The sequence below is a fragment of the Podarcis liolepis genome, assembly GCF_965112155.1.
Source record: "Podarcis liolepis genome assembly, chromosome: 5".
Taxonomy (NCBI): domain Eukaryota; kingdom Metazoa; phylum Chordata; class Lepidosauria; order Squamata; family Lacertidae; genus Podarcis; species Podarcis liolepis.
In genome coordinates this window covers 83695788-83965039 of record NC_139556.1, presented here as the reverse complement: position 1 = coordinate 83965039, position 269252 = coordinate 83695788, and the positions used below count along the sequence as shown (strand labels likewise).

Here is a 269252-nt window from a genome sequence, read left to right as displayed (position 1 = left end):
TCATGCTAAAGAAAAGGAAGGAGAAGGAAGAGAAATAACATATAATCTAAAGGCAAGTACTTCGCAATCCCTTTTTTAATTATTTCTATGTGCAATTTTGCACACGCTTTACTTACCAAGCAAAACTAAATTATACTCATTTAACCCAAATATCTCTTGAATCCCCAGGGCACGTTGCAACTTTTGAGCACCCCTAATTTTGGGGATTTGAAAGTACGCCCTAGTGTGGGAGTAGACGAGGGAGTAGAGGATAATGAGGGGCAATGAGTTCACTGGGGCAGTTGAGAGGCAATACTTCTGGTGGAAGGTGCAGGCCTTGGAACATAGGGAGTGTATAGGGAAGTTTTTAATGTTTGATGTTTTACCGCGTTTGATGTTTTAATTTGTTGAAAGCAGCCCAGAGTGACTGGGGGCAACCCAGTCAGATGGGCGGCATATAAATAAGGAAGTATAATTATTATTATTATTAAAAAGGTGAATTGACTGGAAATCAGGAATGTGGGAAGCTTGTTTCCTCCAGGTGCTGTTGGAAGTTCAGCTGGGTACATGAAAACTACTTTATACAGTTAAGACGCTTGGGCCCATCTAAGCTCAGTCCTGTCTCATATCTTCCAGCACATTGAAGACAAAAACTGGGACACCATCTTTCTCCCCCCAAAAAACACCTTTTCTGAACACAGCACCAAAAAATATGTGTTTTGAGGTGCCGTGCGAGATCACAGCCCTCCAAAGGCACTTTTCCAGGGAGGAAATTGCGCAAGATCACACCCAAAATGGTTGCCGTCTTCTCGCAAGAAAAAAACCCAGGATGTCCCGGTTTTTCCAGGACACTTGTGGGACATGATGTCTAAACTGACTGGCAGTGGTTCTCCCCAGGATTTCCTGCTCAAGTCCCCCCCCCCCAAGCCCTCCCTGAACACACTGGGTGTTGAACCTGGGACCTTTTCTGCATCTAAAGCAGTGGTTCTGCGACTGATCTGCAACCCTTCCCCAAACAACTGCCTGTTTTGTGGGGAAAGCATTACAACACTGAATGTCAGAGCACAGGTTTTCAATTCAGGTCCCAACCTTACTGATGGCTGAGCCAACCTGAGTCTGGTCAGTACATGGGTAGATGACTGCCTGGGACCCACATGTACACTGTCTCAGATCCCATGGAGGAAGAAAGGTTGGGTAGACAGCTTCTTCTGTGTTAGAGGAGCCAGAGGAGAAGCCTAGCTGTACCTTACAGCAAACAGGAGCTGCTAGCATCTCACGTTCCTCCTCAAAAGCATGAGGTGATGTTCAGCATTCTCCGTGCTTCTTTTTATTCAGGTCTGAGACAGTTTTGTCCAGCTTTCTATAGATTTTATTTATTCAAACGTGTGTTAAAACAGAGCCACTATGATCAAGAGATGCTATTATATGGACATAAGCACAACAAACCCAAACCAGCAGTTGCATTCGCCGCAAAAAGTGTGGAACTATCTTCAGTGCCAAAGAAATGCAACTAGACATACAGTAAGACTAAAACAGATAAAACAGTGGTAAGTGAGATGTTCCTTCAGAGTAAACAGTTTGTGAATCAACTTCTCAGTCAGCCCTTATGCTTTTCCCAGCCTAAACAAAGAAGGAAAACTAAACTAATGGGAATAAAAGGAGAACAGCTTGGCCGGAACATTTCCTGCATATCTTTGCAAATGTTAAGTTTATGCCACGGTTTCTCTGCCAAGTGAAGAGAGGCTTTCTTGGAGCAACTGCAAGGAGCTTTCTTTTGTGAACTGGTCTTTGTTGAGTGTCTGCAGCAATTGCCCTACTTGAAGAGGAATCTCGGGCAGCAACAGAAACTTAAAACCATTTGGCACCTTCTTTTGCCTCACTCTGCTTCCACTGGCAAAGTGGCAGTACAGGAGGAGACCTGTACTTGCTTCTTTCTCATTTTTATACCTTAAAGGCAAACAACATGATAGGTGGTTCCAAACATACCACTAATGTAGCATATAAACATCAGTTAGACACTCCTGCCACATCTTTGGGGGAAAAGATCACTTAAGGGTAAGAAAGCTGGGTTTGCAGATGCTCTTCCCTGGCTCTTCCCAATTTTCTGCATAAAGATTCTTCCTTATCTACCTTTCACGTCTTCCTTATATACTGTGCATACTTACCAAGCACAGTTATCCTGCCATGCCAAACCAAAACTGCTATGGATGACACTGGCAGATCCCAAAATGACCAATCCAAAGCATGTCTTGAGCACATTAAGAGCATAGGGAGAGCTAAACCTTTTCTGTTCAGTCATTTGTTGGTGGCATTGATAATAATCATCATTTATTTTATTTTATTTTTCAATTAATAATCATGTGGCTGTTAGGACATGCAAAATTACTTCCCTACGTTACCATTTCACTGAGCCTTCCATATCATTTAACGAAAAGAACACTGGGTCTAGTGAGATCTCATAATCTTTGCCTCTTATTATTTAATTTTTATTCCACACACCCCATCGCTTTTTCACAAAATGATCCTCGCACCATACTAATAGCCTCCCCTGCTCTCATTTTTACATTTCCAATGTTTGCTTTTTAAGCTCACGTGGTGGGGATTCTATTTTATATTTGCAAGGCGAGCTAGAAACTGGAATCTACCTTATAAGCCCATCTCGCTCAGTATTGTCAACACTGACTGTCAGCTGCTGTCCTGGGTTTCAGACAGGGAAACTTCCCTAGTCCTACCTGGAGATGCCAGGGGTTGAACCTTGAACCAGCTGCCTGCAGTGCAGCAGGTACCACTAAGCTATGACACTTCTTTGCCACTTGCTTATATGGCGTTCATCTTCTAACTTATTTCGCATCATTTTGCTCAAAATGCATACAAATCGGGTCTCCAAATATTATTTAACACATAAGTGCTTGACCATTTATTTCTTCCGTGTCATTGGAACTATAAGGACACGCTTGCAGTCCTGTTTTCTTTTTATACTTTCTTTTCTAGCATCTCAGCAGTACCATCAATACATCCCTTTTTAAAAGAAAGGGGGGGGGAGGATACATTATCCCAAGAGAGGAAAGCAAGATCTTTTCTAAATGTGACCCTAAGATGTACATTCAAGTTTGTATCACAGTTTTTGTATCAACTGATAACTGCTGTTAAAGTTTTTACATTCACACAGGCTGCGGTCCTGTAGGTTTTTGAATTATTGGAGGAGACTCTTGAGAGTCCCATGGACTGCAAGAAGATCAAACCTCTCCATTCTTAAGGAAATCAGCCCTGAGTGCTCACTGGAAGGACAGATCCTGAAGCTGAGGCTCCAGTACTTTGGCCACCTCATGAGAAGAGAAGACTCCCTGGAAAAGACCCTGATGTTGGGAAAGATTGAGGGCAGAAGGAGAAGAGGAGGACAGAGGATGAGATGGTTGGACAGTGTTCTCGAGTTTGACCAGACTGCAGGAGGCAGTGGAAGACAGGAGTGCCATGGGGTCACAAAGAGTCGGACACGACTAAACGACTAAACAACAACAACCTGTAGGTTAATTTGGTCCCATCCACAGTATACATTTAAAGCTCATGGCTCGCCCCCCCCCCCCACAATATAATCCTAGAAACTGTTGTTTGTTAAAGGAGTTCAGAATTGTAGCTCTGTGTGTAAACAGCAGTTCCCATTATCTGGGGGTGGGGGCAAGGATGGGGACAATGTACCGTATTTTTCGCTCTATAGGACACACTTTCCCCCTCCAAAATTTAAGGGGAAATGTGTGTGCATCCTATAGAGCGAATGCAGGCTGTGCGGCTAAGCCCAAAGCCAGAACAGGGAGACGGAGCGCTGCGCAGCGCTCCGTCTGGCTGTTCTTGCTTGGGGTTAGCTGCGCAAAGCCTTCTTTGTGCCTTCATCTCGCTGCCCTGCGGAGGCTACAAAGTCAGTCCCCGCAGCCAGAACAGCGAGACGGAGCGCTGCGGAGCGCTCCGTCTAGCTGTTCTATTTATTTATTTATTTATTTATTTATTTATTTATTTGCGGCTATTAGCCCATAAAATATGTACAAACATAAAAGCACAGAGGCATAAAGACCGATATATTCGACACCAGAAGGTGAACACCACGATGCAAGGGTGGGTCATTGAGCAGAGCCAAATAACAGCTTGGGGCCCGGAGAGCTCCAAGGGACGGATCGCAGAAAAAGGAAAACTGAAGACGAGATCCAACATGCACTCTCATCATAACTGTCCGATTAGTTTTTGATGATGTTGTTGTTTTTTGGTGGTTTTTGTGTGTGAGATAACCGCATTCAGGAATCTCGCCACCTGCAGAGTTACAGAAGGATCTGTATCCTGCATAAGTAGTGCGGCGTGTGACTCAACAGGCCTGCCAACCAAGCGCAATAAAGCAGGACCCAGGAATTTAGTCCTGGCTATGCTATGTAGGGGACAGTTGAACATTATATGTGGAAGAGATTCAACAGTTTTCCCATCACACACGCATAGCGGAGACACCAAACCCTTGGAAAATCTGTGGCTCAGCAGGTTCGATGGAAGGACATTGAACCTTGCACGAATAAATGCAAGTCAGTGTGGTACAGATGAAAGAGATGACATGTATGATGGAAGGCCAAGTGGTGGGGTTATTCCGTGATACCTGGGGGAGCAGACACCCCCACCCCAGGCGAGGTTGTATTGATTTTCAATGTCTGCTAATCTTTGCTCTATAAGGCTTTTGGCTGAGCGTAAGTTCATCTTCAAGGAGTCCGCTGGGGAAATTCCAATGCTCAGAAGTTTGGCATGGATTTTTCCTACCCACGGATTGACAAAGTCGTCCCGCCAGAGGCACTGGAAAAGGTAATGGTCGGGAAGCCTATGCCAGCTGGACAGCCAATAGCCAAAGACTCGCTTCCAGATGACAGTCTCCAATGATGCAATCCTTAACTCCAGACATATGGCTGCGTTGCTCACACACATGGGGAGTTTCAGGAGGCGACGGAGAAACTGATTCTGCGATGTCTCAAGCGATGTTAAATTGGACCCTGGGGCCCAGAGCGGGGCAGCATAACAGAGGGTGGAAACCACTTTTGCGTGGTATACCTTCAATGCAGAAGGGATGTGGGAGGCTCCGTCGGGCGCAAAAAATTGGAGTAGAGTATAAAGTATTGTTTTCCCTTTGTTTAGTAAATACTGTATCTGTGGCTTCCAGCTTAGGTTGTAGTGAAAAAAGACTCCCAGGTATTTATATTTGAAAACCTGTTCTAATTGGACTCCATCTAACTTCCAGCTGTAAGTTTTCCAAGACCTGGTAAAGACCAGGACTTTAGATTTCCCATGATTAATTGTCAGATGGTTGAGTTTGCAATAAGCCGCAAAAATCTTTAGAGCTCTGCATAAACCGACTCTAGAGTAGGAAAGGATCACTGCATCATCGGCATATAGGAGCAGAGGGCTTCTAGCTTGCGGACGGCTGCGCAAAGCCTCCGCAGGGCAGCAGGGTGCCTTCACCCCACTGCCCTGCGGAGGCTACGAAGGCTGTACGAAGGTGGGGGAAAGGCTGCAATGCTTCCCTCCACTGCCAGCCCCACAAGCTCGGGGGGCAGCGGGAAGGCAGCCTGGTCTTTGGGACCTGGTCTTTGGGACTGGCAGTAGGGGAAAGCAGCGTTTCCCCCTGCCAGCCCCAAAGAGCAGGTTGAAAGGAACCCAAAGCCTCCGGAGCCCAGTGGGAACTCCTGCTGGGCTCCGGAGGCTTTGGGTGAATGCACCTTCAACGCACAGAACACACCTTGTTTTAGAGGGGGAGAACACGAAAAAAAAAATTCCTGTTCTCCCCCTCCTGTGGTCTGGTGCGTCCTATGGTCCGGTGCATCCTATAGAGCGAAAAATACAGTATTTCAAATGCCCTGAATGTGAACTTAATTGGCCATAACCCCACTTAACTGAATAGTAACTTCTGAGCAGACATGCATAAGCTTGCCCTGCTTATTTTCGTTTTTTCTTCAAAAAATGCATTCTATAACATCACCTTTGGTACTATTCATTCATTGCACCTTACAATAAAAACGTTTTTAAAACACACATTAATTTGGCATTGAAAAGAAAAACATAAAAAGTCCAGACTGCATTGGAAAAGGCTGCATATGCTCCATCCAGTATCAAAAAGCCCTCGCTTCTCTTTCTGCACGTCTGCCTAGGTAAGCAGTTATTATTGTTCCTACCTTGGTGCTGATCAGCTGGTTTAGCTTCTTACTTGCACTGAGAGCTTTTAGCCCTCATCCTGCACGTTTAATATAGTTTGCTTTGCAGAGGCTCCACCTCTTTGGTGTTTCACCATTCACAATGTGATAGCCAATGAATTATGTTGCAAAGGCAATAAAGAGCTCACTTTTAAACACCTACCCAAACAGCAAGGTTCGAGCTCATACCCGACTAGCGGAGCATATGCTCTGCATACAATTGGTGGTCTCAAACTAAGTCATACTCAGAGCAGTTCCACAGAAATCAATGGACTTAAGTTAGTCGTGCCCATTGATTTCAATGGGTCTGCCTGAATATGACCTAGCTGGATGTAATCCAGAAAATTCAGTCCCTCCACCCTTAATTAAAAGGATCAGGTTGTTGGCATTTGTCTATCTTAAGAGACAATGGAGTGTGCCTCCCCAGGGGTGAAGTCAAACCGCAGTGTTGGCGCCACCAAAGTGACCTGTCCGGGGCACTAGCCTGGGCAGTGCGTATGGAGGTTTTGAACTGCCCAGGTGAAAAGACACTTCCTCCTTCTTGGCCTTGCAGATGTGCAAGGCAGCAGAGGTTTAGGAATCAGAGTTTTCCTTCTCCTAAATAATAATAATAATAATAATTATTATTATTATTATTATTATTATTTATACCCCAGCCACTCTGGGCGACTTCTAACAAAATATTAAAATACTGTCAAACATTAAAAGCTTCCCTAAACAGAGCTGTCTTCAGATGTCTTCTAGAAGTCTGGTAGTTGTTGTTCTCTTTGACATCTGGTGGGAGGGCGTTCCATAGGGCGGGTGCCACTACCGAGAAGGCCTTCTGCTTGGTTCCCTGTAACTTCACTTCTCACAGCGAGGGAACCGCCAGAAGGCCCTCGGCACTGGACCTCAGTGTCTGGGCAGAACGATTGGAGTGGAGACGCTCCTTCAGGTATACTGGACCGAGGCTGTTTCGGGCCTTAAAGGTCAGCACAACACTTTGAATTGTGCCCGGAAATGTACTGGGAGGCAATGTAGGTCTTTCAAGACCGGTGTTATATGGTCTCGGCAGCCGCTCCCAGTCATCAGTCTAGCTGCCACATTCTGGATTAGTTGTAGTTTCCGGGTCACCTTCAAAGGTAGCCCCACATAGAGCTCATTGCTGTAGTTCAAGCGAGAGATAACCAGAGCGTGCACCACTCTGGTGAGACAGTCTTCCTAGGTTGCTGAGCCCCATCTGCCCCTGGAAGGATCAGGTAGAATGTAATGAGAGAGGTCTCCATTTGAGACCCTAAAACAGGGATGGGGAGCCTGTAGCCTTCCAGATGTTGTTAGACTCCTACACCCTTCGATCCTTGCCAGTGTGGCTAATGGTCAAGGCTAGCAGTTCGAGCTCTCTTGACCTAGAGAGCTGCTACAATCAAAATAGAAAACTTTGGGTCTGATAGACAACAACATCCTTTTTAGATCACCCTGTATCTGGTGGGAGCCCAGGGAGCCCATATTTACACAATATAGCAATAAAATACATCCATTTAACACAAATAGTAAAACGCTAAAAATAATAATGCTAATAATGATAGAATAATTAATTTGTAGAGTTGGAAGGAACCCAAGGGGTCATCTAATCCAACCACCTGCAATGCATTACAATGTCATTTTTAGATCATTGTGTATCTGGTAGGATCCTGGAATGGTTGACACAATACTTTGATAAAAACACAGCATTCAGTAACACAAATAATAAAATGATCAAAGTGCTTTAGAAAAAATGAAGGCTAATCCATTAGAGGGAATGGGGCATTGCCCCACCATGCTCAGTCTGCCCTCAGCCTGCCTGCCTCCTTATAGAAGCATAGAATTGTAGAGTTGGAAGGGACCCCAAGGGTCATCTAGCCCAACCTCCTGCAATGCAGGAATCTCAACGTAAAGCATCCATGACAGATGGCCAACCAACCACTGCTTAAAAACCTCCAGTGAAGGAGAGTCCACCACCTCCTGAGGGAGACCATGCCACTGTTGAACAGCTCTTAGAACAGCTCTTACCACCAGAAAGTTCTTCCTGATGATTAGTTGGAATCTCCTTTCTTGTAACTTGAAGACATTGGTTCTAGTCCTACCCTCCAGATCAGGAGAAAACAAGCATGCTCCCTCTTCCCTTAAGATATTTGAAGATGGCTATCCTATCTCCTCTCAGTTTCCTCTTTTCCATGCTAAACATACCCAGCTTCTTCAAGTGCTCCTCAAAAGCCTTGGTTTCCAGGCCCTTGGTCATCTTGGTTGCCCTCCTCTGCACAAATTCCAGCTTGTCAACATACTTCTTAAATTGTGGAGCCCAGAACTGGACATACTATTCCAAGTGTGGTCTGACTAAAGCAGAATACAATGATACTATTAATTCCCTTGATCTGGACACTATACTTCTGTTGATGTAGCCTAGAATACCATTAGCTTTTTTGCTGATGCACCACACTATTGGCTCATGTTAAACTTGTGGTCTACTAAGACCCCTAGATCCTTTCCACATGTACTATCGGTAAGCCTTACATTTGTCCCCATTTGAATTCATTTTGTTAGTTTGGGCCAGGTTCGCCACTCTATTACGGTCATCTTGAATCCCGATTCTGCCTTCTTTATTTACAGCCATTCCAAGGAGTGACACTGATTGTAAGCTGCTTCTTCCTTGGCGTTACCTGTGTATTATTCAGTAGTACTGGAACACATTGCAATTAGAGCTGGCTCCACTATTCTTGGCTTTAGCTCCATCTAGTTTCAAACTCTCTTATTGCTGCCCAACCCAAGCCATTGGGCAACAGCCACTACTGACTATAAGCGATCATTCCCTACAATAATTAATGAAGCAGCAGCATATAAAATACATCTCTTGAGCCCTAAGACAGCTTCTTAATATAAGACGACACAGCTCTTTTGGGATGGGATTCAATCACATACAAGCAAATTCAGGTTGCACAATATAAATTGATTTGGTGCTCTTGCACAACAAACCCATTTCCCTCCAAACACTGAATTCTTGCTATAAGGAAAATGATAGGGGAACTTGCATTGGAAAGTGCGGAATTAACGCTTGATGCAACGTCATATATAAGCTTCCCACAAACTAATAATAATGGCTGCCTGACAAATAGCCGTCATCCTCCAACCTCCTTGCAGACTTGGTACAAATAAACCAGAATGAACGCTCAGTAAACAGGTAATTCAAAAGAGACTTGGCTTATGACAACGCAGCAATGGTCAGTCTTCTAGTGTTCCACTTTTCTTTGTGGGAGGGAGTTTGGTTTTTGGTTTTCTCGTTAGTGGGTAAAAACCAATCCATTTCACTGCTCCCTGGTGAATTACCCATTGTGAAATGTTGCTATTTCTAATTGTAATTTAACCGAGTGACAGCTGATTTCTCTTTTTGCAAAATTTGCAGTATGAAGCTAAAACTACCTGCAATTTCAGAATGCTGCCCCCATTGGCACCCCTGTGACATTTCCGCACAACTGCATCCTGCTTAAAATAGTGAGAAGCCTTCAATGTTTTCTGTAATTCTCAAGCTCATGGTGCAACAAACAACACAACGGAGTGCAACAACTTGGCCAAACATCACTTAAGATGCACAGCTTAAAAGTTGTACAGTGGTACCTCGGGTTAAGTACTTAATTCGTTCCGGAGGTCCGTTCTTAACCTGAAACTGTTCTTAACCTGAAGCACCACTTTAGCTAATGGGGCCTCTGCTGCGTCGCCAGAGCCCGATTTCTGTTCTTATCCTGAAGCAAAGTTCTTAACCTGAAGCACTATTTCTGGGTTAGCGGAGTGTGTAACCTGAAGCATATGTAACCTGAAGCATAGGTAATCTGAGGTACCACTGTAGTTCCTTTTTGGCCAGCGTTGACTGCTGTCCATCAATTAAATGGATAGCTTCGTTTTGAAACTTAAGATGTCGTTTAAAAAGAACAGCTAGTTATTTTCCTTTAGGCACTGGAGGCAGTAAGAAGACACTACAAGTATTTGGCCCGTGTGAGTGTTCCCATAAGAGCTCACTCAGCCTACAGTTTTTATAGCTGTGGCTCACCTGCATTAAAGTTGTGCCAAGCAGAATGCAGCTATCAAAATGAGGACTGAATCTGCTAGCAGGTATTGTGTACACGGGCGTACCTAGGGTTGGCAAAGTTGGCTCCCACCAAGGGTACAGGCCCAGGGGGTTACAAAAACCATGCCTCTCCACTCTGACTCAGCTCCTCTGGCAAGGGGGCAAGGGACAGGAGAGAGCTCCTTGCCAACAGGAGCATAGGTACGCCTCTGGCTGTGTAACACTGATCCTGAAAGAACTAAATTGCTTGCTGATTTGCTTCCTGGAAGAATTTTAGTTGCTGGTGTTTACCTAAGTTACTTGGGGCCCCGATATATGAAAGAACACATCTCCTGTATCTGAACACTTGTATCAGTGGGCCCAAGTTTTTTAGTGTGTCAGAAACAGGCGACAAGTTCCACCCAAATTTGGGAGGCCCAGCGTACATGTGTGACATCACATGGCAGGAGGAAGCTCAGCAGGGCCCGTCGTAGCCATGGGAAGGCCTGACGGGGCCCACTGTGGCTGCGGGTAGGCCCAATGGGGCCCGTTGAAACCATGGTGAAATATACTCAGAGTCGCAAAGTGATTTCATGCTCTTTATTCAGCTCATAGTGGTGAGGAGGAATGAATGAATGAATGTCCCCTCACAGTATCTGCTTTATATACATTATTTACACAATGGGCTGCACATGATTGGCTAATTCCGGAATTCTACTGTAAGCCAATCAGGTTGTGGATTCACTTCTATCTGGAGCAGGATTGGGTGGTTCCTGCCAACCAATCATACTGCTGCATTGTTCTAGGACCAATCGGACTGCTGCATTCTCAATCCTATTGTTCTAGGACTAATCAGACTGCTGCAATTTGGATCCTATTGTTCTAAGACCAATCAGACTGCTTCAGTTTGGATCCTATTCAACTCAGTACATAACACCCCTCCCCTCTAAGTTCCAGTCCTGCCCGGGAGGTCGCATTCATAGTCCTCAAGGTATGCCGGCGGCCTGCGTGTGCGTTGCGGCCTGGGGTGTTCCCTGGTCCGGGCTCTAGGTTCTGGCTCGTGTTCCAAGGATACCGGCTGTGATGGGGCTGTTTGGTCTGGTGCAACCGGCTCGCTCAGTCGTGGTTCTGGTTCCGGTGTCCTTCCGGCCTCACGGGTCCTCTCTGTATTTACTGATTCTGCCTCTCCTGCTGGCCCCTCCTGCTCTATGGGCCTCACTGCCCCGCTGTTCCCTTGGGACTCCTCTGACCTGTCCTCCTCCTGGGTTTCTCCCAGGAATCGTCGCCGTATCTGGTCGCAGTGGCGGCGCCAGCATTGCCCCCCATCCGTTAGCACCTCGTACGACACTGGGCCAGTGACCCTGGTGACTGTGGCGGGTACCCATGCTGGGCCTGCCCCAAAATTCTTTGCGTACACTGGGTCCTGGGCCTTGAAGGTCCGTGGGTTCCTGCCTTCCCCCACCACTACCTCATCCTGAGCTCTATCGGGGTGAAGGCGGTCCAATCTGATTGCAAGGCGCCGACCCATTAGTAGTTCAGCGGGGCTCCGGCCAGTCGTTGAGCTGGGGGTGCTGTGCTGTGCTAGAAGGAATGTGGCAAGGCGGTACTCCCAGTCCCCTTGTGTCATGCGGCGGAGGGTGTCCTTGGTGGTCCGCACCATGCGTTCTGCTTGGCCATTGGTGGCAGGGTGGAACGGCGCCGAACGGATGTGGCGGATGGCGTTCTGTGCTGTGAAGGTTTGGAATTCTCCTGACGTAAATGCAGTCCCGTTGTCTGAGACGAGAGTGTCAGGGAGCCCGTGGGTTGCAAACAGCCTGCGTAGTACCCGGATGGCTGCGGACGTGGAAGTGGACGGTACCAGTGCGACTTCCAGCCATTTGGTGTAGGAGTCCACCACTATGAAGAATGTTTTCCCCTGAAAGGGGCCAGCGAAATCCACATGCAGGCGTGACCATGGTGCTCGGGCGGACTCCCAGGACTGGACTGGGGCCCTTGGGGCGGGATTCTTGGCAGGCCTGGCAGTGTTTGACCCAGGCCTCTATCTCTCCATCGATCCCCGGCCACCACACATAACTCCTGGCCAGGGCCTTCATTCTTACTACCCCTGGATGTGTCTCGTGTAGGGCTGTGAGGACCCTTTTGCGGAGGGGCTGGGGAACAACGACCCTGCTTCCCCATAACAGGCACCCCTTGTGGGCCGACAGTTCATGTTTGCGGGTTGTGTAGCCGGCGAATTCTGGCCCGGGGCTGCTGCTGGGCCATCCCCTCCACACCCAGTCCAGGACCCGGGAGATGACCCTATCTTTCTTGGAATGGTGTGCAACTTCTTGTGCCTGAATGGGGCGGTCGGGAAGCAGCTCCAGGGTCATAACCTCTTGTGCAGGTGCTGGGTCGGGGCCTGTTTCCGGTAGTGGTAGCCTGCTGAGGGCGTCCGCATGGCCCATCGCCTTCCCAGGTCGGTGAATCAGTGCATACTGGTAGCTGGCAAGGAAAATTGACCACCTGAGGACGCGAGGAGACAGCACTTGGGGGGTCTGCTTTTCGGGAGCAAACAAGCCAAGCAACGGCTTGTGGTCAGTCACCACGGTGAAGGGCCGCCCGTACAAGAAATCATGGAATTTTTTTACTCCCTTCACGATTGCCAGACCCTCCTTGTCGATTTGCGAATAGTTCCGCTCGGTTGCGTTGAGTGTCTGTGAAAAGTACGCCACCGGTACCTCTCTTCCATCCGGGAGTTGGTGCCCCAGGACAGCGCCAATGCCATAGGGTGAGGCGTCGCATGCTAGCACCACCGGCAGCCTCTCGTCGAAGTGTGCCAAGACAGAGTTTGAGACAAGCAAGTCCTTGACTGCCTGGAATGCGGCCTCCTGGCGCTGGCCCCACACCCAAGGGGCTCGCTTGTCCAGGAGTCTGTGTAGGGGCTCCGCTACCGCCGCCTTGTGGGGAAGGAAGGAATGGTAAAAGTTCAATAGTCCCAAGAAGGCCTGAAGTTCAGTCTTGCTCTTGGGTGCTGGGGCATCACAAATGGCCCGTACCTTGTCCCCAGTCGGGTGGACCCCTTCTGCGTCCACCATAAATCCCAGAAAGTCCACCTGAGGCACTCCTAGTAGACATTTTTCCCGCTTCACCTTGAGACCCGCCGTCTGGAAACGGTGCAGAACTGTGCGGAGGCGGTCCTCAAACTCCTCTGGTGTGGGCCCGGCAATCAACACATCATCGAAGAAGGGGGTGACGCCAGGAATCCCTTTAAGGAGAGAGTCCATTAGATTCTGGAATATGCCTGGTGCCACGCTGACCCCAAATTGCAGCCGCTTTACCCTGAACGCTCCTCTGTGCGTCACAATCGTCTGTGCCTCTGCTGTGGCCTCATCTACTGGCAGCTGTTGATATGCTTGGGCCAAGTCCAGCTTGCCAAAAATTTTCGACCCAGCCAGGGTGGCAAGGACATGGCTGACCACTGGCACTGGGTATGCGTGGGCCGTGAGGGCCTTGTTTATGGTACATTTGTAGTCTGCGCAGATACGGACCGAACCATTAGGCTTGACGGGTGTGACGATTGGGGTTTCCCAGGGGGCATTAGGCACCGGCTCCAGCACTCCTTGCTCCACGAGTCGGTCCAATTCCTCGTCTATACGGGGTTTCAAGGCGAACGGGACCCGGCGGGCCTTGAGCCTGACCGGTCTTACTGCGGGGTCAAGCTGTAGCACAATGGGGGGGCCCGTATACTGTCCCAATTTCCCGTCGAAAACCCCTGGAAATTCCTTGCATATGGCATCCACGTCCACTTGTAAGCTAGTGTGGTTCACCCCAGTGACAGCTAGCCCCAATGGTCCAAACCATGCCAATCCCAGTAAGCTAATGTAGGGGCCCTTGACCACAAGCAAGTCCAGTTGCCGCGTCCGCCCTCGGTATTGCACCCTGAAGGTCCCCACCCCCATTGTGGGGACCTTACGTTTCTGGAAGTCCCATAGGGTGAATGGGGCCGGCCTGAGTTTGGGACCCCCAGTAGGACACAGTTTCCTTAAGGTCCTTGCCGAGATTATGGATAGAGTTGAACCCGTGTCAAGCTCCATGCGGCATGGGGCCCCCTCTATCTGTACCTCTACATAAATTTTCTCTACGTTGGGGTGGGGCAACTGGTATACCTGGCAGTCCGTGAGCTCCGTTGAGTTGCCTTGGTGCGTTGGGCCCCGGGACCTGGGGCTCTTGGGTTGGTCATCTGATGCCTGGTGTCGGGTGGGCCGAGCCCGACACACCCGGGTGATGTGTCCCAATTTTCTGCACTGCCTGCACTCTGCGTTGCGGAAACGGCAGGTCCTCCTCTCGTGACTCTCCCCGCAGCTTGCGCAGTTTCCTCCTTCTCGTCGAGGCAGCTGTGGTCTGTGCGCTGCTTGAGTGCGCTGCTGTACTCGGTGCACCTCCTCCCTGTCGGATCCTGAGTCGTCGGTGAGGTCTTCGTGGTGGACCCTCGGTTGGGATGGCAGGCTCGGCCGTGCCTCTTGCGTCGACCTCTCGGCAGCTTCCGTTGCCAGGGCCTCCTCCAGAGCGACCTGGAACGTTAGGTCCTTCTTGGCGTAGAGGCGTCGTTGCAGCTTCTCATCCTTCAGGCCACCGACGAGGCGGTCACGAAGCATGTTCTCCAGCTCTGAGAAGTTGCAGAACCGGGCGGCTTGGTGGAGAGAGGTCACAAACCCAGTTATGGTTTCCCCAGGGGCTTGTCGCTTTGCGTAGAAGGCATTTCGACGAGCCACCACTGAGGGCTGCGGCGAAAAGTGCCCCTTCAGCTGTTCCATTATTGTTTTGTATGGAACAGTAGCGACGTCTTCAGGCACAAGGAGAGCCCGGGCGATTTCAAACGTCTCCTCTCCGCAGACGCTGAAGAATATCGCCCTCTTCTTGGCGTCTTCTTCGTCGGTGACCCCTTTGGCTTCTAGGAGGAAGGTGAAACGGGAGGCATACGCTTCCCAGTCTCCAGATGCTGGGTTGAATGGCGAGAAGCTGCTGTTGGCTGCCATTCTGAGTTCCTTGTGTCCCGGAGCTGAAGCCTGGATCCACGGTGCGAGGCAGCGTTGCGGCAGGTGGCGGTGCTGCGGTGCTGTGTGTGGCAGTCAGCTCAGCGGGATCCCATCCTCGTCGCCAGTGAAATATACTCAGAGTCGCAAAGTGATTTCATGCTCTTTATTCAGCTCATAGTGGTGAGGAGGAATGAATGAATGTCCCCTCACAGTATCTGCTTTATATACATTATTTACACAATCGGCTACACATGATTGGCTAATTCCGGAATTCTACTGTAAGCCAATCAGGTTGTGGATTCACTTCTATCTGGAGCAGGATTGGGTGGTTCCTGCCAACCAATCATACTGCTGCATTGTTCTAGGACCAATCGGACTGCTGCATTCTCAATCCTATTGTTCTAGGACTAATCAGACTGCTGCAATTTGGATCCTATTGTTCTAGGACCAATCAGACTGCTTCAGTTTGGATCCTATTCAACTCAGTACATAACACATGGGAAGACCTGCCAGAGCCCATCATAGCTGCAGGAGGACCTGTGGACTGCAGATACACCCAGTGGGGCCATCATGGCTGCGGTGAGGCCCTTCAAGGTCCACCATGGCCACAGGTAGGTCCAATGGGACATCCTTATATCACTTTAACCGTCATGGCTTCTCCACCACCACCAAAGCATCCTGGGAATTGTAGTTAACTTGAGGATGCTGGGAATTGTTGCTCTGCGAAGGGTCTCCTCAGCAATACTCAGCACCCACAACGAGCTGCAATTACCAAGATTCTCTAGGGGAAACCATGACTATTTAAAATGGTATAAGGGTGATTTTAATAGATGTGGCCACTGAAGCGTAAGAAAGGTGTGGGACTTCTTCACTCATTCAGGATGTTGTTTTTGGATTAGGGGAGCTTCACCCATTTTGGTGACTTTGATGTTCTGCGTTAAGTGAATTTGTGTAAGGGAGGCTCTCTCTTTCTTTTCCCCACTTCTTTAATCTGGAAAAGTGCTTCAAGGCATCTGCTGCTGGCAGATGGGAACAAGACAGCAAAATTACTGAAAAATATTAGAATGCATAGATTCATAATTTAAATGTTGCAGCCTAAGCAGCAACGACCTACTCATTTGTTTCTACTTAGCAGGCACGCTCGGTGGTTTATAATTATCCCGTGAAGTAACATCCAATAAACAGAAATAAAACAGAATCAGCAGAGTGACAGACATTTTGTTAATACAGTGGTACCTCGGTTTTCGAACAGCTTAGTTCATGAACGCGAATGCTGCAAAACCGGAAGTAAGTGTTCCGGTTTTCAAACTTTTTTTCCAGAAGCCGAACGTGCTCCGTTTTTAGTCCCCCTGTGTTTCCTGTTGCGCTGCTAATTTGCACCCCCCATTGTAATTCAAGCCTTCTGTTTCTGATTGCAGTGTTCTGAGGTGACATTTGGAGCTTACATTTGGTGCTTTTGTTTTTGCTATTTATTTTGCGTTTTTTGTTTTGAGGCTTTTTCCTGTTAATTTGTTTTTGTGACTGTGTGGATCCCAGTTCAGCTATTGATTGATTGATTGATTAATTGATTGTGTGACTGCAGAAATGGATACCCCCCCCCCATCCAAATAATGACTATCATCAATGCAGGTAAGAAAAAAATAATAATTTTAATTTTTATCATCTACAATACTGTTTTATTTATTTTATAGTACAGCACTTTGATTATTGCTTTCAATTTATGGATCAATGATCTCGTTAGATAGCAAAACTCATGTTAAATTGCTGTTTTAGGGGTTGTTTTTAAAAGTCTGGAATGGATTAATCCATTTTGCGTTACTTTCTATGGGAAAGCGCGCCTTGGTTTTGGAACGCTTTGGTTTTGGAACAGAATTCCGAAAAAGATTAAGTTTGAAAACCAAGGTACTGCTGTATCCAGGTTCATGTCAGGCTCATTGGATTAGATCAGATGAGACAGCGTCCAGGAGAGCCGGACTCTCTTGGGGGCTTTCCACCCAGTGCCCCCAGCCCCTCCTTCCTTACGAAAGTGGGGCTGGTTTTTGGGCATCCGCGGATGAGACTGTGTCTTCCCGTATCCTGGGAAGATTTTGGGAGGCTGATTACTCCCATCTCAGCCTCTAATTACCCCGTGGGAGCCAGAGCGATGGAATTTTCAGCCATCTTCCGTGGCGCCTCAAGCGGAAGTCCTACATGTCATCATCTAAAGACTTTCTTACAGGCAAGGGTTCAGATCCCCTCAGCCAGCTCACAAACCCCGTTTCATGAGCCCAACACACACCTCTATGGATGCCCTCAAATGCCTCAATTAAACTGGAACTAATTAGCCAAGCCCTCCAGGCATCAGATTATTTATTTACTGCATGATATCTCTGTATCATAAGGAAATCCTCATGAAATCTGATATATTTATTCAGGGCTCAACACTGCGTTTCATCTTGAAACAGCAGCAATAAGCAACCCAATGAAATGTCATTATGTTGGGAGGGACAGAAGACACAAGAAAAGATCATCACAACATGGTGATTATCCACTTCCCTCTTTGATATGTGCACCTGCTCACCTCACCTCACCCCCCCAAATTGCAAAGGAAAAAAAAATGCAAACTACATTGTAATAGGTGCCTGTGAGATTGAAATATCAAAATGCGAATGGTTGTGCACATTCAAGATACATTTGTAAGCTGTAGCTTCAAAAACAGCTGACATGGATTTCCAAAGAGCCAAGGGTCAGGGAAGCCTCTTAAACACTGTGCTTTTCTAGGTGCTGTGGGATTCGGATAATTGTTTGAAACCTTTGCAAGTGGCAACACTTTTTTCTGATATGCTTGCCCATCAGTGCCATTGGTCCTCAGACCATTGTACAAAGTGCAAAATATAGGTGTACGAGTTGACACACAACAAGCACATGTGTGATTGGGTAACATGACTTGTGAAAATATACTGGGAGATTGCAAAAGTTACAAGAATATTCCAGCAAGTTACTAAATTTATGTTTGAAACCAGCTTGCCTAGCAGTTGTTTTGCCTTATTGGCAGTCTGTAGTTACTTGTGTTGGAACATTTTTATCAGAATACACATACTTAAATAGTCCTGTGGGGATGTGTGAGGCGGTTGTTGTTAGGATGGAACAGCCAGTCTGACAGGAATTGTTCTGCGTTAAAACCCTTGCTAGTGAAAATTCTCATTACTTGGTGAATAAGCAGCTTCATTTATTCAGAGTTTGAACCAGCATCAACTGTTATGAAATCCCCATAATTTGTATCTAATGGTAGCAGAAACCCTGATTATCCCCATGCACAAAACCCAATCTTATGGTACATGCTCTGTTTGAAGTGCATTCATTGCTATTCAATGAACGTTGATTTATTTCCACCCCCTAATGCCTTGTGCTGCCCTTCCATTCCTTTTTAATTTGTAAATCTGTAAATAAACACAACCCCATAAAAACATTTTTTTGAAACTGCAAAGCGTTCTCCTCTGGAATAAACTGACTAGGGTGGGGGGCTGCTGCCAATCTTGAATGGAAGGGTACTAGTATGTGCGTTCCATTTCCAAATAGTTTTGAGAATCAGCATGTTTTTCTGATTCAGTTCAAGTATTAGGGGGCAATCCTATGGCAAGAACCACTGGGGTGACCAGCCTGGGATGCAGTGGATCTCCAGCTCAGCATTAATTCCCCATCTCTGGCTCAGCCAAAATTACACTGGTGTAACCTTGCACTAGGGACGCGGGTGGCGCTGTGGGTTAAACCACAGAGCCTAGGACTTGCCAATCAGAAGGTTGGTGGTTCAAATCTCCACGACGGGGTGAGCTCCCATTGTTTGGTCCCTGCTCCTGCCAACCTAGCAGTTTGAAAGCACCTCAAAGTGCAAGTAGATAAATAGGTACCACTCCGGCGGGAAGGTAAACGGCATTTCTGTGCGCTGCTTTGGTTCGCCAGAAGTGGCTTAGTCATGCTGGCCACATGACCTGTACGCCGGCTCCCTCGGCCAATAAAGCGAGATGAGCGCCGCAACCCCAGAGTCGGCCACGACTGGACCTAATGGTCCAGTCTTTACTTTTACCTTGCACTGCCCAATTCAGCCAGGGCTCAGCCAGATGAGCCAAAGCTAGCTAGCCGAGAGGCTAGTTTAAGTCCCCCAAAAGGGGTGTTTCTTCTGAGGACATGGTTGGAGCAGGAACAAAGAGGGGGGACTAGGCTGGATCCTAAGCCCATTCATCTCAGCTGGTATTAATTAGCAGCTCCCACCCCCCATTTCTACAATAGCCCAACCCTCATATCCAGCTGCATCTTTTACATTGTCCTAGTTTCTCTGAGGCTTTAGAATGGAAATACAAGCACTGTGTTATATATAGAGAGAGATGTATATATAGATATAGATCGCATTTTAATTTGAAAACAGAATGAACCAAACTTTTAAAACTTGACAAGTAAAAGCCTCAGACAACTGATTATTAATTAAAGTTTGCAGTCAAGATGCAAAAGTTGCAAAGCTTCAAACCCAAGCTGCTTTCTGTGTTTTTAGGCTATTGTTTGAACTTACATCTGATAATAATTTTACCTTCAGGCCTCTTTGCCAAGGCAAGATGTGGCAAGGTGGGGAGGTTAAATAGTAAGAGAAGCATTTTAAATGACAAGTGCGTTTCATATTTTTATTTATTGCATAACTTTGATGAAGGCTGAGGACCAAACTATATGTCATGTTCCAAAATGCATATTTTGTTTTTAGCCCGGTGTTGCAAAAGAGCATGCTAACTTTCAAGCTCCCTTCCATCAGGCATTGATTGCAAACACACACACCACGTTTTGAATACGTTAGGTGTAATGCTGTGGATCTCTTCCTAGATGTTTCTTTAAAAAGCAAAGTTTTAAAATGCTAGGCATTCAAAGGTGACTCCATGGCTGCAAGGAGAAAGTCAAAGGTCCCAGGTTCAAGCCCCAGCTACCAGTTTGAAATCTGTTCTCTGGCTGGGAACCAGAAACACAGTGTGCAGTCAGTTGCTGCTTCACATCCATAGGAAGAGTATGGAGGGGCCCTAGTTCCTCAGGTATGTTGCTTTATCAATACAAGAACTGCAGCACAGCAATGCAACAATAGCGAGGATGCTGCATGTTCTATTTCTGCCCAAAAGGGCAGGTGAACTTATCTGTGCCTTTGTAGTAACATAGTGTTGCAATGTTGTTGTTTTTTTGGGGGGTAGGCTGAGTCCCTTCTAGTTTCTGGATCCAGCAAGGGTTAAAATCAATGGAGGATGCCTGAGTCCCTTCTATATTCCCTAGCTCAGTGCATGGGAATGTAGAATAGCCTCAAACCTCCCTCCCAGTTTCTCAGCATGGAGACAAAGCAGAGAAGGATAAGCGGTAGTTTAATCCCCAGTGGAGTCATTGTACAAGCAAGGAAGAAGTGGAGCAGTTTATTGCAGACATTAATGTGGGCAGAAACAGCTCTCCTTTAAAGAGAGAGGTGTGAACACAACCCCATTCACCTTCAAAAAGCGTCGCACGAAGGGAGACTTCCTAGAGCAACATTTTACTTGATTAACAACGTGTAGCTCTGTAAGGAGATTCCGCTCATCTTTGAAAGAAGGTCTAGTATGTCAATCACATTGGAAGGCATGTCAGGGACAAATGTTTGATCTAAAAATTTATGAAACATGAAATGAGCTGTAATGCTGAGCCTGCTGCACACCTGAATCAATCGGTCTCTTTGGAGTGTCTGCGTCCAGAACACTTTTATGATCATTTGGTAGGCTGACAAATGATGGAGCAATGAATGGAGGAAAAGAATTCCAAAGTTAATTGAACAGTGGCTCGTAAATTCATGAGGCTTGAGGTTGTGCTGCGAGTATTCGCTGAGAAATGCTCCCGCTTCACCAAATTGTAAAGGTTAACTCTAAATAAAATCCAAGCAGCTCTTCCCATGAAACAGTATTAAATCCACAGTGGAGTGCCATTTTAGAGGAGCATCTTTTTGTGCCCCCAGTCTCTATTTCTGTGCCTTTTTTATTTTTGAGAGAGAGAGGGAAAAGGGTTCTACTCCAGAGTTTGGGTGAAGTGGACATTTTGATATTTCACCTGGTGCCCTCCAGGTTTTGTCGACTGAAACTCTCATCCTCTCTGACCATTGGCCATCCTGGGAGTTGAAATCTACAACAACAAGAAGGAACCACCTCTGGCCTAAAGCCTGGCAACCTTTGCTAGACATGAGTAGAGGGAAAAAAATATGGCATGTGTGACTGGAATATACCTACTGTCCTGGCTCCCTCCCAGACCATGAAGACAGAGGGTTCATCCAGATTTCTGCTTGCCCCTGGGTAAACCTGATCTTTACCACTGGATCGGAGCAAATATCAACTGGGTTTTTCATGCATTGATGTTTGTTCTGATTCAGTGCTAAGGAGTGAGTTTTCCCAGGGAAAGTGGTGGGGCAAATGGAAAACTGCTCTGCCCCGTGCTTTTTAGGCACAGGACAAGCAGAAGTGTGTACGAGCTCAGAGACTCTTAACCTGCAGCGGTAAGGAAGAGATATTTATTGAAGCAAAGAAGACTTACAGGTTGAGTTATGAGTCACATCAGCTGCTACACTCAGGCGACATAGGAATAATAATAATAATAATAATAATAATAATAATAATAATAATAATAATAATAATAATAATTTATTTTTACCCCGCCCATCTGGCTGGGTTTCCCCAGCCACTCTGGGCGGCTTCCAAAAAAATATTAAAATACTGTAATACATCAAACATTAAAAGCTTCCCTAAACAGGGCTGCCTTCAGATGTCTTCTAAAAGTCTGGTAGTTGTTGTTCTCTTTGACATCTGGTGGGAGGACATTCCACAGGGAGGGTGCCACTACCGAGAAGGCCCTCTGCCTGGTTCCCTGTAACTTGGCTTCTCGTAGCGAGGGAACCACCAGAAGGCCCTCGGCAGTGGACCTCAGTATCCGGGTAGAACGATGGGGGTGGAGACGCTCCTTCAGATATACTGGACCGAGGCCTTTTGGAAAGGAAAGGAAAGGCCAGCTGGCCCAAGTTTAAGGAGTGCAAGATCAGGACATGGAGTTGGGAATTCCATAGAATAGGCATAGGCAAACTCGGTCCTCCAGATGTTTTGGGACTACAGTTGGGACTACATCATCCCTGACCACTGGTCCTGTTAGCTAGGGATGATGGGAGTTGTAGTCCCAAAACATCTGGAGGGCCGAGTTTGCCTATGCCTGTCATAGAAGCAACTGAGTTGTTTCAAAGAACTGGGACAGCCCCCTTCCAAGCTTTTAAAGTCAGGACAAGGTGAGCTTACAAAACTCTTGGGCCTGACGATTCAAGGCTAAAAGAGCAGGTTTTCCCGGGGGATGAGCCCTCAGTTTCTCTCCCTGTCTGCTGTCCTAACCCTCTTACTTAGTGCTGAGAATGGTTAGAAGACCCTTCACAGAGCTACAGTTCCCAGCACCCTTAACAAACAGGATTCTTTAGGGGAAGTCATGGCTATTTAAAGTGGTATAAGAGTGCTTTAGATGTATGGTGCGGGTGTGAAATGTGAATGAACATGATCCAATTTGTTTGCAGGGAGATTATACAATAGCAGTTCAAGCAATTGTTCATGCACACTTTCTTGACACATTGCAGGGGATTGGGCTAGATGACTCTCGGGATCTCTACAGTTCTATGATTCTGGTGCTTTCCCCCATCATTTTCCTTTCCTGCATAAAGTCCAGGTGGTTTTTGGAAGTGGGTGGGTTGCCAAGTCTGCTTTGAATGTGTAACCTGAATTTGCTGTTGTGTAATTGAACCACACCTGCAAAAAACAATGGTATGAAAGCACCCCAGGCTGTTTGTGAATGGCTGCTTCTAGCCAGCTAGCTATCTAGCTAGCAATTTGACCGCTGCTCTCTGTGCCAGCAGATCCTTCCAAATGATTTCTAAATGCCGATAGTTGCCTCGTATCATCCAGATTGCCAAAACAACGCACAGCATTGTCTAAAACCCGGAACGTGCTTATTACTGTACAGGTGGCTCAAGTAGTGGGGTCGTTCCACATAATAAATCTGGGCTGTCACATTCAGATCCACCTGGAATACTGCAAGGAAACAAAAATATCCTCTTGTTTCAATATCATGCAAAGCAGATTAGAGGCCGAAGAACGAGAGCAGCTTGAACCAGAATGTAGGCGGTGGGACCATGCATGTCTAATCACCCCACCAGAGCAGGAAGGGGCATAGCTCAGTGATCAAGCACCTGCTTCCATGCACAGAAGCTGCCAGGTTATCTAGGTAGGGCTCGGGAAGTCCAGAACCCCAGAAAGCCACTGCCAGTCAGTGCAGGCAATATTGAGTTAGGTGGACCTGGACCGGTGGTTTTGATGCTCTACAAGTCAGCTGCTAGGGAGATGAATTCAATGTTGTACTTTTCCAAACGTTCCACCAGTGCAATTATTTCATCCTGTCCAATATAATGATCACCCTCTCTCCCCACCACCTGCCATTCGCTGATATGGAGTTTCTCCTGACACACAAACACACACGCAAGCCTGGAAAAGAGGAGACTGAGAGGAGATATGAAAGCAAGCCATCTTCAGCTATCTCAAAGGCTGTCACATGGAAGATGGAGCAAGCTTGTTTTCTCCTGCTCTGGAAGGTAGAACTCAAACCAATGGTTTCAAGTTACAAGAAAGGAGATTCAGACTGGACATCAGGAAGAAATTTCTGACAGCAAGAGCTATTCAACTGTGGAACAGACTCCTACAAGAGGTGGTGGACGCTCCTTCCTTGGGGAGTTTTTAAGCGGAGGTTGGATGGCCATCTGTCATGGATGTTTTAGTTGAGATTCCAGCATTGCAGGGGGTTGGACTTGATGACCCTTGGGGGTACCTTCCAACTCTATGATTCTAAGCCAATTTGGGGGTACAGGGAATGCATGGAGGGGAAGGAGCCCCATGATGTCCTTGCACGGGCTTCTGCTAGTGGCATCAGTTAGTTGAATTGTCCCTATGTTTCTATTTATTTGCGTGCGAACAGAGTCATAGCCTCCATCCAGCAAAGAGACTCATTTCCTGTACGTGTGTCATTTAGAGTTTTTCTAAGGCGATAAATAAATATGACCACATTAACAGGATTTGTGTCTCTGTCGAGCAGTTCTGCTCAGTGCTGGGAAAGAGGAAAAAGTTGCAGGGCAAGTGGAAGTTTCAAGACTATCCAGTTTGGAAAGACATAGTGTGGATTGGTGGAAGGAGATAATATCAGATTTGACAGCAGCCTGTGAAGTATTGGCTCTCTCTGGTACATAGGTGACCTCTGTGTATCGGTGTGGTTTTTCTTGCTTGCTTTTTGTCGTGTTTCATTAGTTTCCACAGTGGGAAGAGCTGTGCGTTGACAGAACACACATATGGTTCAAAGGACAGGACACAATCCCCTCTGGATGAATGAGAGTGTCTTCTTCCAGATGATTGATCATACTGGGTTTTCAGCAATAAATGCAGTTGCCACTCCTTTTTTGTGACAGGATGAAAAATGAATGCCAATGAATCCAATGAAAGAAATTCTAATGTATTCCGAGTTAAACACAGCAAGAGAAGCACTTTCGGAGCACTCAAACTGCAAGAGCTGGCAGTGGGGAAATTGCAGCGCTATAAAAGAGGATTGGGCAAAGTCAGGGAAGAGAAAAGTTGTCAGCGACTACTAGCCATGATGACTGTGCTCTGCCTCCAAAGTTTTGTATGCTGCCACATTGTAAGCTGTGCCTCTTCTGTTGCTATGAGTAGGTCGGTCTCTGGTTATATCCTTAAACTGACTCCATTTATGTTCTGCATTGACTTAAACTTTCCAGGCATTACTTTAAAAGCTCTCCGTTTCTCCTCCCGGTTATATCATGCCCTCCCTTTGAGCTTTTCTGCTCCTCCGTTAGGAAGGGAATGGAAAACAAAGCTGCCAATATCATATAGTGGTACCTCGGGTTAAGAACTTAATTCGTTCCGGAGGTCCGTTCTTAACCTGAAACTCTTCTTAACCTGAGGTACCACTTTAGCTAATGGGGCCTGCTGCTGCTGCTGCCGCCACGCGATTTCTGTTCTCATTCTGAAGCAAAGTTCTTAACCCGAGGTACTATTTCTGGGTTAGCAGAGTCTGTAATCTGAAGCGACTATAACCTGAAGCGACTGTAACCTGGGGTACCACTGTAATGACTTTCTACAAATCTGCAGTGTGACCCATGCTTGGAATACTGAGCAAGGAACCAAATTTCTTCCCTCTCTCTTCTTGGCAGTGGTACATGGGGTGACTACAAAATGACCCTTTTCCAGAGCTTATGGCAGCTAAGGATCCACTGGTCAGCTGGGTCATGGCTAAGGGCTTATCCACACTTTCCTTTTGCACCTCTCTCCCCAGGTCCATACTTTCAACACTCTGTGTCAGAGCAGTATCCTTCCTTCCCCTGAACTTTTCCGCACAAAAACCCACTTTCTAATGCTGAATTGGAACAAACATCAAAGCAGGTTTTCAACGGATTGACGTTTGCGTCAGTTAAGCTTTAAGGAATGGGGTTTCAATGGGAGAGCTCTGGAGCAAAAAGAGGGGTGGGTGGGCTGCTTGGCCATGGAACTTTAACTTGCAGACTGGAAAGACTGGAGGAAAAGTAAGTGTGACTAACAGTGCTGTCTTAAGCATATGCGGTGCCAGGGTGCAAAGATCCACCCAGCACCACCCCCCAGGTTGCCTTGAGTTGTTGATCTTTTTTTAGGGGGGGAACCCCAAAGTTGCTGACCTTTTTTTAGGACAGCAACTGAGCGGCCTGCCCATCCCAGGCATACAGGAGGAAGGAGCCAGCCAGCTGCCTCAGCACCTCTCTCACCTGCAGCAGAAAAGCTGCAGCGCTCCGATGGGCTTTGCTCCGCTTGCCAGTGGCTGTCGGCTCTTCCCAATCTCCAGACTCCAAATCTCGGCCCTGGACTCTCGGCCTGGCACCCCTGAGAGCCCACGCCTGGGTGCCTCGCACCCCTAGCGCCTATGGGTAAGACGGCCCTGGTGGCTAAGCCCTAAGTCAGGATACAGGTGATAAGCTGGTGCATCTCCAGCTGAGGAATTAAGATCGCCTGGCTGCTAACTCACTCAGATATTGATAGGATTGCTCCTGTATTGTCGGTTTCAAGCTTCTCACCCTTCTCCCCTTGGCCTGTACAATATTTGTGGAGCGTAAGCCCTCTGAAGTACACATTTGGGCAAGAGTCTGTAAGCAGACTTAATTGGCCCAGTGGAACTTTGGAATTCCCGCCCCCCTTTGAACAACTGACCCATGCACCATTTTTATTTTATCCATTTTTTATACTGCTGGATTGTAGTAAAACCACTAGAAGCTTTGCAAGACCCATCTACCTTGCACTAGCCACCCAAATGGAGGAGACCCAGGCATAGATTTCTTGCTGCACATAGATTTCCTCGTGCACTTGCATCCTGTGTTAGATGGATCAAGATCGTGGATCTGACCCAGTAACATTGTTCTCGTATTGATACCTGATCTAAAATTTACTTCACTATGGATGTGGCAATCACGTTCACAAACATTGCTTGATGACCACACATGCATTTCTGATATATGAGTGTGCCTTCTTTAGTGTGTCAATTCAACAGCAACTCGATGTACTTCATGTAATCCATGAAAGGAGATAAAGGATCAAAGTTGCACACCTGGTGTGGTGCTAATTTAAAAGTCTCACAACCCAATGCGCACACATGTGCACACACAATTGTGTGCGTATAAAACTTAATGAACAAGAAAATTAAGATTCCTTGTTTTCAGATACTTTTGTGCTTAATGAGAGAGTTGTCTGTTTTGTGGCCAACCCAAAGTGCTTGTAAATCAATTTCCTTCCTTTCTTTTGCATTACGCTTTGATTACTTTCCTCCTGTTATTGGGCCATATTTCATATGTTAATCCACCCCATACTGTTTTTATCTCTTCCCAAATATTTGTACCCAGTGTCCTGGGGCATAAGTATTTAATGAGGTAGTGCACTGAAATAATAAATTGTCGGAGAAGAGTGTACCAGACTAGAATATATTTAATTCAATAATGAAGTAAAACAGCTACTTGAAGTGGCTTCCTCTGTCTGTTGAATGCAGGGTGGGGGGGGGACCTAGAATCATAGAGTTGGAATAGACCACAAGGGCCATCGAGTCCAACCCCCTGCCAAGCAGGAAACACCATCAGAGCACTCCTGACATACGGTTGTCAAGCCTCTGCTTAAAGACCGCCAAAGAAGGAGACTCCACCACACTCCTTGGCAGCAAATTCCACTGTCGAACAGCTCTTACTGTCAGGAAGCTCTTCCTAATGTTTAGGTGGAATCTTCTTTCTTGTAGTTTGCATCCATTGCTCCGTGTCCGCTTCTCTGGAGCAGCAGAAAACAACCTTTCTTCCTCCTCTATATGACATCCTTTTATATATTTGAACATGGCTATCATATCACCCCTTAACCTCCTCTTCTCCAGGCTAAACATGCCCAGCTCCCTTAGCCACTCCTCATAAGGCATCGTTTCCAGGCCTTTGACCATTTTGGTTGCCCTCCTCTGGGCAACCTGTGATTCTTCCGATGTTGTTTGACTCTAGCTCCCAACATTCCTGGCCATTGGCCATGCTGTTTGGGGCTACTGGGGGTTGGAAGTCCAACCCCAACTGAGGACAACAGGCTCCCCACCACCTAATGATAGGGCTGGCCCTACCAATGCAGGCTTCTTTCTTGGTGGTGGGGGAGGACAGCTACCTTTTGCAAACATGAGTGGCAAGTGGGACTTCTTCCACTGGCTATTGGGTACTTGAGGACCCTGCACAAGGGATTTTGACAGGGAGGTGGGACAGCCCACCTCCCAAAGTTAGCCTATGGCCCCTGGATCCAAGCAGGTTCACCACCTTGATACATATGGACCAGATTCTCAGCATGCCTGTAGCCTCCTTTAGATGTGCACGAAGTGACTTCATATGATTTACGGGTTACGGGACCCCTGACCATTAGGTCCCGTCGTGACTGACTCTGGGGTTGCGGCACTCATCTCGCTTTATTGGCCAAGGGAGCCGGCGTACAGCTTCCGGGTCATGTGGCCAGCATGACTAAGCCACTTCTGGCAAACCAGAGCAGGGCATGGAAATGCCGTTTACCTTCCCGCCGGAGCAGTACCTATTTATCTCCTTGCACTTTGAGGTGCTTTTGAACTGCTAGGTTGGCAGGAGCAGGGACCGAGCAACGGGAGCTCACCCCGTCGCGGGGATTCGAACCACCGACCTTCTGATCAGCAAGTCCTAGGCTCTGTGGTTTAACCCACAGCGCCACCCGCGTCCCTTCATATGTTAAACATCCTCAATTAACGCATTAAGGGGGCTTGTGTCTCACCTGCAAACAGGCTGTCCAGCCAGCTTCAGGAGCTGAAGGTGGGAGCCTTTAGTTCTGCATGTAGCAACTCCACACCTTCTGTTGATCTTCAGCTCCAGTCCCATTCCTCTGCTGGTTGGGAAAACCTTGAAACTTGGGTCAGCCTGATATAATCATTTAACATCAACTGCCTGAACTACGAATCTGCCCAGAATCTCCTTGTATTTAAGTATACCAGAACCCATTAACACAATTCCATTACTGACCCAGTAGTTTTTCTTAATGATAGTTCAGTCTTGGTTGTACTCCCAGTGAATAAGTAGCTAGAAATAAATTTCAGGTAGTCTTGCAGCACTGAAATATTAATGACTGTGTGGAGAGCTTGATCTTGCAAGCCAACTGGAAAATCAATAGCATCATGTAGGTGGAGGGAGTGTACTCTGGGATGGTAGGGAAACAGATTGCACTGCATAAGCGCTATGCTTCTCTTGTTGGCTGAATCACTGGATGCCATTTCAAAACTTGATTAATTGAAGTGTCCCAAGCTCTCATAAAAAGGTCCATTTGTACACCATATGCATCAAAGTATTGCCACATTGAGAAAAGGTGGATAGATCTGTCCTTTCTGCAGATTTTCCCATGGGAAAGGGCATCCTCATAAAGCCATTCTCAAATGATTGCACACATGTAATTTGAAATAACTATATGAGCATTGAAAACAAAAAGCCCGCCCACATTATATGTGTTTTTCTCAAAATCAAATTATTGTCGAATCAGGGGCAACACATACACAGTTAAGCTAAGGTTACCAGATTTTTTTTTCAAAGAATCCGGGAACACTTTAAAAAAACAAACAAACAAAAAAAGTGTTTTTTTTTAAAGTTCTTTTTAAGAAGAAAAAGAAGTAGTAGTAGTAGAAGAAGAAGAAGCAATATCTTCTCTTCTGTGGTCTCCTTTGTCGCATGGCCTTCCTCTGGGTCCCGGCCTGCTCTCTTGGAGTGCTAGCCACCATGGATTAGGCTCGGGCCAGGCCTGGGCTTGGCCATGTGTCCTTGCCCTCCTGGTGCTCTCTTACCTCTTCTCCTCAGCGGTGGCAGCAGCAGCAGCGTGACAAGGTCGGGGCTCCCCTCTTTTTTGTCTTCCCTGTTTCTCTCTCTTCCTTCTCCTTCTCCTCTCCCCTTTCTCCCTCTGTCGGCTCCAGGGTTTTCCTGGCCCTGGAGCGCCACTGGGCAGTTGGCTGGGTGGCTGGGCGCTCTCACTCCTGGCTCGATTTGGGTCACCGGGGGGGGGTGTCAGCGGTTCCCCCAGTTGACGCGCTGGGCATCCCCGGTTCCCCCTCAGTAGTGGCAGCGGCAGCGGCTGTCTCAGCAGCCCCGAGCCAGGCTGGTAGCACAGTTGGCACTGGCTGGCCTCAGGAGCTGCTCGCTGCCGTTGCGCCCGCCGTTTTGCCTCACCTATATGATGTGTCTTGTGCCATTGAACCAATCACGCAACATTCATTCCCTAGTAATAAATCTACAACACTTAAAATATAAATCTGGGGACATTAAAAGAAATCCGGGGACGGATGTTGTCCAGGGACAGATTTGTGAATCCGGGGACTGTCCCTGGGAAACGGGGATGTCTGGTAACCATAAGTTCTGGGGGCTGATGGGAGTCCAACAGGTCCACTGGTTCCCTGCTCCTGCTGTAGAGTAGCCTTCCCCAACCCGGTTCTCGCCAGATCTGCTACAACTTTTAGATGCCAGAGCAAGCAAGGCCAAGGTATGGTGTGGGTTGTAGTATGAAACATCTGGAGGGCATCAAGTTAGAAAAGGCTGCTGGGAATGCCCAGGTCAGCCTTTGTATGGAAGGCCCACTTCAGACACGAGATGGAGCATGGCAAGCCAACAGGATTACCGCTGCTTCTTCATGCTGTTGTATAGTAAGAGCTGCTGTTATACATCCTTTGTGTGGCCTCCTCTTCTTAATACTTTTCAGGGGAAGCACGGTTGTACTTGACCCCTCTTGTGGTCTTCCCCGGAGCATCTGGTTGGCTGCTGTGGGAACAGGATGATGAGTTAGATGGAGGAGTTTGGAGGAGTTTGGATTTGATATCCCGCTTTATCACTACCCTAAGGAGTCTCAAAGCTGCTAACATTCTCCTTTCCCTTCCTCCCCCACAACAAACACTCTGTGAGGTGAGTGGGGCTGAGAGACATCAGAGAAGTGTGACTAGCCCAAGGTCACCCAGCAGCTGCATGTGAAGGAGTGGGGAAGCGAACCTGGTTCACCAGATTACAAGACTACCACTCTTAACCACTACACCACACTGGCTCTCTGGGCCACTTGCCTGTTCCAGCTGGCATTTCTTTTGATAATACCTTGTGATGTTCTTTTGTTGAAGAAAGATGGATGCCTAGAGGAAATGTGGTTACCTGCCGCCATAAATCCTGCTTCCATCTCCTCATGCCATGATGTTTTCAGGATTTATTCCCAGCTGCATATTATCTATATTTCACACAATATTGGGCTTGGCTTTATTTATTTATTTTCGCAGCAGGGGAACTGAGCCTGACAGGGGCAACACGCTAATTTCTTTTGGAAAAGAGATGCCCGTAACAATCAATTAGTAATATTGAATACAATCCCACTTTCCAGCACAACTCAATTCCTTGGTGCTTTTGATATATGCCTGTAGGCCTCAAAAGAATGGTAAACGCAGCAAAGGATCAATAATGCAGACGTTATTTTCTGCCATGATCACAGAACGATCCTCCTCGAGAGATCTTTGTTTTTCATTACAGGTTGGACTCGGTTGTGATATTAAAAAATGACAAACTATATAAGCTATAAAATGACATTTTTAAACAATGCGTCTATAAACAGCTCAATGTTCTGTGCTGTATTTTATACATGCAGCCTGAATAATTTTTTTTTAAAGCCATGCTATTTTATCTTTTTACATGCTCTGGAGCTAATTCTCTCTACAAGGACAGATATACCATATTTTTCCATGTATAAGAGGCCCCCATGTATAGGACGACCCCTATTTTTAAAAACCCAAAATTAATAAATCAATATTTCTTGAGTTGTTCGCTATCCATGTACTGTATAAGATGACCCCCAATTTTGGCCAAATTTTTTTATAGCAAAAACCATGATCTTATACACGGTAAGGACAGTGTTTTAAGGTTAAGATCCTCAGGACTTGCTTTAAACTACTACAGCATTAAACTAATTCCTTCCCTGATAACAGAACCCTAGTGCCAGGGACGACTGGTCTATTAGGGCAAATTGAGCCCTGCCCCACTTGCTGCCTTCCTTACTGTTATGTACTGAGTTGAATAGGATCCAAACTGTAGCAGTCTGATTGGTCCTAGAACAATAGGATCCAAATTGCAGCAGTCTGATTGGTCCTAGAACAATAGGATTCAGAATGCAGCAGTCTGATTGGTCCTAGAACAATGCAGCAGTATGATTGATTGGCAGGAACCACCCAATCATGCTCCAGATATAAGTGAATCCACAACCTGATTGGCTTACAGTAGAATTCCAGAATTAGCCAATCATGTGCAGCCCATTGTGTAAATAATGTATATAAAGCAGATACTTTGAGGGGGCTTCCATTCATTCCTCCTCACCACTATGAGCTGAATAAAGAGCATGAAATCACTTTGCGACTCTGAGTATATTTCACTTACATTCACTTGTGGGGTGCCTCAGGGCTCTGTCCTCTTCCCCCATGATTTTCAACGTCTATATGAAGCCTCTGGGAGAGATCATCAGAGGGTTTGGGCTGAGTGTTAACCAGTACACGGACGATACCCAGCTCTACTTCTCCTTTAAATCAGATAAGGCAGTGAATGTCCTGTGTGAGTGTCTGGTATAAAATTAGTATTATGTGGAAAGTGTTCTGTTTGGTTGTTTACTTTCTGATGTTTTGTTTATCATTTATGACTACTTTTGCTATCTTTGTAGTTATATGCTGTACGCTGCCTTCAGCATGGAAAGGTGGCATACGAATAAAATGATTGATAAAAGAATAGAAATGATTGATTGTATAAAAGAATGGAAATGGTTTATTGGATATTTACGGATAAATTGTAAACAGATAATAACATTGGCAGGATTATTGTAATAACCTGCAGTTTTATAAGAGTATATATTTTAAGTAGATGAATAAATGAGCAAATTAAGTTAATTTGGATATGCAGCAAATATTTAAAAATAAATTTAAGGAATCGCAGAAAGAGGGGGAAGGAAGTCAAGTTTTGAAATGTTAAAATGATTATAAAATTAGTGAAATGTATAAACCCGAAAAGCATAATATATACTTTTTTAATTATTGATTGAAAAGGAGTGGACAAACAGAAGAGAAGAAAGAAAAGGGATGAAAGTTCAGTTTATGAATGCAAAAGCAACTTTCCTGTGGCCAAGCCTTACCCTGTCAGAGTTTCAGCCCTGTGCAGGCCTTGAATCTGGGGGTTCTTCTGACGAATAACAAGTTATGGGGACGACAACCATCCAGCAGATACCCATACAAGCAGTGACCCTGGAGTTTTGTAGGATCCAGACATCGCTGGCTGGAGGTTTCCTACTGGAGGTCCCCACACCAGCTCCCTGGGTTCCTGGTCATTTCTTGGACTGCCACAACCACCCATCTCCCACAAAAGAAGAAGAGTTTGGATTTGATATCCCGCTTTATCACTACCCAAAGGAGTCTCAAAGCGACTAACATTCTCCTTTCCCTTCCTCCCCCACAACAAACACTCTGTGAGGTGAGTGGGGTTGAGAGACTTCAAAGAAGTGTGACAGGCCCAAGGTCACCCAGCAGCTGCATGCGGAGGAGCGGAGACGCGAACCCCGTTCACCAGATTACGAGTCCACCGCTCTTAACCACTACACCACACTGGAAACAGCATGTCATGCAGGAACCTCAGAACTGCTTCTTGAGCACATGGAAATAACTCTGTGGATCAGAGCCTGACTGAGAGCCAGATAGATGTGGCCTCCGGATCCTACATAAGTTTCCAGTCTGAACTGCTTCCTTGCTGAAACAAGAGTTTTCATCATACTCTCCGACATGAGGAAATGGGCATGCTTGCTATTTCTTCCTGGCCAGGAACAAGTAGGCTAGAATAATATGTCAAGGCTGCATATACCGTATTTTTTGTTCTATAAGACTCACTTTTTCCCTCCTAAAAAGTAAGGGGAAATGTGTGTGTGTCTTATGGAGCGAATGCAGGCTGCGCAGCTATCCCAGAAGCCAGAACAGCAAGAGGGATTGCTGCTTTCACTACGCAGCGATCCCTCTTGCTGTTCTGGCTTCTGAGATTCAGAATATTTTTTTTCTTGTTTTCCTCCTCCAAAAGCTAGGTGCGTCTTGTGGTCTGGTGCGTCTTATAGAGCGAAAAATACAGTACATAACTAAATTTAAGGTAGCAGTACATCACATTTTGAACATCCCTTCTGGTTCATTTGCCAAACATGTTGGCAACTGTAATGTTTCAGAGTTTTTGCTAAAACAAATTAATCAATTTGAGTTGTATGTCTCAAATTGGGTCTACTAGATCCTTTTAAAAAGAAAAGAAAAAAAAAGCAATGTGGGCTAAAGTCACTTCTGGGGCCCCTCTGGGATTAGCGGCCCTGAAGCTTAAGCTAGTAAAAAACACATGCAACACCAGATGGCGATGCAGAGCAAAAATAATATTTGTGATTCCCCCCCCCTGTTTTTTTTCCTTTGTTTTTCCCCCGTGTGTAGATCTACCCTAAGAGACAGTTGAGGGAGGGGCTCCAATCTATTTGGCCTCTGACACAAAGCTGTTTTCTTTGTTACCATAACCGCCCATACATAGCGGGCCATAACAAAGCAACTTGCCTGGCTATTCCAGCAATGGAATAATTGTTGGATCCAGGAATTAGCAGGGACTCAGGCATACAGGAGGGGTGCGGGTGGCGCTGCGGGTTAAACCACAGAGCCTAGGGCTTGCCGATCAGAAGGTCGGCAGTTCGAATCCCCGGGACGGGGTGAGCTCCCGTTTCTCGGTCCCAGCTCCTGCCAACCTATCAGTTTGAAAGCACATCAAAGTGCAAGTAGATAAATAGGTACCCCTCCGGCGGGAAGGTAAACGGCGTTTCTGTGTGCTGCTCTGGTTCGCCAGAAGCGGCTTAGTCATGCTGGCCACATGACCTGGAAGCTGTATGCCGGCTCCCTCGGCCAAAAAAGCGAGATGAGCGCCGCAACCCCAGAGTCGGCCACGACTGGACCTAATGGTCAGGGGTCCCTTTACCTTTACCTTTACAGGCATACAACCTATTCAACTCTCCGAATTCACTGCACAGTATATACTGTGCAGTGTTATTCCAGTTTCCCCCCTCTTCTCCCCAATGGAAAGTAGGTATGAAGTGGGTATATCATACTGACCTCTTTAGCCAGAAGGCTAACTTTTCATTTTGAAGCTGTGAAAGGATTTAATTTTGTACAAAAGACCCTTTGGCATGAGGTACCTGGGGTTGGCTATAAGATTAAAAACTGATATCTATTGAAGAGGATAAGTATAAAAGCTTCAATGATTTTTTAATCAGAGGCCATAAGAGAAGATAGAATATACTGATAATCACCCCCAGGGCTTGGGTTCCCTGTTGGGAAAGACAATTTTATATTTTGGTGTGTTTCAGTCCCCCACCCCCACCCCAAATCCATTTCATCACGGCCAGAGAACGGCCTGAGTGCTCTCAGATGTTTTCTAATATTACATTCCTGTGATAAGACCCTTTTATTTTTTATCTGTGTGAGAGAAAACAAATTGCAACCATGTGGGAGCAAAGCCAGCTTCTAGTAATTAACTTGTTACAACAACATTTGGGACCAGATTTAATCTTTCAGTACTTTGACAGCTAGAACCACCTCTCAGACTGAAAGAGCAATGTAAGGGCAGCATTAGCTCAGGCTGAGATGAGAATCAGAAGAACGTTAAGGAAGGGCTTGTCCACACTTCGTTTGTCCCAGTGCTAGAAAGCATGGGTCTGAGTGGTTTTCTGCTTGCCTCTTGCTTTCTGGGCATGGGTCCAAGCAGTTTTCTCCCTTGCTTTCCCAGGGAAAACACGCTCTTTACTGTTGAATCGCAGCAAACACCAATCCACAGAAAACCTGATTGATGTTTGCTCCGATTCAGCGGTAAAGAGTGTGTTTTCCCAGGGGAAAGTGGCAGGACAAGCAGAAATTCAGATGAGCTTTTAGGCAACCTGGCTATTGAGTGCTCTTCCTGATTTGTTTCTGGAGAGTTTGGACCATGTTGGATATTTAATGAGCATTCATTCGGGGGAGGTTAGACAAAGTTGCATCACATCATGTGTTACCTTACAGAGGATTTCCCCATTGCAGACCATATTGCTAAAAAACCTGAGAAGTGGGTTTGTCATGCAAGATGTCTCCCGACCGAGTATAATTACACAATCTGAATTTGCTAGTATGTGATGGACTCCCATGTGAAAATTGCAACCCTCTGGAAGTGCCCTAACTTAAGTCCATTCATTTCACCGTATCTACTCTGAGTAGGACTTAGCTGGCTACTACCCAATGTCTTCTGTTCCAGCTTGAGATTGCTCGCAAGAGCCTTTACATGCCCTCATCTTTCCTGTCCATAACGACTCTCTAATTCCCTTAAAAGGAAAATGATAAAAGGCAGCTTAGTGTACTAATGTTATTTGTGGAGAGTTCTCTCCTCCACTGAAGTGAGTGGGGAAGTCTGCAAACACAGAAACTTCCTATGCCAAAAACAGCACACAGGGAGCTCTGCTGTTTCTTCCTCCCTGCACTGTTCCTCCTGTTTTCCATGCTGGTCAGCAGTAGCAGAAGATTCTGAGGCCAGCTGTGGAGGAGGAATGTGGCTTCTCTGGCTAGGCTCTGACTAACTCCTGTGAGCAGGGGACCTGAGACTGGCAGGCAAAGCTGGGGGTGGTGTTGGTGCCATAAGTTGTTATAGCTGTCCCACTGTGGCTTGCCTGCACTGCCTTTTGTCACACTGAAGTTCATAGCGGCACCTGTCAGTTGCCAAGTGAACTGCAGCATGATGACAGTCACATTTTTATTCTACAGTAAGATATACCATGTTCTGATTCATCGAGATGCGCTGGAGATTATGGGGACATGGAATTTACAGCATAAGCAAAACTAAAGCAAGTCTCCTTGAGCAGGCTTAGGCAACTTAGGACAAGTTGAAAGTTGATGAATATGAGGTTTTTGGAAAGGTTAGGATGACAAGTGTCAAAATGAGCAATCCAAGAGCAGGATATGTACAAATGGTTCGCTGTGTACAGTACATGGTGTACAGTAGGACGTGGGTGGTGCTGTGGTCTAAACCACTACGCCTCTTGGGCTTGCTGATCAGATGGTCAGCGGTCCAAATCTGTGTAGCGGGGTGAGCTCCCGTTGCTCTGTCCCAGCTCCTGCCAACCTACCAGTTTGAAAGCATGCCAGTGCAAGTAGATAAATAGGTACCACTGCTGCAGGAAGGTAAACGGTGTTTCTGTGTGCTCTGTTTCTGTCATGGTGTTCCGTTGTACCAGAAGCAGTTTTGTCATGCTGGCCACATGATCTGGAAAGCTGTCTGTGGACAAACGCCGGCTCCCTCTGCCTGAAAGCGAGATGAGCGCCACAACCCCATAGTCGCCTTTGACTGGACTTAACCGCCCAGGGGTCCTTTACCTTTACCTTTTACATGGTCTATAGATTTCTTGATTGGGCTGGATCTGGGTGAGAGGCTCTCACCAATTGAGCAGACAGTAGCTCTGTCTGAAGAAGCAATCAGAAAGAGACGCCCCAAGCTGGATGGAGATAGGGAAAGGAGATAAGATTATGGTTGGAGTAGTAGACAGATGAGTGAGATCTGAAATGAAAGAACTGAGTAAGAGCAGGAGAGAAGCAATGAGGATCTAGTCTTAAGACAAGTGATAACCTTTGCATGTGTTATTTGGTCTTTTGTCTGCTATTTCGCAGAATCATAGAATTGTAGAGTTGGAAGGCACCCCAACGGACATCTAGTCCCAACTCCCTGAAATGCAGGAATCTCAGCTAAAACATCCAACCTCTGCTTAAAAACCTGCAAAGAAGGGATAAATCCTTAAAACATTCGAACATGGCTGATCTGGCATTGCTTGGTTGAGAAGCAGGGTGGGAGGATCCCTATTGGAGAGTGTTGGGGCCACATTATGAAATAAGCATAAAATAAAAGCCATACACAAGTATATGTACGTAATGCTGTTAATGTGTAGATGAGAACATCTGGCAGCAGTAGAGTGGTTTTCCCTTCCATCGCAACCAGTGGCAGCCTCACTATCCTTTGCTTTTATCTTGTTGGCCAAAAGAAATATTTCCTGAGTTAAACCACAATTCCCATTTCAACCCTGTCCATCTGCATCAGGGGTTTGTCTTTGTAATTAACTGTGCTGGCATGACTGCAATTTCTGTTTCAGCAATGGCCTCGTAAGTATGGGGGGAGAGTTTGACCCCAGGAAAACAATCAGATTCAAGCAAGTAGAGTAAAGTAGGGCAAGGTCTAGGTTCAGGCTAGGCTTGGCTTTCCGGGGCACCCTAGCCAGCTCTTAATTACTATTAATAATTACTATTAATTATTGTTAATTACCCACCCTTCATCATAAGGTCTCAGGGTGGGTTGCAACAAGTTAAAATACAGTTTAAAACAGTACAAAAAAAGAGAACCCATTGCAATTCCAAAAATGGATGGGGGCTCAGCACCAGACTGAGACTTAAATGAGAGCTGTAGCTTTTTGTTTGAGGAGCAAGTTCCGCCTTTAGTGGGAGAAGCCTCTCATTTAAAAGGACCCGGCATGCGTGTCCACACTTCCGCTTGTTCCGTGCCTGGAAAGCAAGGGGCCAAATGGTTTTCTGCTGGACCCGTGTTTGCTAGGCAGTTTCCCTCTTGTCCCCCTCCCTTCCCAGGGAAAACCTGCTCTTTAGCTCTAAACCGGAACAAAGAGAAGTCTGTGGAAAACCTAATTGCTATTTGCTCCAATTGAGCTCTAAAGAGTTGTTTCCCCTGGTGGAAAGCAGAGGCACAAGGGGAAGGATGAATAAGCCTGAGTCAGAGGTGGGCAACATAACCTTTTTGGGCTGGAGAGGTACTGGCACACCTGGGATACCAGTGTTTTGAATTAGTTGGTCCACCTGGGGTTGGCTCCAAGGACAATTCCCTATCTCACTATTAATCCCTGGTTTCACCCTTTGAAGAGATGGTGTCATGACAATTGCATATAAGCCAAAATTTCCCTCGGGCTCTTGCCAAATTATTTTCATCACTCTTGAATGCTGTACTGTAATTTACAAAGATTATAGATTCCGCTTTTACAAGCTTTCCCCAGGGTGAAGTAATGATATCCTCAACGAATACCCAGAGTAAATGAAATGAAATTGCATTTTTATTATGTTGATTATTTAAATTAGCTTCACATGCATTTTAATTTGTATTCAGGAAACTGAAATCCATGTCTCAGCATAACATATAGGAAAGGAGAACATAGCTGGTTGTGTGTTTAATAATAATGTAAATCCCCCCCCCAAATAGTTTTTTAGGGCAGTCATTAGATTCCAATGATCATCAAAGTCAACAGTGAATGATAATTATCTGGAATCAAAATGTGTTAAAAATAAAAGGTGAAATCTTCCAAAGAGGTTTTATCTCAATTCCCCCCCCCCATTGTGAAATAAATATTGTACTTGTTGATTTCGTCCTAATGAGTCACTGCAATACCTGAATGTCTAATTTATAATGATGCCCAGTTTGCTGTTAAAAATTAATACCTACAATTAATTGAAACCACAACTTCAGTGCTTTCTGTGCATATAATGAGTAGGAGGGGCTTTTGCGTGAGAAATATTTGCCTAATGTTTCACAACATTATAGAACAGACAGCACAGACCTGGGGGGGGGGGGAATCGCAGAGCTATTAGCTAATTTTAGATGATAATCACCTGCTATTCCTTTGACACTCTCTTTTCTCCAGTCGATCTTCACCGGGTTGAAGAAACAGTATTGCAATAAAGTACCTGCCTGAATGGCGAGTCTTGCTGATCTTTTGGTTGAAATCAAGCGGAGGCATAGCATTCTTCCTCATAATATGCAGCCTAACTTTTTTTTCTAACCCATTTTTCCTTCTTTTTATCAGAACAGGAAATTGAATGAGAATTTATCTCTGGCTTGCAATCATTTTGCTATGAACATTTCAGAATTTAATCCCACTTAAACTTACAGCGGTGAGCACTATGCATTGCATAGTTGCACTTTAGTGCAGAGGTGGGGAAACCTTTTCCATCCAAGGGCCGACATTCTCTTCTGGGCAACCTTCTGAGGGCCACATGCCAGTGGTGGGAGGAGCCAGAGGCAAAAGTGGGCGGAACAACAAGGGCAGTGTATAAGTTGAATAATTAAGAAGAAGAAGAATAGTTTCTTTTGTACAGTGGGCAGTACAAAGATGTGCGCACACATCTGTATCCTTCATCCTGGCAAACGAGTCATGGTCAGAGTTCAAGAACACCAGGCAAAACTATTTGGAGGATCAATGATAGGAATGGCCTGGTGAGAGTTCTGAGGGTCAGGTAAAAAGGTCTGCAGCGTCGCATTTCACCCCTAGGCCTTCTCTAGTGGCATGGGACTAAATAGAAGGAGTGAAGTAAATACCAATATGGCACCTGTATATTTTGTCCTGTGGATCAAATGGCAGTGGGGAAGGCTTGGTTTTCATTGAGACAGCAGCACTGGAGGAAAGGTTTGTTTTTTGTTTTTACCTCCACAATTGGTGCCATGGCCCCAATCCAAATAAGTTCACCTATTATTAATTTAAAATAGGTAGAAGCATCCTGTTCCTGAATCTCTCACATCACCTTTAGGGCATTTCCAGACTTTCGCTATTTTCAGTTGGGATCCAAATTGTTGTTGTTGTTTAGTCGTGTCCGATTCTTTGTGACCCCATGGACAAGAGCACGCCAGGCACTCCTGTCTTCCACTGCCTCCTGCAGTTTGGTCAAACTCATGTTAGTAGCTTCAAGAACACTGTCCAACCATCTCATCCTCTGTTGTCCCCTTCTCCTTGTGCCCTCAATCTTTCCCAACATCAAGGTCTTTTCCAGGGAGTCTTCTCTTCTCATGAGGTGGCCAAAGTATTGGAGCTTCAGCTTCAGGATCTGTCCTTCCAGTGAGCACTCAGGGCTGATTTCCTTAAGAATGGATAGGTTGGATCTTCTTGCAGTCCATGGGACTCTCAAGAGTCTCCTCCAGCACCATAATTCAAAAGCATCCATTCTTCGGCAATCAGCCTTCTTGATGGTCCAGCTCTCACTTCTATACATCACTACTGGGAAAACTATAGCTTTAACTATATGGACCTTTGTTGGCAAGGTGATGTCTCTGCTTTTTAAGATGCTGTCTATGTTTGTCATTGCTTTTCTCCCAAGAGGCAGGCGTCTTTTAATTTCATGACTGCTGTCACCATCTGCAGTGATCATGGAGCCCAAGAAAGTAAAATCTCTCACTGCCTCCATTTCTTCCCCTACTATTTGCCAGGAGGTGATGGTATCCATATACTTGCTGGCAAATTCAGGATGTGCAACTGAAGTCGAGTGGAGAGCTCTTATACCACAAACCTGCCACAAAACCAGACTTCTTGCGGTATGGAAAGTGGTGTGAAAACATGGGCATAGCCAGGATTTATTTTAGGGGGGGAAGGCTTTATGTTGGAGTGGGGCAGAACTGAGATATGTGCAATGCAATTGGTCAGTTAAGTATTTCTATTTATTTACTTGATTTTTTTTGGGGGGGTAAACTGCCCCCCATACCCTCCTGGCTACACCCATGCGCGACAATGCACTGGGAAGTATGGAAGGACAGTTGCAATGTCATGTATTCCCCCCACATACAAATTTGAATGAATGTTGAAACAAACTGCTGTGGTCTAGTCTGCCTGCAAGCAAAACAGGATGAATGCATGATAAACTGGTAATCTGGAAGTGACTTTACTTTGGCTCTCAGAATCACTGACTTCATGTCCTCAGTGCCACCCAACCCAATGGGCGTAGCTGGCGATGCAGAGGAGGGCAGCTCAAGTAAATAAATAAAAATACTTAACTAACTGATCAACATAAAGCCTGCCCCCCCCCCCCAAATCCTGGCTACGCCCATGCGGCACACTTCCCATGTTTGGGGCAGAAAGGTTTGAAGTGAGGATGCTGCTGTCTCTGTGTTTTGCAGGCTGATGTGCCGCATGAATTAGAATCGAGAAAAATATGAACGAAACTTTCCTACAAGCGGGAGACATCCTCAGGGTACCATATGCATTTATATTTCATTGCAAGGCAGATAATGCGAGCAATGAATTCCTTGGCCATCGTGAACATTACGCTCCACATTTTGGAAGGTATTTTATTAAAGCTTTCATTAAACATAGAATTTAACTCAATTATATATTGCCAGGAGAAGCCGCAAATGCAGCAGTTATTTAAAAAGCCCCAAACACAATCATTCTGGAGCAAATCTTGCCAGAGCAGATGCAGGCATCTTTGCGTGAGTCTTAACTCATAATGAGTAAATAGGGCAATAATGCAATAAACAATTAAAATAAGATTTACTCTACAGAACATCCGCCACAAAACAAAGGAGAGACAATGAGCTGTTTTGTTCCCAGGATTGAACTTTTCTCCTTTCTTTTAATACAATACAATCCCAGTTTTTAATCAGATGTTCCCGGGAAAGATGATTATTTCTTATTGTTCATTATGATCTATTCCATGTTCATCCTTTAATTTACATTTTATTGTGGTTCATTTATATATTTATTACATGTTTCTCCAAGGAACTTGGTATACAAGGTTCACCGCCACCATTTAATTCTCACAACAACCCTGTGAGGTAGGTCAGGAGAAGGAGTAAGGTCACCCAATGAGCTTAACATCTCGGGAGGATATGAATTTGAATCTTGCTGGTGCTAGTCCAACACTCTACACCAAGGGTGAGGAAGATCCAGCCTACCTCTTAGTTTTTAACAGGATACTGCCAGTGTGCTGTAATGGTTAAGAGCGGTAGTCTCGTAATCTGGTGAACCGGGTTCGCGTCTCCGCTCCTCCACATGCAGCTGCTGGGTGACCTTGGGCCAGTCACACTTCTCTGAAGTCTCTCAGCCCCACTCACCTCACAGAGTGTTTGTTGTGGGGGAGGAAGGGAAAGGAGAATGTTAGCCGCTTGGAGACTCCTTCGGGTAGTGATAAAGTGGGATATCAAATCCAAACTCTTCTTCTCCTTCTTCTTCTTTGAGGGAAATTATGTGTTTTAAAGGTATAATGTGTAAGCAGCCGAAGTAGAATGGTAAGACTGGCCCTGCTCATATATAAATGAATTTTTTAAAAAGGATATTAGAAAAAGTACCATGGCATAATTATTTCTTTGACACGATCAAAGAGCACGCTCTGTTTTAAAAATAAAACAGTAAATTCCCTTTCTGAGGCTGCCCTGTTCATAAACAAAACGTCTGTGCAGTTAACAGAGTCGGTTTCTCTACATAATGGTGTTGCTCCGACTGACCTGCTCAAATAAAAGAGATACATTACGATGGGAGAAGTACTGAGCAGAAGATAATTATCTGAACCAGTGAACTTCCAAGTATCCTTAAAATAGTGTTGTTATTTTTATATATCTGTTGTTTGCTCGAATCTGTCATCATCCGTGACATTTCCCTCTAAAGAGCTGGATGTGTTTGTTTGTTTTTTAAAAGCAGTGTTCAGGAAACCGTGAGAAGTTACCACACTCTCCTGTCGGGTATACATGAATTTGAACTTCCTTCATATTACTTGCCGTATACACAGGGCATGATCCGGTCAAAGTTAAATAGGATCAAGACCATTAAATTGGCTGAACAGGCGAGACTGAGGGAAGCCTATATTTAGACCATGTGGGTTGCCAGTGAGAGAGGGTGGGCAGCAGCCTGGCTGATTGCCTCGGATGCATCAGCAAACTCCATTATTATTATTTTTGCATTTATTTATACTGTGGCTTCTTCCCTTATGGGACACATGGCAGCTTATAGATAAAAACAAGAACTGCTAAAAACAAAGAAAAAACAATAATTTAAACACAATTGAACATTACTAGAATTAAAATTATATACACATATAACGGGACAAGGGTGGTGCTGTGGTCTAAACCACTGAGCCTCTTGGGCTTGTTGGTTGTATGATTGGCAGTTCAAATCTGCACGACTGGGTGAGCTCCCGTTGCTTTGTCCAAGCTCCTGCCAACCTAGCAGTTCGAAAGCATACCAGCATGAGTAGATAAATAGGTACTGTTGCGGCAGGAAGGAAAACGGCATTTCCATGTGCTCTGGCTTCCGTCACGGTGTCCCGTTGTGTTTTGGTTGGAAACGTTTTAGTCATGCTGGCCACATGACCCAGAAAAGCTGTCTGCGGACAAACGGCAGCTCCCTTAGCCTGAAAGTGAGATGAGTGCTGCACCCCATAGTCAAATTCGACTGGACTTAACCATCCAGGGGTCCTTTACCTTACTTTTACATATATAACATCTGGTTAAAACATATCCATAATTCCAGTTAAAAACAATATGACAGTCATTATAAGGAGTCAATTCCCCAAAGCCTGTTGAAACAAGAAAATCTTCATCTGCCGGCAGAAAGACAACAAGGAGGGAGACAGTGTAACTTCTCCAGGGAGGGACTTCCAAAGTCCAACGCTCTGACCACAACAGTGGCTCTCTTTATAGTATTGTTACAAAAATCGGGTGCCTGCCCATCTCCTTGCCTGGTTCCTTTGGAGAACGGAAGACATGGTGGAGACTGTTGTGGCTTTAAGAAATATGGTCTATTCGCCTACTTACACCTTCAGTCTGTGTGGAGGGAGCCCAGTTCTTACTGCATGGCCCACAGCAGTGCAGTAAGCAGTGCAGGCAACCTTCTGCCTCCCTGCCCAAGACGGATCTCCCTCCTTCCTCCTGCTTCTTCTTCTCAGAAACCCTTTTCCCGTGCCCTCAAACATACACCCCGCCACCTTGGTAACCTCTAACTCCCCAATGGCCCATCAACACCTGTAGTCATGTTCATGGGTTTGCTCTTCCCCCAGCCAGCCAGGGTTGCATAAGCCAACCCAGGAATTCCCTGTTTGGCACAGTTCTGAACTTTAATCCATATCCCAATTGATCAAAACCCTCACATTAATTTCTAGGGTTTGGGGAAACCCCCCCCCCAATCTATAACTGTATAAAGCAGTGGGTAACCAACACGGCGCTGCTAGCCTTTCTCAACCTGTGGGTCCCCAGATGATGTTGGACTACAACTCCCATCACCCCTAGCTAGAGCTCAGGGATTATGGGAGTTGTAGTCCAACAACATCTGGGGATCCACAGGTTGAGAACCACGGTGGTGGAACTACAGTTCCCATCAGTCCTAGCTAGGAAGACTAATATAGGTATTAAAGTAGGGTTGGATTTCCCCCCCTCCGTTTTATTATTTTATCTTCCTGTAAACCACTACTGGTAGTAGTACTAGTTGTTGTTGCTGCTGCTGCTTTTTTTTGTAGGCAAGAGGTGTATAAATAAATAATAATGATGACTTCATTGGTAGAGGGCGCAAGAGAGCCCGCCCTCCCTCGAGGACTACAAACCCCAGAATCCCGCGGCGCGGCCTCCCGCCAATCGTACGAGAGCGCTCCTGCGCAAAGGCTCCTGGGATCCGTAGGCAGCGGCGGCCACTAGCCCAGCCCAGTGGGAGGGACCGGCGGCGGAGGCGGCGAGGCTGAGCCAGGTGTCTCGCGGGCGGCCCTGCAGGTGACGGCGGCCGGGGAAGGGGCGGCGGGGCAGCGAGGCGAGGGGCGAGTGGTATACGGGAGCGCAGCGGAGGCCCGAGGGAGGCGAGGGGCGAGCCGGCCGCTTGGCTGCCGGCTTGGTTGGTTGGCTGGCCGGCCCGGGGGTTGGAGCCGGCAGCTCGCTCCCCTCTTCTTGCAGCAAAGCGGGCGGAGAGGCGCGAGGCGGGCTGCTGCTGCTGCCGCCGCCTTTCTCCCTCGGCGAGGTCGGCCGCCTGAGCATGCAAATCTCTGCAGCAGCTCCGGGATGGTACAGTCGGTGGGTGTAAGGGCTGGGGGAAAGGAAGCGCGTCCCTCCCTCTCTCCCTCCTCCTCCTTGGGAGTCCGCGCTTCCCCAGGCATGCACCCCTTCGCCCTCGTGGCCTGCAAACTGGAGCCCGTGCCAGAAGCAGAAATCACCCCTCCACAAAAACAAGACACCACCCCCAGAAGTTCACCATCATCAGACGGGCTGCAAAGAGAGCGCATGATGCGGGTGGTCGATGCCTTTTGGGGCTTGCAAAGGAAAAGGCTGCATGGCAGCTGTGTGAGGGAGCCTTGGTGCAAGCGCCCGTGCCGGGGATTTCCTGGGGAGCTGCATTATCTTACCAGGAGTGACCAAGCGGGCCTTGTTTTAAAGCCCTGCTCCTTATTTTTAGGACCCTGCAGTTCTGGGGGCTCGCCTTAAGGGCCCTCCTGATTGTGACATTCTGACTTGTTTTGTTTATTTTACAAGAAACACAACAATACACCACCCCTGCTACTTTTTAATAGGACCCAGCTCTACCCACTGAAGGTGCTAATAATAATATAAATAATATAATAATTCATTCCCTTTTGATTTCTACTACTGCTCCTCTATACTGCTGCCCTGTAATCCTGTCTTGCTTTCCAATGCAGTCCTCACCTCCTAAAGCCCACGTGGCCCTTTGTTATTTTTTTCTTTTCATTGTTCCTGGTTTTTCCATGCGCATTCTCCTTGTGGCATTTTGTGGTTGTTGCTGTTTTCCTTCGGTACCTTCCAATCTCTCTCTTTCTCTCTCTATGCTCCCCTGGAGCCTCTGCTAGCAACTGTTCCGGGCTGCTGCTGGATAAAAGTGTGCTCTGCCTGGAGTTTGCAGACGGCAAAAGCATGAATTGATTTACTGTCCTACTTCGGAGGCATCTCTGGGCAGCTGGGAGCGAGCGCCCGGGAAACAGCAGCAAGAGGAGGAGCAGGCGGGAGAAGGCAGAAGGGGTCCTTTTGTGTCCTCCCTCGAACATAGGCTGTTTCCTCCTCTCCTCCATCCTGGCTGGAAGAGTTCTTTGCAATAGCACACAGAGGCTGACAGATCTCTCTTTCTTGCTGCTGTTTTTGTTTTTTTTTTAAGTGCTCGTTTCTCCATCCCCCTTCCCCCTTTTTGCTCATGTGCGGATGCTTGTTTTCTTGCAGTTCACCTTCTCCAGAGCCCCGTGCTGGTTGGAAACAGCAGGAGCCAGAAGAGGAGGCAGATCAGCCTGCCCTTGGTTGCACAGAAGTGGTGTGCTGATTTTGTACTACTTGACACCAGAGCTACTCCCAGCCATCTGTGACTCGAGCTGCCTGAAGCAGTGGTACAGGGAGAGGAGGAGGAGGCAGCTTTAGTAGCCGATGATAACCCTGCCCTCAGTGGGTTTGTATTACCGGAGCATGCACTGATTTGCTGCCTTGTCTTTAGACCCATCCCAATCGCCAGGGTTTGTGCGGGTGTGCGGTGCATGCTCAGGAGGGAGGGGGAAATCCACTGTCTCCGTAATAAATGATAGAGGATACAATGACTTTGCTCTCTCTGCTGGGTCGGATCATGCGTTACTTCTTGCTGAGACCAGAGACCCTCTTTCTGCTATGCATCAGCCTGGCACTGTGGAGCTACTTCTTCCATACGGATGAAGTGAAAACCATCGTCAAGTCCAGCAGGGACGCCGTGAAGATGGTGAAGGGCAAAGTGGCGGAGATCATGCAGAATGACCGGCTCGGCGGATTGGATGTGCTGGATGCCGAGTTCTCCAAGACCTGGGAGTTTAAGAACCACAACGTGGCCGTTTACTCCATCCAAGGCCGGAGAGACCACATGGAGGACAGGTTCGAAGTAATCACTGACCTGGTGAACAAGACCCATCCTTCCATATTTGGGATATTTGATGGGCACGGAGGCGAGGCAAGTCTCGGGCTGTTCATTTTGGGGGTTCGGGATTTGCTGCCATTTCCTATTTATTGCCCTTGTTTGACTTAAACAAGTAGCAAAGTTGTTGTTTTATGGTCATTCGCACCTCTGGTTTGGGTAGAAGCCATTTAAAGGTACAGCAGGACAAAAGCCTAGTCTTCCATTCTTTCCTTTTTAAAAATACCTTGCAGTTTGAGCATCTTGGCAGTAATGACTGTGATCACAAACTTGCTCTGTTAAAGCTCTTCTAACCAAGCTATGAGGCTTCACATGCTGCTGCCAGCTGAGTAAAGTCAGCAGATGCTGTAATGGTTGGTTTAAAGGGAAAGTTTATTGAAAGAGGGGGTGTTTTTTATTGTAGGAAAGAAAGGAGCTAGCAGGAGATCCCTAATGTCCCCAGTTGGGGAACAGAACTGAAAAACTTACTTTCTTCTAGCCGACCCAAGGAATTAACCTCGTGCCACTGCCTTTATTATTATTATTATTTCTGTCCATAGAAGTTTGTTCTTTGTTTACGGCGCGTTCTGTAGCCTTTCTACTTGCCGAGACAGGCTGTTTGTCTTGGACAGCAGTGCAAATACCATGTGTCGCTCCCTTCCTCTTTGCAAGGGATGCCTGGAAAGGTTGCTGTAGCTTTTTTACATTGCAGGGTGCGCGGGTGGGCTTGGGGAGTGGCAGAATCGGCTAGTGACACCCTAGCTGCAGACCTATTATCTGTGTCGGGTTAATCAGCGATGAAATACAAGGAGGTTTTCCTCCCTTTTCTTTTGCTTGTATGCTAAGAGTGGCTGGGGGAAGTGACAGGGTGCTGGGGGAGGAATCTTGCTGGTGTGTTAAATGAAATACTTGGTGCACCACCTGAAGTGCTTTGCTTGTGTTTGTTTTTATTCTGCCTCTGTTGTGCTATGATCTGAGGGTCTTCGGGTTTCCTACAGCTGTTCTGGCAAGTCAGACTTGCCGGGAAAGCTGTGACAGCGATCTGGCACAAATCGAGGTCCCCAAGGGTAGCAGCTGTTCTCATAACTCCTGATAGGCTGCACCTCTTGTGCTCCTTCTGTGCACTCACCACACTGGGGGAGGGGGGGCTCTAACAGCCCCAGCCTAAGCTTATGTTCTTCCTCGGAAGTAAGGCTCATTTGCACCCAGTAAGTGGGCATAGATCTGCAGCCCAAATCTCCAGGGATAGCAGGATGCAGACTATCCCTATGACTGGGACTTTGTTTTAGGAACAACCACTGTGGGTTTAAGAATCAACTAAATTTCAGATTAGTTATTTGTTGAAGTCTTTTATTACTGATACCTTGTAACGGATGTTGATGTTTGGTTAAGATAAACATTTTTATTTTGTTTTTCAAAGAAGGGAAGCAAATGCTTGTGTGTTTGTGTGATTGTATGCTTCCTGGAGTCCCAAATTCTTTCCTGCAGGCCACCTTACAAAAATCAGGAGCTGTGCAAGAACACGGTAGCATTTTTCTGTGGCTCCCCACTCATTTTGATGGGTTCTTTTCTCAGGAGAAATGCCTGGTGGATTGTGTCACTCTTTAAAAAGTAGAAGCATTTCAAGCTAAGTATAAACTTTTATAGCCCAGAGCCCTTTGAAAACCATCTCTTCTCTATCCCAACTCATCCCCCCAGAAACCCCTTGTGTTGAAATTTGGTAGCTTTATGTACGTTAGTTAAATCCAGATTTGTGGCAGAAATATAGCTTAGCAAAACCTTTCTTCCTAACCAGTTTAGAATATTATTTCTCTCCACCACCACCCCGGCAAAAAAAATTCTAGCTAAGTGCTGTCTGGTTCACTGAGTTCTGTTTACAGTAGGCTTTCCATCATGCTTTTAAAACAGAATGCTAGCATCGAACTTTTTGCTCAGTGTGTAATAATGAGTCTTCTTTTGTTGTATCAGATGGTATTTCACTTATAGGAGTAAATTGCATTAGTATATTTGACCTCAGATGCCATTATTTTAAAATTTAGGTGTTTGTGACTGCATGAAGAGCAGGGATGTTAAAATATATGGGTCGTGCATAGTCCTTGTTTGTTATTGCAGGAAGCTGATTATACGGAACAAAACCCTTTTTTGCCCTTATAGGTCACACAGTGTGGAGGACCAGGGACTGCTACCTCTGATGGCTGTACCACCTCCAGGAGCTGAGGCAGCTTGTCTCTGAAGACCAGTTGCTGGAGAACCACAGCAGGAGAGGGCTATCTCTTGCATTGGGGGTGGGAGTTACCTATAGGTATCTGTTTAGCCATTGTGGGACACAGGGTACTGCATTAGATAGACTCTTTGTTGTGATCCAGCCAGACTCTCCTTAACGTTCTTTTGCTGCTTCTTAACTCCTCCATTCTACTCGGAATCAAGAGCAAAAAAAGCATATGGAAGTTTCCATCCTTTTAACACGTACTTTTGGACAAAAGTGTATTGTCTCCTAATCTGGAGTGCTTGAGCTTAGTTGTTAGTCAAAGGATGCAATCACGGAACTGGAATTTCTTGAAATGGGTTACCTGTAAGCTCCTTGTGGGTGGAGGCTCAAGACTGGGAAAATGTTGGGGAGTATTTCAGCTGACTGTCTGTGATGTAGTGGGAAGGTAACAGAGCTGGAAAACAGGCAGTCCGAATTTATTCTGGCTAAATGGAGAGATTGGCTCATGCAATCAGGTATTGGGTTCCTGTCTTCTAGATGTCAGTGCACATTACACGAATCTGCCCCTCTAAAGATGAAATGGCCAAAAATGTTGGTACCTATGAACAATTCCCCCGGATATAAGGCAGAATGTTTTGCAAATGAAATATCCAGAATTGGAGGAGCACTGGGTCTTTAGGTAATACAGTAGTACCTCGGGTTACATACGTTTCAGGTTACATATGCTTCAGGTTACAGACTCCTCTAACCCAGAAATAGTGCTTCAGGTTAAGAACTTTCCTTCAGGGTGAGAACAGAAATCGTGCTCCCGCGGTGCGGCAGCAGCAGGAGGCCCCATTAGCTAAAGTGGTGCTTCAGGTTAAGAACAGTTTCAGGTTATGTACGGACCTCCGGAACAAATTAAGTACTTAACCCGAGGTACCACTGCAGTAATAACAGTTAATCTGCAGAGGAACTATTTGGTGGAATTCTGTGATGGCATCATAGCTGTGGAACTCCCTAATGAAGTTCCATTTTGCTTCCTCCATGGTTTTTCAGCAGGAAACCAAAGCAGTCCTCTTCAGGGGGGGGCTTTTGGGGGGGGGTTGCCTTGATTAGCTCCTGTTCTTGATTCTGCTGCTCTGTTCCATACTTCTGCATTTCTAGTATGTTTTTGTATTAATTTATATTGTGTCTAATATGCCTTGTTAGCTGCATTGGAAACTTGGTTGAAAGATAGGTTACAGTTGCCTTTTAATCAGCGAAGTGTTAGGAGTGGATGATGTTACTCTGTAGCAGCTGGTTATCTGCTCAGAATGCATTTAAGCTCTCTGCGGTCTTTTAGCACCCCCAGTCCTTTGTTTGTCCTCGCCTTCTTCCTCTGTATAGTATTGCACACTTGTTGTTAACAGGCCTCATTGAAAATGACAGTGTTAAATGTGTGTTTTTATGGGTGGACCCGGGGAAATAAATAGTTGATAGGATAGCTGAGCTAGGGGGCAGCTGTGGGGTTTTGTTTTTTAAAAAAAGTGTGGTAACCATTTGCTCTTGATTTCATCACAGACAAGTGGCCAGGTGGTGATATTCCACTTCCTAACTCGCTGTTTACAGCCAGTGTGTGTATCACTACCGTGCAAAATTTTGGCCGCCTCACTGTGAGGGTCATAACATTTGAAGCAGCCATTTAAAAAAGCAGCTCCCAGTATGTTTCCGAGCACAATTCAAAGTGTTGGTGCTGACCTTTAAAGCCCTAAACGGCCTTGGTCCTGTATACCTGAAGGAGCGTCTCCACCCCCATTATTCTGCCCGGACACTGAGGTCCAGCGCCGAGGGCCTTCTGGCGGTTCCCTTGCTGCGAGAAGCCAAGTTACAGGGAACCAGGCAGAGGGCCTTCTCGGTAGTGGCGCCTGCCCTGTGGAACGCCCTCCCACCAGATGTCAAAGAGAAAAACAACTACCTGACTTTTAGAAGACATCTGAAGGTAGCCCTGTTTAGGGAAACTTTTAATGTTTGACACACTATTGTATTTTAATATTTTGTTGGAAGCCGCCCAGAGTGGCTGGGGAACCCAGCCAGATGGGCGGGGTATAAATAATTTGTTGTTGTTATTGTTATTATTATTATTATTAAAAAAGGGTTAGAAAAGGTGTTCTGGTCTTTGCATTTTTTCTGCTATGTGTACACAGGCTTGTTGCTGTGTTAAAAACTTTTGCTGCATGCCGATTTGAACGAAGCACAGAATTGTAGCAGGGGCTTTTTAGGTGTACCACATTGTGCCTGATGCAGGAAATTGAGATAAAGCCAGTGTGGTATAGTGTTTAGAGTGTTGGACTATAACCCCGGGAGGCCAGGGTTCAAATCCCATTCAGCCATGAAGCTCACAGCTCACCTCGGCCCCCTTGCCATTTTTCAGCCTAGCTCACCTCAAAGCATTGTTGTGAGGATAAAATTGGAGGAAGGTAAACTTTGTACACCACCTTGAGCTCCTTGGAGGAAAAGGTGGGATCTAAATGCTATAATAAATAAATAAATAACAAAGTGTACACCCAGCAGATGGTTGTCAAACCTCTTTGGGACCCTTTCAGTTTTGCCTTTAACAGTATAGTAGCAGTAAATGCCATTTGGCTCTGTCCTGTGCTCTTTGTTGTTTAGTCGTTTAGTTGTGTCCGACTCTTCATGACCCCATGGACCAGAGCACACCAGGCACTCCTGTCTTCCCCTGCCTCCCACAGTTTGGTCAAACTCATGCTGGTAGCTTCGAGAACACCGTTTGCCTTGTAGCTTTATGAACATATGATGTATATATATGCGAGACCTCAAAATTCCTATAACAAGGGGATGAACTATATATTTATATTGTATCCTCTTTCTGTTGTTGTTTTTTTAATCTGCTACCTTCTAAAACCATTTTATTACAGAGTAAAGTAGGATTTTGATAACAAAAGTTTTTTATTTTCGGAGCCGTCTGTGAAGCCCCTCTCGGTCTCTTTTAAAGTAATTTTGCTAAATACGTAACTAGAGTCCCTCTTTTCAAATATAAAAAAAAGTTAAATAGCTCATCATTCTTATACGAGCAAAGTGTCTGCTCTTCTTTGTAAGTGAGGTAGACGTAAGTGGTTTTCCTGTCTTGGGTTTCCACCCACAAAGGAAACAAATTTTGCATAAAAGCAAATAAGTGGTGTTATTGGAGCAGGATGTACCTGCTACATGCGACTGACATTTTTAATCGTTCAATTTGTGTGAGAGTTACTTTTATCAACACAAGCTTTCTTTATTCGAATGGTCTGGGAAAGAAACAGCATAATGGATTCTTTTACAAAAGAGGGAATATTTTTAGTTGTCTTTTCCCTCATTTTTTTTTCAATGGCATTTTTGTGTACCTTCTGAATGCCTGAATAGAAAAATGCAGGAAATGGGACTTAATAACTATTCAAGTAGCATAGCTTAATATACACTCAGAACTGTATTTTCTTAGGTCCTTTTAAGTGGCTACTCTTGCTAGTTTTTCCTTGACTTCAAAGGACAAGTAATGACAGTGTGGGTCTCTGATTTACTTCTGTAAAGATTTGTTTGGAAAGACAAATTTGCTCTTGTGGGGGGGGGGGAGTTCTTTGATGCTGGAAGTGCCTTGATCACGTCTGCCTTGCTGATTAGCCCAGCTTGTTCAGTTTTAGACCCCCAGGACAGAAAGTTACCAACCAATTAAGAGTACTTGCTGGTACTCAATGTTAAATATAGTATTGGTGGGGAGATGGAACATAGGAACCGGTCTTACACATAGTTAGAACTTTGGTCCATCTAGATCAGCAATTTCTGCATTGAGTTGTCGGTCCTGAATGGGGTAACTGTTCCCCTAAAGGTCTAGGTTCTCAGCCTGGGGCCAGGTTAATTCTGTGTCCAGAGCAGCTGTCTGCCAGCTCCATCTGATATGCCGTCTGAGACCCTACCTGTCTGTGCAGTGCCTCGCCAGAGTGGCTCATGCTCTGGTTATCTCCCACTTGGACTACTGCAATGTGCTCTACATGGGGCTACATTTAAGGTGACCCGGAAACTACAACTAATCCAGAATGTGGCTGGTAGAACGGTGACTGGGAGCGGCTGCCGGAACCATATAACACCAGTCCTAAAAGATTAACATTGGCTCCCAGTATGTTTCCAAGCACAATTCAGAGTGTTTCAAAGCCCTAAATGACCTGAGCCCTGTATACATAAAGGAACGTCTTTACCCCCATCGCTCAGCCTGGACTCTGAGATGCAGCTCCAATAATTATATAATAATAATTTAGGGACCCGGGTGGCACTGTGGTCTAAACCACTGAGCCTCTTGGGCTTGCAGATCAGAAGGTCGGTGGTTTGAATCCCCGCAATGGGGTGAGCTCCCCTTGCTTGGTCCCAGTTCCGGCCAACCTAGCAGTTTGAAAGCACATCAAAATGCAAGTAGAGAAATAGGTACCACTCTGTCGGGAAGGTAAACAGCGTTTCCATGTGCTGCTGTGGTTTCGATGTTCTGTTGCACCAGAAGCGGCTTAGTCATGCTGGCCACATGACCCGGAAAAAACTGTCTGCGGACAAACGCTGGCTCCCTCGGCCTGTAAAGCAAGATGAGCACCACAACCCCAGAGTCGTATGCAACTGGACTTAACTGTCAGGGGTCCTTTACCTTTATACCTTTTTAATAATAATTTATTATTTATACCCTGCCCCTTGGGCGGCTTCCAGCAAATTATTAAAATACAGTAGTCCTTCAGATATTAAAAGCTTCCCTAAACAGGGCTGCTTTCAGATGTCTTCTAAAAGTCTGGTAGTTGTTTTTCCCTTTGACATCTGGTGGGAGGGCATTCCACAGGGCAGGCGCCACTACCAAGAAGGCCCTCTGCCTGGTTCCCTGTAACTTCGCTTCTCGCAGTGAGGGAACCGCCAGATGGCCCTTGGCGCAGTATGAAGCTCCAGGGGCCTCCTGGCAGTTCCCTCATTGTGAGAAGTAAAGTTACAGGGAACCAGGTGGAGGGCCTTCCCAGCAGTTGTTTCTCTCCCCCCCCCCCCGGTGGAATGCCCTCCTGTCAGATGACAATCATATAAACAACTACACAACTTTCCAAAGACCTCTGAAGGCATCCCTGTATTGAGAAGGTTTTTAATGTTGGATGTTTGCTTTGTTTTTGTTATGTAGGAAGCCTCCAACATAACCTGGGGCAACCCAGTCAGATGGGTGGCATGCAAATAATAAAATTATTGTTATCTTCTCCAGTGCTTTGGTGTTAACATGTTCCAATGACTGCTGCACCCATCAACCCCCCCCCCCATTCTACCTTTCTCATCCCTTCTACATACCTGTTGAAAAGGTATATTCTACTGTGTGTGGTTGCCATAAATCAGGGATGAGTAAGTGTGGCCCTTGGTCTAACTTCATGTGAGTGTGCTTCAAATGTGCTTTGAAGGTATATTGTGTACACAGCCTAGGTTGAATTGGGAATTTCTCCTGCCTAGCAGTCAGAACAGACAATACTGAGCTAGACGGACTGACAGTAGGTTTCAGGCAGAATAAGTTGTGGCTGGAGGAAGGAGTTTGCTATGTACTGCATTGAAATAGTGAAAGGCTTTGTTTTTCCCTGATAACCTTTAAAATAAACAGCCAAACCTCAAATTCAAACAAGATTTCATGGACGTTAGTGATGTTTCCCATTTATAGAACTTTCCTCCAGCCTTGATGGGAAATGCTTGCATTTGCATTAGGACTGGAGTAAATATTTATGCTGTTAATATCATGCTTTTATAAAAAAAAAAAATCTCTGTCTCAGTTGCTGACATCTACGCTAGGGGCTGAAAAGCAAACATGGGTCATTTTAATCGATGAACCAAATGTTTAAAGGTTGAATTACAAATGAGAATTTGAGTGTACATTCTCTATCCCCTGCACAGTGTAAATCAGACCAGGTATAATTTAGGGACTTTAAAAAAAAGACTAGTCCTGCACATAGATAGGAACATAAGAAGAGACTATTGGATCAGTCCTGTGGCTTATCTAGTCCAGCATCCTGTTCTCACTGTGGCTAACCAGATGCCAGTGGGAAGCCTGAGTACAGCAGTGATCTCTCTCCTCCTGTGGTTTCCAGCAGCTGGTCTTCAGAAATAATGCTGCCTCCAACCATAAAGGCAGAGTATAGCTTGCTAGTAAGGCAGAGCTGCAGCTTCCTATATGAGACTCAGTCCAATAGTTAACTCCTGCTAAAGCAACATCTGAGCTCTGTTCTCATGCAGTACAGCAGGGGTCGGCAACCTGCAGCCCAAGCGGCCCACGGGGGTCGTTTAAACGGCCCCCGAACCGAGCTGCCTGCTTGGCAACGCCCTGCACGCTGTGCTAAGCTGGGACATGCTTCCGTGATGCCGGAAATTGTGTCTGCACATGTGCAGACGCCGGAAATTGCGTCTGCACAGACGCCAAAGCCAGAAATAGGGTCTGCGCAGACGTGATCCAGCCCATGAAGCAATCTCCGCGGGAGTGAACCGCCCCAGGCGAGGTAAACCTTGCCAACCCCTGCAGTACAGTATTCAACCTGATGCCTGATTGGAGCTGTCCAAGGTACCTTCATCTTGCCTCACTTCTGCTGAGATTAGCGCTTCCATCAAAATAGTCTTGTAAAATTAAATCCTGGGACCATCTAATGAAACTGATTGTCAGGAAATGCAGGACAAGCAACAGGAAGATATATATATATATATTATATATATATATATATATATATATATATACACACACACACACACACACACAGAGAGAGAGAGAGAGAGCACGCGCACATAATTGATAGAATCTGCTGTCATAGGATGTAGTTGTGCACTACATTAGGGGAAATTGCTTTGCAAAACTGCAAATTAGGTAAATTACTGGAGGAAAATATCAGCGATGATTAGCCATTATGGTTATATGCAATCTCCGGTTTCAGATTACTGATTTTTCATGCCCTATTTGTGGGCTTCCTAGAGGTTTCTAGTTGGCTGGCGTGGGAAATGGGATTCCGGACTAGATCGATGCTTGGTCTGATCATTCGGGGGATCTTCTGAATGGACTAGACTTGGTATAAAGCAGTTCTGTGGGAGGACTAAAGTAATTCTTGCATATTTTAGAACAAGATGCTTCTCATGATTCTAATAAGCATCTTGGTCACCTGGCAAAAAAAAAATGCATAGTCACTGGATGAGTTCCTTCCCTTTTCTTTTCGTGCACAGGCCAGCCCAGCAGATTTGAGTAATGGGTGCTTAGGGCCTGGAGTGTTATACAAGCCATAAAATACTCTAATTGTAAATGCATTGTTTCACTGAAAATTCATTCCAAGAAAGACAGCTCAAGGATATGGAGAGTGGCGAGGTGGGACAAAGCTGTCAACTTTTGAGTGGTGGGACTCAAGGCTGATTGGATGATGAGATAAGATGGGGCGGGGAAGAGAGGAGCAGGGTGCATCCCTCTTCTTGGTGGGAACTTTTAATGAACTTTGGGAAGAGAAGTGGGTGGCAGCATAGAGCACCCATCAGGCCGCTGATGCTACAAATTGATTATGATGCTGAAACGTTGCTGGCTCTCATCATCTCCGACCTTGTCTGATTCACAGCTGTGTGAGCAGCTGACGATCTTCAACCAGACAATCAAACTACGTGTTTTAACTGCTAAGCCACAGCACAATTATCCTCTGCACATCATACAGGAAACCTCAAGGCTCCCTGGGAGAAATGCACATTTATTTTCATTTATTCCAGCCTTGCAGGGTTCTTCCCCCCGCCCCTCATCCTTTGCACATTTTCGAGTCATCACAAATATTGGCAAATCCTTTCTTCCCAACCCCACTCTCCCCACCCTTTTTCGGCAATCGCCTTTGGGGGTAAACATTAATTATATTATGCTTCCATTTTTAATAGCGGGGACTGGCGTGGAGACTGGGTTCTTTCAGCCAATAAAATATCCTCTAGTAAATCTTTACTTTTCCCATTCCCTGGTAGTTATAAAAGTGCTCCAGGGCACCTAGCATTTCTTCTGATAAGGGGAAGTGCAAACCTTACAACGTATTTCTCAGGACTGCTGCAGCTCTTGCGTTAAGGGGGAGAAGATAAACCTTTAAAATGAGTATTTTGCCATGTGCAGGTCGTCCAGCTAGATAATTTGAATCTGAAATATGTTTCCTGTCCCCACCACCACCAATACTTTCCAGAGGTAGTACCTTGGTCTTAAAACATTAACAAAGGCTTCTGTGTATTGGTGGCAAAAACCTGATCCTAAAAGAAGTGTCTTCAGCCACAGATAAACTGAGCATGGGTTAGAGGCAAATGAGTCTCTTTCACATGCCACAAACCTAAACATCTTAAGGTTGGATGCAGCAGACTTGTGTTTCCAAATGCGTTTCATAAAGCTTCACTTGTTGGGGATATGCAGTTGGGTAAAGCTCCCTGCTGAATGTACACAATGTGGCAGAGCCAAAATTTACCTTTGTGTGACGAGTGAAAGGATGTTCTGTGTCAGGCCCCAAATATGGGAATTGGCTCCTGCATTTGCTTATTTAAGGTATTTTTACCTCACCCGTCAAGTCATGTTCCCAGAATGGCTGAAAAAGGCACTACACCAGAGGCAGTTAGTTAGTGTAAGGGCTGCATTGCCTTCTGGGAAAACCTGTGAGGGCCACATCCCAGATGTGGGCATGGCCACAAGCAAAAGTGAGCAGAGCAACGAATTAAAACTTCACCTTTGCACAGTCGGCAAATTGCTACATGCACTCATCCCTCTCTGTCATCCACCCCCCATCGAAAACAAGCAAGAGGCATTGTCAGAGTTCAAGGACACCTTCCAGCCAGGCAAAAACACTTGGGGTGTGATCCATACCGATGAGGGCTGTGGCCTAGGGATAGATAGGCCTGGTAGGCCACATTCCCTGCCCCCACCCCTACCTTTGGTTCCCCACCCCGTTTGTACAGAGAGACACCTCTGAATGGGCCAAAGTTCTTGAAGAAAGTGGCTGAACTCATGGATTGGCTTGTCTGTCTAATCTTGATGGCTACAGGCACTTCTGTGGAGATTTTCTGGGTAGGATGATGTACATAGTCCTTGTTTTTGCCATAACAAACTGAACTGCATCCTGGAACTCCCTTAGGCCAAAAGTTGCATTCCTGAATGTGCATAGTAAGGTTCACAGGGCGCTGAGGGGCAATCTCTGCCCTGAGACAAGCTTGAAAAATGACCTCTACAAATCTTACCATTTTCTTCTTCGTTTCTAGGCTTACGTTGAAATTTGCGCTTAAAAGGGGCTATTTGAGGGCTAAGGAACCTTTAAGTTCCTTAAAACTGTCGGGAATACAGCTTAGCTCATTCTGCCCTTTTTATTTTTTATTTTAATGTAAAATATATTCTGTAGAACTTATTAGTGCCTTGCTCCTCCTTGTTAAATAACCTTTCATTGCTTATAAGAGAGGGGCAAGTTTTCTCCCTCACCAGGCCTGCCTCTCCACTTGCAGCTGTGCTGGGCCAGTATTTCTGCTGCCAATCTCTCTGTGCAGCTTCTGCCTTGAAGGGAACTTTGGAGTACCTTCTCCAGCTTCCCCCCAAGAGCTGCCTAATTTGAAGGATTTCACAGTTGCTCCGTGCAGCTGACGGACGGGGCTGCCGGCATGGGCCTGTGCACATCTCGACTAGGAGTTTGGCTCTATCGTTTCGTGTTTGTTGGTTGTCCATCTGCCTCTTCCGCTGGGCCAGTGCTCTGGGCAAGCAATCGCTTTGTCTTTTGTAAGCTAACACAGGCCTGCTTTTAAGCTTATGAGGGTTTGTCTGGGACCAGGCCGTTAGTCTACCCTAGCTCAGGGTTTTCTCCTCTTGACTGGCACTGTGTTGAGGTTGAGGTACAGACGGCTGTCAGAGGTGAGCCAGGGAGTCAGAGCCAAGAGACCAAGCCAGGAACCGGAGGCAAGGAACACTCAGAAACACACACGAGAGCCAGGAAGATCTTGTTCCTCAGGCAAAGCTACAGCCTGCCCAAACAGAGGAGGCCTCTTACAGCTTGTCCCGTCCAGGAGGACCCTGTGGCAATCCTGGCAGGTGAAAGATTTTCCATGCCTCCATTTCCAGGCCACAGCTACACACAGAATCAAATGTTTCTGCCTCTAGGCCCTCCAGCTCCTGATAAGGTGCATTGCCATGGGGGAGAGAGATATTTTTCCACCCTGGTTACCTAAGATCCTTTAATTAGAGAGGCCCATGGATTAAATATGGGGTGTAAGAACAGAAGCTTTGCAAGTAGGAGAGGCACTTGCGGAATTTTCTGCCTCATGTGCCAAAATGAGTTGACCGGCCTTGGATAAGAACATAAGAATAGCCCTGCAGAGTCAGACCGAAGGCACCATCCAGTTTGGCGTCATGTTTTCACAGAGGCCAGCCAGATGCCTCTGGAAAGCCAGCAAGCAGGGCCATCTATATATGCTGTGTTGCTAAGATATGATCCGTCCTGTAGTGTTTGGGGACTCTGTCTCCCCCTCCCTCCTCCCTGCTTTGCTGTCTTCTGGTTCCATAGCTCCTGCAAAGAGCCCTCCCTACCTGGAGACACCAGGAGTTGAACCCAGGGCTTTCTGCATTCAAAGCAGGTGCTCCCCTGTTGAGCTGCAGTACTTTCCCTGGACACCTTGGGCGTTTCCCATTCGCTTTGTTTTAGGATCTTGGCAAACTAAAAAAAACAGCCCTCAGCCTTACTTAAAACCAAGAGAGGCTTTGAGAGCCCTTACCAGTAGTAGCAGAGGACTGTGGTCACCAGAATGCTGTTCCAGAGGCTTGTCGTTTTTTTTAATGTTTGTTTAAGTACTGAGATGTGTGTAACAATTGGCAAGAAAGAAAGCAACAAGGATATTCACAATTATCTTTTGAATTCCCAAGTCATGTTAGAACTTTTTAGCACCCCTCGTTTTTGGAATATGAAAGCTGAAAAATTCAGCACGACCTACAGCCACTTGCTACCAGAAGTATTCTATCACTTGGAAAATAAGTGTGTGTGTGTGTGTGTGTGTGTGTGTGTGTGTGTGAGAGAGAGAGAGAGAGAGAGAGAGAGAGAGAGAGAGAGAGAGAGAAACAGGACACTTTTAGTTCCTTTGTGATTAAAGCATTGGGAGGTTGATTCTAATTCTCTTTTATAAACTGAATGATAGGTCTAGCAGAAATATGGTTTCTCTTTCTGATGAGCCTAAATCTGAAATGTCATCTGAGCTGTGTGCTCTTCCCCTTGCTAAGTGAGTGGCCAAGAGGAGCTAATGATCCTTAGACAATCTAATTGGTATAGTTGTCCTCGGTTTCAGTGGCTCAGGTTGCAGGCTTATGTGACATCCCTGTTCAGGGACGTAGGAGAGCTTGCTGTGATCATCCCAGCAGAGGACAGGGAAATTTTCCCAAAGAAAGGGGAAATAGAGAAGTACCATATTGGCCTGAATATAAGACGCACCTGCAAATAAGCCACACCTTTAAAATTATTTGTGTGTGTGTGGCCTGCCTCCTGGCACCACCACCCTGAAAGGGGGGCGGAGGCAGCTGGTGCTCGGTTCCGAGCGCACTGCGCACCCTCCTCCTGACAATACCGCCTCCTGGCACTCCTAGCACTGCCTCCCCAAGCTGGTGCCGGGGGAGGCTTGGGAGTGGTGGGCAGGCTGCACGCCACTGCCCCGTGCTCCGGGCTGCTTCCTGGGGGGGGGGGGAGCGACACCACTTTGCCGGTGGCATAAGGTCACGAATACAAACCACACTTTAACTTTTCACTGTCAGAATTTGGGGCTTATATTCGGGCCAATACGGTAAGTATCACAAAACCAAAGCAAGCTGAGATCTCCGGTGTCAAAACAGAAGTGAAGGCTCCAGTGTAATGCCTTAAATCAGCCTTTCCCCAACCTGGGGCCAAACAAATGATGTTGGATCTATGACTCCCATTAGCCCCATGCAGCATGACCAATGATCAGGGAGGATGAAAATTGTACTCCAAAACACCTGGAGGGCACCAGGTTGGGGAAGGCAACTTGTGTGCAAAGAAATACTAGTAGTTAGATGGTTGCTTGAGCAATTTCGTTGTCCCCGAGAGGGGGCAATGACAATAAAGATATTATTATTATTATTATTATTATTATTATTATTATTATTATTATTATTATTATTATTATCTGTTTCGGAGAGTTGAACTAGCTTGGACCACTTGCACGCAAGGTCTTAAAAGCTCTTTTCGAACTGGGTTTTCCCAGTGTGGGAAGATCTTTTTCGCTTTCAGACTTGCTCACTGGCCTCTGGGATGCTCTCACAGGAACTCCACGAGATCTCATGAGAACCTCCTAGAGCTCAGTAAGCAGGTCTGGGAGCTTAAAAGCGCTCCGCCTTGCTTGGAAGCTAAGGATGGTCACGCAAGGATGGTTCAGGTGTAAGCATATCCACAATTTATCAGTAGAAGTAGTCATTGCTAAAAATGTCTGGAATGTGGTGCCTTAGATCAACGAATGCATAGGCTTCGCAAGGTTTTCAGATTCCTTCGGTCAATTGCCTATGAACCGCTGCTGAATGTCAAGCTAGTTATGTAATTGTCAGTATTTTGCAGCCTGTTAGTGAGAAGTCAGTAAGATCACAGGCTAACTCTCTTGCCACCAGCATGTGTTTTGGGCTCTTGCAAATGTCTCATGGTGCATCATTCTCCGTTATGTAATCAGATACAGTTTTAGAGCCATCAGGTAAGTAGCAAAAATCAAGACTAGAGCCGGACAGTGTTAATTAGTGTTGTCATGAAGTGTATCCCAGTTTCAATAATATAAAACTTTTATCGGCACCGAATCAGTTGCATGCTAATTGCAATTCACCTTGACATTGATAGTGCATTTAATGTTGGTAGAGAGCCCAACCGCTTTCTACTGTATGAATACTTAATCATGAGATGACTGCTTTGTATAGAACCTTGAAGCTTAAATGGCTATTGGCTACCATTTACTTAAGTAGGTCTTACAAGAACAAATCTTTGCACAATAGGGTCAGGTTTCGAAGGCTTGGGAAGTTAGCTGCTTTTTTCCATTACATCCTTGTAATGGCATAAGAGTTAAGTTATAAAGAAAGATCTATGTAGCCAACATTCCACAGCTAGCTGAGGATTTGTGCATGTATTACATAATATTACCCTTGGGTAGCGAAGCAAACGTGTAAGTCAGGGGTAGTCAACATGGTGCCCTCCAGATGTTGGACTCCATCTCCCATCAGCCTCAGCTGTCATGGCTAATGGTCAGAGACGATGGGAGCTGTAGTTCATCAACATGTGGAGGGCATGGTTTTGCTTACTTCTGCTCTAAGGTAAAAATGAATGTAGTGTGGGATCTTGGACCCTCTTAACTGTAATCCTATAGAGGTGTCAAAACAACCCAGGAAACACAGTTGCAGATGGGACCAGGGGTCTGTGTGCTGTCCCTACCCCTTCCCACTTCTAACTTTGATGTGCTGAGGTGGTCTTATCTGCCTCACCTCTGACCTTGCCAAATTGAGCTGGTCGGACCAAAGGGATATTCCAATCTTCCCTGCTACAGGGAATCCCATGGGATCAGGAATTCTAAGGGCCCTCGGCTTAATGCATATAGAATCCTCAGTACAGACAGGGTAGTGCACATGGGATCAGTTAGGCTGGGGGTGGTACACACTGCCCCTAGGCAGTTTTCAACCTTGTGTATTCTTTTGAACGCCAGAACAGGGTTTAGCAGCACGCCAGTTCTTCTGTCGACACATTTTTCGTAGTTGCTAGCAACAGCATGCAACCTTTCAATTTAACGATGATAGCTCGCCACCCACAAACTAGCAGATACCTTTGCACTAGTGGAAATGAAAGATATGTTGGGTTCAAGCGTCTGCTGTGATCATCTGAAGCCCCATCGCTGTTGAGAGAAGGATAAGCAAAGTCTGCGATTGCTACGTCTGCAGGAGATGGCTGCCAGTGATTCCAAATGGATTTGTAATGTCACTATCATACAACAATGAGAGAAATCAAAGGAGGCATGTGCTTTGAAAAGCAAAGAAATGTTCAGGTTTTGATGTAATGCTACCTCTTGTGGCTTGCTAACCGTTTTGTTTGTGGTCCTGATCACATTTCCATAGGTTTGCTGTTATAAATTCACACATTGTGGATCTGTTGCTCTCTTGCTTCCTCTAATGCATGCAAGGGGTCTCTTTTTAAAGACCATCAATATATACTCCCCCCAAACCTGTATCACTGGACCCCCTGAGCAATTTCTGCCCTCCCCGACTTTCACTTTTCCGATCCTTTTTGTTATAATTTATACCTGCCACAAGTGTGCCTCTTCAGAGAGAATGGTAATCAAGTAATGCACCTATTACTTTTATTTATTGAAAAAAAAGCTTGCAACCTTTTGCCTGAGCCTCTGGGCACATTTACATAATGAAATGGTTATCGTGGGGCGACCGGGATGCTTGCTGAATGCATAAGCATGTTCCACTTAAGGAAATGACAAAAGACGTCCTCAAAACAGTCGCGGGAGGGTGCTTTAGGGTACGGCTTGAAACAAAAGGCAGAAGGTGTCTGTGAGCTTTAGAGCATTGCACTGGACCAAGCAGTGCAACATGGGTGGAGAACCTCATGCCTAGGGGTCAAGTGTAGCCCTCCTATTCAGCCCTTGAGATTTGCCCCAGGTCACAGCCCTTGCTGACCCTACAACACACCCTTAATGGACACATTTGCCTGATTATGACTCTTGCTTGTCTGGATGGAGGATAGAAAATCCTCTGTGTCTCTCTGTGTGTAGAAACTAGCCTACTGAACAAAGACAAAATTTAACCCACCCACTTTTGCTTCTGGCTCCTCCCACCACTGGCATGTGGTATTCAGGAGGTTACCCAGAAGGGAACGTGGTCCCCTGTCTGAAAAAGATTCCCTTCCTCTACAATTCTCAGTGTGGGATGCAGATGACATCTAGTTGCACCTGATTATGTTCTCCATGGCCAATAATGTTCAGTCCTTTCCTGGAAGAAACCAGTAGTGAAGACTGCAAATGTTAGTTGCATTTTCATTTATTTATGCATTCAGTGTTTATACTGCCCTTTTATCAGAAGATGCGAGGGCAGAGTACAACATTAAAAACACATCGCAGAGCATCAGTGAGTTAAAAAATAAATAAATGACAGAATGGCCTTCATAGTAAAATAATCATCTTAATAACAGCATACCTCCCTGCACTTTCATAGCAATAGGCCTAGGTAAAGAGGAATGCTTTTGCCTGGTGTCTAAAGACATGTGACGGTGCCAAGTGAGTCTCTCTGGAGAGAGCATTCCACAATCTGGGAGCCACCACAGAAAAGGCCCGTTCTTGTGTTGCCACCCTCCGAACCTCTCCTGGATGGGGGGGCATAGAGAAGGCTCTCCGATGACAAGTGCAGGGTCCGGGTTGATTTATACAGGGAGAGGTGATCCTTAAGGCCTTGAGGTCCTAAGCAATATTAGATTAGAGTCTTCCTCAACTAGCTGCCCTTTAGATGTTATGGCCTGTATCTCCTCTCAGCCCCAGCCAGCATGGCTGGTGGTCAGTGGTGATGGGGTTGTATTGCAAAATATCTGGAGGTATCTGGTTGAGGAAGCCTGCTCTACATGCACACGTTGCCAGGGCTGGCGCTTTGGAGGCAAGCAAGTGTGTGGCTTGGTAGATGTTCAGTCTGGCGGTCGTCAGTTCCTAGCCATCTGGCTTAGGTGGAGAAGCCAGGCCAACACCAGAAGGGCATTGGATCCTGCTTGGCTGAATGCTACAGGATGCCCCTTGGCCATCTGCACTCGGGAAGTCTACAGCTCATTCTCCCATAGTCATTCATTTGCTCCTGCTGCAAAGACATGAAAGAAATACGCCATCCTCTGAAGAACTTGCCTGTTGTGCATGAGTCACTTTTCTGGTCTTCAGTCTTTTCAGTCAGGCAGCCTGCATCCAGATTAGCAGCATGCAGAAAGGAAGGGTGGACTCATCCTGAGGCTAGCTGGTTCTTATTCTCGCGTGCTGTAAAAGTTCAACCTTGTGAGTGAAGAAGGGTCACGGCTCTCCAGCGATTGATGGAACGGATGTCACTCGGTGGTAGGGTACATGCTTTGCATGCGAGAGATTCCAGGATTCAATCCCTGAGTTTTCCTGGGAAACGCTCTCATGTCTAATTCTCGGCATCTCTCCAAGGTTTCAGTGTAGAGCTAGACGGGCTTACAGTCTGACTTTGATTGAGGAAGATTTCTCCATTACTGAAGCTTCAGCTCTCTGAGGCTCGGTGGTGAGGAATGTGTGTGTCACACTGCCCTCACAAGCTTGGTACAGGGTGCTCTAGACTCCAGGGAGACATGATTGTGCCTTGGCTTGCTAGATAATATGGCCTCCTGTGACCCTGTTTAACAGCAGTGGCCGGCCAAATACAACCTGAGCTTCAACAAGTCATTCTATTTATTTCTTGATCAGATGAAATCTTGGCTGGTTGCCTGTGCAACAGGCTGGATCTGGGCTGTCTGCAGCTCTGTTAACCTTGCTTAATCTCTCATCTTGCTTCTGTTGCTTAGCCTCATGTGGACGATGGCTTGGATCTTGCATCTTCCCAAGCCTGGCCATTATTCCAGATCCTCTGCAGATTCATCATCCCTTACTCTCGTTTCTTGCAGATTAGCTGACAGGGCAGGCATGCTTTTGGCTACAGGTGTTAGATACTATAGGGTGCCATTTTTGCCAGTCATTTTGGGATGTAGTCGGCATGAGAGGGGAAAGTTCCCTTTGAACAGTGTTCGCAACTTTTCTGTGGAGGAAGAGATGCCTTGGCAACAGCAGCTTTTAAAAGGGCCTTTTCTGTAGTGGCTCCCCATTTGTGGAATCCTCTCCCCAGAGAGGCTTGCCAGGTGCCATCATTACATGTCTTTAGGCACAAGGCGAAAACATTCCTCTTTATCCAGGCATCTGGCCATTAAACAATCTTTGACCTTCTAAATGGGGGAGGGACTGTCATTATTTTTCTGTGATTGTTTCAGTGTCTTTTATTAGAATACTGTGTAAAATATGTTTTTAATGTTGTACATCTCCCTGGGGACTTTGAATAAAGGGCAGTATATAAATTGAATAAATAATAAAAAAGAAAAGAATTCTGTATCTTGAGCAGGAGTGGGGAATCTCAGGCCTGGGTGTCAAATGTGGCCCTCAAGTCCTTTTGGAGTGGCCCTCAAGACTCTCCCCATGCTGTACCTTTCACTGACCCTGCTTTGCAAGCCATGAACATTCACTGACTTGAATGTGTCTTTGAACTTTGAATGTGAACTTTGAAGTCTTAACAATGCCCCTTGTTTGCATGGATGGAGGATACAGAGAGGGGTGCAAATAGCAACCAGCCCACTGTACAAATATATACTTTGAAGCCATTGCCCCACCACTTTTTTCTCTGGCTCCGCCCCACCACTGCCATATGGCCCTCGTAAGGATGCCCAGAAGAGAATGTGGCCCTTGGGCTGGAAATTCATTCATTCATTCATTTCATTCATGTCATATATATACCACCCTTTTCTTCCAAGGAGCTCAAGCTCCTCCTCCTTCCCCATTTCACCCTCACAACAACCCTGTGAAGTAGATTAGACTAAGAGATTATGACTGGCCCCAGATCACCCAGTGAGCTTCATGGTTGAGAGGGGATTCGAACCCTGGTCTCCCAGGTCATAGCCCAACACTCTAACCATTGTGCCATGCGGGCTCTGCCCTGATCTAGAGAGTAGCAAAAACTGCTAGCACTCCCTGCCCCCCTCTCTCTATTCCAATTAACTTTTTAGGAGATCACATTCTTCTTATTTGTGGAAGTCTGCATTGTTGAAAAGCTGAGTGGAGTTTTTCAGGGCTTATTGCTAACCTTTACTCATCTATTTATCTTTCTCCCTGTAGTGCTCTCAAATTAACCCCCCCCCTTTGTTTATTTGTTTGTTGGACAGTTTGTTACTTCAGTTTGCCCAGGATCTTGATTTTAATGCATTTCCCAACCACCCCGTAGACCGCTCACTTATTTTGCCCCCAGAGACCTTCAAACCCAATGTTTGTTTAGGCCTTTCTTGGTCCAATGAAAGCTTGGTGCTGCAATCAAATTGGTCCCCGAGGTGCCACGGCATCATTCTGTGTGTTCTGCTGATTAATACAACTGCAACCCTGGAATCTTCCCTGCCTCTTCAATAGGTCATTTCTAGGAACAGTTTGTGCCTTAGCCTGAAATAATTTTATCTGGAATCAACCCCACTTATTTCAACAAAGGTGTTTAGGACTTCATCCTTATGACTTATCCCAACATTTAGTGATCTAGTTCTGGAGCACCTAGAATTGGAGTGCACAAAGCTTTGTCCTCTGTACCACATGAGAAACCATCACCTACCTATTTATCTACTGGCATTTTGATGTGCTTTCTAACTGCTAGGCTGGCAGGAGCTGGGATAGAGCAATGGGAGCTCACCCCGTCACGGGGATTCGAACTGCCGACCTTCTGATCGGCAAACCCAAGGAAGCTCAGTGGTTTAGACCACAGCACCACCCGCATTCCTATTGTTCTGTTAGTAGTTTACCCTTTGCTTTAATGAGGTACAGTGGTACCTCGGGTTACATACGCTTCAGGTTACAGACTCTGCTAATCCAGAAATAGTACCTCGGGTTAAGAACTTTGCTTCAAGATGAGAACAGAAATCATGCTCTGGCGGCGCAGCGGCAGCGGGAGGCCCCATTAGCTAAAGTGGTGCTTCATGCTAAGAACAGTTTCAGGTTAAGAACGGAACGAATTAAGTTCTTAACCAGGGGTACCACTGTATTAGGGACAGAGTAGAGGGAGAGCCACTGGTGTCCCCTCACATCAGCAACCGTCAAACTTCGTTGCGGAGCGTCACTGGCTGTGATGTGGGCCAGAACTTTTCTGGGGAAATTTCCCCCCAATGGAAGATTTTTCTGCATTTTATTTTTCCAGGGATAGGTGTCGTGTTTCGTATGTGCATTGAGTAACAATGCCAGTTGCAAATAAAATATTAGGCAAGTTTGGCAGGTCAGTGTTTTGACCTTTGTTTGCTAAATACAAGTAAGATAAGCCTGCTAGCGAGATTAGATTGCTCTCTAGGACAGGATGCCCTCCGGATGCTGTGAATCTCAACCTCCCCATCACCCTTGACCGTTATTCCTGACCATGGTTCTTACTGGCTGGGGCTGAAGGGCAATCTCTGCTCTAGGCCATCAGAAAAAAAAATCCAATGCAAAACATAGACTTTATATGCTTCTAGTTCAAAATAACCAAATTTTTGCATAGGAGGATTTTCTGGAAGCCCCACACCACAGGGGGGTTTTTTGCAAGAAGGTTGGCCCAAGATTTTGTAACGAGGTGTGTGCTGGAAGGTGGTCGTAAATCCATAAGAAACGACAGACTCTAAACACATCTTTGTCTTAAACATACTAGGTTTTATTAATTCAAATTAAATTAGGGTTTAAGTGCCAGGTACCACAAGCACTCATCTCATAGAATCATAGAATCATAGAGTTGGAAGAGACCACAAGGGCCATCGAGTCCAATCCCCTGCCAAGCAGGAAACACCATCAGTTCACTCCTGACATATGGCTGTCAAGCCTCTGCTTAAAGACCTCCAAAGAAGGAGTCTCCACCACACTCATTGGCAGCAAATTCCACTGTCGAACAGCTCTTACTGTCAGGAAGTTCTTCCTAATGTTTAGGTGGAATCTTCTTTCTTGTAGTTTGGATCCATTGCTCCGTGTCCGCTTCTCTGGAGCAGCAGAAAACAACCTTTCTCCCTCCTCTATGTGACATCCTTTTATATATTTGAACATGGCTATCATATTACCCCTTAACCTCCTCTTCTCCAGGCTAAACATGCCCAGCTCCCTTAGCCTTCCTTTCCAGGCCTTTGACCATTTTGGTTGCCCTCCTCTGGACACGTTCCAGTTTGTCAGGCCCTTGATCCCAGATGGCCTGCTATGTTCCATTCTAAACAGAGAAGTTCTGTTTGTCCAATGTGGCATTATCTGATGAAACAATGTTTGCATTTCCAAGCATAAAACCGCAAGGGAACCGAGAGCCCTCTCTAAACCACTTGGAGTAATGGCAACAGTGAGCAGTAGATGTGCGTCATTCTAAATTCCTCCTTGAAAGTAGCGCCAGAGGAGTGCTCTGGCTTCAAGATGGGTATGGCATGATTATACCTCGGCAACAGCTCTGCAAGACTGGTGTTTTATTGTGTGTGCATACTTCTGCATGTTCCTGATGTTACTGGTGGATTTATTCTGCTTTGATTTGTTCCGCGATGCTTCCCCAGTGCTACCACTTTGTTGCTGTCTATAGGGGCTGTGGTGCCTTTTAACCTCCTCTCTTCTCCAGCCTAAGGGACACGGGTGGCGCTGTGGGTTAAACCACTGAGCCTAGAACTTGCTGATCAGAAGGTCGGCGGTTTGAATCCCCGCAACAGGGTGAGCTCCCGTTGCTCGGTCCCTGCTAACCTAGCAAGTTCGAAAGCACGTCAAAGTGCAAGTAGATAAATGGATACCACTCTGGCGGGAAGGTAAACGGTGTTTCCGTGCACTGCTCTGGTTCGCCAGAAGTGGCTTGGTCATGCTGGCCACATGACCCGGAAGCTGTACGCCGGCTCCCTCGGCCAGTAAAGTGAGATGAGCGCCACGACTGAACCGAATGATCAGGGGTCCCTTTACCTTTTTACTTCTCTAGCCTTCCCTTCTGCCCCAGCCTCTTCCTACTTACTAAACCCTATCACCGTTTCAGCTTCCAACACATCTCTTTCCCAGTCTGCTCCCTCTCATTGTCGTCCCACCAACAATAATTGAAATTGAAATACTTTATTGTCACTTGTACAACTTGTATACAGTGAGATTACACAAGCACGCCCCACTCAGCTCTCTTAGTCTTAATTCCCCTCGTTTACTGACACACACACACCAAACCCAAAAGTCAGTTGCCCTGTTGTTATCTTTTCATTCAGCAGCCTAACAGCCCATGAATAGAAGCTGTTCTTTACCCTGTTGGTGCAACTAATCATGCTTCTATATCTTCTGCCCGAGGGCAGGAGATCAAGAAAGTGCCGGACAGGGTGTGAATCGTCTCTGAGAATTTTCCTCACTCTCCTGAGGCAGCGTTCTTCCACGATGTCATCCAGCGGATTCACAGGACAGCTCGTAATATCTTGTGCTGTATTCACCACCCTCTGTAGGCACTTCCTATCAGTTGATGGCAAACCAGCGTACCACACCGTGATGCAGTATCCCCTGGCTGAGCCTTCTTCTCCTGGGGGTTCCCTTGGGGGTTCCCCAGCTCTTGCCTCCCACCACTCCTTGGTGTCCAGCCAGTCCATGGCATCGGCTGTATTTGGTACATTTTGTTTAAGTGATATTTCTTTCATTTCAAATTTCAGCATTCTATGCCTGTAACACTGGCCTCGTGGATCATTGACTTTCCCCATCTCTTGCTGATAGTATGGTCATCATATTATTTCAGAATGGATGTTAAGATGCTCGGATATTGCTTGATGTGGACTAGAAACACCTGCATTGCCCAGGAGCCAAGGTCCCATTCTTGAGCCAATTGGGTGCTCAGAATCAATGCCCAAAAAGAATGAAAGGACATGTGAGCCAATATCACTTAGGTTTAGGGATGGAAAGAAATTCATTTCATTTTGCAGTTAAAGGTGAGCCGGTCTGGTTTGCACTTGTGTGAAACAAGTACGGGAACTGAACCACAATCATATTTTGAAATTTGAACTTCTCTGAATTTTGAAATGCAGTTCTCCAGATGAGTAACGTGTACAAAAACAATGCTGCAATAAAAATGCATATAGTAGTGACAGTAGCATGCAAAAATGTGTTACGTTAGGGCAAATTGCTTTGCAAAAATGTGTATGTTAGGCAAATTGTATGTACACACGTATATTAGAAGAGATGCACACTAAAACGCTGAATTTCCACGAGGCCTTTATTTTAAATGCAAACTAAATTTATCGTTGGAAAAATGAGAACTGAAAGAAACAGAAGTGGACAGATTTGTCCTCTGGTCCTTTTGAACTTGCACCTGCTTTGTATTAAATTAGGGGTAAATGGTGCTCTGAGATACATACATATAAATGATGTGAATCCAAGATGTAGAAATAATGGATGGTTTTGCCGCAAGACAAACTCATAAACTATAAGTATGTTTTATATCTAGAAGTATATTTACTAAATATTTCATTGAAGATTAACCTAGATGTCTGTGTGTGGCATCAGCTTTGCTATTGCTTACAGTCTGGTATTAAATCAATGGAAGTGCAGCATCATTCATTTCTGTATAGTCAATGCACTATACTTAGACTTTTAGAAGTAATCTAAAATTCATTTTCCCTCATCTGTATAGATTTTCCTTGACAAAGAGAGAAATACTGACGCAGCATTGGAATAATCTCTTGATCCCATGCTAGGAAAGGTGCTTAGAGCTGCCCTCTGAAGTGCAACTTATACATATTTTAAACCTCCTCTGCTCTGAAAAACAAATCCACATATTTATATCACTGTTTGAATAATATGTGTAATCCCCCCCATTTAAAGCCCCATTTACAGTTTTGACTTTAGACTTATCTGAGTGATATTTCCCGCAAGGTAATTTCATGCACAGACATTACTTCTCTGTATATGGCCATCGTTGTGCACATTTCTGTTTGGTTTTTTTTAAATGATATTTATTAAGGTTTCAAAGAAAAGAATTACATGAATTAAAAAAAGAAAAACAAAAATAAAAATAGAAGAAAAAATACAGAATACAAAAAAAGATAAAAAAACACTTTAAAAAAATCAGTCTTTCCATACCTTACATTCATTTCCTTGTTTCCCTGACCTCCTCACGCCTCCCTTTTTTGTATTCCAATTCAGTTAGTTAATTCAGCAATTTCTTTCCCTCCTTGTTTTTATCTTAGTCCTTTAACATAATATATTATAACTTTAGATTCTCACCTGTTAACAATCCATTTTTACATACACCTTTATAACATTGCTGCTTAAACCACTTAACTTCATTCTGACATCATTCTAACATTCATTAATTTTGCAATATTTCTGTAAATAGTCTTTAAATTTCTTCCAATCTTCTTCCACCGACTCTTCTCCCTGGTTGTTGTACACATTTCTGTTTGCCCAGTGGGAAGCTGTAACTGGCGATGAGTCCACTCCCAAGATACACATAGCAAAAATAGACATGCATACTTTTGGCCTGGTGCAGATATAACCCTGGAAATCCCAAGGAAGATTTTTCTAAAGAAGCATTGTTTGTTCATTTATGTATACTACCGTTTCAGAGGAAAGACCTCCCAAGGACACTTGTAAGCATAACTAAAATACTATTAAAAACCAATTTTAAATGCATGCAGAATGAACTCAAAATAGCAGCAGTTCAAAAACCCAGCACAACCCTTTTTGCTTTGGTTTTACTAAAAGGTTTCTAAGTTTGGGGCTGTATGTTCTCAGTGCTGGTGGTCGGAGCTGGTGGTATGGAAGTAGCCTTGGGAGGGCACACAATTGTACCCTTCTTCCACTTTATTCCCACTCCCTTAAGAAGCGTGAGTGTGCCTGAATTCATGTCTTGCTGTGGCCTTCTCATAGGCATCTGATTGCCACTGTGTGTACTGAATGCGAGATGGGCCTCTGTTCTGATTCAGCAGGGCTCCTATTACATTTTCCTTAACCATGGTTTGGATTACATTTGCGCCAGTGCTCACTGTGGTTAACACTAAACTAATCCGGGTTTGCCAAAGCTCTTTGGGGCCATCTCAGTAGGATGGTTTGGATGATACTCAAATGGTCTGATCAGGTCCATCACATATCTGGAGCCAGCAAAGAAGTCCTGTCTCATCCATCTGGAAAACGGCCTTTCTAAATGCAGTCCATGAACTTACACCAGTCTCCCATGATTAACTGCTAGATAAGAATTCACTATGTAATTTTAGTACCTGCACATAGGATTTTACCCGTGGAGGCTGCATTTAGACAGGCCATCGCCGTATGGTTGGCAAAGGTGCTGTTGACTGAAGATGAGATCGGATCAGTTTCATCTGAGCTGGCCCAAAATGGTGGTCAAGATGGGAATCCCGGCAAACGCTAACCATGATATGTGTTTGGTGCTGATGTACTACTAATCTCTGGTAAAGGATGGGGGACTTCACGCATGAGCCCAGTATGGACTGACTCCAACTTTCAAATCAGGGTTTGCTGGGAATTAGAATTCCAATTGCAGTGTATTGCAAAGGTTATCCCCCCCCCCTTAATGGAAATGATTCCTACTATTTGGAGAAATTGTCGCCTGTGTCTGAATTGTAAGGCTTGCAGTAGAGCAGAGTTGTGAAACCTGAGATCTAATCCGATTTGGAACGTAATGCAGATTGCAGTTTACTTATAGCTTGTATGACCTGTGGCTTGTGTTCTGTGTCTTTGCTTGAGCATCCCACATGAGCAACCTTGGATCAATGGTGCAGGAACTTGTTAATACCCTGAGAGGCTTCTGGGATGGTTGAGAGAGCCTTGGGAAATAGTTGTAGACCTTTTTATTTTATTTTTTTATGTGTTCTGAATGCAGGCTCCTGTCCTGTCCCCCATCCCCTTCTGTCAAAAGCTCTCTGCCATTCTAATCATTCAGAATCTGTTAACCTATCAAGCATGTGGCTGGTGGCCATACCCAGTTTGCCAGCCATGTGTTGCATCCTGCCAACTACTTGATTACCCTCCTGTTTTTATGGCTCCAAGCAATCCTCGGAAAACCCAGGGGTTTATCAAGTTCGCGGCAGGCAGCAGTGCATGGCTGGAATGTGAACAGAAGCCGACATTTGGCTTCAAGTCCCTTGTGAATACACACACACACCTTCTGTTCTTAGCTGCACAGAATATGTCTGGAAATGCCCACTGTTGGAACAGGATTATATCTGGACAGTGGATGGTCCCCTCTACCTTGTTGCAATAGATGGTCCAAAAATGTTTGTAGCTGAGTGGTGAGGCACACGGTGAAGAGAACAGTTAAAGCCAGTAGCTTTAAAGGACCAGATGGAACCTGGTGGATCTTCTTGGGCCGCCTGATTCCTGCTGAGTTGCCAGCTCCACTGCCACCTTTCGCTGCCCGCAGTGGTGGCACTCCAGCACGTTGGAAAAGAATCCATCAGATCCCTCTTTTGACCTGTTGGTACACAGAGTAAGGTGTGTGGATCCCACTTGCAGAAACCATGGGTTGAGACCCTGACACTTTGTGTGTAGGGGCTTCTTCTTCTTTTTGATAACATTTTTTTAATTTTCCAAAAATAACAAAAAGAAAAAAGAAAATAACATCATAAACCAATTTTTGAACCATAATTTTTGGGTTGATTTCCCTCCACTCCGGGTGTAGGGGCTTTTCATGCTTGCTGAAAATGTGGGTGCTGGGCAGCTGGGCACCATCAGGTGGAGGAACTAGCCCATAGAGCCCCTGTAAACATCCATACACAGAGAGGCAGATTCCTCCTACTTAGTCCTCCAGTGAAACCTCATAGTGCCTAGATTATTTCTGTGTTCACAGCATGTCACATATGTTATCTTGGTAATCCTACAGCAATTCTGTAGGTGTTGTTGCCTTCATGCTACAAGAGACTTGGTTGGAGAGATAAGAGATACACTTGCTTAAAGTCACCCTGTGTGTTTAGAGACATGGAAGCCCCGGGCTCATCCTTTTAGCCACGAAGCTTACCACTTTAAATGTAATGCAGATGAGAATCGGCTTTTGCTCTACGTCAAACGGCATAACAAGTAAATAAAGCTGGTGATCATATGGATATTGTTGGTGAGTAAATCTCTCAAGGAGACAACTTCGATTCCCCCACTTATGACAGCTGAGATTATTTTCCACTCCGTTACAATTATTTCCTCCAGATTGTTCATATATTCAGTTACCCAAGTAGGTTGTAAGTGCTTTATCTATATAAGCATGGGGGGGGGGCCCAACGTTGTCAACGTACACTGAGCTGCTGGAGTGCAACGAATCAATCTTACTTATTTCTTAAATGCATTCGGTGACCAGTTGGCACTTCCAAGGAGGCTTATGAATGTCAGGGCATATTCAGATTTCATCTCATTTCTGCACGTTTTCGAGAGGCAGTTGTCATCTGGACATGTGTAGAAGCATTGGCAAGATCCTGGCAACACACTGAAAATTTGCGGGGAGTTAATCATTCAACATGTGGAAGTGACAGTGAGAAACCCTCCTTATTTTGGGTCTTGTGTCAGTGCATGACCTTAATCAAGATTAAATATACATCATTAATTGGGGAACCTCCCCCCCCCCCCAAATCTCGGCATCCTAAAAATGAAAGCCCATCAACAAATATTCAGTGTCCAGAAATAAATTGCACCTGGCCATTTTCTCCTTTAGCTTGTTTGGGATATGTTTTAACTGTGTACTTTACAGGAAGAACCATTATGAACCTCAGGCAAGCACGCAGAAGCATTTTACCTGAGCAATTCATCTTGAGGGAAGAGATGAAAAATACTTCGTTTTGGGGTGGGGGGAATCACAGCCCAGCACTGTCTTTAGCATATGCACCGCCAGGGTGCAAAGATCTGTCCAGCGACCCCGTTGTGAATGACAAGTGCCGCCGCTGGCGCAGCGCGTCTTTGTTAAATGAGCGCACAAAGTCGAAAGTCCAGTAGGTGTACATTTTGGTAACACCTAGATATATATGTATTTTGTTTTTCTAGCTTGATCAAAATTATTTACTATTTCATAACAGGTAGATGGTTAAGAGCTTAGGTGGCTTCAGCGACAGGCGCCCCCCAGAAATCAGCGCCCGGGTGCCCCACACCCCTTGCACCCCCAGGTAAAGACGGCCCTGTCACAGCCCCCTCCCCCTTTTACCTGGATCCTTGCAGCTCCCCTTGGAGCCATATATTCCTTGCGCTGCCTTTTGAATGAAACTGCTGGCATTGAGAAGCAGAGGGGCCGTCACAGGCAGCCCTTCTGCTGCAACAGCTTCCCTGCAATCCGCTTCCACTTTGGATTTTATTAGAGAATGGTTGCTGCTGACCTCAAGGGACAAGGGAGGAAAGCCGAGATTCTTCGCAAACCTTGGCAAGAGAAAAATTGGATGAAAGATGGTGTTACGGTTGTGAAGCATTTGGGTTACTGATAACCTTGGCTCTAGGGAAGGAGTTTGGCCGAAAGGCTGGCAGGATGGGGGGAGCTGCCTGCAGTTTGCAGAGTAGCGCAAAGCGAACTGAGGGATTTATACTTTCCCAGTTTTCTCTTTGCCAGATATAACAGGTGGATTCTAACAGGGGCTTTTGTGCTAACCGAGACCTCTTCTGTTTCTGCGAAGTAGGGCACTTGCTTTTTTGCAAATCTTCCCCTCCCCTCCCACTGCAGCTGCTGCCCCCCCCCAAAAAAAAAACCCCTGGAGGGTTGCAGTAGGTAAGGGAGATCTGGCCAAAATTGGGTACCTCACCTTGTGGGAGTAGAAGTGCTTTCTGCTATCACAAGGCTCCACAATAGTTTTAATTTCATTTATATTACCAGGGAGGCCAGTCTTCCTTTTTTCTTGTTTCCCTGTGAATCAGGTTGTTTAGGTGCAAGGCCTCTCTGTAGAATCCACCCAGAGACCCTGACTAGAGCCCAACTCTCTTTTATTTGATGTTAACCAAGAGCTGACTCTAGGATTAGGCGGGGGGGGGTTGTGTAAATTTGGGGGTGCCATGAAAGCAGAACATTATACACACACACAGAGAGAGAGAGAGAGAGAGAGATAGCGCACTATATATATAGATAGAGAGAGAGTGCTATTTACTACTACAGTCATACCTCGGGTTGAAGTAGCTTCAGGATGAGTATTTTCGGGTTGCGCTCGGCAGCGACCCGGAAGTAACGGAGCGCATTACTTCCGGGTTTTGTCGCTCAAAATGATGTCATGCGCTTGCACGGAAGCGGCGAATCGCGACCCGTGCACATGCAGACACGGGTTGCGTTCACTTTAGGATGCGAACGGAGCTCCGGAACGGATCCCATTCGCATCCAGAGGTACCACTGTATTTATTCTTTCTTTCTTTCCTTCCTTCTTTCTTTTTCACCACCATAGGGGCATCTTTAGATTTTTGCCACAGAGGCCTATTTTCATGTTTCAAGGAACCCTCTAGAATGGTGCTGGTTACAAGGGGGGGGGGGAGGATGAACTGTAACTGGAGGAGTGATTGGGTAGAAATAAGGAACAGCACCTTTAGAATGACTGGTTGTTCCTTCTGCTGGCACATTGAGCTGTTTGGATCCTAGCCACCTGCAGCACAAAGTATTTTACCCTACAGTGCTTCAAAAGATAAATACAATTTATGACTCGCTGTTAATGTTTTTTCACAGATCCCACCTCCCCCTCTTCCCCGGCAGTCCATTCCTGTTTATGTTTAGGGACGAACTTCCTTTGCTCAGACTATTATCTTGAGGCAACTTTATGGTGAGATGTTATACGAAAGGAGCCTCTTCAGAGATGTTATTGTGATCTTATTGTTTATACTGCTGAGGTTAAAAGTGTCCCTCACTGCAATTGCTTTTCAATCAAGAAAAGGGAAGTTGCTTGTTTTCAGTTCTATAATTGCATTGGTTGTAAAAACATGAAAAATATTTTTGTCTCCTTTGACACATGTTTGTGTGCCCTCAAAATGGTATAATCTGTGGGGAGAAAAATCTAATTTTAAGACTTTCCGTCTGCCTGGATAAAAGGGCTTGTTTCCCCCCCCACACACCTTTGAAAATGTCCAATTCTTTCACCACTAATAGGCACAAATATTTCCATCCCAGCTTGTTTTGCTGTAAATTAAATGTGCCAGAAGCAATGGTATTTTCATTCCTAAAATTGGACCTGTAAGTTAGAACTATAGACCAAGGCAAGGAAAGAGATTCTAACCAGATGCACTGATTAAATGTTCACTAATTTTAACAGAAATCCGTTTGTCAGGTTCCTTCAGTCAACTTTTGTGAGTTCTTAATCTTTTGCCGCTTTTGGGAACCTGGTACAGTCCAGACCCCACTTTTTTTCACTATGAAAATACCAAACCTTAGCACAGGTTTCCAGTGTGTTTTATTATTTGTAAAGAGAAGTCTAGCACACCGGTGCTACGAATGTGTTTGATGATACTGTAAACATGCCATAACTTCAGACGGGGCTATCTCAACACCAATAATTATATAAAAAAAGACCTGTGATAACACATTTCTTCACTATAAAAATGTAAGACCTGCAGCTCTCTGAGGTGATAGGAAGGGTTGGAGGATAGGATTGGAAATCAGGGTGACTTTGATGGATTGGAAAAGTGGTCTGAGAGTAATAAGGAGGAATTTAATAGAGAGAGGAATAGAGGTTGCTGGGAGGTGTTGCACAAGAGGGAATGAAAAATCTTTTGGATGAAGATGAAGGGGCAAGCCAAGCTTCCCCAAGCTGAAAGACCTTTGCATCCTCCTTTGAGTGTAACAACACAGTGTTCATTCTAGTTTTCAAGCAAATGGTGTGTTGCATGAATGTGCAGTATCAGAAGGGGCTTTTTAATTATTATTTTAAAAATATCTCCTGCCCTTGAGGGCAATCCTCAAGCCAGTGCACAATAAAACACAGCTACTGCGTATAAATACTTTTTTTAAAAAAGTGCTTAGAGTATCAGACTAATACCTGGGAAGCCAAGGCTCCAATCCTCCCTCAGCCATCACTGCCTCAACCTAACCTACATCACAGGGTTGTCATGGCGATTAAATGAGGAGGGGCAGAACCATGGATGCCATCTTGAGCTCCTTGGAGAAAAAGGTGGGATAGAAATGCAATAAACAAATAAAATATGGTGGAACAGTCACATAAATCAAATCATTGAATACTTCAAATATCATAACCAGCACTTGGAAATCCAGATAGCCAGTGCAGCTGGCACAGTAATGGCGTCAAGTCCAGCTCCCAACACAACTTGTGTGGCCTCGTTCTAGATCAGTGGAACCTTCTGAACCATCTTTGATGGCAGCCCTATAAAGAGTGCTTTGCAGTAGTCCTGTCTGGGCATGGAAAACTAAGGCAAGAGAGACCTGCCTGGCTGCCACTGCCTGAGCTCCCCCAGTTGAGGTGCACAGTCCCTCAACTTTGCCTTTGGTCTTTCTGGGGGATAGTGTCCTGTCCTTGCTTGGCTTAAACCTCCCAGGGCAGACTGGGTTAAATCAGTGGCACACATTGGAAGGGAATAATCACAACCAGAAGAGCAGAGTCTGATCCAATAGAGCAGAGTGTAGAGAGGGGTCTGTCAGGACCACGGACAGGTCACTATGGCAGGTGCTGGATGGTACTCCTCATCCATTGAGAGATGGTTGTCACAGCAGCTGTCTAGGTTAAGGCTGGCCGGCTTGCACCTGTCTGTTTCTTAAAGGTCCATTGTCTGATTCTGCAGCTGCTGACCTTTGCAGCATGAGGGTGGGGACAAAATCTTTGTAGAATAGGTCAGTTTCTACACCATCTCTCCTCCATCCAGACAGACAAGAGGCATTATCAGAATTCAAGGACATGTTCCACCTAGGCAAAAAGACTGTGGGTGCAAAGTGTGTGGCCTGGGGAGAGTTCTGAAGGCCAGGTAGAAAGATCTGAAGGGCCCCTGGGCCAGAGGTTCCCAACCTTGCCACAAGCTCGTTGCTATTGGGCACAACAGAAATGCTCCAGCATCACCTTTTACAACCATTCTTCCAAAAAGACTGGACCTCCTTGAAAAGCACTCTTCCCATGACCGATCTAGATAAGCAAACTAGGAGGATGCTATGGCTATTGGTAAACTTTGGGATATAAATGACTGGGTGGCTTTGGAGGAATGGGCTGGGAGCCAGCGGCATAGCGTGGGTTGTCAGCACCCGGGGCAAGGCAAGTAATTTGCGCCCCCTAACCTGCCGCCGCTTCCAGCTGCTTCTTGCTGCTGCCTGGTCTGGTCTGGTGTGGTTCTCTCCCGCGCTCAGCACTGCGCTGGGCGGCCGCTGCACTGTCCCTCCCCCAGATAGTCCCTCGCTCTCTCCGCACCGCACGCCTGGCACCCCCCCCCCCTCCACAGTGGACGGCGACCCAGCGGCTCGGATCGGATTCGCACAGCCAGCACTGCAGTGAGAGAGAGTGAGTGAGCCAGGTAGGGACAGAGAGCTGCGAGTGCGAGCGCGCACCCCCCCAGATGTTGCGCCCGGTGTGGCCGGCCCCCCCTGCACCCCCCACGCTACGCCACTGCTGGAAGCCAAGCGGCTGCAGATTTTTGTGATGCTGGATCAGCTGAAGCATCTCCAGATTCTGTTTTAGACGTGAGAGAGAAAAATACAGGAGGACAGAAAGTCTGCAGAACACTTGTGCTTGCTGGTACTTCTTAGCACAGTGTGTGGCAAATTCTCTCTCTCTCTCTCTCTCTCCATGAATGTTTTTTGTCCAAAATGATCACCTGGAAGAGGCTGTCGAGGAGCAAGTGGGCTCAGCAATACATAAGAAGAACCCTGCTGGATCACACCAAAGCCTCATGTAGTGTAGTATTCTGTTTCCCTAGCAGCCAGCTAGATTATCATGGAAACACAGGAAGCTGCCTTTTATTGGTCATGAGCCCATCTATCTCAGTGCTCCCCTCTCCTTCTGCTGTTTCCCAACACACCAGGAAACACACTAGACAAGTGTGCAAGACTCTTATTACCTCAGGGTTGTGGCTGAAGCCCCTCAAATAAGTGGTGACTACCACGTTGAAAACAAACACACCCACCCAAATAAACCTAGCAAGACCTGTAGGAATTGTGTATCCTTTTCGGAGGGTGCCAAATATATTGTCTTGTGTGGTTCTAATGCATGTACACTATTTGTTGTTTAAATGTGGACTCGAGAGGGCTATAGCCATGATGAGTAGTGAGATGGAGAGAGAGAGAGCTTATCAAGAATATTCTAGCCTTCCTTTCTAAATTTTCTTCCTTAGTTTCAAAAGTTGCACGATACTTTATGCACCTCCTTCCGGCAGCCAAGCTGGTGCAAAATGTATTGCTCTTCTTTCCTTTGGACCACATCAGCAAGGCTTGTCATCTGGGCAGCCCAGGATCCCCATACAGACTGCCCAGGCTTGCACCCCGAGGAGGTCATTTTGGTGCAGCTAGTGCCTGTCTCTTCCTAACCATGGAAATGGCAATAAGGCATTTTACTAGTTGGAGGGGGAATCCCACCCCCCACAAACCTTTGTCTGTTTAGAAAACAAAACACTGCCTATTTCATTCTGAGCAAAGGATTAGATTAATTTTCATATTTATTGGAGCCCTAATGCACAAACCCCAATTTTTGACTGTTAAGAAATTCAGGTGCCCTTCTATTCTTTTCTGGGTGCGACTATAGTACACTGGGTTGGAGGTTTCACTTGTGTATATTTCTGAGCAGTCATTTAAAATACCTCTATCGTTTATTTTTGTTCTCTTTTTTTAATGTAGTAAAGGATGAATGAATGTGGACAGTGCCAGTTGGTACAATTCCCTTTCTTAAGTGGGACAATAGTGCTTTGGCTCTGGCCTCGGGTTTTTCCAGATGATTAGACAACCTTCATCCGTCTAGTCTCTTGCCACATAATTCTTTGGCTCTTTATATTCCCTGACACTTTTATAGCTATTGCATAGTGCTGGTAGCAAGTTAATTATCTAATCACCTGTTAACCTGGAGGAGAAACCCAACTTTCTTTCAAAGGAAGTTTTTCATGTTGTCGTTAGAGATTTCATCACAGTACATGCTTAAAGGCAAATGACTCTGGTTTTGCAGCTTTGATGCGAGCACAGCACCTGTGCCAATTTGATTTATTCAGCTTGATCAGGAAGCCTGCTCATTCAGGAGTGCACATGAACTTCACTCACATGTGACCCTGGAGTGGGCTGCCTTCTCGAAATGAACTCAATAATGAACCATGTGCGGAAGTTGATGGAGTGGTGCCTGTTGTTGGTCGAATCCAGCTAAGTTAGAGTAGACCCACTGCAATTAGTGAACTTAAGTTAACCATGTCCATTATTTCCAGTGGGTCTACTCTGCCTAGGGTTAGCACTGGTTACAACCCTATGCTTTTAAAGTAGATGGTCAGTGGAACCAATCCAATTTCATTAAAAAATCACATTGTTGGCTGGGAATCTTAAATTACCAATTGGTGTATCTGTCCTTTCTCTTAAGGAGTTTGGCATTGTGCATGGCAGAGCTTTCCAAACTGTGTGTTGCAGCACATTAGTGTGTCGGCTGCAGTGTGGCTGTGTCTCATTCAAATGCTTCCCGCGTTCTTCTTGGGGCTGGAAGGGGGTGGGTTGAACCTCTGGCTTGCTAGTAAAACCGAATCACTGTGTCGCGAAATGATGCTTGTCCAAAAAGTGTGTCACCAACATGAAAAGTTTGGAAAGCTCTGGTGTGCAGCTTCCTACCCCTCTCTAAACCCTGTGAGATAGGCTAGACTGAGCTCATGCAATGGGATGAGATTTGCCAGTAATCTTAGTCATTGAGTGGGGAGCAGGACCATCACGGATGTAAGGTTTTGTTTTGTTTTGAAACCACTAGGAGCAAAAAGCAGCTGCAGGAAAGGGGATAACTTAGAGCAGGAAACTAGCAAGGGAAGAGTTAACACTACTTTGCGCACTGTGCAGTTCTGATCCAGATTGCCCTATTTCACCCTTCTGGCTAATTTTTAATAAAAGAAAAAGGTTGATCCTTGGGCACCATTAGTGCTGTTTGAGACCAGACCTGGGTGGGGATAATGCTGTGAGAATTGCAGGTTTAAGTTATGTATCGTTGAAGCAATTTCATGTATGTCACTTGAAGCTCTTTTTAGCCTCTTCCCTGTGGCTTGTATACATATGGTGGAACATGGAAAGGCATCTCCAGATTCCTCCTACATATTAGCTTTTAAAATTAATTGTCAACTGATGACCAGGCAGGAAAAGTAGATTCACAGTGGACAGATCTCAATCCTCTTGCCATTTCTGTGACAGGTTTTCTACCTGAAGCTCCATATTTCCCCCTACATTTTCTTTCTTCTTGTAGGGGTTGTCTGTGTCTGCCAGTGTCCCTTTAAAAATACGTTTGTTTTTTCCCCTTGAAAACCTTAATAAATATCTTATAAAATATATATATATAAAAATACATTTTAACCTCTCCACTCTGCATGGTCAGTGGCTGTTGGGTTACTATTAATGGGTGCAATTTGTTAGAAGTCAGAAGATTATTGCTGTCGCAGGTTTTTTCTCCAGAACACTGAGTTCCACCGTAACGTTTCTGATTTGCTGAGCAGGACTGGATGGGATGAGGAGAGAAACTTTTGCAAAGTTAGCCTATTAAAAAGGCTGAACTGTAGCCATAACAGCACTCCTGTTATTCAAGTCTTTGGCTATCTTGAGGGTGTCTTTTATACTTGGGATGTAAAGTCCGTGGCCTCCCAGATTTTGTTGGACTGCAGCTGTACTGCTGCCACACCTGAAGAGGCACAGGTTCCCCACCTCTGCAATACATACCGCCCCAACCCCCCCAAAAGTGCATGCAGTGACAGCAAATCACCAGCTTGTTTTCTTCAGTGCCCATGAAAACCTCTATCGAAACTCCCTAATTTTCTGGCTGAGTCTTCCTCCCTCCTATGTTCCCAAACTCCAGATGTGTACATGTAGGCTGTGCTTTGTTTAAAAGGGCCTTGTGTCTTCACGAGCACTGATGTACCCAGTACAGTGGTACCTCAAGTTACATACGCTTCAGGTTACAGACGCTTCAGGTTACAGATTCCACTAACCCAGAAATAGCACCTCAGGTTAAGAAGAAGAAGAGTTTGGATTTGATATCCCGCTTTATCACTACCCTAAGGAGTCTCAAAGCGGCTAACATTCTCCTTTCCCTTACTCCCCCACAACAAACACTCTGTGAGGTGAGTGGGGCTGAGAGACTTCAAAGAAGTGTGACTGGCCCAAGGTCACCCAGCAGCTGCATGTGGAAGAGCGGAGACGTGAACCCGGTTCACCAGATTACAAGACTACCGCTCTTAACCACTACACCACACTGGCTTAAGAACTTTGCTTCAGGATGAGAACAGAAATCGTGCTCCGGCGGTGTGGCAGCAACAGGAGGCTCCATTAGCTAAAGTGGTGCTTCAGGTTAAGAACGGACCTCCAGAACGAATTACGTTCTTAACCCAAGGTACCACTGTAAATCGAAAAAGACAAAATGCCATGGAGGTGAAATCATGGGATTGGGTTCAGATGCTGATGCAGAGCACTATGCTCAGCATCTCAGAGGCCCCTCTCCTGCGCTATGTGTGATGATACCTAAATAGGAGATAAAGCAGGACTTGTGAACAGTGGCAGTGCACATTTGCTACAGCGCTTATTCCAAGTCATGATTAAATCCCTGCTTGGGGGCTTCTTTGAGATACCTGCTTGGCTACTGGGGGGAGGGGAACAGAATATTGTACTGGGAAATCTCAGGCCAGGGACAGCTGCCAACATGGCTCTTTGGACTTTGCTGTTCACACCCTCTTTCCCAGGCCATACCCTTCAATGACCCTGCACCTTCCCTAGGCATTTTTCGCCTGGCTGGAATGTGTCCTTGAACTGCAATAAGGCCTCTTGCTTGCCCTGTGGATGGATGATCATAGAACTGTAGAGTTGGAAGAGACCCTGAGGATCACCTGGTCCAACCTCTTGAAATGGAGAAATTTGCAGTTGTCCCATATGGGGATCAAACCTGCAACCTTGGCATTGCCAGCACCACGCTCTAACCATCTGAGCTATCCAGAATCAAGAGATGCGTGGTGAGAGGATTGTGGCTGTGTGTAGAAACCTCTGAATTTCACTGTACAAGGGCAAGAGGCAAGCATAGTATGCCATCCATCTCAGCCTCTGGCCTCTCCCTCAGGCTGAAAAAAGTTCCCTACTAGATGTACCTGGGGGGGGGGGGGTTTGGTCCAGTCAAGCAGGGCTCATTTTATATTAAATGGATGGATGAGTCCAGCCTACCCTCACAGAAATCTAGGCAGGGAGATAAGCAAAGTCATGTCATCGAACCTGACAATTTAATTTAAAAAACTTGCGGATTGGAAACAAATTGGTTTCAGCTTTAAAATGGTGCTGCACTTTTAAGAAAGAGAGAGGGAGTTAAGGCTTGAAGGCCGTTTAAACAGCTCTGAGACGTAATCTTGACAAGTTAAGAATCTTCTAAGTGAATGAACAGATGGCATAATTAATATGCTGCTTTCAGCTTCCTCCTTGGGACACACAGCCTGGGAGGACCACATAACATTTTGTAGCCTAGTGGTGTCTTTAAAAACCTTTTTAAAATAAAATAAAAATGTTACCATGCAGTTTGTATACTGAATCGGCAAGCAGCTAGGGTCAGGCAGCAGTCTTCCAGATTCAATAAGGTTGCAGCCACTCCTAGCAAATAAATGATTAATTTAAGCAAGAGAAAATAAATATTGGTCCTTCACTGGGCATGAACAGTTGCCAGTGAGTCTTGGGTCAGTGGACTGCAACATTTTGGGTGGAGAAAACAATGTCTTTCCATCAAGTTTAAAGATGCATAAATTGGGCCAGGGATGTTGTTAAGGGTGTCTGAGCCCCTGACATGCGCTCTCAACATCAGATCTGTTCCATTCCCCCCGTTTGCAAAACTTCAGACATGCTGCATAAAAACTTAAGAAGAACTCTGCTGGATGGGCCAAAGCCAAGCTTTCTGTTCTCACAGTGGCCAACCAGATGCTTATGGGAAGCCTGCAGACTGCAGACCACACTTCCCACTTGTGAATCCCTCAACTGCTATCGAGAGGCGATACAGTGTCGGTGAGGCTGCAGCTACTTGCCTTTTATTTCGTTCAAACTTTACATCTATACATACAAATTAGCATTTGCACATTTGGGTCATGGGTCTGTGCCCAGAATCCTTTAAATACCCAACAGTACCCCTGAATTGGGCCCAGTTACTTATACAGTGGTACCTCAGGTTACATACGCTTCAGGTTACAGACTCCGCTAACCCAGAAATATTACCTCGGGTTAAGAACTTTGCTTCAGGATGAGAACAGAAATCATGCAGCGGCGGCGGGGCTTCAGGTTAAGAACAGTTTCAGGTTAAGAACAGACCTCCAGAATGAATTAAGTTCTTAACCCGAGGTACCACTGTAATGTCTATGTTCCTCTCAGCCCATCTGCAGCATTGCTTGGGCAATGATGAGGGAGAATGAGAGCTGCAGGCCAACAACATTTGGAGAGATCACATTGGCTACCCCTCACATAACAAACTGAGAAGTTCCCAGATGAGCTTCACTTGTTAGTTTGGGAACACAGATAGATGTCTTTCATGAACAGAAAACTGTTTTGGAATGTTAGGTAAAGGGACCCCTGACCATTAGGTCCAGTCGTGACCGACTCTGGGGTTGCGGCACTCATCTCGCTTTATTGGCCGAGGGAGCCAGCGTACATCTTCCGGGTCATGTGGCCAGCATGACTAACCAGAGCAGCACACAGAAACGCCGTTTACCTTCCCGCCAGAGCGGTACCTATTTATCTACTTGCACTTTGACATGCTTTCGAACTGCTAGGTTGGCAGGAGCAGGCACTGAGCAACGGGAGCTCACCCCGTTGCAGGGATTCGAACCGTCGACCTTCTGATCCGCAAGTCCTAGGCTCTGTGGTTTAACCCACAGCGCCACCTGCGTTTTGAAATGTTAAAACACTCTTAAAAAGATAGCTTTTTCAGATAAATATGCTGTTAGTTATAGTTTTATCTGGGTCAGCTCTTTTCTCAGTATGCATATAAAATTATATAGATGGTATAACCGGTGAGATAATGACACGCTAATTTCATAAATGCTTCCCTCCCCCGTGGGGCCTGTTTTTTCTTTTTTAAAAAATCTATTAGCTGATAAAATATTTCCATCTTTTAAGTCATGAAACAGTTTTGATGTTAATACTGGGCTTTCCTTTTTCATAGCCGATGACTGTTTCCTGTGTTAGCTGTGATTGCTGGAAAACTAATCTGCCCTTTTACATCATCTATTTTTAATGGATGCTTAAATAGAGTCTATGTTGCAGCAAGCCTTGTCTGCCTTTATAAGAAGTTCCAAACTATTTGAACAGTTTAACTGAAAAGCACTACCAGTAAAAATACAATACGATGCACTGTTGTGCCAGTAAAAATGGTTGCTTTAGGCTACATTCCAATTCCAGAAGAGGAAAGTACCTCTATCTTACACTTGTTTGCCAGAAGATAAAATATTTTTTAATGCCATACTTCATGTGTTGGCCCTGATCCAGCCCTACTTGAGCAGGGCTGGGCTTCTGAATGCTTGCTATATTGAAAGCAATATGGCAGAAATCAACATGGTGCCTCCAGATGTTATTCGGGGTCCCAACTCCCATCAGCTCTGGTCAGTTTGGTGAATGGTCAGGTCAGGGGTGATGGGAGTTCAAGCCCAATGACATCAGGAGAGCACTGTGTTGCTCATCTCTGTGACACCTGCAGTTGGGTACCTGTCCCCAGGAACTGTTAATGGTTTCCAACTCTTTGAAAGGAGGGACTTTTCCACGTGATCTCCAGAGATCTTCTGCTGGCATCTAAACCTGCCACTGCTAGTTTAACACATTCTTATGAGGTTTCGTGCCCTCGCCATTCAAATTTACAAAAGTCGCTTGATAAGAGAGTCATTCTGGAGGAAATTGTTTGTGGGGACCTAGTCCAAACCTCTTGCAGCTCAGTTACGTGACCTGGCAACCCCATCGTAGAACGTCAGCAAAAAAGGGTGCAGTAACTCAAAGTCTACTTTAAAGGCTTGTTTGCTCTCTGCCAGCCCAGCTCCTTGAACTGAGTGTGGAATAGGAATGTGCTTAGGAATGCTCTGTTAATTGCCTAAACCTGCCCTAGGCAAATCATTTTCATCTTTCATTACCTGACTCTTGACTTATACTTGAAGATGCATTTCCCTCCTTGCAGTAGCTGTTCGGGGAAATGAGGGGCCAGTCCGGACTGAAGTAAATAGTTTCAGGGGCAGGAGTATGTACTTTGCTTAGTAAAAAAAAATTTTTTTGCACTGAAAACAGGAAAGTTATTAAACGACATTGCATATTTTTCTAAGCACATGTTCATGAGAACTCTTTAATATGGCTATCGTGCAGCTGCCTTTGAAAGGAAGTGTGCATTATTCAAACCTACAGAACTGTGGGGGAGGTTATGGTGCCACAGAGAGACAGAATTTGGCCATTATAAGCCGCTCAGTTCATCAATTGCAAAAGCACGATAGATTAAGCCAGTTCCTGGCAGGTGCTTTTAAAAAACAACAACCCTCCCAACCTACATCAAAAAATATTTCCAAGCGCCCTGAATTCTCTGCCTACATTTGCATAAAATCAACACACAACTATAGCAACGCCCTTTACATGACACTGCTTATCAACTCCTGATTTATTTCTTTTCCGCTGTAGTAATTACTCAGTGCCTAATTAGATTTACAGTATTGCTTCATCACTTAAGCAATGCAAATGCGCAACACAGTCCTTGGAAGGGGAAGTGTAGTTAAATTTGTCAGCTGCAATGCTGAATGGCTTGCCTTTCTTAAAAATTCCTTGTTTACAGCCTGTTAAACTGAACACTATGCATGCACCCCTTGTACCAGGCGCATAGCTGCTTTAATGCGCAGCAAATCCTCAGAGGGAAGAAAGTAGAAAGACCCTGACAGTGCTTTATCACTCTGTGGGTTTCTCATTAGATCACCCCTACAGTATAATCAGCTATAAATAGAGATCTGCTAATTTGATGAAGAGGTTGTAGGTATGTAGATAATTGAACAAATGCATCACTGTTCCCAAAAGCAGGACTAGCCGCCTCCTGCTTTTCTAAACTCTGGAGACAAGAGTTGTGGGTAGTGGGAGAGAAGAGAACCCTAAAGCAACAATGATGGATTTTGTGTACAGTCCAGCAACAGAAAAATTTAAATCAACCCACTTAGCAAGGCTTCCATTGCAGAAGGCAATTGTTCCGTTCAGGAATTTTTCCCTCTCATCGACATTCTTTTGTAGAATGGTGATGCCCATTTTGTAAGCTTCTGTATAAAGGGCACGCAATTATTCTTGTTTTCACAGATGCTTTTTTTGTTAGAGGAACACTTTCTCGACCTTGGTTTTTAATTCTAAAGAGCATGTGACTTATTCTGCCTCTCTTACTCATCCAGCAACATACATACACAGGAGCTTCAGCAGGAGCTTGGCCCTAGGCACTGCTACGCATGTTTGCCCCATCATCTAGGGATTTTGGGAACCGCGGAAAATAGCTAATTTATAGCCTGCTCCATCCCAAGGGTTCTAGCCTGGTAAACTAACAAAATCCCAATTACATAGTCACCCAACTTCATCTCTTCCTATTTGTGGCTACCCAAAACCAACATGGATAAAAACAATTCAAATTTTTGGGATTTTGCATGTTGCCGAGACGCAGGGAGGGTTGTCTGCCACCCAGAATGCCTCTTTACACTCCTGCAGTCTTGATGATCCATAGGTAGCAAACGACAGGGGGCATTCCTTGGCTTCCAAGTGACTGTGGCAGAAGGTGGTCTTTTAGGTATGTTGGAGACAGCTTGGTCACCTCATGAGAAGAGAAGACTCCCTGGAAAAGATCCTGATGTTGGGAAAGATGGAGGGCACAAGGAGAAGGGGACGACAGAGGGCAAGATGGTTGGACAGTGTTCTTGAAGCACCCAGCATGTGTTTGACCAAACTGCGGGAGGCAGTGGAAGACAGGAGTGCCTGGCGTGCTCTGGTCCATAGGGTCACGAAGAGTCAGACATGACTAAACAACTAAACAACAACAACAACATTGCACCACTGTAGTTTGGGAGCACACAACATGTGAAGAGCTTTCTTTTGTCTGTCCTGAATGTTCCAACATTCAGCTTCATTTTGATGCCAAGTTCTCATGTTACGAAAAAGGGAGGGAAACTTTATTCAACTTGCATAATTTCACACACTTCTATCATGTTGCCTCTTCCTCGCCTTTTCTCTAAAGTAAAAACTCTTAAACACTGCAACCTATCTTCATAGGAGGGTCGTTCCACCCCATTAATCGTATTGGTTGCTCTTTTCTGAACCTTTTCTAACTCAACAGTATCCTCTTTTGAGATGAGGTGACCAGAAATCCACACAGAACTACAGTGGTACCTCAGGTTAACTACTTAATTTGTTCCGGAGGTCTGTTCTTAACCTGAAACTGTTCTTTACCTGAAGCACCACTTTAGCTAATGGGGCCTCCTGCTGTCGCTGCGCCGCCGGAGCCCGATTTCTGTTCTCACCCTAAAGCAAAGTTCTTAACCCGAGGTAATATTTCTGGGTTAGCAGAGTCTGTAACCTGAAGCGTATGTAACCTGAAGCGTCTGTAACCTGAGGTATCACTGTATAGTACAGGCAACTTCCTGTTTCCTTGGGGGTTGTATTCCAGGTCAAAGCATGCCATGGCAGAGTTCCACCCTCAATTCTGCCCCCATTCCTCCCTCTCCCACATCCAAAATGACCTGTGCGTTGGTGGTCATGCATCAATTGGACGTACCTAAAACGGTTGCCGCCTGTACCAAGGAGTGGAATTTTCCCGGTACCCCTTCCTGCTCCTGTTGTCTCACCACCAAATGTTGAGGGAGCTCATCTTCAGCAGCACTTACAGCCACTTTGATCTGTGCTCTTGCATGTTTGGTATTCAAGCTTGTGTGCAAGACGTTCAGAAAGTTTTTGAGAGCCAGAAGAAGAAACAATTGTACCAAAAGGTTTGCAGGCACAGATGACTCCCAGGTTCTTGCCTTTAGCGCTCCTTCAGAATGCTTCCTGCCCACGGCGGTATCAGTGACCACCCTCATTTTTATTAGAGAGCGCTCTCTGAGGATGCAACACTTCCAGTTTAATTTCCAGTCAGCTACAATTTGGAATATTTGCAGCCACAATCGAAGTTTGCATCCTGAAAGGCATGACTGCAGAAAACTGTCGGGAGAATAAGAGGGCTGAAGATAATGAAGGAGATTAAAACGGAACAAGAGAAAGAGCTGCCAGAAAGCCCTTATTCATTGCATTTAATTTATGTGTCTTGTAATAGAGTGACGCTTGCCATAAATGTTGACATGCAATATTTGCTAGCCAGACTTATAGAGATTGTACATAAAGGTACGCTTAGAGCATTTGATGAGTGGCATTAATCTTTATACCCTGGCATATAATTTCAATTTTAATTTAGGATCACATGTGTGTAGGGGCTCATGTGTTTTGCCTATCCTTAGTGATTGGAGTGAGGAGTTCCCTAAACAGGGATGTGCAGGGGCCATAGTTGAATGGGAGGGCACATACATCGCATTGTTGAAGGACTCAGAAAGCAGGTGATGTGGTAAACTGTTGAGCAAGCACGCCCAAACTCGGTGTTTGAGGATCCCCCTCCAGATGTTTTGGGACTACAATCATTTGCATCATCCCTGACCACTGGTCCTGTTAGCTAGGGATAATGGGAGTTGTAGTCCCAAAACGTCTGGAGGGCCGAGTTTGGGACTGCCTGCCATTGAGGGAGATCCTGGGTGCTGGCAGTCATATAGAGGACACTGTGAATTGGGTTTGATAGACAAATAGTCTTACTTGGTATGAGGCAGCTAGCAGGCTTGCATGAAAAGCAAAGGATTCTAGAAAGAGAATTGAGAAATTTTCTTAAGTTAAAATGTTTGTACTGTAGTTCGTTTCTTGGCCATCCTAAGTTTCCTTATGCTCCCAGGCTCATGGCAGAACTACCGTATTTTTCGCTCTATAAGACACACCAGACCATAAGACGCACCTAGTTTTTGGAGGAGGAAAACAAGGGGGAAAAATTCTGAATCCCAGAAGCCAGAACAGCAAGAGGGATTGCTGCGCAGCGAAAGCAGTGACCCCTCTTGCTGTTTTGACTTCTGGGATAGCTGTGCAGCCTGCATTCGCTCCATAAGACGCACATACATTTCCCCCTACTTTTTCGGAGGGAAAAAGTGAGTCTTATAGAGCAAAAAATACAGTAATCAACATTATTGGACCATACAGAGTAAGACTGTGCACCAACTAGGCCAAATTGTTATGGTGTTGCCTCTACCCTCTTGAGACCTTTTGGATAATCATGAATCTGGCTAGCAGATTAACTGTATGTATGGAATTGCTCTTGGATCTTCTATGTTCCCAACGCATGGAAGGATATGCACAAAACAAGTTGCCTAGCTCTGGGCTATATTTATGCTGCTTCTCTTGACAGCTCTGGAATGGATGAGCCTGCATGCAAGAAATGGTTTTAGAATCCTGAGACGCATTATGCCCATGAATTAATGCTGAATAATGGGCCCCACCCATCCAGTGTATATATTTCTATATTATTCTGACAAAATGATAGATGCAGTCATTGTAAATGTGGAAAGAAGCATGTCTCCCTTCATAGGCTTAGCAGCCCTGATGAGCCAGAACCTGCTAGCAGCCCACAAAAATGATTGGTAAAATAAGCAGATCAGCTGCAGGGGACAGTGACTCTCAACTCTGTTCTGCTGCTCTGTCTCTTTATTATCCCAGAACCTAGCTTGTTTGCAGTCCTGTGCATTGCCACTTAAGCCTTTCCTCTTATTTACTCAACACCTAGGAATGGCCTTCCCTCCATCTGTGTCTTTGCTTTTGGCCACCTTGATTGGTTTGTTTATCACTACGTGCTTTGGTTTCCCACTGTTTCTTCTAGAGTATGACAAACCATTAGTTTTCAAAATTAAAAGTTAGTGTTTTGGAACTTGCCTTGCCAAAATGTTGGAAAACATGGGCCAGATTTAAAATTTCTAAATTTATCTAGCCACACAACGCAATCTAATTTCTTCGTTTCTACCATGTACCAGATCTACCTAGCCTGACTCATGGTGCTATATTTGAACCCTGCCCTGATTCCACCTTCCAGAAGTTTAGAGGAGAGTGAGAAAGGAGAAATTTGAAACAGGAGGAGTAAGCAGGATGTTCACAGGGTCTGGAGGCAAACACAGATTGACTTAAATAAGGCTGTGCATTGATCTGTTGATTGAGCACCTAATCTCTCCTCCTGGAGCTGTGACCTTCCATATCTTTTTTTTAAAAAAAGAAACCAGGTGGGCAGGATGTGAACATTCAGAATACGAGTTGTGCAATGTTAGAGAGCTGCTAGGGAAGTTTCAAAAAATGATTTAAGCACCCCTAGGGAAAGTGAGGGGACGTGGGTGGCACTGTGGTCTAAACCACTGAGCCTCCTGAGCTTGCCGATCAGAAGGTCGGCGGTTCGAATCCCTATGACGGGGTGAGCTCCCGTTGCTTGGTCCCAGCTCCTGCCAACCTAGCAGTTCGAGAGCATGCCAAAAGTGCAAGTAGATAAATAGGTACCGTTCCAGTGGGAAGGTAAATGGCGTTTCCGTGCGCTGCTCTGGTTTCGGTGTTCTGTTGCGCCAGAAGCGGCTTGGTCATGCAGGCCACATGACCCAGAAAAACTTTCTGTGGACAAACGCCGGCTTCCTCAGCATGTAAAGCAAGATGAGCGCCACAACCCCAGAGTCGTCTGCGACTGGACTTAACTGTCAGGGGTCCTTTACCTTTACCTTTTTAGGTAAAGTGACCTTTGGCTCTGACCTGATTCCTCTGCATTCAGCCAGCCCCTTGGCAGACTTTACTCTGTGATAAGTAACAGGGATTGGGCAGCAGCCAACTATGCCAATATTTATGGTGCTTGGCACAGATGTGTGGTGTCAGTAATAGGATGGGGGGGAAGTAATAAATTGAAGCTGAAACAGTTAAGATGGAGGTACTGTTGTCCTGACTGTGGAGGCAGTATTTAACCAGTGGTAGAGTTGGGTTACACTCCCTTTTAAATAACAAGTTTGCAGCTTGGAGGTACCCTTGGATCCAGTGGCATAGCGTGGGGGGTGCAGGGGGGGCTGGCCGCACCGGGCGCAACATCTGGGGGTTAGGGTTAGGGGGCGCAAATCCACGGGTTAGGGGGCGCAAATTCACGGGTTAGGGGGCGCAAATTACTTGCCTTGCCCCGGGTGCTGACAACCCACGCTACGCCACTGCTTGGATCCAGCATTGGATGCTTAAGTGCCACCCATAGCTTGAATCACCTTTTGCCCACCTCTTCACTGTACATTTAGAGCAGTTTTATACCACTTTAAACAGTCATGGCTTCCCCCCAAAGAATCCTGGGAGCTGCAGTATGATAAGGGTGCTGAGAGCTATTAGGAGACCCTCAAAGAGCTACAATTCCCAGAGTTCCCTTGGAAGAGGGATTGATTACTAAACCACTCTGGGAGCCATAGCTTCAAAGGGAATAGGGAACAACACCCTAAACAAAGGTTTTCATGAGAAGCCATGGCTGTTTAAAGGAGCATCAAAGTGCTTTAGGTGCATGGTGCAGATCGTGGGATGTGAATCTTCTCCTCTGCCATACTTTCTCATGCTTTGGTAACACCTAGACTGACCAAACTGCGGGAGGCAGTGGAAGACAGAAGTGCCTGGCGTGCTCTGGTCCATGGGGTCACGAAGAGTCAGACACAACTAAACAACAAGAAGAAGACTTGATTACCCATTCTATATACGGCAGCTGGGTTGTTGGCCGATGCCTGCTTAGAATTAGAAATTTGTATTTAGATAATGAAGAGTTCTTGGTTGGCTCCCAGTTCGTTTCCAGGCACCATTCAAAGTGCTGCCTTTGAGCCTAACTGTATTTCTGATGCAAAAATTCAAAAAAATAATTCTGAAATTAGTTATGAGTAAGAGTAGAGTGTTGGAAGCCACAAGCTGTAACGTAAAACATCTGCATTTGGATGCAAACCATCCCTTTTCTCTGTTTATGCATCAAGCTTTTTTACAAAAATGTCAAGAGAACAAGTTGCCATGAGCTAGCTTAAATGTCGTCAACAACTTTTAAAAGAATAAGGCTTCACCCTGAGCTACTGCAAAAAATTACTGAAGGAAATCTGGTGTGCATGTGTTTAAAGAGAGAAGAGAATGAGATTTCTTTGCCCCCGTTGGTTCAGTAGCCCTTTGGATATACAAGTCATGTTACATTTGCTGTAAAAAGAGCAGAAATCCACTTTCAGTGCCTACTGCTTTTCCTTCAGTGAGCATGAAAATATCTTGGGAGACCTGAATGCTCGCCAGCTTGATAACAGCTTGTTACTTCCCCTGCCTCGTTTTGTTCCCCACTCCTGCTTGCTTTTCTGTCATGCATTTTAGAAAAATCAATGTATTTAGAATATAATGAAAATTAATGGGAACACAAATTTGAAGGCACATGTCCTTTGTTGCTGAAAAAAGGCTGATGTGCACTCTTGATTTGCACCTTTGCAAACTTGGCTTCAATTGCGGCACGCAAGGTTCGAGTGAAATTAATTTGTTCTGACTTCCTAGTGGCTCGGAGGACGCTCCTTCCCTGGAACAATCAGACAATTCAGCAGAAAACAGTACTGGGCCCTTAAGGGAGGTGTGTGGGCCGCGAATGAAACAGTGGGAGTTAGAAAGAAGTTAAACTTAACATTCTCGTATTAAAAAATGGCAGGATGATTGTCTGTTATATGCTTAGCACTTTGTAGCAATTTGTCTTCACAAGATGCCTGCATTTTACCTTACTTCGCTGTGATTGTATTTAAATCAGCCTTTAACTTAAAGCAAAAAACAAAAACCTAAATGTACTGGATAGAAAACATCTCCTGGTGCTGTGGAGGCGTGAGGGTCAAGCTTTGGGGAAGAGCTGTAGCTCAAACTTTGCATGCAGAAGGTCCCAGATTCAGTCTTCCACATCTCCCAGTATGGCTGGGAAGGGCTCTGACGCAAAACCTTGGGGAACTGCTGCCGATCACTGTAGACCAGGCATGTCCAAAGTCTAATCCGGCCAGTTTTATCCAGCCAAGTTATTCAGTCCTAAAAAAAACTCAACAACTCTGGGGTAAAAACTTTAAAAAAGCTAAATAACTGCAACAACTTTGGTCGGCCCTCATGCATGTTCACGTCATCAAATCTGGCCCTCTTTGAAAAAAGTTTGGGTACCCCTGGTGTAGACACTACTGAGATGGATGGACCAATGGTCCAACTTGGTATGAGGCAGTTTCCTACGTTTCTGGTCAACGCAGCATCACTACGAGAGAGTGCCTTTCAAGTGCTCACTTCCGTATGCATGCTTGGCCTTCCCTATTTAGCACAGGAAAGTTCTTCATGCAACTTTTAATTGCATTCACTTGATTAAGGTCCACAATCATGCAGGAAGTCAACTTTGTGTTCAAATAAAGTGGTACCTCGGGTTAAGTACTTAATTCGTTCCGGAGGTCCGTACTTAACCTGAAACTGTTCTTAACCTGAAGCACCACTTTAGCTAATGGGGCCTCCTGCTGCCGCCGTACCGCCAGAGCACGATTTCTGTTCTCATCCTGAAGCAAAGTTCTTAACCTGAAGCACTATTTCTGGGTTGGCGGAGTCTTTAACCTGAAGCGTATGTAACCTGAGGTACCACTGTAAATGCAAATAACTACCTCACTTGCAGATCTTCCCCACTTAACACTGCGAAGGTCAGAGGCTCAGTGTGCAGGTCAATGTGCCTGGAAATATTGGGAGTGGGTCTTGTGTACCTCCCTATCCATGGATGCAGAGTTCTAGTATGGTTTAGCAGTCCTTTTGAAATCCATGCTTCCTTAATGGGCGTTTTCCTGATGGAAAAAAAAAACATTGCCAAGCTTATTTCTTGTAAAATACTTCAGCCTCCTAGAATGAGGGATTACAAAGAGGCGGAGTGGGGGGGATCTTTCTGAGTAATAATGTATGTTCTCTCTCCCCCCCCCCCCATTACAACTATTGTAAGTGTTGCTTTCATTTCCTCCTCAAGCAATTTTCAGAAGTTAATACTTCTCAAAATACTGCAGCACTTCCTGTGTCCCCCGAATCCCTCTGAATTCATTTCCAAAGGTTTCACTCTTATCTTCTTCGCTACAGTTGATTCATATTTAATATAGATCGGTCCCTGCATCTGAAATGTTTATGCACCTCTATGAATACATAAACTGAAAGAATTGATAAATGCACTGTGCATGCTTCCATAATGCATTTGAGATGTTTCCCACCAGGGCAAAGGAAGGTTGTGCCTCACGCATCTTTGGTCAGCTCCTGCCCTTCTTCATCTTCATCCAGCCATCCATTTAGTCATCCTTTTAAAGGCCTGCCACTAGGAATGGGCAAGCTGTGGCCTCCAGACATTTTGAGACTTCTAATCCCATTGCCCCAGACCCTTTGCCTTACAGATTGGAGCTGATGGCATTTTGGAGTCTAACAACATCTTGTAAGGTCACAGGTTCCCCATCTATGATCTGTATAACTTGGTTTTTTAGCTCACGTGAGCTATCCAAAGCAGATTACACCTTCTGGGTGGCGCTGTACTCTAAACCACTGAGCTTCTTGGACTTGCTGATCAGAAGGTTGGCAGTTTGAATCCCCGCAACGGGGTGAGCTCCCATTGCTCTGTCCCAACTCTTGCCAACCTAGCAGTTCGGAAGCATGCCAGTGCAAGTAGATAAATAGGTGCCGCTGCGGCGGGAAGGTAAACGGTGTTTCTGTGCGCTCTGGTTTCCGTCATGTTGTTTCATTGCACCAGAAGCGGTTTAGTCATGCTGGCCAAATGACCCGGAAATCTGTCTGTGAACAACTGCCGGCTCCCTCGGCCTGAAAGCGAGATGAGCGCCACAACCCCATAGTCACCTTGGACTGGACTTAACCGTCCAGAGGTCCCTTACCTTTTACCTTACAGCTATAAAAAAAAAAAAACCATAGCTGGTGGTTGTTGTTGTTGTTGTTGTTGTTGTTGTTGTTGTTTAAGCCAAATAAGGAATGTGACAGATTTCATAGTAAAGAAGGAGAAATGAGGGGCTTGGGTGGTGGCAGGCTGCAGAGCAAGGCACCTCCTGGTGATCTATGTTAGTGGTGCAAAACCTCTGGGTATGGTTGGTCTCCAACTCCCATCAGCTCCAGTTTTCTGGCATGCACAACAATTCTAGACCTTGGTTCAAAGCGAGAGCATGGGGGCTTTTCTAGGGGTATTGCTACCAGTTCTAGGTCCAAATCCCCAAAGTGGTTGAATAGAAATAGATTAGTCTAAACTAACTTAGACCTAAGTATAGTTCTGTAGTAGTAAGTGATGGATTCTGGCCTCTGCTTCTTTCTTTATACATATACATATACATATACATACACACACATACACACACACGGGAATGGAATCCTGAGTTGGGTCATCACTGGTGATAGAGACATTGCAAAGGAGCTTGAAAATGAGTTGAGGGCAATTGATGGTATACTTGAATTGGCCGAAAGGCCAGCACATACTCCTTAATTTGAGGGGGCAAGCATTTTAAAGTTCTATTTATTTTAATGGGAAAGGTTTGAGAACTTGCTTTACTCTACTGAAACAATGGGGTTTCAGAAGTGGATGGATAAATATGGTTTAACGGAGAACTGCCTGTTAAGAAAGAGACTTGCGAATTGATTCCACCAGTGGGTAGCCTTTTGTTCCAAGCTTTTGAGAAGTCAGGGTGGGAATGTTGTGTTTATTGTCCTTTTCTGGTGAGATTCCTCATCAAGATAACATTTTTCTTCTCTTTTTTGGTTCTCTGAAGATCTAATAACAAATGTAGGCACACATGTATTTGGAAGTTCTACCAAAAACCCTGTGGCTTGCTTCCAAAGATTTAATAAAATGTTTACAGTATTCAAAGTTTAACGGAACAGGCAATTGATGTAAATGCTCATAACTTCCTTTAGTTTAGAAACTAACCCTGGGCTGCGTTCCATCAGTGTTGCTGGAGGCAAGGAGTCTAGTTGTTGGAAACAGCAGGAGGGGAGAGAGCTGCTAAGCTCAGGCCATGCTCATGGGAATCCCATAGTCCTCTGGTTGGCTACTGTGAGAACAGGATGTTGGTCTAGATGGGCCTGATCCAGCAGGGTTCATCTTCTGTTCTTCATTTGAAAGTATTTTCTAATGAATGCAGAATTATTATATAGAAGTGGACAATGTTTTTTGTCTGCAGTGTTTTATTTTTCTAGCCTTCTAGGAGGCTAATAATAATAATAATTTATTTATACCCCACCCATCTGGCTGGGTTTCCCCAGCCACTCTGGGCGACTTCCAACAAAACACTAAAATACAATAACCTATTAAACATTAAAAGGTTCCCTAAACAGGGCTGCCTATAGATGTCTTCTAAAAGTTTGGTAGTTATTTTTCTCTTTGACGGTGGGAGGGTGTTCCACAGGGCGGGTGCCACTACCGAGAAGGCCCTCTGCCTGGTTCCCTGTAACTTGGCTTCTCGCAGCGAGGGAACCGCCAGAAGGCCCTCGGTGCTGGACCTCAGTGTCCGGGCAGAACGATGGAGGTGGAGACGCTCCCAGCGTGGTGTAGTGGTTAAGAGCGGTGGACTCATAATCTGGTGAACCGGGTTCGATTCCCCACTCCTCCACATGCAGCTGCTGGGTGACCTTGGGCCAGTCACACTTCTCTGAAGTCTCTCAGCCCCACTCACCTCACAGAGTGTTTGTTGTGGGGGAGGAAGGGAAAGGAGAATGTTAGCCGCTTTGAGACTCCTTAAAGGGAGTGAAAGGCGGGATATCAAATCCAAACTCTTCTTCCTCTTCTTCTTCTTCAGTCACCAGTCTAGCTGCCGCATTCTGGATTAGTTGTAGTTTCCGGGTCACCTTCAAAGGTAGCCCCACATAAAGCGCATTGCAGTAGTCCAAGCAAGAGATAACCAGAGCATGTACCACTCTGGCGAGACAGTCTGCGGGCAGGTAGGGTCTCAGCCTGCGTGCCAAATGGAGCTGATAAACAGCTGCCCTGGACACAGAATTGACCTGTGCCTCCATGGACAGCTGAATGACTCCCAGGCTGCGCACCTGGTCCTTCAGGGGCACAGTTACCCCATTCAGGACCAGGGAGTCCTCCACACCTGCCCGCCTCCTGTCCCCCAAAAACAGTACTTCTGTCTTGTCAGGATTCAACCTCAATCTGTTGGCCGCCATCCATCCTCCAACCAGACACTCACACAGGACCTTCACCGCCTTCACTGGTTCCGATTTGAAAGAGAGGTAGAGCTGGGTATCATCCGCATACTGATGAACACCCAGCCCAAACCCCCTGATGATCTCTCCCAGCGGCTGCATGTAGATGTTGAAAATCACTCTGAGTTTCCATGCTGGCGCAGAAGAGGGGAATATTCATATCGTAGCAGAATTGTTAAAAGTCTATATGTACTTTCTACCAATTGGAATGGCAGAGCAGGGATGGAAAAATCAGCCCTCCTTCTACCAGCTCATTTGCCTGCCTGGAGTTCTTTCCTGCCTGGCTGAAGTTACCAGGTCAGCTGTTCAATTGTAAGGTCGGACTTTCAGATTTAAACACGATGTAAAACTGCGAGCCAGCCTTCCTCGGGGAGGATTGCTCTTGCATGTACGCTCCTGATTTAAAAGGGAATAAAAGTTTTATTTGAGAAATTTGTGCTTTCTGTGAAATGTGGTTCCTCCGAGGTCATCATCTCATTCCTCCAAATAACCCAGTAATGCCTGGGCTGAGACAGGAATTCACTTTATAGTCTTGACATATTGCCTTGGAGCACTGGGAGGAGTGGTCATTATGCTTGCAAAACAACTTGAACTTGAAAGTGCTGGGATATTTAACGGGAACACTTGTCCGTTGCTAAACACAGGCTATAAATAAAAATGTAATCCGAGGGAAGAATTCAGCTTCACAATCTCCCAACATTATTTAAAGCGAACAGCCCAGTCCACAGCCTAGTGGAGATGAAGTATTTGGATTAAACTTGTTTAGATTGATTGATTGCAAGAGGGCTCAAGTGGATGTAAGCCATTTTCTTTCTATTTTTGACCCCAGATTGTATCTCGAGCTGCAAAAGAAACGGCCCAGTGAATGCTCTTAAGGTGTATAGTGCAGCTCTGCTGATGAAGCTGAAACTGGCCTGGCTTATTTGTTGGGTGGGAGACCACCTCAGGCTTAATATGAAAACAGCTCTCCAGTTCCCCAGAGGAAGGGTAATGAAAAATGTATATACAGTGGTACCTCGGGTTAAGTACTTAATTCGTTCCGGAGGTCCATTCTTAACCTGAAACTGTTCTTAACCTGAAGCACCACTTTAGCTAATGGGGCCTCCTGCAGCCGCTGCGCTGCCAGAGCACAATTTCTGTTCTCATCCTGAAGCATAGTTCTTAACCTGAAGCACTATTTCTGGGTTAGCAGAGTCTGTAATCTGAAGCGTATGTAACCCGAGGTACCACTGTATATACAAGTTTGCACCACATAAATGAAAATCTGCTGTCAAATACAGTGGTACCTCGGGTTAAGAACTTAATTCGTTCCGGAGGTCCGTTCTTAACCTGAAACTGTTCTTAACCTGAAGCACCACTTTAGCTAATGGGGCCTGCCGCACGGCCACCACGCGATTTCTGTTCTCATCCTGAAGCAAAGTTCTTAACCCGAGGTACTATTTCTGGGTTAGCGGAGTCTGTAACCTGAAGCGTTTGTAGCTCAAGGTACCACTGTAGAAACATTTTGGAGGCGTGCTTCCTTTTGGATCAATGTTAGACCATGAGCCTGGAATTTTTAGTCCAAGGGCCAGGTGCAACGTTCTCTCTAGCCCCTGGTCTCACACCCCTCACTTTAATCCTGGAGCACTTTTGCTTCACTAGAAAGTGGCCTTGAACATGTGCAATGCTGCTTTGCTGACCGGAATGGAGGAGAATAGAGAGGCCTGTGTGAATGCAAAGGAGCTAGTCTACTCTACATTGCTGTGCCCAGTGGCGTAGCGTGGGTTGTCAGCACCCGGGGCAAGCCAAGTAATTTGCGCCCCCTAACCCCTAACCTGCCGCCGCTGCCAGCTTCTTCTTGCTGCTGCCTGGTCTGGTCTGGTGTGGTTCTATCCCGCGCTCAGCGCTGCGCTGGGCGGCCGCTGCACTGTCCCTCCCCCAGATAGTCCCTCGCTCTCTCTCCGCACCGCACGCCTGGCACCCCCCCTCCACAGTGGGCGGCGACCCGGCGGATCGGATTCGCACAGCCAGCACTGCAGTGAGAGAGAGAGAGAGTGAGCCAGGTAGGGGCAGAGAGCTGAGAGTGCGAGCGCGACCCCCCAGATGTTGCGCCCGGTGCAGCTGGCCCCCCCTGCACCCCCACGCTACGCCACTGGCTGTGCCCAATGTCCCTCTTAGTCATATCGATCTCTTGCCTATCAGCTCAGTTGGTAGCGCATGAGACTCTCAATCTCAGAGCTGTAGGTTCGAGCCCCACATTGGGCAAAAGATTCTTACATTGCAACGGGTTGGACTAGATGACCCTCAGGGGTCCCTTCCAACTCTACAGTTATATGATTCTGTTATTCATATAGGAAATGTTGCAACTAGAGTGCTGAGAGAGAGAGAGAAATCTTTGGCATCATAATTACACTGTTTAGATCTAATAAAGTGCATTTCAGTTGGCTTTGGCTTTTCTGCAGAAACTGAATTGAAATAGATTTAGCTTAGATTTGTTTTAATGCAAGTTGCCCTAAAAGCTCAATAAATTGTGCCGTATTTCCCCCATCTAGTTTTTTGTTCCCAAAGGTTAGGGAACTGGTGATGCTACAGTACTGAGCTAGATATGTTTGGTCCGATATTGCAGGCTTTGCTTGTGTCTTGTTCTTATGACTGCCTTGTTTTTAATCCTTGTACAGTGCTTAGAGAAATGTAGGTATTCTGTAGATGATGATGGGTAAGGACAATATCCAGCCATGAAGAGCTAATAGAGAGGGTTGCAATAAGGTCTCCAGAGCAGCTTCTGATTCCAGGACTGAGTGCTCACTGAGGTGCAATGACTGCCTATGCTTTCCCTCGCTGCATTTGCTGGCAAGGAAAAGCAGCAGGTGGCATTGATGTGATAACAACTGCATTGGCGTTTTCCTCAAACTCTTTCCATCTTGGGGCAAGGGGGATAATTGCAGTAGCTAATGTAGAAAGTAGCATGGCGTTCTTTTACATTAACTAAATGAATAAGATTGATGGGATTCCTCTTGAACGTTACTTATCAGCCCCTGATGCAGGAAAAACATGATTATCTTTTTTTTCCCTGTTCCCCAAGTGAGGTAAAGGTAAAGGGACCCCTGACTATTAGGTCCAGTCACGGACGACTCTGGGGTTGCGGCACTCATCTCGCTTTATTGGCTGAGGGAGCCAGCATGACTAAGCCGCTTCTGGCGAACCAGAACAGTGCATGGAAACGCTGTTTACCTTCCCGCCAGAGCGGTACCTATTTATCTACTTGCACTTTGACGTGCTTTTGAACTGCTAGGTTGGCAGGAGCTGGGACTGAGCAACGGGAGCTCACCCCGTCACGGGGATTCGAACTGCCGACCTTCTGATTGGCAAGCCCTAGGTTCTGGGGGGGGGGGGGGGAATCATGACTAGCAGTATAACTATATCTGCTCAGAAGCAAACCCTGTTGAGTTCAATAGTACTTAATTGCCAAGTAAGAGGATAGGATTGCAGTCTTAGCCTTAAATCCCATTGAACTCAATGGATCTTACTTTTTAGTAGACATGTATAGACTAGCAATATTGCTCAAGCCCCCCTCTCTTAAGCTGGTTGCTGTAGCTATGGGCCACCATGATACTAACCTGAATTACTATCAGTTCTTTTAAATGAAAATCTTGATATGCAGCTTTGGGGATAACAGCACACCTGCAATAATAATTCACAAAAATTATTTATCTGCTTTTCCAGTGTTGTTACGAAATAAAGTGGAAGTAGCCATGAAAATAAATAAGCAGCTTTCACACATGGTTGAATGCGTGGAAACGCTGAATATTAGGCTTACCAAATATGAAATCATACCAAACAGGAAAAAACAATAAAATGGGATATGGGAGAAACACAAAAATTTGAGCTGTTGTTCAGTTTTGGGTTTAATCTCATCTCTTCTCTCCCACTTACTAAATTGCACAAGACTACAGTTCTTCTTCTTCTTCTTCTTTTTTGCAAAAGCACATCTGTTTTAATTTGCCTGACTTGATAAGCAACATTTTAAGCTTTTCTCGAACAAATAGGGGTGGTAGATGGTTGTGTGTTTGTGGCTTTCAGGAACTGGGCATGAACAAAGGAAAAGCAAGATTTCAAGACTGTCATTATTCCAGTCTAAATTACAGAGTAGCTAAATTATGGTTAGAGTCTCTTTCTCTTAAAAAATGCATCTGTTTCATAAACATCTAGCCATCTTTAATATTTCATAAGATGATCCTTAAGTTCCTTGCTAATGGCTGAAATATTGAGCATTGAAGAGGCTAGAAAAGCTGCCATCTCTACTGGCCTGGTTAACCTTTCTACAGTGATGCAGAAATAATTAATGTGGATGTATTCATGCTTGCATCTCACATCCAAAATTAGGCACATAGACAATTAGAATGCCTACGATGCATAACTAAACATGTTTCACCATGATTCACTTTTCCTTTATAATAATCCTTTACCTGAATTTTTGTTCCATTAGAGCTGATTCTGAAATAACTGTGTGGATTCAACCAAAATGTTTTCCCAAGTGGTATGCCTTTTATATTTCTACTATATTTCTGCTATATTTTCCATAAGAATGAACATTTAGGGAATCTTACAGTGCATGTCTGCTTAGAAGCAACTCCCACTGAGTTCAGTAGAGATGGGTATAGGATTGCAGGTTTAGAAACTAAAAGGGCAGGGATTTTGATAATCTAGTCATAATCCAGTTGTGTAATGCTTGTTTTTATATTTTGTTGATTTGGGGCTGTAGCCGACGTTGGCTGTCCTCTATGGCAAGGGTGAAATCCAGCACAACAGTTGTGCTAGTTGGAGTTTGTTGTCCAACAGATTGCACAATCTATTGTACAAGAAAGTTACCAGCATCCTGTTTCTGTTGTTCAACAACATTCCCCTGGCACAAAACCTTAACCTACATTGGCTGCAACCCTGGGTCTTTTTCTCAGACCCTGATGAGCTGGGCTAAATAGACAAATAGTCTGGCCTGGCATGAAAGACGTTATTGTATTCACACATTACTGTACAGGTATATATATCAATTTTCACTGCATACAGCATCCTAGGAAAACTCATCAACTTTTAAGTCTGGATTGACCCAAGTTTCATGCCTTGTTGAACTTGTTATTTATAGGTATGGTGCATACCTCTCTCGAGTCCTTCTGCAATGAACCTTTGCTGTAAGGAGCATTAACCTGCAGTCTTCAGGGAGCCCTAGCAAACAGTGTGATATAGCAGTGTTTCCCAACCGGTGTTCCGCGGCACACTAGTGTGCCGCGAGACATTGCCTGGTGTTCCGTGGGAGGGAGGCAGGCGAGTCGGGCGGCGAGAGGCGGGGCGGCGGCGGCGAGGAGAGGCCGCCCAGCGCGGGGCTCTCGCCGTCTGCCTGCCTGGCTGCCTGCGTGGCGCTGACGTCACGGGGCTGTAACGTGCCCCACATAGGCACACGCGGGGCGGCGAGCGAGCTCCCTCCCACATCCCATCGCCGCTCGCTTCGGCCGGCCTACTGGGCTGTCGCAGGCGGAAGGCCTGCGCATGCGCGAGGTTTTCGCGCCTTCGGGATTCCCTTCACGCCTTCCTCCTCCCGGGTCCTTGAGAGCGCGGGAAGCGGCAGCGCGAGACCGGCGTTGAGCCTGGTAGGTATTGCGCTTGCCAAGGCAGTCATTTGGGAAATGAAAACTTGCAAAGCAAGCAACCAGTTCAATCTGAAGTACGTGTATGCTTAATATCCTGTATCTGAAACCTGTTCTGCCCCCTCCCCCACACTTGGTGCCATTTTCATCTACACATGCAGCAGAGTAAGTTGACCCAGAATAGTACCAATTCAGATGGCAGATGGGAGAATGACAGTGCTGAATGCTTTCCCATGTAGAACAGTCCCTGCAAATAAAAACCTAGCATATTTGGAAGAGGGATGCTAGCCTAACCATTACCTTCTATGCTGTTACTATTTTTTAATTTTTTTTACATAAGTAAAAAGTGACCTTTCCCCATCTGGCATGGTGGTGTGCCTCGAGATTTTTTTTCATGAAACAAGTGTGCCTTTGCCCAAAAAAGGTTGGGAAACACTGTGATATAGGACTCCTGAGATGGGCCACTTTTGTAAATCAAATTGCAGCGGCTTCACTCAGCCTTCCATTTTACTGACCTGGCTATAGTTACCCTTGAATGACTAGAACATTCAAAGATTCCATATAGGATAAAACAACTTCAATGCTATTAGAGTACTAAATCCTTAAGAAAGAAGGAGAGTTTTACCTGGGAGAGTTGGAGCCAGGTAGACGTAAAATGGGGGGGGGGGGCGGCAGAGGTCCATACTAGTCACAATGGCAGCAGACTTGTGTCTCCTAGCACAGGTTTGCCCAAAATGCATTAAGTGAGTGATGAGCAAGGTCAGAGGTCAGTGGTAATGCTAGCAGTGGGCAGGGCTGTAGGTGGAAGTGGGCAAAGCAATGAATGTGCCCCCCCCAAATGAACTATTAAATTGTAAAGTTTATTAAAAAGATATTTTGTACATAAGCAAACAGTAATATTTACTTTGATGTTTTAAATTTGGTTAACAGCAGTTTTTAAAGGTTAAAAACCTTTTGCCTCAAACAAAATGACCTATACCTCCACCCTAGCCAAATTTACCTATAATACAGGTCCAGTCACTGGTCACAATCTGCCTCTTGACAGCAAGGCTTCTTCTGCGGTACCTCTGACTGCTCTGGCCTGTTGGTGTCACCTTCTTCTGGAAATATATTTACACAGAGTCGCCTCTGCTTCCTTCTTCTGATCTTTACCAACAACATATAGTTCCCACACAAGGGAAGAATAGCTTACTGTTCAGGCCTCAGCTATCCAACTTCACCTCAGCTTTCTATGGTTTTTGCAGTAGAATAGTTTCTACATACACAAACATACATGCCTCTCTATCCTTCATGTAAGCAGCCAAGAAGAACTAAAAGAGTTCAAGGACCCATTTCAGCCAGGCAAAAACATTCAAGGAGAGCTGGAGGTGTGGCCTGGGGAGATAGACACTTTGTGTGTTTTAATTTAAACATCATAAAAATATTTGCACCTAAGATAAATATGGCCACATGCAAATGTGCGTGTACACAATTAGCACTGAATGAATGATAAAATATTTATATGTGCATAATGGAAAATTTATTGAGCTGCAGATGTTTCTTCCCTTGCTCCAAGGTGTCATGTCAAGTCTTTGCTCCTTCTGCAAACTTAATAATGCACATTTGGCTGAAGAGGAAGCATAAAGGCTGCGGCTCTGTGCACGCTTACCTGAGAATTTTCCCCATTCAAAATAAGTGAGTTTTACTTTCTGAGTAAGCATGCACAGAATTAACACTAAAAATGAATCTTTGAGAATATAGAGAATGACTGAGCAAGCGTGAGAGAATAGAACAGTAGAAATTGTAGGTAAATGCTGACCGTCATCTTTTCTGCACAATCAAGTTCGTAGCTCAGTGCTATAGCATCTCCTTTGCATACAGAAGCCCCCAGATTCAATCCCTGGAATCTCCAGAAAGCAATGGGAGATTCACCGGTCTGAAACTCTGGAGAGCTGTGTAGACAGTACCGAGCTACATAGACCAGAAGTCTGAAGTAGTATAAGGCAGCTTCCAGGTTCTGTTGCACACCTGAGCTATTTTCCGTTTTGTCTTTAGCATCCTCCTGGGCCAAATCACAAGTCTGGAAGAAAATCCTGTGTCTGTGAGTTTCTAGCAGTCATTTACCAAATCAGTTAAACTGTTCATGGCAGAAAGCATGAATTTTATAGCTGAGGTGCAAGGTTTCAAGAGGTTTCTCAAGCCAGATCTGATATTCACGAGTGCTTCTCAAAACCGGTGCATGCTTTCAGATTGCTTCCATCTGTGGTAGCTGGTTGCTGGGTGGGGCAGAGATGCTACTCTACCTTCTCAGCAGGTGAGTTGTGGAGGGAGCTGAGGTTGGCAGGCTGCAGACACTCTGGCAGAAGCATCAGACTGATGCATTTTACCATGCCAACCTTTCTGCCACCTCATCCTTCTTCCTCTCTGTAAGCAATAGCAACCCATCTCTGGGAAAGCAATCATAGTGGCTCTGCCCCATTTCTGCCCCATAACAGATGGTTGTAAGGTTTTCCCCCCATAAATTGGTCCCTTAATAAAATTGCAAGGAAACCAAGGAGTGTCTTGAAGAAATGTCATGTTGAACATCTGTTGATCAACATAATGTGGTGTTACAGGTGACATTGGTATTTGAGGGAATGGCGTTGTTGAGCAAAGCTTGCTGGATAATATTTCAGTGTTTTTTAAAGCAAAGATTATGTCCTCAGGGCAACCTGCAAAATATTGCTTCCTATTTTAATTTCCCACCCAACACTGTTTTTTTTGCTCCATTCTCATAAAGTCAAAGACAGAAGAAAGAAAAAGAAATTAAATCTTCCTTTGTTTTAAAGATCAACTATAAAATGTATCTTGAATAACTTACAGCATAATTCTATGCATGTTTACTTGAAGGAATGTTCTGTTTTGTTACAGGATGTTTCCCCTTATGTGAATTATGCATAGGTGGCCCTAAAAGCGTTGGACACACTCCATCAATAGTTCCTTCTGTCCACGTTTACACACTGCATTAAGTTCCCTAGTAATTGTGTTTAAGATTGAATCCCTTAGGCCAGCCTTTGCTAAACTGAGGCCCACTACATGTCAGCTTCTATCAGCCCCAACCAGCACATGAAATGCAAAACATCAGGACCCCCTACCCCACCACTGTGTTTAGTTTGCTAATTTTATTTATTCCACATTTTGAAAAGCACAAGAAGCAAGAAAAAGCAAATTAATGTTTCTTCAAAAGTCTTTTGCTTTTCCTGAAATTCAACCCTCCTTCTCCCTTTCATTATATGCAAAATTTGGGTCCAGCAAATGAATGCTGTCATTCTCAAGATAATTGAGGTGCTGTTGTCCAACTACTTACTCTGCAGTCACTTCACAGAAGCCCATAGGACTACTTCAGGAATGACTTAAAGGTTTCACAGTGCTATGTTGACCGACCAGGCACTCAGAAGTAAGGGAATTTATAACCACCAAATGCATGTTGCGGCCATATTTTAATTTTATATATTAATCACAGGTAATTCCCCAAAGGACATTTCAGGAGGGAGAACCAGAGAGAACTGCATGACATAAATGCAGCTTGGCAAAACTAATACTGTAGCCGATTGTATTTGGAACCTCCTTTCATGTTACGTTTTAGGTTCATACCTAAAAAGTTAAGTATAAATGCCACCACAATCACAAGTTTGAAAATGTATTTATAGTCATAAGAGCCACTGTTAGTTTATATGCTTCAGTGCTGTTTAAAATTATTTTTATGCGATGTTATTACTGTGAGTCGCCCTGGACACCCTTTGGGGAAGAAAGGTAATAATAATAATAATAATAATAATAATAATAATAATAATAATAATAATAATAATAATATCTGCAACTGGAAATACTGGTTGCCAATTGCATGTTCAGTGGTAATTAGATTTTCTGCATGTGTATCAATAATTTTCACAGTCCCAGAAAATTGTTTGATGACTGCATCGTTTACTTCGCATTTTAGAAATTAAATCCCTTGAAGTAAATTTTGGAGCCTTGTGCTGAGCCAACTCTGGATAGAGTTCCATTTTGGGGAGCATGGGAAAAATAATAGCACAGATGTACTCCATACAAGAAGGAACACTGAAAATTCAGTGTTTTACCCAGAATTCTCAGCAACCCACCCTGAAGGGGTTGGGGCAACGTCTCTGTAGAACAGTCTTACTGTAGGCCTACCGCGCAACCCCTGCCTTTTTGCTTACCATCCTGCACTCTCTCCTTCTAGCTTCGCAGAAGAGATGTGCATTTCACCTTCAGGTGACACCCATCAAGTAACAAAAAGCAACAGCATAAAAATAGCATTTAGCAGTTCAGCAGAAATGCAAGAGTTGCAGGCTGTCCTTTTAAGGCCTGGTGGTCTTTTGATGGCTAAAAAATGCCTTCATCTCTAATCCATGAAATGCATGACTGAAGAAGAACTTTGCCAGCCTTTCCTGCTGGGAAAACACACACACACACACACACACACACACACACACACCACACTTCTGCTTTCATGTTTTCATCCTCAGTTAAGTGAACAACAAACAGGACTCCTACTCCTCACTCCTTCTTATCTGACCAGTGTGGTCACGTGGATTCAGCCCCCAAAGCTCAAGGTTTCCAGCAGCTTTGCTCCACATCCTTTGGAGCTGGTTCCAGATTTGGGGTACATGGACAAAGTGTCCTTTTTTGGGGGGGGTGAGGTCTCTGTCTCCGTCATTGGGATCAATGTGCTACATATCCCCCCAATTAGGAAATACATAGCCTCCCCAAAAACAGGTGCAAATTTGCTTGTGTTGATTGATATGTATATATGCATGTCATTATGGTAAGTTAATAGAAATATATTGCACCTCACTGTAGTAGTAGTAGTAATTTATTATGTATACCCCGGCCATCTGGCTGGGTTTCCCCAGCCACTCTGGGTGGCTTCCAGCAAAATATTAAAAATACAATAAAACATTAGACATTAAAAACTTCCCTAAACAGGGCTGCCTTCAGATGTCTTGTAAAAGTCAGATAGTTGTTTATTCCCTTAAAATCTGATGGGAGGAGGTTCCACAGGGCGGGTGCCACTACCGAGAAGGCAAACTGAGACCAGGGGTTCATAGTCTGGCTATGTAGGGCTTCAGGGCTGGGAGAGACCCTGGTCAGAACCACATCATATATTGACAACACATCAGATGCACAGTTTAAAGCACATGACACCCACCCCAAGAATTTTGGGAACTGTAGTTTCTTACGAGTGCTGGGAATTGAACCTCCCCGATGGGAAAACTACACTTCCTGTGATCAGTTTGGGAAAGTTGTGTGATTCAAATGTATGATATGGATCCGTCCCAGACAACTGTTGCCAATCAGTGTAGAGACAGTTCCAAGCTAGATGTGCCAATGGTTTGACTCTGTATAAAATGGGTTTCTAGGTTCTAGTGCTGACCAGGTGCTAAATTCAAGACCCCCTGTTCTCTCTTCTAATGGCTCTTTATTTTTTCAACCAAGTAGATAGCCCTTCAAACAGAGGATGCCATCAAACACAGGACTGCTCTATGACAGCTCTTCAGATGCCCTCTGTGAAGTAGCACTGTATCTGGCAGACTTACTTGGCTGGCATGGCAGCACTGGGCAGCTATGTCTTGTTGTTTAGTTGTGTCCGACTCTTCGTGATCCCATGAACCAGAGCACGCCAGGCACTCCTGTCTTCCACTGCCTCCCGCAGTTTGGTCAAACTCATGCTGGTAGCTTCGAGAACACTATCCAACCATCTCGTCCTCTGTTGTCCCCTTCTCCTTGTGCGCTCCATCTTTCCCAGGGTCTTTTCCAGGGAATCTTCAGTTCTCATGAGGTGGCCAAAGTATTGGAGCCTCAACTTCAGGATCTGTCCTTTCAGTGAGCACTCAGGGCCGATTTCCTTAAGAATGGGTAGGTTTGATCTTCTTGCAGTCCATGGGACTCTCAAGAGTCTCCTCCAGCACCATAATTCAAAAGCATCTATTCTTCGGCGATCACCCTTCTTTATGGTCCAGCTCTCACTTCCATACATCACTACTGGGAAAACCATAGCTTTAACTATACGGACCTTTGTTGGCAAGGTGATGTCTCTGCTTTTTAAGATGCTGTCTAGATTTGTCATTGCTTTTCTCCCAAGAAGCAGGCATCTTTTAATTTCGTGACTGCTGTCACAATCTGCAGTAGCCACCCTTAAAATTTCTAACAGTAAAGGTAAAAAAAAGATAAAAGGTAAAGGACCCCTGTACAGTTAAGTCCAGTCAAAGGCGACTATGTGGCGCTCATCTTGCTTTTCAGGCCAAGGGAGCCGGCATTTGTCCACCCAGACAGCTTTTTGGGTCATGTGGCCAGCATGAATAAACTGCTTCTGCTGCAACGGGACACAGTGACAAGTGCCAGAGCGCACAGAAATGCCGTTTACCTTCCCACTGCAGTGGTACCTATTTATCTACTTGCACTGGTGTGCTTTCAAACTGCTAGGTTCCCACAGTGCCTCAGATCAATGTTAAGTCAGAGGCAGTGTGGAAAATGAAAAGGATGGCTAGATCATGTTGTCTGGCCGATGCTCAGAATGCTGGACCTGAAGGGGGGCGGATTAAGGATCCCAGGTAGCCATCAATAGTGGGCTCTGCCCAGGTGCTGACAGCTGCCTACGGATGCCATGTGCTAATGCCAGCCCTTTTTTCACAGCTAGAGATTTAGGGCCAACCTTTATCATAGGGAAACAAGCTAGAAATAGCTATCTTATATTGTTTTTCCCCTCACCTCTGTTAACATTTAGCTCCAGTGACCATGTGGCATTTACCCACTGACGTGGAGACCTTCTATGCAATGTAGAAACTCTCTAATTGAAAGAATCGTGCTGTGGCCAGAAATACACATTGTACAAGCTTCCTTCTCGTGGTGATGTAGGTTGCTTCCTTTTAAGAACCGTAGCAAAAAACCCAAAACCCAAGCTTTTATTCTATGGGAATGCAGCTAAGATAAAGGAGAGTTGGACATTTGCTCCAGTAAAGCTTCTTCACCAGGCATTGTGCTAAGGCACACTAGACTGGAAAAGAAAAGGATTCCCCCGCCCCAAAGCACAGATCCTTAGGAAGCCGAATTGAGATGTCCAGTAACATGAAGATGGCTATCCACTTTTCCAGGTTAAGCATACACAACTCCCTCAACCGTTCCTCATAAGGCTTGGTTTCTAGACCCTTGATCATCTTGGTTACCCTCCTCTGCACACCTTCCAGCTTGTCAATATCTTCCTTAAATTTTGATGCCCAGAATTGGACCCAGTACAGTCATTCCTCATGTTTCGTCCACTTCATGCTAACATTCTTTCAGGATACGTCCCGCGGTGACTCGGAAGTACCGGAAAGGGTTTGCCGCTCGCGCATGCGCAGACGCGCAAAATGACGTCACGTGCATGCGCAGAAGCGTCGAATCAGAACCCGCGCGTGTGCAGATGCGAGTTGTGTTCTTTTCATGATGCAAATGGGCCTCCGGAACAGATCCCGTTCGCAACCAGAGGTACCACTGTACTTCAGTTGTGCTCTGGTCAAGCCATAATAGAGTGGGACTATTACTTCCCTTGATCTGGACATTAGACGTCTGTCGGCGCAGCCTAGAATAGCATTCTCACAACCAGATGGCATAATGACATGGGGTGAGCATTTCTTCAGCTTATGGAAGTAAGGGATATGGGTGGATGCTGATAGGAGACCATCTCAGTTCGGTGAACATCTGTGACTTGCAAGACGCACTGTGGTCGCCATTCATATGCACACACCTCTGTCTATTTTTATTTCCAGATCCAATATGCATTTGTGAGGATACGTACTTGCTGTACTTGAAACCTTTCTAAAATGAGCTTCGAAGAGCTAACCCACAATTTTACCCTCTACTCTGATGTTGAAATCAATTTAACTGGAACTAACAAAGGGTGACCTTGTGATTGTGAAGTAATTGGAATTCTTTGGCATGAAGAATTTCAAAAGCAGAAGCAAATGGTTTTTAATTTCTTTTTTTTCCCCCCAACAAAAAACTCAGCTGCATACATGTTGTGGGCTAAATATTTTGATGGCCACGCACCTCTGGTGTATGTTGTTATTCAGGCTAAGCTTCCTGTTTCAGAGAAGATATTGCCAAATAATACACAGGACGTTTTTGAAAACCATCCACAACTACAGCACAAACCCTTAAAGTGAAGCATTAAGGCAGCTGCCTGCAGTATTTGTGTTACCTTGAATTACCTTTTTGAGCTTCCATTTCTCTCTCTCTCTTCTACGCTTTGCTTTTTTGTATATTTAAGGTCATCTGATTTTGTGCCTTCTAAAATATACAGAGCAGGGTGTCGGCTTTAAGTTCTCTGCAGGATGCATGACAGGGATTTTAAATACATGGCCCTTATTGAGTGCTTGCAAAAAATAAAGAAGGGAAAGTGTGTGGCACATACCAGGTTTATTTCCTCTAGCACTGTGTAAATGTCAGTGAAGTGTATTTTGCCATAAGGGGAGAAGGACAGGAAATTAATGGATTTTGAATCCAGGGTAATTGCTTGGGAGGTGATGTTTTATTTACTTATCGCTGTTGCATTGGATCAGTCAATGGTGAAGCGTTCGTTAAGTGTTTCTTTTAATCATCTGCAGTTTTTAGGATTTATATTTGATGATGGTTTTTTTTTTTTTTTTTTGCTGCTGTTTGTTTCTCTTAAAGAAGAGAAATTTAGCACGTTGGAGTCGGGTTGAACAAGCAATCTGTTTTCATGTAACTTTCACATGCGTTCATTCTGTCTGATTTTAACCTGCAGTTTCTTTTTCTTTTAATTCCCATGAAAAAATATGATTTCTAGATGAGTTCTCTCTAAAAATACATTTTAAAATGCATATCTTGAATAAGAGGAAAAAACCTTTAGAAACATATATTTTCAGGTCTTCCATTCTGAGCCAATAACTTGCTTGAAATGTTTGGGAACAGCAGAAACTGCTGCATAACTCAAGTCCCAACCCACATGTTAGTGCAGGAGTTGCAGTCAGTTTTTACCAGAATTTGCAAAGATCCAGTTCCTCAAACATCCTCATTATCTCATGGCTTCTATCTGTTCTTACGTTGATCTGGCCAACCAGTACACATTGATTTTAGAATTCTTCCACACTGAGGGTTCTTGTCAGATCTTTGAGCGTTCATTCAACATACTCAAGAGTCACTGGTTACGCGGCCTCTGCAAAGCCCACCTGAGTCCCTGTGTACGTAAACAGATAAACAGGAATCCACTGCATAGGCTGTAGCGTTTTGGAGTGTTCAAAGTACCTTTCATTCTTTATTAACACCCCCGTATTGCAGATGGGATGAGATAAAAGTAAGTTGCATACTGAATTGATGGCAGAAGTGTGGTTGTTGTTGTTGTTGTTTGTTATCATTCACTTCAACACACCGAACAGAAAAAGAAAACAAATATCCATCGCCACAAAGCAAAAAAGTGATACATCAACTAGTAATCTCCAAACCTTGAAATAAAAATGGTCTTTTTCTGTCAACCAGACTTCCCATCTACTCCTTGCTTCATATTGTCATTATTTGTTCACTCCCTTAACATAACAAGTTTTGTTAGAGTTTAATAACCTTTGGTCTATCTTAGACTTTACATCGTACTTGAGACTGCTGCTGAAATTATTCAAATCCTGCAACTGACCTTAAACTACAATTGTTATTTTTCAAATAGATTTTAAAGACTTCCCATTTTGAAATAAATACCTGTTTTGATTTATTTTTTATTTTTTCTGACATGGTATCTAGTTCCTCATATTCAACCAGTTTTTAATCCATTCTGATCTTGATGGAACTTTGTCATTCTTCCAATTTGCCGCAATGAGAACTCTTGCTGCGATCATGGCATATAAAAAGATCTCTCTTACCTTTTTGGCAGACGTGTGTTTTGAACCATGAACGTCTGGGATCACAGTTTGGTAGCCCCGTTTGAATATACCTACATATTTGGTCTTAATAAGCCAAGATATGCAAGAGTCTTAAACATAATTTGCCAATGTAGCATGTTCATGGTGGAGGTGGAATTTGAATTCTGGCCTAAAGGCTATGATTGATTTGCCAGAGTATCAGGACTCCAGAACAGCATATAATGAAATTTATCTGAAAGGTCCTACTAAATCCTGAACCAAATGGATTCATTTTTAAAGACAAGAAAAAGATCACACAGAACAGACTTTCATAGAAGCAAAAACTTTTTCTATAACTTAAGTCTCGTTCGGAAGGGGGCACGCATGAAATTGCCACTGTCAGGCTTATTTAATTCCATACAAATTGTGAAAGGTGGTGATAGTTTAGAGAAAAGCCCCAAGTCATATGTTAAGGTGCTGTAAACTAGCAAGCTTGCGGCATAGAGACAGTCACCATGGAGAGCGACACCATTCAAAATCGCTTTCAGTAGTCAGCCATTTTGTGTGTGCCAGCAATAAAGGGAAAGACTGGGGTGTGGTGGTTCTTAGGTGGAACTGTGCCTAATTCCTACTAGGCTTGGAGGGGGAGTTGGTAGGACACCTTTTTGAGTCAAAATATCATCAGATGACACAGTGAAGCTGCGTACCCACTTTTTACCTTTAAAACACATTCGAAGCACATTTGCCCCTGCAAAGAATTCTGGGTACTGTAGGTCACATCACAGAGTTACAGTCCCCAGCTACCTTTAACAAACAAACAGAATTCTTTAAGGGGGATAATGTGCCTCAGACATATGTAGTGTCTATGCAGCCTGAGATATTACTGTTTGTGTTGAAGCATCTGTAGTGGAGTCCTACTTATAAGCACCAGAACAAGCTGCATTCTGGCTTTAAGATGTAAATCTACTGTATGATTCTAAGTTGATTCTTTACAATTAAAAAGCTATTTCATTTAAGCATCCTGAACCACTAAAATGTTCAAAATCCTCTTCATGCAAGCCAGATCATTAAAATTGGTACCAGAGCAATCTCTTGAAAAGCCCCGGGCGTGCTTGCCCCCTTCATTAATATAAATTACATTTCTCTGTAGATGATGTGGGCTTGCAGTTTATTTAAGGGAAATGTTGCATGGTTTCTAAAGCTTGCAAATTCTTGTGTGCTTATTGGATTAACTTCTAACCTTCCTGGTTGTTGTTTTTTTAAAATAATGTTAGACACAAATAAGCGGTTGTTTTTTAACGTATGGGTGTGCGTTGGGTGCAATGCCTTCCATTTTTCATTTTCTGTAATTATTTTTCTGATGTCCCTGCAGTGACAAGCAATATATGACTTTTAATAAGCATGTGAAAGGAAATGCATACTGACAAGCTATTGTGATAGGGTTGCAACACTAAATTTTTGTGTCTCTCTTTATATCCGTGTTGTTATCATTGCTTGCCATTTACTGAGATCTTTGCTATTTCCCTCCCAAAATTGCCCCCTCATGGTTAACATTACCCAGATATGCAAGGGAATCTTAATTATGACTTGTGCTCCAAATTCACTGGGGAGGTCGTTAAATGTCATATTCCAGAGGGAGCCCGTGATTGCAAAAGTGTTACTTCTAAATGGCATAAAACTATAAACCCTTTATTCCAGAGTTGTCTCGCTGAAAATCTACGGATTGGAAGCCTGTGGGATTACTCTGAATTAAATGCCCTGTGGATTGCTTAGAAACACTTAGGCACGGAATCAGAAATCAGTCAATGGTTTATCCAGTTTAATATTTTCAGCTGTTAGTTAATTCAGGTTTATAGATCCTAATCCAGAGAGCTGGGGTTATACCAAACTCATCTGGCTGGGTTTCCCCAGCCACTCTGGGCGGCTTCCAACAGAACATTAAAATACAATAAATGATCAGTCCATAAGCATAAATAATATAAAGATTTATTCAAATTATATAATCAATCTAGAAAAGAGGTGCTGGAACTCACCATGAATGCCTCCCTTGTTCCCTTATCATAGCAATGGTGCCCACCTGAGAGGTGCCAGAATGGATTTCCAGCAAGTTCCGGCTTAAAAAAACACCTGCATATATAATGGAAAAGGTATTTTTAAATCCTAGTCAAAGCAACTATTAGTCATAAAACAGTCCAGCCTAGGACAAAAGTCCCAGAGCTTATAAATGCTTAACAAATTATTTCACTAGCAAACATGCAACACATTAGTGTCCAAAAGTATAAACAACATGGGCTGAAAATGTCAGCTTGCCAAGTGTGTTTTGACATTTCAGGTCTTCTTCAGTGATTTAATCTTAGTAAGATGTAATCATACTCTTCCAGAAATGACTTGACAGAACCAGGCTTTTTTGTGTAGTTCACAAGGGATCGTAGAATTGATGTGGGTTGCACTGTGATCTAAACCACTAAGCCTCTTGGACTTGCCGATCAGAAGGTCAGCGGTTCAAATCTCCGCAACAGAGTGAGCCTCCGTTGCTCTGTTCCAGCTCCTGCTAACCTAGCAATTCGAAAGCACACCAGGGCAAGTAGATAAATAGGTACTGCTGTGACGGGAAGGTAAACGGCATTTCTGTGCGCTCTGGTTTCCATTACGGTGTCTCATTTCGCCAGAAGTGGTTTTAGTCATGCTGGCCACATGACCTGGAAAGCTGTCTGTGGACACACGCTGGCTCCCTTAGCCTAAAAGCAAGATGAGCGCCACAACCCCCTAGTCACCTTGGACTGGACTTAACCATCCAGGAGTCCTTTACCTTTTACCTTACCTTTAGAATTGTAGCATTGGAAGGGTATATGGATATATCACTTAAAGAGAGAGAGAGAGCCTGCTTCTTCCTTGTATGTGTGGATGCTGTATTTCTGACTACACTTGAGGAATGAGTTCACAATTAATTTACAGTATGAAGAAAATAGTGAAGATTCTAAATTATTACCTCAATGGGAAGAGAATTGATGTAAAGGAGTTTTAGACTGTGGTGTAGATAGAAAAATATCTGTGGTGTTTGCTTTTGGTGAGTCTGTAGTAACTTCCATATCACTAAGGAAGGGGATACCTGTTGATTCAACATTGAATTGTTTGTTGCGTCGTTCTTTAACTATCAGTGTTTCCCCACAGTTATCTCTCTGTATGTAAGGCCTCCAGTGATACCAGGCAGGGGCAGTATCTACTACTCATTCCTTTTCCTGCTGGGCCTATTTGTTACTTGTAAAACAGACTCTCTCTTGACATGTAATCTAAAGGAATTGATGGCTTCTGAAAGGCCAGACAGCAGGACAATGAGGGGCCTGAGCTGAAATATATAGTAAGCTAGCCAGTGCAAGTCTTCCCAAGGACACAAATCAAGAGGCTTTAGCACATTCCTTGTACGTTTCTCGGATATCTCCTTGTTGCTCCCTACAGATGGGACTCCAGTAGACAAAAGCAAACACAGACCTATCGCACAGCTGGAAGCTAACTGCATTTTATTGCTGAAATCCCATTTCAGATAGGACGTATTTTGATTTAAGATGGGTTCATGCCATTCTGGTTTAAGCAAACATTCCTGTTTCATGGCAAAGGCTGTATCCCAGCACCCAAAGGCCTATGGTTCACATGCAACTATTAAACAGTAAATAACCTGAATATTGTGGGCATATTGTGAAGGGAAACTGGATAAAAATGAAGACGAATGGAACCGAAAAACGGAAACGTTGTTCCAGAAAAATCATGGGAAGAAAATATTGGCTACTAGCTGAGCCATTAATGGCTATTAATCAAGATGACTAAAGATTATAGTCTTTCACTGAGCCAGAATATATGCCATGTTTGTGACAGGTGTACTGCTGCAATTGGCGTCCACATGACAAATCATACCTCTCCGAGCCATAACTCTCCACATGGGCCATCTCATTTTGTGATATTTCCAGTAGGTACAGCCAATGACAGAGGTGAGGAAATTTGCAATGCTGCGATCCATGTGCGGAGTGTTCCTAGATTTCATGACAGTGAGAGGTAAGACTTTTGATGGGCACCAACCCCTCTCGCTCTCCAGGCTTCAGCGAAAGCAACGCGTAGCCTTTGGAGCGTGGAGGGAGCACTCCCTCTGCGCTTCGGAGGCTTTGCGTTGCTATCGCTGAAGCCAAGGAGCCTGCATTCGCTCTGTAGGAAGCACACACATTTCCTATACACATTTCCTGCGTCCTATAGAGCGAAAAATACGGTACCTAAATTGGCAATATTGGTACAGCCGTCGCCCATGGGAAGCAATACTCTGAACCAAAACACTGTTCTAAACCAAAGCAATTCTGGAACCTAATTTCCCAAGCCTCGGGAAAAAGTGGCCAATGCACCTTTTTCACTCATCAAGGGCACTGTTCTGAATGCTATATAAAGATCCCTTCTGATGGGGGTATATGTCGACTGCAGAAATAGCAACAGAGCATCTGGAAGCAGCAGATTGGAAAGGAGCCCATAAGACTGACTCAGGATCCCTTGTGGCTCAGCACCGTCCCCAAGAATAGCTTTTAGGGACCAGGAAAGGAATGATCTGTCCTATGACTTTAAAGACCAGGCCCTCTTAGTATTTACTAGATGACATTCTAAGGGTATGACTGGGTTGGAATAAAAGAGCGTTTATGGTTGTAATGACTGGTGTTCTGCCACAGCTGTGCCACCCCGGGCACTAAAATTGCAGGTAGGCTGTCCAATGCTATCCAACGTATTTGGCCTGAAGAAAAATCATTTTAAAGGAGTGCCCATGGTAAACGCCAGCAGCAGGGACCAGCTGACAACTGCCTGAGGATGCCAGGGCCCAGATTTAGGACAAAGGATATTCTCAGATGACTAATATGGTTTATTGCCGTCAGGTTTCCTTCTTTTCTCTTGATGCTTTGAGATTTGGTTTAAAGCCTACTCTGTTTCAAAGTCAGTTTACACAAATATTGGAAGCTTTCTATTAGAAAGGGAACAATATTTGATACAGAGCTGCTGAACTACAAATGCATGGAGGATTTGCACGTTGTGATGATTGAGGATCCATGAAATACCTTCCATGATGAAGTTCTTTGATGTTCCCTTGCTTTAGCTCCCACTCTAAAGGAAAATTGGTATAAAGTGAATACCCTGATGATTCTCTCTCTCTGATTTATAACAACACTACTGAGTTTTGCTGGAAGTGCAGCAATAGGCCTCGATTTTATTTGCATCTGTGGTAGTATATACCACATTTTTGCACAATTTATTATCATGGTTGTGTTCCCGTTCTATTTTTATTGCAGGGTTTTGTGTGTGTGTGTGTTTATTTTTATAAAACAAAGAAGGAGAGAGACTTTTCTTCAAAATTTGGTGAACTTGTCCAAAAGAGCTATTGCCCTCAGTAAATATGGGATGGGAGCAAGTTGCAACTGCTGTTTGGAGGGATGGTGTGCGAACCTCCCATCACCTTTTTTTCATCTGGCTGACCATCTTGTCCTTCATCATTTCGGAAACAGTTATTCCTAGAAGGAGAAGGTAGCTTGTCTCCAAGTTGTTGCTGGCCTTCTGATCACCAAAGGCTACTACTATTCTAGTTTGTGTATGTGTGCATTGGTGGAGTAGAATGTTCCAGAAGCTTTTGGTCCCCTGGTGAGGAATAGGCACCAGATGGTCTTTTCCCTCATTTCTTACTCACATGATGAGTTAAGCCTGTATGCACTAGAGCTTTGTTCTACGAAAGAGGTCTATGTTTTCTTCCGGCAGTTGCTTGGAAATTAAGTGCCTGCAACAATCATTTTGGGTTTTCTTTCCTCCCATTGTTTTTCCCGAGAAAGGCCTCTCTGCAGTCAACTTTATAACAATGCTTGTCCTTGACAGCGCCCCCCCAAAAAATGATATAGAAAAGCCTGTGTTCAATTTTGGAGCTCCAATAGAGACACAGTGATTACAGTCTCATAAACAAGATCTGTACTGTTGTCGCCCAAACAACAGCATTACCGTATATTTCCTTTTATGGAGGCTCGTCAGAATGAAATAACCTCCTCTGCCAAGTTCAAGATACAATCAGGCCATTTGTTAGCAAGCCTTTAAATTCAGATACCCAAATAGACTGTACTTCTGTACTGACCTAGTTTATGATAAGGTGGAGATATAGAAAGAAGACATTCTTCTAATGTCTGCATAGCATGCTGCAAACAGGAACAGGAATAGCCTGCAGCCTTTATAGGCCAAGGCCAGAGAAACTATGGCTCTCCAGATATTGTTGGACCACAACTACTGTCACCCTTGACCATCAGCTATATGGGTGGCGCTGTGGTCTGAACCACTGAGCATCTTGGGTTTGTTGATCGGAAGTCAGCGGTTCGAATCCCCGCAACGGGGTGAGCTCCCATTGCTCTGTCCCAGTTTCCTGCCAAACATAGGAGTTCAAAAGGGTACCAGTGCAAGTAGATAAATAGGTGCCACTGTCGGGGGAAGGTAAATGGCATTTCTGTGTGCTCTGGCACTTCACGGTGACCCATCACACCACCTCCATAACTCCTGCAACTTTTGGAAAGATGAATGGGGGGGGGAGGCACAGTGGCTGGTTAGATTTCTGGCTGTTTTTAATATGTAATCCTGACACTTTGGGCAGTCCTACTAGCCACTTGGGATTTCTGTCAAAACGAGTTTTTCAGCATATGGAAACTAATCACAAATTGTTGGCTAATATTCTGAGCAGATTCTGAGTACAGTAAAGCCACTTCATTTTTAATTGGATCATCTGGAACGAACAGTTGTGGCTCCATCTCAGTTGCATTTTTATGTTCTCTGACATATAGATACATAAAATTTAAATGCCGCAGAACATATTTTCACAATTTTAGCATAGAAGCCGCCAGTTTTCCTGTCCGGTGCTTTCTGTAATGTTAGGTTTCCTACTTTCCCTAAGTGAAACTGGATGTTTTTACCGTTTTGAATGCTGTCTTGAAGTTGTCTTGTGTACCCCTTGCGTCAGCTGTGGAACAGGCTGCCATTTTGTATCGCTATAAGCACCAATGTGCTTCTAGTCTGTCAAACTCATGTTCTTGAATCTGCGTTTGAAAATAACGGTGGAGCTAGAGCTTCCTTGGGGGGGAAATGGCTGGTTTTAATTCAGACATTGGTATACTGTAGGAGTCCCTTCTTAAGGCATGGTAAGATAATTTGGGCGTCTGCAGTTTGGCTCTTGGATCCTGAATTCCCAGTTCTCTCCTAAGGCCAAGATGAATAAAAATTGCTTTGACTGCTATCCTATATACATTTGCTAGGAAGCAGGTTTCGTTGGCCGCAGCATGGGACTTACTTTTGAATAACCAAACATAAGATTGCACTGTTAGTGTCTTGTTTTGGCTGTGGGTCCTGGATTTGCTCCACCAAGGCTTGCCTGGGCAGGAATTCAGGTGACAGGTGGCAGCAGATGGTGGTACCTGATGGTTGTCGGCAGGAATAAGTAGCAGACACCTGGGGGGAGGGAGGAGCATCCTGCAGAAAGACAGAAGCAAGTGATACTGGACCAAACTAGATGAAAGGTTGAAGACCTGTGATTGGATCATCTGTTTTACATATTGTCAAATGCTTACATATGTGACCAATGGCAAAAAAATAACCCGGGGGGGGTGGTTAGGAAGAAAACATAATACCGTATTTTTCACTCTATAAGACGCACCAGACCACAAGACGCACCTAGTTTTTGGAGGAGGGAAACAAGAAAATCAGATTCTCAGAAGCCAGAATCTCAGAAGCCAGAATAGCAAGAGGGATCGCTGTGCAGTGAAAGCAGCAATCCCTCTTGCTGTTCTGGCTTCTGGGATAGCTGCGCAGCCTGCATTCGCTCCATAAGATGCATACACATTTCCCCTTACTTTTTAGGAGGGAAAAAGTGAATCTTATAGAGCAGTGTTCCCCAACCTTGGGTCTCCAGCTGTTTTCGGACTACAATTCCCATCATCCTTGACCACTGGTCTTGCTGGGGTGATGGGAGTTGTAGTCCAAAAACAGCTGGAGACCCAAGGTTGGGGAACACTGTTATAGAGCAAAAAATACGGTAAATACTTTTCTATTGGTAACTAAGTAAGGTTGAAAGAGTCTCCAAATTCTAACGCCACTTAAGCAATTCTCATGAAACACTGAGCCACAAAGGTCAAGAACAACCAGGGATCTTTGCAGAAGAATCTTTGCAGGTGAGAGAGGCCTAGGTCTCGGCGCAGACAGGACAGAGATAGCGGGTTGTTAAGGAGTGTCTAGTTTCGCTAATCTTTTAAACAAACGGATTCTATGTGCACCACAGTTCTTGATACTTAAAAGATTCTGGGCAGGTTGGAAAGCATATCTCTGAAAATTGAGTTATGATGAAAAATATAACGTGGAATGGTGCTTAAAAATCGAACTGGTTTCCTTCGTCTAAAGGGGGATTGGCTGTGTTAGGAAGACATAATAAACCTGTGGCTCAGGCACACTCTCCCCTTCCCTCTTATCCCTCTGAGAAGGTGGTCAACTCTCACTTTTATTTTGATTATCCAGTTTAGTGTTGGGCTCAAACAGTAAACTGTCAAACAATTAAACAGTAGCAATATTTAAGGTTAATCACAGTTTGACAGGTTTGGGCAAAACGTCAAGCTGTGGTTAATCAAATATGGAAACAGAAGCTTTTTCCATTATGATAAGCCATAGTCTACCATGACATCTGAAGCCAGCCACTGTAAAGAAAAATACACACTTCCTGGGATTGGTGAGTGATGATAACACAGTTGTGAAAAGGTTTAACCTGTGATAAAGCACATGACTGTCAGGCATAAGCCAAGCACTTTTTCGAAAATTTGGCATGAAACTAACTTGTATATATTAACTTTATTTGAAGGAGCTCTTTATTGCATTTTTTTAATCCAGGGACAAAAGAGGAAATGAAGCTCCTGAGTTGCAGAAATTGCATTTAATGAGTAGAGGCTGAAGTGCTGTAATAAGAGGTGCATGATAATAAAATACTTTGATTAAGTCAAAGTTCAAATCATGGAAATGAACACAGAAATGAAATTAAAGCTACATGGGTTGTTGCATATTATGCAAGCAATGGAAACTCACGTCTGAGCAGTTTGGGGAGAAAGCAAGGACTGGAGACCTAGAGAGTCTCTGACTCTCTCTCTCTCCTTTCAAATACACAGTTTGAGCAGGTATTGCAAGGTTGTGGAAGCAATCATTCGAGCAGGCTATACTAGTCTCAAAGCAATATCGACGTCCCAAAACCTGTTTATGCCAGGCCAAACCAAACTGCTTCCAGCTCTCCCACGATGAATCACATAGTAGGTATAACTATCCTTGCAGATCTTTGGGACAATCTAATGGCCCATTTTCTGGCATCGAGCAAGGAGAGAAACCACTTTGTGTAATAGAAATGGTTTGCTGTAATATTGCTAATAGGCTAGAAAGGCTCTCATGGAAGATCAATCTTAAATGTTGGAGGCTCTATGAACATTGTCTTGGAAGGGACTCAGAATTTCCCTTCAGAGGTCTACTGTCCAGGAGTGTTTGTTTTAAAAGGCTGCCAATAGATATTTTAAATCCTAGTGAAATACAGGAAGTGCCTCTTTTCTAGTTTCCATGAGTGGTGTTGCAATGCCGGCTGACCATGAATTATAAATGCTCTCTTATTATTTCCCCCCTTCCTTTAATCTCTTTTCATCACAGGATGTCCACTGTTAGAACATTTTCTTATCCGCAGTGGGTCTGTACTGATCTTGTAAACAAGCCTCTTTCTCCTCCCTCTCCCCTTTTAGCTTATGGTCTTCACAGCAAGCCTGTGCGTGTCTACTCAGAAGTAAGCCCCGCTTAATTCAATGGGACTTGCTCCCTGGTAAGTGTGGATCTGACTGCAGCTTCAACAGAAACATAAATAATTTCTGTTGGCCCTGTCCTATTCCTACAAAAGCACTGTGACGAAGATTATGTCAGTAGCGTTGTGCTTTGTGAATGAAGAAACAGATCTGTGACCCTGAATGCTCTTCCGTTGTCAGTTTATTTGAGTATTTACTAATATATTTGAGCCAGCTCAAATACTGTGTGCTCTGAAAGGCTCTTGCTGGTTTTGTTATTTAGTCATCATTGACGGTCCAAATACCACAGGCTGAAACTGTGCTGTAAATAGACTGGTCCCTTGATTAAAAGTTCAGAAGAAAGATTCCTGCTGCTAGAGGATGATTCCTGATTTGAGGGGTTGTTTAAGAGATGCTTAAAATGCAAAATGAGATACTTGGAAAGACCTAGGGGTGCGGGTGGGGAACCTCTCTGCCTGAGAGTCTGATCAGCTTATTGGTACTGACTGTGCGCCTACAAAGGGGTTCATTGCATGCCCTACTTTGTCCATTTGCAGACGGGGCTGGATTCAGACCATGCCTGCAAACAGACGTTTTTCCTCTACAGAAAGCTTGATGGTCTGCAAAGGAAACATGACTGTTTGCGTAGAGATTTCAAACAAGTCTGATCGGGAGGTGGTGCCAGTTGGATCCAGTTTATCACTCCTGATTTAGGAGTAGCTAGTGTAGTGCCTCCAGATGTTACTGGATTGCAACCCCATCAACCATCATGGCCAATAATCAGGGATGGGGAACTGTAGTCCACCCACTCCTGGCAACTCCAATGCACAAGCATTAAAACAGAAATATGAGTAAAACTTGTTGACTGTTGAACCATGCACATTTTTCAACAATGGTAGTGAAGAAGATCACTTGAGTATCCCAACTGTTTTTCAGATAGTATGATCTGGTGCTTTCACTGTAAATAATTGGATTCTAGCTCAATTTTTATGTATAAACCCCATATTGCAGTGTTGGCAAAGCGAACATAACAGGTGCACTTAAGAGTTTGCCTGCTTCTGAGCAGGCAAATTGTGCAGACTCCTGACCTGGTTTCTTAAAATATAACATACCATTTCCAGAACATATGACATTAGTAAGCCTGACAGTCTGAATTTAATCAGATCTTTCATTGTAAATGAAATGGCATCTGGCTTTAAATACCAAAAGTTATTTTTTTATAATAATAAAAAAACCAATCACATTAAAGTCGCAATCCCTATGCCTATTTACTTGGGAGTAAATGTAATAGAAGTCCCACTTCCTTCTGAGTAAAGCATGCAAAGGTTTGGACTGTAAATGTCTTATTTATGTAGTAAGCTTGAAATTGATTCCATTTTTTGTGGCATCCCTTAAATAGATGAGGTAGTCAAATATATGCTCCTTGAATTGCAAAGTGCTATGTTTGGTCTCACTAGTCTTCCAAATGAGACTTTTCCTCCGAACCATTATTTATTTCTTGCCCTTTGGGCCATGCAGTAATGAAGTGGTCTTTGGTGAACACTATTAATGTGCATTTATCCTAGGTCTGTCTTCGTTAGTGCTAATTTTTCTCCATCAGCAGCAAGCCTGTAACTAACCAATAGGATAGGCTGATATTTCATCCTAATGAGAGCTTCCTAAATCACAGTCACAACAACAACACACACACTTACACTTTTCTTTTAGTGATCCTGACTTCCTTCTACAGCCAGATGTTGCTTTAAATATTTCTGCTGTCCTTTGGAAAGATAATTGATATTATTGAGGGTGAAGTACCCTGTATATTTTTTAAATCAAAACTTTCTGTTGCCAATTCGTATGCAGTGTTACTGAGACACAGTAACATTTGGTACAAATTCATTAAAAAGCAAGCAGTTTGCCCAGACTGAGTCCCGGGATAAGGAATATATCCTTTCGTGGGAAAGGAGCTGAAGGCTTCAACTGTAGAACTCAAAAGTTTGGGAACTGAGATGTTATCAGATTAACTTGGGCGGCTCTGTTCTACCCCTCCTTCTCAAATTAAAAAGAGAAAATACCTCATTGATTCCTCTCCCATCCCACTCAGTTCCACTCAGGTGGTCTGCTCAGACTTCCAGTGGTGAAACCCTATGTTTGGGCATGCAATTTAGCTAACAGCTGGTCCCATTTCTAGCAGATGCTCAAAGTCTGTTGGGCGGTCCCCAACCTGCTGTTGCTTATTGTGCCTTCTCAGCCCTGCGAAGACACCCCTCATCTCTGTGAGGTGTTTTTTTAAGGGATAATTGGAGTTGTAGTCCAACAGCATCTGTAGGATACCTGGTTGGCTCTCCCTGCCCCTTGTTTCTTCTCAACAAAGAAGAAAAAATGCACATCCTTGGCCAATCTGGATGATATGGTGAAAAGAATATTGCTTGGTCCCCAATCGTGTGACCAACTATAGCCTGATGTAACACAAGAGATGAGGGTTTATGTAGGCCTCTCCCAAATCTCACCCTCAAATCTTGACAGGCTTTGAAATCCCGTGCCTCCTGAGATTTTGAGCTTGACTTTCATCTCATCATAATGGAAGTCCCCAGTGACCAAGAGAGTTCCTCTTGACGTACACAATGCCAGGAAACTTTCTGGATTTAACAGTGGCACCTCCTTTGACTCTCCTCAGGCACTGCCAGGGGTCAGGAGGCCCTTTGGCAGAGGGACTGGGTATTCATTGAGTAGGAGTTCCAATTTTGGTTTGGTTCGGGGTTTTTTGCACATCTGTGAAAGAAAGAACTTTCAAACAAATGGATCAGAGCCCGGCAAGTGTTGCAATAAGGCGTCAACTTCGTAATAGGATACCGATAGGATCATAGGGTATAGCCAGTCAGATTTTGATGGTGGATCTGCATTGTTTTTCTCTGGCCACAAATGTATCTTACTTGCATGACTTAAGTTCTGCTGTGGAATAAATGGAAAGCTCTTTGCTTAAACATTTATTTTTCCTCCACCCCTGACACATGAATATTCTTTTCAGTCTTATATCTGGCTAGGAAAAACTGAGCTGCATGTCAAGTGAGGCAAATAGCAAATTTCCTTTCACTGCTCCAGGTCTCCATGCTGAAGACTTTTCCAGGCTCTCTCTTTTTGCTGAGAAGAATGAGCCATGAGGGACCCCATAAAGACAACCGCACCAATAGTTAGAAACAACTCTGAATAGTTAGACCTTTGCTTGTCCTTTCGGGGGGGGGGGGAATCAAACAGCTCAGGATTGCTTTTTAATTAAATGGCAAGTCAATACTGCAGACTAATCACCTACTTGGTATACAACTTTGCTTCTATAAATCAAATTATAGAATTTTTTTTCATTGTTCTAATAGTGGTAGAATTATTTAGTTCTTGCTGCCTGGAGTCAGGAGGAAAGTGTCTCATTATAATTCCTAAGGGTTGATTCATTCAGTACTACTATTTCTATTCATTATATCCGAGAGTCTTTAGTGTTGTTCTCCAGCTCTGGAATACCTTGTCCCGCCTGGAAGAGTTTCTGCATATATTAATTAGCAATTTTCTCTTTGGACAAAGTTGATTGGCGAGGTCTGCAATCTGTAGGTGTCTTTTGGGTTATCCCATTTGCCCTTAATATCTTATTGCAGTCTTCCCCAATCTGGTGTTCTCTAGAGGTTTTTGACTTTGGCCATGCTGACTGTTGTTGATGGGAGATAAGAACAGCCTGCTATATTGCCTGGAGGGCACCAGGTTGGGGAAGCAACTAAACTATTATTTAGTGTAATTGAAATAATCACATATTCTCCCCATGTTTTCATTCCTCTGTCCCAATTTCCTTTACTCTGTCCTGTCCATCTACTTTAGATTGTAGTCCACTTGGGGTGGGGACATATCATTCCTCTTATTTGTATAAAACTATGCACATACGAGTATGTAGGGACGCAGGTGGCGCTGTGGGTTAAACCACAGAGCCTAGGACTTGCTGATCAGAAGGTCGGCGGTTCAAATCCCCGTGACGGGGTGAGCACCCGTTGCTCAGTCCCAGCTCCTGCCAACCTAGCAGTTCAAAAGCACATCAAAGTGCAAGTAGATAAATAGGTACTGCTCTTGCGGGAAGGTAAATGGCGTTTCCGTGTGCTGCTCTGGTTTGCCAGAAGGGGCTTAGTCATGCTGGCCACATGACCCGGAAGCTGTATACCGGCTCCCTCGGCCAATAAAGCAAGATGAGTGCCGCAACCCCAGAGTTGCCCACGACTGGACCTAATGGTCAGGGGTCCCTTTACCTATGCACATACTTGTTAGATGATAAAAAAATTCCTTCCAGTAGCACCTTAAAGACCAACTAAGTTAGTTCTTGGTATGAGCTTTCGTGTGCATGCACACTTCTTCAGATACACTGAAACAGAAGTTGCCAGATCCTTCTATATAGTGAGAAGGTGGGGAGGGGTATTACTCAGAAGGGTGGTGGGAATGGGTGATTGGCAGATAGCTGAGATGAGCCTGTTGACGACTCTTAATGACTGCAATAGGTCTTGCAGGAAAAGGCAAGGGGTGAGAAGGTGAAAAATGGCTTAGTCATGTATAATGAGATAAGAATCCAATGTCTCTGTTGAGACCAGGTCTCTCCATGGTTTTAAGTTTGGTAATGAGTTGCAATTCAGCAGCTTCTCTTTCCAGTCTATTTCTGAAATTCCTTTGTAGTAAAACAGCTACTTTGAGATCTTGTATAGAACTTGCTTTTTTCCCATTTCCAGTGTTTCTGTTTAGTCCTGAAAGAGGAGCTGTTAGAGGAACCTGCCCCCCTAATGGAAAACCAGATACAGTCTGTATCAGCTTTGCTGGTATCAGTCTGTGAATCAAAAGATACTGATTTTTTGGCATGAAATGCTTTATTCACCCCCTCCCACACCAAACTATATACTCTGCCTTCCTCATAATCTTTCAGGTCTCTCTGGATTATTATTATTATTATTATTATTATTATTATTATTATTATTATTATTTAATTCTCACCCCCTCATCCAAAGAATAAGGCTAAAGGTTGAATGATGATGTTAAGAGATAACAGTATAAATAGGAAGATTCTTATGTAGCAAGAAAATTGATACTGTCTTGGTTTATCAGCTGTAAGTGGGAGTGAAGCTTTAAGCAATGGAAATAATGACCCTTTTATAGGAACAAATCTGGCCTTGATGGGAGGTAAAAAAAGAAGACGATGAAGCCTTGACAGTTTATGATATCTTGTCTGGTAGAGCAAAATTAGATCTGTGGTCATGTTTGCACTTCCTCTTTTACATTGTTCTCTCCCCCTCCTCTCAGCCCCCGGAAATCTATGTCGTTTTAAATATTGTCTATGATTTATAGCATATGTTCAGGCAATTTCAACCTAATACAAATTCTTGTAAAAGCAATGAGAGTTTCTGCCATCAAAACCTGTGTTAGATACACACACACACACACACACACACACACTGCAGCAACTGTTCGGTAAATTTGATTTTCTCAGCTTACAGAAATTCTGTGTTCTCCGTTGTTGCATCACCGCGAGTTAAAAGTGGTCTCTGCAGATTACATGCAGTGAAATCAGAAGTTCAGAAGCAGGGAGTTGATTAAAAAATTTCCAAGCTTTTCTGCTTATTTGTTTTGTATGACATGTTGCAGAGCATGTTAAATGGGAAATGAAATTAAATTTTGCTTTTTAAAAAAAAAAAACAACTTTGAAAGGCGGAAAACAATGCTTGAATTAAACTTGGTCTGTCACGCTAATTTGTTCTTAGTTAATAAGATTTTCTTCCGTTTTCTCTCTGTTGTCTTGCTTTGTTGTTTTTTTTGTTTCAATGCTTTTTTAGCTTTGCAGATGAAAATCATGTAATTTATCTGGTGGGATGTCACGTGTGTAGGGACGAGAGATTATATCAACCGGGAAATACAGAAACACCCTTGCGAACCCACACTTCTTGGAATTTTGCAGTGCACTTCTCCAGCCAATAAACATGTGCAAAAGTGCATTTACTAAGTGCATGAAAATGCATATATTAGTTAACATAACCGAAAAGGCCCTCTACCCTGTCCCAACAAACTTGCCTGTGCAGGTGGCTGGATAGAGAAAAGTGCCTCCTCCAAAGATCTCAGAGCCCAGGTAGGTTGGTATGGGAGAATACAGTCCTTCAGATAATAATAATATTAATAATTTTATTATTTATACCCCACCCATCTGGCTGGAGTCTAAGCCATATAGGGCTTTATAGGTCATAACCAGCACTTAGCATTGTGTCTGAAAACAGACCAGTAGATAGTAGAGCTGTTGTAACAAGGGTGACATGTGCACTCTGTAACCAGCCTTTGCCAACAGTTTGGCTGCAGCTCTAGTGGAAGTTTCTGAGCCCTTTCCGAAGGCAGCCACAGGTTAAAGGTAAAGGTAAAGGTACCCCTGCCCGTTCAGGCCAGTCTTGCCAGACTCTAGGGTTGTGCGCTCATCTCACTCTATAGGCCGGGAGCCAGCGCTGTCCACAGACACTTCCGGGTCACGTGGCCAGTGTGACAAGCTGCATCTGGCGAGCCAGCACAGCACACGGAACGCCGTTTACCTTCCCGCTGGTAAGCGGTCCCTATTTATCTACTTGCACCCGGGGGTGCTTTCGAACTGCTAGGTTGGCAGGCGCTGGGACCGAACGACGGGAGCGCACCCCGCCACGGGGATTCGAACCGCCGACCATGCGATCGGCAAGTCCTAGGCGCTGAGGTTTTACCCACAGTGCCACCCGCGTCCCTCCACAATGCCACCCGCGTCCACAGGTTACAGCAAGGTAAAAGGTAAAGGCAAAGGGACCCCTGACCATTAGGTCCAGTCGTGACCGACTCCGGGGTTGTGGTGCTCATCTCGCTTTATTGCCCGAGGGAGCCGGCGTACAGCTTCCGAGTCATGTGGCCAGCATGACTAAGCTGCTTCTGGCAAACCAGAGCAGCGCACAGAAATGCTGTTTACCTTCTTACCAGAATTTACCTATTTATCTACTTGCACTTTGATGTGCTTTCGAACTGCTAGGTTGGCAGGAGCAGGGACCGAGCAACAGGAGCTCACCCCGTTGCGGGGATTCGAACCGCCGACCTTCTGATCGGCAAGTCCTAGGCTCTGTGGTTTAACCCACAGCGCCACCCGCAAGTTACAGTGATCCAAATGAAGACTTGGTTGAAAGGGTAAAGCTAGCAGACAAACCTAGATTTGCTGCCCTGAGCTAACATAAGAAGAACTTTCTTGGATCAGGCCGAGGGCCCAACATAGTCCAGCATCCTGTTTTCACAGGAGCCAACCGGATGCCTATGGAAAGCCCATAGACAGTATCAGAGTGCAACAGCACTCTCCCAACTTGTGATTCCCAGCAACTGGTATTGAGGCATATTGGTGGTGGTAGAACTTAGCTGTCATGGCAACTTAGGTGTCATGGCTGTCGTTGACAGCTTCATCCTCCATGAAGTTATCTATTCTCCTGAAGCCATCCAAGTTGCAGGGACGTCATGACATCATGTGATAGTGACTTCCCTTGTTGGGCTGTGCACTGGAAGTACTTTATTCTGCTGTTATGAATCTTCCAACATTCAGTTCCATTGGATTTCCCCCAGTTCTAGTATTATGAGAAAGGGAGAGGGGAACCTGACCCTGTACATCCATTAGATGCATTGATATGTTTGTGAACAAGTATAAGTGATTGTAATTTTAGTTCCCATTGTTAGATAGTACCAGGTTGCTACTTCCAAAAGCCTAGGTGCTCATAACCAACAAAAAACCAATTGCCCAAAAAATTGGGTCCCCCAATAAATGGGTTAATCTCTCTGCTATAAAGGAGTCAATAAGCTCTTAGGTTTCTGCTGTGCCCTAATGTGGATCAGGATGCTGAATAATACCAGAAATCCATGGATTTGCCTGCGGAAAACCACTTGGAAGTTAATGACGCTCTTAGCAGTATTAGCTACTGATCCATGATCTTCAGACTCGTTGCAGATGGAGAGGATGGATTAGTCACTCCCCTGAGTAATGAAAAGTCTAGGGGTAGGGCTGGAGGCTTTCGTTTCCTTTGAGTGAGAGAGCATGGGAGAGTTCACAGCGCTTTCATACTATTTGTTTTCTATTAAGAAAGATGCAAACAGAGCACCGTGGAGGCAAATAGGAAGCCTTCAGCTGCCAGCAAAACTGCTGATTCTACACCAGATTACCGCGTAGATTCCCGCAGCCCTTTAGGCTGCCTCCTGTCCAACTATACTTGCAAATGCAAACTCTGTGCTTGCCCAGATTCAAAATACCATCTGCTTTCTTTTCAACCCCTTTCTTGCCAGTCAGTAATTTCTGACTTATTAGCAGGCAACAGGGTCAGCTCCGTGGTTGAGGGATCCCTTTGCAGTGCTTCCCAGTGGGGCCATTTGTGGTAATGGTTGGCTGTTCCCTCCAGGGTGCATGGGGTGATTGCCTTGCTGCCTGCAATCATGGGTGTAGCCGGGGGGCAGGGAGGATCAGCTGCCCCCCTAAATCAATAGAAATACATAGCAAACTGAGGTTCTGTTCCCCTCCCAACAAAAATCCTGGCTACGCCCATGCCTGCAATGACCATGTTTTTCCACACAGCGCCCTGAAAAATGAACCCAACTTCCAGGACATTGTGTTGCCAGTACATTTTTCTTGTTTTTCTTTAAACATCGGGAAGCTATCTTATATCGAACTGGAACATTGATCTATCTAGCTCAGTATTGTATACACAGACTAGTCCAGTCTCTTGCCGTGCAAGAATCTCCACCAAAGCATCCATAGCAGATGGCCATCAAACTTCAGTTTAGAAATCTCCCAAGGAAGGAGAGTCCACCACCTCCAAGGGAGTCTGTTCCACCGTTGAACAGCTCTTGCTGTCATAAAATTCTTCCTGATGTTTCGTCGGAATCTCCTTTATTGTAACTTGAAGCCATTCGTTCGAGGCCTACCCTCCAGAGCAGGAGAAAACAAGCTTTGCACCGTCTTCCATGTGACTACACAGACTTTGTGGCTTCTGGTTAGGATTGTTCTCGGTTCCACCTGGCGATTTAACCTGGGGCCATTTGTGGAACTTTCATTCAAAAATGTTCCATTAATATGCATGCTTTGTTGTAAAGCAGCTGTATAGATAGATTTTTCAAAAAGACTGAACAACAGCCTATAGTTCTCTCTGAGATGGGACTTTGTACATATGCCATGATTCCACAGGAAGATAGAATTTAATTATGCCAGAAAAGACAAAAAAAGCGCAGAATCCAGCTTCCTAATAATCTCAACTTTCTTTCCTTTTCTTTTGAATGCATGTTTCTAGCCCTTATGACTGAGAAAATAGTTTTGAATGTGTGCTGCTGAAATCTCAAGGTTGGTTGAATGAGATTTCTAGTGGCTAGATATAAGACTTCAGTAGCCTGCATTATTGCCATCACTGGGGAAAAATATTTGGAATACCATATTTTTCGCCCTATAGGACGCACTTTTCCCCCTCCAAAAATGAAGGGGAAATGTGTGTGCATCCTGTGGTGCGAATGCAGGCTTTTGCTGAGGCCTGGAGAGCGAGAGAGGTCGGTGCGAGAGGGGTCAGCTTGCGGAGAGTTGCCTGCATGCTGAAGCCTGGGCGCATTGAGCTCAGCGCACCCAGGCTTCGCGCAGCTCTCCGCAAGGCGCGGGAGCCCGGCGCCGGGCTCCCACGGCTTGCAGAGAGTTGCCTGTTCTGAGGGCTGGGGTCAGGGGAAGCTCAGGCTTCCCCCGCCCCAGCCCCACGCCTGGGGGGGAAAAATAATTTCCCCCCCTTTATTTCCCCCCCAAAAAACTAGGTGCGCCTTATGGGACGGTGTGTCCTATAGGGCGAAAAATAGGGTAATTTGTAAAATCTATGCAGGTAATAGAATTCAGATTTTATTTGTACACAATATCATTTATCCAAGTGCAGTGTTTTATAATTTTTGTTGTTGTGCTGTTTCCCCTTTATTTAATGTGATTTATTTAACTCTGCCTCCCTCTTTGTTCTGTGCATATATGTGGGTGTTGTTGTTATTCCTGCTGCTGTTAGGCACTTGGTCCACTTTGAGCCACCACGTTTTTCCACAGTCTCATGGCTGCATATGATTTGACACTTTCCTATATTCCCTTCTTTCAGTAAAAACTCACCCTTAACATGTTGCATGGAAAATGCACAGCCAGTTCTCTCTGTTTAAATTTTTTTTTTTTTACTTAAAAGCAGCCACAGAGAGGAAGGTGTAAATTGGAGCAGAGCTTGAGGCAGTTAACCCTTTTACCATTTCCCCTAAATTGACCTTGTGAATTGGATATTTAAATTGGGGAAATGGTATAGAGGGAAAGGTTTAAGTGTGTCACTCTTCCTCTGTCTGCTGTCAAATCAGGCTATAGTGTGTAGACTGGCCCTTGTTCTTGGCCATCTTCTGTTAAATTTTATTGCTTGTGCCATAATCCGTAACAACTCCCAAATTCAAACAGTAATAGGCCTTTTTTCAATGAAGGCTCTTGCAAAGCAGCATTTTGAGTTTAGGACTCTGATAAAATAAAACAAAGGAAAGTGCCATAGGCATGTGTCAGGGAACTGACATCGGAGCTAGAGGCAGAGGGAAGGCTCTCAAATGATGCTGGAGAAGGGCCCAGCAGGGAGAGAGGCAGCTCAGCAGATGGGGAAGCAAATCAGCGCAACACCAGGGATATAGAGGGGCTGATGGGGGAATCGGCGAGAGGGCTCCAGGACTCTTCACCGGACACCAGCAGGGAGAGCACGGGTCCTCCGCTACCCACGCCCACCCTGCGCAGAAGACTTCCACGCAGAGAAAGTAGGAGGAGACTGGGTGTCAAACAACTTTTATGTTGGAAAAGGTTTAAGAAACGCCCACTGACGGATTCTGCTAGCGACTGAGGCAGCCACGAATTGAAGGGCTGTCCAGACAGAAAGGTTTAACAAGGCAACATAGCCAGGAGAGGCGGCAACTTACGCACGAGCAACCCCATACCCATTATAGCATGTAAACAGAAAACAACATTTTAAGAAAAGGAAACAAAGCCTGAATGCATAATTTTAACTCCATTTTAGTTCAGCGTTCATTGACAGATTTTACATCGCTGGAAGCAAAAAATGCCTCCCTTACAGTCAGCGAGCTAGTTGTATCATGTAAGGTTGATCATGTAAGGTTAGTTGATCATGTAAGGACAACTAAGCCAGCTTCCTTCAGTCTGATCCTACATAGCGCTTGTGTTTTAATCCTGTCTTTGTGGAATGTTTGAGCCTATGAAGATTGTTGATCTTCAACCAGTGGGTCGGGCTTCTGCTAGTCGCAGCTTAATTAAGGTAGGTTGTCATCTGTTCAGCTCCTGTGGCTGTGGAGGAGATGGGGATGGTCTGTGGGAGCCAGTCCAGAACTCAGGCAGCTGGTGTAGCGACAACTCCCCTCCCCAGTTCTGAGCAGGGATGACTGGAACCCTTTGGCTCTTCTGGGTCCCTGGCTGTTTGGAGAGCTTCTAGTGAAACCTGCTGCTGTTCCTCCAAGGGGATCATAGGTTTCAACTTCTGACTCTGACTGAACGCTGCCATTTTTGTTGTTGCAGTTAGTATGGTACCCTTACACAGGGATCAGTCTACTCAATCTACTGGCACAGAAGTTGATGCTAGAGAAGTAATGCTTTACGTGCTGGGAGTGCTACTCTTAGACTGGTTGAGGGTTGGATGACATGATCCTGTGAAGAAACAAACATGTTCACCTTGTATCCATGTGATTTAATGTGATTTTAATGTTATTTTGGGGGTGGGGAGAAGTTCCTGGTTACTCAGGTGAAAAAGAGGTCCCTATCATGGTCAGGTGGAATGACAGCATTTCAACACTATACAATGTATAAAATGCTATATACTAAAGCCTCAATTTCTCGGTTCATGTAAATTGAGGTTAGCTCCTCTGGGGTGTCCCAATGGAGATTAAATGTATGAACATAAGAATTCTTATTTAAGCTGAACAGAAAAACAGGGCGAAAACAACTGAGTGCCAATCAGCCTGGGGAAACTTTCTTTCAAAAGGAACACTTTTGATTTGTCATTGCCTTGCATGTTTGAGAGTTTTCAAGCTAGCATTTAAATAAAAAATGTTTTGCGCTAGAAGGATCATAGAAACCGCATTAATTCATCCACCCAAGGGATTGTGATTTCAGTCAGCTTTCAGAAGACAGAAGAAGCTGTATTCTTAACTACTTGGTACTTTCATGAATAAGACTCATAGGGGAGACTCTTGCTGCACTTTGCTCAAGCCTTTGGTAGGGCTCTAGGCAGGGTTTCTCCTTCCACAACTTGAGCGCCTGTGCTAGAATGCCGAGAAGAGCAGGGTTATGCATTCCCCTCAAAATTGAGGGTGCATGACAATACCAGGACACCGGTTGGCCGGAAGGACTTGGTAAGAGTTTATTTTATTCTCGATTCCAATAGACTGTGGGAAATGGAAGGGTACGTGCATTTTGTTTAAAGTATCATCAGCTGCCAAATATTTATTTTTAAGAGGAGGAAGTTGTGCCCAATGTTGTTTGTTTCCTCAAGTCAAGAAGGCTGAAGTTTCAAAGGCAGCTGTTGCTTCAGCAATGAAACAGCTCAGACTTGGAGCTTATATAGAGGAACTGGAGGTTCTGCCCCTTACTGGGTATTAGCCAGGCCCCATTCTGGGCAAGTGTTCCATGTGCTCCCCCATTCTCCAAAGTAGCCTCATGTAGCTTGCCATCCTCTCTTCTTTTGTGGGGTGGAGTCAAGAGCCAGACAGGAACTGAGGCATCAGCTGCAGTGACCTCTAGTTCTGGAACAGGAATGTCTGCATCTAATGTCACTTCAGGGTTACTGGCAGTGTAGAGATCTGCTGGGGTATCCTTCTCCCCCTGCTCCTACTCTGAGGAGATCTCAGGTTAAAGGTCTGGGTAGGGTTTAATCCTGACAACTGAAGGTACAAAAATTGTCAGTCTTGGACATGAGCTCACCCCACCTCCTTTCCTTTCTTCTTTGGCGCGCATTCCTTTTTAATGTTGCCTTTAATCATGTAGATGTTGCATTGAACCATGGGCAGGACTGGGAATGAAGTGAAGAATTTGCATGGTAAGTTAGGGGGAAGAGAGAGAGAGAGAGCCCAAGAGCCCCAACTCTTCAACCAAAGTTGAGAAATCAATGATGTTTTTGTCTTGCACCGGGAGTCAAGGTGCACACCAAGCCATCTATATGCCCTCTGTGCATCCATTTGCAGTATTCTGGGAAGAAGTATAATTCTGTGCCTAAGTTCGTAATGCTAGCCTGCAAGAAATCTGGGTTGAAACTTCAGCTCATCCATTGTGCATTCAGGGCAAGCTCCTTTGATTTTTTCCATTTGTAATTCAATAATGATAAAAGCTTCTGCCTTTTATCTATTGAGATGGTGATTGCACTCCATCATCTGCCAGGCCTCTCTTTCCTTCCCATTCTTCTCTTCTTATCTACTCCCGTTCTGTTCTATATCCCTGGAACAGCCTTCCTGTCTGAGCCTCTTATTTGTCAAGCTGTTTTCCTTTTTCTTCTTCACATCCCATTTGCTAAGAACAGCCTGCCATTTATTAAGCTGAGCCCCATCTTGGCAGCTTCTCCATTGTTACTTCATCCCTTACTCGCTGTGTATACCTTGGCTCCATATTTTCCAGCCCCTCAATTCCCATACTTCCATTAGGCCAGTGGTTCTCAGCCTGTGGGTCCCCAGATGTTGTTGGACTACAACTCCCATCACCCCTGAGCTCTGGCCTTGCTAGCTAGGGGTGATGGGAGTTGTAGTTCAACAACATCTGGGGACCCACAGGTTGAGAAAGGCTGCATTAGGCAACCTTACCTGTCTTGATATACTATGTAAGCCCTTTGAGTAGGAAGTGTAATGTTGATTGGTGTAAGAAAATGCAATAGTACATCCCAAGAGCCTTAACATGCTCTTAGCGTTCTTACCCTAATTCATCAGAGTGATCTAGATAGAGAAATGATGATGAATCCATGTTTAATAACATATAGGTTGACTATTTCAGAAACCAATAGCCCCATGCTGTAGCTCATGGCTTATGGGTAGAAGATCCCAGATTCAGACTCTTGCATCACCAGCAAAGAAGGGATTTTGCATAGCAGGGGCGCTTGAGACTTTGAAGGGATGTTGTCAATAAGAGTAGAGGATGCTGAGGGAGCCACATCACTGGTTTGAGTCCAGCATAAAACAGTTTCATATGTTCAACAGGTTATAACCCATCCCCTGGTTTATGTCTAACTGAAGTGGAATGGATGACTTGGTGTCAAATTAAAGTAGAATTGAAATTGACAGCTGTCGATAACCAAAGGGCAGGACCCTTGGGGCACATGCTTGATGGGCAGCCTGGTGCTCCAGCCCATTTGAGGACATCTACATCTGATTAGTTAGTAGTAAGAATGTGCTCCCCCCCTCCCCAACAGATGTAAAACTAATTTTGGGATCTGCATGCCCAGACTCAATATGGCTTGAAAATGTTCCATAGCAGTACAAGGTTCCTGTACTGGAAAGTGCACCACTTAAGCACTCAACCAGGCAGACTTTATGTTTCATGGCAACTCTGTTGTTTAGAACTGCTGGCTCAACCCTATTTAAATTTTTCTTCAGGGAAGAAAGTTAAAATATCTTTGGGAACTTTCCAAAACGTTAAGCTCCTTCGCCAACAAGTTGCCTTGTTACATGTTCCCGATAAAGGTACACACGTTCCGTTAATCTCGAGACTTGCTGTGAAATATGAAAGGTTGGGGCTGTGTCAGTTTAAAATATACAAACAGAGTGAGTGATACAAAAGGCTTGAAATCAAAGTGGCGCCGTTATCTCGTCCGACCAGGAGCTCTTTCAAGGAGGTTCTCCCGGAAAAGGCAGAATAACTTCCCGTTGTGTCTTTGAAGTTCTCTGTTGAGATATCATGGACATTAAATGCTCATTATGGCTAGCCTCAGAAGTAGTTGAATTGAAGCAAAAGCTCAGGGTGTTGGTTGGAATATTTTGGCAGTTTCACATTTTGTGCGGAGTGCTTTGGCACTGCCATGAAATAAATCCAGTCATGCCCATTTATTGCTGCCAGCTTGATAAAGATGAAATTGCGGGTGGAGGGGTTAGTACTCTGTATATTGTGCTGTTAAGATACACTAAGATATATGAGCTATGGAATGAGGTGGTTACAACTCACACTGTAAAGGTTCGCGGCGTGTGGCCATTATCGCACTCAGTGTCGTAGCAAGTTTGTGATAGACCTTGGAAGAGGTCAACACAGTCTGCAACATGCTACAAATTTTCATTTTTTGAGAAAGTGATGGGTTTTGTTGGGTCATACAGAGTGCTTCCACTCCCAAGATTGCTTTTTCCAAAGACAACAAACCATCTGTGCTGTTTCTGATTTCTCTGGATGAGTCTAGAAAAGGGAGAAGCTGGAGCATCGCAGCTGTGCTTTCCCCTCCATGCAAAGGCTTGTTTGCAGGCCCAGGTACAGGATGCCTGTAGCTGGCAGGGCCCAATAAGACAAATAAAGACACAGGACGAGGGTCTTGGGTTTTAATAGGCCACAAGTTTATTGATTGCAGGTGTAAGTAGGCTTTGGTGTGGGCCAGCCCAGCTGAGTCAACCAACTTATTTTGGCTGAGTCAACCCTGGAGTAAGAGCCAGCCTTCGATGTAAATAAATTCTGGGCCAGGGCCACCATTTGGAAGGGTGCTGTTCCCCATTTGGGCATCTGGACAAAAGCCAACCCCTCTCTGGTTATGCTACATTGATTTTTAAAAAGCCCCCAACCACTGTTCAAAACAGCATTCAACCTGAGCCTTCCCCCTTTCCTAGAACCATCACATTTCCTATTGTCCCCTGTTTGTCCCCTCCAAGGGCAAGAGAGTGAACAGCTCTACATAGTCCCTGCTCAAAATGTGCTCCCTATGCCCACACCCACGGTGCCCCTTAAGGGGTGTGTGTTAAAGAACAGCCCTCAACAGTAACGTGCCACTCCCTCAAGATGGCTGCCAGTTCCCCAAAATTGGTCCCCTCCTCCAGCCACTTCTAGCAATTAGGTTTGCCCTTGTAGTGATTCGCCTGGGGCACTGAAAAGTGCCTTTTGTTTGTTGCTCCCTTGACATTGCGGTTGAAAAGGAGGGAGGGGGAGGGAGCCAAACCCAACCTCCCCCAACTCACCACAACATGTAGTTCCTCTGCCTCCTTGCTCTTTGGCTTGGATGCCACCACACCACCAGGAGCCTCACACTCCCCTGAGCTGCTTTTCCGCCCAAGCACTTTGGGCTCTTTCGTTCACGGCCAACAATCCTCCTCCTGCCCATGCGCCGCCACAGGGTACTTTGGCCTCTTCTCAGGCCTGCTTCTCTGCCTTCATGCATCTTCTTCTGAGGAAATGGGCAGGCAGTTAGAAGTTCATGTGACTGGAAAAGGAGGGTGATGTCCTCTAATGGTCACACAGGGCAAAAGAGGGGACCCAGGCTTGTCCACAGCTGCCCTGGGCCATGACCGCCACTCAACCGCCATTTGACAATTCTTGTAAACTTGATTATTATTGACTATGTCACTCCACTTATCATCAGTACAGGGCTTAGCAAGAAAATGGCTTTCAAAATTCAGCACCAGTTAAACTGCGATCCTTTACCTCTGGTGATTTCATACGCAAATCGGTTTTTTCCCCTAAAAATGAACAGTATTTGTTTTTTTAAAAGAATAACAATAACAAAACCCCACGACAGAAAATCAAATGTAAGTTGCTTTTCCATCTCCTAGACCATAAAATCTTAAATACATCTTGCATCTCTTTAGAGAAGAAGAAAATGGTAATGTGTGTTCATCAAAGATTCTTTCCATCTGAACATCTGTTTCAAACTGATTATACTGAACCCAAAAATAGTCAAGAGACTAACCTCCCATAAAAACACATGTACACCTCCATGGGGTTCAATCTCCCTTCCATAAACTGAATAATCTAGGTTAAAATGAACAGTCTTTGTGTAGTCCAGGTTTTACATTGCAGTTTCCTTGCCAGTAGGGGAATATAGAGGTAAAATTGTAGGTGGCAAGTGAGCTTCCAATAGTGTTTCAAGAGGAAAGGAGTTGGCAGAGAATAGGAATGGCAAAGGGTGTGTGTGCCAAGTCCCAAAAAAGGAAAGTAGTCAAGTGGATAAAAATGAAGAACTGCAGAAAGAGGCTGTGAGTACTCTGATTCAGACCAGGAGTGGGAGGCACCTGAAGAGAGGACTCTGAAGGGGAGGATGAGATAACAGATGGGGGAAAACAACCTCTGCCTCCAGATGCACCCACATCTGCTGATGAGGCAGGAGTCCCAGAGGCTGCCTCTCCCCTGCCCATGGAGGAGTGGGTGCTATCAATGACCAGGAAGGCTTGGGGAAGGGAAGTGTGTCCAGCGATGTCCCTCAGAGGCAGCACATCAAGAGAAAGGGGAAGAGTCGTTCCCCTAGGACAGGGTTTCCCAGACTTGGGTCTCCAACTGTTTTTGGACAACAACTCCCATCATCCATCAGCTAGCAGGTCCAGTGGTCAGGGGTGATGGGAACTGTAATCCAAAAACAGCTGGAGACCCAAGTTTGGAAAAGTTTACCCTAGGAGGGGCTCCTGCATTCAGGCCAGAAACTCCCACAGGGACAGGGATTCTCATGAGTAGCTGGCGATTCTCTGTTTAAGTTTGGTGAGTAGGCAGAAAAACTCATTGGAGCAACTTCTCAGCTCCAAATTAATTTTAGGCATCAAGACAGCAAAGTGCACAAGCTCAACACATTTGGGGCATAGTCTATATTCCAGCCTTTCTCAACCTGTGGGTCCCCAGATGTTGTTGAACTACAACTCCCATCACCCCTAGCTAGCAAGGCCAGAGCTCAGGGATGATGGGAGTTGTAGTCCAACAACATCTGGGGACCCACAGGTTGAGAACCACTGCTTGTATTCCCACATCATGCACAGCTGTTGCACAGGTGGGGAGGGATGATGGATAATGGAGAGAGTTCACGGACAGAGACTCCTACCCACCCTGCTTCCAAAGGAGTGCACCATTTCCCTCCTCCACCAAACATAGTGATCAGGCACACCTCCAGATCTAAAAAGGAATGGAAGTTGGTGAGGGTGGTTTGTATTTCTCAGCCAGAGCAGCATTTGTAGGGGGACAGCAGCACACACTAGAAAGACAGAGCATCAATGCCTGGTGGTGTTTGCTCCCACAAGAGTTGCCAATGGCCACCAACCAAAGAGGATTAAATGAATTCATGGAGGATATGGCTATCATCACAGGTGGGGAGAGCACATATGTCCTGCTTTCAGGTTTCCCATAAACACCTGGTTGGCCACTGATTGGCGAGATCCAGCAGGGCTCTTCCAATGCCCTTGGAACACCCATTCAGTGGAAGCATCACTCAAGGCCATAGAACTATATCCTCCTCCCATGTGCTAAAAATTGTACTGGACATTACTAACAGATTATGACACACACACACACACACACACACACACACACACACACACACACACATATACACACACACACACAGAGAGAGAGAAGTAATTGTTGCTGTTGTGTCATGAGGCCTTGAAGGGTGATAGGATCGGCATACTGATTTTATCCCTAAGATGAATGCCTGAATGTTGTTGCTGCGGAAAAGCATTCAAAACCCCTGTAAGATTTTCATTAGTATTAAAGTTTTCGGAATGTTCTTCTGAAGTTTCTGTTGCCCTATTGCATTTGCAGTAAAACAAACAGACAAGATACAGTCGGTCACAAAGTTGTGGGGGAAATTGGAAATTTGACGGCACTTCAGAGGTATCTACACAAATATAATCAGATTGCTGGGGCAATCCCCCCTTCCTTTCCCCATGTATAGATTTCACCAGCTTGGTGACTCTCTTTTGAAGATTTGCTAATGGGAATCCCATGCATTTGCATTTTGGTTAGTGCTTTAATTACTGTAAAAAGGTAAAGGTTTCGTGTTCTGTAGGAAGAGACACACAAAGCAACCTATATTGGGTTCTATTCATTTCTTGTTCTTTGGCAATGATTGCGGGGTGAAAGAAATGGGATTATAAGAGCCAGTTCCTGTTCAAAGAGAAGCCGTTGCTCGCACCTCCACCGCACCGCTGACGTTTTGTTCCACCTTGCCTATACTATCTGTTATGTATTATCCATGCTGAGGGGTGGCAGTTCTTTGGCTGTGAATGTGACTGACAGGCAGGGCTGATGGCTGTGAATGCTTTGCTTGAACGTTGTCGTTCATGATCAATTTGCCTGTGCCCTTGGAGAAAGAGACTGAAGCAGCACTTTTTCTGAATGAGCCTTCCCCTTCCCGATAGCACAGGTCAATGTACTGGCCTTAAAAAAACCAACCCAAAAGTAATCTGAAGTGAAGAATGAGCATCGGAGAAGGAGCCATAATCACGTTTAAGCAGAGTGTACTGAATCAGAAAAGTCATTACCAGCACAATATTTAATTTACATGTACATATAAAGGGAAATGTCATCTGGCCCTCCTGCTAAATTCCTTTCAAAGAGCCGTTGTTTTAACTCCTCCTCACCTTCAACTGTTCTCAGCAAGTATTCGTCACAGCTACCAGATTCTGCGAGTCTCCAATTGGATTTAAGTTAGCCAACCATCCAAAATTCTGCTGGCCTGGCTGGTTCCCCATCGCCAGCACACCTCCCCCTCGGCTCAGATTTTCTTTTAATCCTGCAATGTTTTATCCGGAGGATTTCTTTTTAATTGCAGGCTTGCAGAAGTTGATGCAGGAAAGGGACGGATTATGACGAGCTTCTCAAGTACTTTGTTTTTCAATTCTGTGGGTCTGGTGGCGGTTGTGTTGTTTGGATTAGCCAGGAATCCTTGCCTGACGTCCCATTGCTGAGAGGCTGGGTGTTGGGAACAAGAAGAGTACAGAAGCAGAGATCACCTTTGGGGGTTTATTTATTTGCTTTTGTTTCAGAGCTGTACAACGCTAGAGGGAGAGGCATTGCCTTAAATTAAGAACCACCTGGCAGTTTAGAAAAGCAAAAGCCATGAGTGGGCCAGCTCAGATGATCATAGAGCCAGGATACAATTGCTGGTGTCTGTGTAAAAAAAAGTGGAGGTATGTATACCCAGGGAGGTTCGGCTGACACCTTCATTATATACCTTTAAGTCCAGGCAAAAACGTTCCTCTTTAAGCAGACCTGATCCAATGCCCTTTTAAATGTGTTAAGGAGAGGGATTATTGGGTGGTTGTTGTTGTTGTTGTTTTTATTATGTATTTTGTGTTCTTATATTGTGATTTTATTTTGTAAACTGCCCTGAGGCCTGCGGGTATAAGGTAGTATACAAATTTAATTCATCATCATCTGAGCTTCTTCTCTTTTTTATTGTAATGCACAATGCAATCTCAAAATTTATTTATTGATAGGTTTTTTAATGCTAACGCACAATCCACCAAGTGATAAGCGTCCGTTGCAAACCACAGGGTCTGTCCTGCGAAACCCCCCATTGCACGTCATCATAGCCCCCTCTAGTCAATCTGGGTACACTCCTCAACTCGCTTTGAACACTTAGCTTCAATCAGTGTTTCCCATATAAGGTTAGGATTGTATTAGGGGTTATGGGTAGAGAGGGCAGGCCTGGTATTATGGCACAACTGTAGTCTCTCAACCATAGATTTCCATACATTTCAAGTTAGGACTGTACTATGAAAAGTAGAACATATCTGTTTGTCCCCCAAACAAATAACAAATTTCAAAGTTACCAGTTGTTGTTTTTTAATTTAGCACCAGGTTGTGTCAATAACAGCTCTAGGAAATGATGTTGACTGGGGAAATGGGATAGGAGGAATGCATTAAACATTATCTCTACTAGCACTGCAAAAAATGAAAATCTGTCCATAAAATAAGTCTTAAAATAAGACGCCAGGCTATTGGATCATGAAATACCCACATCTTTTTTTTTAATAGCTCAGAATACCCTCTAAATATCTTGCGGACTTTGGTGGAAAATTGACACACTTCCAAAGAACAAATTAATAAAGCACTCACAGAGAAAGCTATTGCATAGTGGGTTTGATAGTTAAACTTCCTTGCTTGCTTGCCTCTTGTGCTAAATATTCTTCCCCCTGCACCAAAGTACCAAAATCAAAAGTCACCTATCTCTATTGCTTCCTCTTTTTAAGCTGTCACATATCCCCACCCCCACCCCACTCATTTTAAATGCAAAGGTGTCAGTGTCCAAAATGTGCCTACCTTTGTATATTGGATAAATCCAAATGAGCCTTAATTGCTAAAAACATCTGCTGTTCAAGGAGCTCTGCTGATATATGCTGCGTTAGGAGAATATCAGATACACCAGATACCATTTTTGAAGAGGTTGCAAAATATGGCAATTCTGTCACAGGCCTGGTTTCTTTAGCCTCCCTCCACCCCCACTTTCTCCCTCTGTTTTCTATGCTTAACAAAAATAAAAGGTAAAGAAAACATTTGGCTCTGTTAGGGTGGGTTAGAATAGACCTCAAGTGCAAGGGTAGCAATGCACAACTATTATAAAGTTTGCTGTCGACATGAGCACCTGATAATTGCCATGCCAGTTGAAACCCAAGGTCCGTCCAGTCCAGCATTCGGATGACCCTACAAACCTTGCAAGCAGAGAGGTATAGCAGCTTCTCTCTGATGTTTGTTCTCCGCATCAGATAATTGGAGGTGCACTGCTCTTAACATGGAATTTTCATTTGGAGCTATTACAGCTAAAAGCTGCTAATAGGCTGTTCTCCATGAATCTATCTAATCCATTTTAAAGCACCTTATGTCAGCAGCCATCAAAATACCTGTAATAACGAATTCTAAAAGGAAATGCATAGCTAACTTTAAAAAAAAATCCGGACTTAAGATGCCTTTTCCCATGCTGCCATTTTTGTACCTCTTCTCTACATTTGGAGCGTTCGATAGTATTTCCGCTAGGTGTGTTCTGTGCTCACAGTTGGATGCTCATACACTAAACTGGAAGAAATAGTAAGGTATCAGGTGATAACCTTGTACAATGATTCATTTTATATACACTGCAGTTATCGGCTATAGATATGGCCGCTGAAGTGTTGCCGAAGAAGAAAATAGCAGGATGGTAGCAACAAGAAGTAATTAAATAAAAACCCTTCAGCATGCTGTAATTTATTGGCCATAGCCTGCCTGTGTGTGGACAAACAGAAAGCCAGCATGAGCTAAGGTCCTGAGAAAATGCGGCTTGCAGGGATGTGATAACGTGGGTACTGTGGGTACTGTTTGATTCTCCCTTCCTAAAATCCACATGCAGCTGCTCTCCTAAGTGGCGCACAGTCCACACAAACACATTTTGCATACATTCCATTTAAGAACACAAGAGCATCAGAAAAAGCCTTGCTGGGGCAGGCCATGGTCTGTCCAATCCAGCATCCTATTGGTCCAGAGTGGCCAAATATATCATAGAAGCTAAGGGGTCTTGGGGGTGATCGTGTGTGTGTGTCAGGAGATGGAGGGCCTTCCAGGACAGGATCAGAAGCTGAGAGTCGCAGCATACGCGCAGACAGTCCCCGTCCAGAGTGAGGGGAAGAGCATGCCTAGAGCTTAATTTCAGCAACGCCTTCATTGAGTTAAGACTTACCAGAAACGTTGCTGTCTTGTTGTTTTTCTACTAATGGAATGCTAATTGCATTCTCTGTCTTCCATGTGTGTGCCTGCCCTGTGGATGACCTGGATCATTGACAGCCCCCTGACACTGGGTGGGTTCACACCACCGGTCTTCTGGTTAACAGTCAGACACACTGACCCATTGCACCACCTGAGGTGTTCGATGGGATGCTCATGGGAAGCCTGTGATTCCCAGGGACTGGCATTCTAAGGCAGCAGAGGTGGAGCATAGCCATTCTGGCTAATAGCCATTGGTGGTATTATCTTCCCTTTGTTTCCATTGAGGCTTGCGCACACACACAAAATTGTTTGAATTTGACCCCGTATTTCAATTCCAAAGGATCCCTAATGTGATTTAAACTAAAAAAAAGTAATATACAATGATGTTTGGGCTGCTTTTGATCCCTCCAACAGTTGGCATTGCTCTGGGCTGGCACATTTTCCCTCTCTTCCCCCACCTGTTCAAAAAACCTAGTTCTCATTAGATTTTTAACTTCAACCCCATCACAGTGTTGAGTGTTGGCAATAGGGTGGTTTGTGCCTTCTTGGCTCCTTTCCACCCAGGGCAGCAGACCTTCCAACAACTGTAATGGCAGAAAGGGAGGAGCCGGACACAGCACCTGTGCTTCAGGTGAGCTGCTGAGCAATCATGAATTTTCTTTCTGTTCTTTCTGCCTGACCAAGCTTTTTCGGAAGAAATTGTGGGGACTCAGCAAACAAGATTTTTTTTTATCACTTCCGTTAATGAGTTGGGAGTCATACTAGGCCCTTGAGACTGCATTATCGTCACAATTTCTAAAGTAATAGGCTCTTTGCATTGCCAAGTGATAAAAATGTAAGCTTTCCTTAGATTTAGTGAAAACTTCTAATCTCCCAAGTTACAACATTTTTAAGTTGATTCTGTTTTCCGTATGTAGACCTATTTTAGTTCCTCCTGTGGTTCATGTTGGCCACAGCATTTGGGGCTGTTGTAGAAGCATCACATTTTACTTTAGCTTACTAAAATAATATGGCATCATCTCCTGTTTGTTGTTGACACCCGTATGTCTTGAAAGACAATGGAGGGCACCTCCGGGGGCGAACTCAAACCGCTTGAGAATCACAGCGCCTGCTGTGGCTGCAGAGACCAGTAACTTGTAACTGCTGTCTTCTGCATTGTTTTTGTTGCTTTATGTATGGAAGTCCTGGGCTGCTCATATGGCATTGCTCTTGCTGATGTGGCCCAAAAGGAAGCAGAACAATACATTTGGCACCAGCTTGGCTGCAGGAATTGCCAGAAGGAGGTGTACAAGGCGCCATCCAACCATCTTAGGGATTTGTATAGGACTTACTCCTTAGGGTTTTCTTCTCCCAAAGATGTTCCACAAAGCACTGGGTATGGATTTTTCCTCAGGGTTTACTCTTGAAGCCTATTTCACAGATGAGTATAGCCACAAGGCAACAGAGGTTTAGGACCAGAGATTTCCTTCTTCTACAGATGGGCTACCTTCCTAGGTTGATGAGCCCCAACTGCCCCTATTTTTCCTCTGCAGCACATGCAGAAATTTCTTCTTGACTGTTGGACCCACTATTGGTCTCATCCACTCAATCTGCAGTAGCCTGTATTCGCATGTTAACAAAGTAGAACACATATATCAATGGCCAGCAGTTTGATTTCATCACCATTCAGTAGCATCTGTTTTTAGTTATGGTTCAGTTAGGCTTGTAGTTGGAAAAATATCACACCAGTTCCATTGTGGGGATTCGGAAGACAGTTCTTACTCTAATTATAACATGTTTCAGGGATATATATTTTTTAAAATGCCACACATTTTCTTATTTCCTCCAGCAGTATTGCCTGATTTCCTTCATGAACTGATCTAGTTCAGGGCATGCTACGTTCTGATAAATATTTGGAACAACCAGCCTTAGATTTTCTGATCCAAAAATCATATATGTGCCTATGTGGTGTTTGCCCTCCTAGGTGTGTGACATCATATTGGGTCCATAAGGAAAGGGTTAACTAAATGTAAAATGACTAACCAATAGGAACCCAAGGGGAGGAGTTAGAGTTAGAGTTGTTAAGAAGTCAGTCTGGAGTTAGAGAAGAGAGAGGGAGGATAAGTTTGTGGGTTGGGCTAGTCTGATGTGAAGGAGTGAGAGAATCTGTTAAGAGGAGTCAGTCAAACAGTTGAGATAATCAGTCAGAAGGTATTAGGAAGGTATAGGCCGGTAAAGAAACTAAGGTTAAGAAACTGACAAGAAAATTATCTGAGAAACCATAAACTTGTTAATGCTTATAAATTAAACTTGTTTATTTGGTTTAATTTTAACAACTGTCGGGACTCCGTGTGTACCCGAGAGAAACGGGTTGGTGGCAGCGGGGAAGCGAGCACAGTGGTGGCACGGGGATCAATAGACCGTCAAACGTCCGGGGAGCCTGTGTGATCGCCACAGCCTATGAATTGCAAACAACAATTAATTGGCACACTTAGCTCTCACTAGGTTTGTGAACTGAGATGTGAACTTAAATTAATATTTTAGCCTTCCTATTAAGGAATTATTAAATTGCAATGTGTGGGGGATTTTTTGTCTCCATCTTGGCGTTTTATCTGTAAACACAGTTAAAACATTATATAAACTTTTGGCATCCTAGGGTAGCTACTTGCACATCAGCAAGGGAGAGAAAAGAGGACACAAATTTACACAATAATTACTATAATTTAGAATACTAAAAATGATTATTATATTTTAAGTAGAAATGGAATACTTCTCACCATAGCAGGCAAGGTCGTGTCCAAGTGACCTGTGTCTGGCATCTAGGAGCTAACTGTTGATGGGCAACTTCAAGGTCTCATTATCTTCCTTCTTAAGATCCTTTAAATTGGACTTAGAATGGGCATACCTTCAGATGCAGGACTGTCCTCTGACAGCCCTTGAAAGAAGAGGGATGTCAACTGTAAAGTGAGGAACATGGACCTCTGATAGCATCACCATACATAAGAGCTGCACATTAGAGCTTTCCATCACGAACTCTCCTGTGAGTTTTTGAGCAGTAACATGCCATTGTTTCTGTAGCCATCTGATGTAATAATAGCAGCAGCTCCAGTCCTTGGAGTACCACATCCTTTCATTCCTTCTGCCTGCCTGTCATTGAACATGCCAAGGAAATGTGAAATAAAAAATTGTTCACACCAAAACCTCTCAAGGCTTTGGATGAAGAAGGTTGGTGAGAGGGTCGAGCCCTTCAGCATCTTGCCAGTGGCCCAGTGGTAATCTGTCCTTCCAAATTAGAAAAGGCAATAGTCATCCTGAGATGAAACGTAAAACTATGGTTTGGCACTCTGACAGGAGTGGCCTGCCAGCCCTCACTATAAGGCCCTCAGGATTCTCCCCAGGCTACCCTTCAATACAGCTCTGTCATAGTGCCTTTGCCTGGCTGGAATGTGTCTCTGAACTGTTGGTAATCCATGCAGAGGTGTGTGTGTGTGTGTGTGTGTGTGTGTGTGTGTGTGTGTGTGTGTAACTCTGAATTTTGTACAGCTGTAATTCAGGCTTATGTACAAAAGTAAGACTCACATGCATTTCTCCTTTTGCCTCTGGCCCCACCCACACCAACCTGTGGATCCTATAAGTTTGCTCACAGTAGACTAAGTAACTTTCCCTACTCCTGCCCTACAAGAACCATCAAGGAGCCCTGGGCTTGTTGCGTATTCCTCCTCCCCTACCTCAGTCCCATCTCATTTGCCAGTTTCCATCCTCCTTTCGAAGTTTGAGTCAAGCCGTAATTCAGTACTTCATCAGAACCAGAAAACAGGTTTTCATTTGACCTGAAAATCAGGATCAATTGCCTCGTCACAGAGATCCGCTCTCTGTTTTTTTGCCTCAGCAGGAATCTGGTATGTCAAGCCAATGGTTATTGATTTATTTACACCTCGGAATTTTACTAATCTACTTTCTCTGCTCAATCTTTGCTATGGTTTTTGTTGTTGTGCTTGTTTCTCATTTAACTGTTGATGTTGCGATTTGTTGAATGGGAAAGCAGAGCATAAATGCTGAAACACGCAAACCAGAATTGTAGGACCTGATCATGCTGCCAATTTGCAGCGACCTTGGCATGGCTCCTAAATCTCTTCCCTTCCCTTCTGCCAAGTGTTATATCATTTTAATAATATCAACTGCTCTGTGTGGGTTTTGTGTCTTCTATTACTATACTCTAAGGTCTTCAGATGAATTATGCTGTCGGAAGTCCAGTTCAACATTTCTCGTGTTATATTTTCAAATGCCAGTTCTATTTAATCTTCCTGAAGCAGATGCACACATTGTCCTCACAAATAAGCATGTACATTCTGTGCTATAAACTTCATTATCTAAACAGGCTTCCATATAACTAACACATAGCATTAAGCAGAGTAGCTAATGTTGGTAGACCCAATTATACAGAGCCCTTCTTTTAAACAAACAAGCATTAAAAGGAAAAAGATTGACAAGTGCATTTTGAACATACCATAAGTATTTGAAAACCTCCATTTCCTCCTTTATTTCGACTGTCTTTCAATTTTGCCATGCTGTTATCTGGAAATACTAATAGCCATAAATCCATAAATGGATGATGTCAAGGAGGATCAAGCCCTCTTGTGTTCAAAGCATTAAGCTGGAGCTATGTCCTACAGCAGATGGCCTTTTCTTTCCATTTCATGGACACCAGTTCTCACTGGGCAATTCATTATTTTCTACAACTGAAGCAGCTGTGGATTACTGTAATTATGGATTTAATATATCCTTGACACTTCAGTGTGAATACTAATTCAAACTTAGCACATCTCCTTGGAACTACCAGATTAATTTTCTCATGGCTATATGATTTCTGATTTGAAAAAGGACTTTGAGGGTGCAGTGATTTTTGGCTCCTACAAAATCAGTGTTTTTCAGAAATGGTCGCATTGACTTTGTGGTGTTGTTGTTGTTGTTGTGTCTTTGGAGAATCTGGAGAGATCATTTCTGCCGCCTTTGGCTTCTAGGTCATAGGTTCTGGTTTTTGTTTTAAGTTCTGGAGACTGGTAGGAAAAAGACGTCTCAACCAGCAGGTTTATGGTGATACTATCATAGAAAAATGCAAGAGATCCACATGGAAATGACTTCTTTCTTGCTGAACCGTAGCAGTGTACCAAATAATCTAAAAATGTGTTGCACCAAGGGAGTGCTATTTCTGAGTCCCCCATAACTATTTTTAAACCTATTCCTTTCCTTTGAAGAGTAAATGTTTCTTGCACTTCCCAAGCGTGCTTATTATCTTCCACAGTCTGTGCTGCTTTTAATATTCTAGGTTTTGACTTCAGAATTATTACCAAGAGGCTGCTATTCTTTTGAATGCACATGAGGTTTGCCCCAGTGTGATTCCATTAACATCACTTGACTTATTCCTGTTGAGGGATCAGAAGGAGTCCCTAAACATCTCAAGACATATTCTGACTGCGAATCTTTATGTTCAGCTTTCTCAGAAAGCATTTCAAGTTGCATACATATTTCTGAAGTTGAGACACATTTCTTTTCAGATATTTCCTGGGTTTAAGTGTGTCATAAGTGGGAATTCATTGAATTGTGGAGTTGGAAGGGATCCCGAGGGTCATCTAGTCCAACCACCTGCAGTGCAGAAATCACAATTAGATCATCCATGACAGATGACCATCCAACCTCGGCTTAAAACCCTTCAAGGTTTAAAACCCTCTACACAACCTCCTGAGGGAGTCTGTTCCATTGTCAGCTCTTACCACCAGAAAGTTCTTCCAGATTTTGAGTTGGAATCTCCTTTCTTGTAACTTGAAGCCATTGGTTTGAGTCTTAGCCTCCAGAGCAGGAGAAAATAAGCTTGCTCCATCCTCCATGTGACAGCCCTTGAGATACTTGGAAATGGCCATCATATCTCCTCGGTCTCCTCTTTTCCAGGCTAAGCATACCCAACCCCCTCATAAGGCTTCGTTTCCAGACCCTTGATCATCTTGGTTGCCTTCCTCTTCACGCATTCCAGCTTGTCGATATCCTTCTTAAATTGTGGTGCCCAGAACTGGACACAGTACTCCAGGTGTGGTCTGACCATTGCAGAATAGACTATTACTTCCCTTGATCAGGACATGAATCTTCTCTTGATGCTACATTAGGGGGTTTTTTTTGCTACCGCATCACAGTGTTGACTCATATTAAGCATGTGGTCTATTAACACCCCAAGATACTGTGCGTTACGTAACCAAGCAAACTCCAGTGATACATGGGAGAAGTCCAAGGATGGTCAAATGTGAACATTCTAAAAATGGCCAGTCTTGGTTTTTTTAAGGCCAGGGTTGCCAGAGTTGTGCCCTAAGGAATACCTGCTTTGGGCCACATGCTCTGTCTGTGCAAAACGAGGCTTCTTCTTCACTGGCCCTGAGCACACTTTCTTGCCCTAGCTGGGTCCCAGGTTGCAGCAAACCTTCCACCAAGGCTGTTACGGGCACAGACAACAGCAACGTTCAGGGCCAATCCACGGTGCAATTCCAGGCAAGCAGTGGTTCCAACAAGGGCTCACTCAGGTAAGAGGCAAGTCATGAAGCAGGCTGATGTCCTATTGAGCAGGTGTCGGAATCAACTGCAAGAAACATCTTCCAAAAAAGACGGGAAAGGGGGTTGGGAATGAAGCAGATGGGAAGGAAAAGTGGCTTTCAGCACAGGAAAACCTGATTTATTTTTAGCAACAGGATTAACCATGTGTAATTAATTTACTTGGTAGCGGGACACAGTTGCTGGGCAGGCAGGGTGAGTTGTAAACCCCTTTAACAATAGCGGCCATAAATTTCTGGTGAAGGCTGTGGGGAAGGGAGCCTTCATACTGCCAGTTTCTGATGCAGGAAAATCTGTTTTATAAATGATAACCTACCTTCCAGCTAATTAGTTTCTTCAGCGGCATTATGTAAGACCATGCTTATCTTACCATAAAGGTTTTCTTCTGCAGTTTTTTTTTAAATGAAGACTCTGTGCATATTTTTCAAGGTCTTAGTAGACCTGCTTATTTCTATGTAGCCTTAATGCATTTTTTGGGGAGGGGTTGTGGAGGGAATAAGGCCATTTAGAAGTATGCCCATAAAATATTTCTTACAGTCATATCTATTTTTTCTGCTTTTCATATCTGAGGAAAGCCAGGATATTTCGATGGGGATACTTCTCAACCACACACAGAACATTTTTGTAGGTGACATTAATGATACACTCCCTCCTTTCTAATTACTTAGCATTAGTTTTCAGGCTTCAGTGTTACTCACCAGCTGCTGCTGTTACCCAGTAAAAATGTGGAGCAATTAAGAATGAGTTTGTTTGTTTTTTGTTTTATGGATCTCTATATTGTGTGTAGTTAATGGTTGTTTAAGGCAAGCCAGATTCTATCAGAGCATATGTAATTTCAAACAAGTGTTTCCCAAAATTCCAATATCTGAAAAATGCCTATAATCTTGTTTTGGTGTTTTCTTAACAGCCATTTCATGGCAACAAAATCAGCAAAAGGAGATGCGCTTCCATTTTGCATGATGAAAACCCCAAAAGGTTTTGCTGTAGAGAATAATTTTATACAGTATTTACATTTTGTTTCCTCCCCTCCCCTTTCTGCTTCTGCTGTCGAGTCCCTAAAAAACCACTCTCTTTCCTCCCAGCAAGGAACCCCATTGCTGCCACAGGGTTCCTTGGAGGGGGTGGGCTTTCTCCACCCCTAGCCACTTTTTGGGGGGATGCAGCTGTTCATTCTCCCCCCGCCCCTCCATGGAAAGAAACAGTGGTGTCTCCATTGATTGTATGGGGTGTGGAGGAAGAAGGTAGCACCCCAAAAAAAACTGCTAGTGGGAAAGAGTTAAAAATGTAAAGACACCCACCCCAGCCATGATACTGTTGCCTTAAGAGTCCTTGACAAGGGACCCCCTCCACTCGTTTTTGGTAATGCAGAGTCCCCCGTAAGCAAATCTCTTCAGTTGCATAAAAGGGAAAAGTGAAGAAAAACTTTGTGTTGTGTTGTGCTTGCTCTTAAATGATAAGGACACCTCTAGCCACTCTTGTGGTTGTGTTACGCCGGTCAGAAGCACTCTGAGCGTTCTATGCAACACACATCAGGAAAGTTCAGCCGGAGCGTGGCCGTTTGTACCCTGCTGTTTCCAGGTCAGATTGTGCCTCAAAACAAAACTCTGGTCAGTTTCTGTCAGGTGCCTGTTGCGGTTGCTCAAGAGTAACCAGGCAGGACTCCAACCTGTGTTTTACAGGCGTTATTTTGGTGCAAACTATTTACAGTGAAGAGCCCCAAAGCTCATGTCTGGCTCAATCGCTAGCAGAATCCGGGAGTGGTCTTTTTTTGGACCTCCCCCAACTTAAAAGTTTCGTTACCCCCAACCTTCTCCTCCTCTCTTTGCGCCTCAGGCTACTGCGCAGGATGGGCGATGGCAAGGGCATGCTCAGGCTCGGTGTTAAGGCTCTTCCTGGCATCCTCTGGTCCTTGCACCTCTTCTCCACTGGAGGTGGGGCTTTCCTCCTCCCTGGAAGAGGAACTGCTTCGCAAGATTTTCAGAGGCTCCCTGTAACACAACTGCCCTTCTATTTCTCGCCTCTGAGCCGATGGCAGTTCCCTGACAGTTTCTAAACAAGCTGACTTCAAATCATGGGTTATGAATCTGGCTTCTTTAACTAACCAGAGTTTGTGTTACCGTAAGCAATGCTAAGACAGGAGCCTGTGCGAAATGAGAAGTGAATGCAAGCGTTCGCCTCTTGGCCATGGAGGCAGGAGGAAGAGAAAGATGGTGGCTGGGTGAGCCCGTTTGGGTGTGTAGCTTGGCATTACATGGGCTATGCAGCCACTGGATCGTCTGGCAAAATCTCCACGTTTTTTAAATAATCTTTCAATGTGTTCTTAAAGGCCATAAAGCACTTTGCACATGCTGATGGCTATATAAATTATTACTAATATTTATTTTATTTTATTTTTTAAAAATACTGCTCTTTAAATCCATGCTGCCCACATTGAAAGCTCCAAAAACACACATCATTAACAAGGATGTGCCACTAACCCTCACCCCCATTAGTCTTCTTGAATAGATTTATGGGGGAAGTGTGATTCGCTTTCAGACTCGCCTTTGCTTTTCCCTGCGCAGAACATAGCAGTCTTCAGCAATGAATTAGTATGGATTTTTAAAACTCCTTTAGTTTGACTATAGATTTTTCATTAAGCAAAAAAGACATGATGTAGGAAAATAGACTGTAGCTGAAGGACACTTAATTACCTTTCAGACTGAGGCCGTTACACAGTGCACATACTGCAGGTTGTCCCTGTGAGGGGTTTTTAAAAACAGGTTCATTTGAAATGACTAAGAGGAAATATGTAATTTGGTGAGCATTGCTTCTTTTTTACCTTGTTCATCCCTGAGGAAGCAACTGACATCTGTTAGTTCAACTGGATACTTTCACCATAGCCATTAATACTCTCTTTGACTAACGGAAGATTACATGGCATGAGCTTTTCAGCCTCTCACTAGAGCCAGCAAGGATTTATTATTTATCTTGGCTGATTGAAATATAGGGGATCCTGAACAGCAGAGGAAGATACTTTGCTTACCAAAACAATCTTAAATTGTGATTTCTTTCTAGTTTCCTTATGCCTGCATCAAGTTGGGATCATGTACATGCAACTGAAAATACTAACACATTTATTACGGCATGCGCTTGCGCGGGCTATCATCTGCTTTACCAGGTACATAAAGTGTTATCTTGAGTTACAGGAGTGTGTTTTGGAAGAGGGGGATTGTAAACGGTGAGGTTAGAGGGAAATGAAATGAAGAAAGTGACAGACAGTGATATTTAATGAACTAACTGTGGTAATTGCCCAGAGTTCTTGATCACACAGAAAACGTGGCATTGGTAAACTAATTAACATATATTATGGGGCTAAAAATCCTCAAAAGATGTAGTATAAAGCTTAAATAAGACTCAAGAGAGCAGAATAAAACAGCATAGACCAAAACAGATTTTGGAGGCCTGGGAAAATAACAAGGCTTTTGCCTGTCAGCAGAGTAAGTGCCAGGCAACACGGTCTGGGAAGTGGATTCTACAACTGAGGTGCTACCACTGAAAAGGCCCTTTTATTGATAGTCATACCTCACCTGGCAGGGGCATTTGCCTCTAAAAGATCTCAGAGTCTGCATAGGTACATGTAAAAAGAAACTGTCTTCGTATATGTGGATCCCAAGCTATGAAGGGCCTTAAATATCAAAAACATTCGTTTGAATTGGTCCCATAAATGGAGTGGGAACCAGGGAAGATTATATATCACTGGCATAATGTGTTCATACTGGCAGCCACATTCTGAACTAAACTGACGTTTCTGGCACTGCATACGATTCACTGTACTATTCCAGACAGGAGACTATGAAGCAGAGTGTCGGGGAACTGCCATCAGCTCAGAGGCGAGAGGTGGAAGGGCAGTTGGATTACAGGGAGCCTCCAAAGATTGTGAGAAGCAGCACTTCCTCCGCAGAGGAGGGAAGCCACGCCTCCAGTGGGGAAGGGATGCAGGGCTCAGAGGATGCAAGGGAGAGCCACAGCACCGAGCATGAACCAAGCGGGGAGGAAGCAGGTCCCCCTTTGCCCACGCCCTCTCTGCGCAGTCGGTAGGATGGGAGTCAAGAGACTACTCTGCTGCGGAAAGTTTAAGGACTGCCCACTCCCAAATTCTGCTAGTGAGTGAGCAAGACATGGAATTGAGAAGTTCTGCGCTGTGAATGTTTTTGCACCGATAATAAAGCCTTTGAAAAGACCAGTGGGGGTCTTGCCTGTTTGCTCTCGAGCAACCATGCCGGCACACATAATACAGAGATTGGATGGCCATCTGACATGGATGCTTTAGCTGAGATTCCTGCATCACATGGGGTTGGACTGGGTTACTCCCAGGATCCAACTCTGTGATGGCATGTATAACAGATGCAAGGTTGTCTTTGTCCAAGTGGAGTCATATCTAAGTCTCCCACCCACTTGGTGCCTCTGTTTTGTTTAGCATCCCTGCATTATGGACTTGATCCTTCCAGGAATTCCTTTCAAATTCCATAGACAGCAAATAAGAAATGTAAGAAATTTAAAATGCAATTAAAAAGCAATAGTATTTAATGCGATGGATGTGCTGTCTCCCTTCTTCAACCACTGCACTCGAATGAAGCTCACGAGCCACAGTTTGGGAACATCTGTTCTGGAACAAATTGAGATTACTAGAACTCTTCAGTTGTCAAATGGCAAGCAGTGAGACCTTCATAAGTGTGTCTATAGGGCTACAGAAGCAATAACCTTAATTGTCTGAATAACATTAGATCAACCCAAAGAATTAAGACTTAGGTGTTCAAAATACGAAGTGCATTTTGTCTAGCTGGTGGAGAGCTTTTGAGCTACGGGCACATTTCCTTGAACTGTCTTAAAGCAGGGTGTGAGTTTCATCAAGGCCGAACAGAATTGCTTCTTTTGATAATCAGTCTAAGCCACGATGCTTCCAATTTTTCCAGAACTTCATTAAAGCTCAGCTTGGATCGTTGTACAGTTGGAAACGGAATGAAAAAAGGAGAAGTCCACATTCTTCACACTTCATTGTACACATTTATAAAAGTCTTAATGGCTTCCAGCTTCAGTTGAAAAATCAGTGTTTTACAGGCAGTAGTGGAGCAGAGAACGCCTAGTATTATATGTCTCGCATGCCTCAGATATTTCCCAAAACATAACCTATTCCAGATAACAGTTCCTCAGTTTTGCTCTTAATATAGTAACGTATTCCAGTAGATCATATCTCAGAGTATATAGAAAGATGTCTCTGAAAAACATGTACATCCTATACATATCTATTTATGTGGAAATCTGTATTGGTCAGTTTTGGGTTTTTCCATGGTGATATTTAATGGTAGTTTTTAATAAAAATCTAAGATTTGCCCTGTTGGGTCAAACTTCACCACCTGGCTGTCAGATTTCTGAATACTGGTTGGCTGGAAACCATAGTGGGGGAGAGGGCTCTTGCACTCAGGTCTTGCTTGCGGGCTTCATAAACCTATGGTTGGGCAATGTGAGAAGAAGATGCTGGACTAGATGCGCCAGTGGCTTGATCCACCAGACTTCTACATTGTTAAACCAATGATCCATCTAGTCCCAGAATCATAGAACTGTAGAGTTGGAAGGTCCCCAACCTGTAGAGGGGTCATTCTTGTCCAATCCCCTGCAATGCAGGAATCTTTTGCCCAACGTGGGGCTTGAACCCACAATCCTGGGATTAAGAGTCTCATCCTCAGGGTCATTGGTTTGTTTTGCTATTGTTAATGTTTTTATTATGTACTTTGTGGTTTTATTTTGTATTTAATGCTGTGAATTTCTCTAAGATCTCCAGATGAAGGACAGTATACAGATTTAATAAACTACTACTAATAATAATAATTTTTTTAAGCACGCCTAAGCTAGTGGTTAGGGATGCAGGTGGCGCTGTGGGTTAAACCACAGAGCCTAGGAATTGCCGATCGGAAGGTCGGCGGTTCGAATCCCCGCGACGGGGTGAGCTCCTGTTGTTCGGTCCCTGCCAACCTAGCAGTTCGAAAGCTTGTCAAAGTGCAAGTAGATAAATAGGTACTGCTCCGGCGGGAAGGTAAACGGCGTTTCCATGTACTGCTCTGGTTCACCAGAAGTCGCTTAGTCATGCTGGCCACATGACCTAGAAGCTGTACGCCGGCTCCCTCAGCCAGTAAAGTGAGATGAGCGCTGCAACCCCAGAGTCGGTCACAACTAGACCTAATGGTCAGGGGTCCCTTTACCTTTAAGCTAGTGGTTAGTCCATTGAGAAGTCATGCCCTCAGATCAAAAGATTATCTTGCCTTGTGAATGTCTTATCTGATGTCAGATAAGCTTAGCAGCTTAGAAAAGGGGGGGGAGGGGGGGAAACCAGCAGGAACTCGCAAGACATTGTCGTCTTGCGAAGCAAGCCCATAGGAGATTCATTTTGCGAAGCACCTCCAAAACGGAAAACTCTTTCGTCTAGCGAGTTTTCCGTCTTGCGAGGCATTCGTCTTGCAGGGCACCACTGTAGTGTGAATTGAAACAGGATGAGGAGAGAAGTGTTTGCTTTTAGTGAAAATACTCCTGTGGCCAAAGGCAAATTAGATACATAAAATGTTTCTCTTTAAAAACCAGAATTACTGCATTTGAAGTAGTGATTATATTGTATATTCCATGTCACTCCACATTTGAGTTCTGGGATGCACACATTTACTGTTGCAATAGCACCTAGTTTAAAAGTGCAGTTGTAGTAATAGGTGGTGTAAATCTTTGCTCAACAAATTACAGGCACGTAATCGGACATATAATCAGATTAAAAGAAAACAATTTTTAAAAGAGTGGAAGGTTCATTCAAGGATAAACCACAGGTGCGACTAGAAACAATATTTGATGAAATATTTCTTATTTCTTAGCTATGATTGGCAAGGAATGCCTCAACTTCTAAATATCCACAGTAAGGCCTCGTTAATTTAATGGCCTGAGGGAATTAAAAATGTTTGGTTAATTATGATCTTGCCTAAGAGGGATAAATGTTTATATGTGGTTATATGCGCCGCTGCTGCACGATTTCTGTTCTCATTCTGAAGCAAAGTTCTTAACCCGAGGTAATATTTCTGGGTTAGTGGAGTCTGTAACCTGAAGCGTATGTAACCTTAAGCGTATGTAACCTGAGGTACCACTGTACAGGACATAGAACATGAGGAGACTGAGGGTGATGGCAGACATAATGTTGGAAAGAGGTCACAATATGTTCTTCACCTGACATATGAGCCTATCTTAAGAAAAGACCAGCTGGATCAAACCAGGGCTCATCTAGTCCCATAGCCGGTTCTCACAGTAGCCAGCCAAATGCCTTAACTTCCTCCAGATGTAACAATTTGCATGGCAGATTAATAATAATAATAATAATAATAATAATTGTATTTATATCCTGCCCTCCCCAGCTGAAGCCGGGCTCAGAGCGGCTAACAGCAATAAAAGTAACACAGCATTCTAAAATCAATATTCTAAAATCAATTCAAAATCAAATGGCAAGATTAGCCATCGGTCTTGCCCTCCAAACCCACCCCATGTTTCAAGCAGGCTTCCCTATGTTTTATGGGGCATACATCAACCATAAAATTTCATACACCACTCAGCCTAATTTTTAAAAAGCACAGCAGCACCATAGAAATAGAAAAGCCCCATCAACTACAGAACAGATGTGAATCTAATCAGAACGGCAGGTCACCACTGAAGCATCATTGGAACAAGATGTTCTTCACCAGCTTTCTGAAGGTTAGCAATGAGTTGTACAACTCTTCGATGAGAAAGAGTTCCATGGTGCTGCAATCAAGAAGTCTCTGTCCCGTGTCCAGCGGCGTAGCGTGGGTTGTCAGCACCCGGGGCAAGGCAAGTAATTTGCGCCCCCTAACCCGTGGATTTTAGCAGGGGGCAGAGAGCTGCGAGTGCACCCCACCAGATGTTGCACCCAGTGCGGCTGGCCCCCCCTGCACCCCCACGCTATGCCACTGCCCATGTCCCCACCAGCCCTTACTTCCAACAGTGGTGAGACACATAGCAGATATTTCCTCAAAGATCTCAGTGGGAGGGAGGGATTATGTGGGAGCAAGTGAGGGGTTCTTTATGTACTCTGACCTCAAAACATGTAGGCCTTTAAAGCTGATTGAGCTCAGAAACAAGGTAGGCATCAATGTAGATCCAATAATGTTGGAGATGGGGAAACAATTACAGCAAACTTAAAGGAGTGTCTTGAGTCAAATCAATGCAAACAGAGTGAGCAGTCATGCAGTGCTGCTGAATGTGTCGTTCCAGAACATCACTGAACTTCATTACAATTCTCAGTTGACCTGCCCTTCCTGAGTTTTCACAGAATGCTATGTCCCATATCCAATAAAATCATTGAGATACTTGATGAGGAATATTTTTCTTCCAGAAATTAAAATTGCCATTTTAGCTGTGGATAGCAAATCTGTCTTCTTCCACATTGCTTTTGAGATAACCTATTAAAATGTCAGCTGGAATTGATAGGCACTTGCCTGTTTCAGTATTATGTTCCAAATGGTCGTAACCATTTTGAACTTGGAAAATGCATGTAAAAAGCCAGCATGACTTTCCCCTCCCCTCTAACATGCATTGTGATCTAAATTATGCACCTGCTTCATCCAAATGGAGCTATGTACAATTGCTATTTGATTTTTGCAATTAATCTATTAAATTAACGGATTCATTGTTATGATTCATTTTTCCAAATAATCAGAAGGTCTGGATCTTCCTACTTTTTTTTTTTTTAAGGAAAGCTGATATTTCAGTAGAGATTAGATCTCATAAATACCTGACTAATCCCTTACTGCCATTTTGGATAAAGAATATTTTCAAGTGCATACAGTTCTCCTCTGAATCTAAAGAAGATCTTTCTAACTAGAGAATAAACTCATGCCTTATCTGAAAGAAATTATACTCAGAAATTTTTATTATTATTATTATTGATTGGAGTGATAAAATGTAGCCATTTACAGTTAAATTGCATAAGGTGACTAGATAATAACTCTCCAAGGTATTTCGATATTGTCAATGGCTTTTTAAAAGTTTAACCTGTTACTTTGATTTTCACTGTTTAAAGCTCAGCATATTTGCAGAACCATATTATGGCATTTCAATGAGTTCCAGACAATATTCATATCCCCATTGTTTCTCATCAATTTCACAAATGTTTCTTTTTAAAAGTCCCAAGAAGAAAAAATAAAATAAAACGGCCTATCTTTCTTTTAATAAGGTTCAATTGCCAGTTGCAAACACACAAACACCATGTGTCAACCAAGTCCTTCTGCCAAAAAAAGGAAAAAAGCTTGTAAAAATTCCGTGTTTCTTTTGGAGCATTTTTTGGTTACCATGGAATTTGAAGATATATGGACTATAAAAATGTTGTTATTAAACTATAAAATAACACACACACCCATTAAATAATAATAAAAATCCCCAAAAGATTTTTCATCCCAACGATGATAAACAACAAGCCTAGTAGAAGTCTTAATGCTCCACATTCAAATACTTTACCATCCCTCTCTGCTGGGTCAGTATATCCATTCTGCTGTTGTTTTTCACAAAACAAAAAAACCAGATGTCAGAAGTTAACTGGAAGCAAGATGAATTTAAAGGTAGACCTAAGAAAGTTGAAATGTGTGCTGCAAAAACTGTTTATATCATTGCTGCCAAATACATGTGTGCCTAAGCATCCTTCAAGGGCAGCAGGACCTTGTCTGTCCCCAAAGGATGGTGGAATATGAAATCTCTGTAATATCTCGTCATGCAATGGGAAAGTTGGAGGTGGTGGAGAGAGTATGTGAGAGCACCATAAATCTCCCTCGTAGGAAATACTTAGAGGCATTTTAGAACAACTTTGAGATGTTTCTAATTTCTCCATTTTTCAAAAGTGTTTCCTGTTGCAGCGGCTTTGTTTTTGTGTGTGTGTGTGCGCGCCACCATTTGCTTTAGAGAAAATGCTGATTTGCCCCCCAAATCCTTGAACTGTGGTCAACTGATACAAAGAGGACTGGAGATTTCCAGATGTGCAGAGGCCCTTTGCAACATGCTGAAGTCCAGCATTAAGACAAATTACATTGATTCACTGAAAAGAAATATTGCACACACTGGGTTGAACGCAGAGGCTCTTCCTTCAACAGTTGAGTTGGAACCTCATCTGGATCCAACTCGTATTTCTGTTGCACGTACTAAAGTAATCCCAAGTGCTTTGCAAATATTTACTACTTTCGCATCACCCTGAGTCAAGTCAGTGTAAACTTAAGTTGTCTGAAGGTGTCTATTGTCTAAAGTTGTCCTGCATCCCTGTTTGACGGTAGCAGAATAGACCAGCTGCTTCTAGTTAGCAAGGACAGCAGCTTCATACATTCCTATGCTGCTCTTTCACAATTCCACAATGGCCCCAGGGGCTAATTGCCTATGCTGTGATAACTGAAAATCAGGAAAAGTGCAACGTATTTTCTAACCCACATGGCTGCAAATGTGTTTAGATCAGAATGCTATACGATGTGAGCCATTCAAAAATGCACATGCACATCTCAGGCACTTGCTGAGCTTGACACCAGTGTGCCGATGAACTAAAACAATTACTGTATGGCGTGTCTTCTTTTCGCTTCCTAGTGCTGGAAGCAAATGACTATTTAAAACCTAGCATTAAATATCTTGTGCTCATGTTGCAAGTTAATTTGCATTTGATGGAATAATTTCATTCGTTCTGCACTGCCTGGCTTCTAGACAAATTGAATATAACTTCAGTGATACGTGAGGGCTTCCTAACACAATTAGCTGTAGAGTTAGGGAGACTAAATATAAACCTGCAGAAACAAACGAGACTTGGATTGCAGGGGACAATTTATAGCCAAATCTCACAAGCAGAATCTACCATTTCCTGTGCCGGAGCCCATTTTCCTTGGAAACTGGAAAGGAAGCACAAAAGTTTCACTGGGTCCTTTCCCATTGCATGTCGTCTTTGATTGTACTTTGGTTGCAGCCAAGAGAAGGAGATCAGAGGGATTTTTTCCCTTCTTCTCTGTCTGTAGTTTAGTGTCATAGACAGGAAAGCCGGAATCAGTGATGGACAAAGTTTCATCTTGCATCTCTTCACCCAAAAGAGAGTAAAATGGAAGACCCTACATTGTTTTGTGACTTGTCACTCTGCCCTATTTTTAATCACAGCACAAAGACTCAGCGAGGCTTCCTCCTAAAAGTGGAAAGGGCGGCGTCTCTAGACATAACCTCAACATATTTTATCAGCAGGCTCTGCCTTTGCTGCCTTAAGACTTAGAGCAGACTCAGATGCTTGAACTCCCAGAGGGAACAAAAAGCATATCAAGTCCTGCTTGCTTCTGACATCCAAAATGGGGGTCATGGAGTGATGCATGAACTTTTTCTGCTTCAGGAACACAAACCGCTTTCTTGATAGGGACAGGGAAGATACAAAGAATTGTTAGGGTTTTTAACAGTGCATTTTTGTGTGTTTATTGTGAACTGCCTGGGAAGTATAGAATTGGAGGGCGGTATAGAAAAAGCTTTAGATATATTCAGTAGATGAAAACAGGACTCCCCCCCCCCCCATTTCTTCCTCTGCACTCAGATTGCTAAGGCTGGGAAGTTTATGAAAAGGGCAACCAAAGTTATCAAGGGGATGAAGCAACTTCTTTGTGGGGAAAGGCATGTGGAGCATTAGAGAAAAGGCAAGCAAGAATGGAAGTGTATAAAAATGATGCATGGCACAGAGAATGGGGATAGAGAAAAGTTTTTATCCCTCTTTCGCAACTCTCGAACTCACGGACAATGCAGTTAAGTTTCAGGACAGGCAAAAGAAAGTACTTAAGCTATGGAACTTGCTCCCAGCCACCAACTTGGAAGCCTTTGGGATTAGACAGGTTCATGAAGGAGAAGACTATCAGTGACTGCTAGCCATGTTGGTTATGTTCTGCCTGCACTGTGGCTCACGACTTGCATGTAACTGGGGCAGCAGCACATGTTTTCCAAGGTTGCATCTCCCCAAGTGTGCTCAAGTAGAGCCATTTCAGCTTCCACCAACCATGTGGACTGTGCTTGGTCACAAGAGGTCAAAGGACATTCTGGGTTGATCTGGGAATGAGTTTGCATTGTCGGTATTTACACACATATCTGGGCAAAATTTCACTGGATGTAGTTCTTCAGTTCAGTAGCAAAAGTGATCTCAGGAATACATTCCAGGTGGCAACGTTTATAAGTTTTGTCCAGTATTAAAGAAGTGCACCACTTGTTAACATTTACTTCAACCTTGATGCACCGTGGCATTATCAGAGCTGGCTCTGTCATTAGGCAAAGTGAGGTGGCAGCTTCAGGCAGCAGCTTTTGAGTACCATAAAAGGGTAAAGGTTAAAAGGGTAGCAAATTATTGGTAAACTTTTCATCTTATATTGGTTACAATGGGACAAAATTCAAGAGTTGTTTTCTTGTCTTAGAATGCTCTTTATAAAATAATTTATAAGTCATTAATCTCCAGAAGGTGTTGGACTCCAAATCCATTCAGCCTCAGCCAGCAAAGGCAATGGCCAGGAATGATGGGAATTGTAGTTTAGCAGCATCTTTAGGGCACCATGTTGACTATCCAGGGTCTCTTAGCTCATTATTGGTGGGTTATTGTTGTTGTTTACCTTTGCTAACCATTTTTTACCTTTTACTATTCGGGTTAGAAGCTTACTACTATCAGTTTATGCATTGCCATATATTTGGCTTAATGTTGCCAAGATGTTGTGTATTCTTTAAAATGCAAATTCAACATTTTGTACTTTGCTCTCCTGCTGAACAACTCTGCACATTTTGGATATCTTCCAGGCCATTGGCTCAAATAATGATGTGTTATATTGTTTATTGGCAATCTGTGCTATTTAACAACAGTTCATTGGTGGTTGAGTGCCAAATTTAGCTATAGCTAAATGTTCTGAATAATTTAATCAAACAATGACTAATTGAGGGAACTGTACTTAAATTACCAAAAGCAAGCATTGCTCTTCAGCCATCCTGCTGAGGCGTTAAATGATCCTTCAGCTAGAAAAACTTTGAGTCAGCCCAGTATATTGGTGATTTGCCAAGCATCTTTAACAAGTTGGGCATATGGTGGCTGTTCAGCTGCAAGAATCTAGCAGTGTAAACAACGAACATATGATTGTTTACACCACAGCCATTGTTTACATCGTAGCCATTGGGCTTCCAGTTGCGCCTTCCATTCATTCACTGCAATTCAGGCTTTCCTTGATGAACAATTCACATTTTACGTGACAGTTGCATTTTTATTTTTTTTGAAGAGTGAAAAAGAGGGCACATTTTCCAACTTCTATATTTAACTATGGATCGCTATGACTATTCTCATTTTACATAACCTTGAAAAAGAGGACATGTCCTGGAAAAAGAGGACATATAGAAACCGTATCAGTGGAGAGGAGATGCATTTCTTGAAGCATGGACATGTTAGAAAAGCCACAACTGGCCACAACTCCCTGCTCTTTGTCCACAGTTTGCTGGGAGCCATGCATCTCTGTTAAGCACGTTTGCACATATAAGTGGCAAATAATAGCTGCCACATAAAGTGCCCAGTGTCTCATATAATATTGAGATGGCAATAAGCGGATTTGTCAAAAAAAAAGATTTCCTCAGTATATTAATTCCTTTGTAACGTCAGAGAATGTATTCTCCATTCTTGAATACCAGCTGAAATGATAGTAGGAACCAGTGTTCTGTGAGTTGGTACCTGGGGGGAGGTACCTAAGGCAATAGCCATATTTATATAAGTTTTAAGAATCTCACAGTGTTAAGTAAGGTTAGTTCATTCCTCACTTAGTCCCTTGTGATATCACTTTACAAAGATTGCAACAGTAAATATTACTCCAGTGATATATTGGGGAATTCATATCTAGTTTCTTGTAGTCATCTAGAAGATAATATTTCTTTTTTAAAAATGATGTGGAGCCCACAGATGTGGTTACCATGAAACCAGAAATAAATAGGGTAGAGATCTGTGATAACCAGATCCAAAGAAATCCAGAAATTAAAACTGTATTTTAATATTTTGTTGGAAGCCGCCCAGCAGAGTGGCTGGGGAAACCCAGCCAGATGGGTGGGGTATAAATACTAAGTGGTTGTTGTTGTTGTCGTTATGTCTCAGGGGAGGCAAATGCTCACAACACCTTATTACTGCAACGTGATTTTTCAAGGGGAGGGGAAGCTAATTCAGAAATCAAGAACCATACGAAGAACAGGGCCAGACCTCCCATTAGGCATGGGAGGACAACCGCCCGAGTGGCTGACTTTGGGAGTCATAAAGGGCAGCAAATGTTTTCCTCTTTAATTTTTATTTGTGTGTGTGTGTTTATACTGCCAGGGAGTGGGAGAGGCACTTGTGGAATATTCTGCCTCAGGCGCCAAAATAACTTGACTGGCCTTGGGTAAGAACATAATAGTCCACCCTGTTCTAATCAGATGTCTTGCATTAAGTCTGCAGGCAGGACCTGAGTACGATAGCACTCTCTGCGTTTGTTGTTCCCAGCAGCTGGTATTCAGAGACATACCCCTTCTGATATTGGAAGCAATATATAGCCATTATGGCTAGTTGCCATTGATATCCTATCCTCCATGAATTTGTCTAAATCCATTTTAAAGCCCTCCCATTCTAGCCATCTAGAATGGATGTACATCTTCATTCTGTGGTCATGGATTTTGGAATTTAACTGTGTGCTATGTGAAGAAGTACATCCTTTTATTTATTTATTTATTATTTCACAATTCTGATGTTACTGCATTTTTTGAAAACGTTAATATTTTTGCATGTGTTTAAATATGCCTGTACAAGGAGAAATGTGACAAAACAGATAAATCAAGTAACTAAGCTTTACCCAAACAAAACTAACTGGGTTTTCTCTTTCTTTGTTTGTTTCTATAGTCAGCAGCAGAATATGTGAAATCCCGCTTACCTGAAGTCTTAAAACAGCACCTTCAAGACTATGAAAAGGACAAAGAGAATAGTGTTTTGTCTTACCAGACCATCCTGGAACAACAAATTCTGTCCATTGACCGAGAAATGCTGGAAAAGTTGACTGTCTCTTATGATGAAGCAGGTATGTTGACAATTCAGGTGGAATGTCCACCTGTGGTCTTTCTCGTGGTGGAGGATCTTTGAAACTGCAGCCATCCTAGTGACATGATTTGTTACAGCACATTCGCTTCTGCAGAATTCTCACTTCTTACACACATACTATGGACAGCAGTATCTTTCATTTTTTTTGTTTGGCATTCTCCAGACTACGATCTGAAAAGAAAATTGCTTGTTCTGTTCATCTGGTAGACAGAATGATGAAATAAAGAAATTTTCCACTACAAAGAATTTTTAAAGATGAATAACTATCCACATCACATCACACAGTAAGGGTTAAAACATCCCTGTCCCTGATTGCACAAATCTCTAGATTTTATACCACAATTTGTCTCTTGTTTTGCTTGACTTATATGGCTGAACCCTGTTGTTTTTCTTACCATCAATCCTACTGCATCTGTTCCTTTAATCACCACTTTTTAAAAAACCCATCTGGTTTATATACACAACACAATAAAGGACAGTAATTCAGTTTTATATAATCTGTAGAGCAAAGCAGAAATCAGTGACTTGGCAAACACTTCAGATGCATGTATATTTCATATCATTTTGTGATTGTAAAGTGAGAAAGATATATGTTTTTTATATTGTGTGCTCGTCAGATGATCCATCCATCTCTTTTCAACTTTAGGCATAGGGAGGAAAAGTAGATGGCAGAAAATTATAAATGCATCTAAAAAGGGAGGGAAAACACAACTTTTTATCCCCATTGGAAAATATGTTTGAACAATAGGAAAGAAGTGTGAAGCATTTGTTTTTCCTTTTTAAATTGGGGTTTTTAATGCTGAAATGAGGCAATCATGTCAGATTTAAGAGCTGCATAAGCAAGTCTGGAATAAAAGTCTTTTGTGAAAAGCGATTTTTTAAATATATGTACCCTCCGAATGTTACACACTGCAAATATGAGTCCTGTATTTATGCCCGTAATGAGGAAGATAGGCTGCTTTAGTATTCTAATCAAGTCTCTTGTTTGGTACAAGAGGAGTAATGGTGCTACCTGTTCTGAAGCGAAGCCTGATTATGACTGCTCTGCGAAATATGTGTGGTTTTCCTTTTTTTGAAGAAAAAAAGGAAAAGAAAAGCCCACAAAATAATAATACTCGAAGCAGATGTTCGCAATTCCAAATCCTTCAGCCTTTCAGCTGCATGACAATTCTAAGCATAACGTTTCCTCCTGCGACGATAGACTTCAGTGCTTTGTCAAACTTCTTTCATTTTAATGAGAAGGTCAAACTGCTTCTCAGCTCTACATGGCGTGCAATAGGTGGAGTGCTGGCGGAGGCTGGGTTTGCAAAAGGGAAGAAGAGAGGCAGTAGTTTTAAAGTGAGGAAATTATAAGCACTTCAGGTGAAAGTATAACTGTCTTCATATACATCAGCAGGATGGCATCAGAACATATCCTCTGGCTGCCTCTCAAGTGCTTAACATCTATAATCAGAAGCAGCTGGAGTTCTCCTAAGTGCCAGTCGGAAATCTAACGTGGAATTAAATCTTTGAGGCATCTGGCATCCTGAAACTTCTGCCGTAGACACAGCCGATCGCAGGTCCTGCCTCACGATTGAGCTGAAGTTGTGCAACAGCAGAAGGGTTAGGCATTGTACTAGTTCACTTAGTTCTTGAGTTCAGCCTGCACGCTTCTTTGGCATAGCCTTGGGTCATATGTCGGCATTCCATTTTAAACCATAGTTAAACTAAACTATGGTTTAAAGGTGACACGGTGTGGTTTCCTGGTTCATGCCACTGAAATCGCAGGCACCTCGCTCCTCCCTTGATCCTGCTGCACCATCACAAGCCCAGGTTTAGATGTAGTGATAAGCTTAACGTCTGGCAGCACAGCAGGAAGAAAACACCTCTGATTTCAGCATTATGCAGAAGCATGCCGCAATTTCACCATTAAACCATAAATTAACTTAACTATGGTTTAAAGAGGCTGGCTCAGTGATGCAACCCAGGTTCCTGTGGGGAGCTGCAGCCCAGTTCTCACAGGCCAGTAGCTGTGTCTATGATGCATGTGTTGTCACATTCATGCACACTTAAGACTTCTTAGGCTCACAACAGAAAAGTAATGTGTGAGCGATAGTGAAGACTTGAAAATGCCAGTTTAATTCTAAATCAAAGGAAGGTTTAGCCCTCCTGGTTGCAAAGTTTGGCCTTTTGAAAATGTTTCACACTCCCTTCAGCTTCTTGTCTGTGTTATTACAAGGAACATAGGAAGCGGCCTTATTCTCAGTCAGACCACTGGCCCATCTAATGCAGTAATGTCTATACTGACTGGCAGAAAGTCTGCAGGGTTTCAGACTGGGGACATTCCCAGCCATGACAGGATATACCTGGGAGCTTCTGCAGGTAAAGCCAAATACTCTACTACTGAGCTGTGGCCTTTTTGCTTAAATAGGTTTAATTAAGGAAAGGTTGCATGGGTTTTTGACAGCCACCCTCATCATGAGGCAATCTAAATTGGCATACCTCACATTGCCAATTTTCATTGAGGAATCATTGGTATGTTCAAGGTGCTTTGGGATTTAGATTTCTTGAGCGTTATCCCCCTCTATCCTATGGCAAACTGCTTTTGAAACTGAGGTGATTTTCAGATATTATGTAGCATACGAATCTGCTACTCAAAATTCCCACTAGGTATGCCCAACTTGCACCTAAAGTAAGCCATTTAAAACCAAGGCCTTAAGTTTTAAGACTCTATTTTTACTTGCCTCATGCCTCAAAATACTTATGACTTCATGTGCGTTATACACCATAAAGAGTTGTTTATCTGCAGGAATTAACTACCCACCCCCCACTAGATATCCATTTACTTAGCTTAGATTTCAAACTATGGCCACAGGATAGCTGACTGCCAAATTGTTTTAATAGCCCAACTGACCATCTTTGTGTATGTGGATCAGGCTAGATTGAAGATTGATCAGGCTTTCTCACCATTTATAGGCTTTCTCACCATTTCACCTACAGGTATTAATTTTTGTAATTTTCTAGAAGGTCCATCAAAATTAGATGGTTGATAGCCAGTGTCAACAAGTTGTTTTTATCTACAGGGTATATTTATATACTCAAGTAGCAAGAAAGGTATGACTAACTTTTTTGACCCAAAGTGTCCAGATGTTTCAGAGAATAATGAGGAGGGGTTGTTTCCACAGGGCAGTCCCAGTACATTTTGCCACCTGAGGCGAAATGGCAAATGGTTTCCTCCTCCCTCGCAAGTCAGTGTGCAAAATGTGCAATGCTGGCCAAGTTTTTTTGGCACCTGAAACAGAGACTCTCCAGAAATGTCTCTCTCTGGGAATAAAAGAACAATAAAAACAACAATTTAAGTAACCTAACCATTTTCTGACCTCTCATGACACCCCCCCCCCATGACATTCATGATCTTGCTCACTCTGCCTCATAGGGCTGACCCCTCCTTTCCCTGCCCATATCACATAGTCAAGTTCCAAATTTTTAATATCAGGTTCCGCCCATTTTATGGAACCTTCGGGCAGAATACAAAACATCCAATTAATATATCCAATCATAAGCCAATTAAAATAAAAAACTGAAATAAAAAAGACCAAATTAAATAATTTGATTTAAATTTAGAACTTGCAGAATAAGGAGTTTCAAGTCAGGTACAGTGGTACCTCGGGTTACATACGCTTCAGGTTACATACACTTCAGGTTACAGACTCTGCTAACCCAGAAATATTACCTCGGGTTAAGAACTTTGCTTCAGGATGAGAACAGAAATCGTGCAGCAGCGGCACGGCGGCAGCAGCAAGCCCCATTAGCTGAAGTGGTTCTTCAGGTTAAGTACAGTTTCAGGTTAAGAACAGACCTCCAGAACGAATTAAGTTCTTAACCCGAGGTACCACTGTTTCTCCATCTTTGATGCAATTTTATATGTTAATCTGTCCTTCCAACTGTACCATGTCATCAGTGGACTCTGCATTCTTAATATCCTCTCTGTGTGTAAATCTTTCTCATTAGTAAGTCAGCACATCAAAGCCACCAAACAAGATGAGCTCAGCTAAAAATAACCATGTGAGTTGACAAGATTTCCAGTGAAGTTTTAACTAAGGAAGCATTCCAGAAAGAAGCCCTGCTAAATGTAATAGATGGACTCTGTCATCATCACATGATTTTTCTGTCCTGCGTGTATGTGTCAATGCATTTTTTAGTAAGCCTCACGTGGGATATTTTGGTTTAGTGGTGTCAGAAGAGAGGGTAACAATCAAGAAGGAGATTGAGATGCAATCAAAACACTCACTGCCACCCCGCTGGTGGGTCTTTGCAGCTTCCCTGGTCCTGTTGGCCATGGCTGACACAGTGGAAGCTGGAAGAGAGAAACAATCGAACCCAGTGAGGTTAGCTTGGGATCCAGTCGATCTTGGACTGGCTCAACCTTGCCCGCTCCCCACCCTTGGAATACTCCATTTGAGGACTTTCTGCTGGCTTCCTCCAGTGTTTGGCAGGTGGAAGCTGCATCGTTCTGCCCCACTCTGCTGGCAGAGGCTGGCAAAATGTCAGCTCAGCCAAGAGAGCTGGGGAGAGGAATACCCAAACTGGCATAACATGTACACTAAGAATGCTTCTCTTCCAGTTGGAAGATGGAAGGCATCTTGGCTGGCTGGTTGCAAAGAGCTGTTTAGGACAAGAGACCAAAAAAAAAAAAAAAAAGGTGTTTAAACAAGTGTTGAAATAGAAACTGTCTGGTCTTGATAAAAGATGGCACAATCCCCAGGGACAAAGCAAAGGGAAAAAATCATTTTCAACAAGATGTCGGGGAAATCCTTCTTCACCCAAGGGAAAAAAACAAATAAACTAGGTTGTAAGTCATCTTTCCATTTCCAGTCACATCGGACAACAGGGCCCCCGAAAGGCGAGTGGGCCATTGGTGTGGGAGGGAGGGGAGACCATACATGCAGGCCAGCCAAATGGATCAAATTGTGGACTGCATAATGATGCAAAATATATTAACAGCATAACAACATAGCTTCATGCTTTTATTTAGGGCTGATACCCAAGCAAACAATTCTTAGTCAAGTAAAGAAAATGGGTGTTGGTTCATTCATTAATCAATTATATCTGCAGCCGTTTATATTTGACAAACGAGTTTTGAAGAAAAAAAGGAAGTGTTTCCTAATATAATTGTTGGTACCTTTATTAGACCAACCAAAGCCTTCATTAAAATAATAAATGCAGACCCTGTCTTTTTATAATTGTTTTATGCAATCATAACATATTTGGTAAGCCACATGATCTCACTTGATTCATTTAACCAGCTATCTGACTAAGTCACTTCCAACATTTTATATCTCTGGTATCTCTTGTATCACTGTGAAACATAAGATGCATTTATAACATAACCTAATGCACTAAAATTATTCTGTGTGTGTTTTTCAGTTGAGGTGATTCCTCTATTTTAGGAATCTTTTGGGTTTGCGGGGGAATTACTTGTACTCATCCTTTTGTTTTGCCCTTTTATGTGTGGTCACCCCAGAGAGAGAAAGAGAAATGTGTAATTATGCTACAAAGTTCATAAACAGATGAAAAGTTTGTTATCGTTTCTGGCTATCAGACTCTAGGTCCAGCAAGGCTTCAGATTGCTATTCTAGATCATCAGTGATATTTATTTATTTTTTGTGGAGAATGGGAAAGCAAGTTGGATGTTCTGGTTTTTATACTCCAAAAATTGCTTCCTCCTTTCGCCCATATCTCCAGCTACTAAACCAGTTTCAAGCCCAAATTTAGAATGACAGAATTTTACTGGCTGTAGCCTTAGAGATTGATGGCAACGTGACTGGAGCCATTCCCTTGGGTATTTATGAAGCCACTACAAGACTGTGGCTAAAATAACATGAGAAGAAAACAAGCAAGATTAAATGTCAGCCTTGTAGGTCAATAAATTCATCTTCCCCCTCCCTCCCTCCCTCCCTCCCTTTCTCCCTCTCTCTCTCTCTCCCTCCCTCCCTCCCTCACCCTTTCAAGAAGGGACATTGGGAATGGGGTCACTGAGGGAAAATGAGCTTTTTCTATCAGCAAGGGATGAGGCAGTACATCTGGCTTTCTTTTGTTGAAACAGCTGCGTTGAGACCAGCTCATTGAGATGTCACTTGGGCAAACCAACCATAATAAATATCCCAAACTGGAAGAAACCTGAAACAGGGTGGCAGTGGTATGAAAAACACGATAATAAATCACATATAAATTTTCATTTGGCTACCTTTCCAAAAGTTGTGCGGATCGGTAGAGCAACTACACAAGCCCTTCGTCTGGCCTGTCATTTGGTCCCCACAGACCTTTTGTGTGTTTGGTGCGCAAGGCATCTGCACTCAGCCTGTGCCATGATTTGGATAGGTCTGCTTTGCATCAGTGTTTGTGTATTTGCAGCCAAAGCCACACTCTGATTGGCTTGTGCATCACTTAGCAATGGGGTTCTTAGGTTCATTGTAATGAAATGCGTACATCAATAATCCACTTTCAATAATTCTTTAATGAGCATACTTTAAATTAATTGTTGAGGTTTATGAACATATTTGGGGTATGTAATTTTCATGTTATTCGTCTCACAAAAAACCATTAGATAGTAACTGAGCTGAACACTATCCGTGTGGCTTTGTAAGTGGGAATTGAAATCAGATTTCCCTCTTCAAAGTCCTGATCTTTTTCTGCTGGACTATCGCGGCTGCTGAAAGATGCCCTCTGCTGCTATTTATCCCTGCTAAATTTACCTCCTGGTCAGCTACCTCACCACCAGTGCCTATTCCTCTCTAGATGGAAACTACCAAGTAAATGTTTGCATGCATCAAAACAAAGTCTGCTTTGTAGCCGCATATACATATATCCTTGTGATGACTTAATCAATGTAGACCTGAGTTGAAATTTCTCAGAAGAATCCCCCCCCCCCCGAGAAAATGGATGTGATTTTTCATTTTTCTTAGTCACCTTAGGGAAGTATTCCTCTGAATATTCCTCATCATTTTGTTTGTTTGTTTGGTTTTGTGCTGGCCCCCATTTTCTTCCCACAGAAAGATGCTAGGTTTGTGGAGGCTGCAAATGGCAGGCGTGGTTTCGAACACAATTGCTGCTGCCACTAGCAAATAAGGAAATAAGGTGACTTTGAATATCATCCACCATCTTTTTGGAGCAACCACCATTTCCCACTACTGATGTCCCAGAACAATGCCACATCCAGACATAGATCCAGGCAAAGGTTCTAACATAAAATAAAACCTTAAGGGGCGTGGGGTGGGATCTTTGTTATGGTTACCACTAATGCCACTGAGAAACTGTTGGAGAATTTGTCCCTCACCTGGAGAAATTTAGTGAAATGCTCCTCCTAGTTTCTCTGCCTACAAACAGGGTAGAGAATTTCAAAAGGCCACTTGCACACAGCTCTCAATCAGTCTGCTTAATAATGAACATCATCTGATCCTGCAGCCTCACTCGTTTTAGTGTAACATTTTGAATCAGATGCAATATTGGTTTTGGATTCTGCTCAAGGAAACATCTCTAGAAAAGGTCTTAGGCATGCCCAGTGGAGTTTTCTGTTTTTCTCATGCAATTTCAAAATCTGCCTTGGGAAGTACCCTCATTCAGTTTCGTAAGTGTGGAACTGCCTCCTATGGGAGGAGCCCCTTGGACACAGAACTAGTTGCACAATTCTTTTTGATTTTAGCCATAGCACTGAACCATTAAACAATTAACAATGTACCAAGGAGATCACTTTTTAAAAATTGTATCCAAGCATCAAATCATTGGTTTGCAATTGGCTTTCGCAATTAACACTGTTGGGGGTGGTCTCTTACTAAGAAATATAACGGTGCAATAAAGTGTTATCCAGTATATTATTACCAACATTTAGAATCCAAAAAAAGCTCTATTCCTCTTACAGACTGTTTGCAACTTTCTCAAAAATCCTGAATCAGGAATATATATTTCTATTGAATAACGGAGGAAAATGTATGAATTCTGTTTAGGTGTTCTGAGCATTCATGCGCATAAAGGAATTATTCTATGATGTATGTTTGCAGGACCAAAAAAGATGATGATTTAACAGTTGCAGATGAGCCCCAAAATGAAAGTATTCATGTAGAAATTAGAAGCAAAAATATTATCAAGTATAACTGCTTTAATCGGGTCATATCTGATGACAGCTTTAATTTGTGATTTTCAAGCTAACAAATGAATGCACCTAACACTTATCGCATTGTGAAATGTTGTTCCTTTGTGTTAAAGTACATCGCAAGACAACCAGCTGTGTTGCATTATGTTCCTCTTGTTCCCGGCAAGTTCGTTTTGATCTTTGAAGGATAGACGCCGTAACCTGTAGCCTTGTGATTCAATCCTGTGAGCTGCTACCCTGGAAAAGGAAGTATTTTTGGGTTGGAACATACTGACTGTGATGTCACGACCTGTGGAGTATCATTGGTGGTGTGTGCTGACCCCGCTTGGCAGCCAGTGATGCTTGATAAAAGCTCAGGAGAGGTTATGAGTCACTGACATGACATTTTGTTTGCCAGAGCACCCAGCTATGCCAACCCAAATCGACATGCCTAATATTAGACAGTGACGTCCAAGGGTGAGATTGCGACATGTAGAGTGCATAGGACAGTCTTACTTCACTGTCAAAACACAAGATGTCACTGTGACTTTGTTTGTTCAGAATTGCGCTGATCAGCATCCAGAAATTCAAATCAACAGTTCTTATCTAATAGTGGTTAGCGGGAATCACTTTTGCTTCCACAAGTTAGGGCACTCAGTTCTCACCAGTCCCACCAATTCAATTAATCCTGTATGCCCTCCATGAGAGGTCACCTGCAGCTAGGCTGCTCCGTGCAGGGTTCAGGCTGAATACCAACAGAGAGCAAGAGATCCACTGTTGCTTCAGAAACGGACAAAGTTGAGCCCAGTATAGGAGCAGCAGCAGGATCTCAGTTGCAAGCTGCACCTTCATTGAAAGGTGCCTCTGGGGCTTCTGGGATGGGGTCCTTTGAGTCTGGGATATGGCAGTCCTAGGGCACTGGCACCAGAGTCTCACCTTGCAGAAGTGCTACTGGGTGTGGCCTTGCATGCAGTCAGTGATGAGGCAGAGTGAGACAACTGCCTCAGGTGGCTGATGCTGAAGATGCAGGGAATGGCCAGAGCTGTGAGTGCCATGCGGCCTGCCCTGTACTCTCTGTGCTCACCTGCTGCCCTTAAGTGCAGTGGAATATGCTGTCCTTTCAACAGTATTGGAGAGAGATTCAATTACCAATAGGCTTCTGTATGTGCCTTGGGGGAGGGTACTGCCTTGTCCTTCGCCACAGGCGGCAAAATGTCTTGAGCTGGCCCTTCATGCAGTTCTCCTTCTGACTCAAGTCCTTCCCCTCATCCCCTGGAAGAAGGGGAAATTGACTCCAGGGCCATGACAGAAAGCTGATCTGGAGGCAGGGAGACTCTCCAAAACAGAATGGGCTACAGCACTGAGAACTGCAGTACATAATGGGAATTGGCAGACCTCAAGCACCCTGATTTTGGGGGGTGAAATAGGTTTCCCCCTCAAACCAAAGCCACCATTGGTTACAACCCAATGAAATTAGGCTTTTGGGTAGGGCAATACCTGCCTGATTTCTCCTCCAGTTTAATGAGCTGTCCCTATTCAATACATATAGGATGCCTGAAGAACACTACATGCACAGTCTTGTTTACTTACCAGTCAAAATAATAGTAGGAGTACATTAAAATACAGTGTTAAAATACAGTACATTAAAAAGGCAGAAACATGGTTAAAAATCACAATTATTGGTCAAAACTAAACATTTGAACACTGACCAGTTGTGACGTGGCACAAAACCATTATTGAACCAACCAAAGCAAAATCCCCAATGTAGACACAGCCTAAGAATAAAACATAAAGCACAAAGGGGTGGCACTGCTTTCATTGACCAGGTCTACTGTTCCTCTAAATTAAATTACGCAATCCAGATTGTTTTCCTTTGCTCCTTAAACATAACTTTGGAAGCTCAGAAAGCAACGTTTTAAAAAGCTGCCTCTTGTATTCTCCTACATGTTAAAGGACTTAATGTAAGCAATCTTTATATTGAGGTGCCCTGCAGCCAGCAGGAGAGTGGACAGTTATTTATGGCTACCCTGATGAAATTAGCTGCTTATCTGATATATGGCTTTGCTACTGATGTGTGTTAGTCCTTCATAAAACCTGATTGCTGGAGCCTAGGGATAATATGGCTGTGGTTGAAACAATTTGTCAAATACAATATCCAATCCTGAAGGGGTTTTTCTAGCAGATGGGCCCTGTTAATGCTTCTGCTCACTAAGCGATCAAGAGATGTCTGCAGCATCTACAAACTAGTCATTATTTATACCGCTTGTGATGGATCTGCTAATTAAATCCCTTGAGGTGACTCAAGAACTTACCAGATGGGACTTTGCTTAAGACTGATGCTTGTTGGAAGCTGGGGGAGAAGATGTGTTTGCCATGTCCTGGTCCATCTAACATTTGTGTGTGCATGTGTGTTTGTGTGTTTTCCTTCAAACATTGCAGAGCTTAATTTGAGGAAGCCTACAGCCAGAATATAGGGACATGAGTGGCGCTGTGGTCTAAACCACTTAGCCTAGGGCTTGCCGATCGGAAGGTCGGCGGTTCAAATCCCCGCGACGGGGTGAGCTCCCAGTGTTGCTCGGTCCCAGCTCATGCCAACCTAGCAGTTTGAAAGCATGGCAAAGTGCAAGTAGATAAATAGGTACTGCTCTGGTGGAAAGGTAAACAGCGTTTCTGTGTTTCCTGCTGGCCACATGACCCGGAAAAACTGTCTGCGGACAAACATCAGCTCCCTTGGCCAGTAAAGCAAGATGAGCACCGCAACCCCAGAGTCGTTCGCAACTGAACTTAACTGTCAGGGGTCCTTTACCTTTTACAGCTAGACTTGTGGTAAATAGACATAAGGATGTGGGAAATCATTGCAGAACAGCCAGAATTCAGTTTCTGGCCAGCATGATTGCAGTTACAGATAGGTAGCCGTGTTGGTCTGCCATAGTCAAAATAAAAAAATTCCTTCCAGTAGCACCTTAAAGACCAACTAAGTTAGTTCTTGGTATGAGCTTTCGTGTGCATGGTGTATCTGAAGAAGTGTGCACGCACACGAAAGCTCATACCAAGAACTAACATGATTGCAGTGGTATTGGACTAGGTCACAAGTCATGCTGGCTGAGGATGGTGGCAGCTGTAGTCCTAAACATCTTCAGCAGGTCGGTGAGAGCTGTCTTATAGATGGAATATATGATTTTCTTTATACCCTGTAGTAATAAAGGGGCTACTAAAAATTCCATGCAAATTCAGGTAGAGACCTGGAATTCAGAAAGGGAATCTGCAGTATTCTCAGGAGAGCTGCCCCCCTTTTCAATCTTGTCCCCTCCACTTGGCTACAGCAAAAAAAATTGAGCCAAAAGTTCAGTGGCTTTCCGCCTGCGACCTCTTCTCAGTGCCAGGAATTAATCCAGGAATATACAAAGGAATGCAGAGACGGCTGCTTCTGAATCTTGGCTGGTGCCATTTCCTTACCCTTGAATAGCCACAGCTTATCCCCAGATCTCTGGGTTAAGGGGCAGTTCACATGGGCTAGACAGCGTGGCTCCCTCTGTATAAAATGTGAAGGAAGCCCATTTTGTGTGCTTTGGAAAACAAACACTTGCACTACTTCGAATCCGACACACTGTCACATCTTGAATACATTAAAAGCAGTTCTTCCAAAACCTTCAGTAGAGGGTCCAGTTTTCCACAGATACATGTGTTCTCTGCCTTTCTTCCTTTACACGTACATAATTAGTCAAGTCAGCCGTTGCAGCATATTCCTACATTCTTGTAAATCTGCCCATCTCCAATACTTTGCTTAAATAACTGGCTGCAACCATATATGAAATTGTTTCATATAGCTGAGCTTTAGCTTCCCCTTCCCATCTGTAAATGTGGGGGACATCAACCATTCTGCATTCAAATTAGCAACGTAATTTATGTTGAGAGAATACAATGTGTATATTAGGGATGCCAGCTTGATGCACACAAGCCCTACTCCCAGTATCCTGTCCCCTGGTGTGCACATTTTGTGTTTCTTCCAGACCTTTGTGCATTGGGTGTGAAGGTTTAGAGGAGGCATATTTAACACATTCAATCAAAGTCTGTTAGACACTTCCACAGTCAAGAATTTGGCTTTATCAAGATTTCCAAGAGCTCCAATGATGGAACTCCGACATTACATCTAGTGTGGCCGTAAATTGTTGCCTAGATGGTACTGAATTTGTCCAGGTATGGACACCATCTGCTGGTGAAACTGTAGGGTGCTAAGAGCTCTTCCATAGGTGGTGGATGTGCCCAAATCTCTCTCTCTTTCCCTCGCTCCCCCTCTCTAGGGGGAAAGAACTTCTCCACTTATATGTATATTGTATTATGGAACACATCTCCAAGTGCTTCAGGATGGCATCTTTTCAAACAATCTGGAGAAAAAGACTCTCTATTGCTGCAAACACAACCATAGCCAGCTGATGTTGAGGAACCGTAATTCTCTCAATTAACAACTAGGAAGAATATCAAAATGAAGACAACCTTCTCTATTAAATTGAGACCAAGCATGAAAGTTAGAGATTGGTCTCCACTTATAAAGTACTATGAGCTTTAGAAGAAGGAGATTATTGTGCACTTCTTATTAGTAATGTCAGGACCTTATTTGAATTCCCCATTTCTCTCTCTTCTGTACTGAACCGCATTGAACTCTGCTACTATCTTGAAATGTAATCTGATAGATTCCTCACATGGATTTAATTAATAAAGGCCGGGCTCTAAAGATTGACCTTAGAATCACTGTGATGCTTATGTAAACCCAATTGGTCTTTTTGAGTCCTCTCCCATGACACGTGGCAAAACGTATTTTGAAATTCCCTCCAGTTTAAGAAATGCTAGTTTAAGAAAGATACCATGTGGTATGGAGAAGACAGCTCTTCAAGAAACACAAAGGCTGTTTGTTTGTGTTGGTCTACTTTTGTAGTAGATAGGTAGCCGTGTTGGTCTGCCATAGTCAAAATAAAAAAATTCCTTCCAGTAGCACCTTAAAGACCAACTAAGTTAGTTCTTGGTATGAGCTTTCATGTGCATGCACACTTCTTCAGTATCTGAAGAAGTGTGCATGCACACGAAAGCTCATACCAAGAACTAACTTAGTTGGTCTTTAAGGTGCTACTGGAAGGAATTTTTTTATTTCTACTTTTGTAGTTTTGGAGAGGTGGTTAGATCCACATAGTCTCTAGTTTTAGAAAGCAACCGGGCCAAAGTATATCTTATACACCAAATAATGTGACTCTGGTCCATAGACTCCTGGTTTTTTTGCTTGGAAGGTCACTTTAAGACAGAGTAATTGAGAGCAGAGAAGTGACAGAGAGTCACTAGCATCTTTTCAAACAAACACATGTTGGGCTATAGTTACATAGATTCACTTATAATATGTTGTTTGGTCCTCAAAGTGGTTTCCAAAATCTAGAGTGTCTGGTACTTCACTTTCTAAAAAATGTAGGTCCCAAAACATCTGTAGGGCACCATGTCAACTATTTCTTCTTTAGTCTTATAGCCATAAAGAGAGAGGGCATCAAACCCCTGTGTTTTAAGGGGGAAAGGCACATAGTATTATAAAGATTCTCGTGAACCCACCTTTTCCTCTACCTTGGAAATCGTAGGCCTTTGCATCAGTGTCCAGAATAAGTAAGGTGTCGGTTCTCTATCTCTGGCATTTATTAGTGCTGCCGAAACACAAACATGTTTTCCTTTAGATGATTGTTTTGCTGGCGTCTTCAAAGCAAAGGAGTACTGTAGATGCAAACCCTGAAATGTTCTTGGCACTGGGGGTTAGGGGATCTGTTATTTGTCTGAAAACAGTAAGATAATGGAAATTCCAATGGATAACTATAACCTCAGGCAGTCCTTTTCTAAGTCTGGGGTGGTTCCATAGTTGGCTGCCTACCGAGATTCCTAAGAAGAATTTTTGGGGGCGGGGGAGTGAATGTCAATTTTTCTACCCAAATCTGTGATCTATTTTTTTTTTACTTTAATGATTACCATAATACATGGCTGCTTTATTTCACAAGATATTAAGAGTTTAATCTGTTGCTTTTGGAATATTCTTCATCAGGGATCTTATGAATGCGATGGCGTCTGTGTTATTTTAATACAGAAAAGTGGTAGCAATTAGCCTAATGCTTAAACGGTCTGTGGAATGGACCGACTTACTGAGAAACGCGGGTGGCACTGTGGTCTAAACCACTGAGCCTCTTGGGCTTGCCAGTTGGAAGGTCGGCAGTTCGGATCCCCATGACGGAGTGAGCTCCCATTACTCTGTCCCAGCTCCTGCCAACCTAGCAGTTCGAAAGCACACCAATGCCAGTAGATAAATAGGTACCACAGTGGCGGGAAGGTAAACAGCATTTCTGTGCACTCTGGCTTCTGTCATGGTGTTCCGTTGCGCCAGAAGCAGTTTGGTCATACTAGCCACATGACCTGGAAAGCTGTCTGTGGACAAACACCGGCTTCCTCAGCCTGAAAGCGAGATGAGTGCCACAACCCCATAGTCGCCTTTGACTGGCCTTAGCTGTCCAGGGTTTTACTCACCCTTGACCCTTGTTTTACTCACCTTTAGCAAGTTGGTATAAATAAGCCATTTTTTTCAGGAGCTCTACCTGTTCACACTGCTGCTGTGAATCTGATGCACAGGCTGCATTTTTGTCATTCTTAATGCACATGCCAAATCGTCAATACTGTGCACAGGAGCTTTCTATGGAAATGTTGGGTACTTACATTTCAACATTTGTATATACATCTGGAACATTTTCTCCTCCTCATATTTTGAGTGGGTGATTTCTGTGAGATTTAAATGCCTATTTGGGGGGCAGAAGGTTCTTCTCAGTCATAATCAGTGCTATTTGAATCATGGAAGTTTTTCCCTGGGCGGAAAAGAGTTATTGCTATTGTAATTCCAATTCCACATCTGGTTTTGATGGACTTGAAATGCAACATCAGGATGCAAAATTTTAAACTGGCAGCTTTAATGAATAATCTAAGAAGCATATACCGGTATATCCTATTGACACTTAAAATCCAGCTGATACATTTTTAAGAATGTTTCAGATTGCAAAATAGGATAATGACACTAGGATAATGACACTAACAGCACAATCCTGGGAATGCACTCATACACTCATTCCCCAGTGAGTATAGTACTACAACCTAAATTTCTCCTCGACTTTGAGTTTAGTCGAATTAACAAAAACACAATATCAGGACAGAATAGCTTGTTGCAGAATAGGTGTGTTGCGTTACAGACATGAGAATGTGCATGTTTTGAAGCTGTAACCCAGAGGTCTCTAATATGGTATCCTCTAGATGTTGTCAGACTACATCTCCCATCATCCCCAACATAGCCATTTGGGATGATGGGAGTTGTAGTTCAGCAATATTTGGAGGGCGCTATGTTGTCTATCCCTGCTATATAATGCAACAAGATGTTGATCTCTACTTTCTGTTTTTGGGAGGTTGGTATGAGCTTTCGCTTTGAATCCATAGAAGCCTATATAAAATATGATTCATATTTATTGTTGCATTAATTTCTTTGCAGCCATATTTTTAGACAGGTGTTGGTTTTAAGTACAGTTATCAAGGCATATGGATTTTATTAAATCAGATTTTTAAAAGAGAAAAGCATTGCTATAAGTCACTTTAGATGGTTGGGGATATTTTGGCTTCGAAAGCTGAAGTGCTCAAGGAACAACAATTTGTGATAAATGTTCATCAATCTGTCACTCAACTCATGCTGCTTGTAGCACCTGTAGCTCTTCATAGCATTTATGCTTGATGTTTACGACTGAAACATCTGAGTTAAGGAGGAGTTCATTTGCTGCGTGTTTGTGTTCTTTCTTTAAAACAATAAATATTAATTCGGTTCCCGCACTTTAAAAAATATATATGACAGACTAAGGAGGTGCACTGTCATGAACTAAGAATACTTTATGTTGATGTTGTGTTTTGAAACCTCCTCTGCACATGATTGTAATGCAGAAAGTTACTTTTTATGGTATCATTCTTATGATTCATAATAATCCTGTCTTGCAAAAGTGTCAGTGGAAATACAAAAGTCTAAGCCTAGATCTCCTTTCCTGCCAAGTCTGCAAGTACAATACTTTAGCCACTCAACAAAACAAACTAGACATAAATTTGCCTCCTGGGTGGCGGAGAAAATGAATATAACTTGGGAAAGAACCTACAGTGTACATGGGGTGCTTATTTGGCCACCTGAGAGCAAGTTCACATGGCCAGAAATGCAGAAATATGTACGTGATGTGGTCTGCAATGTCTTGGTAGTATTTCTTAAACTCATATAATATTGCTCTCTCATCCCAGGGAATCCTAGAAACTGCAGTTCTGTGAACGGTCTCCAGTTCTCTAACAAAATTCTCAGGACCCTCAGACTGCAATTCCCAGAATCCTTTGAGGGTGCTAACAGTTCAAATGATCTAAAACTGATATACACCTGTAACGTAATTTCACCCTTTTGTTGTCATCTTACTCTTATGCCAACAGAAGCAACACGATGTGGTATGGCTAATAAAAGGCTAGGCTTTAAATGGAGACCCTCTTTCCAAGCTTCCTTGCTCTCTACGGCTTTGCATGAATTGCATGGCACTCTGCAGATTTTATTGTAAGCCGATTTACTGGTTTAGGTTCGCATCCCACCCTTAATCCATTATCTCTGCAAGCATTTCATATTGCTGCTATATACAGGACTAGTGACAGACTCCTGGACCCTATTCCCAAGCCTGCTGCCAACTACCCAAGACAAAACTTTCCAATTATATGTTCCTAATTTTCTCAGCCAGTCTCCAGTGCCTGACTCCTGTTCAGCATTTAAGTAATTGAAGAATCCCAAATCATTTTGTGGTTAAGAAAACCTGGAACCTGTTTTCTCAATTGCTCAATTCATCTGTTTGTACAATACCTTAAAAGGCAAAGTTGGGGTGTTTTTCAGGGTTTACAGCGGTGTCCCAGTATGTTGGCTGACATTCCCAGCCCAATTAATTTCAACCAGTATTACAGTGAGATGGTTCTATGTCAACACAAACAGGCAGCTCATTGCAGCGTCTTTTATAACTCCTTCATCAAGAGTGGGGAATCTGGCCCACTGAGTGCTGCCGGACTACAACTCCCAACATACCTTACCAGTGGCTGTGCTGTCTGAGGCTCATGGTGGAAGTTCGATTCCTAGAAACATCTGGAGGAAGGCCACTGATTCCCAACCCCACACACAAAAGGACAGGAGGGGACATAGATATAGACTTACTTATACATTACAGATGTGAAATTAGAAATAGACATTCTACTCTAAATACATCTCATCAAAGTGAAGAATTCTCTCTTCTTCTTTTTTGTCAAATCTTTTTTATTCATTTTCCAAATCGGCCACAAATTAAGGCAAATTTAATTTCCCCTAAAAATTGGTTTCCCGCACTCTGTTCTTGATGTGCCCAAGAGGTCTTGTTCAAGAGGTCTGCTGTTGACAGATAGTTGCAAAGCCCCTTCTTAAGATTCTTTATCTATAAGTTGCACTTGCAACAGATAGCTCTTCAGTTTGCATCCCCACCCTAGCCCAAACTCCCGTCTTATCCTCAATTGAATGAAAGTGCCCTCGGACACCCTAGGGTGCTCCCATCATCTTTTCCGTAAAGGCAGTTTGGGAGGAAGCCCACAAGAAAACATGCTTGCCTCCAGTAGAGGCCGGTGTGGTAGGGCAGAGCCATCCTCCCAGCACCAACAACGCTACACTTTACCTGACTGAGATGACCATGGTGATGTCAAGGTCAAGGCTGCCCAGATGCACTAGTGGGAATGCCAGATTGGCACCACTGGTGTATCACACAGCCCCAACTTCTCTGCTGCCCAGCCCTGCCCCAGTACGTTTCCAAGCACAATGCAAAGTGTTGGTGCTGACCTTTAAAGCCCTAAATGGCTTTCGCCCAGTAGACCTGAAGGAGCGTCTCCACCTCCATCATTAAGCCCAGACACTGAAGTCCAGCTCTGAGGGCCTTCTGGCGATTCCCTCACTGCGAGAAGTGAGGTTACAGGGAACCAGGCAGAGGGCCTTCTCAGCAGTGGTGTCCGACCTGTGGAATGTTGGAATTCTGCCTGGGTCAGAGGAATGTGCCACAGCGTAGGCACCGGCAGATATTCCTGTCGACCTCCCCACGTCTCCACTCTGCTGATAAGCAGGCGAGGTCCCGGCGATTCATCTCAGATGTGTGAGAGGAACACACCGTTCATCATCTCTCCCCTTTGGTGTCCCCCAAGAGGGGAAAGAAGCAGACAGAAAACTATTTACATCTTTTATTTCTGTCTCTCATATCAGTACAGAGAAACATGTCTGCACTCGACAACAGCAAGAAGAAACTCCACCCATGTACTTCCAGTACGGGTCATATGACACACACACAGAGCTAACATCCGGTGCTCAGTACAGATTGGACTGCCCCTTTGTTTCCATGGCAACAGTCACAAACATCCTGTCTGGCTTTCCAGCCACAAGCAGCTGACTGAGCTGCTGGAGCCTTTGCTTGCTGCAGCATTGGTGCTTTATGGTAACATACTCCCCCTAAAGTATCAATGCGTGCTGCGAGCAAAGCGTCATCCAGAGAAGAAAACAAACAGTTGTTATACTTATAACATTCCCCTGTTGTTTCAGTTCCACCCTTGGAACTACCCGCCACTGGTTTTACCAATGTACCTCTCTGGTTGTGTGACTTTGCATTTCCTTGGTTAACAACTCTCTGTTGTGCCTTTGTCTCTGACTCAGACACAGCTTCAACCTGTCCTTGATCGTTTACAACAGCAACATATGCAAGGTTAGCAAACTCCTTTGAATACCTCTTGGGTGGTACACCCTTCGTTGTTCTCTCAGACCTACGTAAGAGCTGCTGCTCTTCTCTGCTTTCTGGTTCAGTCTCTGAACTCTCTGGAGAACCAGTATTAAGCTTAATTAGTGGTTCATCTTCCTCTTCTGAGGGTCTAGTCATTATTTGAGATTTCCTCTCAATGACTGTGACAACTGAGCTGTCTGAGCTATCGCTGTCATCATCAGTACCACTGAACTCAATAAGATCAAACTCATCATCATCATCATCAGAATCCTCTGTAGAAAAAGTGTGAACTATCACTCTCTCCTGTTCAGGAGCACTCTCTAGAAATTTTGTGAGAATCACCTGACCAGATTCAGACAAAATTACTCTGTAGAGACCTTTTTCATAACCCACAAAGATGCCTCTGGCATTCTTTACCCCATTTGGAGCTTCTGTTCTCACATGAGACCCGAAAACCTTGAAATAGGCAACAGAAGGTTTTCTATTGAACAGCTTCTCAAAAGGAGAACATCCCAGCTCTGTTGAGACTTTTCTCAACCACACATGAAGATAGGACGCTAAAGATTCGGCCCAATAATCATGTGGTAAATGTGAACTTAGCAATTGCGCATGCATCCCCTTTTGCAATTCTTTGTTCACCCTCACACAGACACATTTCTTCCATGCTTCTTCGGAAGTAGCATGTTTGTGTCTTATCCCTTTCTCATCCAGGAACCTCTGGAAATCCTGTAAAAGAAAAACTGGCTTGTCATCTGTGAAAAGACAATCAATGTTAGCATCATGCATACTTTTAACCTTGTCACAAAACTCCTGAAACTTTTCTAAAGTTTCCTGCGGTTTCTTCATCAAGTAAACCCAAGAATAATTAGTGTAACAATCAACACACAAAAGGTAATATTTTGCACCGCCTCTAGATGGTTCTAGGGGACCAATCACATCAGCATACACCCGCTGAAATGCTCTGTCGACCTTTTTAGCCACTTTCTTGGTGCTCACACTGGTCAGACCTGCAAGAGAAAATTCGTTAGAATCAGAAGTATTACATTTCATGTAATCACTTTGATCAAAAGTCAACAAATACAGTCCATCTTTCTCTTTGGCAGTAAGAAACAGTTCTCCATCTTTGTAGATCTTGCATCTTTTAACATCATAGTACAGTTTTAGTCCCTTCTTTGCAATCTGTGAAGCACTCAGCAGACTAAATTTCAGTTCTGGAACCAGGTAAACATCGCTTATAGTCAAGTTCAGACTCTCAAGATACACAGTTCCAATTCCAGTCGCTTCCAGTTCTTGACCGTTGGCTTGTTTCACAGTGAAGCTTTGCTTCTTCAACGTCGAAAACAGTCCTCTGTGTGGGCAAAGATGCTTTGTGGCGCCGGTATCGATTATGAATGCGTTCCCAACATCTGGCGTGATTCCTTTCGCCATCATCGCCTTTGCAGGTTTCACCTGGCAGTTGGTACGGCTTTTGCTTGACGCCTCAGGCTTTGTAGAGCTGTTCTTGGCTCCTTTTGACTGTTGCGGCTTCTTACAGTTCCGCTGTAGATGCCCAGTCTGTCCACAATTGTAGCATCGGACGGCACTCAATGCTACGGCATGCTCTCCAGTAGATTCAGCAGTGGGAAGATTCGAACTCTGTTCTTGCCTCCCTCTGTCTTTCACTTCCAGTGCAGCAAGTCTGTCGTGTTCGTTCAGGACGACGGTAGACACTCTTTCCGCGGTTAGCTGCTGAGCAGGTAGCGAACCAAGCTGACTGGCAACAACCTTGTAAGTGCGGCTAAGGCTGTTTATCATCATGAAGCAAAACACTTCCTCCTGTAGACGGAAATTGCGTTCCACCATCTGTTGACGCAGAAACTTCATCTCTGTCAGGTGCGCTTGAACATCTCCATCAGGCGCTAATCTCAGATTGGTCAACTTCTCAAAATACAGCAACGCTGAAGAACCAGCATCTCTCTGATGCGTTGTACGCAGCGCGTTCCAAACCTCTTGCGCAAATTCCAAATGCTGTATATGCACAAGCTGCGAGTCTGACACACACAGAATTATGGCAGTCCTAGCCTTCACATTCTGTGACTCCCAAGCACGCGTTGGTGCTGCTGGGATGGGATTCTCAATCACCCCAAACAGTCTCTGATTCTGCAGCAGGGCCTTCATCTTTACAGACCAAGATGAATAATTGTCATTGGTCAGGAGGGGTGGAGAAGGCAAACCTCCCCCCTTCTTGGCATCCATTTTGAGTCCTTGCATTGACTCTAAAACACAAGCCTCTAAAATCCAATAGCTGGCTTGTTTACACTCTGGACACCTGGCAACTCTGACACTGGCTGCGTTGGAAAGTCCCTTCCAGCAGTTCGTGAGGACCTAGTCATAACAAACTTTGTTTTCGCCTCTCTGAAGCATTATCTGACTGTGCAGCCCTCTCGAGTTACTTTCCATTTCTCCTCTCTGAGGCACAGCCTTCTGAAGGACGTTGCCTAGCAACAGCGCATTCCTTTCCTCGGACAGGAAACCACAAAAATGCCTGGTATGCAGGCCTCTTCTAAGTTGGAGCTGCTTTCCCACACACGCTCTCCGTGAAGCAGAGAATGAATCAATCTGCATTCACTCTTCTAAGCCCTTAAAAGTCTCATACCTTGAGCATCGGCTTGGCTGTCAGCTTCTTCTGGTCAGCTTCTGGCTGCAGAGAATCAGCCTCTCAAAGCAGGCTTCCATGGAGCAGAGGAGGACCTTTCACCAGCCTCTCATCCAGATGTCCGATGGATCGAAGAAAACAGCAACCATCCTCTGCTACCACTGTTGGAATTCTGCCTGGGTCAGAGGAATGTGCCACAGCGTAGGCACCGGCAGATATTCCTGTCGACCTCCCCACGTCTCCACTCTGCTGATAAGCAGGCGAGGTCCCGGCGATTCATCTCAGATGTGTGAGAGGAACACACCGTTCATCATCTCTCCCCTTTGGTGTCCCCCAAGAGGGGAAAGAAGCAGACAGAAAACTATTTACATCTTTTATTTCTGTCTCTCATATCAGTACAGAGAAACATGTCTGCACTCGACAACAGCAAGAAGAAACTCCACCCATGTACTTCCAGTACGGGTCATATGACACACACACAGAGCTAACATCCGGTGCTCAGTACAGATTGGACTGCCCCTTTGTTTCCATGGCAACAGTCACAAACATCCTGTCTGGCTTTCCAGCCACAAGCAGCTGACTGAGCTGCTGGAGCCTTTGCTTGCTGCAGCATTGGTGCTTTATGGTAACATGGAACACCCTCCCATCAGATGTCAAGGAAATAAACAACTATCTGACTTTTAGAACACATCTGAAGGCAATGCTGTTTAGGGAAGTTTTTAATGTTTGATGTTTTATCATATTTTTAGTATTCTGTTGGAAGCCGCCCAGAGTGGCTGGGGAAACCCAGCCAGATGGGCGGGGTATGGATAGATAGATAGATAGATAGATAGATAGATAGATAGATAGATAGATAGATAATGATAATAAAGCTGGCTTCTGGAGGCAGCTTAGCACCCAAGTTTGCTATTGGTATATTCTCCTAGGCTATTTGTAGGCCAGTTAAATTGTTGGCTTTAGATCTAAGTTTGCTGTTTTATATTTGCTTGTATAGAAATGGGGGGGATTAAACAAATGAGAGTAAAAGTAGAAGCTGGAACAGTGAAGAAGCTTCCCCCAATTTGGCTAAATTAATTTAGGTTGAGAATTGTACGTCCTCGGGGAAAGAACCTCCTTGCTTACCAGCTGATGGAAGGTTTGCTTTTTGATATATCAGGAGTCAGAATATCGCCTTAGTTATAAAATTAGTTGGAAGCACTTTTCCATTCTTCGAGACTGGGTTTATTGTAACAATCAACTGCAGATCATTATGAGCATGAACTTCTAAGCGGAAATGAGGCGTATTCGCAGTACGGAAAGCAATCAGTACTTTGCCATATTGCCTGCAGCCATCCTTGTAGTCGGTGATTCTGAAAACAAAATTAATTGGAATAATTTGAACATTATGGAGCAAAAAAATTAATTGGAATAATTTAAACAATGTGCAGATTGTTGCAGACAGGAAGTACCTAAGGGGGACAGACTGAATAAAAAATGACCACCCTCAATATATGTTTACCATCAACACCCAACGCCTAAGCTGCTCTTGCTACTCCTACTGCTACTGCTACTTAGAGGTGGTTAATGAAACAAGGCCAAGGCCAACATTTCTGCTTCTTCAAATAATAGGGGAGAACGACTGGGGGGTGGGGAGGTGGTAGGATGTGAAGACATTGCCTAATAACTGAATCATGATCTTCCCTATTCCTTATGAGTCTGGGACCATATGCTAGGTAGGTGAGCAAGAGCAATCTGTGAGGGACAGATTGAGAGCAGTGGTTCCTAGTGCCCATTGGGAAGGCAAGGAGCCCAACAGCAGTTGGAGTCAGTGCCAATGGCAGGCAGAGCCAGCTAATTGTACTGTTCTCCCCATCCTCCTCCCTGCTGAGTTCTACAGGGGCAAAACTGAAAATAATGAGGAGGAAACTCGCAGCCAGAGCAACCTGTTGGACTCATTGTAAGTAAGAAGGCAGGCAGGAGGGGTCTGGTTGAGATTCAGCCACGTACTGACAAATTCAAGTTGTGCAATTCTAGCTGAGCAGGAGGTCTTGTGCAACAGTCCTGCTTCCCCAAAAGTTCAGGCTTTTTGCAGTTAGGAAAGTGACAGGAAAATGCACAGGAATCTGGGGAGTCACAGATGCTTTGACACACCACCACCTAACCCTGCTTCAAACAAATCAGAAGGAACCTTCATTAAATAGCCAACATTGTGGGATCTCCTTGCAAACAAATCAAGACGAAAGCTCAACGGGAAACACCCACAGTTAGAATAAATGCCTGAATGCCGGTTTGCAAGTAAAACTGAATTAGTGTGTTGTGAAATGATGTATGTCTAAAAAGTGTGTCAACAACATGCGAAGTTTAGAAAGCTCTCATCTATGTGGCATTTAATGGGAGATTTTCTGTGTGTCATGAGCAGTGCACAGAGCAGCAGCTTTGAGATTGCAGTTTCTCTCTTGTATTATTTTTTACTAAAAAAATAAAGAAAGCAAAAGGAAGAGCAATTAATCACCCTCCTTTTGTCTTGTGTGAAGACGTTGGTGCTGTGTCTCCAACCGTTATTGTGCAGAGGCCAGCATTATATTCATGAGGCAGTCCAGAAGATGGAGAGGCTGCCCAATAGCAGTTCCATTTCTCAGTGATTAACTTTCCGTGCTTTGATACATAAAATGTAATGTCACCCGAAAGATTTGTTAGTCGCCAGCTATTCTTTTCTACTTGTCTTGGGTTAGGCAGGGAGAAGAAGGAGCTCCTATCCATATCTGTTTTACCAAGTGCACAGCTACTGAAGTATTTTCTGTCAGCGTATTAATCAAGGTGGGGAACTTGTGGCTCTCTAGGTGCTGTTGGGGACTACAACTCCCATGAGCCTCAGGCAGCATGGCCGATGCCCAGGGATATGTAGTTCAGGAGAATCTGGAGGGCCACAGATTCCCACGTATATATTTTATAATCTGAAGATTCCCAGAACACTAGAAAGCGAAACGAGGCCAGACCGCAGGAAGGTTGATGAGGTGCAAACACAAAGCCACTCCCGACCTAAGGGGGGGTTGCGGGCTCACGCCCCCGTCTACATTCTCACGGGGCTGGCGCCAGCCCCGCGGGACTCAGGGATTCCCAGTCTCATTAATATTCATCACCTATAGCGACAGCCAATCGGCTGGCGTGAGGGGCGGGCTTACTAAGGGGCACTTAAGGTTGGGGCAGCCCTAGCTCGCCCCTTTTCCTTCTTTGTAGCAGCTGCGGTTTCCCACCCACCCACCCTCTAGGTGGGCATTCGGACTTTGCTATGGGCTTCGGCTGGTCGCCGCAAGGGGCCTGGTAGGAGTTTTTCCATTTGGCTAATTGGCTGTATTTTAGAAGCCACATGGTTTTTTCGCCTACCTCATAGCAAAACGTCACAACTCCTTGGTTTTGGCGGTTAGGCATTGGCAGGGGTATTGTTATGCAAATGAAGTCGGGGGGGAGGAACGCCATCACCTCCCCCAAATCTTGAAGGGTAGTTCGTTAAAGGACTCCGGGGGCCGTCGCCTCGTCCGAAACCTACGGAGGCTAGGGCCTAAAGCGCGCTCCCGAGCGGTAACCCCTTGGGGAGCGCCTAGGGATGTGCATCTCGGGGGCTCCCCCTGTTGGTGCTTAACCCTTCCCGGTTAGACTGGATAGTCTGTTAGGGCCAATGCCTAAAGCCAATACCGCTCTTACCTGTAATCAATAAAGTTGTGGCCATTTTCGCCCATTAACCTAAATTCTGGTGTCCAGTGTCTTTATTTACTCCGTCTGTGGGAGGGGGCGGGAATTGCCACGCAACAGCAGGACCCCTAGATTAGCACCACACTGACCTTCCCATTCCGTCATGGTCCCAGTAAGCAGCAGTGACTTCCTTTGTAGAGAAAGAATTGGAAATGGGGGGACTGAATCCAGTAGCTTCCACATGCCGCGCATGGGCTCTGCCCCTGAGCTCTAGCCCATTCTCTGTAGTAGCTCATCTATAGATCTGGCCCACTGTTGGAAGGAAATAAAAGCCCTGCTAAAAACCAAAAACCATTTTTCCAGAAGTGGGCATCACATGCTGATAAACCCATGGGTTTGTATTTTTACCCCATTTGCAGTTCTTGGCCCTTTCATAATGGAAACCCACTATAGTATGAGGGAGTAAATGCAACTTAAAGTTGGAAACGTGAGATGTGGTGGTTATTTATTAAAGCAGACTTGACTATTATGTACACACACATATATACACACATACTGGTGTTCAAGCTTGAATTCACACCATAATTAAGCAAGACCCAATATTTGCAAGCTTCAGTAATCTAAAGATCATGCAATTATTCACAACAACCCAAGAGAACAGGGGGGAGATGGAGGCAGATTTATTAGTATTTATTAGTCTTAGTAGTGGTAATATTCCTTCCCATAATTACGAGCTACACATTTTTATTTTGGCTGAAGGGATTTTGGCTAGTCATTGGAACATATTTATTTATGTTGGTATTATTATAGATGCCCTTGCCTTTGCCTGCTTTTTAAGTATTACATTTGTGCCCCACCCTTACTTCAAAGAGTACATATGACTGCAGTGTATGTTTCTGCATCTAATCATCACAACAACCCTTGAGGGGGATTTGACTGAGAGAGATTTGAGAGAGGGTCTTGGCTCAGTAGTAGTTCATTTGCTGTGCATGGAAAAGTTCTGAAATCTGGAAGACCTGCTTCCAGTCAGTATATACAGTACCAAGGTAGATGGACCAGTGGTCTCACTTGGTATAATAAGGCAAATTTCTATTATCTATGTCCCATGACTTGCCCATGGCTGCCCTACCTGTGCACATCAGGGACTTGTACCTGGACTTCCTGGCCCAGCTCCAGTACTCTGGCTCAGCTGAACTTAATAGCCACATGAGTTTTACTTTGGCCCTCAGGCTCACATACTTCCGCTTCCTGTTGTACACTGTCATCCCTCCCTCACTTCCTAATTCCAGCAAACTGTGCTTGCATTACAACCACATGGGGCAAACCTCCAAGCCTGACATGGAAACTGGTTTCTAACTGTAGTTTCCCATTCTGAGTTGTGAGCAAGGTATGGCTTAAATAAATGAAATACTTTATTGTCACTTGTACAACTTGTATACAGTGAGATTACACAAGCACCTCTCACTCAGCTCTCTTAGTCTTAATTCCCCTCGTTTACTCACACAGACACACCAAACCCAAAAGTCAGTTGCCCTGTTGTTATCTTTTCATTCAGCAGCCTAACAGCCCACGGATAGAAGCTGTTCTTTACCCTGTTGGTGCGACTAATCATGCTTCTATATCTTCTGCCCAAGGGCAGGAGATCAAAAAAGTGCAGGCCAGGGTGTGAATCATCCCTGAGAATTTTCCTCACTCACCTGAGGCTACGTTCTTCTGCAATGGCATCCAGTCGATTCATGGGACAGCCCATAATAACTTGTGCTGTATTCACCACCCTTCAAAATAAATCACCGCCTTCAAAATTCAACTGTAAAGGCAAATGGTTGTTTGTAGGAATAACCTGGAACTGAGAGGAAATAGGAGGAAATATATAATTTCTATTCCACCGTTCTCTCCAAGGAACTCAAAGGGACGTACATGGTTAGCCTCATCATTTAAACTTCATAACAACCCTGTGAAGCGAGAGGCCCCATCTTCTCAAGGGGATTGAGGGGGCCTGTGTGTGGTGCTGCTCAACGCCCTGACATCACATGCCCAATGGCAGGGGGCAAACGCCCCCTGAATATTGAGGGGACTAAGTCCCCTCAGAAAATATGGGGGGGGGACTTCCTTTGCCCCTAGGAGTTGGTGCAGCTGTTGTAAAGTAAGTTAGCCTGAGAGGCAGTGATTGGCCCAAGGTCACCAAGTGAGCTTTGGAGCCAAGTGCGGGGATCAACACTCTCTAACCATTACACCCAACTGGGTCTCTCTACTACACCACACTTACTGAGCTACTACTGCCCTATTCCCAGTGGCGTAGCGTGGGGGGTGCCAGGGGTGCCGGCCGCACCGGGCGCAACATCTGGGGGGGCGCGAGTCCAGAGGGCCCAGCCCCGTCGTGCCCTCGCCCATTGGCTTGCCTCCCTCGGCCCCGCCTCTCTCCGATGGCCGCGGGGGTGTCCTGCTCGGCACCGGCGCCTTTTTTCAGGAGGTAGGGAGGCTGGACGGGGGAGGTGGGGTCGGAAGCGGGCAGAGAAGGAGGGGAGCTCGTAGCCAAAAGAGCTGCACCGGCCGGCAAAGGGCCGGGGAAAGTTTGGAGAGGAGAAACGCACCGTCATGATTTCCCGGTGGAAGCGGCAGGATTAGGGATGGCGAAGTGTAATTACGCACGAATTTCGCTGGGTGAGAGCTTCGGGGATCGATCGGCGGAAATGGGAATCAATTGGAATATGAGAAAGAGAGAGAGAGAGGGACCATCATTCATAGGCATAGATTTGTAGGGTTAGGGGGCGCAAATCCACGGGTTAGGGGGCGCAAATTACTTGCCTTGCCCCGGGTGCTTGACAACCCACGCTACGCCCCTGCCTATTCCAGAATGTGCAGGTTTTAAGGGAAGTAATCCTGGCTCCAAGGTATGGATGTCAGAAAATTCTAATGAAAATGGAAAAGGAAGTAGAAATTGCTGCAGTTTGTGTGTTCGTCTGTGGCAAGGATCAAAAGAGAATGCAATCAGTATTTATTTGTATCATTTACGAATAATAATTAGTGGTAGGATTTGTTGTTGTTTTTAAAAAAGAACATACTTTCAGTATTTACACTGAAATGAATGTAAGTTACATAACTTCAGTTAAATAGCAGAAAGCGAGATAAATGGCATAGTATTTGGCAGAAGCTGAACTGCAGTAGAACAGAAACGGGCTGATTGTGATCAATATAGGCCAGAATGGAAATTGCTGCTCTCTCATGTCCCTGCTTAAAGGGGGAGGGATGGAAACAGGAGTGCGTAATGGAATAGCCTGCCAAGAGAACACAACAAATTGAAAAACTGGATAAGAGTATTCCTCACTGAAATATTTAGTATTATACTAAAGTTGTACCTGTTTGCAGTGCAATTCCACATCTGGTGTGCATTCAACCCATAGCTCTGCCACTTCCCCTCTATATATTGGTCGATAAGCAGCCATCAGATGTGCGTATATTTAAGTGTATGCAGCTGTGTATTTGTGGAGTTTCCCCCCTCTCTCTTTCTGATGGAGGTGGCAAGCCTAGTCTTTGCCAAAGCATACTGCATTTCCCCCCACAGCAATACATCATTTGAGCTGGCACAGGTGTGCATTTTGTTCCTGTATCCCTCGTCCTAATCCATCTTTAGCAGATTTGCTACCTAGATTGCTTTGCCTCCATTGTTTCGTGATTGCACAAACAACTTCCTCACTGTCTGCCAGCAGGTCTCTCTCCTCCCCCACCTCCCACCACAGTTTCTAATAATCTCTGGTTTAGTCTGCATGAGTTGTAATAATCTCTTTGCCTCGGTACACTCTTCATTGTTCAGGTAGGCATCTGTTTTTCTCCATGCTGCTTAATCTGGCACTGAAACCATTTCCAGCTTCAAATCTATTGCCAGTTTTAAAATGAGAAAGCCAGGCATGGGGTTATCCAATATTGCACAAGCCCATGGCCTGTGTAAGAAGAGTTTCATAAATTAATAGAGATCTTGTGCCATGTACAAGTTCAGATTTTACAATATTTCAAACGGATTTAAGGAGATCATTTTGATTCCAGAATTGTTGAGTTAGTAAACAGCACTTTATTAATAATTGGGGCAAAATAATATACTATTGACCCTCATTGTTTGAAGGATACTATTCACGCTATATTGTTAAGAAAAAAATGTATTAATTGCATTATGGCAGGTACTGTATATTTTAATTAAAAAATGCTAGAAATCATGGAACCATAGAATTTGAAAGTATCAAAACACTATATTCACCCTTCTTTAGAAATGTTTTATTAATTTCCCAGAATACAAAACAAATCATAAACAATCATAGCAGTTTTGGTCTAGTGCCAGGTAAGTTAGGAATGTTACAATAATGCAAAAGTCTATTGTATAGAGATATCCATGCCATAACATTGCACGTTGACAAAGCAAAGAAATGGAAAACATATTACATCAAAATGATTTTGCTTGAACATTCCCTTGACTACCCTGTGGTGTGTTAAATGCTCTGATAGGGCGACATCCCAAACCACTTTGGGTCATCTTGGCTTCACTCCTCGGCCAGGTTCAACAGGAGATATTTTGAGATCTTTCAGAAATAGCTTGGCCTTTCATCCCCAGGGTTTAGCAATTTACCCTTGTGCTGCACTACCAATTAACAGAGAAGATTCTGAGTGCTGCTGTAAAGGGCTTGAAAGCTCAGAATCACTTTAACATCTCAGGATGTATATGTCTTGAAATATCTCTTTTTGTTCATCATTGTTTTGCAATGCTTTTTACACCTGCTCTTTCTTTGCAATACAGTTCAAAGCACACAGTGATATCTCTAGCCACTTCTTCATTGCAAGATCATGGGCCTGCTACTCTGTGTGCTCTTTTAGTACCCTCAGCAGTGACAGCAATTCCCATGTTTAGTCTCTTAAACCAGGCCTTTAGAGATTTTGCGGGGTCTCTCCCCCGTCTTTTGTTTCAGGGATTGCCCTCAAACAAATTCCCTGCCGTCTCTGTTCAGTTGCTTCTCTGCCCACAACCCAAGGGCCTCAATTTTTAAAAAGTCTGTCTCTGCCTGATTGTCCAGGCCCATTCAGGGGGGGGTAGTTCTGTTGATAGCTATTTCTAAAGGGAATCTCTAGGTCCAGAAGCTGTACAGTGGTACCTCAGGTTAAATACTTAATTCGTTCCGGAGGTCCGTTCTTAACCTGAAACTGTTCTTAACCTGAAGCACCACATTAGCTAATGGGGCTTCCTGGTGCTGCCGGAGCACGATTTCTGTTCTTATCCTGAAGCAAAGTTCTTAACCTGAAGCACTATTTCTGGGTTAGCAGAGTCTGTAACCTGAAGTGTATGTAACCTGAAGCGTATGTAACCTGAGGTACCACTGTATTCCTCTGAATTCTAGTTACTGAGGGATAAACAACAGCGAAGGGCTATTGTTTTTATGGCCTGGTTGTGAGCTGCTCAGAAGCATCCATCTAGCCTTGATGGTCTTGTGAATCTTTGCCTCTGTCAGGCCCTCCTTCACAATTCCCAGGATGTGTCTTGGATAGGCCACCAATTAGAATGCTAACCTTCATGTTTTTGCTCTGACAATCTGTACTATGCGTCCCTGTCCTCTTGATCTTTAATGGTCTCTTTCTAATCTTCAGTTTAACATTGCAAGATGAATCCTCTCTTGTCTTCTGTTTGGATGGGCCTCAGCCCAAATTCCTTTGCCTTCTGGAGATCCACTGTGACCTGTGGCAAGCCCAGCAGGGAAGACCCTACAGGCTGTGCCAGGGCTTCCAGTCTGGCCTTTTTGATCATCTCTGAGCCGGAAACATCAAGCCCAATTAGCATCCTCACACGGTTTCCACTGCAAATATTAAAATGTCCATGATGATATCTTCAAAGGAGCAGAATTACAAAGTCAAGCAATTCTCCCTTCCTGCAGTGCCATACAGATTTAATTTTTCTTTATTAGCTTCTAATTTGCAGGGTTTTGGGGTAGTCAAATGAGAAGGTGGGGGAATGAATTATGAAATATCACCTTGGGTGTTTGGCTGCAACGTGGTATAAGGATATGAAGTGGCAGCATAGCTAGAGGTATCGCTATCGTTAACAGATATAATTGATTCTCACATTTAGCAACCAATGGAATGAAAGTAATTACCATATTATCTCTCCCAGCCTGCGGGAATAAGAGGGGCAGTAAAGGGCATATGAGCAGAAAAGTAGTATCTAAAATAATATTTAGCAAACAGATCTCAGAATGAATAAGGCCAGGAGAACTAAGGGCTTGTTCTTTTAAACACATTTGGATCTTGACACACATGACGCATGACTGTTCAGAGCCCGATTATCAGAGCAGATTTTTTAATATATTAAATACCCCAGAACTCACAGATAGAGTGGCTATTTCTGTATTGCCCAAAAGAGAGAAAATTACAATACCTAAAAAGACAACAACAAACGACAGTTGGGCTTAAAATTCACAAATGCTAAAATGTATGTATGTATGTATGTATGTATGTATGTATGTATGTATGTATGCAATTTTTAGAAACGATTACGATGATTAGAAATCAGTGCATTACACCATAGCAAGATTGACTGAGCTCAGATGACCTGGGAGGTTGTTCCACCTGCTGTCCATATTCTAACTGCTGATAAGCTACTTCAAGGGCCCCTTCTCCTTGTTGCTTTTCCCTTTACCTGTTGGTGTTGGTCTGAGCATTTCTGTTGGCATAAGGGGCAGGAGTCTGATTTTAGATAATGTCATCATGCCTTTCTGGCATCAACCTGTAAGTTGACTGGAACTCTGGTTAGATTGAACTCTGAATAATGAGCAGGTCAGGAACATAAACCATGGTTTGCTCCTGCTTTATTTGAACCAGCACTAGTTTAAACTAACTAGAAGTCCCCAAGTTCTTCATTGCAGAAACTTCTGTAGTCTTCCTGGTATCTGAGGAAAAGGAAGTGTGGAAAATACAGGCCTGAGGTGCTCAGAGGTAAAGGTAAAGGGACCCCTGACCATTAGGTCCAGTCGTGACCGACTCTGGGGTTGTGGCGCTCATCTCGCTTTATCGGCCGAGGTAGCCGGCGTACAGCTTCCGGGTCATGTGGCCAGCATGACTAAGCCACTTCTGGTGAAACCAGAGCAGTGCATGGAAACGCCAGTGCACGGAATTTACCTTCCCTATTTATCTACCTGCACTTTGACGTGCTTTCAAACTGCTAGGTTGGCAGGAGCAGGGACCAAGCAATGGGAGCTCACCCCGTTGCGGGAATTCAAACCGCCGACCTTCCGATCGGCAAGCCCTAGGCTCTGTGGTTTAACCCACAGTGCCACCCGCGTCCCTTGAGGTTCTCATAGGCATAGCACTAAATCACAGTTTAGTCTGGCATCTGAAAAGGACCAGAATATATAGCTAAGATGAAATCTGAAAGTGGCATTTCCAAGCTCACACTCTTTGGCTGTGTATGCCTTCTAGCTTTGCATACTCATTTGGTTTCAGAATCAGGGACAGCTCGCACAGGATGCAAAACAACAACAAACCCAAACAAATGCTGGGCTGAACACACGCCATCATTTGATGGCAACTCTTTGTCCCTGTTTTTTCTCTTTGCTTCTACTGAGCAACACTGCAGCACCTTTCCTCCTCTTCCTCCTCTTCTTAATTTAAAAGAGAGTTCACAGCAGTGATATAGAAAATAGAACCCGCAGTGGAAGAACCCTCCTCTTAATTCAAGGCCACTGGCATTTTCTTGATCATAGTAATTTATGGAGCATTAGTTGCCATAACAACCAAAAACAGCTTTTAGGGTGTCAGTATTTTCCTTTGTAAGGTGAATTTAGTGTCTAGTGAGAGGAGGGAGGCGGGGGGGAAACAGCAGCGTAATCTCTGCAAACTGGAGGGCTTGGCTTAATCGCAGGAATTACATGACACCTCCTAGCGCTCTCATGCTATCTGCCGTCTTGCCAAAAATGAACTTGGCAGTCTGTAACCGTCTATCTAATCATGGTCAAAAAGTGATAGGATGTGAATTACAACTCTTGGGGGGAGGGGGAGCATCAGATGATGCTAGGGATGTACAGAGGCAGCGATTTCCATCCTATAACTGGGATCGTTGGATTCAGCACTGTTTCTCTTCTGTTACAGTTCGGCTTCCACTGAAACCAAACATTATTTGTCTCTTGTGGAGGACAAGGTTACCAATAGCTGCTAGTCACAATGGCTACACTTTGCCTCCAGAGTCAGAGGCATTAATGCTTCTGAATACATTTGCTGGGAACTGCTCTTGTGCACAGATCCCGCTTGCCAGTTTCCCCACAGGCAATGGGCGATGGGCCTGACCCAGCAGGCTTTTCCTACATTACTACATTCTTTCCTTTGTGGCTTTAACTAATGTACAGTGGTACCTCGGGTTAAGTACTTAATTTGTTCCGGAGGTCCGTTCTTAACCTGAAACTGTTCTTAACATGAAGCACCACTTTAGCTAATGGGGCCTCCTGCTGCCGCCGTGCTGCCGTAGCACAATTTCTGTTCTCATCCTGAAGCAAAGTTCTTAACCTGAAGCACTATTTCAGGGTTAGCGGAGTCTGTAACCTGAAGTGTATGTAACCTGAAGCGTATGTAACCCGAGGTACCACTATAATCAATTAAGCAATCAACGACGTACTCCGTTTCAGTGCATTTCAGTGGAAGGGAAATGTCTGCAACAATGCAGAAAACTACTTAACTTATTTACATAACGTTTGAGGACTAAAAAGAATCCCCACAAACCACAAATACTGCTTTTACACACTTGCATAATGTCTGTACCTGACCTCAGAAGAACATGCACATAGTGGCAGTTTCCTTTCCCATTTCCAGCAGAATTCTCCAACGTCCCTGATGTTGGGATAGGAAGTTTGTGTATGATTGTGTGTTTTGTAAATCTGTGCAATTGGAAGAGATCTATACCATGCCTTGTTTCATTTTAATTTTCTGTTTCCAGCTTGTTGGTTATGCGGGGAAAAGCACAGCCTTTCTCTTCCAGTTAGCGTACAGGGGCCTTCATGTTTTCTGGTGACTTCTTTTCAAACCGCACAGCAGGTTGGTGTTCAGTGGGCTGTCTGGGGACCAAGACACAACATGTGTTCTCAATTTTGGGCCTTTTATGTTAGGAATTTTCCACTGTGCAATTACGTTAAATTTGGAGGCGCCTGAGAAGTGCACCTTCGCCCCGGCAACAACACACACACACACACACACACAATGCAAGGTTACACGAATGAAATAACAATAGCTGGAAAGGAAAACAAAGTTCAAATAGGATTTCTTCTCTCATGATGGCAGGCTGCCCACATGGGGTCAGGGACTTAATGCTAACCCCGACTCTTGCAGCAAAAGATGAAAAGTGAGGTTTCATAAATCACACTGGAAATTATCATCCTGCTCCTCGTACGTGTGTGGGGCGGGGGTTCTTCTTCTTTTGCACACACATGTTAGAAACAATAAGGAACTCATTCTTCCCCAAAATAAAGCATGAAACGAAAACCACATTAAATGTTTCTCATGATACATTTTGAAGACATCATTGCCTACAATGGTTTCCTGTTGTCCGGTGACATTGTCTTGCAGCTGCTCATGCAAATGTATCGCTTCAGAAAGGAGAGAGAGGCTGAGAAATAGGTCATATAAGAGGGTTAAACGGCAGTCCTGTGCACAGTTACCCTAGACTGTCCCCCATTTAACTCAGTGGGATTTACTCCTAAATAAACAGGGATAGGATTGCAGTGTTGCTGCAGCATCGTGAGAGTAAAGCAGGATTAGATATCACATTTGTCATAAACCCAGGAGACGGACACATACTAGCTGACATCTCTCAGGGGCAAAACAGATGAGATGCAAGCAATCTGTAACTGGATCTCCCAATTTTTATCTTTATTTTTAAAAACAAACTTAAAGGCAGTGGGGTAAAGTACTTGAATTTTCTGCAAGAAAGCATTGTTTAATCTGCCTCTTTCCATACAGCTCGGCTGATCAAAATCTCCCTATTCCCAAAGCTGTGGGACTGACAAAGGCCTGGTATTTAATGCAGTTACCTGTCCATCCGCCCATCCCCTCAATTGCTTGCATCTATTCCTTCTCCAGTCACATGGGAATTAGTGCAGAAGTTGAAAATGTCAAGTCAAAGTCAGGTGCTGCAGACAAGTATCTGAGATGGTGTTCTTAAGAGTTGCTGTTTTCAGATGTATAACTTTTTGTCCTAAAAACTCCAACTGTGTCTAGATTGTCTGCCAAAGCCAATGAACAGAATCTGAACAGTGGTAGAGTTCTCAAACTTAATCCGTTCCGGAAGTCTGTTCCAAAACCATAGAAAGTAATGCAAAATGGATTAATCCATTCCAGACTTTTAAAAACAACCTCTAAAACAGCAATTTAACATGAGTTTTACTATCTAACGAGACCATTGATCCATAAAATGAAAGCAATAAACAATGTACTGCAGTCACACAATCAATCACTAGCTGAACTGGGTTCCACGCAGTCACAAAAACAAAACAAAAATAGTTGCAAAAACAAAAACGCAAAACAAATAGCAAAAACAGACAGACCTCAGTGTAACACTCAGATAGTCAGCGTAAGAAATCGGAAATGTGGCTTTCAAACTGTCAGCGTAACACTCATGTTCGGCTTCCGAAAAAGGTTTGCAAACCGAAACACTTACTTCCGGGTTTGCAGTGTTTGGGTTCCAAGTTGTTTGAGTATCAAGGCACCACTGTGAAGCTGTTCAGCATTCGCCTTATGCAGTAATGGCTTTTTCTGTAATGTACCAAAGAGGTGCATCTACCTCTTTGGGCTGACTCACCATGTGAGAAGTCTAATCAGCCAGCAATTCTAGGATGGAGAAGTGGACATACACAATCTGTTCCATGACATGCACAGTGTAAGATGCAACCTCAGTGCTCTGCACATGCTCTGTTTGTGTGATTTTTTTCGCCTTTCCTCCTTTAGCCACCCCCAGAGAAAGTAGAAAGGAGAGGTCATGCCCAAGATCTTTACACAAATGAGACATGCACACTCCATGCACACTCCAACATCCCAGGCCCTGCTGGCTCAATCCTCAGATCTTTGTACATTGAGTGGAAGTCTGAAGGGGAAACCCATGTGCATTCAACTGAACATGTGCAGGCTTTTCCATGCGATTGGGAACCCAGATTACACAGGGTTGCATGGAGGACGGTGTGTGTATTCAGCTGCAAATGTTTGGGGGTGTAGCCTGTGAAAAGTGACACTGGAGGTGGGATCATTATTCCTGGCTCCCTTCCCACTTTCCTGCATTACTGGAAACTGTGATGCATAACTTCCCTATAAAACTACTGAATCCACCTGGTGTAAACCAGTCGTTTGAAGGTACAACACAACCTTCACAGCCCAGTCCTTTGATTTGAGCCAACAGCAGGTGACTGTTTAGAAGGGGTAAAACTAGCACAGTTGCAACATTACAGAAATCATCTTGTTGCACCAACTTGTAACGACATCACTTCTGTGTTCTGGGCTGCAACAGCATCACAGTTTTTCAGGATCAGGATTCCAAAATGTGTGCCTATGTTGCTGCTTTATGCTTCTTTCCTTCTCATGCATACATTAACAATGGGTTTTCATAACTTCCACCTTCTCCTGCATAGCTGATAATTCCCACACAACCACACACCATCTTCCAGGTCTCCATTATATGCAGAGACAGATGTCTCAGTCTTATGAATAATCAGATGTAGATTAACTAACTGAGGTGAAAATTCACCTCGCACTCCTCTGGCCCACATAAAAGGAAAAAGAAAGCAAGCATGAAATTAATTTTATTTACCGGTAAATGATAAACCAGAACATGAATTGTGATGATGCGAAAATAAATTAATTTCAGCAGTCTTCAAGTAAGTCAAGTTAAATGTCAGGTGTGTACCCCAGAAATATTTAATAGCTGATTTTCCTTGCAACTTCATGAAGGAAACCCAGAGTTAGCATAAGACAGATTCTAGTCCTTCAAGATTTCTAACTGTTCAGACCCATCTAGTTTGTTCAGATGCAATACTGGAATGGAAGGGACATGGGTGGTGCTGTGGGTTAAACCACAGAGCCTAGGACTTGCCGATCAGAAGGTTGGTGGTTCGAATTCCCACGATGGGGTGAGCTCCCGTTGCTCAGTCCCAGCTCCTGTCAACCTAGCAGTTCAAAAGCACGTCAAAGTGCAAGTAGATAAATAGGTACCGCTCCGGCGGGAAGGTAAACGGCGATTCCGTGCGCTGCTCTGGTTTGCCAGAAGCGGCTTAGTCATGCTGGCCACATGACCCAGAAGCTGTCTGCAGACAAACGCCGGCTCCCTCAGCCTATAGAGCGAGATGAGCATGCAACCCCAGAGTTGGCCACAACTGGACCTAATGGTCAGGGGTCCCTTTACCTTTAATACTGGAATGGATGGATGGAAGGGAGTGAGGGATGAAGGACAAAAAACGGCTGTTGCATTTCATTATCATTTATTTAACATGTATGTTCTTAAGTTCCTTAATTAACCCCTCCATGGATGCTGTTCCCCCTTTGAGCCATCAGGAATCTTTCTGAAAATACTTGTGAACTTGAATTTAGCATTCAACCCCTTTTAAAATCCAGGTAATGGCCTAGGAGGCTCTGTCGTGCCCCTGATGGTTGTTAGCTAGTTTTTCAGTGAGAAGACCAGCAAAGGGCAGAAAGCTTCCATCAGTGGCAGATCAACACCCTGGAGTGTTGCATGTCTTCTAGGCTGTCCTTTAAGCATGATGGTGAGGCCCAGCAGGCCTGGCCAATGTGCAGCAAGAAACATGTTCCGTAAACACAATCCAGAATTCCACGCGGTGCGTAGGGATTCTGTGGCAGATATGCAGGGGTTTCTTGGCAATTAAGTCAAACGTTCCAAAACCATGGGACTGGTCTTAGCACACAAAAAGTATGTGCAAAACTAGATCCCATCTTGTTCAGAAAGACTTAGTTCTGCTTGGCGGTGGGGGGGACATGCTTTTTGATGTCTGCGGCAGTATATGGATAGGCTTGCCTGTTAAGGACAGCTGAAACTCAATCGCTGTTGGACTCTTTTTGGTAGCAACTACGTATAGAAAATGAGACATTAAGTGTGTATCACCACACATGGCGGTAATCAGATTGCTAGATATGGTGGCTATGGCCTACTTCCATTTTTGGAGGAAGCATATGCCTCTGAATAACAGTTGCTGAGAATCACAAGTGGGAAGGGTGCTTTTGCACTCATGTTCTTCTTTCAAGCTTCCCACGGGCATCTGCTTTGCCACCAGAATGCTGGACTGGCTGGGCCTTTGACCTGATAGGGGCGTGGGTGGCACTGTGGTCTAAACCACTGAGCCTCTTGGGTTTGCCAGTCGGAAGGTTGGCGGTTTGAATCCCTGTGACGGAGTGAGCTCCCATTGCTCTGTCCCACCTAGCAGTTTGAAAGCACACCAGTGCAAGTAGGGAAGGTAAACGGCGTTTCCGTGTGCTGTGGTTTCTGTCACAGTGTTCCGTTGCACCAGAAGCAGTTTAGTCATGCTGGCCACATGACATGGAAAGCTGTCTGTGGACAAACGCCAGCTCCCTCGGCCTGAAAGCAAGATGAGCGCCGCATCCCATAGACACCTTTGACAGGACTTAACTGTCCAGGGGTCCTTGACCTTTACCTGCCTTACCTTGGCCTGATCCACAGGGCTCTCCTTGTTTTCAGTTTTCTACAAGGAAGTTGTATCTTTATAGGAAGTGCATCATACATACCCCCCCAAAAAAAACCAACTACGGGGTTTTAAAGAGATTGGGTAGCTTTTCTTGATGAACTCTTCCGAATCGATTCATGCTAGATGGTTTTGCGACTCAAACCTCCTCCTCCAGAAGGGCACATTCATGGTGTCTTTGCAGGAGGAGTGACCAGCGCCTAAACCCTCAGCTAAAAGCAAGTGCATTGCATGTAGGAGACTGCAGGTTTGCCGTTGCATTGGACAACTGAATTGGGCTAGATGGTCCGGGCAGGTATGAGGCAGCAGCATATGCTCTGAGGATGTAAAATCGACCTTTTCTGGATAACGAGGCTTCTCGTGGTCACATGCCCAGAAGTTGCCTTTGCTGACGGCACTCAATTTGACAGGGGGGTCAAGCAGGTTGCAGCTGCCCCAGATATACTTGATTCCTACATCTTGTAAATGTAAGTCGCTGTCAGTCATGAACGGCAACAAGCAGGCTGATATGTCAATAGGAATTTTCTCTCTTATTACTCTCCTTGCCCAGTGAGAGAAGACACCTGTCAGGTTATCACCGGGAATATATTTCCCTCTGCCTTTCGTAATTTAGAAGCTGTTTCCTCGTGTCCTTTACCACACACAGCAAGGTGCCATTCGCGTTTTTGCAAGTCTCCCATGCATTTGTGTCCCCCAAAAACAAGGGGCAGTCTTTATATACCGTGAGAAGGTGTGTGTGTGTATATATATATAATGTGATTTCCTGCCATTTAAAATTACACCTGAATGATAAGCCAGGTGAGAAGTGCTGTGCCGGAGGACTGACCCCTGTAATGCCAACCCAAAATCAGATATACTAGAAATATTGTGCAGGGAAGAAATTGACTGTCAGATTTGATCAGTGTCATTAAATAGGCTGTCATCGGAGTACTAGATGTTTTGTTCAGATACAAACACAGCTGCTGTTTCTGATGGCTGCTGAATGCAGATAACACAGTTTTTTTTGCGGGGGGGGAGAAAGTGTTGACGTGAGCAGTAGTGATTTCCGCTCCATTGTCTTGATGCTCTCTTCATCTCTCTCCGTCCCTGCTCCTCTGCCCCTTTCAGGTACGACGTGTTTGATTGCGTTGCTGTCAGATAAGGAGCTCACGGTGGCCAACGTTGGGGATTCGAGGGGCGTCTTGTGCGATAAGGATGGCAATGCTATCCCTTTGTCGCACGATCACAAGCCCTACCAGCTCAAGGAGAGGAAGAGGATTAAAAGAGCCGGTAAGCTTATAAAGTTTGGTGTTTACTTCTGTGGGCCTTATATACTGTGGGTTTATATACTGTAATAAACTTGGCGGGAAGATGTTGTTTGCATTTTTGGAAATACGGCTGTATGGAGCTTCTCCTCAGGGAGTGGAGAGGCTGGAGCCAGCCAGTATGGCCTGTAGCTAATGGGACTTGTAGTCTAGCAGTAGTCTAGGTTGGAGAAGCCAGGACTAGAGATTGCTTATTCTTTTATTCTTTATTAAATTTGTATACCGCCCTTCATCCAAAGATCACAGGGTGGTACACAACATAGAAATTCACACAACATAGAAAGATGCACACACAAAACTCTGGTAGCTTGATTGGAGAGAAAAACAACAACTTGAAGCTTCCAGTTCAGAATGGATAAAAACCAGTGACTCTTCTGGCTAATGCTGCGTTATGTCCTGTAATAACGATTCATTCAGAGCAGGCAATAGTTCTCTGTGGGAAAGAGAAGAAAATGTAGATTCCATACACTGGTGAGAGAGCACAAAGTAGTCTTTTAACAGCAGAGCACCTATTAGCAATTAACATTTGAACCTGATTATTGTAATCCAGAAGAGGAGGCTTCATTAAAGAGATGAATATTCTAAAATTTTCACTTAAATAATCAGCTGAAAGAACTCCTGCTGCTTTGGAAATGCAACTTTTATGTTATTTTTCTCTCTGTATGCTGTATTGGCCTTGTTTGGGAAGGCGGGGTAGGTGAGGGAGTTGTTCCTTTTTAAATTTATTTTTATGGGCAGCAATGGTGCCAGACATCACCAGGCAGCTGCTGAGATCAATACCTTGACAGGGTCCTCACTGTCAATCCACGGTGCCCCTTGGCCCTGCCCTTGTTTTTCCTTAACAGCTACTGCTTATTTGCCTGCTTTGAGCAGTGCCTTCCTGTATGTGCAAGCAGTAACAGGTATAGGAATTAGACTGTAAAACCTTGTTTTGCTCAAGTCCAGCTAATGAAGTAAGTGGGCTTCCCCCTTCTAACCCAGCTTAACAACTTGTGAAGTAAGTTTAAAAACAAGATTTATTTACATTGGTTCACAGAAAAGACAGCAGCAAATCTATGCAGGCAAAATTCTTATACAGTGGTGCCCCGCAAGACGAATGCCTCGCAAGACGAAAAACTCGCTAGACGAAAGGGTTTTGCGGTTTTTGAGCTGCTTCGCAAGACGAATTTCCCTATGGGCTTGCTTCGCAAGACGAAAGCGTCTTGCGTTTTTTGCAAGTTTGTTTTCTTTTTCTTAACACCCTTAATACAGTTGCGACTTGACTTCGAGGAGCAACTCATAGAACGCGGTGTGGTAGCCTTTTTTGAGGTTTTTGGCGGTTTTTGAAGCTTTTCCAAAACTTTTCCGACACCGTGCTTCGCAAGACGAAAAATTAGCTAGACGAAAAAACTTGCGGAATGAATTAATTTCATCTTGCGAGGCACCACTGTATTTACAGTATAACCAGCTTCAGGCATGTGCCTAAAACTGGGGCAAGCAGAGGTATGTTTGCCTCCAGCACTGGTCAAAGGGAGAAGGAGGAACAGGAAGTACTATATGCTCTTTCTCCAGGAAAGGAGGGGAAATGACATCACACAGAGCCCTCTCTATCAATTGTATTTCTATGGTTTGAGTATCTGCCTATTAGCAATGCAGCTCTCTGGTGTTAGCTCCTTCTCATGCTCACTAGCAAAAATATGCATTTGTTAGGATTGGCTGCTCATCTTCCACAGCTTGGCCACTGAATTCTGCTGGACCAGAAGAACAAAGGGCTTCCTGTACCAATTTAAGTTTTATGTAATTAGAATAGGGGGTAGGCTTTGTTCACTGACGTACTTTGTGATCACACATATACAAGGGAGCTGGTTTTTTGTTTCCTTTGGGAATCCATGTAGACTGATGCCATGCACGCAGGCCACATGGAGCTGTAAAAGGTGTGCTGAGGTGTGGAGCTCCAGTTTGCAAAAACTGAATATTCCTGATATGAATATACTTTTTATTCATGTTGAATTTTCGGGTCGTTTTGACGTGAGCCCAACATGCAGCAGTGCCAAAAACCTTTTTTTAAAAAACCTCCCTCTTAAGCAGAAGCTTGAAGTGCACAATGTTTGGTTTTGTAATGAGGATTTCGAAGTGCTCTTTCAAAGGCAGAAACCTGAACTTTTTTTCTAAAAGGAAATGCTTCTCATCCAGCCGCAGGCAAACACCACATGTTTTTTGTTGAGATTTCAGCCTTTGCTTCACAGAGGCAGCAGAAAGCCACTTTCCGTGCATAAGAGGTGGCTGTCGAGGCTTGGAAAAGCAAAAGCAATCCTGTAAAGATGGGTCAGGGAGGAGGGGAAACCAATGAATATCAACTCTTTGCTGCAGGCAAAGGGAGCTACATGCATTGTTGTTAATTTCATTTCTATTCCGCTTTAAATTTTTAAGGGGGGGCAGGAATCTCAAAGCAGTTTACAACCTACATTAAAACGTCAAATAAAACAATCCAGAATAAAACATTAGAGAAGGAAGTCAAATATAAAGTATACAATTCAAAGCAACAGGAAACTAAAATATTATCTGAAGATTTCAAAACAAGACATTGCAAAAGGAGGCCAGCTACAGAGTCAACATTTAATGCAGCAAAGTTAACAAACAAAAAAAGTTTTGTCTTAAACATATGCAGAGCCATGGGAATCCTGTGGATCCTGTTTGAAGGCAGTCACAGAATGTACCGTATTTTTTGCTCTATAAGACTCACTTTTTCTCTCCTAAAAAGTAAGGGGAAATGTGTGTGCGTCTTATGGAGCGAATGCAGGCTGCGCAGCTATCACAGAAGCCAGAACAGCAAGAGGGATTGCTGCTTTCACTGCGCAGCGATCCCTCTTGCTGTTCTGGCTTCTGAGATTCAGAATATTTTTTTCCTTGTTTTCCTCCTCCAAAAACTAGGTGCGTCTTGTGGTCTGGTACGTCTTATAGAGCGAAAAATACGGTAATGGAATTTTGCAAATGGCTGGAGTCCTTCCCCCCTGCTGTTTGTACCCAGAACGTTCCCCCCTTTTCCTTCCTAGAACTCTGAAGTGTGAGGTGATTATTTTTAAAAGACTTTTCTGGATCATTGCATTACAGCTCCACCAAGAACCCTTGAGGAGAAGGAGGATCAACTTCATTTGTGTTATTTCCTTTCCTTTTTGCCCCAGGGTGAGATTTTGGTCTTTACAAGTGTGTATCTGATGTGGCACCGCCTTCATAAATCTTTTTAAATGTGTGCGAACCTCTTCTTGAATTGTACCGAAGGGAGAAAGAGGGCTTGGTTAGAGCTAGGAGACAGGCTGCCTGAGCACATCACTGTATGGCAAACGTCAGAAACAAAGGCTGATATTTTCTTGCTGTTCAGCAATTTGTCATATCTATTTGGCGAACAAACAAAAAAAAATACAAAACATGTAAGGATGTACTTGCCTTCAGGAATTTATGTGACAACCATTTCAATAGCATTGGCTTGGATACTGACACAACCCAACTCCTTGTAGCAATGTTTGGGTATTGCAAAATGGATTTCAAAATACATAGCATAAAATGGATGAAATAACTCCAAGGAGATCATCTTCACAGTCCATTCATGCAGGTTCTGTTAACCATGCTACTCAATATATATATATGTATTTCTTCTCACAGTACATCTTCCTTTCTTTTTTAATGGACTAATCCAATGGATCTAAGAAACAATGTGCATAGGAGTCCAGCCTTGGGGTGTTACCCATGAGACAATGGTAGCAGCAATGATGCAGATGTTAAGTTCTCCTCCTCCTCCCTGTCTTCCCCTCCTACTGATATTTAGGAATATTTGCAGCACCAGCAGGTGTGTTACCTTGCCAGCAGCAGCAGCAGCCAGTGAAATCAAGTGAGGAAGAGCAGAAATGCCATGTAGTGACATCATGAGCTGGAAGCGAGAGAGAACTTCAACTCATGAGTTTCATTTCTGAGAGCATCTTCAAATCAGGAGGAAGCTGTAATTTCGACCTTACAGGCATTGTTATGCACACCCAACATGCACAGTTCAGGGTGCCAACACATACCTTGCATTTGGTTTCTTTAGAATGAGAGTCACTAGAGACTGTGGCGTCTTTTTAATATAAAGTTTTTATATAAACATATATACAGGCTGAATGTAAGATGGTTAGGATCTGTTTACATCCCAACAAATCTTGTCCCACAATTAGGGTCCTTCCTTCCTTCCTTCCTTCCTTCCTTCCTTCCTTCCTTCCTTCCTTCCTTCCTTCTTTCTTTCTTTTCTTTCTTGGGGTTCATAAAGTCATAGCTTTGGATTCAGCATAGATGGACAAGACCAGCCAGGGAACAGGAAGAAGGCCTGCCCTCTTTAGCCCATCTTCTGAAAACATCTCCAGCTATTACCGTATTTTTTGCACCATAACACTCACTTTTTTCCTCCTAGAAAGTAAGGGGAAATGTCTGTGCGTGTTATGGAGCAAATGCCTGCGGGGGGGGGGGGGGAAATCTGCTGCAGTCGTGAGCAGAGGATCCATGGTTCCCCTTCCTTCCCTCCTCCGTGGTTACAAAGCATGGATCCACATGGATCCTCAGGATTTTTGCATTGGGCTACTCCAAACTCACTGTCAGATCACATGTCTGTGGCCACAGCATGAACCACAAAAATCATATATCCACAATTTTGTTTAGAATATTTTTTTTCTTGTTTTCCTCCTCTAAAAACTACGTGCGTGTTATGGTCTGGTGCGTGTTATAGAGCAAAAAATACGGTAATTTCTATGGCAACCAGTCACTTGTACTCTTTAGTCATGCAAAGAGATAACACAACAGCCTACAGCCAATAACTTGACAGAAAGACTGGCTTTACCTAAAAGAAAAGAAAGGGTGACAACTGGATAAAATTAAGGGTGAGGATTTGCTGAATATAATATCTGAAATGGGAATGCAGAAAGGGGAGGTATGAGGAGGTCGGGGAAGTAAGTTTTAAGAAAATAAGGTTTTGAAATTATACTTGTTTTTCTTTTTCTTTTTGTTTGTTTGCATTGTTGTGTCTGATAAAAATTGTAAAACTTCAATAAATATTTTATTTTAAAAAAAGGAAAGACTGGCTTTACCACTTTAGTAGAATCCCATCTTGTGGATACAAAACGACAAGCTTAGGGGTGATTTCAAATATCACATTCAAGCTAACACACACATACACACATCCTATAATAGTACCTTGCAATGGTGGCGTGTTTTCCTTTCTTTAAAGTTTTCATTGAATCGAAGCACAGGAAGTATAGTTATAATGGAATGGTTCTCCAAAGAAGGAAACTTCACTCTTAGCTTCACGTTTCCTAAATGGTTTCCCTGAGGAGTTTTTCCTTCCTTACGTCTTAGCAGCAGAGACACTGGTGTATTATGGGGAATGGAAGGAAGGAAGGAAGGAAGGAAGGAAGGAAGGAAGGAAGGAAGGAAGGGGGCATTGAAATGTGAGGAGTGCTTGGGAAAGAAAAATCGCAATAAGAAATGCAAAGCAAAACAATTTCTCTGTTTTCTAACTAGTTTTACAGCCCAGAGGCACAGAAGCATCTGAGAACAACCTCATGCAGAAGCAATTTAATACAATATGTGTGTTTGTTTGTTTGTTTTTCTTCCCTCCAGGTGGCTTCATCAGTTTTAATGGTTCCTGGCGTGTTCAGGGGATTCTGGCCATGTCCCGCTCCCTTGGAGATTACCCACTGAAAAATCTGAACGTTGTCATCCCTGACCCAGATATCCTAACCTTTGACCTGGACAAACTTCAGCCAGAATTCATGATCTTAGCATCTGATGGGCTGTGGGATGCTTTCAGCAACGAGGAGGCCGTACGGTTCATCAAAGAACGCTTGGATGAGCCACACTTTGGAGCCAAGAGTATAGTCCTGCAGTCATTTTACAGAGGCTGCCCTGACAACATAACAGTCATGGTGGTGAAGTTCAAGAGTAGCAGTAAAACAGAAGACCAGTGAAAAAATAATAATAATTCTCCTATCTTTCTGCCTCTCTCTCTCTCTCTCTCTCAGCGAACTCCTTCATCAAACCTTTACACTTCAACATGGTAGACAGCTGTAGCAAGTATATTAGCATTAAGACTGTACATCCAAAAAGAAAAGAGGAAAAAGAAATCACATTTTTTCCTTTCCTTTCTTTCTTTTTTTAAAAGCAGAGCTATGTGGCAAACGCATTTAAAACCATTGTGTGGGGGTTTAAAAAAAAAAAAAAGCTCATGCTTGCTTTCTTTTCTCCAGCTCTTTTAAGGATAAATTCTCCCATTCTCAAAGGCTAATCAACTCCTGCTTCGGCTATTTTGAACAGCTGTGATTTCTTAGTCATCTGCCCAGGAGCTCAACTTGGGAATGGCACGACCGGGGCAAGACAAGAATGGCTTGTGAGCAATTGATGGAAGCGACACAGGACTTTCACCATTGTAACTATCTCCACCCCGGCATGCGCTCTGTTTTAATGCTATTGCTCTCTGTCCCCAAGCCCTGCTAAACTGCAGAAGTAGGAGGGTGGGTAGCAAACAAATTTGTAACTGTTGATCTGTCTTTTCATAGGAGGAGGTGAAGGAGGGAGCCTGCTGGGCACACAACAGGCCACCCTTCTCCCTCATTTCATAGGTAAACATCCTTCCTGCCACATAAGTAAGGAGGAGCTCTGGAGCTTCTCCAGCTGTCTGTTTCTTCTGTCTGTGTGCATGCCTTTAATGGTGCTTTGCCTTGTTTTCAATTCCATCCAGCAGGTAGCTTTTGAGGTCCATGCTCCTTGGGAAAAATTGCACAAACAGCATTCATTGATTGTTGTAAGGGCTGGGGGTATGAAGATCCTGTGGAAGTCAGCTGAGTGTTTAGCACAGAATATTATTTTCATTCTGTTATCAACGTGTGTTCAGATACAAGGCAGGGTTGTTGATGAAGCGAACAAGCTGAAATGTGAACTTGCTGCCTAGTTCACACACATACGTGCACACACACGCACCACCACCAGCTTTTCAGTGGAATGGAAGCTTAATTCAAAAAAAGAAAGAAAAAAGATGGACAAGGGTAAAATAATTCTGGTGGCCTGGGTATTTAATTATGTAAATAATCAAAAGCCAGCCTAAGGAATCAAAAGTGTTGATTATGTATAGCTATATTTTGGAGCCTCTGAATATCATATGCTTTGCCATAGAAAATGGACCTTTCCAATCCCAGTATTGATTAATAATGTAGGTGTGACCTGGCTACTTAATCCCCCATAATGCTCATCACCTGATAGCTCCATGGTCGAGGAAATGGGCAGGTGGGCCAGGGGAGTGGTGCTGCCTTCATAAACGTCACCATAGCTTAACAAGAGACACTTTGTTGTTCAGCAGGGTTCTGATTCCGGGCTACCCATTGAACTGCTTTAAACGCACTTGGCGGTCAGTGAACTCCTGCCTGTTTCTGCTGGCTCTGATGTGCATGTGCAGAGCAAACTGTATGTTTCCGTGAGCTGAAGAAAGGTGGGTGGGTGCTACCCTGGTTCACCTGTGTAGCATTGCTGCCCTCTAAAAAAAAGGAAGGAAGGAAGGAAGGATGGACCATAGACATGTGGGCTGCTGGGTCTGGTTAGTAAGCTATAATTCAAAGCCATATGCATGCAAGGGATTCCCATTCTCTTCTATGAAGAGCGAAACTTGAGTACATATAGTGGAGAACGCCATGTTAGGAGCCATTTCGCTTCTGATGGAAGTGAAGGAGAAGGCCTCCATTCACATACTAGAGCATGGCCACTAGGTTCTAGTGAATGTGCATTAGTAGGTGGGCTATTGCTAGACTTTAGCACTTCTGGAAGTGCCATTTGCGCAGTCTCTCTCTCTTCATTTGCTATAGATCTGGAGAGCCTGTAGCTGTCCAGGTGTTGTTGAACTCAAATGCCCATCATGACCATGCTGGCCAGATGATGGGAGCTGGAAAGTAGTAACACCTGGAAGGTTATAGGTTCCTCCTCATCCCTCCCGGAGGTATACATAGGACAGATAACCCATGCCCCTCAATGGCAGCAAGGAAGGTGTCCTTTACTTTCCCTGAAACATAGGAGTGTCTTGCAAATAACACACCAAGGGATTAAGATACGCAAAGTGTGTATTTCACCCTTCTGGTCTCTTATTTCTTGCCCTTGTCTTCAATTATGGTATATTGTGTGCACTCTCAAAACAAATGAACTCCGGTGTCAGACCACTTGGGCAGGTAAATACAAACAAAGTCCTTATCCCTGCCCCTATCTTGCTGCCCTCCTATATTAATGTGGAATAATAGCTCCTTTAACTGAATGACTTAATGAATGGCTCCAATGCTTTTAGCAAAGTACAATTGACTCTTAATGCATTCTCCTTGCAATAAGAGATAGAGGCAGAGGGCTCTGGGGGTTAACAGCATGCATCAAATCAGTGCCCAAGGATACCAGCTCTGCCCAGGATCTTTTAGATTGGAACATAGGAGCTGCCTTAGACTTGAGTCAGACCATCAGTCCATGTAGCTCAGCACTGTCTGCACTAATCAGCAGCTGCTCTCCAGGGCTTTTTTCCCTGCTGTTCCTGGAGATGCAGGGAATTGGATCTGATGTTCTGCGTGAAAAGCCGTTGCTCTACTACTGAGCTTGAGTTCGGGGTGCCAGTCCACATGGTGATCAGGCCAGGATTTTGTTTTGGAGGATTAATTGGGCTGGCACATTTGTTGTAAGAGTAGATAAAGGATATAAGCAACCAGATTCAGTGGAGGTCATTGAAAGGGTTGGCCTCACATTTCTGTGGGAGCAGAATCAAAACTAGAAGTGCTATTCACTTCCTGCAAAGAACTGTTTTCAATAATCTCACTTAACCTTGGGCTAATCCTTATTCTATGCAGTGGCAAAAGAACGAGATGCTGTTGTAAAACATTGATAGATGTTGGCGAGGGACCATCCATAACCTCACTCTTTTAATGGCCTTTTTAACCTTCCCATTGTCACACTTGGCATCTTTTTCAGCCTTGGCCAATTCTTCCTTTGTTGTAATCCTTTGATGCATGGCATACTTCATGGGTGTTCTCTGCCTCTGCCAATATCTGCTGGCATCCCCTACCTGCCCCTTCCCTAACTGGAGATCACATTGGCTTTTGTGATCCATTGCTTTTCACAAGTGCAACTGACCATGGCATTGAAAACAGCTTTCCAAGGCCTGCCTTCCTAATAATAATATTTTTTACTATTTATACCCCACACATCTTATAGGGTTGCCCCAGCCACTCTGGTCAGCTTCCAACACATATAAAAACATAATAAAACATCATACATTCAGACGCCTTTAAAAAGTTGTATCGTTGTTTGTCTCCTTGACGTCTGATGGAAAGGCATTCCACAGGGTGGGTGCCACTGCCGAGAAGGCCCTGTGCCAGGTTCCCGGTAATTTCACTACTTGGTTTTATTTTCAAGAGGCACTTAAATCTTTTAGGCTCCTGTAATGCTGGCTTTCACTTAGTTGCTGTGTGAGGTAAGGTGAGTAAAAACTGTGATATGTGATACTCACTTGTTGCTTTGAAATAGGAAGAGGGGGCCCAGTTTAGTGATGTGGAAGCAGCTGGCAGTGTATTGCTATGGAAAACCCAAGTAGGTGCAGATTTGCTCAGCAGCCTTGATGTGAGTCCAGTAAGACTTCCATTCATAAGCAGGATAAAGGTACAATGAAAGTAGGGAGAGAGGGGGGTACAATTCAAAAATATATATATAATAAAAGTGGGAAAAAACATTAGTAAGAAACAAAACTAGTCAGTAGCCTACTACTTTAGGTGCAGCTGAATTCTTGGAACTGTGACATTTTAAAAATGTAGGAAATTTAGGTCATTGATACGAGCTTTACAAACCATTAAATGTATTAGAGGAAGAAATAACTGAACTGTATATCTCATCCCGATCTTGATTATTGATCAGAAAATTGAAGTATGTGGGATCTTTACAAAACTTGATAGCTAGCAGGTATTAATTTTTGTTACAAGTCCAGAAGATATTATACATAGCATAGATCAAAATGAGCAAGAGGAAATGGTGATTTATCATCAGTGTGTAAGATAATTGGGTTATCACGGAAACCTGCATGTTTGTTAATTTGCATTCTGTTCAAAGCCATTTTTTAAACATCTAAGGAGGGGAAAGCTCATTGTGAAAAGGCAATAGTCTGCAAACAATTACAGAACACAGGTTAGATTCAGTCAAGTGTTTAAAAAGGCCTCGTTTGCCCAGCCAGCTAGGCATAAAGAAAAATTGTCTCACACCGTATATTAGGAATTAATGGCTTCAAACGAATATTTATAGACTTGTTTACAGTTTTCTTCTTGTAGGAAAGGCTCCTACATAAGGAAATAAGCACCCAACAAGCATGGCTTAATGGGAGAGCAGAAATTGCTTGACTTGAGAAATAATACTTCTACAGAAACATGACTTGCATAACCACATCTGGAGAATTTGAAACTAATTCCTATCATATATGCAAGGACGTTTTGAGATAGTTCATTGCCACACACTCAATAATAGGAAAAATGCCTTCTTAGTTTTAAAAAAGAAAAGAGGGGAAATGGGACATGAGTTCAAAGAGTTATACCAGATTACTAAATGGTGCTTTTAGACCCAAGTTTACAACTCATACCTGTTACATGTGTCAGGAATTCGCTGCATTGACTTATTGAGAGCTATCTCAGTGATTTTCTAATTCCATTTTAGCGCAGTACAAACATAATAATCAACCATGGATCGTTGCCTTAACCCTAGTGAAGATCACAATCATACAGTGAAACCATGGTTTAGTTTGCTGAATGAAGCTCTGTTGTAAGATGAGATCTAAGGAGGCAGTATTGAAACCAGCAAGGATAACCTTGTTGTTATCTTGCAAGCAGAAAGGCTGAAGAGGCAAATAAGTTGCCTTAACCATGGTAACGACTTCTAGGGGAGCAGGCATTGTTTGGGACCCAAACAATGGGTCTTGTTTGGAAAGATTAGTGGAATTAGTATAACACAAGCCTAACCATTCTATGCCCACTGCACGTGTTAATATATAACCATGATTAGTGCCAACAATGACTTGTAAATCCTCTTCAGTTTATGTTTCCACTTCCTTATTATTCATCAGTCTAAATATAGTTTAGCTTTATGGCTATGTGGGACCTGAGAAAGCGAACAATGTTTTCATACTGAATTAAGAAACGGTAGGAAATATGACCATTTACAGTTGATGTGAAAATAATAAATGTGTTTGATGTGAAAATGGATTTAAATAGTGGGTTTGCACAGGGGTGAGATCTAGGAAACTACAAGTATTCTGTAAAGAGAAGTGCATCCAATTGTAGACTGGAATCATGCAAGGTATTTAACCAATCTAGTTTATTAGGAAAGAGGAATGCAGCTATGTGTATCTAAGCCTGTTGGGCATGCATTTCCCTGGGAATGACATGGTTTGGAAAATGGGTGGGGAAGCTCTGGCCCTCCGTATGTTGGACTGCAGCTCCTGTCAACTCAGACGGTTGGCCATGCTGATTGGGACTGATGGACGTCCCAACGTCTAGAGGACCACAGGTTCCCCAGCCTTGATTTAGAGCATTATGGTATATACAATGTGCACATCATTCCCTGGATTGTAGGGATAGTCCATCAGCATTTATTGTGTAATCACTGAAAGCATCTAGATCCGGAAATGTTCTTAAAAGTGGTGGCACAATATGTAGAAGACGGTACTTTGGGTGCACAACCTATAGAAACACAGATGTGATTCAGCCCCATTGAAATCTATGGTCATGATCAGCCAAAATGAAACTTTTTTTTTTATTAGCCGCATTGATTTTAATAGAGTTGAACATGTTTCATTTCTCCTTTTGAAATCAATGGGCTATTAAAGTGTTCACTTTGACTGGGATTTACAAGGTTAAAATCAGGGTGGCTCACATGGTAGTACAGTGGTACCTCGGGTTAAGAACTTAATTCGTTCTGGAGGGCTGTTCTTAACCTGAAACTGTTCTTAACCTGAAGCACCACTTTAGCTAATGGGGCCTCCCGCTGCCGCCGTGCCACCACTGCGCAATTTCTGTTCTCATCCTTAACCCAAGGTACTATTTCTGGGTTAGCAGAGTCTGTAACCTGAAGCGTCTGTAACCCGAGGTACCACTGTACATAGTTGCTTCAGTTATTGGTTCATGTGCACCTAGAAAGGGCATAGTGCAAGATGTAAAGTACAGTGGTACATATAATTATGGCTATAAATTTTGGATCTCTCTTTGTGGCAATTGCATGTACCAGTGCATGGTGTACTTCCTGTTTACCCTGTGCATACTCCATGCAGTCCTGGGTATTGCAGGGGGCTGGAGTAGATTACTCCTGGGGTACCTTCCAATTCTATGATTTCCCTAGACATGAGCGCATGGGTGCACATTCAGCATGGACAATGGGCTTCCAACATTTAGGGTGCAAAGCTGACCTAATGAGTTCCCATAGTCCCCCTCACATAACTTACATGATCCAACCAAAATTATTAGGGGTTCATAGGAGCCAACTCCTAGGGGCTGTGGAGGCTTCAGCCCCCGCAGTAAAACATTTGAGTAGGACCCCCCCCCCCAAAGTTGATGGGCATTGCCATTCAAATGGTGTGTGCACACCGCACCATATGATCGTTTATGTGGGGGTGGGGCATATCTGGGCCCCCACAATATTTTATTCATGTTGGCACCCCTGCTGCAGCTCTGGAATGTAAACCATCATTTGTGCCCTGTTCTGAAAGCTCAGCTAACCATAACTTGTGGTTCTGAGGCATTTTAGTGGATGCTTTTTTTTTTAATGACAAACATTTGCTCTGGTACTATAAGTGGATTTGTCTTTTGAAAGGCAGGTGTGTTTAAATTGTGGAACGAGATATTGAAAATGATTCCACAAAAACATTCATATGTGCATATATCTACACCCACCCACCCACCCTATAATTTATTTTAAGTAGCAGAGTCCATACGCATCTGCCCCAGCAGATTGCTATTAATGTGACATTGCAATTGCTGTAGAGTAATTGTTCTTCCATTCGAGATAAACATGTGGAGTAGAACATTTAAGACAATATAGAAATGCAGCAAGAAAGTAGGATCTAGATAGGACAAGACTGTAAAGTTTAGCTAATTTTTAAATTATTCAGTTGAAAACCTTCGAGTCGATTCAAAAGGTGATTTTAAAAACAGCCACCACCTTAGAAGAAGCATGTTCTTTCATGTAGAACAAAAGGCATCTGCGAAGGTAGACAGGTGTATTCATCATGTAGTATTGTTTAAAACATCATACTCTTGATTTCTTCACACAGCTGATTTTCTAGAATTTAAACTTGTTCTTAATATTCAGTAAAGCAATACTGTCACTTTAATTTCAGTGTGACTAAACAGGGGCATCAGCCCAACATGTTTTTAGCTTCCAGAATGCAACACTTCATTAAAAAATGAGTATCATGGCTGGGGAAAGTGGCTTTTGCTGGAGCCGCTTCTCTTAACGTTGTGGCCATATCTTAATTTTTCCAGCCATAAATGTGTCTGCCTTAAATAATTTCTCAGAAGAAATTGCTCCTAATTGCAGAGTATTGTTTAAAAGCAACATTAGCTGCTGCCAAGCCTCTCTCCGTAGTCCTAGGGTTACGTATGACCCAGTCACTCTTTAAGTAAGTAAAAGGTTCTGGCAGGTTTTCAGCGAAAAGTCTGGCACTTATCCACAATCAGAACAATTAATACTTAAAAGATACCCAGGCCAAAAGTAAACCTCTTTGCCCTGGCACTTCATAAAACCTAGCACTGCTGCAGTCTTAAATTATTTACTACGGCTGCAGTTTAAGTCACAGTCCCTACTCCCTTCTGGAAAAAAAATAATAATGGGTCTACACTAACTTGGACTCAGGAAAGGGTTGGTGAATAATGCACCACTAGATTCTCAGAGCCACTGAGGTGACTCACAAGCAAATGGAATGGGTGAGAGACATAGGAAGCTACCTTCTACTGAGTCAAGCCATTAGCCCATATTGTCTACACTGGCTGTCCGCAGCTTCCACAGGGTTTCCAACAAGGTATTTTCCTAGCCCTGTTTGGAGAGTCTGGGAATCGAACCCGAGACCTTCTGCATGTAAAGCAGATGCTTGACCAGTGAGCTACAGTCCTGGTGGACCAACTCATTCTCCATGCAGTAGGACCTAAGAGACCACTTACTCTGGTTTAACAGGAATGCTTCTCTCTCTGCAAGGCACCCTATCGGAACACGTTTCTTACATTGTTGAATTGAGAGCACAAGGGTGTTCGATGCCATTTTCGCCAAAGCCAATCAATAGGAGCTCAAGGCCTTTTTAATGTGAAATAAGGGAGCCAAATCTGGAAGAGCTACAGAGCTGCTTTCTACTTTGCTAATCTTTTGGCATCGGTTATTTTAAAAACACAGACGCATAACTGCATCATGAGATGTATGCAGATGTTAATGTAGGAAAGCACACTGTGCCCATCGGTTCTTCCAGATGAGGCTGAAGAGTTGTAAGCCAAGCCAGAGAACAGACACCTTTCTCGGCACATAGATGCTGTTGTCACATCACACTTGTGCACATCTTAAGGTAGACTTCAGAAAGAATTCTGGAGGCAATTCTTGCTGGTTTTAAAAACAAACCCAGTGCGGCATCTACAACTGCACACTGAAATCATGATTTGAACTCATTTTAACCTATCCAAACCCAGCACTTTTGACCATAATGCGCAAGAAAGGAAGGAACTGGTGAAACCTCATAATTCTTGGTACTAGTAGGTTTCTTTTGTACTTAATCTACATCTGTCTCTAAGAGACAATCTGAAACACGGTCAAACGAAATGTAAATATAACATTAGCTGTAGTATAACCTAAAAGTGGCTCTGTCACTTCTAGATGTGGGCAACCATTGTATCTTTCAGTGTGTGCGTTAGAAGTAGCTTCCCCCCCCCCTTCCTTTTAAATGTGTGAGGAATATATGTTTCATGCAACTGCAGATTCTATGTTAATGTCTACAGGAAGTGTAAACTACTGATTTGGGAGTGGGGGAAGGCTTTGGTTGTATGGTTAAAATAAAAAATAAAGGCTATAAAAGGAGCATATTTAAATAAATAACAAGCCTCTTTTCTCTTTTGGGTTATGGTGTCTTGCTGTTTCTTTTGATACACACACGTCCTCGTCCTATGCAGGAATAAACGATTATGATCCCTGCTTGAGTTCTGCATCAGGAAAGCAAACAGCCCACACCAGAAATGGTCATTCCCTCCAGCAGCAAACTGGATTGATCTCCTACCCTGGCCATTCCAGTTTGTCAGCAAAACTGAGCACCCCATGGAGAATACACTTCTACAACGTGGCTTCACAAAGTGGAATGAGCTATCTCTTCCAAGAAACATTTGCCTCAGAGGGTGGGGAGAGCAAGGAAACACACAAATAACACACATGAACACACACACAGAAAACAGAAGGGAAGTTACCTCAGCCTTAGCTAGGTAACAGCTCTGAAAGATGCGTGTGGATTATCCTCACACCGCCCAGGGATGGTGGGAAACAGGAAGGTGAGGAGGGAAATAGGGAAAGCAACAATTGGTATGCACTGCCCCCACACAAAGGATGGGGTGCGCAGAAAAAGGCAGTTGGCGAATGAGCCAGCACATAACCAAGGGAATCGGCGGAAAGGTCCAAGGAGACACACATGCACAAACTTGGGGTGTGCGGTGGAGAACTTCTCCAGCTAATCCGCTGCAAGATTATGTTGCAGTTCCCACTAGTCATGAGCTACGGCCATGTGCTTTTTTTCTGAAGTGACATTAAGTTGGAGGAGTTCCCTGTCCCTTCAAAAAAAGGAACAGCATCCTAAGCTAATGTCGCTAAGGACAGACAATTGGTTTTAAGAGTCGTAAGTGGAATTGCTGGGGCAACGATGAGGAACTTTTTTCAGCTCGAAGGACTGCATTCTTCCTGGGGAAACTTTCCAGGAGAGGTCACGAGCCACATAAGTTTATACCAAGTCCTAACACTAATAAATATCGCTCCAAAGGTAAAAATAAAATCAAGAACATCTTAATTAATGTGTTTATTTGAATACAGATTTTGAGGGGATCCTGGAGGGTGGGAACAGCTAGCAGCCAAAGAATGCAGTGGTTAAAAGTGTCTGAGTCAGGTCCTTGCAAGGCGGTGGGTTGCGGGAGGACAGGAGTGGCAGAGGAATAACACAGAGGAGGCAAAGGAACCAGGATAGTTTGGGCGCAAGAAGAGAGATGGAAGTTGAGAGATGAAGCAAGCTACAAAGGGAGTGGGTGCTGTGTCAGAAAGGGTGCAATGGGATAGCAGGAGCGGGAGCTGTTAGTCCTAGAAGTGAGCAGGAAAGCAGGAGAGAGATGAAAAGGCAGGAAGGGGAGGGATCTATAGAAAGTGAGACGAGAGGAAGCCACTGGGGAGCAGGGAGACACATAAGTGACTGGGAAAGAGTAAGAGGGGAGAAAAGACAGGAGAGAAAATTGTATGCAAAACGAAAACAGACTGGAGTCCAGTAATGAAAGGTGATTAACCTACCTCTTTGTGTATGATCCCGCCCATTTGGGATCTCCTGAGAATGCAAGACCAGTTGGAGTTCTGAAGACGACCCACCCCCCATGACCGGAGGCAAGGGCAGAGCCAACATACATTTTTATTTCACTTTCCCGTTATTCAAAATCCACAAAGGAGTGATATAATATAAAAACAATACAGCAGCAACATTATAAGAACTATAGAAAACAAAACATAACCCTAAGAACAACAGCTAAATGACCTATCACATGACATTTGAAGCCACTGGTTTGCAGCTTGGGAAGAGTTTTGGACCACGCCGTAGTTGGATATCTATAAGCGTTTTACCAAAACACACAGGAGGAACAACTTTTTCCAGATTGAGCAGAGGATTCCGGAATGGTTCAGTGGGCATTTACTTATTTAGTTCTGGCTCTCAGTGCATTTTTAAATCACTGCTGCTCTCAAAGGAATGGCAGTGGTTCGGCTACTGTGCTGTTTTGCATTTTAGATGCTTGTGCAGATTAAGAGCAGAAAGGCAGTGTGTAAATTATAGAAATAAATGAATCTTATCCCAAATGTGCCTTGAAGCAGTGAAGCGTCGACAATGGCATTCCTAGGATCCCTTGGCAAGAAGCTGTATCGGCATGCGCCCCCAATCACGTTACCACAATTGCCACATTAGAAATCGCTCCATTCTACTTGTCTCAATAAGCATCTGGAATAAGGGTAAGGGGGGGGGGACGCACACCTTTGTACTGTGATGTGAGAAGGACAGGAAGTTTCACCAGCGAGAGTCAAGTATCTCCAATGCCTAGGTACGCCTCTGAGTGTTGACCTATTGTCTGAGGTTCCCTTTAATGAGGGAATCAAGTGAGTTTCCCATGGATGGAAGTTCCGTGATTTGAAAGCTATCAGACCACCAGTAAAAACTTATTAAAATAAAAAAGTACTGCAGTAAACCTAAACAAGAGGTTTAGATATGTCAAGATATGACCGGCAGTGGATAACTATCTAGCCACTGTTATATTTCAGTGCTTTTCACTTCTCTGGAGCTGTAATACATACCTCCCCTAAATTTATTTAAAGGAGGAACAGAATGCACAAACCCATTTGCAGAAAGTGTATCTTTCATTATGTGGTAACAGGCTATCACACTGACCACGTTTGCACACCACGCACCCAGTTCAAACCATGGTTTAGCACCAAAACAATGGCTCGCGAGGAGGAGGCCATAGGCATTTTTGTTCCTCCCTGTGCTTTTTAGGACAGCGCAAAATGGCAGTGGAGCCATGGATTGGTTTAGCATGTTGCCTGAACCTGGTTAGGTTCCTCCCTCCTTAACAACCATCTATGGTTACAGGTCACGACTGAAAGACCTTAACCATGATCCCTGGTTTGGATGACACGCTGAGCCAAAGCACGTCCTGCGGTGAGCTAAGAGGTCCAGGGAGGAGGAAAACGAGTGCGACTTCCTCACTGGCAACCAGCATGTTCATGGAGTCATGGTATGCCCTGCTCTGGCTTACTGTGGTGCACAAAGCAGGCCTCTGTCAGTATTGCACTAAGCACAACTACTCAACTAATATTTACATTTCTGAAAGTGACCTTCAAATGTTATGGACTCCCATCAGCCATAGCCAGCATGGCCGGTGGGCACAGATGGTTCGAGCTATGAGCGCAACAACCTCTAGAGCGCACCAGGTTGGGAGAGGCTGTGCAAAGGACATTCCTGCTGAATCACCCAAATGTCTTGCCTCCCCCTTCTAACGGTGGCTAGAAGCAGAAGCAGAAGGTCAGAACATTGCAACTATAATGGGCCCCGCTGAGTGTCCGATATGTGCATGTCCACTGGTGCATAAGACTTTCCTTATAATCATTTCCTAGCTTCACAAAAGTCCTCACAAATTTATGTCGTATAAACTGCAGAAGCTGCGAGAGCATCAAATACCTCAACCTCTAAAAGCAGCGTTTCCCAAACTTGGGTCTCCAGCTGTTGTTGGACTACAACTCCCATCATCCCTAGCTAGCAAGGACCAGTGACTGGGGATAATGGGAGTTGTAGTCCAACAAACAGCTAGAGAACCACATTTGGGAAAAGACATTTTGTAGACTTGGAAGGTGCTTACAGATTTTGTTCCTGGCTCTTGACAGTAGTTCTTGGTTCGGGGGGGGGACGACACACAGCCTAAAATCTGCCCACCCCTGCTCTGCTGGGGAGCAAACAGGCTTAAAGTAACAGGGTTTTAAAACAGGATGGAATCACTGGCACAGAAGTGAAGTCTCTCTTGTTATTTCCTGCCAGAAGGAAACCATTTCCTGGGGCGATACACCATGTACGGCAATCAAGTGCTTGAACTTGCAAACATCAAAGCCAATTTTGTACAAGTAGAAGAGTTCTTTATCTTCTGCAATGGAGATGTTCACACCAAGTATATTTAAACAGATCCCAACATAGACATCTTCAAACTTAATAGGCTTAACATGACCCATCATTTTATAAACCTTTGCAGCCAGTCTGGTGTCGAAGACATAACCAAGTCCACTGAGGTATGGAGGATACCTCCTAAAGGGATATTCCGTGTAAGAAATATAGGTTTTCTTATAAAATCCTCTGTAAGAGAAGCTATTCACTAAAGGGTAGCCGGTAATGAAGTTTTCCGAGGCATTCAAATTCAGAAGGAATTTCACTAAGTTGCCCGTGTTGATGAAAACGTCTGAATCTGCCTTCATAACGTATTTAGCACTGGAACAAAACTCAGTCACCCATCTGAAAGCCATGATGGTTTTCAAGGAAAGGTTGTTGTAAGTGTCAAGGAAGTCTTGCTGGATGATGTCACCATAAAGAATGCTTTCATCTTCTATAGATAAGCTTGCAAAGTCGTCGCTTTCTGCTCCTTTGCCCAACAGAAACAGCGTCAACACCTGGTTCCCCCACCAGGATCTTTGAGACCCCCAGGTTACTCGAATGGCCTGCCTTACCCGCACATCCGTAGGCCGTGACGTCACCAAGATGACGAGGAACGGATTGTTGTCTTCACATTTCGATCGCTCGCGTAGCGTAAAGAGGAAGTCCTGCTTATGGATGGGCTCGTAGTCATAAAAATACATCCAGTTGTTATATTCCACCACATTGTTGGAGGGGACGACCATGTACCATGCTGTGAATATGACTGAGGCAAGGGACAGACCAAAAAAAACTTTTCTCAAGGATAGCAAAGGCATCGGTCCTTGAATCTGAAGAAAGAGAATCGGGAGTTTTTGATTGCGTTTCCAAAGGATTGTTGAGCTATGGAGAGAAGAGCTGGGCAATAAACACTTTGCTGAAAAAGAAAAACCAGTGAAGAAGAAAATTACTACGTGGAGAACACAGGCGTTCGCATTCTGTATACCTGAACCTTCATACCAGAAGTGATGCTATCAAAGGAAAACAGTTGCTCTCCATTTGTTTTATGGCTTATTAGGAATGCACAAAAATTGCAACTTGGGCAAGTTCACATGTCTTTTGATGAGTGTGGTCCATGTAAGTGGTGAGGCCCGGCATAAGCACATTTATCCTGCTGCACATAAAACAAATGCATACATCATCTCAAGATTCAATAATAAAATTCTGGGACTATAAATGTATCTACAGTGACTGAGCATATGATGTCTCCGTCTTTATCGACTTTCAGGAGAAATGTTAAAACATTCCTGTTTTAAAATTTAAATACCCAGGCCTTTGATGGCTGAAATATACAGTGGTACCTCGGGTTACAGACGCTTCAGGTTACAGACGCTTCAGGTTACAGACTCCGTTAACCTGAAGTAGTACCTCGGGTTAAGAACTTTACCTCAGGATGAGAACAGAAATCGTGCGGCGGCCCCATTAGCTAATGTGGTATCTCAGGTTAAGAACAGTTTCAGGTTAAGAACATACCTCTGGAACGAATTAAGTTCTTAACCCGAGGTACCACTGTACTGGCCACAGCAGCCTTGGAATTAGTGAGAGTGCATGATGGTTTTTAGATATGCTAAACACTTCTAATTGTCTTTAAATGTTTGAGATATGCTTTTATTTCATTTTAAATTGTATTGTTTTAAAACTTTGATGTTTGCTGCCCTGCAGATCAAAATAGAATCTTAAGAGTTGGAAGGGACCCCAGGGTCATCTAGTCCAACCCCCCTGCAATGCAGAAATCTCAACTAAAGTATCAGATGACCATTCAACCTCTGCTTAAAAACCTCCAAGGAAGAAGAGTCCACAACCCACTGTCGAACAGCTCTTACTGTCAGAAAGTTTTTTCCTGTATGTTTAGTCGGAATCTCCTTTCTTGTAACTTGAAGTCACTGGTTCGAGTCCTAACCTCCAGAGCAGGAGAAAACAAGCTTGTTCTGTCTTCAGTGTGACAGCCCTTGTGAAATAAAGCTCCTCTTCAGCTCATTTTGCACAATATGGCTTTTTGCCTGGGTCTGCGTGCCTTATTTTCCATTTCAAAAGTGTTAACTCATTGGAGCTGATGCTTATTGGGACAAAAGTGTGAATTCCTTTTTCAAAAAAAAAACCACAACCCACAGTAGTTCAAATGCTTTTCCATAAAAACACACAAACAATTTTTACGTGAGATAATTAGCTCTAAAGTCTGTGAGAGCAAGAAGATTCCTCGCCCCCCTCCTTTGGCCACTAGAGGGAACTCTTATTAGCTGAGGTACACCACAGAGACAAATAAACGCAGAAAGCAGAACTAAATATGTTGTTCACTGCTTAACATGTGCAGTGGAGCAGGGATGAAAAGGATTTCTTGCAAATTCAAGATTTCAATATATTTAGGGATGTCTTGAGAAACTGAAGAGGGGCACTCACTGGTTGCTCAACCTCTACCAAGGAGTTAGTGCCTTGGCTCCAAGAAGAGGGAAAGTGTAGCTGTGTGAAGGGAACAGGAGTCTCCTAAAACTCTCACGGCCTTAACAGACTACAGCTCCATTATCTCTCTCTCTCTCTCTTCCCTTCTTTTCTCTGAATGCCTAGTTTCATGCACAAGGCGCAACATGGCATCATTATACACTGTGTATTTATCTGTCCAACCACCAGCAGCCAGTAACAGGAGGCAGCGTTGGTACGGCTTCATGACACAATGTGCTGTAATCTAGCAATGCGAAACAACAAGGGGAAGAGATGAAAACTACAGAGCTGCAACAACTCCGTAACATCTAGTCATAGGATCAAAGATTTGTAGAACTGGGAGGATTAGCTAGTAAAAAAACCCAAAACCCTGCAATGCAGGAATATGCAGCTGTCACATACAAGGACCGAACCAGCAACCTTGGCATTATTACATCGTGCTCTAACTAACTGAGCTAGTCTTGCCCTAAGAAACTGAAGTTCTTCCTGACATCCTATGCCCTTTTAAAATGTGGGGGTTGGGAGGGGGTATTGGGTTGTTTTTATTTTGATTGTGTATTTTGTGGTTTTATATTTTGATTTTATTCTGTGAACTGCCCTGAGACCTCCAGGTATAATATATAATAATAATAATAATAATAATAATAATAATAATAATAATAATAATAAAATGGCAGGGGGGATAGGAGTTGTGGTATGGCAACGTCTGGAGGGCCCCATGTTCCTCATCCCTGGTGCAAGCAGCCCTGGGTCTCCAGCTGCTTTTTTTGGACTACAACTCCCAACATCCCTAGCTAGCAGGACCAGGGATGATGGGAACTGTAGTCCAAAAACAGCTGAAGACCCAAGTCTGGGAAACACTGATCTAGATGGGCAAACTGCCTGACTCTCATTAAAGCAGCCTCCTATGTTCCTGTGTATAATCTGCCTTACAGAGCTGTGGGATTACTACACAAACATTACAAAGTGAACAGATGCTACTGCTGGCGAATGGAACATGTGAACAGTCTTTGTGGCTGGTTGCAATACTGCGCTGGGATCAATGTTTCACTGGTCCTTTGTTCCAGTCATGTACAATCATACTTGAAGAACAAGAGAATGATGGGCGATGAAAATTCTTTGGATTTTTTGGGGGCGGGGGGGGGGGAACCTTCCACGTCTACAATCTTAAAGTGGTTATAACCCCACTGAATTCCATACCAGGCATTAAAGGCATTTAGCTGGGCGAAATCTGAAGTAAATGAATACAGAGTGGCATTTTAAATTCACAATGTGGTGTACAAATCAAAGATTGGACAAAGTCAAGAAAAGAGCAAATTTACAGTTGTTTTAGTGGAATGTTTTGTGTCTCTCCCCCAAACTCCAATTCAAAATTTTCAGCTCTCAATCCAAAATTTTCACCTCTCTCTCTCTCTTTCAGGTATGAGGTTTTTATTAAAGTTTTTCAGAATACAGTGGTACCTCGGGTTAAGTACTTAATCTGTACGTTCCGGAGGTCCGTTTTTAACCTGAAACTGTTCTTAACCTGAAGCACCACTTTAGCTAATGGGGCCTCCTGCTGCTGCGCCGCCGGAGCACGATTTCTGTTCTCATCCTGAAGCAAAGTTCTTAACCCAAGGTAATATTTCTGGGTTAACGGAGTCTGTAACCTGAAGCGTATGTAACCTGAGGTACCACTTTACAATAAAATAGCAGCTACAAAAAATACGAACAGAATAAGTAGGATATGGAGTCCTCTCTTAAAAAATAATTCTTAACACCCACAGACTAAAGTCACTCATCCCAACGCTCACCTTTCTCCTCACAGCTTCTCACTCTGGGAGAATGACATTTCTCTGTCTCTCACCCAGGGTTCTCCATCAACCATCTACAACCCCCACTTTCTACTCTCTCTTTTTTGAAAAACATGAATATTATTTGGCAATCAGTTTGCAGGCATTCACGCTTCACATCCTATGCCTCTCTCAGAAAGTAAAACAACCACCAGCACTGCCTACTTTCAGAAGAAGGAATTTGCTGCCCTCTGCTGAAGTTACACTAAACTGTAGGGAAGCAGCCGCAGTTCTAAAATCAGAGAGTTGTTTTACAAGGTTCTTGAGTCAACCATTCCCTCCCTGATGTTCAGGCTTTCAGTGCTAGTGCTTACATAGGCAAATGAACATCCCCTGAGGGAAACAGCAGGTTTGTAGGAGTACAAAAGAAGGGTTAGGGAGTAGTGGTACCTCGGGTTAAGAACTTAATTCGTTCTGGAGGTATGTTCTTAACCTGAAACTGTTCTTAACCTGAGGTACCACTTTAGCTAATGGGGCCTCCCGCCGCCACCGCACGATTTTTGTTCTCATCCTGAGGTAAAGTTCTTAACCCAAGGTACTACCGGGTTAGCAGAGTCTGTAACCTGAAGCGTATGTAACTTGAAGCGTATGTAACCTGGGGTACCACTGTACAAAGAAGAGTTAGGGTGACCAAAACAAAAACTCTTTAAGGGGAAACCCCAAAAATGCCCCACTGAGGGTCACAAAACACTGCTTTTTGCAGGTGTATGGGGGCGGGGAATGCACAACTAGATATGGGAGGAATGGCGTTCAGGGAGTGAAGCACTCCACACTGCAACGTTTTGTTGCCGATTCAACTTGTTTTTAACTACGGCTGCGTACACATTACCAACTTAAAACACGGTAAGGTAGTTCTCCCCCGCTGTGTTTCAATTCACATGTGGCTTCTCTTCTCAAATCAGAGCAAAGCTGTTTTGAGGAGAAATACCTCAAAAAGCAGTATTTCTTAAGAAAATACAGGATAGTTGTAGACTGTGGCTAATATCATGTGCGCATGGCTTAACAAACCAGTGGTGGGAGCACTCTTGATGCAGGGGGGAAAATCACAGAATTTTTAAATTTGCAGTAGTTATTCCTGCCCTTGATCAGTGGCGTAGTGTGGGGGGTGCAGGGGGGGCCGGCCGCACCGGGCGCAACATCTGGGGGTTAGGGTTAGGGGGCGCAAATCCACGGGTTAGGGGGCGCAAATTACTTGCCTTGCCCCGGGTGCTGACAACCCACGCTACGCCACTGCCCTTGATGGGTACACAGCTTGGGGGTTCATTTGGATCCAATGCTGTTGGTTGAGGCTCAGGTGTCCTCAGTGGCACAGAATGCCTTCCATCAGCTTTAGCTGGGGGTCCAGCCACGCCCCTATCTGGACATGGATAGCCTAACTTCTATCATCTACACTCTGGTAATCTCTATGTCAGATTACTACAATGCATTACATGTGGGGCTGCCTCTGAAGACAGTTTGGAAACTTCAGCTGGTGCAGAATTCAGTGGCCAAGTTGCTCACTAGGGCAAGAAGCTCCTTGAGCATATAATGCCAATCTTGGCCTGACTGCTTGGCTGCCAATTAATTTATGGGCCCAATTCAAAGTGCTGGTTTTGACCTATAATGCCTTAAATGGCTCAGGACCGCAATAAGGATCATTTCTCGCTGAATATAAACCGAGCCAGACCCTGCGATCTTCATCTGAGGCCCTTCTTCGTGTGCTTCTTCGACAAGAAGTCTGGAGGGCGGCAACAAAATGTTAGCTTTTGCTTCTGTTTATTTATCCTCCTCATTGTTGGAGACTTGTTTGTAGTTCTCTTTGCTGGTTGAATCTATTTGCCTTAGGAGCAGCAGCCTCAGAGGCCTCCCATCAAGTTCCAGCAGGCTGGAAAGAACTTTTTCAGTTCTGGCCCCATATCTCTGGAACTCTCTATTGAAGGAAATGTGCATGGTGGCCCCCCACTTTCGCTAGCTCTTAAAAAGGACTTTTAAACTGGTTTGGTTTCAATTTGCATTTTACTAAAAAGTGTTGTGCTAGTTTTTAAATTGCAGCTGTTTTAGCTTCCTAATTGATTTTTTAATATGCATTTTTAAAAAGTTGTTTTATATTGTTTTCATTATGTTTTGTCAGCTGCCTTTAGAGAGCTCCCCCCCCCCAAAAAAAGGCAGCATATACATTCCTTAATAAAACTTGAATCTGCATAACTGCACTCATCCCTTTATTCTTTCCTCTCCATTCCCTTCTCCTGCTCTCTCCCACAGTTAGACATTAGACTGTAAGCTCCCTGGGGATAGGACCTCTTTTTCTTTTCTTATATTACTCTGAACATGGAAAAAGATGCACAGCAGATGCCTAGTTTTGAAAATATGGTAAGTTTCTTTCTAAAGTTTCCCTCTTCCCTCAGCATACGAAAAATACCACACTTTTGGTAAGTTTAAAAATTGTTTACTTACCAATGCTTCAAAGGTCATATTCATGTGCTTCACAAAATTGCACAGGCAGTAAACCTTGGCTTAGCTACAAAGCAGGGTAGGTTCCTAAATTATTGGTATAGGAACTCAAGAGAGGCTGGCGGGAGCCATGTGGTCTAAGCTGGAGCAACCAGTTCAAACCTCTTCACACATTGAACTTCTTAGGTAGACTGCGGGGGAACATAGGCTTGATTACCTATTTCCTCCCAAGATAAGGAGAGTGCCTGGTAGGACAGCTTACTCTATGGCAGGCATAGGCAAACTCCAGCCCTCCAGATGTTTAAAACTACAATTCCCATCATCCCTGACCACTAGTCCTATTAGCTAGGGATGGTGGGAATTGTAGTCCCAAACATCTGGAGGGCCGGAGTTTGCCTATGCCTGCTCTATGGTATTAACCCCTTCATGCAATAATGAGACTCAACCAACAGGTTATATGAGGCTGGTTATCCCACAAAGAGAAGACCAAGAAGATTCACTGAAGTCTGAAAAAAGGATTTCAACTGGCAGAAGAGCAAAATCTAAAGAAGCAACATGTGTCTCCAGCACTCACCTTTTTTCTATTTGTGCTTGTTACAGAATCCTTAGTCTGAGTCCTTGGTGTGTGGGTGTGAATTAACGACTAGTTGCTTCATCACATGCATCCAAAGTGGTTACCGTATTTTTCGTTCTATAGGACGCACATTTTCCCCTCCAAAAATTAAGGGGAAATGTGTGTGCGTCCTATAGAGCGAATGCAGGCTGCGCCGCTAAGCCCAAAGCCAGAACAGGAATACGGAGCACTGCGGAGCGCTCCGTCTCGCTGCTCTAGCTTGGGGATTGCTGCGCGCAAACCTCTCCAGGACAGTGGGGTGCCTTCACCTCACTGTCCTGCAGAAGCTAGCAAGGCTGTTCCCAAGCCAGAACAGCGGGACGGAGGGCTCCGTCTCGCTGCTCTAGCTTGGGGACGGTTGCGCGCAAACCTCTGCAGGGCAGCGGGGCGCCGCGCTCCAAAGGCTTCAGGGATCTTTGAGGCTGGCGGTGGGGGAAAGCAGCGCTTCGCCCCACCGCCAGCCCCACAAGCTCTGGTGAATGTACCTTGAACGCACCTTGTTTTAGAGGGGGAGAACAAGGGGGGAAAAAAATTCCCTGTTCTCCCCCTCCTATGGTCCGGTGCGTCCTATGGTCCGGTGCGTCCAATGGAGCGAAAAATACGGTAATTTAGAATGAGTCACGCTAAGCTTTTTCCCAAAGCACAGGCTATAGAACCTGAACCAACTGCATTGTTAGGACTATAATGAATGACATCTGAATCTATTATCTCTCCCTGGCATGAGAGGAAATGTGATCCTTGGGCATGGAGAAAACTAGACAGCAGCAAAAGCTTTGCACTGTTTTCCACACCACACCATCTAAGATTTCATCCCTGCCAAGTTAAAGTGCTGGAATGACTCATGAAATAACTGAAGGCAGGACAGCACACCTTAAAATAGGTGGGTGTTTCTTATCAAACTAAGAAAAAGTAGACAGCACAGTGACTTCCTTCTGGATGGGACTGATGACACTGGAGTCCATCAAGAAGTAATTGGACTACTCCCATCATCCCTGACCCTTGGGCGTGCTGGCTGGGGCTGAGGAGAGTTGCAGTCCACCATCTGGAGGCCAACAGATCCCCATTCCTGCACTACACTATTCCTGCAGAAATAGAGCCAGCACAGCTTGACTATCTGGAGCATTGCACCACAGTTCAGATCCTGAAATCTAATACAGTACAGTATCTGCAAATGCTTTCCAAGATGGGGAACGTTTTGTTCCGATTTAGGTTGGTGTAGGCGGTTTTCCCACACAGGGTGCCAATCGAGCGGAGGGGGTGCAAAATAGAGAAGGCCCATTATTGAGAAGATCCATTTTGCCACTCAGAGAGCCCCATATTGTGAAATATTGCCAAAGGTTTTGTGTGGATGTTGTACTGTTTGTTTGTTTGTTTGTTTACCATTTTAAGAGGCAGCTTGACCTCAGTACTATATACTGTACACACTTTCAGTTTCAAACTCTATTTGCATACTCATCCCGACCCTTAACCATTTTGAGCCACTTCCCATCTTCCACTGATGAGCCATCCCTTCCTTATCTCCCTCCACGTGGCCATCTGTCATGGAGGCGTCCGATGAGAATCCTGCATTGCACGTGGTTGGACGGTCGCCCTACAAATCTACAAACCCACAGACTGCAGCGCAGCCCCGTCCATCCTCCGGGGGCTCTCCTTGTCCCGATTTTTCCTCTTATCTGCGCAGGGCAGATCGTAGGGCGTGGCTGAGCTTTGGTGACCGCGGATCACCAACCCACTCCTGCAAATGCTTGTTTAATGAACTTCTTATGCTCTGGAAATCCATCACCTTGCCTCCCAGTGCCACTCGATGTTCCCCTGTCTATAAATCTGACTGGTAGTCTGCCGCTCACCCAGGCATCCGACGGTGCGTACACAAAATCCCGTTATGTCTTTAAGGCGCTGCCGCAAGACTCCCCCTGTTGTTTCGATGCTTGTTTAGGTTTCAGAGAGCGGGAGCCAAAGGCAAGGACCCTTGTCCTTGTTTCCAATCGCTCGGGATAACAGAAAAATGCGGATTTCATGAGCTACCCTACCCCCACCCCGAAAGACGATTGGAAGCAGCATAAAACGCCCTCCCCCATCTTTCCCCCACCCACGTCTCCTTTCTTACCGCCAACCTCTCCGAAAGTTCCGCCGGCTCGCTTCTGCTTTCCGGGCCCGGATCCCGCTCACTCCAGCCGGTCTGCAGCAAAACCCAGATGGCAATCGCGCCTCCTTTCCGGCCGGCGATGGCTTCCCGGAGAAAGAAGAAAGAGACGCAAGCGAGTCAGACATGTGCAAGTTCCCGGCGAGCGACCCCTGTGCTTGCAGGCCGGATTTCCTGATCGCTTTGCACTGCTTCGCGTAGCAGCCGCAGTTTCTCGGCAAGTGAATCGGGGAAAGTTTCTTTGTTTTGGTTGTTTTTTAAAGGGGAAAGGCAGAAGTTCGTGATCGTTCAAACTCGTGCTTTCTTTCGTAGGCAATGGAAAGTGGAGACGGGGTGGGGGTGGGGTGGCGGAATCAAATGCAATCGCTGTGCGACTCTTTAAAAAATTGCGCTTCAAATGCTTCTTGCGCTAGGAGGGGAGAAATAACGGCGAGGCTCAAGTCGTACCAGAAGCTGAGCTAGCAAGGAAAGCAAAGTCCTTCCCGGCAGCCTTTTATATAACTGGGTGTTTCTCTCCCGGCTACTCCATTTTTTATCCCTCCCACTTAATTTACGGGTCTCTTCCTGTCAGCATTCTTTGCATGGATACAAAACAATTCCTTATTCCTTATCTCGGCTTGTTTGAAAGTGCAAGGTGTGTCATGTTTTATTTAGAACTTTTAGGTTGGGGTTGGGGGTTTTTTTTGGACTTTAACGAGTTGGTTACTCCAGTTCTGGCAATGCATCTCAGTGCCTCCCTTTGGCTGGCGTCATAAGCAACAGCACTCAGAGAACTGAATCAGAATACAGTGGTACCTCAGGTTAAGTACTCAATTCGTTCCGGAGGTCTGTACTGTACCTGAAACTGTTCTTAACCTAAAGCACCACTTTAGCTAATGGGGCCTCCTGCTGCTGCCACGCCGCTGGGGCCCGATTTCTCTTCTCATCCTGAAGCAAAGTTCTTAACCTGAAGCACTATTTCTGGGTTAGCGGAGTCTGTAACCTGAAGTGTATGTAATCTGAAGTGTATGTAACCTGAGGTACCACTGTATAGGATAAAGACGAACTCAGTAAGAGTAGGAGGACAGTTTAGCATATAACTGATTCCTAAATATTAGGTTTTATGTATTTATTTTTCAATTATGTTTCAATGTTTTTAACATATACAGCCAAAACACTGTACTGTATTTACAACATCCAGGTTCAATCTGTCATGGATGCTTTAGCTGAGATTCCTGCATTGCAGGGGCTTGGACTAGATCAAGGTTCCTCGACTCGGCCCTCCAGATGTTTTGAGACTACAATTCCTATCATCCCTGACCAGTGGTCCTGCTAGCTAGGGATCATGGGAGTTGTAGGCCAAAAACATCTGAAAGGCCGAGGTTGAGGAAGCCTGGACTAGATGACCCTTGGGTCCCTTCCAACTCTCCGTTCCTATTAACACAATTTTGTCTTTTCTCTTATTTTTGTCAACTTCCCACCCCCCTTTTTCCAGGGAGCTGTTTTTTTCTCTCCTTCTGCTGCACCCTATCAGATTGTATTTATTTTGATATGTACCACTAATGTGCCAAAACGGCTTCTAAGCCATTTGCAGCTATAAGATAACACAGTAAGAATTTGAACAGGAACATTTAAACATCCTTTAATCAGAACATACTGTTGCATGCCTCTCCAAGCGGTGCAAGATTCCAGGGGTTTCAGACGCAGACCCAGGGTTTATGTTTCCTTTTGGAATGTGGCACAGCAGAGTCTCTGGTGTCTGTATGATATAGGGTTTATTTACACATATATACAGCCTGAGCCTGCAATAGAGGGTTCACAGTACTGACCTGCCAAAGGGGTCTTGTTTCTTCCATAGCCTCAGCCTTGGATTTAATTAGAAATCAGTAATCGCTCCCCAACTTGCTGCTTTACTTCTGGCCCACATCGCTGCAAGTCAAATCTAAACTGTGGTTTTGTCCTCCTAACTGGTGCCACCTCTCTGTTACACACTGATAATCATCAGGCCATGGAACAAACCGTCACGGTTTCTGATGTGATCACGGAATGTCCCTCTTTTCCTTGTTGTTGTTTAGTCGTGTCCGACTCTTCGTGACCCTATGGACCAGAGCACACCAGGCACTCCTGTCTTTCACTGCCTCCCGCAGTTTGGTCAAACTCATGTTAGTAGCTTCGAGAACATTGTCCAACCATCTCGTCCTCTGTCATGCCCTTCTCCTTGTGCCCTCAATCTTTCCCAACATCAAGGTCTTTTCCAGGGAGTCTTCTCTTCTCATGAGGTGGCCAAAGTATTGGAGCCTCAACTTCAGGATCTGTCCTTCCAGTGAGCACTCAGGGCTGGTTTCCTTAAGAATGGATAGGTTTGATCTTCTTGCAGTCCATGCGATTCTCGAGAGTCTCCTCCAGCACCATAATTCAAAAGCATCAATTCTTCAGTGATCAGACTTATTTATGGTCCAGCTCTCACTTCTATACATCACTACTTTAACTATACGGACCTTTGTTGACAAGGTGATGTCTCTGCTTTTTAAGATGCTGTCTAGGTTTGTCATTGCTTTTCTCCCAAGAGGCAGGCGTCTTTTAATTTCGTGACTGCTGTCACCATCTGCAGTGATCACGGAGCCCAAGAAAGTAAAATATATCACTGCCTCCATTTCTTCCCCTTCTATTTGCCAGGAGGTGATGGGACAAGTGGCCATGATCTTAGTTTTTTTTTTATGTTGAGCTTCAAACCATATTTTGCACTCTCCTCTTTCACCCTCATTAAGAGGTTCTTTACTTCCTCCTCACTTTCTGCCAAGATGTGAAGGAAATAAGTAGCTATCCTATCTTTAAAAGACATCTGAAGGCAGCCCTGTTCAGGGAAGTTTTTAATATTTAACGCTGTGTTGTTTTTAATACTTTATTGGGAGCCGCCCAGAGTGTTTGTTGTGGGGGAGGAAGGGAAAGGAGAATGTTAGCTGCTTTGAGACTCCTTAAAAGGGAGTGAAAAGCGGGATATCAAATCCAAACTCTTCTTCTTCATTATTATTATTATCAAAGTTGTGTCATCTTTTCCTTAGAATTTCCCTAGTTTCATCAGAGAAATGTTGGAGGGTATGGAGTTATGCAATCCCCAAGCCAAGGAGATAAGTAACTAAGCAACTTTCAGAAGACATCTGGAGGCAGCTCTGTATAGGGAAGTTTTTTAAATGTTTTATTATGTTTTTATATATGTCGGAAGCTGCCCAGAGTGGCTGGGGCAACTTAGTCAGATGTGCAATGTATAAATATTATTATTAATATTATTGAATATGATGTCCCTGTTTTCATGAGCGAAATGTTGGAGGGCATTCTCACTGTGTAAGAAGAAGCACAACCTATGAATAGGGAAGAGACCTTTAGGGAACATCCAAACGGGCCCTTGGACAGACATTCTAAGTCCAGTTATATTCCAGTGTGCTCCTCCCTCTCAATCCCTTTTTCCTGTACATCATCTGTTGTAGGTTGTAAGTCAATGGGCATGGCAGGGCCTGCCTGCTTATGAGACATGGTGAGGCAAGCAACTCTGGCTGCAGATTTGAGCTCTTTTTGTTCCCTTTCCTCCTTCAGCACACAGGGTAGGTCTCTGAAGCAGGAGGCAATGGTGGCAGGGTGTGTGTGGTTTATTATTTTGCCTCAAAGGACAAAATGTACTGGGTCTGCCATGGGGCAGGGACTGTCTTATTACTGAATTTTGTAAGTGTGACATATTTTAGGGTGAGCTTTTGAGCCCTGTGTTGGAGCCAGGATGGTTAGGTAGATTCCTGAGTAAAAGCCAGGAGGATGAGCGAGATATTGAGTGGGAAGGAGAGCTAGAAGATAGTAGCATCCATACTCTATTACGGTATTGATATCAGTATGTATGTATGTATTTTTTCATGTTCTTTTTAAAAATATGCTTTTTATTAGTTTTCTTCGTTAACAAACACACAGAAGAAATTAACAAAAATGATAAAATAATAACAACAAAAACATCCATGCATCCATAAATCCATACGTTCTTACAAAAGAACTTAATGCCACCATCTTCTTAATTCCCAATTCTTTATCTTCCCCAATAGACTTCCGTCTTCCTCAAAGCGGGTCTGTCTTATCTGTTCAATAAACTGCTTCTTTAATCATTTCGTCATTTATTCTGTTATCTGAATACTATACTTATTATCCATATTGTGGTTTGCAAAGATTAATCAAAGCATGTCCAGGTTTTAACTTGAGGGCACTGTTTTTTTAAATATTATTTATAAATTTCCCGCTCCTTTTTGAACTTTAGGTTTGGTTGTCTCCTAATTGTCTCCATCATTTTTGCCAGTTCAAGATATTCAAATAATTTATCCTGCCATTCCTCTTTTGTTGGTACTAATTCTCCATTCCAATTTCTGGCAATTACTATTCTTGCTGCTGTTGTAGCATATACGAATATTCTCTCTTTTCATTTGGAATATCTGAATCTAAAATGCCTAAGAGGAAGGCTTCTAGTTTTTTTTATGAAAGTTTGCTTAAACATTTTTTTTCAATTCCTCATATATAACATCCCAAAAATTCTTAATTTTTTTTGCAACCCCACCACATATGAACAGTGTCCCCTCTGCCTGTTTACACCTCCAGCACATATTACATCTCATTTTATACATTTTGGATAGTTTGCTGGGAATTATATACCACCTGTAAAACATCTTCAAAATATTTTCTTTTAGTGTATAACAGGCCGTAAATTTCCATTCTTTATTCCATAATCTTTCCCATGCTGATAGTTGGATATTTTCACCAAAATATTTTGCCAACTTAATCAAATCAGTTTGTATTTATTACCCTTGTATTGATTTCTACTCATTTTTTGTATATTTCTGTAGTACTTGTTTTTTAAAATTTGCTGTACACTGCTTAAGATTTATTTTGTATATTCAGCAGTACAGAGGTAGTCTAAAATAAAATTAAAACAATAATAAATTCCGGGAAGCTTTATCGGGCAAAGAGTGGGCTACAGTATTAAAAATTACGTTTATCAGGTCTGCGGTGGTTATTGACTTAATGGGAGTTTTATTCATTCAGATATTTAAAAGTCAGGCACGGTGCATGTTGCAAACTTGATTAGATTATTGTGTAGCCGAATTTTAAATCTTAATGCCTTATTTTCATTTGTTGGGGGCCTATGTCTCATCATAATTCCGGCCTGATGGGACAAGTTGCATTTATAATTTTACAAGATCACCTTGTGCCACAGGTTTGTTCAAGGAGAATACAAGTAGCAGAGTTTGTAAGCGACAGATCACAAAATGTAATTTTGGACTTTGATCTGAGAGACATACAATATCTTTATTGTCATTGTCCCACGCAGAACAATGAAATTGAAAAACTACATAAAAACATGATTCAGTTGATAGCTTGCTTGCCAAGATGGCCTTGAACAAATACTTCAGCCTATAAAGTTTTCTTTATCTGAAATAGGACTTTTAGGAGGAGTACCGGAACAGATCGGTATCGATGCTCATTGTCATTTAATTGCCTCATAAACAAATCAGGAAGAAAAATTCTCAAGATCAGACATAGTCTAACCACTGCATAGATTTGTACAAGCAAATCAGGATGAATGCTCAGTAAACTGGTCGTCTGGAACAGTCCATAGAGGAATGCCGGTTGAGGCCTCACAGGATATTGAGATTAGGAAGTGTTATTACCCTTCTTGAGCCTCAGTGTTAAGAAATAGCACTATTACTTGCAGCTATTCTTCTTTACTAGCTGTTTTACCTTTCTTCCATTTGATTATGGAGGCGCTTTATTGTTGGTTTAACAAATCACTTGTATGTATGTATGGCTGCGTGTCAACTTTAGAAATAATATTACAGTTGTACCTTGGTTTATGAACTTAATCCATTCTGGAAGTCCGTTCTTAAACCAAAACTGTTCTTAAACCAAGGTGCGCTTTCTCTAATGAGGCCTCCCGCTGGCGGTGCCCTTCTACCATTCAGATTCTGTTCTTAGACCGAGGTAAAGTTCTCAAACCGGGACACTATTTCCGGTTTTGTGAGGTTTGTAAACCGAATCGTTCTTCAACAAGAATGTTCTTAAACCAAGGTACCACTGTATAGCCGAACTTCTAGTCCAGAGCTTAGCAACTTAGCAGTGGCTCCTCCTGCCATTAGGTCCTCCTTTCTTATTTTCAAAGCTGCCTCAGCAAATCTCCTGTCTGGTTTAGAGCTAGATGGATGCAGGCATGCAGTTTAGTTATGGGTAATACTGTGCCCAGCTAAGATGTTGATTCAGAGTTTTTGTTGTGGGCCAGGAATCAGCTTCACCTGTGCACAACAGCCTGAGGGGGGAGTGACTCCATCAGGGATACGGAGGAGAAGGCTCTGATGATAACCAGCCGGCATCAACCTTCTTAAGCAGAGCTTCCAGCAGCAGTCAGACACTGGTGACAACGCTTGTAGTTCCTGGCCATACCTTTCTGCTTCCTGCTGGTCTTGACCCCCTGATCATCAGATTCCCTGACCCCCTGGACCATCTGACCACGCAGATTGCTGTTCGCCCAACCCCAGGACAGCCCCGTGGTTTTCCATGGATCTGAGGGCAATGAAACAATCGTTGAGACAGCTAGAGCGCCGGTGGCGGATAACTCATTCTGAATCTGACCGGACACTGGTTAGAACTCAATGTCGAGCCTACCAAGTGGCGATAGCGATGGCGAAGAAGACTTTCTTCACCGCCTCTGTTGCATCTGCAGAAAACAGCAGCAGGAGACTTTTTGAGGTGGTTCGCAATTTAGCGGAACCACCTGCTACATCGGAGCCCAGTACGGGCCACATGATCTCCTGCAATGATTTTGCAAGGTTTTTTGCAGATAAAGTCGCTCAGATTCGGGAAGAGGTAGATTCCACCGTGGGAGCAGGGCTGGGGCGGGAGAGTGCTAGAGTCCGGTCTAGTCAAGTTGCGTGGGATCAATTCCAATCTGTTACCTCCGAGGATGTGGACAGGCTGCTTGGACGAGTGAAACCAACCACCTGTCTCCTTGATCCTTGCCCATCCTGGCTTATAAAAGCTAGCCGGGAAGGACTGGGCAATGGGCTTTGTGGGGTGGTGAATGCTTCCCTCCGTGAGGGAGCCTTCCCAGACCCGCTGAAAGAGGCGGTTATTAAACCGCTTCTTAAAAAAAATCTTTAGATGCGGCCATGATGGCCAACTATTGCCCAGTCTCAAATCTTCCATTCTTGGGCAAGGTGATTGAGCGAGTGGTTGCTGAACAACTCCAGGCACGCCTGGAAGAAGCGGACCATTTGGATCCCTTCCAGTCAGGATTCAGGCCTCATCATGGGACTGAAACTGCCTTAGTCGCACTGGTTGATGATCTCCGGCGGGCTAGGGACAAAGGTGAGAGCTGTTACTTAGTTCTGCTGGATCTCTCAGCGGCGTTTGATACTATCAACCATCACATCCTTCTGGACCGTCTTGAGGGGCTGGGAGCTGGGGCACTGTCATACAGTGGTTCTGCTCCTTCCTCCTGGGCCGTGTTCAGAAAGTGGGGGGGGGTGAGTGTTCAGACCCTTGGGCTCTCACTTGTGGGGTGCCTCAGGGTTCTGTCCTCTCCCCCATGCTTTTCAACATCTACATGCAGCCGCTGGGAGAGATCATCGGGGTTTGGGCTGAGTGTCCATCAGTATGTGGATGATACCCAGCTCTACCTCTCTTTTAAATCAGAACCAGTGAAGGCGGTGAAGGTCCTGTGTGAGTGTCTGGAGGCAGTTGGAGGATGGATGGCGGCTAACAGATTGAGGTTGAATCCTGACAAGACTGAAGTACTGTTTTGGGGGGACAGGAGGCGGGCAGGTGTGGAGGATTCCCTGGTCCTGAATGGGGCAACTGTGCCCCTGAAGGACCAGGTGCGCAGCCTGGGAGTCATTTTGGACTCCCACCTGTCCATGGAGGCACAGGTTAAATCTGTGTCCAGGGCAGCTGTTTACCAGCTCCATCTGGTACATAGGCTGAGACCCTATCTGCCTGCGGACTGCCTCGCCAGAGTGGTGCATGCTCTGGTTATCTCTCGCTTGGACTACTGCAATGCGCTATACGTGGGGCTACCTTTGAAGGTGACCCGGAAACTACAACTAATTCAGAATGCGGCAGCTAGACTGGTGACTGGGAGCAGCCGCCGAGACCATATAACACCGGTCTTGAAAGACCTACATTGGCTCCCAGTACGTTTCCGAGCACAATTCAAAGTGTTGGTGCTGACCTTTAAAGCCCTAAACGGCCTTGGTCCAGTATATCTGAAGGAGCGTCTCCACCCCCATCGTTCTACCCGGACACTGCGGTCCAGCACCGAGGGCCTTCTGGCGGTTCCCTCACTGCGAGAAGCCAAGTTACAGGGAACCAGGCAGAGGGCCTTCTCGGTAGTGGCGCCCTCCCTGTAGAATGCCCTCCCACCAGATGTCAAAGAGAACAACAACTACCAGACTTTTAGAAGACATCTGAAGGCAGCCCTGTTTAGGGAAGCTTTTAATGTTTGATGTATCACAGTTGTCAGGGGTTCAGGAGCAGAGGCAAGGGCAAGGGAGGAAACAGAGAGCGAGGGGGAGGAGGCAGAAGAAAAGATGAGTGATGACGACGACCCGAGATCTCCGAGTCTTTCCAGTGAATCAGAAGATTCACAGAAAGGAGCACCAGTGGCCAGGGCAAGGGGGGAGCCTAGGGGGACACCCCAGGAAGATAGAGCCAGAGGGGACTCAGAGGGGAGCAGTTGGAAATCGGGACCAGCGTCACCGCCAGAGAGCAGGGAAGAGGAAGGGCGCCAGGGATCAAGCGCTGGCAGCTCACAACAGGAGGGAGGGCACGAGTCAGGAGTGGCCACACCTCCATCGGGGAGCGAAGAAACGGTCAGACGGAAAGTGGAAGGTTGGGCGCGCGCGCCAAGTTCAAATGCACAGGAAAGTGACGCAGTAGGCAGCCCGGAGAGGGAGCCAGGTCCTAAAGCCCGGCGCAAGGAGACAGGAGGGTCCGGGGGGTCAGCGTCAGAGGAATCCCGGAGGGAAGAGACCCCGGGGGGCAGAGGGACCCAGAGGAGAACAGTCAGGCGGAAAAGGTGGAGCAGGGCTAGGATATTAAGTTGGTGCACAAGGGGCGGAGACTCAGACGGAGCTTCGCCGATCTAACCATAAGACGTAGAGTTGCACGCAGCAGCTTGAGAATGGAAACTGTAACTCAATAAAGACTTTTACTTAATGATCGCTGGCTAGCGTGATCCTCTGTGAGCTAGGATCGGGGAGCAGCTCTGACAGTAAGCTCCGTCTCTAAATTGTGGGCATCTACGGCCTCACGGAGAGGAGAGAAAGCGGGTGCCTACTAGCGAGCTCACGAACGACAGACAACATGACGGCTGAACAGCAGATAGCGGAACTCAGAGAAGCAGTGTCACGACTGAATGCCGAGGCTCTTGCATCCAGGAAGAGAGAGGAGGACGCAGCTGCCGCCTACAGGGATCTCCAGGTCAGGTTGGAAGTGCTTACGAAGCAAGGGCAACTGACACCCAAACCGGAGGGGATTGGGTTGGGGAGACGAACAGGCGGTCTGGTCTCTCACTTCGATGGGAATCTGCAACAGTACCCCAACTTTAGAGCAGATGTAATGTGTGCACTGCAACTGCTGAAAAAAGACTTTAGAGATGAGCAAGAGAAAGTGGGATTCATCATGTCCCATTTGCATGGAGATGCTAAAGCATGGCTGCGCAATTTGTGGAGGGATGAGGATCCGGCGCTCCAAAATGCGGATGCCTTTATTAAAGCGATGGATGGGTGCTTTTTATCAAGCATTGACGTGGATCTTGCTCGGCAGCAGATACATGGACTGAAGCAAGGGAGGGCCAGCGTAAGGCAGTACCATGCCCGCTTTTTCGCTTTGGTCAGTGCCCTGGAATGGGACAGAGATTCGGCTCCTGTAAGAGACCTGTTTTGGGAGGGATTGCACGGCTCGGTTAAAGATGAAATTGCGAGGGGGGAGAGACCCCGGACCACGCAGGAGATCGTTCAGAGGGCGCTGGCGGTGGGGGTGCGGCTGGAAGAACATCCGTGGAGCAGGGACGAAGGGCGTGGAGGGCGCGAACCAGCCAGGGGCTCCTCCTTCCTTCCCAGAGAAGCAGCGCGTGCGCAATCCACGCCTCCGCCAGGAGGAGGGGCGGAACCTATGGAGGTTGGAAGTGCAAGGGCTCAGTCAGCAGCCAGAGCCCTAGCACCGGCAACAGTGAAAGCGAAGCCTCCTAGAGGGAACAGGAAGTGTTACATCTGCGAGGATCCGCAGCATATGGCGAAAGAGTGTCCCCGGAGGCTCCACAAGCACACTGCAGCCTCAGCAATGGTAACTGCAGCAACGCAGCAAGGAGAACCACAGCAGGGAAACGACGGAGTCTGGCTGGAGGAAGAGGCACTGGGGCCCAGCCAGACGTGTCAGTGAAGCAGTCCCCAGAGATTTTACAGCCCATGGACCCCCTCCCGCCCAAACCAGTAGTGAGGCTCACCGCATCGCTCCAGCTGCCCAGTGGAATCACCATGGACGTGCCAATCACCATTGACTCAGGAAGCAATGCGGACTTTATAGGGCAGGACTTTGTCGACCGGCACGCTATACAGTTGCTGCCTGCCACGCTGCCCCTGCAGGTTGTCACGGTGGATGGCAGGGAGCTGCTAGGGGGGCAAGTGGTGAAGCAGACGCCACCAATGGTGATGCGACTTGGGAATCACAGGGAAATCATCAGCTTCAACGTCACTCAACTATCGGACACGCCCATTGTATTGGGCATGAGTTGGCTGGACAAGCACAGCCCAACGCTGGCTTGGTACCAGAGGCGGCTGACCTTCAGCTCTTCCTTTTGTGCTGAACACTGCATCGTGCCCCGGCAGGAAGGAGAGGAAGAGGAGTCACAGCTGCAGCTAGGCACACTGCAAGCGGTTCCCCACAAGTACGCAGAATTTTTGGAGGTTTTCTGCGAGAAGGAGGCAGACAGGCTACCCCCCCACAGACCATATGACTGCAAAATTGACCTGCTGCCGGGGGCGGCGCTGCCCAAAGGGAAGCTGTATTCCATGTCTGAGGACGAACTGCAGGAACTCAAAGAGTTCATAGATCATAATTTGGAGCGCGGTTTCATCCGAGAGTCCAAGGCAGCGGGGGGCAGTCCTGTATTCTTTGTTAAGAAGCGGGACACGCCCCAAAAAAGGCTTGTAGTGGACTATTGCATCTTAAACAGTGTGACCAAGCCATCGGACTTCCCCATGCCCCGAATCGACGACCTCCTCGCAAAGGTACGGAAGGGCAGCGTGTTCACCAAGTTGGACCTGCGAGGGGCGTACAACCTCATTCGCATGCGGGAAGGAGATGAGTGGAAGACAGCCATGTTCACGCCCCTGGGCACCTACGAATATAGAGTTATGCCTTTTGGATTGCAAAATGGCTCCCACGTTTTTCAAGCGTTCATGCATCACGTGTTGGCGGGGCTCCTCTACAAGACGTGCGTCTGTTTCTTAGATAACATCCTGATCTTTTCGGAATCGCAGCGGGAGCATGACAGACACGTCAAGGAAGTGCTGAGCAGGCTACAGCAGCATAGGCTTTACGCCAAGCTGGAGAAGTGCCAATTCGACGTGACGGAGGTGGATTTCCTGGGCTACAAGTTGTCTGACAAGGGGCTCGCCATGGACAGCGCCAAGGTTCGAGCAGTGTTGGATTGGAAAAGCCCACGCAACCGGAGGGAGGTCCACGATCAGCTGCGGCGGCACCTGGAGCTGGCCAAACACGCATACAAGGTACAAGCGGACAAACACAGAAGGGTTGGCGAAGAGATCCATGTGGGAGACTGGGTCTGGTTAGCAGCCCACGCAGTGCCGGCCAGGTCGTTGGCGAAGAAGAAACTAGGGCATAAGCAACTGGGGCCCTACCAAGTCGAAGAGCAGGTCAACCCGGTGGCTTTCAGGCTGGCGCTTCCGGAGGGTTCCAGGATGCATCCGGTGTTCCACAGATCGGTGCTCACTCCCTACAAGGCACCTCACAGGTTTCAGGAACCAGGAACGGCACCGAGTCCGCTCAGAGAGAGAACCGGGCAAGCGGGAGTGGCACAGGAGGAGCGCATCAACGAAGTCACGGAGATTTTGGACTCCAGATGGGGGGAAGAGGGGGTAGAATACCTTCTCGCCAAGGAGGGCACCCCGGCCAGTGCCAACAGCTGGGTGCCGGGCTACGCTTTAGACGAACCTCTGCTCAAAGAAAAGTTTCATGCCCTCTTCCCACATAGGCCAATGCCAGCAGACTTTTTCGACGACTGGCTTTTCACGCCCACGCTTTCAGCCAGCACGTTCCGGGGGTTCGACTCGGACGAGGAACCGACACGAGACGCCCGTTCCCCGGAGGGGTCACCCTCGGGATCTGCTTCAGAACCCTCGTATTGGTGGGATGATCGACCAGAGGAGCAGTTCCGCAGAAAGTGGCTGGAGGGTCCAGGACGAGCAACGTCTCCAGAAGGAAGCGAGGGAGAGACGGACATGGACGTTTTCGGGGACGACCCGGGTTTCGAGCACGGCGGCACAGAGATGGAAGCGGAGGTGACCGTCGTCGACGAGAGCAGGGAGGAAGAACCGGAAGACTTCAGATGGAGGCCCGCCACGGGAAGCGAACTTTATCCGACATTCGTCCCCCTGACACAGCAGCACCCAGCTCCCGCACCGGAAGGAGGGGAGGGGGGAAGAGGGGGCTTCGAGGGGGGATGGATGTCAGGGGTTCAGGAGCAGAGGCAAGGGCAAGGGAGGAAACAGAGAGCGAGGGGGAGGAGGCAGAAGAAAAGATGAGTGATGACGACGACCCGAGATCTCCGAGTCTTTCCAGTGAATCAGAAGATTCACAGAAAGGAGCACCAGTGGCCAGGGCAAGGGGGGAGCCTAGGGGGACACCCCAGGAAGATAGAGCCAGAGGGGACTCAGAGGGGAGCAGTTGGAAATCGGGACCAGCGTCACCGCCAGAGAGCAGGGAAGAGGAAGGGCGCCAGGGATCAAGCGCTGGCAGCTCACAACAGGAGGGAGGGCACGAGTCAGGAGTGGCCACACCTCCATCGGGGAGCGAAGAAACGGTCAGACGGAAAGTGGAAGGTTGGGCGCGCGCGCCAAGTTCAAATGCACAGGAAAGTGACACAGTAGGCAGCCCGGAGAGGGAGCCAGGTCCTAAAGCCCGGCGCAAGGAGACAGGAGGGTCCGGGGGGTCAGCGTCAGAGGAATCCCGGAGGGAAGAGACCCCGGGGGGCAGAGGGACCCAGAGGAGAACAGTCAGGCGGAAAAGGTGGAGCAGGGCTAGGATATTAAGTTGGTGCACAAGGGGCGGAGACTCAGACGGAGCTTCGCCGATCTAACCATAAGACGTAGAGTTGCACGCAGCAGCTTGAGAATGGAAACTGTAACTCAATAAAGACTTTTACTTAATGATCGCTGGCTAGCGTGATCCTCTGTGAGCTAGGATCGGGGAGCAGCTCTGACAGTAGTATTTAAATATTCTTTTGGAAGCCGCCCAGAGTGGCTGGGGAAACCCAGCCAGATGGGCGGGGTATAAATAATAAATTATTATTATTATATCTGACTTCAGATGTGCCCAGGTAAGTAGATCTCAAAGTCTCTTCTAGTTTGGCTGGCTTCCCACTCCATTGAGCTCTGCACTTTGTTGCTCAGCAACGAGACTGTGGAGACAGTCTGGCCTCTTAAGTGCACATAGAAATATTTGAAGAACAAGAAAAGTAGTCACAATGGATCCCTACTTTCCACCCCCACCATGGTTTCCTCCTGAGTTTGGAATACAAGTGACAGAAGTACTAATGAGTGAACTGAATGCAGAACCAATCAGTTGTTTCCCCCCTCCCTCCATACTTCAGGCGTTCTAAGTATGTGCATATGTATGTATGTATTTATTTAATTTCCTCACCCCCAGGAGCTCAGGGTGCTCTCTCCTCATTTAATCCCCACAACAACCCTTTGAGGTAGGTGAGGCTGAAAGGGAGTGACTGACCCAAAGTCACCCAGTGAGCTTCATGGCCCAATGGGGATTCGAACCCTGGTCTTCCAGGTCCTAGCCCAACCCTCTAACCACTGTCCTGTATCCCCTGTATTTTTAGAGGCTAAGTGTACAATTATTATAATAGTCTAGCTTACTGATAATAAACTATAACAAATTCTAAAATAGTGGGGAAATGCATCTGGGGAGCTGGCTTAATGACGATACTGGTTCTAGCCAGTCAGAGCTGTGCACAACCAACTACAAATTCGCAGGAATGGTTACCTTGAGCTCAAGCTGGGAAACAATAAGTAACTTTAAGCAAAACCTGGTGGCGATGCTTCTACAGATTTTGCACCTGCAGGCTGAAGTCTGCCAGTTTTAGCTTTTAGTCCTTACATCTCTAAAAACAGAAGTTGTAGGAATAGTTTTAAAACTGGGTAATTCTAAGCCGGTCTGCAAAAGTCAGGAAGCTCTTGGTTTGCTTACCCCTTGATAGAGGTGACAGATCCTCAGCAAAGCCCTCCAGCTCTTCCAAGTGAACTATCTTGTTTTGGTTATTTGCCGCTGTCTTGCTTCACCCTGCTTTCCGCTAGCTTCCTGACCTATGACCACTTGGGTATCAGTCCTCATCTCTCGCAGATCTCTTGGAGAACAAGGGGCAAAGGGCAGTGATAGGTTATTCTGTTTAACTGTTTAAACATGCCTGATAACTGCAGCTGTTTAAGGTGGGGGGGGTCCGGCTTTTTCAACTCGAGGGCCACATTCTCTTCTGGGGGCCACATGTTAGTGCTGAGGAAGATCAGTAATCTGGCTGCTGTGTTTCAGACCAGTTGCAGCTTCTGAGTCATTTTCAGGGGAGCCCCATGGGACGACTCAATGGCGCCATTGGGCCCTTACTTCACTGAAATATAGTGCACCTACCTCCTCCACGAATTCCCACAAACTACCTCATATTATCTTTTGGGGGACTTACGTGAGGGAAAACTTAATAATTTGGAGTCTTAGGCAGGATTTGTTCAAAAAAACCAATAAAGAATTTATTTAACAAAGGAAGTTTATGACACAAGTGGGTGAAACAGGATACTTCAGATTATGATGTTATTTCACTTCAATGCTTTCTCAGATGCTGCACAGCTGTTGCCGCTTAATACTTTGGTTCTTAAACACAGTGGTATTTTCTGTCAGTTACACACCCCTTAGACAACCCTACTCCTGAGGTACTCCAAGTAACAGACCCAAGGGATCACCACACCCCTCTTAACTGGTTTGGGAGTCTTCTCTTTTTGTAGCAGAATCTCTCCCCTCCTGACTGGAATGAGACCTAAGTAGACTGTCTCTTTAAAGCGTCTACTTCTCCTGGCTCAGGCTTAGCCTCCCAGTTAATTCCCGGCCTAATTACTCTTACAGGACACCACACACTGTCCTTCACACTAAACTCAGAGACTCCTTTCTCTAGCTTGTGATATATTCCTCATAGTGGATGTTTCTACCCAGAACCAACTCTCTCTCCTCTGGAACCTTGGCCAATTCTCGGTAGTGGCGCCTGCCCTGTGGAACACCCTCCCAGCAGATGTCAAGGCAATAAAGAATTATTTTAGTTTTAAAAGACAACTGAAGGCGGCCCTGTTTAGGGAATTTTTTAATGTCTGACACTATGTTCTTTTTTAATTAGGTTGGAAGCCGCCCAGAGTGGCTGGGGAAACCCAGCCAGATGGGTGGGGTATAAATAATAAATTATTATAATATTATTATTACATTAACCATTTGCTGGCAGGGAAAAAGAAAACACTTGGGGATTCAACCTTCCCAGCAAAACCAAACTTTTCCATCACACCCCACATGTAGAGCACATCGCAATAATCCAGTCTGGAGGTTACCAGTGAATGGAATATAGCAGCCAAGTTACCCCTGTCCCAAAGAGAGAACCTTTGGCCTCCGGGCCTAAGGTTCACCATCCCTGGTTTGAGTGGCATGAGCAAAGTCTAAGAAAGTTACAGGGTTAGTGGCTGATTAAGAGCATGCATTACAAAACTACACCCACCTACACAGTAAGATAGATGAATACCCCCAGAACACAAGAATGTGGTCATTATGTGCACCTGAGTTGTGACACTGGTCAACCTTTGGCTTATGTGACTGTTCAATTAAACTCCACCCTCCAGCTAGGCAGCCTAGGTTATATTTTAATCACATTCTGTTTGCACAGTGCAACAGCGATAAAGTCGGAGAACAAATGCATAAATGCTCTTATTCTTTTCACATAGCGCAAGCCTGGCCTTCTGTTTCTTCTTCCTTTGCTCACTGGAGAAACAAAGAAAGGCAGACGCGGCAAAAATGATAATCGTCAACTGAACGAAACAACTTTTGAGAAAGAAGAAGCAACAAGGTACTGTAGAGAGAATGGGCCTTGCAAACTCCAAGCAGTTTAAACAAGCCCAGGTTCTAATGCTTGGGCTTGATTCAGCAGGGAAATCCACCCTCTTGTATAAGCTGAAATTTAATGATGTCTTCCAAACTTTGCCAACCATCGGTTTCAACGTGGAGATGCTTGAAACAGGGAAAGACATTGCCTTAACTATCTGGGATGTTGGGGGCCAACACCAAATGAGGCCTGCTTGGAGCAACTACTTGGAGAACGTGGATAGCCTGGTCTATGTTGTGGACAGCACAGACAACCAGCGGTTGGAAGAATCAAAGAAAGAATTGGAGCTTCTTTTGAGGAATGAGAGGATTAAGAACGTGCCTGTGGTTGTGCTAGCAAACAAACAGGATCTTCCTGGAGCTCTAAGTGCTGAGGAAATAACCAGGAGGCTGAACATGAAAAAGCACTGCCACGACCGAAACTGGTACGTACAACCCTGTTGTGCAATTACAGGTGAGGGCTTATCAGAAGGGTTTCGAAAAGTGACGTCCTTTGCAAAATCCTGCATGAAATCTAAACAAGAAGCTTTTGCTCTTTTCAAGCAAGATTAACATACTCTATTGTGATGCGAGGGAGAACAGCCATGCAAAGCTGACTGGGACAGAAAGTCAGTCATTTAATGGAATATCTGGTGCTGCTTTTCGGACTTTTCTAAGACAGAACATACTTATCCCAAGCCAGTTTACTGTTTTCAGAGATACTGTTTTGCTGCATTTTAATGAATAAATGCAATTCCCAACTTCATTGCTTATGAAACTGCATAAAAGTGGACTGGAATGTTCTTGAAATTTTAAATATTTGGTACCCATAGCAAAAGTGGTATAACTGCCAAAGAAAACTATGCAACAGTTGACTGGAGAAAGTTTGAATGCGGTCCAAGTTCCTGTACCCGCATGTTTTTAGCCTTGTTTCAAAGTGTATATAGTTAACCTAGTCTGCTTCCCAGTCAAACTCTTCCCTTAAATAAATCCTTAATATATTCACTTTCATATATATGAATGGGTTATATTGGGAAGGGATAGCCTTCAAGTGTGAAGGGTGGATGAAGAGTAGTGATGTGAGGTGAGAATATTCTCCAGAGAATATTCTCCACAAACTAAATTCTAATGTAACAACCAGTTTTACAACCCACATTTTAAAAAATCTAGTAAATAATAAGTCAAGCTGTGATATTGCCAGTGTAATGAGTAATGATTTTTTAAAATCTAGTTAAATTACTGGGTATTGTGTCATTCACCATTGACAGTTCTGAAATGTGAGCTACAGAAAACATTTTTTTAATATAGTTTTAAAACCACCATTCATTTAATTTGATGAACATTTGAAGTCATATGTATTTCAGCTATATGTAATAGCCTTTTTTCTAATTTAGTGTGACCTTATTCTTAGCAATTTTATACCCTTGGCCATACAGTGTGATTTTTTTTTAATACAGAAAGTAGCTTTAATGCTTTGTATACTTAAAGTACCTAGGCCTATACAATTATGTGTAACAGCATGTGAGGTAGCCTTGATTTAAACAGTTGATGTTTCTATATTTTTATTTAGTGCCAGTAACTGTTTTTTGCAGTGCCATTAAATAGTACAAGGTGCCATTTTCCAGAGATTGACAGAAGATCAGTGTGAAACTGAAAGCTCTGTTACCAGTGGAGACAAAGATGGTGACTTATCCTCTTAAGATGTTTGAGGAGTCAATATAAATTTATAAACATTTGAGACTTGTTACTTAATGCCTATTTTTAAAATAAATTTCTTTCTTGTGACAATTTATCAGTTGTTATAATTATAATTTAAATATGTTGTGTGTTGCCTTACTTGTCTAAGTAGATAGTGATTTGCATTTCTGGTGTTATGTAACTTGTCATTACTGATTGTGTTTTATTTTATGGAAATAGCATTTATTTTAAACTTTATATTGATTTTATTAGTGTTGCACTGAAAATATTGTACCATGTAGATATGCTTATTAAAGAACGTACTAATGTAGCAGACTTGAGGGTTTTTTTATATTCCTTTTACTTTAAAAGCTACATTTAATACATGCACAACATCATTAGAATTCAAAGTTGATGGTAAAGATATGGTTAGTGGCAGGCTTAGTGATTAATGTGAGTCAATTTCAAGTTTGGTGCAAAAAAAATCAAAGAATGTGAATTCACTGCATTACCCCATTGTATCTGTGCAGTTTTTGGTTGCCATCTGAACAAGTTTACCCATGAATAAACATGTATATTAACTAATTATATAATTTTCAATGCATTAAAGTTATATAATTTTCAATGCATTAAAATGATATAATTTTCAATGCATTAAAATGAATATTCTCCTATTTTAAATGAAAATTCTCTAATATTCTCATTATTCTTGAGAATTTAACATCACTAATGAAGAGTACAGTGGTACCTCGGGTTACAGACGCTTCAGGTTACAGATGCTTCAGGTTACAGACTCCGCTAACCCAGAAATAGTACCTCGGGTTGAGAACAGAAATCACACGACGGCGGCGGGAGGCCTCATTAGCTAAAGTGGTACCTCAGGTTAAGAACAGTTTCAGGTTAAGAACGGACCTCCAGAACAAATTAAGTTCTTAACCCAAGGTACACTGTATACATTATTTGCCTACTAGACCTATCACTCCCAGTCACAGTGAACTGGGAGTGAAGGACAATAGATTTGGGTCTCTAGCAGCTTCTGCCTTGCCCATCCCACCTCATATATGAATCTAGATAATGTTCAAAAGGGCTTACAAAAACGTTGCCTCATTGACAGTTGTAAGAATGCCCCATTCACCTGTTATTAGAGATGGAGAGAAATATTGAAGTATATTAATTACTCATGCTCCTTGATTTGTATCGCTGGAAAAAAGCCTGCTCTGTCTTAAAATTATATTTATCTTTACGAAACATATGTATGGCTTCAATGCATCTTATTAACAATCTGTATTTCAAGTTTCCCACTGATGTCAACGGTTCTAGGCTGTGCCTTTAAGGTTGAAATCTTAACTCGCTGCTTCATATTTTCCCCTCTAAGATTATGGAATACAGCCACGTTTTAAGGCATTATGGATGAATATAACAAAAGCAAGGATGCTGGATGGGTGAAGGTAAATCACAACAGATTTTAAAAAAAATAAATGTTATCGAGGCAGGTAACATTGCCTAGAACTATAGAAATTCCCCCATTTACTTAATTTTAAATTGGATTCTAGATTACCTACATATTTATAGACATATTCTGTGCATGTAAGCCTATTGATTTCATCCTTTGTTGATTGCCATCCTTTGAGACAACATGCACATAATAAACAAAAAAAAAAAACCACTGAGGCCTAAATCCCCAAATGAACAAAGCAATTAAGCAATTAAGCAAGACTTAACTTTAGTCATTTTCTGATTTGGAGCACAATTAAGAGTAACTGAAGCCTTCCTGAAGCTATAAAATAAACGGCTACTGATGAAAACAATTTAATTTCTTTTTTTGCTTGCTCTTTGAAAACATACAATCATCGGCTTTTTATCACAAGCTCATAAAAACTGAATTACAATTATTGTTGTGAATTTGGCTGTGAGTTGGTCTTTCACTATGAGTTTACCTTTTGTGGCATCTGATTGGAAACAAAGATTTGACAAGAGAAGTGGGCAAAAGGAGCTGAATTATATTTCTATAATGGTTTGGGGTTAGACTAAATTATTTGAGGGGGGTCCCCTTAAACCCTGTGATTTTATAGTTGTACGACAATATTCTGCAGAAAAAGGGGGCAGCTAACATGGTCAAACCAATGACATCTAGCAGCTTGCTCCACTTTCAGTTTTGTTCCATGCAACATAAGTGGCTTGTTAAATTTTATAATTGTTTTAAAGTGTTTTAAATTTGTTGTTAGCCGCCCTGAGCCCGGTTTTTGAACCGGGAAGGGCGGGGTATAAAATGTATTATTATTATTATTTATTAAAGAGGAGCTCACTTTTAGCTGTAGGCACTTCCAGACTGCCGCAAGTTTGTGGGTGGGATTCAAGCGTGCACAATTAATGCAATTTCAGCACTGTTGTGCAACAAACCCATTTCCCTGCCCTCTAGCCCCAAATTAGAATTGTGTTAAGAAACAAATCTGAAATGATGCCAAGTAAAAAGTCAACATCTTATAATCTCCACACAAACTTTGTGCAAACAAATGAGGGTAAATAAACAGGTCATTTCACGGATTATCAGTTCCCTTGGCTGGGATAAATCCTGCTTGTTTGCAACTGAACCCTCTTCCAAACTGGCAAATCTGCTGCATCCATATTTAGAAGAAGGGATCCATTCCAAGAAGCAGACTTTCGAAGACTGGGGGGAAAACATTTCTTGCTTAAGAAAGCAGTCCACAGAAACTAGATTTTGAGAGTCGATTTTCAAACTCTTGTGTAATTTGCATCATGTATATATGTTTGTTCTCTTAAATGGATTGGGAATATTTGCACATCCCGTTAGAACAGTTTTATTACTTGGAGAGTCATGAAATGGTTTGTTGGAAGCTTTTGTTTCAGGTCCTTGAGTTAATCACACTGGGCTCAGTCCAGTCCGCCGTAGATTTGGTATTCTTACACAGAAGGTTCCCCACAGGGCATAAAGAGGCCCACGTTTCTTCTCTTCAACCTGGCCGCCTGCCCCACACTCCCGCCAAGAGAATAAATCTGGGAAGTACACAGAAGGTTGGGCCCAGAGAGAGGCAGAGTTGGAATTCGTCATTCAAGGGGGCCAATCCCTCTCTTCTCATACTGGACCCGGAAAGCTGCCAGCATATGCTAGGAGGAAGAGATTAACTGAGAGCTCAGGAATTTTAACTCTTGGTGGGAAGCCAAGGCAGAGGGGTGAAAGGAATTCTGATGTGACACATGTTGTAAACAAAAATCTGCCCTTTTTTCCCTTATGGGGTATCCAAGAGCCCATATAGAGTCCTTACATAGGTTCTCTATTGGTAGGAGAAAATAACAGAGGCCAACCAGAGAATATTGAGAAGCAAAGCAGCTAGTAAGCCTGATCTTTATTGATCTGTTGCAACAGGGTCCTCACTCACCACACGCAGGAGGGAGGAGGAACCCAGAACCAAGGTGTGCCTGCCCTTATATAGACATTTTAAATTCCCTGCCCTGGAGCTCAAGACCACCCCTCCATACATCATACCTACATCACAGAAAAGGTGGTCTAAAACAGAAATTTGAATGTTGTTTATCTCCTCTGACAGGTTACCTGTTTAATGGTCACTTGATTGAATTGCCTGGGGAGCCTGGCCAGTCTTTTGTAATGATAAATACTTCCTTCCTGAGCCAGGTCTCAGGCTCACACCCTATTCATATCTTAAATGTGCCCTTAAGACAAGATTTGTGAAGGAAAAGACAATGAGGAGGCTTTTCCATTTTCCTTTGACCTTGCAGAGAAAACATTTGGTCAGTTTGGGAATCAAAAATGGTTTCAGGTCGGTCTTCCTGTGCTGATTTATGTACATGCTTGGTTGGTACACTTATGAACATTTAACATATATCTAAGACCTCAAAATTCCTACCACACACAGCACCTCCTCAACCCTGAAACAAAAAACCCTGCCCAGAGAGGGCAATGGCAGAGTTCTGTTGAAGCAAGTAGGACCTCGCATTTTAGCACAAAACTTCATTTCGTTTCATCGAAACAGAACAAAACCAACTTCCTTTGTTACATTCATTTTGTCCATAGCTTATTAAAGACAACAACTCTATACTGTTGTTGAAGTTAAAAGGCCATTGTTCCTTGATTCCCAAAACCTAGGTACCTCCGCCCCGCCCTGTCGCGCCAACTGGTGCACAGTAACACAGTGGCTTGCTTGGAAACATCTTTGTGGAATGAGTCACATCTGTCCTGTAGCAGCAAGCTCTGGAATACAATGCCAATGTTTGCTGAGCAGTTCGTGCACATCCTAGGAAAAGGAGCACATAAAAGGGTACTGAACACTCCTATCTCCAGCGCCACTGCCTAGGGATGGTCAATATGGTGCTCTTCATTTGACATTAAGACTGCAACTCCCATCATCCGCAACCATAACCGATGGTAGAGCTTGATACGCTGGCAGGTCTCTGGGTGATACACAGTAAATCAGCAAAAGTTTCTAACTCTTCGTTGTTTAATCGTGACAGCTAAAATACTTTTTACATCCTACGTTACACTGCTGAAACAAAGGTAGTGTGATGGCCTGGAAATCAGATTCAGAGGCTGAACCTGAGGAATCCTAGCCTGCACAGGAGTCCCTGCCTCCAGGACCAGCTGAGCCGGGGCTGGGGCTTGAGCCTGAAGGGTCCTCACCTGTGCTGGATCCTCAGGAGCAGACACCAGCTGAGTCTGCTCTGACTCCTGAGGTGATGGAGGACCAATTGCCTGCAGGTGCTCCACTCTTAACCCCGTCAGGGGAAGGTGAGGTTGCCTCTGGGTCTGGTAACCCTCCAGCCTCTCCTGAGCTGCAGAGGCTCAGGGCAGAGAGGTGGAGGGAACTAAGTTCTCGCAGGAGGAGTGCTCGCCTCCAGGCTAGGAGAGGCAAGTCACCTGTGGACCGGGACCGCCCTATGCCTCGGGGCAGATAAAAGTCAGCCTGCCCTGTTGGTAACTGGTACCTGTCTGTACCCTGTCCTGCTCTTCTGTCAGAGTTCCTGACCTTGCCTGACTCCCTGTCTTGGACCCCGCTTCAGCTTTGACTGACAACCTCCATACCGCACCCTCGACCTCGGACTGGACTCTGACCTTGCCGCACTGTAACCCCCCGGGACCAGCACAGGTAGCTTTGAGGAAAACCTGGAGTAGATCTTCCTATGAAAGGGAATATGAGCACAGGTCCAATACAGTACTGAAATCAAAATCGTGGGCTGCAAATGCCTCATAGATACCTGGTTCCTTAATTCTATATGTGTTATCTCCTAAAAAATAAAATAAAAAATAGCATGGACATTTTTGTGTTTTAAGACAAATACATGTCATCTAGCTTCCTGATATTTTTTAATTAAAAATGTCTGAAAATGTACAGTAAAAGCTTAAGATATCACATAGGGCTTTAAGGGGTTCCTGCATGTAGTAGGTACTGTATAATTGTCTCTGGGAGCACACAGAGCTATTATCGCCAGCTTCACAACCTGGCCAGGACTTCATGGAAGCAGGTTGTATGAATCGGCACCTCTGCAGGGACCATCTTTATGCAGGACCTTTCAAAAAATGTCATGGCCAGAATGGGAACTGGGGCAGTTGCTGATAAAACGCTGTGTGGAAGCGCCTGTTCATACAAATGACTTCAGGTAATGTCAGTCTGTGATCCTGAGACTTAGACAGAAGTGGCGCAATTAGGAACTAGAACACATGAATTTTAGAACCTCCATCTTGCTATTATCAATGCTCCTACTTCTCTAGATCCTATTGTTAACATGACTCTAATTGTTCTTGTTTTCTAATCAGCCTAATGCATTACAAGTCAGATTAAATTATTCAAATGAGCTATGTTTTCACAAGGCCAGTTAATGTTAAGATACACAGCCAGAGAATAAATTTTAAAAATGGTATTTATCCTTAGACAGTGCAATCGGCACTGTAACTGAAAGTGGAAAAGAGTTAAGATAAGTGAAAGTCAATTCAAAAGGTCCATCCTTTAAAAAAATCAAAATCCGTGGGGGAAGGCAGCCTTCTCTCAAGTTAAGTAAGGCACCGTCACCTCCTTGGGATCCTCACCTGACTCCAAAGAAACAGGCATTGCAAAGCTGCATTTGAAAAAAGCTGACACAAGTGGGACCGGCAACAAAATGTTCCAGTAGAGAGTGTTCCAACCAGCCTTGCCCTTTTCCATTTCCTCCCCGACCACCCAGCAGTCAGAATTCCCTGGCCAGCTGATCATGCATAACCCTTACTAGGCTCTTTTGGGCCTGTCTCCACTCCCCACCCCCAGCACCCTTTAATATTTATGTTCCTGAAGATTTTTATGTACTGCAAACCTTGGGGTTTTCCCAAACCTGCTTACGCCTTCCTCTTGGGCATGGATGGTGCCATTTTGGCTACACAAGGATCCTCATTCAAGGAATGAGTTCCTTATTAGCATAGGATACCACAAGGAGGCACTCTGTTGTACCTGTAGTTAAGAGCTTTTCAAAAGTGAGCCATCTGATGGTTTGTTACACTCATTGCAATTAGAAGTACAGAAGGAGCCAGTGTGAAATGCTGTAACTTCATGTAAAATTAAGATTTAGCTAGGATCTTGCAAAACAAACACTGAGAAATTGTCTCTGTTAATCCAGACAGGCTTGATTCTTTCAAAACAAACAGCGAAGTTCATTGGTTATTTAGGAAAGCCTTTTTGTAGGTTCTAGTTTGAACATTTTGCATTTTCTTCTTATGTAGCATTGATACATACCACTTAAACCTTCAATTTTAAATATATGTAGATAATCATAGATTCCAATTCTGATTCAATTATTTGAGGGCTGTCGCGTATTTACTTACAGCATTTTATACCCAGCCCTTTAGCCAAAAAGACTCTCAGAACAGCTTGTTGTTTTGACCTACAATGTTTTGTCCCCTATGGGGATTGTTCTGAACTGGACCCTTCTCAGCTGCTAAGACACCTTTCTTCTTCTAAATTTAAGGACCAACTGTGTGGTTTCATCCCAGTTTAAGTGGAGCTTAACTAATCCAAAGCCATCCTCACATTGGCTCATTGAGACTACAGAGCTGTGCCTGTCTAGCTGGCCCTTTGCGTGAAACCGGTAGCATTTCAGGGAACGCTGGCTTGGATGTCCTGGCTTTCAGTATTCTACCTGGCAACCTAAATTTTGCTCCGATTACCTCACATCTGCCATTGGTGCCAGCATGCACCATGACAACTGACTCCTCTCCAACACTATCTACCAAGCTATTTAGGTAACACCTGCAACCTTCATGCCACACAGACAATTCACCATGTGGTCCGCAGAGTGAATTTGGAGTGATCCGTGTGTTGTTGTTTAGTCGTGTCCGACTCTTCGTGACCCCATTGACCAGAGCCCGCCAGGCACTCCTGTCTTCCACTGCCTCTCGCAGTTTTTTCAAACTCATGTTAGTAGCTTCAACAACACTGTCCAACCATCTCGCCCTCTCGTCCCCTTCTCCTTGTGCCCTCAGTCTTTCCCAACATCAGGGTCTTTTCCAGGGAGTCTTCTCTTCTCATGAAGTAGCCAAAGTATTGGAGCCTGAGCTTCAGGATCTGTCCTTCCAGTGAGCACTCAGGGCTGATTTCCTTAAGAATGGATAGGTTTGATCTTCTTGCAGTCCATGGGACTCTCAAGAGTCTCCTCCAGCAAGTAGTCCCAATTGTTATAAACACAACCGCTAAAGGAAGGCTGTTTTTAGTGGCATCTCAGACACTGGCTAAGTCTACCATGTGTGTAGGCCCTCAATCCCAGATATGTGAAGTGTGCAGCCAGGAAACTAATTATCTGCCAACCATGGGTGTATTTCAAATCAATATAAATAGAGAGCTGAGGTTTCCCCCCCCAAAAAAAGGCCTCCCCCCCAAGTCCTGGCTATACCCAGGCTGCCAACTTTTCTCTCTTTCTGCCTTTGGACAGTGAAAAGACCTGCAGTTCCATGGGGAAGAAAGGAGCATGTAGCCCGGCAGGAGACCACACAGCTGCCAACAGCTGAAATGCCTCCTTTTACAGGAAGGTGAAATGCAACTGTTTTCCCAGGCTGTTGATCAAGCTCCAGCAAATTGTTAATGGGCGTTTGCACGGCTGCATTTTCTTCCATGCTGTTTTATATTGTTTACAACATGCATATTATATTTATGGAGATTTTACACTGTTTTTTATTGCGATAGATTTTTATGGCGACCGTGAGCTGCTCCAGCGGCTCCATCCCTGAGATAGCAGTCATTTTTTTTTTTACATAAGTAAGTAAACCTTACATAAATAAGCAAACTGCTTAGAGGTTTCTTACTATCAAGCAGTATATAGTTTTTGTTAAATAAATAAAGCAAGCTCACTTGGGAATCTTTATGGCTTGAAAGATAGGGTGGCGGCAATAAAAAAAAAGCAAATTGAATCAATTTGTGGCTCCTCGGTGGTGTAGAAGAGGCTCTCTTCCTGCAGAGCTGTTGTGAAAATACACTCCCCCCCCCCAAGAAAAATACGCCTACACAATCTGTTGTAGGATGGAACAAGAAATGGATAGGAGAGTATAAAGGAAAGAAGCAGGAGGAGTAGATAGAGCCCAGCTTAGAAGCAGTGCCCCATGAAACTCCCCCAGGCAGGGCTGTGGTTTGTGCCCCACAGAGCTTGCAGTGTAAGAATGAAAGGAGGCAGCAGGGGATGTAGGAAGCAATAAGCAGGCACAGTGTACCAGCAAATCATTCTTAAGTTCGGGGGGGGGGGGGACCATTAATCACTGAGCTGAACATTGCTGTAACATTGGGGGAGTTCCAGAAAAAATGGTGAGATAAAAGAACTCCCATAAATTCTCAGCAATTGTTCCTAACTTTGAAAGAGACTTCCTTAACTAGGGCAAACTTGAAAAGAACAGTATTTACACAAACCATTAGTTTTTGCCTACTCTGGTTACTATTGCTGAAATTACATGTGCACAGCAAGCAGGCTGTCTCCTTATCAATTCTTCTCTGTCTCAGCTTGCATTGGCAGCAAAATTCTAATCTTATCTGTGCCATGGCAGCCTGTGGCCAAAGAAATGACTTCTTGTTGCATATCAAGTTCCAAACAAGCTGCACAATATAGAAAAGTGGAATTGTTTATTGGAAAAATTGTTTATTGCAGAATTTCTATTATTTTATTCTGTCAATCAGGTACTGCCTAGTTGTGCCACTTGGGGACTAAGTCAATTAAAATAAAAAACAAACACAACCAAGCATAAGAAGATACTTGAATAAAAATCCCAAGCACAGGTCCTTTACTGAGCTTGGCTGTCAGGATTTAAGCCTGCTTCTCAACTCTGAACTGGGTGTGCATGTTAATCTCAGAGATGCCTGGCAGTGAGTAAGACTGGGTGTCACCAGCCAGCTCTGGTCAAAGGAAAGTCAACAAAGAGGCTTCTTTTCACCTTTTACCAGAGCAGGTCTCCGTCTCCCATGAAAGTTTCTGGAGCTAGCTATTCACTGGTCTAAGCAATTAGAAAAACCTCTGCTGAGCCAGATTCACAGGCAAGCAAATGACTGGAAAACTTCCTGGGATGATGTGTCTGGGGGGCACATACTAAATTATGAATATTGTAAATTTTCCTCCTTTAATGTTAAATGACAAGAATATGTTCAAACTAATTGGCTTCCATTTCCCATTTTCCCATGTGAATATTCTAAGCTTGTCTTCAAACTACAGGGACTCTATACATGCATGTTTACAGAAGTGAGTGTGGGCGTGTTTTGAATTAAGCTTATTCCAAAGCAGGTATGCATAGAATTACAACCTAAATTATTTCTTAATTTACCAATGGCTTCAACAATCATTTCTATGGGACAGGTAGGTGATATAAGCTTCTGATCATTACAGAACTGGGAAATATGAGATCTTGGATCCAGCACAAAGTCCTTAGCAATATTCCCATTATGGTCTACACTGATATTCCCAGGTAACAGGCAAGCAACAGGAACATATTTTAACAAACTTTACCGAACGTTGTAAGATAGTGACTATACATAATATATTATCAGTAAATAACAATACAAATATATAATAATATGGGGACATAGGGTGGTATTCAACTAAGTTTTACTCAGTGTTTTACTCAGAGTAAACTACCAAGATTGTTTCGGGGTATTTAGCAGAGATCTTTAAAACTAAATTGAAAGTTGCCTGATTTATTCAACGGTGGCTATCTAGTCTTTTATATAGTGTATGTGTTTGGATTATCAATGTATTTGGATGACTTTGTAGGATTTTATTGTTTAAACTTATGCAAATAAAGGCCAATAATAATAATAATAATAATAATAATAATAATACTCAGAGTAGTTGCATTGAAATGAATGGACTTAGTCATGTTCATTAATTTTTGTGGGTCTACGCTAAGTAAAAAACATCTTTGAATTCCTCGCATAAAGATCAGGTTTTATCAGTTAAAATGAAAATGTTTTAACTTACTCTTAAGAAAAAGATGTGAAGGTCCAGAAGAAAATGCAGGAAAAAGTTATCCTTGTTTTTTCAAAGGAACAACCCTCACCCCAAATTAATGCAATAGAAAACTTTAAAATTTGGTGAAACGTTGAAAAGATGCCTGTTCAAACTGTGTAGCATGTGGAATTTTATATAAGAGAAGCTCAAACATATGGGGATGATAATTCTTGCATATGATGTATGTAAACAATATAGAACACTCAGATCCAAGAAGCATTTTTCGACCATGCTGAAATGTGCTGAGGTCTTCATTAAAGTAGTGCAGAAGCTTCACTGGTTGCAAAATATTGTTTTTCTTCTTCTAGCGATTGTTTCTGTGATGTTTCGTCTTGCTGTCATACAGGATGCGCCCCTGGCTCTTTGAGTTTTCTGCTACAAGTGACAGTGCAATCAAGGCATGGTGTTTTCTTTGCAATCATGATAGAGGAAGTATACAATGGTACATACTAGTTACCTTCCCTAACAAGAGGGAAAATTGTTCTCTCTTCCATGAGGACCAAAAGCTCTGGTTGGATACAAATCAGTCTTATTTAGCAGCAGGTGCCTTTTGTACATGACCAACACAGAGACACACTTCTGGCTGTTCATTAGCTGACAAGAACTAAAGCACCTTTCTTTTCAACTAACATTATCTCTACCAGTAAAGTGATGAGTCAGTTGCATTTTTTAAGGTTAGGATATTTTATCCAAGGCTACATACAAAATATTTTTTGCATTCAGTACTTTTACACTGATGCTTATGGTAAATATCAATCTTAGAATCAGTATTCAATTTTGGACATAAAATTCAACTTTGTCCTGTAAGTCAGACCCTAAATGCCCCACAGCTCGAAACTTCCACTCTAGTATACAAACCCCTCATCTAGCCAGGTTCACAATTTCATTCCCTTGTTTTATGTAACCCTTCCCCTCAGAAAACAAAACCTTTTAAGTCTGTTTAGTCTCTATGGGATTCTCCAGCCCATGCCTTCTCCACAGGTTTATTATTCCATTGGAAATACTCAGGACCCAAAAAAGAACATTAACGCCTTGTGTTCTCTCTTTCAGGTACAGGCAATGACCAATTTACATGTGTTTGATATGCGTGTGATGGTGACTGCTCATGTACACATCAGAGGCACACAAAAGTGGCCAGAAAGGGGGCAGAACAGGCGTATGCGTGTTCCACCATCATGCGCGATAACATGGAAAACAATCAGAATCAGAGGATGCCTGTATTTGTTCTGCTTTCACCATTTTGAAAAGGTTCAAGAAGAACCCAGTTTGCTGGCTCAGGCACTGCACCATGCAGGGATCAGAGTGATCTACTAACCCTTGCTTCCCTTCACTCTCCCATCATAAGCTATTTCCTGTCTTAAGTCAATGGGAACTGGAGTCCAGACTTTCTACTACAGGAACTG

General features: G+C 44.3%; 3 protein-coding genes and 2 long non-coding RNA genes across 10 annotated transcripts; 3 read left to right on the top strand and 2 right to left on the bottom strand.

Moving 5' to 3' along the window:
- The first annotated feature begins 45348 nt into the window (after positions 1–45348).
- PPM1L (protein phosphatase, Mg2+/Mn2+ dependent 1L) lies at positions 45349–225967 on the top strand. 2 transcript variants are annotated; one of them, XM_083504507.1, is made up of 5 exons: positions 45349–45432; positions 46879–47623; positions 170394–170568; positions 210654–210815; positions 216470–225967. In XM_083504507.1, the coding sequence occupies exons 2-5, from the start codon at positions 47225–47227 to the stop codon at positions 216814–216816; spliced, it is 1083 nt and encodes a 360-aa protein (XP_083360633.1). In that variant the 5' UTR covers positions 45349–45432; positions 46879–47224; the 3' UTR covers positions 216817–225967. The 2 variants fall into 2 exon arrangements, with proteins under 2 accessions (XP_083360633.1, XP_083360634.1); XM_083504508.1 differs by lacking the exon at positions 45349–45432 and adding an exon at positions 45488–46242.
- On the top strand, positions 175291–183076 carry LOC310706917. The gene is made up of 2 exons (XR_014526245.1): positions 175291–181604; positions 181767–183076. It is a non-coding gene; the product is annotated as an uncharacterized lncRNA (long non-coding RNA).
- Positions 200086–254803, bottom strand: LOC310707486. Its single transcript, XR_014526501.1, has 4 exons — positions 253783–254803; positions 211145–211283; positions 204616–204904; positions 200086–201665 (listed from the first exon to the last, which is right to left on the bottom strand). It is a non-coding gene; the product is annotated as an uncharacterized lncRNA (long non-coding RNA).
- On the bottom strand, positions 227508–255698 carry B3GALNT1 (beta-1,3-N-acetylgalactosaminyltransferase 1 (Globoside blood group)). Of its 5 annotated transcripts, XR_014526447.1 has the most exons (4): positions 255557–255698; positions 239251–239499; positions 229458–230675; positions 227508–229379 (listed from the first exon to the last, which is right to left on the bottom strand). XR_014526447.1 is itself a non-coding variant. In XM_083504468.1 (3 exons), the coding sequence occupies exons 2-3, from the start codon at positions 239412–239414 to the stop codon at positions 229649–229651; spliced, it is 1191 nt and encodes a 396-aa protein (XP_083360594.1). In that variant the 5' UTR covers positions 239415–239499; positions 255557–255698; the 3' UTR covers positions 227508–229648. The 5 variants fall into 5 exon arrangements, 4 of the variants coding, with proteins under 4 accessions (XP_083360594.1, XP_083360597.1, XP_083360596.1 ...); XM_083504468.1 differs by having other exon boundaries at positions 227508–230675; XM_083504471.1 differs by lacking the exon at positions 255557–255698 and having other exon boundaries at positions 227508–230709; positions 239251–239386.
- Positions 255697–257709, top strand: ARL14 (ARF like GTPase 14; the record flags this gene model as incomplete). Its single annotated transcript, XM_083504629.1, has 1 exon — positions 255697–257709. One exon carries the CDS (start codon positions 255697–255699, stop codon positions 256267–256269), a length of 573 nt encoding a protein of 190 aa, XP_083360755.1. The 3' UTR covers positions 256270–257709.
- Positions 257710–269252: the final 11543 nt, after the last annotated feature.

Excerpts from the sequence above, each read along its gene's own strand:
- PPM1L (XM_083504507.1), top strand. The coding sequence starts at position 47,225 with ATGATAGAGGATACAATGACTTTGCTCTCTCTGCTGGGTCGGATCATG. Across the intron at positions 170,569-210,653 it reads TGTCTCTTATGATGAAGCAG|GTACGACGTGTTTGATTGCG; the intron begins GTATGTTGACAA and ends TGCCCCTTTCAG. Across the intron at positions 210,816-216,469 it reads GAAGAGGATTAAAAGAGCCG|GTGGCTTCATCAGTTTTAAT; the intron begins GTAAGCTTATAA and ends TCTTCCCTCCAG.
- B3GALNT1 (XM_083504468.1), bottom strand. The coding sequence starts at position 239,414 with ATGTCTGACTCGCTTGCGTCTCTTTCTTCTTTCTCCGGGAAGCCATCG. Across the intron at positions 230,676-239,250 it reads AACTTTCGGAGAGGTTGGCG|CTCAACAATCCTTTGGAAAC; the intron begins GTAAGAAAGGAG and ends TTCTCTCCATAG.